This window comes from Tamandua tetradactyla, chromosome 11 (assembly GCF_023851605.1).
Source record: "Tamandua tetradactyla isolate mTamTet1 chromosome 11, mTamTet1.pri, whole genome shotgun sequence".
Lineage (NCBI taxonomy): Eukaryota > Metazoa > Chordata > Mammalia > Pilosa > Myrmecophagidae > Tamandua > Tamandua tetradactyla.
The window spans coordinates 40,797,988-41,020,141 of NC_135337.1; the positions used below are offsets into that span (position 1 = coordinate 40,797,988).

General features: G+C 36.4%; 1 protein-coding gene and 1 pseudogene across 3 annotated transcripts; one reads left to right on the forward strand and one right to left on the reverse strand.

Moving 5' to 3' along the window:
- Positions 1 to 55,305: 55,305 nt before the first annotated feature.
- PRKACB (protein kinase cAMP-activated catalytic subunit beta) lies at positions 55,306 to 201,099 on the reverse strand. 3 transcript variants are annotated; one of them, XM_077120479.1, is made up of 10 exons: positions 200,771 to 201,099; positions 89,317 to 89,378; positions 87,028 to 87,156; positions 80,869 to 80,967; positions 79,769 to 79,851; positions 76,597 to 76,723; positions 74,972 to 75,067; positions 71,857 to 71,979; positions 62,456 to 62,620; positions 55,306 to 58,037 (listed from the first exon to the last, which is right to left on the reverse strand). In XM_077120479.1, the coding sequence occupies exons 1-10, from the start codon at positions 200,814 to 200,816 to the stop codon at positions 57,912 to 57,914; spliced, it is 1,056 nt and encodes a 351-aa protein (XP_076976594.1). In that variant the 5' UTR covers positions 200,817 to 201,099; the 3' UTR covers positions 55,306 to 57,911. The 3 variants fall into 3 exon arrangements, with proteins under 3 accessions (XP_076976594.1, XP_076976592.1, XP_076976595.1); XM_077120477.1 differs by lacking the exon at positions 200,771 to 201,099 and adding an exon at positions 136,868 to 137,338; XM_077120480.1 differs by lacking the exon at positions 200,771 to 201,099 and adding an exon at positions 104,525 to 104,765.
- LOC143650938 (sorting nexin-18 pseudogene) lies at positions 121,367 to 123,965 on the forward strand (annotated as a pseudogene).
- Positions 201,100 to 222,154: the final 21,055 nt, after the last annotated feature.

The window sequence follows — 222,154 nt, forward strand, 5'->3', positions numbered from 1 at the left end:
TACGTGTTTTCAGGCTCATGCCATTCTCTTCCCATCTTACTCGCTAATGATAACCCTGATGAAGTTTCAAGCTGGAATTGAACGGTCATGGCCAAGTATAGAGATTTCCCTAGGCCAAACTATTATTTAGGGCCTTCCTTCTTCTCACTTCACCCCGAACACAAACGTGGCATTCTCTGCTTGGAACACCTATTCTGTGATTCACAGAATAACTCAGTTAAAGCCCTGGGCATGCGAAGGTGGGTGTGGGGATGGGGTGATTAATTGCACAGGTTTTAAAGCACTTTTTTACTTAATTGTCTCATCATATTAGAACCATACACCAAAACCATAAAGATGTAAGAAGTTTTTTTGTATGGAACCTGAAGAAGTTGGCGCTACTCTGCACTTGTTCCTTTTCCAGTGTAAAACTAGCTGCTAGGAATAAGAATAAGAAGGGGGATGGGTAACGGGTGTGGTGGGTGAGTGCCGGAAGTGGAGCCTGCTGTGAAGGACTTTCTTGAAATGTCTAAGTAAATCCTTATTAAATAAGGACATAAGACTAAAGATGGACCTGGGGGAAGAATGGAGTGGGAAGGGAAAGGCAGATGGGATAGGCATAGAGACCCAGTAGAAGATTGTCATCAGCCAAGAAGCTATGTGGAAAAGTAGTGTAGGGTTAAGGGATAGAGTGGGAAGGAAAAGCAGGTGGGATAGATGTAGAGACTGAATATAAAGTTATGATCAGACTAGAGACAATATGAAAAAGTTGTATCCAACAAATAGGGATTTTAGAAGTCAGATAGATGTGGCATTCTGGTGTCACATCCAAGCTAACTCTGAGACTGTAGGTTACTTAACCTCTTAAACTTCAATTTTCTCATTTAAATCATAATAGTTCCAACCTTATGATATCGTTGTATGGATTAAAAGAAATGGAAAGCACCTGATATTTCAAGTGCCTGGCATATCATAAAGACTCAAATAATGTTGGCTACAATTATTATTATCTGCAGAAACTCCCTTTGTGGAAGTATCAAAAGAAAAATTGAAGTAGAACTTCTAATTAGGTGGCTGTGGCACTATCCTAAGCTACAAGGTAATGACAGCTTGAACTACCTTGATAGAAAGGAAGCAGATATGAGACACATTCAGGGGAAAAGGGACTTGAGCAGTGCAATTAATTGGATGTGGGGCATGAGAAAAAGGGATCAGAGTTGGTTGTCATTTCTAGCCTGAGTAAGTAGATGATGTTACCATTCACATACATAGGTACAATGGATGCAATGACGGTTTTAGAGGAAGATGACTAGCTTGATTTTGGACATGTGTAGCTTCCGTCTATGAATGACCAAATAGCATTTGGAAATGTGGATGTGGATATCAAGTGAGGGATGGAACTTAGGAAAAGTAGTTGAAGAGCTTGTGGAGAGAAAAAGAGGAGAGCAGAGGCAGACAGGTGGGGACAAGGAGTCAGACAATGATCCCAGGCAAGAATTGATGAAGAGGAAGGGGGAAAGCAGTGACATAGAAGCCAAGGGAAGAAAGAGATTTGGGGAAGAGCTGGTCAACAGTATCCAGTGGCCAATAACAAAAGGAAGGAGGCTACAGGATTTGAAGACTAAGTAACCCCAAAGAGGGTGGGTCTCAACTAGGAATGAACTGTACTCAGGGTTTTCTTTTGGCAATTTGCCAGGGTGACTTTGCTTGTCACAATGGTTGGAAAGTGGCACTACTGGGATGTAGTTGGTGGAGTCAGAGACGCTAGACATCTTGCAATGCCCAGGACAGTCCTGCTCAGCAAAGACTTGTCCTGCATTCTGTGCAACTTTTTGCCTGTCCTACTGCTCATTCATATGGACGAAAAACCTGTTTATAAATATCTGAGCCTAGAACCTGTTTACATATAAACATAAAGGTTTTTGCATATAAACAAAAAGGTTTTACCTGTAAACAGAAAGTGGTTTTTGCACAGTTTTAAGACATATTGAATTTTCCTGGATTGTAGCTATTGAATAAACAAGGGGAGATTGTAATTTATCTTGTTCAGAATTTGGCCACTTCATCAGCTACAAACCATTCATAGAATCTGAGTTGCTAATACAGTCCATTTTGTGGCTGTCAGTTGCATTATGATCCTACAGATGGTTGCAAGCATCTGGCTACTTCCTTGTGCATTTTAGTTTACCTGAGTAGTTCCATATGAATCACAAGTTACTTTCTTTTAATTTAATTTTTCCTTTAAGGCATCACTTTGATTTTTTTAAAATTGCATGTGTAGGTAGCATATGCCTTTCACTTCAGGATAGTAAAGAGGATATTACCCTATATTTGTTCTAAAAGGGGTACATTAGGTTTGACAAGGCTGGGAACCATTTACTCTTGCAGTCAACATATCTCTTGAATACCTACTATGTGCTGGGCACTATTCTAGGTATCTGAGATACATCAGTAAATAAAACAAAATCTTCTCTGCCTTTATGGCACTTATATTCTAATGTCTGTGGGTGGTGTGGGAGGCAGGCAATAAATAATAAATATAAAGTAAGTAAAATCCACAGAACATTATAAAGTGGTAAGTGCTGTGAAAACTAAAGCAGGATAAAGGGAAGTGGGAGTATGAGTGAGAATGTGGGTTGAAATTTTAAATATAGTGATCAGGGTAAACTTCATTGAGAAGGTGATAGTCAAGGAAAGATCTGAAGTTGGTAAGAAAATGGCCTTGTAGCTTTATGAGAGAAAAGCATGACAGGAAGAGGGAACCGTCCAGCATAGTCTGGTCTGCAAGACAAGTTTGTTCATAGAATTTTCAAGAAACAGCAAGAGTGCCAATGTGGTTAGATTAGAGTGAGTTGGGGGTGAGCAGTAGGTGGATTGAGGGATGACGTCTGGGCTGGGGGAAGGTGATAGAAGACATGTAGTGCATTGCAAGGACTTTGGCTATCACTCAGTGAAATGGACAGCTGCTGGAGGGTTTTGAGCAGAGGTGTGACATGGTTTGACATATTTTTAAAGGATTATTCTGGCTTCTCTATTAAAGATGGGTCATAGTGTGCAATGGTGCAAGCAAGGAAACCAGGTAGGAAGCTATTGCAGCAATCTCATCTGCAGTAATCCAGATGAGAAAATAGTAGCTTGAATAGAGTGGAAGCAGTGGAAAAGTGGTCAGATTCAGAACTGATGGATTCGCTGTAGGAGAGGAATCAGGATTCCATAGGGCACAGGAGTTGGGGGCTGGCGGATGGAAAATAGGAAGAGATTAAGGGATGTGCAGAGTCTTGGGAGAATAAAATGTGGGAGTGATGTGAGAATCAGAACTACAAGCTGTCCTTGGAAGGAAGGGGAGATTGTTTTCTGATATAAAAGGAAAGAAAAAGACAATGGGCAAAAATTCAAAGAAATTCTAAGGAGAGATGGGGGTAGAACAAAAGATCTTGTTTTATATTTAATAAACAAAATTTTGTCTATTATGAAAACAAATAGGTATATGGTAAAAATTTAAAACGATCAAATTATTCATAGAAAGTGAAAATTCCCAATAAACCCATTCCTAGAATAAACGATTAAATGTTTTGTGTATATTGTCTATTTTTTCCTAAACATGTACTTTTTTTTTTTTTTTTTTGGTAAATGTTACATGGATACTTAAAGTATTAGCATTTTTTTCCTTTGCACCCTATAAGGTTCATATAACAAATATTTGTTGAACATCTATTACACAGCAGATATTATTACATCAATCTTTTGATCATATTACATACATCTATATCCGTTTTCTCATCTTTTCAAGAACAGAAATTTATTAGTCTCCTAACATTTCTCTTAATATTTCCTCTCATGTCTTGAAGTTGTGCTTTATGATTTTATGTCTTGAAGTTGTGCTTTAGGATTTTAATGCTCTATTATTTGATAACTGGGGATTCATAATAGAGATAACTTCATTGTGAGTTGCATTCTTTGCCATTATAAAGTGACTCCCTTTGTCCCATTTAATGCATTTTTAAGTTTATTTTATCCCACTTACAATTATTTTAACTAGATATGTTTAGTCTAATCTCTACTACCTATTTTATTTTGAATCTGTATTTTTTTTTCTATCTTTTGCTTTATGATCTGTGTTTTCCTTGTTTTTGTTTTGTTTTTATTTTTATCTTCCTCCGTGTACTAGTTTTCTCTCCATTGCAGTATAACGAATTGCTCCAAAACTTAGCGGTTTAAAACAACACACATTTATGTTGTTGTCCTGGCCTGGCTTAGCTGAGCCCTCTTCCTCAAAGTATCTCACAGGGCTTCATTCAGCATAGGTGGTCTCAGTGTAGGTGGTCTCAGCGGAAGACTCAGCGTGGAGAGAATCTGCTTTCAAACTCCAGCGCAAGGTTTAGTTCCTTGAGGGCCGTGGATCTGAGGGCCTCAGTTTCTTGCCACATGGCCCCTCCATTAGGCAGCTCACAATATGGCAACTGGCTTCCTCAGAGCAAGCCTATGAAAAGCCGCAGCGAGACCAAGCAAGACTGCAGTCACAGCGTTTTATAGCTAAGCTCAGAAGTGACACCCCATTGCTTTGGTCATATTCTCTTTGTTAGAAGCAAGTCATTAGCTCCAGTCCACCCACGAGAGCATAAATACCAGGAGACGGGGACCAGGGCGAGGCACTTGAGAGAATGACCTACCATAATCTAATATGGAAGGTGTAAATCGGTTTAAAATAGCATTATATTTTATTTCTCAGCTTTAGAAATGAAATGATGATGAAAGATGGTGAAATCAATGTACTTAGACTCTCTCCACCTCCCAAATAGTCTGGAGAGCAAATCTTGTTCTAGTCTATTCTCAAAATAGTATTCTTTATATTGTGTACATTTTAATTTAAGAATCATAATTATATCTAATTCTTATGACTTAAAACACCACTTATTTAAATATAATTCTACGTGTAAACAGATTCAAAGCTCAGGGTCAAATTTTTTTGTGTCACGAATGTCTCATTTATGAATTCATTATTATTATTACCCATCTATTCGTTATCTTAATTTTTTTTCAAGATATATTCTTCAGAAATGTAAGTTTTTAAAGTTCTTGCCTATTTGAGAATTTCTTTCTGTTGCCATTATACATGAAAAGCAGTTAGGCCAGATATAGAATTTCTTTTTTTTTCCTATTAAATATTTATCAACAATTGTTCCAATTTCTCCTAGCATCTAACATTGCTAGGAATATGTTTGACTTTGTTTTTGTCTTTGAAGATGATCTTTTCCCTCTGCCTAGAAGACTATAGCATTTTTTTCTTTTATCTTTGAAGTTCTAAATTTTCTTGGATTGTCATAAGCCTCTTCAAAATGTGATTTTAAGACTTTTTTTCCAGTAAATTCTTTGATTATGTAAATTTTTCAGTTCATTTGTTCATTCACATCTTCAAAAGCAGCAATTGTTCATATGTCTGTTCTCTGTTGTCTCTTGTCCACATCTTTTACCATCTCTCTGATCACCTTCATTCTTTGTCATTTTCCACTAAATTCTGTGTGATTTTTTTCCAATACCTTGCCCTCCATGTCCAGTTATCTGCAGTTTGAGTTCTACTCTTTGGTGCTTTTAATGAAATTTTTAGTGATCAATTTTACTCTTATTTATCTCCTCTGCTTTTCTGGATTTCACTTTGTTTCACTGTTATTGTATATTTTCTTTAATCATTTGAGTCCATTGTATTTTTAATTTCCTAGGAAGTTTTAGAGCATTTATGTCTTAATTTCCTGGAATAAATCTTTCCTTGTTTCCTTTATTTCTCATAAGTTTTTTTTTAATTTCTTCTTTTCTCATAATATTTTTGCATGTATTTCTATGCTTTTATTTTTTCTAACTGTTTTTTTAATCTTTGAAGGAAGTTAGTGATATTTACTTGATTTGCTTAAGAATCACATGAGTGATTTTCTTGCCTCCCTCTCTCTGTTTGTATGCATTTGACTCATCCCCTTAAAACAAACTAAAGTGCTGGGTGTTGATGGGCCATAATTTCTGGTCAGTCATTCAGTGATGGGAGAGCTGGAACAGGAAGAAAATCTGCTGTGAATGAAGGAGACAGAAAGAGATTTACTTATTAGTTTTTAATATTTATTCCTTACCTGTCCTCCCTCCACCAAAGAACTTGGGGTGACTTGCAATAACATAAGACGCAATCTAAAAAACTAATATCAGAATGAAAATAAAATATCAACACCAGAAGAGAGGTAAAAATACAGAGATGCAGTTGTGGCATCTTAAAAAGTTATTCAAATTAAGTTGTGGCTAAATTTTTAGCTTCCTGTTAACCAAAGCAAGGAGAAAAATACAATTAGATATATAATGCTCATTGACTCTTAAAGAAAACCTACCAGTTATTCAGGGAAAGAATTTTTGTAGCACTAAGCTCTGGGAGAAAAAAATTATCACATGGGATAGGGTTCTTGATGAATATGATTAGTAAATGCAACAGTGGCTTTCACTAAGCTATTTCTTATAGCACTGCTTAATAAAACCTGAAAATCTGACATCAAACCATCAAGAGAAATTCTTGTGGTTTTAAGGCAATATGACCCAAATCTATCTGGAAGATAAAATCTCTCTGGAGGAGTAAGCAGTTTGTAAAATAAAGAAAACTTTCAATAATGTTCAAAAATGTTAGTTCTCTTTACAAAAATTTTATTTATTTTGGGCATTAGAAAGTTTGGTAAGGGTCTATTCTAGTTTGCTAGCTGCCGGAATGCAATATACCAGAAATGGAATGGCTTTTAAAAGGGGGTGAATTTAGTGAATTGCTAGTTGAAAGTTCTAAGGCCAAAAATGTCCCAATTAAAGTAAGTCTATAGAAATGTCCAAATTAAGGCACCAACAAGATGTTACTTTCACTCAAAAAAGGCCGCTGAAGTTCAGGGTTTCTCTTGCAACTGGAAAGGCACATAGCAAACATGGTAACATCTGCTAGCTTTCTCTCCAGGCTTCTTGTTTCATGAAGATCCCCCAGGAGTGTAGTCTTTCATCTCCAAAGGTCTCTGGCTGTATGGATTCTCCTGGTTCTCATGGCCCTCTTGTAGTTCTCAAAAATGGACTCTCTCCAAAATGTTTCCTCTTTCAAAGAATTCCAGTAAACTAATGAACACCCACTTGTAATAGGTGGAGTCACAGCTCCATCTAATCAAGGTAAATACTTGCAACTGGGCAAATCAAATCTCCATGGAGATAATCTAATCAAATGATTCCAACCTATATCTTCAATAAGGATTAAAAGAAATGATTGTTCCACAAGATTGGATCAGTATTAAAACATGGCTTTTCTAGGATACATAATACTATTAAGCCAGCACAGGGACTAAAGTAGGTTTTATGGTTGATGTTGAGGTTGGATCCATATGCCTTAGATTAAAAACCTGCAAATTTTGGTAAGGTTGACACCCTTTTGTGAATGTTGTGACATCCGAGATTTGCACTTGGTCTGCTAGCAGTCACACCTACATATGAGGAAGAGCCAAGTGTATACCTCAAAATCAATCCAGGATTTTGTTCGTTTGTTTAACAAGATGGCTTCTCTCTTTTCACATGAATAAATGAGCATTGCTGAGATGATTTAGTCTAGAAGATTTACAAAACATGATACATATCATGTATTGCAAGAAATGGACTGTCACATGATTATTAGCTGTAAATCAGTTGGAAAATAGAGAATAGTTGATATTATGCCAGGACTTATATCAATGAGTAGATGACAGAGCCAATTACTTTTGAAACTACTCCTATCTTTTAAAATACATTATTGGAATACAAATCCCTATCCTCAGGTTCTGTATAGTAGAAAGAGGAGCGTATGTACAGATTTTCCAAAAATCGTCTTCCTCTTTTTCTTTCTTCTTGTCCAGAGATTTTTATTCCCAGGCAGATGGCATAAAGAAGCAAAAGTTTGTTTGATCTCATCCTCTTATCCAAAGGTCAAAGTTTTGGACATTCTCCAAAACACAGCAGTAGTCTAGAGATATGGAAAGGAGGGGGTAGGTCTTTAAGAGTTAGAAATAACTGCTGACCCTTTGCATTAAAACCATGAATCTTGCAACAGAAGGATGGCCAACTGGAGACTGGCTCAGCGACGAGAAAAAGATACACTTTAGAGCTGACACAGGGTACTATCGGTTTAAGTATTTTAATGGGTGTTCCATTGTGATAGCTGGGGCTTTAATCAGATATTTGGGGTAGGGAAGGACCTAAAAGTAAGTTCCTTTAATTACTAATAGTATGTAAGCAATTTGAAATACTAAAAATATATGTAAAAAAGATAAAAGAATCCTACTCTGAAGCACTTATCATCATGTGATAAATATGTCCAACCTCCTAAATGCACAGATAATTTAGAAGTAAAATGAGTATGTTTAATCATTAAAATAAAATTAGAGGGCAGGCAACAGTGGCTCAGAGGCAGAGTTCTCGCCTGCCATGCCGTAGACCCAGGTTCGATTTCCAGTGCCTGTCCATGCAAAATAATAATAAAAATAAAATTAGAAAGGTGATAAAATTATGAAGAAAGACTAAAATGCGTATAGTATTTGAAAAAAGAACAAAAAAAGAAATTCTAGAAATGAAAAAATGATTAGAATTGAAAAAAAAATCAATAGGAGAATTCACAGCCAAAAAGATCATTGAAGAGAGAATTAGGGAATGTTAAGTATAGACTGGAAGACCTTACAATGACTGCAGCAGAAAGGGACAAGAGCTGGAAAATATGACAGCGATGCTGAGTCTTGAGGATATTATCCCCATTTTGCAGATGAGTAGTAAAGCAGGACCCATAGTGATTAACTGCCTTGCCCAAGATCACCCAGCTAGGAGGGGGCAGTCTGAATCCAGAGCCTGAACTCTTATCCTTCACTCTATGCTGCTTCTCATTTGTTCTCCAGCTTTACTGTACATAGATGTATACCGGGGCAGTGGTTTAAAATGCAGGTTTCCAAGCTCTTTCAAAGTAATTGCTGCCTAAGGTAGTCTCGATAGAGCCCTGAAATTCACATTGTCAATCTGCCCCTTAAGCAGGTGCCACTAATTTGGCTTCTATCCAATTATCCCTTCCACAAAACCAATTATACTCTACTCTGCTTAGAAATATCAGGGGGTGCAAGGGTAGTTCAGAGGTAGAATTCTCGCCTGCCATGTGAGACCCAGGTTCGATTCCCAGTCCATGCACTTCCCCCAAAACAAACAAACAGAAAATTCAACAGATAGTGCTGCAATAACGGGATTACCCACATGGAAGAAATGATGAAATGTTTCCTGCCATACAGCATACCAAAAAAAACCTCCCATGTCTCCCCCAAAACTTGAGAATCAAGTTCAACCCTCTCAACCTAGCACAAGGCTCTCTGTGCTGTAGCCCTGATCATCCCTTTCCCTTTCCTTCTAGCCATACAAACCGTCCTTCGAAATTGCCTAATGGAATTTCACACTACTGTGCCTCCGTACGTGCAGTTTTCTCTACCCAGAAATGGGCATCTTTCAAAATTCTGGAACTTTGCTTTACACCTTCCCCCAAAACTGATTTAGGCGCCTACTGTCTGCTCTTCTATAGTACCCCAATGCTTTCCTATATCATGGTGCCAACTGACTGCACTTCAGTGCATTTGAGTGTTTCCTCTTTAGTAGTGTATATGTAATAGTATTAACATTATTTATTGCACAGCGTTAGGCACTTTATATGTATCATTTCTAACTCCCAGTACAACTCTGAAAGGTACTCATCATCAGCTCCGTGTTAAGGTTGAGGAAAACGGTAATAAGGGCTCACACCTGATTCCGTAATGTACATGAGGGCTGATGGGACTCTGCTGCCACAGTGCCTAACCTGGCACATGATACTTTCCTCCTTAGATGGATGTGGATGGATGGATGGTCTGGGTTGTGATAAATCCTGGTTTAGAAGAGAGAAAAACAAAAGCCAGATTTGAAGTCAGATTGAGAATACTGCACTTGCGTTCTGTCTCTGCCCCTAACCAGCTGCTAAAATGGAAGTGCTCCAAAGCAGCTGAGCTTCTCCAGAGCTATTACTCTGACAAGCACAGCCTCCCGGGGGGGGGGGGGGGGGGGCGGGTAGAAATTGGCACTAGAGGCTGCAGATCAGCAGGGAAGACAGAGAGAGGGTCTTAATCCAAAGGCAGGTACCCTATTGCTGCAAGTTTTCTCTGCAAAAGAACTATGTGGCCATGTAATGTTTCTGTTGGTTCCACAGATGGGCAGATAGCGACTTGCTATCTCTATGTCCAGCTGTGACCAGAGATTGCTGTGGGGACTGGCTCTTGGTGTGTGCACACCGCCTGACTCTTGGTTTGTGACCAAGGCTGCTATTTTCTGCAAATAGAACCTGTTAGTGTCTCTGCATCAGACCCTTTCACCTCCTGTTCTCTCTGGTACATTTGTTTTAAAAGAATCAACCATCTTTGATTGCTTGTTGCATGCCAGTTGTGGGAAAATATGAAATTTATGAGTTATTACGCCAGGAGATTTAAACTTTTATAAATTCTTGGAAATTGGTATCATGTGAATCATATATATATATATATATATATATATATATATATATATATGATTGTTGCCTCCCTAATGCTAAAAAGGTCCTAGGACCTCCAATACTCTCAGTCCTTTTAAGAAATCCTTTAAGGTTTGTTTCCCCTTAGCAAGGGGAGTGAGGTCCTCCCTCTGATTAGCCTTCTTACCTTGTGATGACTTGCTCCCTCCCCGGGCCTTCCTCTTTACCTCTCTCCTTCAGTGTCTTCCCTGTTAGTCACTGTTTAATGGGACCTTCTCTGCACCCCTCAAAGCTGGAAGTTGTAGTGCTGCAAATTCTGAGCACCTGCATGGCTCTCTCTATGTTCTAACCAGTTGTCCCAAGTCTCCGGAGAAAGCCCTGAGCAGACTCAGGCACCCCCTGTGAGATTTAAACAGTGATGGTAGATTTTCGGCTCGGTTTGTATTTTCACTGACTGGTATAGAGTCTGGGAATTCAATTTCCTGTGATGTTATGTGTAATTAAATCTGTCTAGTTCTCACTGACTTACTATCTCAATCAATATGGCATTGGCTGGCTTAACAATGGAACTTATTCTGTTTTCTGCCTCTAATTTTCCTCTCTTTCTGACAGGAAAATCAGGGAGGTGGAGACAGGCAGGAGTCTGACACATCCTTTGACAGACTTTCTTCCCTTTCCTTTTTATATTTAGTATTTTTATTATAAAGAAAAAGTTTGTTTGTCATCAGTAAACAGTACAGAACTTAAGAATCTTCCAATCCCATCCCTGCTAACAGTGCAGTAAGTATTCTTCTAGTTATTTTCTAGGCATTTACTAAAAATATAACACAACACCATAAAATGTAATAAAATCACACAGACACAAAACACACACAAAAAAGGATATTAAAATAGAGTGCTACCAAACACCCTTCTGACATATTTTCTGTCAGTATATTTGTCTATCATTCTTTTTAATACTCCCAGTACACTTTCATTAGTCAGAACACTCCTGGATGCAACTCACCGAAACCCAACTCATTTTACCTCAAACAAAAGAGAATGCATAGATTCACAAGAGCCGAGAAAAAGAGATGAGGCTGCATTCGGGGCGGGGGGGGGGGGATGGATCCAGGGCCCCAAAAGTGCCATGGGCATCCCGTCCTTTCCATTTCTCAGCACTGATGCCCTGTGTTGGCCTCATTCTTTCCTAGAGCCAATGTATTTATTTCCTGCAGTAGGGAGGTGGGGGCACTTCTGCAGACTCTTTCAGGTTTACACGCCAGATTGGGTGTGGTTGGCTACTGGTCGGGCAACCTTGAGCTAATTACTTTGCAGCTTTGCTCTCTAAGCTCCTCCCTATGGTCCAGCCATACAGTACCAGGTGTGGCAGCTGTAAGTCCAATCGGGCAAAGTTCCAAAGCTACCCTGATACCACCTCCCTGAAGATATAGGTGACACTTCTCCTGGGAGAGGAACACAACCACGTCCTTGTAGGTTGCCTTGAGGGCAGCATTTTAGAGTCAGTTCTCTCCTACCTGGATCTGGTCTTGGGGAGCTAATGCTGGGTCTTCATTTTATTGATTGCATTTTTGAGGGTAGGTGTAAAGTGCCAGGTTATAAACTCTTTCATCAGCTGTCTTTCTCAACAGTGAACAATTTAGGAAAATTTCCACTTGGTTTCTGGGACCAAGCCTGTTCTTTCTCCCAGGAATTCTGTCCCATTCTTTCAAAATTACACTACAGAAGTCTTAAATTATTGGTGTCTATTTGTGGAGCTTTCTTAAAATAAGGGTTCTTGAGCCCCACCCCCTGAGACTGAATCAGTAGTCATAGGGTAGTGCCCAGACAATGATAAAAAGCAACACACCTGATTTTATGATCACCCAGGTTTGAGAATGGCATAAATATAAATCTTCTGGCATAACTCTGTTTAACTTCACCTTTCCAAACAGCAGTAGCTGGGCGGATATTGGTTGCCTTCCCTTCTGCATAAATGACAGGCCCTCTGTCATTTACGTCATTTAAGCCCTCACCAGGTATGCTTCAAAGGTGTGTGCAGGCCCCTTCCCAAGCCTTACCCAAGTCAATTAGTTTTATACCTAGGATAGGTCTAAGATGTTCTTCCCAAGCAGGGGAAGATCCAGGTTTTATTGGTTCCAAAGTTTATACAGTCTGGAAAGGCCCTCTTTAAGGAAAAGAAAATAAAAGTCTGAATACAAAATTCTGCACAGAGACTTGGAAAAGGCCCTTGCAAATGCAGGAGCCTAAAACTTGAATGTCATTAGTTTTATGACAGATCTGGGTTTGCACATCTTTCTCATTTTGTAGTAAAACAAAAGGATTGTGTTGCTCAAATTGCTTACATCTTCAGTATATATTAAGTGAATTGAATTTGGAGAAATAGAAAGAAAATAAAAGCAATAGTAGATTGTTGGGGCCTGGAAGAACCTGAAGAAGAGTTTTTAACCACAACACCATGGCATAAACTTGTTGCTGAGTCTTCTGGTTACTCCCTATATTCCCTAAAGCTTCAGACTAACATGGTTCCTTTAAACCTGCCTGACACATCTATTACTTCCCTCCTTGCTTGTTCTTCTTCAGCCACACTGACCTCCTCGTTCTTTCTGGAACACACCTGGGGCCCTCTGCCTTTCAGGGTCTCTGTACTTGTAGTTCCTTCTTCTTGAAATGATGCTGTTTCTATTTTACAAATGAGGACACACAGGATTAAGACCCAAGAAAATATCCACAGTAGTTTTTCTATTGGCATTGTTCTTGATTCCTCTCTTTCTCCCATGTGGCAGCCAATCTGTCAGGAAGCCCTGCTGGCTCCACCTTCCTTCAAAATATGTTCGCTTCTCCCCACCTGGACCAGTACCCTGGGGACATTCACCACCACTTGTCTGCATCACCACAACAGCGTTCTGTCTGGTCTAACTGCTTCTCCCTCTGCCCACTGTAGTCTCTCAATACAGCAACCAAAGTAATCAAAGTTGTCCTTTAAAAGTATACGGTGAGGGATGGCGGAGGGGCATAGTAGTTCAGCACACAGAGTTCTCGCCTGCCATGCCAGAAACCTGGGTTCGATTCCTGGTGCCTGCCCATGCAAAAACAAAACAAAACAAATAAACAAAAAAGTATATGGGGGTGGGGGTGGTGCAAAGGTAGTTTAGTGGTAGAATTTTAGCCTGCTATGCAGTAGACCCAGGTTTGATTCTCAGCCCATGCACTTCCCAAACAAACAAACAAACCAGCAAACAAATAAAAAAAGCAAAACCAAAAAATTCAACAAATGGTGCTGCTGCAATAAGGGGATACTCACATGGAAAATGAATGATGTGACCCCTGCCAAACAACATACAAAAAAAAGTATATAGGGACTTCTGGGAAGATGGCGAAGTAGGGTCGGTCGACTCCACCCAAACTCCACCAAACAACAAGAAAAGGGTAAAATAAATAAATAAAAATAAACAACCGGGACTGCTGTTGAAGCAGAGACTGGGATGGAGAGAGAAGTGTGAATGTCCTTAACTGCAAGCCCACCGGGCTCAAGTGGCGCATGGGGTAGGTGTGGGTTCTGAGGGAGCGGTGCAATCCTCCACTCCAGCCAGCTCCTGCAGCAGTCTTAGGAGATCTTCCCTCAGTTCCCATGGGGAGCATGGAGGGCAGTGGACTTGCTTTCCCTGTGCACAGGGACCACTGGGTTGGTGCATGGGCCTGCTCTCCACCCTGGAGGTGGGCTGCCATGGACACCTTGTTTGGGCAGAGACTGGGGGTCCCCCCCAAGGGGGAGAGGGAGAAATACACAGTGGGTCTGACCCAATGGCTGGCTGGTGAGGGAGGCCTGTGGGGTCCCAGTCCCATTCCCCTTTGCCCACGGAGGCCAAGAGATCTCGGGTATGCACAGATGGAGAGGCCAGGCCAAGGAGACTGGCCAAACTCTGCACCACCGTTTTTTCTTTTCTTTTTTTTTCTGGAGTATGGGCAGGGAGTCAAACCCAGGTTCCCTGCATGACAGGTGAGCTTTCTACCACTGAAACACTTGTGCACATTTCTCTGCCTAGTTTTTAACAGACCCCAAGTTTTTAATTTATTTTTTCTTCTTTTGGCACACGGGCTGGGAGTCAAACCTGGGTCTCCTGTGTGACAGGTGGGAGATCTACTGCTGAACCATCTGTGTGTCTTTTCTGATTAGCTTTTAACAGACACCCAAATATAATTGCACCCCCTACATGAGCTCCAAGCCTTGGCTTGACAGAGAATTACCGGCAAACCAAGTGCAAAAGGGGATCTTCAACTCCAACCCAAATAATACAATCCTTTAGATAAGTGAAGAAAATCAACTGCCAAAATAACTTGAAGATAATCAAATGCCCCAAATACAACAGAAAATCACAAAGTATGTGAAGATCCAGGCAGAAATGAACCAGCTAACCGTCCAATCAAAACACTAGAGGAGACACAGAATACAGAACAATTACTCAAGGATTTTATAAAGAAATAAAGGATATCAAGAAGACACTAGAAGAGCATAAAGAAGAATTCAGAACATTAAATAGAAGAATAGCAGATCTCACAGAGACAAAAGATACTGTAGACCAAATTAAAAATATAGTAGAGACACACAACAGTAGATTTGAAGAGGTGGAAGAAAGAATAAGCAAACTAGAAGACAGAACAATTGAATTAGAGTGCACGAAAGAACAAATGGCAAGAAAGATGGAAAAAATGAACAGAATCTCAGGGAAATGATGGACAATAAAACACAATCAAATATAAGAATCACTGGTGTCCCAGAAGGAATAGAGAAGAGTGAAATCTGGAAGTTAGATGAAGCGGTAATCAGAGAAAACTTCCCATCCCTTATAAAAGACATAAATATGCAAACAAAAGGGGCCCAACAAACCTCAAATAGAATAAATCCAAATAGGCCTGCTCCAAAACACGTGCTAATCAGACTGTCAAATGTTGACGACAAGCAGAAAGCTCTGAAAGTTGTATGAGAAAAATAATTTACCACACACAAGGGAAACCAAATAAGACTGACTCTGGACTACTCAATAGGCACCATGAAGGCAAGAAGGCAGTGGTAGGATGTATTTAAAAGATCCTGAATGAGAAAGACTTCCAGCAAAATATTCTTTATCCAGCAAAGTTGTCCTTCAAAATTGAGGGAAAGATTAAAATCTTCAAATACAAAAAAAGATTGAGAGAACTCTTCAACAAGCGATCTGCTCTACAAGAAATACTGAAGGGAATTCTGTTGGTTGAAAAAAAAATAAAAGACAGGAGAGGGAGGTCTGGAGTAGGGCACAAAATTAAAGAGTACCAGTAAGGGTAATTCAAAGGATAAAAAGAGGAGATGGAAAAACAACATACATAACTGACAAATGAAAACCAAAATATAAGATGGTTGGCTCAATAACTGCTTTCACAGTAATAACTCAGAAAGTTAATGGACAAAATTCATTGCTTTAGTTTGCAAGCTGCTGGAATGGCTTTTAAAAGGGGGAATTTAATAAGTTACAGGTTTACAGTTCTAAAGGAAGTGAAAGCATCCAAACTAAGGCACCAACAAGAGGTTACCTTCACTCAAGAAAGACCGAAAAAAAAAAAAAAGAAGAAAGGCTGATGGGTCAGGAACACTTCTGTCAGCTGGGAAGTCACGTGGCTGGTATCTGCTGGTTTCTTGCTCCTGGGCTCCATTTCTTTCAGCTTCTTTTCCTGTGGGAGTTTCTCACTTTGCTTCTCTGGGGCTAGCCTTCATTTCTTGGTTTCCCTTGGCTCTGTACAGGTTCTGGCTTGCTTAACATCTCATGGTGATGTCTACTGGGCTCCAAGCATCTCCAAGCATCATGTCTCTGTTCTCCAAGTTTTGGCATCAGTGTCAGCTCTACTCTGAAATTTCTCTTGGCTCTATCACTTCTGTCATTTCTGACTCTCTCCAAAATGTTTCCCCTCTTAAAGAATTCCAGAAGTCTAATCAAGACCCACCTAGAATGGGTGGAGACACATCTCCATCTAATCAAAAGACATACCCACCATTAGGTGTGTCACATCTCCATGGAGATAATTTAATCAAAGTTTCTGCACTACAATATTGAATTAGGATTAAAAAAAACAGCTGCTCCCACAAGATTGGATCAGGATAAAACCATGGCTTTTCTGGGGTACATAATACTTTCAAACTTGACATTCACCAATTATAAGATACAAATTTGCAGAATGTATTAAAAATTATGATCCATCTATATGCTGTTTACAAGATATGCATCTTAGACCCAAGGATACAAATAGATTGAAAGTGAAAGGGTGGGAAAAGATGTTCTATGCAATCTGTAATCAAAGAAAGCAGGAGTAGCTATACTAATATCAGATAAAATAGACTTTAAATATAAAAGCATCGTAAGAGACAAGGGACATTACATATTAATAAAAGGAACAATTCACTAAGAAGAAATAACAATCATAAATGTTTATATTCTTAATCAAGGAGTTCCAAAGCACATGAGGCAAACATTGGCAAAACCCTAACCCTAACCCTAGAAACACAAAACTACTTCCAATGACTCACAAAGAAATAGACAATCTCAACAAACCAATTACAGTAAAGAGATTCAATCAGTCACCAAAAAACTTCCTACTAAGAGAAGCCTAGGATCAGATGGTTTCACAGAGGAATTTAATCAAACATTTCAAAAAGAACACCAACCCTGCTCAAATTTTTCCAAAAAAAATTGAACAAAAGGAATGCTGCCTAACTCATTTTATGAAGCTAACAACACTCTAATACCCAAACCAGATAAAAACACTACAAGAAAGGAAAACTATAGACCAATCTCCCTAACGAATATAGATGCAAAAATTATGAACAAAATACTAGCAAATTGAATCCAATGACCCATTAAAAAAATTATACATTACGACCAATTGGGGTTTATACCAGGAATACAAGGGTGGTTCAGCATAAGAAAGTCAATCAACAACATAATACAGCATATTAACAAATTGAAAGGGAAAAAAATCACACAATCATATCGATTGATACTGAAAAAGCATATGACAAAATCCAGCATTCTTTTCTGATAAAAACACATCAAAAGGTAGGAATTTAAGGAAACTTCCTTAATGTCATAAAAGGCATATATGAAAATCCCATAGCCAGCCTATACTTAATGGTGAGAGACTAAAAGCATTCCCCCTAATATTGCAAAAGTGACAGGAATGCCCACTGTTACTGTTATTATTCAACATTATACTAGAAGTCCTAGCTAGAGTGATCAGGCAGGAGAAAGAAATAAAAGCCTCCAAACAGGAAAGGAAGAAGTAAAACTTTCATTATTTGTAAGTGACATGATGCTATACTTGAAAAACCTTGAGAAATACATGACAAAGCTACTTGAGCTAATAAACAAATTCAGCAAAGTGGTAATATATTAGATTATTGTACAAAAATCGGTAATGTTTCTACACACAGGTAATGACCTAATTGAGGAGACAATTAAGGAAAAAATTTCCATCAAAATAGCAACCAAAATCAAGTTATCTATAAATAAGCTTAACCAGGAATGTCAAGGACTTGTACACGGAAAACTACAAAACATTGCTAAAAGATATCAAGAAGATCTCAACAGATGGGAAGACATCCTGTGCTCATGGATAAAAAGGTTGAATGTTGTTAAAATGTCAGTTCTACCCAAATTGATCTACAGATTCAATGTAATACCAATAAAAATTCCCACAATCTGCTTTGAACACTTGGAAAAAGCTAACTATCAAATTTATTTGAAGGGAAAGAAACCTCAAATAGCTGAAGATATCCTAAAAAAGAGGAGCAAAGTGGGAGGACTAACACTTCCTGACTTTAAAGCCTCCTATAAAGCCACAGTGGTCTAAACAGCATGTTACTGGCAAAGAATAGGCATATTGACCAATGGAATTGAATCAGGAGTATGGAGATAGACCACCAAATCTATGGTCAATTGATCTTCAATATGGCCCCCAAATCCAGTGAACTGGGACAGAATAGCATTTTCAATAAATGGGCATAGGAGAACTGGATATCAACAGTGAAAAGAATGAAGGAGGACCCTTATCATACACCCTATATAAAAATTAATTCAAAATGGATTAGAGACCTAAATATAAGAGCCAGTACCATGAAACTCCTATATGAAAATATTGGGAAACATCTTCAAGACCTAGTAGTAAGAAGTAGCTTCTTAAACTTTACACCCAAAGCACAAGCCACAAAAGAAAAAATTGATAAATGGGAACTCCTTAAAATCAAAAGCTCCTGTGCTTCAAAGGACTTTTTCAAAAAGGTGAAAAGACAGCTAACTCAATGAGAGAATATATTTGGAAACCATATATTGGATAAAGGTTTGATATCCTGTGTACATAAAGAACTTATACAACTCAACAACAGAAGAACAATCCAATTATAAAATGGGCAAAGGATATGAATAGACATTTTTCTGAAGGGCAAATACAAATGGCTAAAAAGCACATGAAGAGATACTCATCTTCATTAGTTATAAGGTAAATGCAAGTTAAGACGACAATGAGTTATCACTGCACACCTATAAAAATGATTTGCTATTAAACAAACAGGAAGTTATAAATGTTGGAGAAGATGTGGAGAAATTGGAACACTTATTCACTGCTGGTGGGAAAGGAAAATGGTGCAGTTGCTGTGGAAGACAGTTTGGCAATTTCTCAGAAAACTAAATATAGAGTTGCTCTACATCCCAGCAATACCAGTACTTGGTATATACCCAGACGAGCTGAAAGGAGTGACAAAAACAGACACCTGCACACCGATGTTCATAGTGGCCTGTTCACAGTTGCCAAAAGATGGCAATAATCTAAGTGTTTATCAGCAGATGAGTAGATAACCAAAATGTGGAATATTCATACATTGGAATATTATGCAGCAGTAAGCCCAAATGAGGTCCTGAAGCATATTACAACATGGATGAACCTTGAGGACATAATGCTAAGTGAAATAAGTCAGACACAAAAGGATAGATACCATATGATTTTGCTATTATGACTCTGGTAAAGGTAATCTCAAAGGTTTATACCATAGAATATAGGGGACCTAGAATTACACAGAACTCTACAAGGAAGATTATAACCACACCCCCTCCCTGCCATGGGACATGACATTCAAGGATAGAAGCATCCCTAACAATGGGGACATAAGTCCCAGGGTTGAGCCTGGCCCTGGCACCAAGGGATCTACAATGCCTTCCGGACAAAAGGGGGAAAAGAAATTTAATAAACTAAGGTATCAGTGGCTAAGAGAGTCCAAATGAATTCAAGAGGCTCTACTGGAGGCTACTCTCATACAAACTTCAGCTAGATATTATTAATTGCCATGGTTTGTCAAACTCCAACTGACATCATGCCTGTTAACCCTAAAACACACCTAGGAGTCTATCTGAGACTCTACTAAAGTTTCATCCACTGTTTACTTTCCTGAAACCTAGTTTTCTGTAAACCTCCGGATGGTTCCTATGTCACGTAAGTCCTGAAATCCAAAGGGGACAGTCTCTCCAAGAATATCAATTAATTCCATCTCCCTATCCTATATTATTGACACCCCTTTTCAACATGAAAAAATTAGAATGGGCATAGCCCAAAGACTCTTGTTAGGTTGGGAGTAGGATCAAAGAAGAAGTGGAGTTATAACAGAGAAGATAGGATTTAGCAAACTAGTATGACTGCTGAATGGTCTATAATGATATCTCTTTTAGCTTTCAGTGTTTTGGAGCAGCTAGAAGGAAAACCTGAAAATGTGGAATGGTAACCCATACCAAACTTTGAAATCTGTTCTGAAACTACTTGTTAAAATGTACTTTCTTTGTGTATACATGTCGTATGCCACAATTCAAAAAAATTTTTAAATGTTATTTAAAAATGTATATTGGATTGTGTCTCTCCTCTGCTCAAAACCCTCTCTGGCTCACTTTATCCTCCAGAGTGAAAGCAAATGTCCTTACAAAGGCCTATAGCCTCTACAGCTGTGTGCTGTCCGAGATGGTAAAAATCAGCCGCATATGACTATTGAAAACTTGAGATGTGGCCAGTCATAATGGAAATATGCTGTAGATGTAAAGTACACATCCTGGATTTTGAAGACTTGGTTTGGGAAAAAAAAGTAAAAATCTCCTTCACTGTTTTTATATTGATTACTCATTGAAATGGTAGTATTTGGATATATTGCAGTAATAAGATATATTATTAAAATTAATTGCACTCCACTCTTTTTACTTTTTTTAAGGTGGCAATTAGAAAATTTAAAAGGACTTATGTGGCTCACATTTTGGCTTCTATTTATTTTTACTGGAAAATAGTAGTCTGAAACTCCTTGCCCCCCTCCCAAACCTCTCCTGATCTCGCCAACTCCTGCTCCCTGCTATTCTTGGTCACTCCAGAACAGTGGCGTGGTCTCCTTGCATACTAGATATTCTCCTACCCCAGGGCCTTTGCACTTGCTGTTTCTGCTCCTAGGAAACATTCCCTGCAATTATTTGTATGGTTTGTTCTTTCGTGTGGTCTTTATCCAAACTTTACCCTCTCAATGAAGGTATCCTTGACTACCCTACTGAAAATTAATTTCCTCACCCACCCTCACTCCTGTATTCACTGATTCCTTTTCCTGTTTTATTTTGCTTTATAGTATTTGTCATCGTATACCATACTATATATTATTTCTTTTTTATTGTTTAATTTTTTATGATCTGATAAGAAAAAGCTTATTTCTTTTTTTTTATTGTCTAACTCCTCCTCCAAAATCCACGAGGGAAGAGAGTCTTATTTAAAGCTGTACTCTTTGCATTTAGAAGTATGCCTGGGACATAGTGGGTGCTCATTAAATATTTGTTGGAATATTGTATGATTCCTAACCATTTAATCGTACAGATGAAGAAGCTGAAGACGAGTGGCTGCTCAGGTTTGAAAGCCAATAGCAGCAAAGTGAATGCACCTTCAGTAAGAGCAAATGTTATTGACCTGAAATTCAGGTGTCACCACTTCGATCCCACCCATTAATTCTATATGCATTTCTTCACCGCACTCTGCATACGTATTTATGGCTCTGTTCACTCTTGTACACCAGATGGAGAACTTTAAAGGTAAGAAAAATCTACTCCCAGAATAATATTCCACCCCAGTAACACCTAGGGAATAGCCTCCAACACTCTTTCCTGCTCCAAGGTGAAGCCTTTAGGTATGTTTTTCCCAGACAGGAATTTTGGATCTGTTTGGATCCAAGGAAACTAATAACATTTCATTGGGAAAATGAATTGCTTGAAGGAAACCATTGTTGTTTGATTAAATGATGAAATATTTAAGGTATATGCAGCCTGAAGGACTAAAATTAATTCATTTATTTGATTAACTAACACATGGTAATTGAGCGTCAGTATATACCAGACATCGTTTTACATGCTGGAAATAAACAGATAAAGGTAACATGGTGCTCAAGGAGCTAACAATCTAGTGTGTGTGTATGGGGGTGCGGGAAGAGTGGATAAACAAATACAGGATGCATGAATTCCCTATTGCTGCTCTAAAAAATTACTGCAAACTTAGTGACTTAGAGCAATGCAAATTTATTCTGTAAAAATTCTGGAGGTTAGAAGACTGTAGTTTCTCTGGACTAAAGCTGAGGTGTCAGCAGGGCTGTGATTCCTTTCAGAACAGAAAATCTGTTTCCTTGTCTTCTTTAGCTTCTAGTGGCTGCCTGTACTCCCTGGCTAGTAGCCCCTTCCTCCATCTTCAAAGACATCGCAGTCTCTGCTTTGGTCAGCACATTGCCCTCACTTCTCCTTCAGGCCCCTCAAGTGCTCCTCTTATAAGGAGCATTGTAATTACATTGGATCCACCTGGCTAATCCAGAATACTCTCCCCGTCTCAAGATCCTTAATCACATCTGCAAAATACCTTTTGCTATACATCTTAGTTTGGCAGGCTGCTCAAAGTGGATACTATAAAATGGTTTGGCTTAAACAATGAAAATTTATTAGCTTACCATTTGAGGCTGAGGAAATAGCCAAATAAGCCATCATCAAGACAATGCTTTCTTCCTGAAGACCAGCTGCTGGCGATTCTTGGCTCCTCTGCCACATGGCAAGACACATGGCCGCTTCTGCTGATCTCTCCCTTCTCCTCAGCTTCTTGCTGGAATGGGGGGCAATCATGAAAGCGTGGTAGGGAATGAAGCTGGTGGGAAAGACGGGGGCTGCAGCATGATGGACCTGTACACTCGGTTAAGGAGTTTGGAGGTAACCCTTTAATTAATAGGGAGCTATTGCAGGGGCTTAGTCAGACGAGTGACTAGACAAAAACTGATTTTATAGTGATCACTCTGGTAGGGTGTAAGGAGGGTGGAGTTAAGGGCAAAGATATGGGGAGAAAGAGTGGCTAAACAGCTCTTGTGTTAGTGCAAGAGAGAGATGAAGCGATGTGATATAAGTCGACAGTGGTTGTGGAATGGTGAGGGGCATGAACTCAGAATGTATTCAGGAGGTGAAACAGGTTAGGGAAGTTGAGAGTTGGGGGAGGCCTCAGGATGGCTGCCAGGTTGCTAATTTGCATTTGGGTTAGGTGACATTACATGAATACAGAAAAGGATGGCAAGGTTGACATGAGGGTGGGGTGTGTGAAAAAGAGTCAAGATACCTACATTTGAATACATTAAGCCTGAGCTGCCTATGGGACTTTCAGGAATGGAGACAACTAATGGGTGGTTAGAGTGAATAAACAGTGTAGACTAACTATAGCAGGGGCTTTTGAATATCTGTCAAGAGAGGCTGTGCCTTCCGACTAGAGGAGAGCTCTGCTCACTGTGTTGGTTTTGTGTCTCAGTCTAAGCTAGTTTTTTAAAACACTGTCCTCATATAATCATCGTGGTTATAACCACCTTTTACTGAGCATGTGCTGTATGCCACACTCTGTGCTGAGCAGCTTGCTTGCAATTATTTCATTTTCACATTAACCCTGGGAGGTATGTAATGTTACTATTTTCTTTTTATAGATTAGGAAACTGAAGTACAACTATTATGCCCATTTTTTTTCTTTCTTTTATTTTGACATGGGTAGGCTCTGGGAATCGAACCCAGGTCTCTGGCATGGCAGGTGAGAATTCTGCCACTGAGCCACCCACCATTGCACCATCCTATTATGCCCAATTTAAAGATGAGGAAACCAGCTTACTTTAAATACGATGGTCAAAGTTATACAGTTAGTGGGCACTGGACATGGTCTCAAATAAAGATCTTTTTTTGACCGTAGATCCCATGCCTTAGTTCAGCAGCCACTTACAGCATGCTTTAGAGCAATAGGGACACTTTCCAGTAGGGTTGGGTGGTGTGGGGTGAGGGTTCACAGCCTGATATGTGAGACAGCAAATAAGTAAAGCAGGAACAAGATCAAAACTATACATATGCAATGGTGTGTGAAGAAAGGGTCAAATGCCCACTTCCTGCTAAATATGGAGAGAGTTCGGCATATTGGCAGTGCTTTGCAAGCTTTTTCTTAGGACTCTCTTCCTGTTTTTGCTATTTCTGAAAGAATTGCTTTCATTCACTTACAAAAAAATTGTTCATTCTCTTGTCACAGGAAAGTACCATCATTCTGTTAGCCAGATGGCTTTTCAGGCTTAAGACTGATGTAAAGAATTTTACCACAGTGGTATTTTTTTAATCAGGAAGGAGAAAGGGGAGTGGGTGGATGGAGGTTGTCAGACAGATCATTTCTTTTTCTAACGGCAGATAAATTGGTCTGAAAATCACTGTCATTTCTTTTATGTACAATTAAAATAAAAGTTTCCCCTGCCAAGGTCATATCGTGGAATTTAAGAAAAGATAAACCAGTCATGCTCAGCTTCATAAATGGCTCCTAGCCCATCCACCTCAGGCTGCCTGCAAGTCCGAGTTTGAGAACACCGGTCCTGGCAACATGCGAGAGAAACTTCCTGGCTTCTTGGCAGTTGTCTGGAATTTCCCCAAGAAAGCACAAGACAAGCCTAAGTTTATACCTCCACCTTTAAATGCCAGAGAGGTAATAAAGTCGGGGCATGGTGGGTCACGATCGGCTCCACTTCACATTTTATATGAGTTTCTAAGCAACGGAGCTTACAGAAACTAGAAATGTAGGCAAAAGAGTCAGGAGCTGAGTGACATCAAGGAACTACTTGTCCGTCCAAGCCCCGTTGTGCAGCCAGCTCCTTTGCCCTGCACCGTCCTGCCTGTTCACCTCAAACCCACAAATCTAAGAAACTCTTGAAATCCCCAATATACATTAGCTGTTCAATGGGTGCTCATTTCCTGGACTTCCCTGATCCGAGCACACATATCACACCTTCATTATCTTAATTTATCAGGAACCATCCTTCATCACTAGGAAAACAGTTACCATCCTAATTTCCTTTGATAGTTGGTGGCCAAGGTAAATGAAACAGCCCAGTATTTGGGAGTCCTAAGTTTGTGTTGTCATTCAATTTTGGGGGGATGCAATTCTCCTTGTTATACATAGCCATGGGACTTTAGCAGAATTTCTGTTTCTGGCCTTGGGTTTCAAAACCTTAGCACTTAATTAGCATGGCACTGTATTGAAAGCCGGGTGCTCTCCCTTCCCCCAACCCACCTTGCTCAACTCCACCCCCTGCCAGCAGCCCAATTACTAGAATGAGCACATTACCAAATATCAGCAAACCTTCCCAAGAAAGCAAATTAGGGATTACTGCCATGTGCTCATCAACTGAGTTTTCCTTCACAACTAATTTTTAACACGTAATGCTTATGGCTTCCGATTTTTCTTTTTCCTATTCAATGAAATACAAAATGAATGAAAGAAAGAAAATTAGGAAAACTTTGTTCCTATCAGGGTTAACAATTAATATGGAGGGAACTCCCAGCTCAGACGAGGTGCCTATCAATATACTTGTTTGTACTGAAGTAGTAAGAAAGCACAAGCTCACATAAACGGGCTGAGGAAAGCAAACACCAAGTTAGGACTGCTTAACTGGAGACTAGTCCACATTCCAGGAGGCCCACAGTAATAAAGTCCAGTGCTGAGTGGGTGAAGATTTATAGCCCATGTTAGCACATTATTGCCACAAATTATATCATATTACTAAACTAGTCATGGGAAATCAGTGCAGGGCCAGAAAGAAGTCAATCCGTGGACCAATTCAGCCTTCAGTTGTAAACTCTTCCCACCTGCCACCATCATGGAAACTTTTCATGTTCTAGATGATCAAAGCTTCCAGGACATTCAGATTAGGACATTAGTAAATGCTGGGAGAGCTGAGGAAAGGTAGCATGTGTTTATCTTGTACCCATTTTTTTCTGTTCATTTTTTTAAACACAATTTTATTGACATATTCACATACTGTATAATCATTCAAAGTATACAATCAGTGGCTCACAGTGTCATCATATAGTTGTGCATTCATCACTGCAATCAATTTTAGAACATATTCATTACTCCAAAATAAAAATAAAAACGAACACCCAAAATATCCCATGCCTCTTATCCACTAGTATTTACTTATTTTTATCTTTATTTCCTTGCTCATTTGCCTATACACTATCTTGTGCCTATTTTTAAAGATGAGCAAAACCTTAGCAACAATTTTCTGTTGACACAATTTGTCCAAGTTGTTTGAAATGCCTTTATAATCCTATGATTATAAACTCTGCCTGCTGAAGAAATCATTTTATGTTATTAGTGAAGTGGACATTGCCTGCAAGGCCTTCAGGGAACTAAAATTCCATAAATGTATTTCAAGATAGAATCTGTGATGTGCTTGGTATTCTTCCTCCTTCTCAGGGACACTTCTAGCCCCGAGAGAGGAAGCACCCCAAACTCACACATGTGATAGTGCTCGGGCTGGTGCTCCGAGCTTCTGAGGTCATGGCCCCAGCCCCAGCCACCCCAGCTCCTCACTTTGACTCTTCTTGCTCTAATTTCACTCATCGTCTCCCTCCATTTTGTCAACTTGTTAGTTCTTCCAGTTGGCAACTCTGCCCCAACTGATGGATTCCTTCTTTCACATCCCCTGTTTTGTCTCCTATTCTTTGATCAAGATCAGGATCCCTCCTGCAAAATGCCCCTGGGGTCACTGCTGCAGTGGGCTGCTGGCTTCACTCCTATCAGGCCCACCCCCATTTTTCAGGTAGACCCAGCCAACTCCAGGATTTCTTGCTCTGGTGATCATATTTATCCATGTCATTATCTTTACTAGAGATCTTTATTTTTTCACATGACTTCAGTCAATTGTCTAGTGTCCTTGCCTTTCAACCTGCAGAACTCCCTTTGACATTTCTTGTAGGGCTGGGTTAGTGGTGACAAAGTCTCTCAGCTTTTGTTTACCTGGGACTGCCTTGATCTCTTCCTCATGTATCAATGACAGTTTTGTTGGATATAGAATTCTTGGTTGGAATTTTTTTTTTCTTGCTCTGAGTACTTAAAATATGTCTTCCTACTTTCTTCTTGCCTCCATGGTTTCTGATGAGAAATTGACACTTAATCTTATTAAGGCTCCCTTGTGTGTGGCATGTTGCTCTCCCTTGTGACTTTCAGAATTCTTTATCATTAGCATTTGACAGTTCAATTATAACATGGTAAGTGTGGGTCTATTTTGGGTTTATACTGTTTGGAGTTCATTGAGCATCTTGGGTATGTATATTCCTGTCTTTTATTAAATTTGAGAAGTTTTCAGCCATTATTTCTTTGAAAATTCTCTCTCCTCCTTTCTCTCTTCTCCTTCACTCAAGATAGGCTGATTGGTCTAGAACCCCTGTGTCAGCTGGGAAGTCACGTGACTGGTATCTGCTGTCCCTTGCTCCTGGGCTCCATTGCTTTCAGCCTCTGTCCTTGTAGGGGCTCCTCACTTTGCTTCTCTGGGGCTGGCTTTCATTTTGTGGCTTCCCTTGGCTCTTTCCAGGTTCTGGCTTGCATGACATATCATGGTTGATATCTTAATTTGGATACTCTCACTTCCTTAGAACTGTAAAATTGTAACTTATTAAATTTCCCTTTTAAAAAGCCATTCCAGTTCTGGTATATCACATTCCAGCAGCTAGCAGACACAGACTGGATGACACCAATATCTTCAAGTTTACTGACTCTTTTGACAGCTCCAATCTGCTGTTGGACCCTTCTAGGGAATTTTTTATTTCTGTTACTGTGGTCTTCAGCTCTGTTTGGTTCCTTTTCATAATTTCCCTCTTTCCATTGATATTCTCTTTGTATTCATCTATGATATTTTCCTGATTTTCTTTCTTTTCCATGTTTCCCTTTAGCTCTTTGAGGATGTTTGGTACCATTTTATAAGAAAAATCTTTGTCTGGAATGTTCCAGGTCTGATCTTCCTCACTAATAGTTTCCAATGCTTTAATCTTCTCCTCTGCCTGGGTTCCCTGTTTCTTTGTATACTTTGTAATCGTTTGTTGAAACCTGGACATTTTAATATTTTAATATTGTTGCTGAAATTTTGACTCTGAGAAACTGTAAGTTTGTGTCCAGCTAATGTTATGACATGGCTTTCTTTGATTGCCAGGAGCCAACAAAAAGAAGAAGAAGGAGGAGGAGGAAGAGAAAATACTTTTCCAACATTTGCAGATTGATTTGTGTCAGTGTTCTCTTTATAGTTTATCTATACGATGAGTTTAGAGAACAGTTTCAGGCCAAAGCAAAGGGATTTCTCTAGTCCTTTCTGCACCTATAAGTCTTGTCTCGGACATGCATGTTTGATCCCAGGAATTGCTCCATTTCTGCAGGTAGGAATGTCTCCTCTTTAAGTTTCCTTACACTCATGGTACTGCACCACATGTGTTCTCTGGCAGCATTCTATAGGGCTCTGTGTGCTGCTTTCTACTCATAGGGAAAGTTTTTTGTTTGTCTTTTTTTTTTTCATCTTTTTGTTTGTTCATAAAATTTTTAAATTTTATTTTAATGTAATTTCAAATTTACAGGAAATTTGAAATAAATTCCCATGTACCCTATATGTAAATTCACCAGCTCATTTATTTTATCATTTTGTCTCTTTATATATACACTGATAATCCTGTTATCTAATTCACAGTCCATACTCAAACTTCATCAATTGTCTCATTCATCTCTCCTCTATGTCTAGGTTTTTTCCTGTTCCAGGGTCACCCATCATATTTAGCTGTCATGTTCCTTTAGTTTCCTTTAATCCAGGAGAGTTCCTGTGTATCTTAAACTTGACATTTTTGAACAGTGTCGTGCATGATTTTTTTTAGACAGAAATTGTTTGATGTTACCTCATTAATATTTCAGGTTCTGCATTGTGGGGGCAAGATTACTACAAAGTTGATGCTGTGTCCTTCTCAATGCATCACATCAGGAGGCACATGATGTCAAATTTTCCATTTTCTAGAGATCTAATCTTTGATCACTGGTTTGTACAGTAACTCCCCCACTGTACAATTACTATTTTCTCTTCGTGATTAATAAGTAATAGTGGGGAGATACTTAGAACTATATTCCTCATCAAACTCTTACCCACTAGTTTTCATTCATAGGTGATTTTCTACTCCATAATTCCTTCTAAACTTACTACTTGGCCCATTCACACTGGCTCCTGTGTCTTATGAGATGTCTCTGTCATTCTTTGTTAACATTCTTATTTTCTGGCACACAAGCTATTTCAGTTTCATCTTGTATTTTTCCTTCCCCAGAATCGCATCAGCCTTTTCTCCAAGGGGTCCTAGTCTCTTAAACTGGAGAACAGCATATTAAGTATCAAGATTTGGGCACTGGATGTGCTCTTTGATACTGGTGTGTTTTGTTTCTAGCTGACCATTTTTATGTCCCTTTGTATGTGATGGTAGGAAGATGACTGAGGAAAATGTACTTTAGGGATTGAAGGTGGGAGAAAAGAGCAAGATGACCTAGTTAGAGATTTCCCTCTCATTTCCAGCTTTCTGGACCCCTCTCTACTTTTCCCTCTCTCTGAGGGATGTTCCATCCTTTCCCTCTTTGTCATGACATCTGCCATTTCTCGGTCAGAATTCTTCTGGAGTTCCCAGCTATGGGAACCTCTGAAACCACCTCCCCAACTTTGTGTATGATATAAGAAACAGACAACTATGTGACCTTTGTGTGTGAACATTCAGAGGCAAAGATAATTTATGGGAAAGTTTTTGCTTAGAACCATCTAGTAACAAGGTTATTTTGGAGACACATTTGGAAGACTTCCACCTGGAAATTTTCCTATTTCTGTATGGAAAGCACTCAGAACAAAGCCATGTTAAGACTGGGCATGGGGTTGCTGTTGGAGAGCCGTTCTCCAAATAAGCCTGCTCAAGGCTCTGTGGACCCCAGAGAGGATTTAAATGCCTAATACAGCTAACTTGCTGGTCTATAAATAGCAGGCAGATCATCTATGTCCAGTGAGGATCACTTGAAAGTCTTTCTTGATTATGCACATTGGGCATGTAGAGTGAGTGGGTAGTCTTGGTCCCCTACTTGGAGTTAGTTAACTTTAAAAAAATATATTTTTGTTGAAAAATCTTCACACATATACAGTCCAACCATATTATACAATCAATGGCTCATAGTATCATCACATAGTTGTGTATTTATCACCATGATCATTTTTAGAACATTTGTATCATTCCAGAAAAAAGAAATAAAAAGAGAAAAGACTCATGCATCCCATATCCCTTATCCCTCCCTGTCATTGACCACCAGTATTTCAATCTACCCAACTTTTTACCCTTTATCTCCCTCTTATTATTTATTTAATTTAAACCTTATTTTTTTACTCATCTATCTATCACCTGGAAGAAAGGAGCATCACATACAAGGTTTTCACAATCACATGGTCACATTGTAAAAACTATATAGTTATACGATTTTCTTCAAGAATGAAGGCTATTGGAACAGTTCAACAGTTTCTGATACTTCCCTCTAGCCACTCCAAGCTAAAAAGGGATATCTATGTAATGCATAAGAATAACCTCCAGGATAACCTCTCAACTCTGAAATCTCTAAGCCACTAAGACTTTATTTTGTCTCATTTCTCTCTTCCCCATTTTGGTCAAGAAGGCTTTCTCAATCCCATGATGCTGGGTCTCAACTCATCCCTGGAAGTCAGGTCCCATGTTGCCAGGGAGCTATATACCTCTGGGAGTCATGTCCCATGTAGGGGGGAGGGCAGTGAGTTCACCTGCTGAGTTGGGTTAGAGAGAGAGAGGCCACATCTGAGCAACAAAAGAGGTTCTCGGGGGGGGGGGGGTGATTCAGGCATAATTATCAGTAGGCTTAGTTTTTCGTTTGCAGGATTAAGCTTCATAGTGGCAAACCCCAAGATTGAGGGCTCAACCTATTGAATTGCTTGTACCCACTGCTTGTGGAAATATCAGGAATTCCCCAGATGGGAAAGTTTAACATTTTCTCCTTTATCTCCAGTCTCCCAAGAAGACTTCGCAAATACTTTTTTTATTCTCTGACAGGGAAAGTTTTGAAACAGAATTCCCCTAGGCTACCACCAGATCCCACAAGCATAATATACTCCAGTATGTGCATACTCTACTCCCTTTAGAAATGAGACCAAGGATCCTCCTTGGGAGTATGGCCAGCTCTTTTCTGAGCCACTGAGGGGAAAGGGAGGGGCCAAGCAGGGAAACACAAGATCCTACTGCTTTTAAGTAGCCTTTTTCTTGATTTTGTTCTTATCCTGTTATAGCAGTCCTTTAGCTGTTTTCTTTTTTTAGCTTTGAGAAAGATGTTTCTGTCAGTTCTTGCTGGTTGTTCTAAGTTTCTGTGGGGCAACAGAGGCCTGAAGCTTCTCATTATACTATCCTGAATAATGGCGTCAGAACTAGTGACATATCCAGGAGAATGATAGTGTCATGGGCCATAGAACTGCAGTGGAGGCTCCACAGCCCAATTCAAACAGCTACCCTCCCTGGCTCAGTGGAACCTTTCACTGAAGCAACCTAAGAAAACCCTGACCATAACTCAGGCTTAAATCTCTCGGCTTTGGAAGGCAAGTATTTCTAAGAGAGACTTGCTTAACTATATTTTGCATTTCCTTACTGCCTCTTACATATTTTGAACTGTTTTGGTAGTAAATTATAGAACTCCACCTGAGTTATAATAAAGGATGATTTATTAGATATTGGGTATATAGTAGAATCCAAATAATTGGACAACAAAGCCTCAGGATGGCAAGAATCAGGGACTGAGATTCTGGAGGAATCTGTACATCTGCCTCTCTCTCTACTCTGCTTTCTCTTTTCTCAAGTTCTTATTTTAGAAAATTGATGTAAGCACTTCTGAGTGTTACATTTTTCTAGGTCAGACTCGTAGAGAAATGCTAGAGACCTAGAGGAAAAGGATATTTTCTAAATTCTGGGGGAAGCATCAGAATTGATGCATTGGTTCAACTTGAATCAGGTTGAATTCTTTGACCAACAAGCTGGGGATTAGAGTCTGGGAAGGCCTCGGATAGTGAACGCTGTCCAGGGGACTGGATTATGCCTAACAGACTGCTCCAGTTTGGTCATGTGAAAGAAATGGAGCAAGAGAAAGTTCTAGCATAGGGGTACTGGGCCTTCAGTGCAGTGGAAGTCCCAATCCCAAATGCTTACTGGGATAGCAGGTAGCAGGGGTTGGGAGTAAGACAATAATGAGTGGTAGGTACTCTGCTAAACTGGAGGGCAAAAGCAGAAGCTAAAGGGGCAGCTGATAATAAGCTCTAACCACCTTTTGCAATGAGAGAATGGAGATATTGGAAATCTGATTTTTTAATGGTCTTCTCCAAATGTTAAATACTGATTACTAATTACACATTTAAAAACTTTACTGTGAAGGGCAAACAAAATATACCAGTTGAGTAGCTATGGCCCAAATCCTGCCAGTTTGCCAACCCTGCCTTCAACGGGTGTGGATTGCACCAGGAACATTTTCCAAAAAACAAAGCATGGCAGTAATGATGAGCATTTGCACTGAAGGTCTTCACTGTTTAACACATGTAGTGCTTTCCAATTTCTTCCATTTTCTTCCTCTTTATTATTAAAGCCAAAATCTGCATGACTAACTTGTGCTTATCACAGCTATTAAAACAAATGATATATTTGGCTCTATTTAAGGGAGGATTTCACTTAGTGCTGGGGGTAGAGAAAATTTCCCATTGGTTGAATAAGTGGTATTAAGACCATTGCCTAATTTTTTTTAAAAAGCATTTCTTACATTATTAAATCTTGAAATTCTTTAAAGGACAAGTGCACAAGTAGGCTACAGAGCAGAAATATTATTTTTATAAGAATAAAGAAGGTACTGAGATACCTCTAGGTACTATCTTCAGTGATGTTTTTTCTCTTTATTCGAGAACTGCAGGTCATATTCAGTCTTTTTAGTTACCAGATACAAGAAATTCCCATATGAATCCTTTTAATAATATACCAACAAAGTTAACTATGTTTGCAAAGCCATCCATGTATCTCCAAGTTTCATCGTGGCCCTATGCAGCCAGCTTCTCCTCGAGAGCTTCTCAGGGTGTTTCCTTTTATCTTCCACTGTTTGTAATTTTGAAGTTCCATTTTACCATGACCATGTCCGCGTTCATGTTCAGGGGCCTTGTCTAATGACACCTGACTGCTCAAGAAACTAAAAAATGAACCATCCAGCTTTTTCCATTTCACTGAAGATTTTTCTGTCAATTCACTGTTTACAGGAAGAGAAAACAGTACATTGATATGAAAGTACATTAAGTAGATAACTCAAAGAGATGGCAAATACCATCCATGCAGCTACCATCTAGTTCTACTAGAAAAGGTGATTCAACTGAATTCAATGGGAACATCCTGGATTAGAAGGTCCTGAGATTGATTTCTGCTTTTGCTTTCATCTTGCTATGTGATCTTTGGGCTCTGATACCTATAATATGGGCTTAATGATACCTCCCTGGAGGTGCTTTTGGAAAGAGTAAACAAGATATATATTTTTTTAATGTAATGTTTTATGTAGCTCTAACCCTCATTTTTCCAGCCTCTCTGGTCCTGGAGTGGGTGTTTGTTCTGAGCCTCATCCAGTGTTAAAACTGAAGCTCCAAGGCCCCTGGACTTTGCCCTTTGAAGGCCAACGAAGCTATTTTTTGCTGTAATTTTTATTGTCCTTGACATTCTCCACTCGGCAGCTTGAATCCCTCCTTCTGGCTTCCTCAGAAGCAACAGCAAACTGTCCTAACCCCTCCCTACTAAAGGTGCTTATGTGATTAGCCAGTGTGGCCCCTGCCGTTTGCTACACACACCACAGTGAACTCAGTGCTTGCTCTTGGAGCTCCTGTTCTCATGGGCTCAGAACTGAGAGTGGGCGTCTCCCCACCACTGAGCACCTTCTCCACGCTAAAGTTTCTGAAACTCAAGTAAACTACAGGCCTTTTTCAAAAGGAATGTATCTCACAGACTCAGAATAAGTTTGAGGACTTCCAAGAACCTTTGGATCCCAGTGTGGGGGACAATATTTTAAGATATTTGATGATGGGAAACCTGAAGGCATGTGATGGACAAAGGCCTGGTCTTTTCACAGTCAGCCCTTTCCTTGCTAACTGTGTGAGCTTGAGCAAGCTTATCAGCATCTCAGGCTTCTGTATTATCTTCTGTAAAATTAATGGAATACTCATCTTATCAATACTGGTGTAAGGATTAAATGAGATATCAAACTTGAAGTGCCTGGTATTCAAGAGGAGCTTCACAAGAGTTAGTTCTTTGACAGCTAAGAGGTGGAAAAGGGACAAGGCATGAATCATTTGCTAGGTACCAACCAGAGGATCCAAATAGTAGATGTCCTCATGCCACCCAGTAAGTTTCCTGAGTGAGTGGGTTATTTCCTGAGATGTAGGTGAGGAGTATTATCTAAACCCCATGTCTCATAGTCTGTCTTCACCTCTTCTCCTGGGAGCCTTAGGAGCCCTCAGACAAATACTAGTCCTGGGGTCAGCCTGATAGCCTAGGTGCCCCAGAATGGCACCACAATGTGCCCTTTCTACACAGTGGCCATAGCTATCATTATTCAGAACTGAGCAAGTGGAGGAAAATTGTACAACTGTGCAGATAAGGGCCATGACACATTCATGGTTTCCAATATCGGTTAGCCATTGACAATCCTTTTGTCACTGGTAATACCCTCTCCACTCCCCTCAACTGCTCTTCAAAACCTCACCCTTTCTTCCCACATGTCCTATGCTCCTCTGCTCACAGCCCTCACATCCCACTTCTTTGAGAAAACTCAGTTTGTTAGGTGCTGACTTTCTCTTTCTCACCCCTGCATTTTCACAATTGTCTACTTTGGCACCAGGCCTTCTCTCATCCCATTCCTCTTGAGTTGATGGGAAGTGTTTCCTTCTGCTCAAGGACAATTCCTCTGACTCGTGTTCTTTTAGATTCCCTACTGTACGTTCTTTTGGCAAAGAAACCTAAACGGCCCTTTTGAAACCATCCTCTTCCATTTTCACTCCATGTGGTTGAGTTGATGGTAGCCCCACCCCTAGTCTCCCAGAGGTGGGCCTGTGACTGGTTCTGGTCCGGCAGAACACTGTATCCCCTGGCTACAGTTCATGGGTCAGAATGGACACATAACAGAAATCTGAGCCAATCAGAATCAACCCAGAGACTCTTTTCAGAACCACTGAGAGGTAGGCTATTCATTTTACTCAGTGTATAGGCCCTGAGACCAGGTAATGATAGAGAAGCGGGAGCCAACTTTCCTAAAACATGGATGCAGACTGCCTCAGAATGAAGCCCAGAAGAGAGGAAAGTGAAGGAGGGAAGAAGAGAGAGAGACTGAGAAAGAGAGAGAAATTGAGAGAATGACTCCTGATGACATTTGGTTGCCTTTGGAGGCAGCCATTTCTGGATTTTTTCAGTTACATGAGTAAGACAGCTTCTTAAGCTGGATCAGTTTCTGTCACTTGCATGCAAAGAATACTGAAGATACACGTTTTTCTAGACTGTGTCATTAGGAAAAGGACTGTCTGCGCTGTTCATTCTCAGCACTTAGGACAATGCCTGGCCCATCCTAAGTGTTCAGTAAATATTTATTGACTAGTTGCACTCATGACTAGAGTCAATGTTCCTATTTTTTCATCTGTCTCCGTCCCTATTCCTTTATTATTTTCTTTCCTGTGCGTTAGTTCTCTTATTTCCTTAGATAACCCTTTTGGTTAAGTCTCCTTAATCCTAAAAACACAGCACAACAAAAACCCTCCTTCATTAAGGCATTTCTTGCTAGCATCTTGACCTACTTTCCCATCTCATCTGAGCTTTTTAAAAGCATGCATTTAACCCACTGCAACCTGATTTCTGTCTGTGCTATTTTGACGTTGTCAATCATTGCTGGCACCACTGGCATGAAAGCACCTGGCCAGCATTCTGTCTGCCACCCATACGTGGCTGCACAGCCAATTGACCCCCTTCCTCACAGACGGCAGGATGGCCCTCAAGTCTCCCAAACTCCACCCTCTGGGCCTCAGCTCATGGCTCTTGCTTTTGCCTGAAAGTTCTGCATGGAATTCTTGTCTTCTTTAGACACAGCACTTGAAATTCTTCTCCTCTGTTGGACCCACAGTCTCTTAGTACTTTCCTTGGCCTTGGGAATGTGTCCCAGGTTGCAAAGTAGATCGGGCCCCTGTCATCCCATGTGTCCCAGGTCCACAATGTCATGTTTTGACCTTCAGAGTTATGCTAAGTGGAGAATGGCTGTTGTAGCTCAGTCCATCACTAAGACTGGTATTCTCAGCTCAACATGTTTTCAAAGGCATGTTTGGGAACTGAACCCAGAGTATTCTCTGCAACCTCCAGTATTAGAAAAGAGCTAGGTTTCATTTTTATATGAACTAGTGTGTTATTACCAAGGGCAATTTCAGGAATGAGGTAGTGATAGAAGGTATTTTGTTATACTGATCCAGGAATCCCTTTGGGGATTAACCCTGGCTGGTTCTCATGAACTGACAAGCAGCAGAGGATTCCAGACATCTAAGTGGAAAAGTAGGTCCTCACCCATATAGTAAGTGAATGTATATAAGTACTTGAATTTCTTAATTTGGAGAAGATTAAGAGAGTGGTGACCTCTGTTCTGCCTGCTAGCTTTGGAAAACAACAGAGTCCTCCAGTTGTTAGTCATTTCATTAATCCATTCAGCAAATATTTAGTAAGCACCTACAGTCTGCACAGGGACAAAACCATGCAGATAAGGAGCTTTAATAAAAGGAGCTTTTAAAATGCCTTTTAATTTATTCTATTAGAAGGCCACAAGGGTGCCACACCAATGCATGATTCATGCATGATTGTTCTGTAACCACCCCCTCCTCACACCCCCCCCAAAAGGCACTACAAGGATTGCTAAAAGTAAGAGTTAGCTTAATATACATATTATTATATGTATTACTATGTATAATATATGCACTATATATGTATAATATGCATAGTATGTATATGTATATAGTATGTATGTACGTACTATATACAAAAGCTATAAAGTGCTCATCTCATCAGTGATGGCCAAGCCTGGCTACACACCTAATCTCCCACCTCCACAGAGTCTAGAGCGGCAGCCTAGGTGGATCCTGGGACCTGTAGTTTTTAACCATCTTCCTGGGTGATTCTGACACGTCCTTCAGTTTGCACATCCTTGGCACAGTTTACCCTTGGCTTTCAGAATGAGACTTGACATCTTAGTGTCATCTGACAGTATGGACTGCACTCTCCCTTCTGTAAATAGGTGTAGGCCGGTTTGAAAGGATGTATGTACCCTAGAAAAGCTATGTTTTAATCCTAATCCCATTTTGTAAAGGCAGCCGTTTCTTCTAATCCCTGTTCAGCACTGTATGCTTTAAACTTTAATTAAATCACCCCCCTGGGGATGTGATTCAATCAAGAGTGGCTATTAAACCGGATTAGGTGGAGATGTGTCTCCAACCATTCCAGGTGGGTTTTGATTAGTTTACTGGAATCCTATGAAAGAGGAAACATTTTGGAGAAAGCTGAAGAATCTGAGAGAGCAGGGAATGACATAGCCACAAGAAGCAGAGCCCACCAGCCAGTGACCTTTGTCAATAAAGAAGGAAAACACCTTCCAGGGAGCTTCATGAAACAGGAAGCGAGGAGAAAAAGCTAGCAGATGATGCTATGTTTGCCATATGCCTTTCCAGATGAGAGAGAAAAAAAAGTGTCTTTTCACTTGAGAGAGAAACCTGAACTTCATTGGCCTTCTTGAATGGAGGTATTTTTCCCTGGATGCCTTGGATTGGTCATTTCTATAGGCTTGTTTTAATTGGGACATTTCCATGGCCTAAAAACTGTTAACTTGCAACTTATTAAATTCCCCTGTTTAAAAGCCATTCTGTTTCTGGTGTATTGCATTCCAGCAGCTAGTAAACTAGAACAATAGGATCTCTCTTGATTCTCTAACTATAGTCCCTTCTGTTCTTTCCTATCTCCCTGGTTTTTCCCAGTCTTTTTTCCTGGCTACTCTTTTCCACCAGGTGTTAGTTTTCTATGGCTGTCATATACACTATAAATTTAGGACACCCACTGCAAATGACTGCAGTAACTTCAAACACTTCCAACAGCAACTGAATTCAATTCAGTCTAATTCTGAATTGACTGCCTCGAGTTGGAGCAGACTCTACAGGTAAAAGGCAATTTTATGTCTGATTGTTCTGATACCAGCTGCAAGTCTGGGGGCTCAGGCCACCCACACTTCTGAACAACTAGCTACAAATTTGGGGGTTCCCGTCACTCCCTCAGGTTCAATAATTCACTAGAACGGCTCAGAGAACTCAGGAAAGCACTAAATATATGATTACAGCTTTATTATAGTGAAAAGGATACGAATAAATAGAGATGCATAGGGCGAGGTCTGGGAGTGTCTCAAATGTAAGTTCCCATGTCCTCTTCACATGAACTCAGATATGTCACCCTTCCAGCACACCAATATCATTATCAGTCACGGAAGCTCACCTGAGCTTCAAGAGTCCAGAGTTTATATGGGGTTTCATTATGTAGGCATGATGATTGGAGAAATCAATGCCTGTATGTTTGACAGGCATCTCCAGCCCCCTCCCAGGAGGATAGACTGAAATGACTGATATACGCAATGACTTCCAAGCTTATACGCCCATCCAGACTTCTTGATGAGCTGAGAGCTACATTATCCACAACCACACTAACTCATTATCTCCCTGCACAAATCTGTTTCCCAAGCCTGAAACCTGGGAGCCCCTCATGTTCTAATTCAACAGTCATTATGGTTTGTAATCTGTCCCCTCCTTTGCAATGCCAGTGCTCTACTTGGGGCATTAATTGTCTCATTACTGGATTACTCTAACACTCTCTCTATCTTTTTTTTTTTTTATGGGCAGTCACCAGTATTTTTCCCTGGATGCCTTAGATGGTACATTTCTATAGGCTTGTTTTAATTGGGGGCATTTCCATGGCCTAAAAATTGTTAACTTGCAACTTATTAAATTCCCCTGTTTAAAAGCCATTCTGTTTCTGGTATATTGAATTCTGGCAGCTAGCAAACTGAAACAATAGGATATCTTTTGATTCTCTAACTATATTCCCTGGAATCTAACCCAGGTCTCTGGCATGGCAGGCAAGAAGTCTGCCTGCTGAGCCACCATGGCCCACCCTCTAACAATCTCTTAACTCATCACTTAGTACCCATTCTTCTCCCTTATTCCAGTCTAACCTCTGAAACACAGCTCTTGTACAATCATGTTCCTCTTCTCTCTAACTAACATGATGTGGTTGGTCTGAAGCTGTATGTGCCTCAGAGAAAACATGTTCTTAAATCTAATCCATTTCTGTGATACAAACCCATTGTAAATAGGACTTTTTGATGAGGCTACTTCAGTAAACATGTGACCCACCTCATTCAGGATGGGTTTTATTCTATTACTGGAGTCCTTTATAAGTGGACTGAATACAGAGAAAGCAAAAAGCTGAAAGCAATGAAACCCAAAAGAGAAGGAGGAGATGAGCAAACACTGCCATGTAGCTTGCCATGTGGCACAGGAGCCAAGGATCGTTGGCAGCCAGTCTTTGGAAAAAAAGCATTGCCTTGATAATGCCTTGATGATGCCTTGATTTGGACATTTTCATGGCCTCAAAACTGTAAGCTAATAAATTCCCATTGTTTAAGCCAACCAATTTCATGGTATCTGCTTTGAGCAGCCTAGGAAACGGAAACACATGGCATTCCAGTGCCGCTCAGAATATGAACCCACATCACCTCTCCAACCTCATTCCTTATCATTTTTAATCACCATCCGATATCCACTATACATACTAATTACAATTCCCTGTATACTAATGTGATTTAACACTTGCTGTTTGTTCTGACTGAATTGCATTCTCTACTGATCTACCTGGAGACTTAACTATCATTAAGTCAAAGCTTAGATCTTAATCACTCTATGAAATGTTCCTTATCCCCTTCCCTCATCTCTTCCCAAGCCCTTCCTCTGGCCTACCACTGTACTGTGCTTATGCATTTTTTATTATACCTGTTTTACTTCATTGTAATTATTTACTCATATGCATGTATCACATTTTTGTTTCTTATTGTCTTTGTATCACAAGCACTTATCACAGGGCCCTTCCATCAGACATGCCTAATAATATTTCTGAATGAACTAATGAATGAATGAAGCAGCCTTCCTAGACAGATGGCATCTGTCCTATTTATGATCAAAATTATCCCAAGGGTTTGTAATTCTTTGATGAATTTCTCATTCCTCTTTCCAAATAAGATGCTGTCTTCTGCCAGCTGCAGAAACTCTTTGAATGATTTAAAATGCAGGATTCTAAATTGGCTGCCAGGAAATGCCGCTCATTTCCTTTGGAGAATTACATGATTTTCCTTGTGACCCAGACAAAACATGCAACTCTTGGTAAATGTTTCATCAAATGAGTTTTTTTTTTCCAGGGGTAAAAAAAGGGGTTAACCAGAGAAGTTCACCTTGCTTGTTTCGGTGGTTATCCTTAGGTGTTTTCTAGGAGTTCCAGGACTGGTCTGAAGACACTTCTCTACAACATGTAGAGAAAGACCACACCAGGTCAGGCTTTTAATCTTATGATGATGCCACTTCAGAAAGGGCCAGCACCCTGTGAACTTTGCAGTCTTCTGCAATGTAGTTATAGATCTGGGCAGTGACAACAATTTACAAGGTATTTCTTTTGCAGGTGTAAAGTGGATTAGTCATCTTTCTAAAAATAGAAGGGACAAATGCAAAGGGGCCCTTGTCTTCAAGGGAAGCAGGGCCAGCTAGACCCGCAGACTGGCTTGAAGATTTGGGCTAATGATCAGCTGTGGGGCAATCCCACACTCAACAGCAACCTGCCTTAATGTAGGACAGATGTGCAAAGGAAAAAACAGCTCCAGAATCCTCACATTTACCAGATATCACCTTTTCGGCCTGTTATCTGCCTTTCCTCCTTGAAAGAAAGAAACGGGGGCTGTCTTAGTTTCTGAGAGCTGTACCAAAGTACCCCAAACTGGCCACTTCAAATAACAGAAATTTACTGTCTCACAGTTTTGGTGGCTGGAAGGCCAAATAGAGGTGGCAATCCTGGACTCCATCACGTGGCTGAATTTTCTCTGTATCTGTTTTAGTTTCCCCCTTCTCCTGAGAACACCAATCACATTGGCTTAAAGTCCACCCTTCTTTAGTTTGGAATTATCTTATTAATAACATCTTCAAATACCTATTTCCAAATAAGATCACATTAATGGAGCCAGCGGTTAGGATTTGAACACATCTTTTGAGGGGACACAATCCCAATCCATAACAGAAGGGAACTAATGTCTGTTGTATACAGACCATGAACCAGGAACGTGTATTAGATGCTTTAGATCCTTCTTCTTTATTAACTTGTTTTAATTTCCTTTGTATTTTCAAATTTCAGTTTTACAAGTGAGGAGACTAGAAATCAAAATGCTTAAATAACTTGCTCAATTCTATGCAAAAAGTAAATGGTAGAGCTAAGATAGTATTCCTGGTAGATATTCTTTTAATACCCATACTCTTTCCACTTATGATGCTACTAACAAAGGAAAGTGACTCTCAAATTCAATATTTGTGCTTGTGCACCAGAATCGACAACTGAAGTTAGCCTATCCCATTTATTGGGCCAATGTGCAGAGTGTTCTTAGCTCCACATGTAGCGAATCAATCAACACATATATGTAAGGGTCTGCCCAGTTTACCCAAAGAGGGGTCAGACCCAGCCTCTGCCTGCCAGGATTTATACTCTGTCTGCTGATGTTGTTTCCTATGAAACGGAGCTCAAAGGATATCAAGGAATGATGAGAAAGAAAGAATGAAAGAAAGAATAAAAGACAAACAAAGATGGGTTCAGGGGGTCTGAAGCTCAGTGATAACCGACCAGAGACATAAGACAACTTTATTCTTAATTGGTTCCTGCTTATATACTGCAGGATTCATGTGACGAAGAGTATGCATGCACCTGGTGAGAATACAGAGTGCTTACTTAAGATGACCACAACGAACCTGGGGCTAAGACAAAACAAACTTTCTCTCTTTCCCCCAGACTGTTCTCCATTAAGCAAATTACTATCTCCTCAATTTCTTGTCGCTACTTTGACGTCAGCTGCTCCCAACAAATTCTGCAGGTCTTGTTGAAACCCTTGGCTCCTACATGCTGAGATGAAGAATATAAGGGAATAACTCAAGGGTAGTGTGATAATACAAGGACTGCCACCAGGAAGCATGCCAGCAATTCTGGACATTTTCCTACCACCACACCCACGATGGTGGCAAAAAGCTGGAAGATATAACAGGCATAGTGAAGAGACTATATATAGTTTCATCCAATAAAAAAGAAAAAAACAATTTAAAAACTCCAGCAAAAATACTTGAAAACCTAAACAAGGTCATTGGAGCCAAAAAATGGAGCAAATTAACATGCAGCGTGGAGTATAGAAAGTAGAATCCATTTTGTCTCTACACCAGCAGCATTTTATTTTATGGCTCATCCCTGCTGACGTTTGTAGCCCTAGTTCACTCATCTTCCTATAGTAATGGTCCCTCTACAATGTCCACACTCTAATCCTAGGAACCTATGAATTAAAAGAACTTTACAGATGTTATTAAGGTTACGGACCTTGGGCTAGAAAATTACCCCCAATAATCCAGGTGGCCCCATTCTATCTATTACTAAGACCCATATTAGTTTTTTCTTTAGGTCATTTTGTTCTGAGCTCTCTGAATCCTTGTTCTAGTTTGGAACAATTGGTTTCCAGGCCTTCTGTGCTGTTTTCACCTGGGATTTCTTGTCCTTGAATTAATGGATTGGTTGGATAACTGCTTATATGCCATATCTCCCCATTGCTCTTTGTTAAATTTCATATTTTATTGTTAACATATATTAACCTCCCCAAACAGTTTACAGAGGCATAAAAGTAGGATGAAAATGACAAAATAAACAATCTTGTAATAATTTAAAAATACTTAATAGTGGAGTGGATTCCAGTGAGATTATTGTCAAACTATGTATTGGCACAAATTAGTCCGTGAATTTGATGATTTTCTCCAAGCAGAAGAAAAAGCTAAAGGTAGAAAGAGGAAAAAAATGATAAATCTTTGAAAGTAGGATTCTGTGGGAATGGTCAATCCTTTGCTGTAGTCCATGATGTTGTTTATTAGGATAATTTCTCAATAAATGGCAGGATACCAGAGAAGTTTTTGCACCAGAAAGTTTTTCTAGAACAGCACAAAATCATTCTTTTCGATAGAAAATTGTTGATTTTTGTTGTTAAAGAGGCAGAAGAGATTTTAGTGAACATCAGCTATTTTCTTGTCTGCTCAGCATATTTTCCCTCCCCCCCCCCCCATGTACTTCTGACTGTAATTCTGAAGTTGTCAATTGTGCATATCCTTTTGCCCAGCCACAGAAGTAGACTCTGACACAAGCCAGATCATCAGAGTCTCTTTGAGAATTAAGAGTACCAGACAGGCCTTTCTCTCCTCTGAGACCATAAGTCTTACGAAAGTGCAAGCTAGCAATGGCAGGTGCTTGCATTTTCTGTCTCATGGAGAGGACCTATGGAGGATGAAGTTCATTCTGAAAAAAGAAGGGTCAAGAGGTGGGGGGAGAGGCAGAGTTCTGATGATACAGTTTGATCCTCTGGCCCTTGTAACGGAAGTCCACGCTTGTACTTCTTGTTTGTGAGTTAACTGCTTCCCATTTTTTTTTTGCTAAAGCTACTTTGAGTTATGTGGTCTGCCACTTGCCAGTGAGAGTCTTGATGACTATCAATTGTAAAAGCAAGATTCAAAGTCTCACTCCATACAGCAAAAATTGTTACCAGTCACACTATTATGAAGGAGTTTATAAAACTAGGCCCAAATAAATAACAAATATTATGCCTGGAGGGAAATCAAAAAGAGAGAAAAAAAAAAGTCAGTGGCATACAACCTAGAAATACAGTATATTTTACTTTAGATTTAGGTGAAACCACTGATGAGTAGGTTCTGAATTGGGATTTTACATGGCTGTGGAGAAGTGCTCAGTAGCTCTTTATTTGTTGGATCACTAACATTTGGGTAGTGATTATTTTCTGAGCCATGCTATAGAATGGAATGAGGTTCTTAACAATAAATAATCAACACAGAAGGGCATTGCTACTTGAATAAAAGGCTTTTTCTGAATGCCTGTTACCCACACTGATTGATTCACAGTGGATAGTCAGCACTTGGCTATCTATGCGCTTCCTGATTGTGACTTAATATTAAGGAAAATAATGAACATTTTAATAACAATTGAGTTGTGGTCAGGGAGTATGTGTTTTCAGCAGACTTTGTGAAGAAATGAGCGATGAATACAAGTGTCCTTTTTTACCTCATGCATCAACTGTCTGGCTGTTGAAAGGGTTCTCGTGAGGTTGGGAAATGAGGAATGAGATGAAAGCAGTTCTCCATGGTGGTGATAATGTCAGCAAAGGCATTTGAGTGATATCTGGCAGCTTGCTCAAGAGCGCATGGCAGTAAGATAGTGAATATCTCATTTTTAATCTCGAAGGAATCAGACTTTCGTAAGACAACTGAACTTTGGTGTAAATGCCTTAATTGCTAAGAGCCATTACAGTATTTGATGATGTTTTTAAATGAATAAAGAATCAGTGCTCTGTTACAGGGCATCCTTGTTTAATTACTGGATTATTATAAAGTACACAAGCAATTCAGAAAATACGAGGAAGTTATTCAGCAAACCCCATTTAAGGCCATAGTAAGTTTATCTCAGGCATCTCTCTATGCACATTTAGAGATAGAAGGCTGGAGAGATGGCGAGAGGGAGAGAGACAACTAGATAACAGTAATTTTATAAAAATGGCATCAAACATTTTTAGTAGCAAGTATTCAGTTGAATTTTACTTTTATTGTAAATCCAATTTACCAGAAGAAATGGAAAGGAAAATAAATGCAATTGAATTTAACAGAAAAAAGAAGTTGAAGTGAAAATGAAACTGCTGATAAATGTTCCTTCCCCAAAAAGAATGACAAAGTTATAAAAAACATTGAATTTAGTTATTTAAACACATGTACTAATTTTAGACCCTATTAATTGACTTCCTGTCATGAAAGGCAAGGAAATTGTCAGTCTATCTCTTCTCTCACTTCCTTTCCCCACCTTCCAATTTGCTAATTATTTCATTCTAATTTTGTCAAGGTTTATGACATTTACATTCGGTTCTACAATTGTAGTGACCATAGTTGCAATATCTATCATGATGACTTTTATCACTACTTCTCTATTAAAAAGTTCTTTATTTTGATTCATATCCAGTTGGATATAAGAGGCCCAATAGATTTTCTATACCATTATTTTGGTTGTTTAAGGATGGCTATTTTGTGCATTTAAATTAAATGCAACTTGGCTGGGTATAACACTCTTGGATCATACTTTCTCTTTGCTTAGAGTTTTATAGTCATTGCTTCACTGTATTTTGGCGTTGGCTATTATTGTGGAGACATCTGATGTAGCCCAATATCCCCCCATTGGGGATTACTTGATTTTTATGCAAATGTTTTAATCGTTGAAGTTCAAAACTTCACAAGGATATGACTTGTTTTTTCCTGACAAATAATGTGCACTTTCAACATGAAAATTCAGTTCTTCCTTCATTTTAGGAAAAAGTTTCTGCAGGACATATTCAAATACATTTTCCATCTCATTTATTAGGTTCTTTTCTTAAAAATATTTTTATTGAGAAATATGCACACATATACAGTTCAAATATATTATACAATCAATAGCTCACAACATCATCATATAATTGTGTATTCTTCACCATGATCATATTTAGAACATTTGCATGGCTTCAGAAAAAGAAATAAAAAGAAAAAAAGAACTCATACATCCTATACCCCTAATTCCTCCCTCTCATTGGCCCACAGTATTTCAATCTACCCAATTTTTACCCTTTATCTCTCCTCTATTATTTAGTTATTTTTATCCTTATTCTTTTTTACTCATCTGTCCACAGCCTGGGTAAAAGGAGCGTGAGACACAAGGTTTTCACAATCACACAGTCAATCTATAAAAACTATCTAGTTATACAGACTTTTTCAAGAATCAAGGCTACTAGAACACAGTTCAACAGTTTCAGGTACATCCCTCTAGCCACTCCAATACATCATAAACTAAAAAGAGATATCTATATAATGCATAAGAATGATCTCCAATATAACCTCTCAAATCTGTTTGTAATCTCTCAGCCACTGAGACTTTATTTTGTCTCATTTCTCTCTTCCCCATTTTGGTCAAGAAGGCTTTTTCATTCCCATGATGCCAGGTCCCAGCTCATCCCTGGGATTCAGGTCCCACGTTGCCAGAGAGGTTTATACTTCTGGGAGTCATGTCCCATTCAGTGGGGAGGACAGTGAGTTTACTTGCCGAGTTGGCTTAGAGAAAGAGGCCACATCTGAGCAACAGAAGAGGTTCTCTGGGGGTGACTCTTATCAGTAGGCTCAGTTTCTCCTTTGCAAGAATAAATGCCATAGGAAAAAGTGCCAAGATTGAAGGCTCAGCCTATTGAATTGGTTATCCCCACTGCTTGCGAGAATATCAGGTTTTCCCCAGATGATGAACTTGCATATTTCCTCTTATCTCCCCAGCCCCCTAAGGGGACTTTACAAATACTTTTTCATTCCCTGCCCAAATTACTCTGGAACATATCAAGGCATCACACTAACTTGTACAAACCAACAAGATCTCATGCCCTATTCAAGATTATTTATTAGGTTCTTAATTCAAAGCCCTAACGGTTGATCATCTTTGTTCTCTATATCCATTACTATCTCTGAAATTTCTTTATCCTTCTCTTTTCTTTTTCTTTTAGGCCTTCTTGGTAATTTATGGGCCATTTGGTCAGAAGACTTGAATCTTTTTTAAGCTCAGGGATATTTCTTCTGTAATTTCTTCATTTCTTTTCCATTTTTTGGATCTCTTCCTTTTAGAACTATTAGACAAATATCCTGTCTCCTGGAGCTAACTTCTCATGTTTCTTAGCTTTTCTTTCAAATATTTCCATCTCTCTCTTTGGATATTCATTCTGATACATTTCTTAAACTCTATCTTCCAGAGCACTTATCTTTTGTTACAATAATATCTATTCTAAAATTTTCTTTTTGTAATAATTTTTGAGTCAATTTTATTGAGGTGTACTGTACTCATTTTAAGCATACAACTCAATGGAATTTTGACAAACGTATGCACCAAAATGCTTTTTAGATGTATTCATTTTGTTTCTTGTATCACTACTTTGCTTCTCTTTACTGGTGAGTAGTATTCATTGAATGGCTATGCCACCATTAATTTACTCATCATCTGTTTTTGGACATTTGGGTTGATTTCAATTAGGGGTTCTTATAAATAAACTTGTTGAAGCATTCATGTCTTTATGTGGACATGTATTTTCATTAGCTTGGGTAAATACATAGAAGTAGAATTGCTAGTCACGTGATAAGTGAACGTTTAACTTTGTAACAAACTATCAAGCTGCTTTCCAGAGTGGTTATGCCATTTTGTATTCCCATCAACAATGCATGAGAGTTCCAGTTGTTCTACAGCCTCACTAACACTTTGTATTGTCAGTCTTTTTAACTTTAGCCATTTTATTGGTGTGTTGTGATATCTAATTGTGGTTTTAATTTGCATTTTACTGACAATTATAATATTGAGTATTATAGAACTGACATTGTTACTCAAATTCAATAAAAGTGTTCTTGAATACTCAATGAATGATAAACACTGTCTCAGGAAAATTTGTTTATCCCTTGAATTGTGAAAATTCTCCTTAAATTGTGAAAATTATTTCTACTGCCATCTCTTGAAAAAATATTTTTATTGGGAAATATCCACACACATACAGTCCAACCATGTTATGCAATTAATGGCTCACAATATCATCACATAGTTGTGTATTCTTCACCATGATCATTTTTAGAACATTTGCATGGCTCCAAAATAAGAAATAAAAAGAAGAAAAAAGAACTCATGCATTGCATACCCCTTACTCCTCCCTCTCATTGACCCATAGTATTTCAATCTACCCAATTTTTACCCTTTATCTCCCCCTATTATTATTATTTTTTATCCTTTTTTAACTTACGTGTCCATATTCTGGATAAAAGGAGCATTAGACACAAGGTTTTCACAATCACACAAATTACAAAAGCTTTATCTTTAAACAATCATCTTCAAGAATCTAGGCTACTAAAACACAACCCAACAGTTTCAGGTACTTCCCTCCAGCCACCCCAATACACCATAAACTAAAAAGGGGTATCTATATAATGCATAAGAATAACCTCAAGGATAACCTCTCAACTTTGTTTGAAATCTTTCAGCCACTGAACTTTATTTTGTATCATTTCTCTCTTTTCCCTTTTGGTCAAAAAGGCTTTTTCATTCTCATGATGTTAGATCCTGGCTCATCCCTGGGAGTCATGTCCCACATAGTCGGGGGACGAAAGTGAGTGTACCTTCCAAGTTGGCTTAGAGAGAGTCTACTGCCATCTTTCGATAATTGCATTTCCCACCAAAAAAAATATTTCTAAGTGTGGTTGGCAAATAATAGACATCCTTAAAGATGTCCACATCGTAATCCCCAGAACCTGTGTTACTTTGTTACATGGTGTGCTAGTTTGCAAGCTGCCAGAATGTGATATACCAGAACTGGAATGGTTTTTAAAAAGGGGAATTTAATAAGTTACAAGTTTACAGTTTTAAGGAAGTGAAAGTGTCCAAATTAAGGCACCAGCAAGAGGTTATCTTCACTCAAGAAAGACCGATGGGTCAGAAACCCCTCTGTCAGCAGGGTAGTCACGTGGCTGCATCTGCTGGTCCCTGGCCCCTGGGCTCCATTGCTTTCAGCCTCTGTTCCTGTGGGGTTCCTCACTTTGCTTCTCTGGGGCTGGTTTTCATCTCTTAACTTCCCTTGGCTCTCTCCTTGTTTTGGCTTGCTTAACTTCTCATGGTGACGTCTGCTGGGCTCTAAGCATCTCCAAATATTCATGTCTCTGTTCTTCATGTGTCTGCGTCTATGTCTGCTCTGCTGTGAAGTTTCTGTTGGCTCTGGAGTTCTATTGTTTTTGATTATCTCCAAAATCCTCTTTTAAAGGAATCCAGTAAACTAACCAAGGCCCATCTGGAATTGGTGGAGTCACATTTCTATCTAATCAAAGGATCACTATCCACTGTTGGGTGTGTCACATCTCCATTGAGATAATCAAATCAAAAGATTCCGACCTACAGTAGTGTTGAATCAAGTTTAAAAGAAACAGTTGCCTGGCGGTGTGACAGTGGCTCAGTGGCAGAACTCTTGCTATGCCAGAGACCCGGGTTCGATTCTCTGTGCCTGCCCATTCCAAAAGCAAAAAAACAAAAAACAGCTGCCTTTACAAGATTGGGTCAGGATTAAAACATGGCTTTTTGGGGGTACATAATACTTTCTAACTGGCACACATGGCAAAGGAAAATTAAAGTTGCAGATGAAATTAAAGTTGCTAATCACTTGCTCTTGAGACTGGGCCCATTGTAACCCCAGGACCTTTAAAAGAAGAGGGAGGCATGAGAGGAGGTCAGATGATGCAGCATGATGACTTGGCCCGATATTGTGGCTTTGAATATGAGACTGGAACCGTGAGCCAAAGAAAGCAAGCAGCCTCCAGAGGCTGGAAAAGGCCAGGGGACAGATTCTCCCTTAGAGCTGCCAGAAAATAACGTAGCCCTGCTGACACCTTAATTTTAACCCAAAGAGTCTCATTTCAGACTTCTGACCTCCAGAACTGCAAAATAGTAAATATCTATTGTTTTAAACTACAGAGTTCACAGTAATTTGTTACTGCAGCAATAGAAAACTAATACATTAAGGTAATCATTTAAAAAAATTTAAATAAACTTTTATTGAGATATTATATTCACATAGCATATAATCATCCAAACTGTATAATAGTATCATCATATAACTGCACATTTGTCATCATGATCAATTTTTGAACATTTTCATTACTCCCCCCAACACAAATAAGAATAAAAGTAAAAATAAAAGTGAAAAAGAATATCCAAAACATTCCATCCCCCCATACCCCTCCATTGTTTATTTATTTTTTGTCTTTTTTCTTACTCATCTATCCATATACTGGATAAAGGGAGAGTTAGTCACAAGGTTTTCACAATCACAGTCACAACTTAAAAGCTCTATATCCATTCATCTTCAAGAATCTAAACTATTGGATTACAGGGTCAACAGCTTCATGTATTTCTCTTTAGCTACTTTAATACCAACAATTAAAGGGGATATCTATATATATACTGCATAAGAATAACCTCCCAACTCTATTTGTTATCTCTCAGCCACCGAAACTTTGTTTCATTTCTCTTCCCCCTTTCGGTCAAGAAGATTTTCTCAATTCCATGATAGCACATACTTTTCCATCTGTCTCTTCCATTTAAAGCTATTGAAACTTTGAGGAAATGTAAAGAAACTTCTAACAAAAACATTTTAGATTTCGATAATATACTATAGAAAGACTCCTAATGAGTCATTGCCTGAACTTCCATCACATTCACAGGCAACAAGACTACCAGGCAGAGAAGCCCGGTGGTCAGCGCTCCTGCTCATGTCGGGTGTCGGTAAAGCGCTGCACAAATATGAACCTATTTAATTCCCACAACAACCTCATGAAGTGGGCGCATTTTACATATGAGGAAACTGAGGCATTACACAGCTGTGCAAAGCCAGGATGGGAACCCAGAGCCTGTGTTTGATCCATTCTACTATCCTGGGGAACAGTGCTGAGCAAAGGTCGCCATCTCTTTCCATATAAACATATAATTGTTCACTGTATTGAATGCTTGGTGACAACCTTTTCTTCTAGCAGCTTTATCATGCATTGTACTGATAGTTGATCTGATCAATACAAAAGAATTGGATTTCTGTTTATTTATCCACGCCTTGTATTTCATCAACTGTTTTGATTTTTTTATGATTTTTGGAAAAATAATCCAAGTTATAAAAGTCACTTAGAAAGTGGACATTTTTTTTTGTGAATGGTGGAAATAGGGGAATTTGATGTAAACTATTTCCATGCACTATCTAGAAGTCACCAGATAATTTTAAAATTCACAGTTGTGTCTCTTATTTTTACGCCCTCCCACTTCCTGTGAGTAAGAAGTGTATAAAAATAATGGCAGTTACTGGGGAAGGGCACAAGAATAGCCTCTACCTATTTGTTACTCACAAACTTTTTGCTGGAGATTCTGCTCCGATAGCAGGGATGCTAGTACCTGGCACCAGTAGGGAATAAGTGTTAAATTGCCACCTGACACTCTTGAGAGTCTGGGCTATTTAACACCCTCATATTCAGACCGATTTTTAAAAAAAATATTTTTATTGAGAAATCTTCACACTTACAGCCCTCCACAGTATACAATCAATGGCTCATAATATCACAGAGTTGTGTATTCCTCATCATGATCATTTTTCGAGTATTTGCATCACTCCAGAAAAAAGAAAAACAAAAAATTCATACATTCCATACTCCTTATCATTCCCTCTCATTAACCACTAGTATTTCAATCTACCAATTTTTTAACCCCTTATTGCCTCCTATCATTTGTTTGAGCATTAATAACCTCTGAATAATAAGATGACGAACTAATTGAGGTTTCCTTACCAACCTCTTATTCCTACTTGCACTTTCTTTTTAGCCATTTCATTAGCATCACCCTTAAGAGATTGGCTATATCTAAACAATGAATCTGGTGTGCTCAAGTTTATGTGTTAATAATGTTGCTTTGAGACACCAAGGTAAGTCTGGCCAGAAATTAGTAGGTGTTTCCATTATTCAGGCTTTTTCTTACTCTCAGTAGCTACTGTTTCCTGCTTGTGTTCTGGGAAAGAATAGAAACAAGATTCAGGTACATGGAGGTGTGTGACTCACTAATACACAGTGCTCCCCACTTCCCTGTTTATTTTTCCTGTTGTAAATTCATTCCATTTTAGCCAAGGATAAGGCATCTGAAGGGAGATCAATGCAAGCCTTTCATCTTGGAAATACATGGCTCAGTGGACACAAAGGTTATTTTAAAAAGCATATAGGGGGTGCAAGGGAACTTCAGTGGTAGAATTCTCGCCTGGTATGTGGGACACCCGAGTTCGATTCCCAGTTCATGCACTTTCCCCAAAACAAACACACAAGCAAAACAAACAAAGAACAAATAAACAAAAATTCAACAAATGGTGCTGCAATAATGGGATATTCACATGGAGAAAATGTGACCCTGCCGTACAGCACACACACACACACACACACACACACACACACACAAAGCATATAGAAAATATTCAGAAAAACTAAAACACAAATGTCTTTAACTTCACACACAAAATAATGTGTATAGGAAAAAAATATATAGTTAAATGGGTTTCAAATGATGATAGTTCTGGTGTGAACACATGCCTGCATTTTTACATATAGTTATATAAGGAAATGAAAAAACTGGACTTGGTTTGATAATGATAAAAGGAAGAAAGTACTGGTACAAAAATAGTAACACTCATAAAAATGCATCAATATTTATAAATGTTTGCCCAGTAAAAATCATAGCAATCAACAAAATGGTAAGCTATTTAAATAGTCTAAAAAGTTATTTCTTGAGGTAAAAGGCAACTATGGAAACACACACTAATCAACCTGAATAAAAAATGGGAAGAGGTAAATGTAAAGTCCAAAAGTGCTTTGTTTTTAATCTCAAAAAAAAGATCTTCCACAAACATGACTGTATACACAGAAAATCTTAGACAAGCTACAAAAAACAAAACAAAACAAAACGAAACCTATTAGCACTAACAAGTGAATATAGCAGTCACAGAATAAAAGGCACAGAAATCAAATGCAACCAACAGCTGGAATATGAAAATTTAAAAACAATATCATTTATAATACCATTAAAACTAAAAATACTTAGGGATAAACGTAAAGTATATGGAAAAACTCTATATTTAAAACTTTTTAAATAATGCTGAGAAAAATTTTTAAAAAATTAAAAATGTAAATGTTTAAAAACTTACATGAATGAAGATATTTCATTGATTAGAATACTCAAATTATTATAATCACATATTTCCCCTAAGTTGATTTATAGATTCAGTGCAATCCCAATGAAAAGTCCAGCAGGCTTTTTTGTATAATTGACTAGATTAGTTTAACATTTATATGGAAAGGCAAAGAACCTAGAAAAATTAAAACAATTTTTTAAAAAGAAGAATGAAGTGTAATATTGGTATAAAGATAGACAAGTAGAACAATGGAACAAATTAGTATGAAAATAAATCCCCACACTTAGTGTCAACTGATTTTCAACAAAGGCACCAAAGGAATTCAATGTAGAAAGGGAAGTTTTTCAACAAATGGCTATTTATATGGAATAGCTAGCTAGCCATCTGGGGAAAAAAATGAAAAATTTTTTTTAACCTTCATTTCATTTTAATTCTATTGGCATTTTAAGAACATTCAAATAAAAACATAAAACAGCATGTGTTTTATTTACATTTCCAATTTACTAGGATCTTATTTTTGTAGCAAAACAATGTTAAGAAGCAATACTATTTACATTCTTTAGCAATCTTCTCCCAATCCATTGCTTCATTAAATACTTTTTCTGGTTATTGGTATTGGTACATTTTTAATTTACTTTTTAAATGTTTGGCGCTGTTTTTTGTTATTTTTTTAAATTGTTAAATATATATACAAGAAAGCAATAAATTTCAAAGTACATTGTAACAAGCAGTTATAGAACAGATTTCAGAGTCTGGTATGGATTACCACTCCACAATTTTAGGTTTTTACTTCTATCTGCTCCAAGACACTGGAGACTAAAATAAATTGATATAAAGATTCAGCAGTCATACTCATTTGTTAAATCCTATCTTCTTTGTTATAACTACTCCTTCTCCTTCGATCTTTCTCCAAATCTTTAGGGGTATTTGAACTGTGCCCATCTTAACTTTTTCATGTTGGAAAGGGCTGTGGATAATACAGGATAGAGAGATGGAATTAGTTGATGTTCTGGAGAGGCTGGTTCCTTTGGGTTTCAGGACTTTTCTGGTCCAGGGACCCATCTGGAGGTTGTTGGTTTCTAGAAAATAATCTTAGCATGTGAAACTTTTGTAGAGTCTCAGATAGAGCCCTAGGTATTTTGGGGGGTTGGCAGAAATGGTTTTGGTTGGGGTTTGGCAACAAAGTGCTTTTGAAGAAAAAAATATGTATGCATAATTTATTGCTACAATATAAGGATGTGGGCTCTTGACTGTGGCAATCCTTTAAATTTTAAAAATTTCAACAGTATATTAGGAGTAATTTGGATCAATAGCACAAGGAAGCAGTACCCACTTTTTAAAAACTATGCAATAAATTTAGCCTTTTTTTTTTAAGTAAGCACCCTGTTTGAGTAGCTTGGTGGACATTCCTCTGCCTATTTCTCTGTTTCCACCACCAAAAAGAAAGCAACCCAAATATATAAAAACCAAGCATCTATAAGCATCTATGCCAACAGCAAAAAATAAATCAGCAATAAGGGTACCAAGTAGAATTCAAGAGTCAAAAAATTGTTTCATCCTTTGAAGATACTTTAATTTTGCAGTAACTGATTAATTAAAAAAACACAGTTGTTTTCAGCATTTCCTAGCTACAGTAGTGCATAGGAAATTCCATTCTAAACAAAGAAATAATTAATGAAATAACAACACACTTCAACATTTTACATTGATAATTACAGTTTACAAGGCGCTTTCACATACATTATTTCATTTGATTCTTACAATAAGCAGAAAAAAATAATCAGTGGGAAAGAAAAAAATTTTTTTCAGGCTTACAATGAGTATTTTCAGGCCAATGGGCAGTCAATACAAGAACATATCAAAAACAAGACAGCAATACCCACAAGCCACGATATCTTTTTTGGTAGGTTGACAGTTTGATATCAATTGGGTATTTAGCATTAGTGAATGGGGAAGGAATTAGATCAGACAGGGAGGTTCTCATGATATTCAAAGAACTGTCAGAACACTGTCAGAGATAAAGACAAGAAAGATGTCCTAAAATAATGCCTTACCAAGATTCACTTCGAAGCATGTTATCCCTTTGGCCAAATACAGAAGGATCTTGTCATAACATTTGTGAAAGCGAGAAGGTACCTTAGAAACTGCTTAATCCAACCCTTACACTGGACATGCCGCCAAGGTCATACCTAGTAAAAGACCAGGCCTGGAACTCAGAGGTCTTGGTTTTCAGTCTAGGGATCCTTTCTCTATAATGCAGTCTTCTTATTGTACTTACTGAATTAAAACATAATTTCTTCTGATTTAAATTATTTAATCTCAGATTAAATACTGATTCATGCCATTTATTTATTTATTTTTTATTCAAGTCATTACCAATGCTCTTGGCTAAAATTGTGGCTGAAATGAGAAATTTCATATACCTTAAAAATATTCTGATTCAGTGTACTTGAGTGGTCGGAAACAGATTCCCTTGGCATATTCGAAAACTTGCTTATGCCCTTTAAATAGAGAGCAAATGGAACGGCTGAATAGCCCTCAAAACAGATATATGCCAAAAATCAGTTCTCACATCAGGATACTTGGGGTAGAATTAACCTGACAGACTGATTATACAGCAAGTTATACTGGGCACTAGTTATTTTACAGAAACAAAAACTTTGGAATTCACAGAAATCTTTTTGATTATTGAAAACTAAAATTTAATAATCAAATTGTCATCCTCATGATGTATTAAAATAATTTTACAATAATATACACAAAGCTACCATAGAATTTATAGCATACATATAGAATACAATGATCCGCATATTCTCACGTCTAAATAAAATACAAAAAAAATTAATTAGAACATTTTATACAAATGCTGTTTTAAATTTATTAACATGATGATATATCTTTGTTACATAAAACTCATCACAGCAAGGATTTACTATTTTTCTTGCACACTTAAAATACAGGGAGACCAACTGAAATCAGTATCAACCTTTATGTGACATGACCGTGCAGAAACACTTGACAACCAAAAGAGTTACAGACTGGTGGAGAAAACATCTCAGACAGGATTTTTCAAGGTCTTCAAAGGTTTCATAAGGGTGTGGTACAGTTGATAAGGAAGTAGTGACAGTGAACTGCCTGCACTGACAATGAAGTAAGTAGAATGGTTATATACATTAAAACCAGTTTGATTAAAAACAATTCATTCTTTATGCATGTAAATTGATCATAAAAAAATGAACCCAGTTTATTTTAAACTATTTTGATGTGCTGTTTTAAGATAAGTCACTGAGACACAGAGATAGAAATAAATGGGAAAAATTAAAAGCAAAGGAAAAAAATGGTTAGAAAAACAAGTTAAGCCATTGGATCCTCACAAACACTGAACTAAATGCACAAAAGTACTTGAAATTTCGACATGACAGAAATGTTAAGTCTGTTGGCAAAAAAAGTGTAAAAAAATAACTAAACTCAAATACTAAAATTGTATCTGCATGATCACCATTCTGTTTACTGAGAGAAGAGGTTAGACCTGATGACATATCTAAAAAATTCCACACCTCAAAATTAAAATACAATGTGGCAGTTTTATAAATATTTCCCCCTTTCTCCACTGATGAGACACCTGATGAAAGCGGAATTTACAACAGTGCCCCCCAGGTAAGCTTACAAATACAGTACACCAGAATAAACTCCAGGCAACAACTTCTTTTGTTGCAAATGTTATAAAACAAAGCAAAACAAAACACACACATACAAAAACTCACTTAAATAGGAGTGTGTCCACGTTGTTCATTTGCAAGAATCAAGCCATTTGTTTGATTTAGCAAAGTATTTCTCCAAACTAAGTTCCTTGTTTCATTTCTTTCCCTTTAAAAAGTTTACAGTGAGGACTATTTCAGAATTCTTAAAATGTGTCACTTTCAGTGGTTGTGTTCTATTAAAATACTGGCTAAAATGCTCATGGAAGAGATAAGGTTCAGAAAGCTTCTGGAACTCTTCTCTAATACCTACAGATATGCTGGTATGGGTGACAGAATCCGTATGATGATCCATATCATTAATTTTTTCCTGATTGAGACATGTTTGTCACATTGCACAGCCTGGTCATTTAATTACCCAGGGGAGGATGATACAAGAGAAGGTGAAGGGAAACAGAACCTCTGACCTCTAGGAATCTAAGTTTCTGGGTCTAGCTATTGTAAGAAGAGTGAGTTCGAAGAAAATTATTGTTTTCAATTAATTTGTATAAATTTCCTTAGTTATAAGACATCCTATCTTCAAAATTTGTCAAAAGTTTTGGCAAAGGTAAGAGTTACTCAAAGTAAAAATGATAATTAGAATCTATGTCCTCAAGCCATTGACCAAAGAAAGTGTTGGCAAGAACTACCAGAAGAAACACATCCTTCCCTTCAAATATCGCATAGCCTTAACACTACCCATTTGAAATACCCACAGAATAAAATGAAGCACTGTGTAGAGAAAAATGCATGAAAATGAAAAGGAAGAAATGGATGCAAGAGTAGAGAAAAAAACAAACCAAGGAGGAATAGGAAAGTGGTCTAGTACTGTGTTATGGCACAGACAATGCTTGCTTAGCGGTGCCTTGTTACATAGGTGGATGCGAAGTGCACACACGAATGATGGTAATAAAGACCTCACTTAGTTGTTGGAATGAAGAACTATGCAACTGCTTCAGCACAGGACGGTCTCAGCTCCACCTTATCTCTCAACAGACTGCAAAGATTGAGTGTGAACTCTGATGCCATCTTGTCATGCCTCTTTAAAACTCAGAAAATTCTTTTGAACATTTTTCTGTTATAGAGACACGGATATCTTCCTCTTCATAGTCATCAAAGTTGCTGGTATCTCCAGAGCCTCTGAACTTTGGTATGAATGGAGCTTCTACCTATAAGTGAGATAAAGGGGAAAAGCAAATGCCTGAGAGTTTACAATTGCTAAAGAAAAAAACTTCTACTATGACTGCATGGTGGCATCTTATAAATGCCACTAAGGCCCTAAAAGATAATGGTATTAGAAGAAACAGCAAACAGTAGCCTTGTTATTTATGTCAACATTTTCATATAGGAATAATGCATGCCAACACAATATTTGAGAAATTCCTGTTGGTACCAAAATTCTAGCACCTAAAATTATGGTCCTACTATTTTCCTTTATCAATTCCTTATTTCTACAGCTTTTCCTTTTCTATCCCTTTCTTAATTCCTTTTTGCTGAGGTGACAGATAAGTCTTTGACTTACTTTTCATCTCCTTTCTTTGTAAAGTTCGTGTTTATTTTGTTTAAAATATCTGGCCATCAAAACTTTCTGAGAAGTTGGAATCAAACCCATCTCTTTTAGAATGACATTATTGTTAAATCCTGAACATTTTCCTCCTTTGATTCTAAAAATAAATGTCCTTCCATTTTTCAGATTATGGTCTTTATGCAGTATACTGAATATGTTTGAGGAAAAGATTTTAAAAGCTGAAAAAATATCACACTCTGTATAGCACTTTATAGAGTTTTCAAAACACTTACATGGGCTGTTTCATTTCTAACTCAAAACAACACTGTGAGGGAGATAGAGCAGGTATTCTTATTCTCATTTTACAGTTTATGAAATAAAAGGTCAGAGACTTGCCCAAGGTCACACGACTAATAGAGGGTAAGGCAGCTCTCAACTTCCACTGATAGCTTTTCTCAATCTCTATACTGGTGGTCCTCAAGAGTTTTCTTTTCACTTATATGTCTTTCAGAGGAACATTTTTGAGTGTATATCATATATATATATATAGTTATTTATTTATGACATATACATGCACGAATACACTAATAGATTATAAAATATACACATAAACAAGTATTTCAAAAGAAAGAGGTATTAGAGCAGACATATTAAGTCCAGAGTGATGATTATTATTTCTGGATTTTGAGAGGTTGTTTTATATATGTAACCTGATATTTAGAGATAAGAATGAACCTGAACAGGTTGGGGCTAAAGTAATTCAGAACATAGAGGAAAGGAAGACAATGTCTATATTTTAGCACCACACATACTCTTTGAGACCAATGGAAGAAAAATTTATTTGATGTGGAACTGAAATTTTCTGTAGTGCATAATCTAATTCAACCTATCTGTCTAGTTCATTTGAACAACTGAAATACAGGGGGCACAGAATAAGAAAGAGGTCCTTTAATCCTGTATAGATTATTGTAATGCCTGGAAATATCCTAGAGTATATTAAACAGATAATCAAAAAGTATTGGCAAAGTCCCCTGAGGGTGGGGAGAAAGAATATGGAACTATTAAACCTTACCACCATGGAATCCCTTGATACTGTGTCAAACTTTAGGGACACCCAAATCAATAGGCCATGCCCTCGATCATGAGGCCTACTCTGGTGAAGCTTATGCAGGTAGTGGAGAAGCTTAGACTACCTGTAGGCATGCCTAAGAGCTACTTCTGGAGGACCTCTGTTGTTGCTCAGATGTGGCCTCAGTCTCTTAAGCTCAACTCTGCAAGTGAAATCATTGCCCTCTCCCTATGTGGGACATGACACCAGGGGTGAAAGTCTCCCTGGCTACATGGGAGGTGACTCCCACAGATGAATCCAGACCTGGCACTGTGGGATCAACAATTACATCCTGACCAAAAGGGGGAAAAGAAGTGTAATTAATAAAGTATCAGTGGCAGAGAGAGTTCAAATAGAGTCAAGAGGCTACTCTGGAGGTGGCTCCTATGCAAGCTTCAGGTAGACCTTGCTACCTATCATAACCTGTCAACCCCCAACCAGGACCCCTCTAGCCAATCCAAAAGAATACCTAGGGTAATATATAAGATTCCACAAGGGTTCCAGGCACTAGAGGAACTTTCGAGAAACCTACAACCTCCAGAGGGGTCCCTGTCCAGATAAGTCCTAAAACCTAACCCAGCCTCTCCATAACATCAAACAGTTCCATCTCTTTACCCCATATTAGTGACAGACTCTTCCAATATGAGAAATTTAGAATTGTCATAGCCCAAACAACCCCAAAGAGACAGATGGGAAAGATCAAGGTTGATGGTGTAATTGCACATAGAAGACAGGACTTAAGAAATGAACACGAATGCTGTATCACTAAACTGATCTCTCTTTTATGTTAGGCATGGGGTCATTAAGGAATTGACACGAGATAGCGAGTTAAAGCTTAACAGATTTACTGAAGAGAGAGAAAGCAGGCAGGTGGGAGCCAGAGAAAGGATAGAAAAATAGCTCCTGCACTTTGTTCTGGGAGCTGTGTTTTTTTTTTTTTTTTTTTTTTTTTTTAAAGAGAGAGGGAGGAAGGGAAGGAAAGACAGAGAGAAGGAAGGAAGGATGGAAGGAAGGGAAACATCTTTAAACATTTTCTTGTTTTATTGTATTTTGTTTGTTTGTTTGTTTTTTACATGGGCTGGGGCCGGGAATCGAACCGAGGTCCTCCGGCATGGCAGGCAAGCACTTTGCCCGCTGAGCCACCGCGGCCCGCCCTGGGAGCTGTGTTTTTAAAGGGAGAGTGAAGCCGGGAGGGGAGGATGCCCACTAGTTGGTGTGCTGTCCCTAGATTGGATGGGGATTGTTGACTTAGGGTATGAGAGATTGCTGAGGTATTGATGCACTATTCTCCATTGATGTGTAGCTGCATGTATCAGGCAGGGTGAGACACTGGTAGGGGAGGGTGTTATTAGCAGAGACAGATGATGACTGTATTTATTTCTAGTAATCTGGGATGACTTCATTCATCTGGAGGATACAACACCAGTCAGTATGGCCGTTGGTTCATATCTGGATCCTTGGACCTGCCAAGGATGCTGAGGAGGGGGCTGAAGGGGCTCTGCATCGAGTTCCTTTTGCTCTTAGAATTCTTTTTCTGAGACCTAACAGTTAAGCGATAACTACTTTTAATAAATAACCAACTGTTACTACAATTATTGTACTGGCAACTTGGCACCTTATTTCTTTTAAATAAGATACTGTTCAGGTGGGATTTTCCTCTATTTTATTATATGGTGGTATACTAACGTTAGAGATTAACTTGTTTTGCATTTGCATTATAACCTTCATTTTGCCTGAATTTCTAACACTAATCATTTCCTTATCAAAAAAACAAAAATCAAAAGCTCAAGTGCAGTTACTTTATCTGCACTCCTACATTTTTCCCAGTAGTGCCTTCACATTTACTTTTAGGATGCTCATAATTAATGCTTATCTCTCTGCCCCCCAAAACTATAAGCCTTTTACTGGCAGGGAAAATGCTTTTTTTTTTTTCTCATCATTGTGCACTTAGCACCTTGCAGAATACCTAGCATACATATAGGCATCCAATAATTAGTTGGTGAATGATTACATGAAAGAATAAATATTAAAAGAAAAAATGTACTAGTTTCAGATAATCTAACTTTCTAAAAAAATCCACAGTAACTCAGATTCTTTATTTCATTATTTTTATTCAAATTAGCTTTGAATGTAAAAAGGAAAGTTGTATCTGAAGAAAGATCAATGCTCAAATAATTCAACAAACATTTAGTACCAATCATCAGGCTCTTGCCAGATGTGAGGAATAAAAATTAGTAATATAAGATGCATTTTCTCAATGCAATATTTTAAAACAATATGGTGAACACTTAAATTATTAAAGAACACTCAGACTGGGGGTTCAGAAAATATATCACAGTAGAGGCATTTAAGCCAAATTTTAAAGAGTTAAAAAGAATATGGTGGATACACAAATAGGGAAAGTCATTTCAAGCAAAAAGGAAAAACTTTTACAACAGCACAGAGTATAAAAAACGATGCTTTATTTGGGAAACACTACAGAAAAAATGTGAAACCCTGATTAATGCCACAGACAGGTCAAGATAAAGGCTGAAAAAATGCCTGATGAATGTAGTAATTAAATGTTATTAAATCTGGCTCTGTGCCAGCTCTGTTCAGGAGAAAATACTTGTTTACATATTGTCCTTCTAATGTGGTTTCATGTTAGTTTTGAAATGCAAATCTTTAGAACACTGTCTAACACATAATTACCACAGCACCGTGACAGGTGAGAGGCATGGGCAAGAAAAATTTAACAAGGGAAATAATAGTCCAGATTAATGGTCAAAACAGAATATGTGCACTCTCTTTTATCAAGGAGACAACTCATTTTTAGCTGTGGGTATTAAGGTACTTGAGCTCCTACAAAAGATTAAGTCAACAGATAAAAAAAATTCAAACCATGTGTTACACTGAAAATATCTGTACCATATCTCATTTATTAAATGCCAATTTTAAAGAGCTTTTTAATTAAAAAGAAAGAAAAGACTTACCTTCCTCTGGTAAATAGCAATCCAATCTGTTGTGGCAAACCACTTGTGAGTTTTTATATCACTCACACCATTCTTTAGATTTCCAAACCGCTTGGTCAGATCTACCTGGAGTAGGTTCCTTAGAAGATCCTTGAGATCTGAACTGAAGTGGGATGGGAATCGGACCTGCACAAACATACATGTGGTAAAAAACACATTCCACAACTCGATTCAATATTTCTGTTTTGATTTCAAAAAGTCTTTTTTTCTAAAGGTGACAGGTCATTATATAAAGAAGAATAGGTAGTGATGGCCTTCAAAATTTCCAATTACATTCTACAATCTCCACAGTAGTCAAAAAAAAAAAAAGGGAATTATTTGTGTTAATGAACAAAAACTGTTTTGACCATAACCCTCCTTTAAGAATCTGGACCCTCTCCAGAAAAAAGTATATGCACACAGAACTTTTCCAACAAAGTCAGTAGGACTCAGGTCCTTAACATTACAAATATCTGTCTCAGGGACATATAAATTCAAATAGCACCAGCAGCATATGAACGATATCAGTACGTACAGTTTGAAAAGCAACCTATTAACAAGGAAGTCTAAAGATGATCATAAAAACCCACACTGCTTCTCACAGCATAGGAAACTGTTTTTCATTTGTCAGTGGATATCTTTTAAACAGAAGTCTGCCATTATGCAACAGTATAAAAGTGATTAAATTCGTTTAAAAGCGTTTTCTACCACCTAAGTAGCAAAGACTTCACAATTATTTGACTGGCCTCCTGCCTTAAAAACAAACAAAAATTCAAAACACCTTGAGATGTTATATATTAGGCAATCAATAAAATCAAGTAAGTGAGATAAAATTCTTAAGAGACCTAGGTCTTTCACTTGTTTGTTTAAACACATTCTTCTCTCTACTCAAAACTAACCCCAAGTTCTCACGTTTTTATTAATATGGGTACTGAATATTTAAAATGGGCACTACCAAGAGATGAGATTAGATAGTTGCATCTAGGTCCTTTTTATTTTATTATTACCACCTCTCCAACATCCTTTTCAGCTCGTGGTCAACGATTTCTATTGTCCCAACCCACAATTTACATACACGTAAGCATGTGCAGATAAACGGATGCCCTAATCTCACTGTCCTAATATGCATGCAGTTAGGCTCCATTTCATGCTCCCACCCTCACAAAATTTTCTCTGGATTATCATGGTCTCAACTTCAAACTGACCATAATGCTTCCAATGAAAATCCTTTAAAGGATCAATAAACCCATTTCTGAAGTCCTTGCATTCCTATCTTAGTTCCTTATCTGTGCCACCACCACCTTATAACTTGCATAGTGCATTCGTCACATTACCCTAGTTGATCTTCACAATGCATTCATTTGTTGGATTATGCTGTGGTGTTTGTGCCTGATTCTCAGATTAGTCTATGAGCTTCTGAAGGGAAGGTATTGTGTCATTTTTATCTTTTTATTCTCAGCATTTATTAGATTTTCTCTAATCCTGTGATTCATTCATTTGACAATTACTTATTGAGCACCTACTATGTGCCAGGCACTGGTCTAGGCACTGGATATGTAGCAGTGAGCAAAATTAGGCAAAGTCTCTGATTTCAAGGAACTTACATTCTTGTTGGATATGACATAGCGAATAAGGTACTAAACTCTATTCTAAAGATGAAGAATATACAGGACATAACTCACTCCTATTATCAGGCTATAAAGTGGCAGAGTTGGGACTAGAAATCTAGTCTTATGATTTTAGGCCTCATGAATCTTGCTCTTTATTATGCTGTCATCTTTAATTTAAATTCTGACTTCCAAAAAGCTTGACATACAGTCTCAGGTTCTCAAAGTAGAAGTTTAATAATTAGTATGCAAATATAGATTCTATGGCAAAGTTAGATTCATAACCATAATCTTCTGACTGCTACTCTCATGCTATTCTGTAAATAAATGTTTCTCAAAATGTGATTCTCTTGCATGAGAATCAACTGGGAGAGAGAAGGATAAAAATGCAGATTCCTGGGACCTACTGCAGATGATGGAACATTGAGCCTGGAAACCTGAGTTTCTATCTCCAAGTGACTTATATGTACATGAAAGTTCAAGAAAGTATTCTTAGCTCTATTCCCTACTTTATGCAGAGGTTTTCTTTTCTCTAGTGATAGGGCAAAAAAATTTAAATGTAAGCAATAAAGTAAACTAAAATTATCATATCAAAGGAAAATTCATAACTGTTTCAAGCAACCAGATTATTTGAAGGGTGAACAGTTAATAAACAACCAGGACTCAGGATTAATACATAAAAATTAATATCTAAAAGGCTCATTTTTGCAAAATCAATGTGATCACAGATGATAAGAGATTTTTCTTCTAGAAGAAATGACAAGTAAACTGCCACCTCCAATAGCTTATTAGGTGCAAGATACTGTGCTAAATACTTTATATGCACTGGCTCATAAAATCCATCACCTATACTGAGGTAGGTATGATTATTATCCCCATTTTATAGGTGAAACAATTGAGACTTATAGAGATGAAATAAATTGCCAAGATAATAGACTTAGAAAGGGTGGAGCTATAATTTCAAATTACATCCTCTGACTGCAGAGTATATATTTTTAATTATTTAAATTGCTTCTGTGATTCAATAACCTGAATATGGTTATCAACAGAATCTTCTAAAAGATTGAAATTTTCATCTTAAATATTTTGTTGCATATTTCCTCTGATTTCAGCTAGAATAATATTATACTAGAGAGTAAAGTATGTACAAAAGGCATACTGTCTTCTTTAAAAATAACATGATAAATGATAATGCTAATGAATACATAGCTATGTGATGATACTGTGAGCTACTGATTGTGCACCATGTATGGAAAGTATGTGTGTGAAGATTTCTCAATAAAAAAATAAAATAAAATAAAAATAAATAACACAATATTTTCCCAAGATTATACTCTAACTTTGTCTAGATACCAAAGAAATAACTGACCTGAAGTACATCTATCTTTGGTTAGATTAGAGTTTGAGTGAAATATCCAATGCAATGTACGAGTTATTCTCCCCTTTGCAATGTTCAGAATGGTAGACAGTAATGCATTACACATAGATTATCCTCTGAATTCAGGTGACATACAATGCAATCCATGAGGAATATGAGCATTTGAATAGTGCAGTTCTTTACTCTGGAATTCAAATAAAGTGTTGGTCTTGAGTTTGTGTGTGACAGTGTGTGTGGGCTGTGTGTCTGTTTAATCTTCAGGACACTGATTCTACAATGGGGAGCGATGGTAGTGGTAGGGTTGTCATGGTAGGTACTGGAATAATCTGGGAATCTTTTAAAAAATTATAGACATATTCTCCTCTCCTCCACATCACATCTTTTCCTGCCACAGAAATTTTGATAGGCAGCCCACACTCTCCTAGTTAACCATGTTAACGATGGAAATTCAGGTATACTGGGGAGATAAAATGAGAATCATAGCAAAAGTATTTTTTCCATGGTTGTTCTGAAATGTTTCTGGGCTGATTAAACTTTCTAAAGAGCCATGTTGCTTCATCAAAACTGTCATTAACATAGAAAATAATCTATACAAAATTATGTTTTAAATGGTCCTTTTTCTTTCTTTATAAACTTAAAAACACAAAAGATTTCTATAAAAGGAAGAACAATGATCTTTTTCTTCAAAATGGTATCAAGAAGAGCATTATTTTATCACTATTATCAATTATAACTGGTAACAAAAACAAAATTAGAATCCTAGAATATCAGAACTAGAGGGACTTTAGTTTCATTTAGTCCAAACCTTCTTTTAAAGGTAAGAAATCTGAGCCCAGTGAGGATACCAACTCAGTCAATGGCACTGTTGGGACAGTAACCCCTGACTCCTCTATCTATGTGCTTTTTCCTAGTCCATGATAGGGCAAACAATAGGAAAGCAGTTGTAAAGAGACAGATATGGAAAGGAGAAAGACAGTGTAACCCCATAAAATCATTGGGCTTGAGAAATAAGGTCACTGGAAACTGGCATTATTTAATATGGAAGAGGTGTTTTGTGTAGCATACAATAAACACTTCCTAGAGTGTTTTTTGGTATTTTTTCTTTAATATTTTCTGTTTAGGATTCTTTCCCAACCTTTAGATATTAAGTTACTTCTGAGTTTCCTAATGATATATTCTTGAGATTTGAATTGTGAATAAGTATATTTCTAAGTGAGGTATAGAATACACAGAACTAGCTCTCAACCCATGGTGTATATCAGTATTGTCTGCCATAATTTAAAAAATACAGATGTTTAAAATCCAACTCATAGGATCCAGGGCAATTTTAATCAACCTGGATTCTATCATATAAAAAAGAAAGGGCTAGATCATTTAAAAAATACTTACAAATAATGGTACCCTGTCTGTGGGCTCTAATCTGTTCTCTTACCTATGCAAAAATAGTTGCTGATATAATGAATCCAGATGGTTGCAGAGAGTTACTACCCATCCATCTTTGCCTTAGCAACCAAAACAAGGAGTCAGTTTTACAATTATTTGTGCATATGACCATTAGAATAAAAGGGCTGTCTCAAAGTGGGTATTAGTAAGAATTTTAAATGACCATAATAATAGGTGTTAAAAAAATGGCCCCAGGTGTTATCCAAGCAGTAAAATTGTTTTTGAATTTTGTGAAAATGATATCTGAGTACTTCTAGGTAGAAGTACCTTAACGAGAGCCATGGCATTTAAAAAATGATATTTGAATTTTCTCTAAAGCATTAACAATGGCATCTTAGACAAAGTATAGGTGTGTATCTGCATATATGTATGTTATTTAGGAAATAAAAGGGATGTAGAAAAGCATTAACGTAGCAGGCTTGTTATCCTTAGAAAGACCTGTTTGTGAGGCTGGTCCTTGGCCAGTGTATGAGAACTTGTATGGTTAACAGTTCCTTACAGTAATATAAAAATTTCCCTAAGTGATAAGAGTTGGCTCAGTGAGCAGAGACTGTTTTTACAACAGTATAGTTTATGCTGAACACCTGCTTTCTTTCTTGGGAGTCTGGCATTTTGGTACATGTTAGGCAGAGGATCCATACATGATCAGCTGCCATTAAAAACCCTGAGCACTGAGTCTAGTGAGGTTCCCTGGTTGACAACATCTCACACATTTGTCATAATTTGTTGCTGGAGGAATTAAGTGTGTCCCGTGTGACTCCACTGGGAGAGAACTTTTGGAAGCTCTCTGGTTTCCTCTAGACTTTGCTTATGAGCTATTTTCTTTTTCTGATTTTGCCTTATATCTCTTTGTTGTAATAAATCTCAGCCATGATTACGACTCTATGCTGAGTCTTCTTAGTCCTCCAATTGAATCACCAAACCTGGAGATGGTCTTGGGGACTCCCAACACAGATGAGAATGGCCATTTGGCTGCTTATCAATTACTCTTCATGTGAATAGATGGAAAAATTAACTGACTTTGATCATTCAGTGTATGACTATGTTTTCAATGCTGTATTTTGTAGAGTTTCCTTGTACATTGTTGATGATCATTAAAAGTAGAAGAAAATTTACCTAAGAATTTTTTTAATTACATAAGTCAAGGGCTCTAGAGATAGTTTCCACAACAACTGTTACTTAGTTACCTTATTTGCAATGTCATTTTTTTAAAACACAAAACTAACTTTTGTGTTTCCATGGGTAATGCAAGCCAGATAGAGTTGCTGTGGAAACAATAATGATTCTCTCAATGGAGTAAATAGAACTTAGACATGAAATTTAAAGACTATACACAGAGACATAGCATATATATTGCTGGGATCAGGTATATTTAATGCAGGAATTATAACACTTTTCTGTCAACTATGCCTTTCTAAACCTGAACCTTAATGTTGCATGAATAATTTGACATTTAAATACCACCTCCTCTGTTTTTTTAAAAGCAAAGAATATGTAGGAGAGAATTTAACAAGCTGATAGATCATCTTTTTGTGCACTTAAAAATACCAGCTTGAGCTAAAATATTGTAATAGAGAAAGTATTTAACAAGCTAATATTCAAATACATATATTTTAGTGAATTAATCATTGAATTAAATACATTTTATTTAAACTTCAACAACAAAGCCCCTGACAACTATTATTTTCCGTTATTATTTATTTATTTATTTTTGACATGGGCAGGCACCGGGAATTGAACCCAGGTCTCCAGCATGGCAGGTGAGAATTCTGCCACTGAGCCACCAATGCACCACTCAATACCTGTTATTTTAAAAGAATGATTTCAGAAAGGAAAATATAATCATTATAAAATGCTGTTACATAAAATAATGTTTTCAAAAAGTCAGAAAAACTTAATGAAAAGTACATTCTTAAATGATATACTGTGTATTAAAACCAATAAAATAGTAACCCATACCAACTCTGAAATGTGTTTTACAACTAATTGTTGCAATGTACTTTGAAATTTACTGCTTTTTTGTATATATGTTATTTTTTCATAAAAAAGAAAAAAAAGAGAGAAGGAAGAGTATAATGAAGAAGATAGGATTTAACAAATGCATATGACTGCTGAATCAATATATTGATATTCCTTTTGGTCTCCAGTGTCTTAGAACAGCTAGAAGAAAAATGAAAAATTGTGGAACTGTAACCCATACCAAACTTCAAAATTTGTTGTATAACTACTTGTTGAAATGTACTTGGAAATGTATTGCTTTTTTGTACGTATGTTATTTTTCACAATAAAAAAATGTTAAAAACCCAGTAAAATACATTTAAATGCAATTACAAGATCCATAAATATAACATGAAAATTGGATTTTTAATGAATAATTAAAAAATTAAAAACTAGTTAAATCTTCCATCTGGCTTTTAGTTACTAACCAGAAAGCCAATAACACTTGTATACCGTAGATAGAGATACATTGTAGTTTGGATTTGGGTGTTGAAATTGATGATTTTAATGGGAGATGGCAAATATGACTGTATCTTCGTATAATACAGGTCCTAGAGATTTACTTATTGGTAATATTCTACTTTCATGAACTTTACACTTTAGATGAATAAAAGGAGAATGGGATGGAAATAATTTTTTTATCCAGTATGGGAAAGGGTAAGTTGGCATCTTTAATTAAAAACAAAAGTACATCAAATAGCTTTTCATATTTCAAAAAAATGAAGAAAAAATCAGATATTTTGATAGGATAAAATTTTAGAACACTGCAGATTGAAGTTTTAAGCTATTTTTGGATCCAACATGTTAAAGTCTGATATGAAATAAAAGCATATTCACAAATACTAGCTGAAAAACAATTTTACCCAATGTGGAGCAAATGGCAAATTGAGGCCAATTCATACAACTAAAAATGCATTCATTTTAACTAAAGGAATTATTCTAAGGTAAGGGAAATTTAGTTATGAGAGCTTCCTTGTCAGGACATTTGATTCCTTTTATGAAGAAGTTTAGTATAAATAAAAGTAAACACAGAACGACTCGGGAGATTCATAATTAACACTAATTAAATTACTTGGAACTCTTACTATAATTTCTGTATTCTTAGTCTCCCATTCATTGGTTGTAATATATTTTAGTTCTTTCATCATCTTCAAATGACCTCTGGCTCTTATCTGCTCTTGAGATTTTACATACTCACTTCTGAAATTCTGAAAAACTAAATCACTGCCTTGTCTATTAATTGTTCTCAACATTTTATTTGGTTCCTCTCAAAACAGTTTTTACCATGAGTCTTTAATATTCTGCTGGGGGAAAACAATGAAAGAGATGATAAATATGAAACCTAGAGATCTACCAAGGACAGCATAATATTTAACTACTTAAAATAAATACCACATTCTCCTTCCCTGTATTACCTTTATTAGTGTAAATCTTACAACACCTGGTTTAGTTTAATTGTTTGTAACAATATTTATTTTACACCTTTGACATAGTTGAGGTACATGTTCTTTAAACAGTTCCCTAATTTTCCTCCCCAAGATGCAGTAAAGTATAACTGATAATCTTGCAGCTCCTAGAGACCACATTGAGATATGGAACAACAGTACTGTATTGAAATGCATTTAGATTTTAAGTGGTTGGATAGGGTCATTCTGTTGATAAATGTTTTGTTCCTGCAGTCTAACAATGAAGCATCCAGGATTGAAATTTGTTTTTTGGCAAAAAAGAAAAATTACTATCTCATGGATATTCAGGCTGCCTTGTGAGTAGCTAATACTATATACTTTAAGCTCATGAATACTGAGAATTAGTTTCACACTAAATGTACAGTTTGAAACTGGCTGAGATACAAAGACAGAGAGACTTTTCCTCTGTCTCCTAGATTCTCTAGGTAGATTAGGTTTATCTCTGCCTAAGAAGACCACAAATTACTAAGATCTTAGAGTTATGTATTGTCAGGATTGAGGTCCAATTTCCTGGTTATACTAAATGGTCTTTGTGCTCTAGGAGAAAAAAGCACAAAATAATAGAGCTTACCACAGCTAGGAAGATGGTAAAATACAGAAAACATCACTTCCTATATACTCTAATATAAAGATATAAAAAGCCTTCTTCCGGGAATGTTTAAAAATATACTCTTTCTTTGCTTCATGCTGGGAAGAATCACTCCCATTTCTATGGAAATTGATTGTGGTATTTTTAAAAAAAGATCTTCTGAGTATGAGTTAAGGAACGAGCAAATGATGGACCATAAACAAAAATATTTTTGGAAATTAAAGTAGGGATTATAAATGCAGAAGGAAGATTTATGGAGTTTTACAAAATGTGGAATGTTTATACATATGCTAGGATTTGTAATAAATCTACTTGTGCTCAAGAAAAATCATTAGTTCCATATCTGCTGAAAATCTACAGCAATCATAATCACAATCAACATGACAATTCTATTAATATCATATCTATGGATTTCCATCTTAAAAAAGGCTTGTCTAGTTTATATTTACTTCCAATTTTGTGATGCTTTGACATAATTCGACAAAAAGTTTTTCCTGGAAAAGCACACACATATTTAAACAGCCCCTACAATTATTCTCCAAGGTGATATATAATGAAATAACTAATAATTTTTATTTATTTGAAGAAATACTGAGAATTAGGGCTATAATTATGTGCTCTACAAGCTATAAGAATATTAAAAACAGAAATTGCTCTGTAATTTAGCTAATTTGTTTATACAATTGCCCTTTTTTCTTTGAGAGACTTTAATGAGTCAATATTTATCCTGTTGAATGAATGCTAAATACAAGAGCAGCAACTATCTACAAGTACGAATATTTCTGTACTTTCCCAAATTTAGGATAATATTCTGTTGACATGATACGATTTCAATCTATGAGGCTTAAAATTGATATATAGAAATACTGAGTAACAGAGGAATTATAAAACATATTACTTACCTTTCCAGAAACAATCTTTTCATAAATCTGAATTGGTTGGTCTGCAAAGAATGGAGGGTAGCCAGCAGCCATTTCATAGATGAGCACTCCTAAAGCCCACCAATCCACTGCCTTATTGTAGCCCTGAGATCAACCAACACCAAATGTCAGTTATTAATTTGCTAGAAGAAATGAAGTCAAAGATGATTTCAAAATGATCTTCAGCATTTGAAAAAAATTTAAAGCAACTGCTGAGCAGCTACTTGGATATGACAAAAAGTGAACAAAGTGTATTGGGTCAGAGTTAAATTAAACAAATGGGAGAATTTCCAATATTGGAATTGGCTAGTAGGGAAGAAATCTTCCTTGAATCAGTAACAATATCATAGACAGCCATTTCTCTGGGTTAATTTAGCCGCTGCTCAATAGTAGAAAAGTGTTGGACCAAATTACCTCTTAAGCTCTGTTCTAGGTCCATAATCTTATGAATCAGGTTTTCTACAGCATACCTAGGAAGATCAAAAGTTTTCAACAAAATGGCAGATGTGGGATTCATTGTAAGTTAGGGGAGCTGACTTCAAAATACTCTATATTGTTGGAGTTAGGAGGGTATATGTCCTACAGATAGATAATCCTGGTCTTATGAAAGTTAAAAGTTTAACTTTTATGTAAATGCAGATGTTTACATATACTTTACTTTAACTATCTATTGTTTTGCTTCTCATTACTAAAAGGTACACAATAATTCAAAAGTTTTGTAAGGATTATTAGATGAAAGGAAAATATGTGTAGAAAAACTGTTTTGCAGGGCGGGCCACGGTGGCTCAGCAGGCAGCATTCTCACCTGCTATGCCAGAGGCACAGGTTCATTTCCTGGTGCCTGCCCATGCAAAAAAAACAAGTGTTCTACAAATCAAATATTTCAAAGGTTATTTTTAATTGGGTTTTCATCTTCAGATTATGCTTACTAAACACCTAGAAGTATCCATAAGAAAATAATTAAGAAAATATTAACATATGTTTATATAGTTTGTTATGAACTAAGATCACTGTCAATAGGCACAAAAAATTATGAAAAACATTTGATCATGTGGAAGGAGGGGAGTCGAGTTCTTTCTAGAACTTCTGTTTCACTCTCAAATATATCCTCTGATCACAACTCTCTACACTCCAACATCTTGTCAACATTTCAAATTTAGGCTTTACAAAAAACTATTTAGTTTTCATACTACTAGCTGTAGTATAATACTTATAAGATAGAGGTTTTATATTTTCCCTGTATCTCTATGGAAACAGGTGGGATTGGTTTAACAGGAATAGAACTTTGTTTTCCTAATAGAATGGGTATATGCTTTGCTTTCTCTCTTTTAATTCAGCCCACTGGTAATGCCATTTATTGCAATATTTTTACCATAATGAAAATACGTAATGTTGAAAGACATTGAAACTAATCTTAAATTTTTATATTTTCATTTGTGTGCTAATTTTTAAAATAAATATGCCAGATACAAGTCAATACCCTAGGTATATAGAATTAAAAGAAATCAATAAGAAACACTAGGTTACAATAGATAAACGGGCAAAAGACATGAACTAACAACTCAAACACAGACAATGCAAATGGTTTAGCATTAAAGATTAACTTAATAATAAAAAATGAGAACTAAAACAACAAGATATTTTATGCCTATTAAATTAGTAAGATTTTTAAAATGAGAATACATAGTATTGAAGAGGGTAAGGTGAAATTGGCACTACTGCAGGTAGGAGTATAAAATGGTTCAATCTACTGGGGAAGAAATTTGACAATATGAATTAAGAGCCTTAAAAATGTTCATTCCCTTTCATACCCTTTACCCAGTAATTCCACTTTGGGAATTTATCCTAAGGAAATAATTAGAAATACAGAAAAAGCTTTATGCACAGAGTTTTTGTACACCACAGTTATTTAAAATAGGAAAAAAAAAGGCAAAAGCTGAGTTTTCAAAAGTAGAAGAATGGCTAAGTACTTTGAGGTACATTTGTCCAAGCCATTAGAAGGATGTTTGCATGCTTGTTATCATTCAAGTGAAACAAAAGCGGAACCCAAAACTATATGTTCATTATGATCATGAAATTTAAAATTACAAACAAAATATATTAAAAAAAGAGATTGCCTCTGGATTAAAAGTTTTGGAATTTTCTTTATTTTTTCTGTATTTTCCCAATTTTGTACAATGAGCATCTATTGCATTCTCAATATAATTAAATTTACCCCTTAAGTTGTGGGGTTTATTCTGTGGTAACATTAATTGTTAAGTATGCTTAAAGAAGAAAACATGCATTACTCACAATGATATTTAGAGTATAAAAGATTAAAGAGTTATATGTGATTTAAATTACGAAAGGTAATCAAAGGAAAGCTGAAAGAATCTTTTTTTATTGTCATGCTTCTACAGGTTAGCCATATCTCAGTTATGCAGGGGCTACTTAGTTTGTGGACTTCTCAGTCTTGTGACTTATCCCTTTCACTTTCCTTGTTCCTATATCTGTCCAGACAATGGTAGCAGTTCCTTTTGAACTTTCATCATCAAGGGGCAGCAGAAGAAAGGAAAATGGACAGAAGTCAAAACCATCCTTTTAGATATGATTAGTTTCTCTCACCACACTGTTTCGAAAAGTAGAATTATCTTCAATAGACTACAACTATTCTATTGCTATAATATTCTTACTGTACTAAATTAGAAAAAAATTGACATATATTACTTTCATTTAAGCGGCAACAATAAAAAAAAAGGAAACAACTAGTATTATCTCTAGATTTGCTACTCACATAACCCATAGTAAGGTTTACCCACCCTCCCAGTACTGGGAATAATTATGAAAAGATAGGGTTTTTGGATTTAAAACACAAATCTAGAGATCCGATTTATTCACACTATTTCTCTAAGATTCAGAGTTATAATTGACGGAGATTACAGGATTAGTGGTAGACTCTAAGTAACCATTTTTCAGCAATCATGCACAAACAGCTTTAAACTCCCAACTCAGATCAAATAAAAAGTGTAAAATTAGATTATTAAACTGTTTCTACAGAAGTCCACAGTAATGTATACCTCATATTTCTACTTTTTACATAAGGCCATTATAAATGTACCTTGCTGAGGATTATTTCTGGAGCCAAATATTCTGGAGTTCCACATAATGTCCAAGTTCTGCCTTTAACTCTTTTGGCAAACCCAAAGTCTGTGACCTAAAAAGAAAAAAAAATACTTGTGAGCATTAATTATTTCAGTTATGGTACCTAACTGAAAGTTAAAAATTTAGATTTAAAATGAAAACCATAACAAGAGGGGAAAAAAATGAGTCAATGTAACTGAGATGAATCCATGTAGGTCACTATTTAGTAATTGGAGGTTAAAACACCCCAAACAAAGAAACAAAGGAATAATAAAATATTTTTTAAGTCATTATTGTAAGATTCCACATCCAAGGAATAAAAATGTTAAAATAAAAGGTAAAAAGTAGTTTTAAAGAATGAATTGACCGTAGTGCTAGAAGTATTCCTTAAATCAGTTTGTTCTCTGCTATTAAGAAGTGAAAAAGCAGCAATGGGAAAATCTTCTGATAAATGTGTAAAAAGGGACACTTCCACTCTATTAAAGTAGAAATGAAAACAAACAAACATTGCCACTAGTCCAGAACTGGCAGCTTGGGGTTGTTTTGTAGTGGTAAAAAGCATGGATTCTGAGACTAGACTGGCTGGGTTCAAATACCGACCCCTTCCACTGGCTGTGTGACCTTTTGTATCTCAGTTCCCTTAGCCTTAAAAATGACTATAACAATTGTATCTACACCTTATTGGGTTATCAGCATTAAAAGAGCTAAAACGTTTGGAATAATGACTGGCACTAATCAGTGTTCACAAATTTAGCTATTTGTATTTCTTTTTACAGATGTCTATGCTCAGTTCACAACTACAGATTACAAGAGATTATAAACAGATTTTATTCTTCTTTGAAAAAATATTTTTATTGGGAAATCTTCACACACATACATTCCATACATGGTATACAATCAGTGGCTTACAATATCATCACATAGTTGTGTATTCATCACCATGATCATCTTTTTGAAAATTTGCATGTCTCAAGAGAAAGAAATAAAAAGAAAAAACTCATACATACCGTACCCCTTACCCCTCCCTCTCATTGACCACCAGTATATTCATATACCCAATTTATTTTAACTTTTGTCCCCCCTATTATTTATTCATTTTCCTTTTTTTTTTTTTACTCATCTGTCCATACCCTAGTTAAAAGGAGCATCAGGCACAAGGCTCCCACATTCACAGTCACACTGCAAACACTGTATCTTAACAGAATCATCTTCAAGAATTAAGGCCAATGGAACAGAGCTCAACAGTTTCAGGTACTTCCCTCCAGCTACTCCAATACAACATAAACTAAAAAGGGATATCTATATAATGCATAAGGATAACCTCCAGGATAACATCTCAACTCTGTATGAAATCTCTCAGCAACTGAAATTTTTTTTGTCTCATTTCTCTCTTTCCCCTTTTGGTCAAAACAGGTACTATTCTTGATGGGATTCTTGGTTCTCACAATAGTGGTGGAATTATGAGCTCAATGTAAGCCATTAGGAGGAAGTAATTATGTTCCCCCTAAGGAAAAAAATTGCAATATTGGTAGCTGGAGTTAACATACAACTTCTTGGCTAGCATTTTCCCCAATACATTAAATATAATGTGTTAAGTCATACCTGGATATAACCTTGATGGTCAATTAAGAGATTTTCAGGTTTTAGATCTCTGTAGATGAGGTCTAGTGAATGGAGGTACTCAAATGTTAAAACTATCTGAGCTGCATAGAACCGTGCATGGGGTTCACTGCAAAGAAGCAAAACATTGATTTTCTGTAAATCTGGTTAATGCATAGTATTAAGTAGATTGTACTATAAAAATTAACATGCAATAGAGGTATTTTGGGAGGAAAAAGTCTATTTTCCTTTAAACATATGCAGAGAAGCTTGTTAGCTTCCAAATAGTTAATAAATTTCTAAGTCATCTTCAAACCATGTTTTGATAGATTTAGGGAGTAACATATGTTGAGGAAAATATAACCAAAATAGTCCTCTTACTGTAAATTATTATTCCCCATATTAGAAGATACTGACATCTTCATAATTATGACTGGCCTTGAGAATAACTGAAAAGGAAAGTTACAATTCGATTGTCTATCATGGCCATTGTTACTCTTGATAGGCTCCATCTACCTTTCTCACAAATTTTAAGTGCTTAAAGAATTTCACTACATGGAAGCTCTTTAACTGGGTCAGATTAAGGCCACTAAAAAACCAAAATGCTCCTATTACAAAAATGTGATTATAGAAAAAACCATAAAATATTGATGAAGAATAAATAACACTTATAACCCAAAAACCACACATATAATCTCTGCACGTTTACATAAATACATAGGCATATGTATAACCTGTATGTTTCCATAAATTTGCACAGTTCTTGCATTAATAGATTAGGTCAATTGATAGATTATATAATTTTGATGCTACAGTCTTAAGTACAAAAGATGTACTGATTTTTTAATCTGAGATTCTATTTTATCTTCTAATACATTCAGTAAAGTCTAATAATCTATCTGATAAATTGCACGACTTTCATCTTGGTGTCACCTTAACTGAATAAGATCAAGATGGCATGAGTCTAATCTGGTAGTACCAAAAATAGAAATTCCAAAAGAAGATTACATATGATGCCTCTTTCCCATCCTAGCTTTATACACATCAGGCACTTAGGAAACATTTATTGAATGAATGAATACGTAAAGGAAAAAAAATTTTGCAACATTTTATATTCTTTAAGTTTCAGTCCCATCCCAACACTGTAACAATCTGCATGGGATGAAAGGAACATAAGCACTCAGCATCTTATATTTCCGCTTAAGCACTTAGCATATTATATTTATTTCCATTCATTTGTGTTAAAATATTGGCAGAATGCAGAAATTAAAAAGATCTATATATCAAAGTATTGAAAGGTGAAAGCAAAATATTCTAAGGTCAATGTATTATTTGGAATTTTTACTTAATATTTAAGAGAATGCAGTAAGATAGCAGGAAGGTTAAATGCTGTTGCAACTTTAAGTCCAGACCCCTGCTACTTAAGTACAGAACCAGAATGACTCCACTGTTTGTAATTAAAGTCATGCTAAACAATATCTCAGTCTTCTTGCTGCCTCAGTTTCTGAGATAGAAGCTAGCAACCTTTTAAGCACATAAGTAGGACCTGTGAAAAGTTAGAATAGGAAGTGTCTTTGAGAATTATTTTAATCAACTTGCTTTCCTTCTAGTACCAAGTCAAATATTGAAGAAATGAAAATATGGGGAGTTACAAAGGAAAGAATTCAGTAATTATTGAAAACAGGCAAATTATTTTTGGGAGACAGGTGAAGGCATGGTGCTTCAGTGTAAAACTTTGAATAGTTATAGGGCAATACGGTATACTATACTAGGCTTGCCTGGGCAAGGGCTGGTAAGAAAGAGGACAACAGGAGGTGTGGAAAAAAATCATCAGAGATAAACAGAAGTTTCTTAACACAGTGCCTGACATATATGAGGTAATGCTATGGGTTGAATTGTGTCCCTTCAAAAGATATGCTGAAGTCCTAATCCTCAGTACTTCAGAATGTGACCTTCTTTGGACAAAGGGTCATTACAGAGGGAATTAGGAAAGTTAAAATGAGGCCATACTGGAGTAGGGGTGAGCCCATGATACAATATGACTAGTGTCCTTAGAAGAGGAATTTTGGACACAGATCCAGAGACAGACAGAGAGAGAAGGCCATGTGAAGATGCAGACATGGGGGAGAATGCCATGTGAGGACTGAAGCAGAGACTGAAGTCCAAGGATTGCTGGCAAACTACCAGAAGTTACAACTGGAGACAAGGAAGGATTCTTCTTTACAGATTATGAACTTCTAGACTCCTGGACAATGAGATAATAAATTTCTGTTGTTTTAAGCTACCTAGTGTGTGGTACTTTGTTATGGTAGCTCTAGGAAACTAAGGTAGGTACCCTATACGTATCAGATCAATGAATGAATTTGGCTTAGGCTCAGTGTGACTAAAATAACTCTGTTTACCCATCATCGAATATCACCTTGTGATAATTCCAGTTTACTCTCATATTTTTATGAACAGAATTATCAGTTGTAATATAATCAAAACAATGTTCTGTTTGAGCTTCTACTTATGTTTTAACAATATCAATATAAAATGTACTGAAAGAAAATGGATCTAATCTTGGATTTAGCTTCATTCTACTAATGATTGTTAATGAATAGTAGTAATTTACAGACTATTTACTCACAAGTAAGGCTATCAGAATCTATACATTCTAATGAATGAAACCTTAATAATACAACTCAATGATAAGGTAAAAACTTCTTTTAAATTATGTATATGCTCTAAAACCTAGATAAAGCAACAACTTTAAGGAGAATTAAAATGAAGAACCCAACCTTTACAATCTCATCACATAACAGCACTATCATCATTTCTAAGCATTCCTTTCTTATCTTCTTTACATAAACCTTTTTCCAAGAGTTGCATTATTAGTATTTGAACAATAAATACTGGTATGTTTAAAAATTTAGCTAATTTTTGCATTTCCTCAAAACTCTTCAAATAATGGACTTTCATAATACTTGCTAACAGCAGAGTATCTAAATTGGATTCACAGTGGTTTATTTGAATTTTAAAACTTATGGTGTGGCCTACTGTTAATTTTTCCACCTAATGCCTCATAAAACTAAAATATCATTAACTTCAATGAAATGAATTAGTGACACTGACAATAACTTAAAATTTTTATTTAAAACAAACTCACGACTTGAAGGAGAAAAGCATTAGTTACCTGAACCTTCCAATTCTTCTTAGGTGTGAAAACATTTCACCCCCAGGGACATATTCCATAACCATGTATAAATTAGAATTATCCTATAACAATTAAAAAGCATAAGAAAAATCAAAATTATGAAATAAAGGTTATTTTTTTAAAAAGTGTTTTAAAATTACATCGTGTCCAACTAGAAAAAGACAAAATTAAAATCCATTTGAAAGAATAATGACACTGGGAAAGAATAAACAGAAAATGCTCTAGCCTTTGTATACTGGGACACTAGTCTTTTTTGCTGTGTTGTACTTTTGTCACAAATTAGTCTGGGGCTTCTTTTCTTGCAGGGTATGCTGAACTCAACACTTAAATGCTGAGAAAATACTATGACAAGTACACACACGTTATAGATGTGCAAAAGAATAACAAAGGTACAAAAAACTTGAAAAAGTTAATATTTAAATTTTATCTACTAAATCAGATCAGAGAGATTAATGGCTTCAATAGCATCTTAAATATATAGATCTTCACTTGACTCAAAAAACATAAGGGAAAAACAAAAAAAAGTGGTTAAAATATTTCATATGAATAGATATTACAGAGAAATACCACATGTCATTCCACAGAGCTGAAAAGCTGTCAACTGAAAAAAAATCTCCGTGCAACTTTATGAGATATTGAACACTTGGCCAAAGATTGTTCTGCATTATATAAATGAAAAGACTGGAACACAAGTTACTAATTAAAGAAGGTGAGACGAGTGGAAGAAAGGGTTCAAGGGAAGCAGAAGAAGGGATGTGGGTGTATTCATTTGCATAAGTGTACGAATCACTTAGTATCACCATGGTTTTGATAAGCTGAAATATTAGACTTTGTAATACCATTTCATGAAGAACTGTATATCTCACTTTGAACAATTTCCCCAGAGAGAACCACAACTTTCTTTTCAAATGCTGCCTAAGTTTTTAAGTGTAATAATATTTAATTATATAAAATCTTAAGATATTCTTTTATTTATTAATATTCTTCAGGTTTATGATTTTGCCTAGAATCCTATTTTTGCTTCACTTAAAAAATATTTCAGGTTGAAAATAGTTTATTTGTATAACATTAAAATTTACCTTAAAAGAATATTCCAGTCGAACAAGAAAAGGAAAATTCACTGCCTGTAATATTCTTTTCTCATTCAGAGTATGCTCTATTTGCTTCAGCTTAACAACCTATAATTGAGAAATAAATATATTAATGTATTTTAAAAAGTAACAAAGTCACTATCATGTTAAAAGAAACAATAAAATAAAATGCTTTACATATAATAGCGAACCTGGATGAGCAAAATCACTAGAATTGGATAAGGATGATAATAATTACCAATCAGGCTTATCAGATGCAAATGAAAAAGCTTTTTAGAGGATTTAAAATTTGGTCTTAAAAATGTCAACTATGATTTCAGTTAAGACACTGCGTAAAAAGACCCAAGTAGGAACTGGAAAGAGACTGATAACAAAGTACTTAACAATTAACATGTGAAAATATTAGCTCCTACTGACTTACAGTTCACTAAAGCAGCAGCCCAAATCACCACAGTAAATAGAGAGTAATTTTAAACAAGTCAGTCAGGAAAACAAGGACTGAGCAAAAGCCAATAACTGAAAAACAGTAGGTAAAAATGAACAACCTGTTCTTTTCATAATATCTGAATAAATGCTGGAACAGATTCTAAACAATTCCATGTGCACAGCCACAGGAGGACACACATCATATTGGCAGTAAACTATTACATCTTCATATCAAATGGGTCCTCTTTTACAATTAATCAAGCTTCCTCTGGATTGTCTACTCAATCAAGCAGACAAAAGGGGAAAGCAATTTATCTTGACTTCATGAAGACTATGATTCCATCTACATGTGATTTTACTTTAACTTTGAGAAAAGGTGGCATTAAGGGGACCTAAATGATTGTCTTGTATATGCACAAATGATTAGAAGATTGCATTTATTCTTTCTAGAGGCTTTCTGTCAATGTTGGGTAGTCATAGAATTCAACAAGTTGAACATGAATAAGAAGGGAAATTAAAGAAATAAGCCAGTTACTGGCATATAAGACTAGGAGGATAAAAATATTACTGAATAAAGAATAATTACCTAGGACTCAGAAGACCTGAGTTCTAATCTAGACCTTCTATTTTAACAGATTTGTGGCTTTGGAAAGGATTTATTTCAATTCTGTGGACCTCAGTTTTGTTATCTGTAACATGAAGTGCTGGGATCACTTCATGTTCACCTTCTAACTATTTATAGAACCAATAGGTCCATATTTATCACAATATATTATATAACATTAGCTGGAGAGTTACTATTGCCTTGTGTCTACTTGTGTATGTTATGATATAGCAGGTTTCTAGTCAGGCATAAACAAATGTGTCATAGGGTGAACGGGAGGTTCAGTGGTACACTGCTCACCTTCCACGCGGGAGATCAGAGTTCGATTTCTGCACCATGCACCCACCCCACCCCCGAAATAAAACAAAAAAAACCCCCCCAAAACAAAAAAGCAATGTGTCAGCTTCTGAAATAAACAATGGAAATGACAATAAAGAGGCTGTTGGCATTCTAGTTCTAAGCCAACTATGTCGGGGGAGTTATATGATTAAATAAATAAAGCATTATATGATTAAAACTCATTAATCATATATAATATGATTATATAAATTCATTATATAAATGAATCCAGGATATATGAGCTGGCAAAACAAATATGTTTAGTTAAGTAAATCTAATTTAATTTTAAATATACATATCTATTACATTTAAAACATAATAATAGTTGGTACAGAAATAAGGACAAGAAAGTGTCTGCCTTCAGGCTGCACAAAATATATTTGGAAGTGGGATGTATGAATATATGAATAGCAATCTATGAATAACTGCCAAATAAGAGCTATGATATCATGAGTATTAAAGGGGGAAAAGTTTACTTTAGGCCTGGAATATAATCTTTCTGAGTCCCAGCTTATTCGTTTATAAAATGCTGACAAAATAATAGCTGCTTTAAAGGTGGCTGTGTGACATAATGCATATCCTTTATGCATTATGCATAAACACAGATCCTCCCTGGCACATAATAAGAGCTAAGTAAATATTATTATACTCTATTAAAAGAGGTGAGAGTTTAGTTGGGTCTTAAGGGATGTATAGATAGCAAAGGCTAGGAAAACACAGAGGAGATGGCTAGTGCAGTCACGGATAATATCCAGAAACAATACTTGGAGTGGGAAAATATACAATTAATGATGGCTCCATTTGGTTATAGCTTAGGACGGCGCATTTAATACTGCAAGGTATTCCTAAGTGGCAGATATAAATTAACAAGTACCACTTGTGGTAGAGTCTCTATGTTTTATTTTCAAAATTCATCTAAATTTTATATTCTTAATATTTCTTTGGTTTAAATACATATATTTAAACATATTTATAAATGACTTAAGTTACTTACCAGTTGAATTTTTTTATCTAGGCACTTGAAGCATTATTAATAAGAACAATGGGCCATATATCATCACACATTCCCCCCTACACTCACCCATTCCAACAAAGCACTGTGTAATCCTGTGGTCAAGTTTCAAGTCAGAGAAATAGAGTATAGAGGACATGTAGGGAAACAGTGTGAGATAAGACTACAATTAAGGTTGGAAGGAAATTATGAAGGGTTTGAAAGCAGGCTGAAGAGCTCTGACTTCCTTTAAAAAACATCAGGATACTTTTTGAGTGGGTAAGTGACATGATATGACACAGTAAGGAAACTTTGTTGGCAGTGATGAAGATGAATTGGTAGAAGGTGAAAAGTCTGGGCCTGGGGAAATCAATATAGATGTTATTGTGAAAGACTAGTTGGAATAAATGAGGGATCAAACTAGGTGTGGCAGAAAGATCTTAGGGATAACAAATGCATTTTAAAGGAAAAATTAATACGGAGCACAGGCACAGTAGTCAGACAGGCCTAGGTCAAATTCTGGGATCTTTTTTACTAGCTGTTTGACTTTGTTACTTAGAGAGGTTATTGGTATAAAGGGAGATTAATGTCACACAAAGCTGTGAAGATTCAGTCATACAGTATATTTAAAGTGCCCAGCAATGCTTGGCTCAGGGTGTGGAGAGAATAAATGCGATTTCCTTAATTTCTACACTGATTTCCTTTCCCTCACTCCAGACACCACAAGATTAGGGAAGCCAAAAAGAACTAATTGAAAGATCAGTTATTTTATTAATAGAAAAGGGGGTTATTTGTAACAATGTAGCACACCAATGCAGCGTGTTAATAATAGGGTAGTATACGGGAACCCTGTATTTTATGCACAATTTTTCCGTAAACCCCACAAGCCAATAAAAAAAGAAAGAAAAGGGGGTTATTACGGAATTTTATTTTATGATACATCTTTACCAAAAAGTAAATAAACTTGAAAAAAATTCAGAATATAAATTCTTTCATACTGATTATGCACAGATCCAGAATATTTTGGTAATAGAAATGATTTTAAATGACAGCTACTCTTCCATGAGGTAATCTCAGTAATTTACTTAACATGTCACTGCCTTATCAAAAAATAGGAATTAAAAATTTCTTCCACATGAGTACTTTGGGCATAAAAATAGTATTTTGTAAACCTCTTAATAAATATGAGTAAAGTACATCCAATTAATTCCTTCAGAAAGATAACATAAAATATATTATTTAAGAAAACATAAATACAGGCATTTTTTGAGTTTTAAGTATTTATTACCAGTTCTGAATCTTTTATTTAACTCTGAGCTTACATATTAATTTTTTGATAATTTTTAAAATTTTTAAATTATTTTAAAGGTTTCATCATGGTAAAATACATAAAACATAAAGCTGTCATTTTGATATTTATAAGTATATAATCCATTGGTAGTAACTACATTCATGACGCTCTGCAACCATCATCACTACCTATTTCTATAACTTCTTCATCATCCCAAACAAAAACTCTGTACTCGTTATGCAATAACTCCCCAATTTCCCCTGGCCCCAGCCCCTGGTAACCTCTAATTTACTTTCTGTTTCTATTATTTGCTTATTGTAAATATTTCCTATAAGTGAACTCATAAATATTAATCCTTTTTGTGTATGGTTTACTGCATTTACCACAATGTTTCCAAGGTTCATCCATGTTGTGGCAAGTATCAGAATTCCATTCCTTATTATGGCTGAATAATATTCCATTGTGCATGCGTGCGCGCACACACACACACACACACACACACACACATACACACCACATTTTGCTTTTCATTCATCTGTTGATGGACACTTGGGTTATTTCCACTTTTCATCTATTGTGAATAATGCTGCCATGAACATTGTTGTACATATATCTATTCCACAACAGCAATTTTAATGACAGGTTTAAACAAAAAGGATAAACCTGAAGCATTTTGCCATTTTGCTACCAGGACAAGTATACCAATCACTTTCCTTCTCTGAGATCCAGTTAATTACTTCATCCAGAAAATGAGTGAAAGAACGAGATGACCTCTGAGAGCTCCACGCTCAGATTATTCAAATTAGGTATACAGAGCTCAGGAAAGAGTAGAGCTGGTCAGATAAGAGTATGCAGGGAGAGAATATAGATTAAGAAGAAAAAGAAAAGGAGACAGTACAGAGCTATGGGATTGGTGAGTTTTAAAGGGTAGGCTGAAGGAAAAAACAACTGGAAAAGAGACAGAAAAAAGAAGAGGCGAGAAAGGTAAAAGCATAATGAGGAGAATATGAAGTCTCATGAGATCAGGGACAAGAAAATTTCAGGAGAGATGTTAGTAGAATTTTATGCTCTAAAAATGTCAAATAAGATGAGCAAAAAGAGTCCACTGAACTTGGTGGGTAGGTCACTAGACTCGTAGGCCATGGTAGAGCCATTTCAGCCGGTAGCAAGAGGTAGGAGATAAATGAGGAGGCAGCTAAATTGTTGTGGGTTGATGAATTAGTAGGGGGTGAGTTAGTGGATAGATTAAACTAGTGATTAAACAAGTTTTTTTTCAAGTAGTATGGTTAGAAAAGAAATGTGAGATAGGGCAGTAGACCAGGATGAACAATTAAATGAGTGTGTATAGTATTAGGGAGACTAAAGTGATTACCACCTTTCAGTTTTGTTTTCCGTTTTAATTAAAGTTAGAGAGTAGACTGGAACCTCAGGCCAGTCTAATCCCATGCTGTCCAACACTGTAGCCACCAGCCACTTGAAATGTGGCCAGTCCAAAATGAGATCTACTGTAAGTATTAAACACACATCAGATTTTGAAAACTTAGTATGAAAAAAAGAATTGATATACTACCATAATTTTTATATTAATTACATATTGAAATGATAATATTCTGTATACACAGTGGTTGAATAAATGTATTACTGAAATTGATTTCACATTTTTTTTTTGGCTTCTTAAATGTGGCTATTAGAAAATTTATATTTAAGGTTCTCTTTTTCTATTTTCTTAGTAGTCACCCAAAATTAAGGAAAGGAAAAGGAAAAAATGGCAAGGCTTGTGGCTCACATTATATTTCCAGTGCACAGTCTTGGTCTAGCCACTATCTGTAATCCAGACTACTGGTTCTTCCAGTACTGTATCTGTACATTTTGCTACCTATATCCCAATTAAACCAAAAAGTCATTCTTAGAACAAACTCTTTATAAGATAATATACCAAAATTTGCCAATTTTTAAGTTTTCTCTTCCCTTAATTTTAAGTGATCCATTAGATGCACTAATATATAAACATAAGTACCTTGAAATGTTTTTTAAAGAATGTAGTGCATTTTAAAAATTTCCTTTGTTTTAAATGACATTTAAAATTAAACAAACCTAGCATGTTAAATAAGAGGGCTTCTACTGAAAACAAGACTAAGTCATAAAACAAAATTACTAAATTTTAGTTATTTTCTATCTAAGAATTAAGCCATTTGTCCCTGCATTTTTCTGCAAGGCAGCATGTAGCAGAGATACTTGTTCTTTATATACTGAATTCAATATTTTGTTAATAAAGATACACATAATTATTATATATAATTATTGAAATAATAATATACCCCATACTAAAACTATGTTTTATGGTCACAATAAAAAAAAATGAAAATGAATAAACTGAATCAATAATAAAATTATTTGAGCCTGTCCATGTAGGGGTATTATATAGCATCTGTTCAATGGTCTAGCATTTAAAATGGAAACTTACTCTGCAGGTAAATAATGAGTGAATATACTAACCTTCTGCTTATCTAAGATCTTCATGGCATAATACTGTTCAGTGGCTTTATGTTTCACCAACATGACTCTTCCAAATGAACCAGTTCCAAGGGTTTTTTTCCTTTCAAAATCCTCAAGACCAGCATTATTCTACATATACATGAGAAAATAAAATAAATTTTAAATTAGAAGCTCTCATGAGAAGACTATGATAACTGTAATAGCCTTAGTAATATATAATCAGAATGGATAACTACCCATTAAATAACTTCAAAAAACCTACTGAGATTTCAGGTTCTATTTTTCATTTGAACAAGAAAGGATATAATATTTGGGAAGAGAATTTTATTACAAAACAAAGCATACTTATAAGGCGAGAAGATAAGAGCCTAAGCTGAAATATTAAAGGCCATATTCTAATATGCATTCTAATACTGGACTTCTGATAAATTCATTGCATATCTTAATAATTACAACCTAACCAGAAGTATATTGATAAAGACAATCATGTAAGCCATACAGTTTTAATGCACTTGCAAATAATCACAATGACTAGATATGCTGAGAGGGATCAGAGACCTTTCCCTAGAGTTGGCCGTGAGGAAAATACTATCTTACATATTTCTGTCATTTTTTGAGCTTAGAGAGCTAGATAACAGCAGCAAGAGAGATCCTAGTGGCTCTCTTTCTGATGTTGAAATAACCCAGTATTACCTAAAATAGTAACAAAAAGGAAAGAAGAGTTCTTCATTTCCACCAAGAAAACCAAGAGTCAGAGTCCCAGAATAATAATCAGACTCTTTTTCTCTTTGAATAGATGCTTTGTTACGAACACAAGGGTTCTTCGGGCTTTGACTACAGCATAGAAACAAAGAGCTGGCGGCATCAATCTTTTGAATTTGTTGTTGCCACAGCAAAATGAAAATTACTACAAACAAACGATCTATGAGCTAAATACAAGTAGTAATTGCTGACCTATTTTGCATTTCATTGCAAATATCCAACTCTCCATGAAAAAATATTTCTAAGGGCCAGTCTGTAGAATGTTTTAGCTTGAGAAAAATATGATATAATATGATTCTTCTATAGGTGAGGAATTTGAATAGCTAATGGGGTTCACTGTCACTGGATTTGATCTCTATTATAAATCAAACTGTACCTGTGGAAACAAATCGTAGCTTCCTACTGGATCACTGCAGAGAGAGTTTAGTAGCTTATCAGCAAATCTAAGTTTTTACTTATAAAACTTGTTTTCATCATATTTTAATTTCATACTTCCAAGCAATTTACATTTCCCTGAGATTCTATATTAGTACAGAAAGAAATCCTTATAACTCTGATTGGGTTAATATTTAATTTCTGGTTTTATCAACATAGATGAAATGTTTTAATATAGTCACCAACCAAATATTTAAACAAACTTCATTAGTAGACAACTGAATATCGCTTTCTGCTAGCCACACTTTTCTTTGTTTAGTAAAAAAAGATGCCATCTTTCTCACCTATCTTAATGTTTCCTGTTATATAATGTTTTTTTGTAACTATTAGAGTAACTATATTTTAAAATGTCATGCTCTAGATCTCGGTAATGATGGCATCTCTGTGAAACACTGAATTCATTTTGAGTAAACATTTTTTAGTGAAAAAAATACCTGAAATTTTTTGTGCTAGGAAAAAAAGGGTTTTCAACATTTAGTCTACAATTAAACTTCATTAATTATTTTCAACTCCAAGAGTAGGGGAATATATATGAAAATTTTTTTTTTTTTTTTAGAAAATACAGATCTTTCTTTTTATATACATTTTTTTTAAGATTTTAGTTAAGCACTTAACTTACATTCTTAAATTTTATTGCACAAAAATACTGATATTACACAGAACTTACCCATGAAAATGTTTGTAAAAGGATCCCTGTGTACTTGATATATTGCCAATAGCCAAGAGCTGGTACTAAAAATATAAAACTGTACAATAGCACCCCTGTTGCCACAATTAAAACTATTAAGTATGTTATGAAAGGCATATTCAAAATCACTACAGTATTAGAACATATCAAGAGCTTTTAGAAACTGGAAATAGTACCTAAGTTTATAATGATATACAGATAAGTTCCTTTTACAATTTGGGGGTATATACATTTATTAATTAATAAATCAAAACATAATGCTATGGCCAAACTCTCATTTTAAATTAATTTTATAATACCACTTGAAAATTCAAGTTTCAAAAATGGTACATTATTTAGGCAAGAACGATGATTTTACTTAACATAGCATTTCTAAGTCACAGAAAATTTTAAATATTCCTTACCGGAGTAGGATTTTCCCATTTTTTTAAGAAGTCTTCTTTGGCTTTGGCTAGAAACTCTTTCACTGAAAAAATATATAAAAACAGATTTTTGTCTTGTAAGAATACTTATATTACATACAAAAATTCTTCTTTAAAGAAAAAACAGACATGCCAACTATGGTTGTCATGAAACATGTATTCCTAGCTTTGATACGCTAGATGGCTATTTAGTTTCTAAAAAAAGACACAAACTCGAATTTCTAAGGATCTCTAGTTCATTTCTTAATTTTTCCAGAATATCATTCTATATGGATCACTTTGATAATTTCAAATCTAATAGTACAAATACTTTCCTGAAAAACCTGAAGGCAATGTAAAAAAGTCAGAAATCAATGTAGGACAGAATACTAATTGTAAATAGGTCAGGAGTGGTGTTAACAGAGTCTATAAACACAAGAACTGAAAACATCTTGAGAACATGAACTTGTTGACTTGTGGGATTTTAAAACAATTTATTTAGATAAAAAGCTGCTTTCCAGGAACAAGGATTTGTGGTATTAGATTTGCATTCTCTCCCCTAAGGGCAGAGAGAAAAGGACAACAACAGAGCAAAACATAAAGGATATCCATGAAGACTTACAAACAAAGTAAAAAACAAAACTTAACCGACAAAAACCCAAACAGCTTAAATATCTCACATTTTAATTTGGAGCAAAAACTAAATGTCTGAATGCACAATTTTAAATATGCACTAAAGTAAAGCAATTCAAAATCAGATTTTATATCATGATCAGTCACAATATTTTATAGAGCTGTGGCTTGAAGTTTTGGGTTTTCATATTAAATGTTAAATCATTTAAAGGGTTCACTTTTTCCATTTTCTTTCCACAAAGCTATTAATAATAGCTTCTGTTTACAAAATGACTTCAGGTATTTTAAAGCAAGTAATAGGGAAAAAATCCTAGAGAGGAAAAAAAGGCATTGACAAAATGTATTCTTGTTCCTATATTTAGGCATGAGTATAATACCTAACTGCATGAGAGGTAATTATCTTAGTGTTTCTTTTCTCTAGAAAGTTTCCAAATTTCTCTAATATCTGAATCTATAAATAAAGAAGGAAATAGCAGAAAAATAGGATTTAAATAGCATTGAAATAGTAAAAAGCTAATGCATTGTAAAGATGCCTTTGGAATTTATTTGGAGTTTAAAGTCGAGTGAATTGGAGTGGCACACTGGCATTTATTTCAGAAATACTAAGATTGTGATGATGATGATGATAAAAGGACAGCAATTAAAAGTGGAGTTCACAAATCATTTAATAGGATCACCTAATGATCCACTGGATTAAAGTGAAGTATTTTACCATGAACATTTTAATTTCCTACTGTAACACCAATGTAATTCTTTTGGCTAAACACTGTTACTAACCAAAAAGGCTGGTGAAACATACATTGGCATATTAAACATTTTTTTTTTTACATGGGCAGACATCAGGAATCGCATGGCAGGTGAGAATTCTGCCACTGAGCCACCATGGCCTGCCCCATACTAAACATTTTGAGATTTCAAATAGTAATGATTGGCACCAAGAGTAGATAGTTTTTAAAGAACACTAGATCAAGCATTTCTGAAGACATTATTTTACTATTTCTGTAACCTGTCACTTGCGTTTTGCTGTAATATTCTCACCAAATATCTATTTTAGAAAATTTGAGAAAAACAATTTTTAAAACTGTACTAAAATCTCATCCTCCAAAATAATGACCCAAATAATTGCACCTAATTAGCCAAATATGATCTAACTCCTCCCAGGGATGGAGAATTCTTACATTTTCTTTGATTTCATTAAAGTTTAAGTCATCCTCATTCTAAAAGTTAATGTACTACTTACAACTGAAGAAGAATGGTTTTCTAAGTAGATGTTTTTTTGTTTTGTGTTTTTGCATGGAGCTGGCATACCTGCTCATGGTGTTGACTTGTAAGAGAGGGCTATAAAATAAATTAAAAGCATAATTTCTTGCTTTGAGAGTTAGGTTCAGGTGTTAACTTGGCCAGGTGATGATGCCCTTTTGTTCTGTTGCTGTGGACTTAAATTATCAGCATGTGAAATTTAACCATGGCTGATTATAGCTGCCGTTGGCTAAGGGAAGCACCTTCTGCAATGAGTGATGTTTAATTTAAATAGCTGCAGGCTTAAAAGAGAGAGGTCAGAAGAAAGCTCAGCAGCTTCACCCAGACATTTGGATACAGAGAGGAATCACCCTGTAGAAAACCATTGGAACCCAGAAGCCAGGATAGAAGGCCAGGAGTCATTGCTGTGTGCCTTCCCATGAAACAGAGAAACTCAGATGAAAGCTAACTGCCTTTCCTCTGAAGGGCTATAAATTTGTAACTAAATAAATCCCTTATTAAAAGGCTATCCATTTCTGGTATGTTGCATTCTGGCATCTTTAGCAAACCAAAACACTTGCCAAATACAGTTGTGGCTTTTAAGGAGCAACTTGTGACCCCCAAAATACACCTCTGATTTCTTTTGGAAAATATTTTAAATATCTTTGATTTATAGAACTTGCATACCAAGTTACAGTGTAAACTCTCCAGATGCTTGCATTAGTACAGATAATTTGGAGACAAGGAATAGAATCAGGGAAAGAAAAAATATTGCTAATATCCCATTTCTGCTTCTCCTGTTGCTTCATGCTAAGTGGGTCTGGAGTCAAGATAAAAGGAACATGTCAAAGGAAGAACTGGTAGTATTTGCCAAAATGGTTAAGTGGAAAAAAATTTTCTTTTCCTTGCCGGTGAATGAGCTAGAGGAAAAATTTCAAGTATTTCTTAATTTCACTCACTAATAAGATATTCAGGAACTTCTTTGGAATATTCTCTGTACTCACTACTATTCCCAGTTTACTGTTAAGTAACAGTAGAAAATAAATAACTGTCCTCATAATGATCTTATGTTAAAATTATCAGAAATGGGTATGAATCAAAAATACTAAATTTTGTGAATAAATTTAACAAATAAAGGGATTCCTTTCAGGCTAAGGATAAGATGAATCATAATGTCATTAAGTAGTCCCATGAAGAAAACTTTGTTCCAGAACAAACTTCTTGTAGAAATAAACACAGACGCAAAACCCTTAGTTTAGATGTGCACTATTCAGATGCAAAAGTGAACATTTCTTTGTAAAAAGAAAAGTTAACCAAAATATGTATCTTATAAATACCCAAATAAACATTTTCACAATATATTGGATCAAGAATAACCCTAAAACAATAAAGCTATCCAGAACCACATTTGCTTTCAATTTTATTAATTTTAAACAATTGTGGTTTTAACTCACTAAATATTTTTCTTTGGTTACTATTAAAATTTCTACCCACTGACATAAGGTGTTGGTGTCTGGGGATCCCTTAATGCTTATTATCCTTTGAAATTTTCAATTTTTAAAGTTTTCTTGTGTTCTAATAAATAACCCATATCCTATATCATTTCAACCACTGTGATGTACTGAAACAGCCAACAGGAGGTTGGCATATCCAAGTCAGAATACTGGCTCTAATACTTCCTAGCTATCTAAATGGAATCTAACTGTGATTAGTAACTCTCCACAGGAAAAAATACTTAAGAGAGAGTTTTTTTCTGTAAATATATTTTATTCTGTACTGATCAATAATGGACCAATTGGGCACTCCAAAAATAAAAAAGATACAAAAACTAATTTTCTTCCCAAGAAAACACATTCTCAGTTGTTTACTTTCCAAATAAATTTATTTTTGCTTCAGTTTGTATCACTTGAAAAACCTTCCACATTGGGTTCCAAGGGAAATTGATCATACCAAATTAATTTATATGTTTACCCAGGGTTTGTTTGCAGGAACATTCATGCTCATTGATGAGATGGAGAAAAAAGAAGAAAATTTTTATGCATTCCCACAAGTTCATAAAGACACAAAACTTAATTATTATCACCCTAAAATATTTGAGCATTTTTATTCAGATGACGTGGTTTAAAAATCAGATTACTAAGTCCATTTTATACATTAGGAAAATTAACTAAAAACTCAACTTGATCCTATATGATTCAGATAATTTCACAATGAATTATGAATGTTGCATTAAAAACATTCAGCAAATATTACTTATTAGGCATTTTGGGGTGCTGTGCTAGGTAAACTAGATTACTGTTTATTATAAAAGAGCATGTTAGTTACAGTATGCATTATCCAATTCTTAAAAGAGATTATCCTTCATATTTCATAAGAAGATTCTAGAACTCTATTATAATACAGATTATAACAGGTCTAGGTATTAAGTATTCTAATCACTTTTTAATGAGATAAATTCCCTCTTTTATATCAATAAAAGAACAACTCTATTTAACTTGTATTCAATGTAGGTCAGATAAAAGAATGAAAACAAAATACAATATGAACTTCCTAGGATAAGTACCCAATTAAAATATTAGTTGTTTCATTCAAAATTTACAACAATACATTCTTTCAAAAACCGTTCATTAACCTGCATAATCTAATTTAAGTGGTGTGTTACTGTCTTCTGCTATTTTGAACAACTCCCAATGTTTCAGCACTCTATTTGTTGTTTCTAAAACATCACACGAGAAAATGCAATATAGCCCAGCCCATTTTTATAGGTAGAACCCAAGAAAAAACTAAACCAACCATTTCTTTCATCAACTAAAATACTTTAACTCAATATACTTTATAAACATATAGCTTTATGACACAGTAATATGCAAACAACCAACTAAAAATTTTTAAAGGTAATGTCACATTTGTTCTATAAAAAGTAGTTGCCTACCAGATACTTCTGAAGAGGAGCACGCTTGTGTTAAAAAATAAATTAAACAATGATTAAATGACACTTACAAAAACAGTATGTTAGCATGAAGTCACCTATATACATTTTCCCAGAATATACATATAGAAATAAAATGTTAACATGGAAATTCAACTATTTGAATAGGAAATTTTTTAAATTAAATGGTAAACAATAAGCAATATTTATTGGAAATCTTCCTTAAAATGACAACTCTATAGCAATAGGGCTCATAATACTACAAAGCAAATATTAAAATATACATCCTACAACATATCTGGACTTCTGTTACTCACTGAACTTTACTGTATAAAGACATTATTCATTATAACATCTTACTAACCTCCTTCTGAAAGACTTGAATGACTTTCAGGCATTCCACTCCCTTGCTTAATAATCTTTTCAAAATTTGAGTACCTTTTAATGGTGCCAGATACTGAGCTAAACTCTGAGATGATTACAAAGGACAAATGTATTTCCACTGTTAAGGAGATGAGAAGCAAATGGGGAAACAGAGGAACCATTATAATGGGATGTGATCAGGACCAAAATGAAGGAACTATAAGGTGCTATGAGAGCTTGAAAGATTAAATTCTTGGGTAGTAAAGTAAGGCATAATAGAGGGCACCGCAGTTGTGCTTGATCTTGAGGGATAGGGTTTCATTCGGCAGATATGGTTGGAGAAGAAGACGTTCTAGTATGGGATGATCTTGTGTTTTAAAAGCCATGGAGGAAGAACATAGTTTATCCAGGGACTGACAACTGACTTATAATAGTTACAGTAAAGGGTGTGAATGTTCAAGAGCAGTAGGAGATGAAGCATACAGCAAGTAAGAGCCAAATCACGGAGGTACTTCCTTGCCATGGTGATGTTTTTAGATATGTGGGAAGGAAGGAGATGGAGCTCACAGTTGCTAGACACTGCTCCTCTGAGAGATAGGAAGCATGATCACTTGCTAAGGGAGGGGAGAGCCAGATATAGAAAGGACAGATGAGGGTGGAGGCCTGAATATTTTAAAACTTGATGACTATCTATGTAGGGAATAAGGGAAGGAGTTCTTCCTCTAAAATTTTCTATTAAGGAAAGAGTATTTGATATTATAAGCAATTAATTGATTTTAATGGCTTTTTGTGGTAATAGTTAAACTATTTATTACTAAACAGATTATAGTTCAAGGGCTCTCTAATCTCTTTGCAACTAAATTATTTTCATCTCCCTTCTTTGCCTTAATAAAAGTACTATTCTGTTCAAGAGTTATTTAGTGTATGTCAGCAAGCACAAAACAGAAAGGAAACTGAATTCAATTGCCTGTAAAAATAACAAAATCCATCAACAAATAGCAGAACAATACAATCCCTTCCAAATCCTCTGGTACTGTCAATCTTGTGGAGAGTATTAATTTATCTTCCGCCACCTTATTTCAAACATTCACTTCTTTAGAGCTGTATATTTGCTATTTATAGGAATGCCATTCCCCACACAAACGTACAAATATTTTCAGTAAGTAGAACTCATGGAAAAACTAGATGTAAAATATACTAACTGCCACAAAATATCTCATAAAATGCAACTTATAACAATTAAAGCAACAGAATTATTCTTTAAAAAGTGATTTCCTACCAGATACTTCTGATGACTTGCGTGCTTGGCCGAAAAAAAAATAAACAGATTAAATAACATGTAAAATAACATATCCATAAGAAATTACCCATCCACTAATATATTAACACATAGAAATAAAATGAAAAAAAATACATGAGTATACATATTGAGAAGTGGCTTTTTATATAAGGATAACAACAAATTCTTTGGGTATATAATTTTTTGACCAACCAGAGCCCTAATCTGAGGATGTGTTCATGAAATACCATACTCTGTCTCATTTATCTGAAAGGTAATTTTGCTCACCTTATATTTATCCCACCATATTTAAACATGCACATCCAAAGCAAATGCAATGTAACGTTAAAAATGCTAGTGGATATAAAAAAAGCAACTTCCATTACTATAGTTTTATTCGTGTAGTTCACTGGATGGGATTATACCTACTTTTGTTTTCTAAGGTATCAATTAGTATTTATACAAAATTGCAAATGAATGAGTGTTTGGAAATTTAATAGGCAATACAAGCTATATTTCTTATTCCAACATTATTTTATTCCTTTCCTTCCCTTGTATTTTATTATTAATTCTTTATCAAGCCTTGGTTACAAGCGAACAATATAATTAACTATCTTTTTTGCTAAACTGTTAATAAAAAGCAAATGTGTTTTTAAAGAGACATATATTTAATAATAAATTATAGAAAAAATACATCAACTTATTGGAATAGTATCTACAAGGACAATTGAACTCCCAACTAATCATATGTACTTGCTTTCTCTCCTAACTTGCTCTCTATTTGGAGATGTGTGGATTTTCTAGTCCATTCAAGCCATGTTTGATTGCAGATGTTCCTTATATTATTTTCTAACAAAAATGAACTAAATTAATAGTCATAAAACTAATGACCCAGGAATATTTGAAATACTCTTCAAAATGCACTTTACTTCCTAATTTGTTCACCAAGGCTTTTTCTCAGAGGATATCTGCCACAATCTTATGCTATAGATTTTCCAGGCAGTCCTGAATTCAAATACCCTATCCAGTTGCCAGACAGCAATAGAGCAGGAGTGGATTCCCATAGGATATGGTCATTTTCACCTAAACCAGTGATAAATGGCTTAATAAATGGTTGTCTGACTTACATTTGAACCAGCATATGAGAGTTTTTGATGCTCCATATCCTCAACAAAATGTCAGACTTTCCAATTTTTGCTAATCTAATGGGTATGAAATCATATCTTCTTGTTAAAGGGTAGATGAATATCTCTCCGTGGACTTTTATAATTTTTCCTTAAAGGTCTTGTATCTATTTTATTAGATTTATTCCCAAGTTCTTTAGCACTTTGGTTCATTTTGCAAGTGGGAAATTTTTAAACAATACCTTTTCTGCTTGTTGCTGATACACAGAACATAATTGAGATTTATGTACTGATTACATCTGGTAGTCCTGCCAGACTAAAATAACATTGATAGGTTCTTTTAATTTTCTATGTAGGCACGCACCCACACATCATGTGTGAATGACCATTTTGCGTCCTTCATTTTTTTCTTGTCTCAGTGTGCAGGTTATGAATACCTGGCAATGCCATACAGAAACAATGACAGTGAACATCCTTTTCCTATTCCTAACTTCAGAAAAAATGCTTCTTTTCCAATACTTTACTTGTAAAGCCATACTAGGTTCAAAAGGAGTCTATTTCCTCTTTTTTCAATTATCTTGAAGATTTTGTACCAGATTGAAATTTTTATTCCTTTATAAAACTGACTATAAAACTGCCCAGGCCTAGTTTTATTTGTTAAGTTTTGGGTAAAAAAATTAACTATGGTTCAATTTCTGAAATAGGTGTAGTTCTAATCAATTCTTTTAAAAATCTTTTCTATGAACCAAACTTTGGCTATGATGTATCTTTATTTGCTATTCCAGTGACTTTTGTTCATGCCTCTATCAGTTTCCATCTCCATTAGATTAACCATGCCGTGCTTTTCCTAACTTGTCTTCTTGTATATTGACATAACAAATTTCTTTCTCCTTTCCTAATATAAGAATCTAAAATCTCTCTAAATCTATCATAGCTCATCCTACAAGTTTTGATAGTCTAATTTTTAATTTAAGAATTTATTCTTGACCTATGAGTTATTCAAATTTTTAAATATTCCAAATATATGCATTTGTGTGTTTATTAATTTGTTTAGTTAGCCTTTTATTATTAATTAAACTTAATTATGTTGTGGCTAAAGACCATAGCCATATATCAATTCTTTGAAATTCGTTGAGTATGTTTAGTCATATAATCAATATTGCATTCTATATATTTCTGCGTATCTCTAACTTCTTGGTAAAGATTCTAATATATTTATAAAACTTATATATTTATAATTTCTCCTTCTAAACCTATTAATCTTGTTTTACATATATTAAGGCTCTGTCAGAGGTACATACAAGTTTTTCTACTATTTTGTATTTCTTCTTCATGTCTTTTATGTCAGTTTTAAGTGGGACTGTGCATGTGGCAATTCAACTCTCTGACGTTCGTTGGAGGGTCTAATTTGGTTTGTCTTTTGAATATCATTTGTAGTACTTTTGTGTGTATGTGTATATATGTGCATGTGGATTGTGAACTCACAGTCAATGGGATTTATCTGAGAAAGACTTACAGGGCTTTGACTTGAGGATACATCCAAACATAGTGTTTTGTATTAGCTTTTGCCTGGTGACCAGTGGGGTGTTACTGCTAATGTGTTTTATTGGACCTTCCTAGATCACAGCATTAATACAGATTAAAATCTGTAATCTACACAAAGGGAGGCAGCAATTATAAATTCTCAGGGACAGCATCTTGCACACCTCCTCAATCTCCAGGAACCAAAAGACAAAGAATACAAACTTTCCTGTTTTCTCCTTGTGCCAGTGGGGAGGTCTTATTTTATAATCTACTCTTTCACTGAGGTTATGATCCTTTGAGAATCCTGGCTTTATGCAGGGGTCAAGAAATCCCAAGTCGTATGGACCACAGAACTTGCTTTGTGTCTCTAGGAGGGCTTTAAAAACCCAAACCTTCTGGTTATTGAGGTATGAAATCTTAAGTAGCCAGAGCATGTTCCTCCTTACAACTTTGGTTTGCATTTAACATTTCACTTCTCAGACCCTGGAAATTTCTATTACATTCTTGTAAGTTCAGCTATTAAGTTAAGGGGATGCTTGTTATATTTTATTCAGCATTTCCAGCTGCTGTTGTATGTTTATTAATTTTTAATCTAATACAAGAAGGATTTTCAAGTTATCTAGTCTCCAATTTTTGGATTTTTCCTTTACAGGACAAGCTTCACGCTAAGTTGTAAGATGCAAAGAGACCTGGATGTTTATGGAATTCCTTCTTTATTCTTTAAATTCAAAAATTTCATCAGGATTTATTTAGTTGGTGTCTTTGTTAATCTTTTCAAAACCCAATGAGCTCTTTCAAACTACAGATTCAGATATTTTTTCAACCAAGAAGTTTTCCTGAATCATATTTTTGATTATTGCTTCTGTTCTACCAGTCATTTTCTATTCTGTGGGAATGATATTAATTCATTTGTAGAATTTCCTACTTTTATATAATTTACTTTTCCAATTATAATTTTTATCTTGTCTATTTCCCCTCCATTCTGGTAGGGTTCTTTATGCTAGTTCATCATGTCATTTTAATTTACTTTCTTGCAGTGATTTTTCTGCTCCTTACTGCGTTTAATGTGGCTTTATATACTACAAATGCCAGGTTTCCTTATAATCTTTCCGTATCACGTATCATCATGCTTTTCTTCTATTCCTGCCTGTCTCTTAGCCAGCTCTTTTAATCTCACTGTTTTACATTCTTATCTTTCCGGTCTTATTTCACTTGAAATTTTTAAGAAGTCAACACCAATGCTGTCTATAGTTTGTTATGTTTACATCCTCTCTCACAAATATTTTCTAAGTGTAGGTTCTCTCACTTCCTCTCCTAGACTGTCGTTTTACCCTTCAACAGTGCATTATCTCTTTTATAGCTACCATGTTTTTTTTCTGGTTGATTCATTTATTAACAAAGAGAAGCCTTTCAAAATAAGGTAGGTAATTTTTCCTTGCATCCCCTCACTTCCTATTTTTGTGTTAGAATCGAATTGTAAAATCTTTTAGTTGACTATATTTATGTTATCAGTTAAATAAACCTGCGCTTCAGAAATGGGAAAGGAGCCAGGCCAATAGGGTTCTTTTCTGGCTATGATGCCCACCACAGCAGAGGAGAACCCTGCCATATCTGGATGAAAGGCCAGTCTTTCAGCTTGGGTCAGCCTAACAAATTCTTGGTTGCCCCAGTCTAGCTGTTTTCGAATGAAAATGATTAGCAGTATTGGAATTTCTGCCCATCACAGTCTTTCTTTCTTATAAACTTCATCTCTCCAAATTAGGGTGAAGCTATTGCCTATTTATTTTCCATGAAGGTATTCTGCTCAAAGTAAAACTGTCAGTTGGAATTTTGGTGTTTGATTTTCAGTCTGATCCTCCCCATTTCTATGCAAGTACCCTTTGTTTAATCTAGGACTGACAGATGTGTTGTTTTCCAAGTCATGTGTTCTTACAGTAATTTCAATCAGGATCTAAGAGGGAAGCATTTAAATGCCTGTGCTCAAGTCTGTAGCTTTCCTGTAATTCATAGTAGATTAATGTCTTCTTCTTCTACTTGCCCTCAAATGAGCTTGGCCAATCAGAGCTCTCTCCTAGGATGCTGATATAGTTATGTAAATTGGTTAAGCACGTGAAGTAGGAGTACACATAAACTCTGAATCTATGGGATGACTAAATTCTATCTTGTATAGCAGTAGAGAAACCTATTCTACCCATCGGGAGGATGATAAGGCAGATACAAGCAGAAACGTAGAGTGAAAAAGTCATGGGGTCTGAGAGACGAAATCTGAGAAAAGGGTTGCTATAGTTTCTGTAAGCTTTCTAATTCCCAATTCTAGTTCTTGGTAAAGTCCAACTCTACTTTTTGCCTCTGAGCTCCATGAGATAACCCTCCATGCTGATAATACCTGTATCATTTTCTGCTAAAGTCTATTTGAGAAGGTTTCTATTACTCCTAATCGGAAGGCCTTGATGAAGGCATTTAGATAGATTCTTAAAGGGGTTCATTTAGTATTTCTTTACAAAATACTGTTTGCTTAATAAGAGTAAAACTTCATAAGAAGGATTATGATCAAGAAAGAAAAATTAAAAATTTTTTTTTCACACTTATAACCAAATATAAAAAGTTGTAATTGGTTTATTTTCTTAAACATTTTATCTGATTACAGAGATGATAAAAAAGTAAATATTACGTTTATTATGTTTTCTGAATCAAAAGAAAAACATTACATGACTGATCTTTTTCATTGGTAATATAAGAAAAATGTTCAAATATGTAAAAATTGCCTAATTTTGATAAGTTGTTTGTTCTACAAATATCATTGGGTTGCTTGCTATGTTTGGGGTGCTGGCATAATTATTGGCAGCACAAAAGTGAAATAATACATTATTTTACCCTTGACTCAAGGAATTCACTTTAGAGATTAGAAACTGATATGTAAATTTTTAATAATTTAGATATAATAGAATTTATATAGTTTATAAGTGTGCTTTGAGAATACAGAGGATTACCCTAACTCTATAGAGTCAGTGATGGAGGCACTGAAAAGCATGGCCCATTCTCAGATCTTTTATGATAAAGGTAATAAATATGGAAAGATGGCAAGAAACTACAGTAAAATATGGCTAGGCCTCAGAGTTTTATTAAAGAGATGTAAATATAACTGAAAAGGTAGGACATATCATCTTGCATGCCCTACTATGGAGTGTAACCTTTATTTTATAGTCGAGAGGAAATAACTGGAAGTTTCTGTGTTGGGTTAAGAAGTGGGCATATTTGCATCTTTAAAATGGCAGAAAATGGTATGGAGGGATATAAAATTGGAAGCTGGAAGACCAGTAAGGCAGTTATTGCAATAGGACTGAGAAGAAATACAGAATGCTTGATCTAAAAGCATTTCCAGTGTGAGAATGGAGAAGAGGGAATGATTACTGATATATTTCTGAAGTAAGAATCAATAAAACTTAATGACTGAGTGCATGTTTGGGGTAGGGAAGAAATTAGGAATGACTACAAGGTTTCTGTTTGAGGTTACTGCATGGACAGGGGGACAATTAACAGAAATCAGAAATATCAAAAAAAAAGGAGCAGATTTAGGAATGGGGAGACAAAATCTACTTTTGAGCTGAATTTTCAGGTAATGGCTGAACATGTGGGCATGTATGATATTTAGAGAGAATGTAGCATTAGAAAAGGGTCAAAGATAGATTCCTAATGGAATCTAACATTTAATAGGTGGAGAGGAGAAGAGGAACAGCTATTTAACCAGAAAAGCACCACATACACATAAATACCAAATGCATAGCTAAGGACTTAGATAAAAAGGGCTGGCATCTGCTAATTTTTATGAATAAAACCATACTTCACTTGTAATTTCCCACATTTTAAAATGCCTAGGGCATTTATCTATTTACAAAATAAGTAAGATTTGTTAAAATAGGACAATCCTGAAAAAGTCAGGATGTCTAGTTGTGATTACTATGATTCCTGTGGTAGAAGATCCTAAAAAAGGCAGGCTGACATGATCAAGTCCATCTTATACTATTTGTATAATCCAAAGCTTCTTGAAGACGAATCAGTGAAAAAAAAAAAGCCATCGAGAAGGAGCAACAATTTCCCTCACTTAAAAACAACACATCCTGTTATAAAACCTCCAGAACACCACACTGGTTACCTAACAATTCTACACTATATGCCGAACTTTCAAAGAGAAAAAAAACACACTGGCGTGATTTAAAATCTAGCATTTTAAACATAAAAACCCAGCATATTCCATTTTAATATCCATAGAAATCCTAAGGAATGTTAACATGTCTATTTTGTAATATGCGTCTAAATTTACAACACTAGATCAGAAGGATCTATCTACTTCAACAATAGCACCATAACAACCAGTCAATTCTTAATATCTTACATGCAAAATGTTTCTAAGTCACATCAAAAAAAGATCTAACACTATCGAAGAGGTTTATGTTGTACTGAAGCAGAATAATAAATATTTATTGGTGATAATGAGGTAATTTCCAGTTATGGTAGAAAAGGTTCACCTATTTTGAATTCTAGCATTATACTGCAAAAAACCCATTTCTCTCAGGTTCTGAATTTCAATTCCCAAATCTTTTAAGTGTGAATTATAGGAATGTTATATTATCAGAGGAAACATATAACACTTCTAAAAACATCTGAATCAAAGCTTAATTAAAAAACTTTCTCTTTTATAGTTAAGTGAAAATACGCTAATGAATTATGCTCTAAGCAAATATTTCTCACTCTAACAACAGGATATCTATTTTTAGCTAAAGGTTTGGCTTAAAGTGAACAGCTTCTACCAATGATAAACTGCAGTATGTATTGTAGTACATTTTCTCAAAAAACACTTTTAGAAATGTTTTAAAAAGATAAATCATATTAAAATAACAAAAAGGAGATTAACATAAATATCCTTATTCTGGTAAATTATTTCTTCCACAATTGTTTCTTAAAAATTTTTAACAAAGCTTCCAAGCCCAAAATGCATATATTTATTTCATCATCAAACCTCTATTTTTCAATCAATTGTAGCTAAAATCAACCAAAAATCATATTGTAGCATCTTATTTTTAAGATCAGTAATCTTTATATGATCAAAAGAAACTAACAGAAATTAATATTAGTCTGACAAAGCTAATTAAAGGAAAGTTAAACTAATAATCTTCAGGATTAGATAATAATTAAAAAATCCCTTCTTAACATGGGTCTTTTAACCACCAATTTATAACACAATTAATAATGGTACCTAATGAATACGACAAAACAAACCATAAAGAAAATTAGAAACTGATTATTGGTATTGACTACTAATAGTGATACTGATTGTTTACAGTTGTCAATGGCTTTTAAAAAACAATTTACTATTATGTTGAACTGCAAAAGCATAAGCATACAACATAATTCACCATCATTCTAGCTTTACAACTGTCCTTTCAAAAAATAATTTCTCCCCTTACATAGTTAAATTAAAAAAAAAATTATAGCTGCACAGTCTCAGAGAGAGCATACTTACCACTCATGATGAAAACCAACCTTTCCAAAACATATTGCTCAAAACAACAATCCAACAGCAAAGGGAGTTATGCTAATCTCTAGAGGTAGAAAAACCGATGGTGTAAACACATACACTGGAACATGCAGCACACAGAAAATGAAAAGAGCTTTCTTTGTTTTAAAAAGAAAAGCCCTTAGAAGCAAAGCATAACTGCCCAGCATGAGATATCACCAGTAAACACCAGATTAATGCCAAATATGTGTATAAATAGATGTCTTACTAATTTCTCTCAAGCTAGTTATCCTTGCCTCCTTCATATACCACTAGAACAACTCAAAATGGCAGGGAGAAAATGTTCGAAGCAGGATGTATAAGATGCTCTCAATTATATCGGCATGAGTTGTTACCACGGCAACGTTAGACCAGAATTATCGGTTCACTTGTAACCAAGGAGTAGCTTTTTAAAAGCTTTAATCAAGCAAGACAAATAAAATACCTTTTACATTTTAGAGCTACATGATTTAAAAATTACCACGTTCTTTAAAATTAAGAACTGATCTACCCTTTTTACATTTTTCATAGATAATAAAAAATCGCTGTTTTTGTCAAATACTTACACAATCCCATGTTGAACCTGGCAAGGAACGAACAGCAGAATGATTGCACCTAAACGTCTTTCAATTACACCAGCTCTTACTGCTAGCTGTGGACTCGCTGATATTAAAATGCTGTGTGCTGTTGCTAGTGACTATTGGCGATGAATCTTATTGCCCAGATCGCTGATAGCTTTCATTTTTCATGAGCCAGAGAGCTATACTGCAGTGCAAATTTTAACCATTTAAACATTTTGTATTATAAAAGAGACAAAATATAAATGCCTGCATTTATAAAGGAGAATCATAGAATAGATTATTTATAAACTTCCATCAAGTTAATCATTAGAGTGCCAAATGCAATTCATATGCTAGGCAAAAACAGGCAATATATATATATATATAAAGCTACCATCAATAATTGTTGAAGTGTAAAACTCTTACATCAATAGGATTAAAATGACAGATTGTACAGCAAGGTGGGCAGAATGAATGGCATGGTGAACAGACTGTTCTGATCCTCAGAGACCCCAAATTTGTACCAAGATGGTACAAAGGATCTAAAGAATGGTGTCTAGTTAAGTGGAACTTCAGCAAGAGAAGTTACCATTTTAAAAGTTGTCACGTGAAGTAGGATTTCCACTGAGATGGAGGAGTGCATAAGTTAGCAAATCCTCTCCCCAAGAAACAAATTATAAAACCAGACAAAATTGTCTGGCTCTGGATATCAAACAATCACAAACAACAAATTGAGAAGTATTTATTCATTAAAACCTGTTGAACTTTGGATAAGAATGGAATCTCCAGTGTTCTTGTCTGGGGCTGTTCCTATCCTCCTCCCACATCAGTCAGCATGGTAATTCTACAGGGAAGGGGGCTAAGGAGGGAGAAACAGAGAAAAGGAGCTAACCCTGGAAACTAGCAGATTCACTGCTGGAGGAGACTGACTTGATTTGGACCACAAGCTAAAACCCTCCACACTAGTGATGTTGTCAATAAAAACAGCAAACTGTAGGAAATGAAGGGGGAAGTGCCCAGCTCTGCTATTTGAGGTTGTGACCTTAGTAGGAGTGAGCAGCAGACTGGTGGTCTAGCAAGAAATATAATAGCAACATCCTGCAAATGAGAGGCAGACAGGAACAAGATAAGCTCTCTACATAGTCCTGGAAGACCAGGAGGCTATGCATATGTACCAGGGAGACCCAAGAAAGACAAGGGGAAAGTTAAAGCTGATATGGACTTGAGTAATTGCCTGAACTTTGAGCATGCTCCCAGCTCACATGCATATCCATGAGTAAAGGCTGGCTCAAAGTGTTTGAGCATGACTTCTGACCAATCACTGGGTAAAAACTAAGCTATTCAGACACAGGACAATCCCTAGGGAGACAGGATAAAAAGTAAAAATTCAAATTAAAAAAAAAAACTGAGCAGAGAAACTGCAGCTGCACTTATGGAGAATACAGATTCCATTGATTAAGACAAAGGAAGTTAATAAAACAAACCAGGATCAAAAATAAACAAAAGTAACACTCAGGAAGAAAAAGTAACCAGAATCCAGAGATGCTTCACACATATAATTTTAAAAGTCTGTTTTTCAACATAAACATTATGTGGTCTATAATGAACAAAAGGTCACTCAACAGAAACTCCTGAATGAGCTTAGTTGCAGGGTGTAGCAGACAGAGGCTTCATAAAACCTGTTATAAATATGTTCAAAGAATAAAAGGAAGCTATGTTTAAAGAATTAAAGTGGAATATGATGGCAGTATGCAACACATAGAAAACTGCAATGCAGAAAGTGAAATTATTTTAAAAATGAAAATAATAGCTTAAAAAGTACAAAAACTAAAATACAAAAATGTATTGGATAGGCTCAATAGCAGATTTGAGAGGGCAGAAGATTGGAGAAAGAGCCATTGAAATAATCCAGACTGAAGAATAAAAAGAAAAAAGGCAGGGGAAAAAATGAATAGAACCCCAGAAACCTGAGGATATAGGTATACAATGAGAGCCCTGGAAAGACAGGAGCAAAAGAAAGAGGGCAGAAAAATATTTAAAGAAATAATGGCTGAAAATGTCTCAAAGTTGATGGAAAACACTAACCAGTGGATTCAAGAAGCTTAGCTAATGCCAAATAGCTAAACACAAAGAGATTCACACCTATTCTTATCATATTCAAGTTATGGAAAGACAAAGACAAAAAGAAAACTGTGAAAGCTACAGAAGAAAGAGAACTAATTATGTACAGGGGAAAGCAATATGATAATTAGTGACTTCCAAACAGAAACAGGGAAGGCTAGAAGGCAATGGAATAATATATTCAAAGTGTTAAAAGAAAAAAAATGAATGATGAATTCTCTGTCTAGAAATACTAGTCTCCAAAAATGAAGGTGAAAAAAAGATAGTCCCAGTTAAACAACAGGGAGGGTATTTATTTGTTGCTAATAGAAAGAATAAACCAAGTTCTTCAGGATGAAAGAAAATGACACTAGAAAACAACTCAAATCCACAGGAAGAAATGAAGAGCACTGAAAATTGTAAATAAATATTAAAAACTGTGTACATTTTGTTTTCTTCTTTTAATTTCTTTACAAGACAAAGTTATATTAAAATAATTATAACTGCATTTTACGTTTATAATATAAACAATGTAACATATGCAGAAACATAGCACAAAGTTGGAGAAGAAATGGAGCTATGGATCAAAGTAGTTATATTTTACTAGAATTAAATCAGTATTATCCTGAAGTATATTGTGATAAGGTAAAATATGTATTATAACCATTAATCCAACTATTAAGGAAATGGCTTAAAAATTTTAGTTAAAAAACAAAAGAGGACTTTAAATGGTTCAATATAAATTTTAACACAAAAGAAGGCAATAAAGGAGAAAATGAAGAACAATAACAACAACTACAAGACATAAAAAGCCAAGAGCAAAATGGAAGGTATAAATGCAACCATATCAATAATTACATCAAATGTAAATGGAGCAAACAGTCAAATCAAAAGACAGAGATTATCAGACTGGATAATAAAGCAATGTTCTACTATATGATGTGTATAAGAGAAAATTTTAGATTCAAAAACATAAATAGGTTGAAAATAAAAGCAGGGCCAAATATATACCATGTAAACAGTGACATACAAAGCTGAAGTTCCTATATCAACAACAGACAAAGAATTCTTTAAGATAAGAACTATACCTAGAGTCAAAAGGGTTAAAACATCTGGGATCTGTAATATTTAGAAATTCATATGCTATAAACAAGCCTCAAAATATTGAAGCAAAAAAAAAACCCGAATAGAATTGAAAGGAGAAATAGATAATTCAACAATTATTAGCTTGAGATTTCAATCCTCCACTCTCAATAACTGACACAAAAACTAGACTGAAAATAGACAAGGACAAAGAAAACTTGACTAGTACCATCAAGAGACATTGACATTTATAAAACACAGCACCCAATATCATCAGAGTACATTACAAGCACACATGGAAAATAATCTAGGAGTAGTCACATGCTAGGCAATATGGCAAGTCTTAACTAATTTGAAAGGATTGAAAAATAATTAAAAAAATGTTCTCTGGCAAAAACAGAATTAAATTATGAATCAATAACAGGATGAAATTTTGGAAATTTTAAACTATTTGGGTAGTAAACCACAAAGAAATCCCAAGGAAAATTAGAAAATATTTTGAGGTGAATGGAAAAATAACACATCAAAATTTTTATATATTAGCAATAAACAATCCAAGAATGAAATTAAGAAATAACTTCATACACAATAGTGACATCACAAATAAGATACTTAGGAAAAATTTAACAAAGAATGTACAAGATTGGAAAACAGCTGAGAGAAAGCAAATAATATACAAATAAATGGAGAGAGAGTTCATTTTCATGGATGGGAAGATTCAATATTGTCAAGGTGGCAATTACCAGATTCAGTACAACAACTAGGGAATCTTATCAAGCTTTTTTTTTTTCCTAGAAACTGACAAGCTGAACCTACAATTTCTACGGAAATGCAAAGGACCCAGATTAGCCAAAACAATTTTGAAAAAAGAGGAACAAAGTGAGAGGACTTACACTAATCTGATTTCAAAACTTAAAGTTACAGTAATCAAGAGAGTGAGGTATTGGCATTGCTATATCCATGTACAGATAACTAGATCAGAATTGAGAATTCAGAAATAAATCCTTACACTATGGTCAGTTGATTTTTGACAAAGGTGCCACTGTGGGTTGACTTGTGTATCACAAAACGATATGTTGAAGGCCTAATCCTCAGAACCATGAATGTGAACTTATTTGGAAATAGGGTCTTTGCAAATATGATCAAGTTAAGATAAGGTCATACTGGATTAAGAGTAGGCCTTAAGCCTAATGACCAGGATCCTTATAAAGTCAGGAACATGAAGAGAAATGAAAACACAAAGAGTAAAAGACCATGTGTGGAAAGAGGCAGAGATTGTTATTCCTGGGGCCACCAAAAGCTGGAAAAGGCAAAGGTTGACTCTCTTGCAGAGCTTTTGGAAGTTGCATGCCTCTGCAGAAACCTTAACTTTAGACTTCAAGCCTCAAGAACATTGAGAGAATACATTTTGTTGTTTTCAGGCCTCCCCGTTTATGGCACTTATTTTTCAGCAGCCCTAGTAAACAAATGTAGATGTTATGATAATTCAATGGGGAAATAAAAGTCTTTTCAACAAATGGTGCTGTAACAATTAAATACCCATACCAAAAAAAAAAGAATTTACACCATGCATAAAACTTCACTCAAAAAATTTTAGAAGAAAGTATTGAATAAAATCCTCATTACTTTGAGCTAAGCAAATGTTTGGTACCAAAAGTTCAATATATAAAGAAAAATATGAAAAATTGGACTTCATTAAAGTCATAAATTTTGCTCTTCAAATACACCATTGAAGAAAATGATAAAACAAGCCACAAACTGGGATGAAATAATTGCAATTCAAATATCTGACAAAGAATTTGTGTTCAGTATATATAAAGAACTCTTAAGCCTTGATAATAAGATGACAAATTATTCAATTTTTGAAAATGGACAAGAGATTTAAATATCCAAATCACCAAAGATAATACAAAAACGGCTTATAAGAACATGAAAACATGTATAACCTCATCAGTTATTAAGGAAAAACAAACTGAAACCACAATTAAATATCACTTCATACCCACCACAATTGCTATAATCAAAAAGATTGACAATACCAAGCATCGATTAGGAGTAAAGAAAAGTGGAACTGTCTTATATTGCTGGTGGGAATGTAAAATGGTACAGCCACTTAGGAAAACAAGTTTAGCAGCTGCTTAAAAAGCTAAACATAAACTTACCTCTGACCAGTAATTCTACTCCTATATATCTACCCAAGAGAAATGAAAACATATGCCCATACAGACGTTCTTAGCATTAGCAGCTTTATCCAATTAGTCCAAATCTAGAAACAATCTTAACATACATCAACTGCTGAATGGATAAACAAAATTTGTTACATCCATATAATGCAATATAATTCAGGAATAAAAAGTAAACAATTATTGATATATTCCACAAGGATGAACCTCAAAAATATTATGCTAAATGAAGTAAACCAGAAACTATAGACTACATGTTGTATAACTCCATTTAGATAATGTTCAGAAAAGTAAATTTATAAAGCAGAAAGTAGATCAGCATTTACCTATGGTTAAGGTTGGAGTGGTGACTGCAAATGGGTAGAAAGGAACTTTTAGGGGTAATGCCAATGTTCTAAAACTGAATTGTGGTGAGAGTTATACAATTCTATAAACTTACAAATAATCATTAAATTGTACACTTATAATAGGTGAATTTTATGGTATGTAAGTTATATCTCAATTTTAAAAAGTTGTCAAATGCTTTTCTAGGGAGAGAGTTTGAATGAAGATCATTTTGCTGTGAAAAGAATCACTTCATTGTATGACCGATAATATTAAACGTAAGGCTAGTAAGCATCCATTAAATTGGGAGAATTATTTAAAAAAAACCTTTTGAGACTTGATAAAAGCTATTTCTTCTCAATACCCTATAGTAAACAGAACTAATTAAAGGGAAGAAGATAAGTAGATTTGAATAAGAAATAAATGAATTTCATAAAATTAAAACAAGAATTTCAAAATGGAGGATCAAAACCCAGACCCCTCCCTTATGAAGTTTGGTATTATCAGAACTTCTTTCATAAATTTTAGTGATATTATCTGTAGTCCTTGACTAGGAGCACACTAAAGAGGCTTTATCAAAGAGAAAAGGAGAAACCAGTTCATCTAATTATTTAAGAATATGAAAGTCCAGATATTTACATGAAATCTCTTGATCTTGATTTTAAATAATGATATCTAATAATTTTTTTTTATAATACCACATGGCCTAAGAAAACAAAACAAAACAAAACTGCTTCCTAGACCCACATTTGGTTCTCAGCTCATCAGTTTGTTCTCCCTGGACTAGAAGTTCAGGAAAGGAAGGAAGTAGCATGACAATGTGAACTTTGTTGACTATTTCTCAGCGAAACTGGTGAAAAATATTATTTTTTTTAATCAAAGCCCCTGGAAGGAGTTCCTAAGGGCAGAGAGCAATTGAAGAAACATCTATTCAAGAAAACTATAAAAATCCAGTAAGAAAGGTAAGAATTTATGTATCTGAACCAAGACTGCTTCTTTCCACCCCTCTCACAGTTCAATAAGGTGGTGGGTGATTCCATTCCAGAATGTTGCAGCCAAGAACACAGGTCTCTTTTCCCTCCAAGCTCCCAGCTGGAGGGCTTTCTTCCATGGAGAAGCAGGACTTCAGAATTTCTTATTCTGCCCTCAGGTGCCAATTGCTGAGACTAAGTTATAGGTGAGTGTGATCAAAAGACAGAGGTTTCCTTCTTCCACCCAACCTCACCAATGGAATAGAGGCTCTGTGTTGGGCATGATGACTTGGGAAAATGGACTCCAAGAATTCTTTCCTAGGCTTGTGAAGTGAACTTTCCATGCCAGAGAAGCAAGCTGAGAAGACATCAGGCTATTGCGTTCCTTCCACTGAACACGCAGAGCATATAGAGTAAGGATGTCATTTAGAGAGATGCTTGCCATTGCCCCCACCCCCAGGTTCAATGCCCTGGTTCAGAGATTTTGTATGGATGAAGAAGCAGACCATTAAATAGGTAGCTCCTAAACTTATCCCAAAGGAACTAACTTCATTTGCAACAGAGCTGGGAGAAGTATAAGCCTAAGGGTACTACTCTCAAGAGTGGCGGAGGCTGTGGCTAAAGATAATTGGGAGAAGAATGATGGATTTAATAAAGACACAACTTAGACTGCAACCTGGCTAATTTGTAGGAGGAACCAAGAAATAAGACAACTGGAGGAACTAGACCTCTTAGAGTTAGAACAAATACCAAATGCAGACATCACTAAGAAATCATTCCTTCAAAGGAGACAAAAATTGATTGGATTAGTGTATGAAGCAATTGATGCTCCCAAGGCACTGTTCAAAATAACAGAATAACTAGCAGACAATTAATGAATTTTAACAGCTGGGTATTGCCAGGGAGAACGGATGAGAGCCAAGGAGTATCAGTGACATCCCAGGATGACTATGAGCACATCCAAACCTGCACTTCCCTGAGAAGGAACATCAGAGGCTTAATAGTGTGTGTGAGAAGAAATAGACTTTACTAAAACAACTCAGTCAGGCATTAAACAAATAAACAAACATTCAACAATAAACACCAAGGCAGGGAGCAAGCTAAAACCAATGTCCAGAGTTGCTACAATATATTATCTAAAATGTCTAGTTACAAACAAAAAATTGTGAGGAGTGTATTATCCCTTCACTGGAGAAAAATCAGGGAACCCAAAATGCCTGTGAGAGCAACAAGTAGTTTTGGGTTTAACAGAAAATATTTCAAAGTAACCACTATAAATGTGTTCACAAAAACAAAGGAAAGCATGATTAAAGAAAGAAGGTATGGTGACAATGTCACATCAAATAAAGGGTATTATAAAGAGATAGAAATTATAGAAAAAGGGCCAAATGGAGGTCCTTGAGTTTAACAGTTACAATAACTGAAATGAAAAATTCACTAGAGGAGCATAAGAGTGGATTTAAACTGGCAGAAGAAAGACTTAGTGCAATTGAAGATAGATCGATAGAGATTATGTAAGTAGAAGAAGAGAGAGAAAAAAGAATGAAGAAAATTGAAAAGTCTCAGAGAAATGTGGAATACCATTAAGCACATTAACATACATGTTTGGGACTACCAGAAGGAGAGAAGAAACAGAAAGGAGGAAAAAAAAATTTGAAAAAATAATAGCTGAACACTTCCCATTTATTGAAAAAAATGACCTATACCTTCAGGAAGATCAATGGAATCCAAGTAGGACAAAAAAAAGAAGTCCACAAACACACATCACATTAAAAATAGTGAAAGTCAAAGGAGAAAATCTTGAAAGCAGTACAAGAAAAATGATGTCTCACAAGGGAATCCAAATAAGATTAACAGCTAACCTTTCAGCAAACACTGGAAGTCAGAGGGCAATGGGATAACATACTCAAAGTGCCCACAGGGAAAAAAAAAGCCAGTCAATAATCCTATATTCACCAAAACCGCATTTTGAAAATGAAGGTAAAATAAAGACTTTCCTAGGTAAACAAAAACTTGTTACTAGCAATTCTATCTAAAGGGAGTTGTTTAGTCTGAAGGCAAGTGATCTTTGATGGTAATTTGAGTCCACACAAATAACTTCTAAAAGGTGTTATTTAATTATGAAAGATACTATGAATACATATTTTACCCCTCTTTTTTTTTAAGTGATTTTAAAAACAAATTGCCTAAAATAATACATGTATAATGTATTGCTGGGAGGCCTATAATCTATACAAAAGCAATACAATATATATGAAATATATTTGCCAATAATAGTACAAAGGAGTGCATGAGAGGAAAACTAATTGTTAAAGGAAATGACTACAGATGTGTACTGGGTTGAAGAATGTTCCTCCAAAATTCATGTCCATCTAGAACTTCACAAGTTACCTTATTTGGAAACAGGGTCTTTGCAGACTTACTTAGTTAAGATGAAGTCATATTGTATTAGGGTGGGCCTAAATCCAAAAGGGTTTGTATTCTTATAAGAAGATGGAAATTTAGATAGAAAAAGACAGACACAGAAACCATGTGAAGACTGAGGCAGAGGTTGGAGCTTTGCTGTCATAAGCCAAGAATGCATGGGGCTACCAGAAGCTGGAAGCACAAGGAAGCACCCTACTCTACATGCTTAAGAGGGAACATGAACATGCCAATACCTTGATATCAGATTCTAGCCTAGAGAATTTCTCTTTTGAAAGCACTACTCTGTGATATTTTTTTATGGCAGCTTGAGGAAACACAGATGGTAAAGAAATAATTATAGCAATTACTGTTGGATTTGTAACACTAAGAGGTGTAATATGTACAACAGTAATACTAAAAAAATTGGGGAAAGGGATTAGAGGTATATAGGAATAGCATTTATATGTATTACTGGAATTCGACTAGTATAACTCTTAAGCTGATATAAACTAAGATGTATATGGTAAACCACTGAACAATCACTAAAAAATTTAGTGAAAAAATACTAAAGAAATTAAAATGCTACATTATAAAACATTTACTATAAAAGAAAGCAGTAACAAAGGAAAGAAGTAGAACAAAAAGGACATGAAGCATAAATAAATAAAAAGAAAAATGGCAGATATAAATACAACTATACCAATTGTAGCATTAAATGTGAATGAATTAAGCAACTGAATCAAACCCAGGACTTTCCAGAAGGATTTAAAAACATCCAAATATATGTTATCAACAAGAGGCATACTTTATATTCAAAGACACAAATAGATTGCAAGTTAAAGTATGGTAAAAGATAAATCATGCAAATGGCAACCACGGGATTACTGCAGTATCCAAACCAGTATCAGATGAAATAGACTTTAAAACAATTTTACTGTGTGGTACAACGGTGGCTCAGTGGGAGAATTCGTGCCTACGCTGGAGACCCAGGTTCTATTCCTAATACCTGCCCATGAAGAAAAAACAAAAACAAACAAACAAACAAACAAACAAAAAAACCCCACAAGGTTACTAGAGATAAAAGGGACATTTTTTAATGGTAGGGGATTCAATCCAGCAGGAAGATATAACAGTTATAAGCATATATATATATATATATATGTATATACCTAATAGCAAAGCACCAAAATACATGAAAAAATCTAACAGAAATTCAGGTGAAATAGATAATTTACTAATAATAGTTGGAGGCTTCAATGTTGCACTTTTAGTAACAGATAGAATAATTAGAAGATCAACAAGGAAAGAGAAGACTTGAACAACACTGTAAACAACCAGACCTAACAGACATCTATAGAACACTCTAGCCAACAATAACAGAACATACATTCTTCTCAAGTAAACATGGAACATTCCCCTGTATAGACTGTATGGTAGGCCATAAAAAACAAAAAACAAACAAAAAAACCTTAATGAATTTAAAAGGACAGAAATAATGCAAAGTATATTTTCCAACCACAATCTGAAATTAAAAATCCAGACCAGGAAAAAATTAGGGCAACTCATAAATATTTGGAATTTATACAATACACTCTGAAATAATCCCCAGGTCAAAAAAGAAATCAAAAGGGAAGTCAGAAAATAGTTCAAAAAGACTGAAAGTGAAAACACAACACACCAAAACTTCTGGAATGCAACTAAAATAGTACTTAGAGGAAAGTTTATAGCACAAATGTCTACATTAAGAAAGAAGAAAGATCTCACATTACTAACCTAACCATCCACATTAAGATACTGAAAAAAGAACAAACTAAACCCAAAGAAAGGAGAAAGAAGGAAATAGTAAAGATTAGAGTGGAAATTAATGATAGAGAATAGAAAAATAGAGAAAATCAAGAACAACAAAGATGTTTATTAAAAAAGTATCCAAATCAACAAACCTCTAGTTGAATTAACCAAGAAAAAAAAAAAGAGAGAGACGATTCAAATTACTAGAATAACAAAAGAATGTCTGCTCTTGTCACCTCTATTCAACATTTTACTTGAGGTTCTAGCTAGGGAAATTAGGCAAGAAAAAGAAATAAAAGGCTTTCAGCTTGGAAAGAAAGAAAGAAAATTATCTCTATTCACAAATGACATAATCTTGTATATAGAAAACCCTAAGGAATCCATGATAAAACTATTAGAACTAATAAAATGAGTTAAGCAAGGATGTGGGACAGAAGATCAACAATATATAAAAGTCAACTGCATTTCTATACATTTGCAATAAAAAATCTGAAAATAAAATTTTAAAAAATTCCATTATAATAGCATCAAAAAATTACTTAGGAATAAATTTAACAAAATAAGTGTGTCTCAGTTTGCCAGGACTGCTGTATCAAAATACCACAGACTAATTGGTTTACAAAACAGAAACTTCTACTAACACAGTTCTGAAGGATAGAAGTCCAAATCAGGGTATCACCAGGGCCATGTTTCCGAAACTTTTCAGGGTTCTGGTTGTGGCTGACAAACCACGGCATTCATTGGCTGTGGCATAACTCAATCCCTGCCACTGTCACATGACCATATCTTTCTCTATGTCTCTGTCTCTCCCTTACTGTGTCCAAATTTCATCTGCTTTTAGGGACACCATATTGGATTAAGAACCACCCTAATCCAGTCTGGCCTCATCTTAACTAATAACATCTTCAAATACTTTACAAATAAATGAGTTCACATTCAAAGGATGGGCGATAAGGAGTTGAACATATCTTTTGGGGATAAAATTCAGTCCATAACAAGGTGAACAATTTATACTCTGAAAAATACAAAACATTGTTGAAAAAATTAAAAGACATCTAAATAAATGGAAAATCATCCTACGTTCATAGATCAGATGACTTTGTTAAGATAGTGATACTTCCCCAACTAATTTACAGATTCAACAGAATCTCAACTGACTTCTTTGAAGAATGAGCAAGTGGATACTAAAATTCATATGGGACCAATTGCCAAAACAATCCTTAAAGAGAAGAACGAAGTAGGAGGACTCACACTTAACAATTTCAATGTGTTATAAAGCAACAGTAATAAAGACAATGTCGTACTGCCATAAGAAAAGGTATATAGATCAATCAAATAGAAATGAGAGTCCAGAAATAAGCCTATTCATCTATGATTGATTTTCAATAAGGGGGCCAAGACTATTCATTGGGGAAAGAATAGCCTTTTTACAAATGGTGTTGGGACAATTAGATAGCTACGAGCAAAAGAACAAAATTGGATCCTTACCTCACACAATATAAAAATTTTAACTCAACACAATAAGAAACCCACAAGTGTTCAATCCAAGATTCGTCAATTCTCAATTAATGCACAACTCTGTTTTATTCTATCACCACCCACTTTTCCTTTTCCTCTATTATTTTGAAGCAAACCTCATCTTTAATATTATCCTTAAATATTTCACTATATATCTTGAAAAAATAATGATTCTTTACCTTTTAATATAACCGTAGTGTATTACCACACCCACCTCAAAAATTCTTAATGATTCTTTAATGTGAAAACTCTCCACACAATGCTCAAATTTCTACTCTTAAATTCATTTTTTGATAAACTGTTTGAATTAGGATCCAAATAAGATCTGCACATTGCATAGCCTTTTTCTTTTATTATAAACAACAAACATACAAACATTCTTCACATGGTTACAATCAATGCCCTACAATATCATCACATAGTTGTGTATTCATTACCGTTTCTCTGGCAAAAGAAAGAAAAAAGAAAAAAACTCATACAGGCCATAATGCCCTTTACCCCTCCCTCTAACTGACTACTAGTATTTCAATCTACTGAATTTATTTTAACATTTGTTCCCCCATTATTTGTTTATTTCTTATCCATATTTTTTACTCATCTGTTCATACTGCAGATAAAAGGAGCATCAGACACAGGTTTTCACAATTACACAGTCACATTGAGAAAGCTATATCACTATACTTTAAAGTGTATATATATATATATATATATATATATCTTTATGAAACATGGCTACTGGAACACAGTTCTACAGTTTCAGGTACTTCCCTCTAGCCACTCTAATACGCCATAAACTATAATGGGGATATCTATATAAGGCATATGAACAACTTCCAGGACACCTCTTGACTCTGTTTGAAATCTCTCAGCCAGTGACACTTTATTTTGTCTCATTTCTCTCTTCCCCCTTTTGGCCAAGAAGGCTTTCTCAATTCCTTGATGCTGGGTCCCAGCTCATTTTAGGATTTCTGTCCCATGTTGCCAGGGAGGTTTACACCCCTGGGTGTCATGTCCCACATAGAGGTGGGGAGGGCAGTGAGTTCACGGGCCGTGTTGGCTGAGAGAGGCCACATCTAGCAACAAAAGAGGCTCTCTGGGGGTGACTCTTAGGCCTAATTTTAAGTAGGCTTAGCCTATCCTTTGCTGGGTAAATCTCACAGGGGCAACCCCAAGATTGAGGGCTCAGCCTATTGATTTGGTTGTCCCCACTGCCTGCGAGAACATCAGGAATTCTCCAAATGGGAAAGTTGAAAATTTTCCCCTTTCTCCCCATTCCCCCAAGGTGGCCCTGCAAATATCTCTTTATTCACTGTTTAAATCACTCTGGGATTTATCGGCATGACACTAACCTGGGCAAGCCAACAAACTCTCATGTCCTATTCAAAGTTCCATGTACTTATGGTGTTCAATTAAACTGTCCATATAAGTTAAATTAGGAAATGTACTAGTCAAAATATAAATTTTGTACCAAATAAACATTTCTTGCTTTAGTCTCACACAGAAGTTGAAGTTTCAAAATATGAATGACCATCTGTTTTCAACACCCTGCAATACTAACATTCCTTTGTTCTTCCTCATGCAAAAACATTTTTTAATTTGTACATTTAATCACTATCATTGTACACTCTAGGTATTCCTAGATTATACCATCTCAGTTTTATTGTCTATCTTTCCTCCTGGTTTCCTTTATGCCCCCAGCCCTTCTCCCTCTATCATTCTCACATTCAGCTTCATTCAGAGTACTTACATTATTGTGCTACAATCAGGTAGTATTGTGCTATCCATTCTGAAATTTTTACAATCAGTCCTGTTGTACAATCTGTATCCCTTCAGCTCCAATTACCCGATCTCTACCCTATTTCTATCTCCTTATAACCTGTATTCTTAACTGAAATTCCCCCAAGTTCACTCATTAATGTTAGTTCATATCAGTAAGACCATACAGTATTTGTCCTTTTGTTTCTGGCTAATTTCATTCAAAATAAAGTTCTCAAGGTCCATCCATGTTGTTACATGTTTCATGACTTTATTCTGTCTTTCTCAGGTGCACGATATTCCATTGTATGTATATACCACAGCTTGGTTAGCCACTCATCTGTTGATGGATATTTGGGCTGTTTCCATCTCTTGGCAATTGTAAATAATGCTGCTATAAACATTGGTGTGCAAATGTATGTTTGGGTCCTTGCCCTTATGTCCTCTTGATAAGATACCTAGCAATGGTATTGCTGGATCATATGCAATTCTATACTTAGCTTCGTAAGAAACCACCAAACTGCCTTCCACAGTGGCTATGCCATTTTACACTCCCACCAACAGTGGATAAGTGTGCCTCTTTCTCCACATCTTCCCCAGCACTTGTCTTTTTCTGTTTTTTTTTTTTTTTTGATAATGGCCATTCTAGTGGGTGTCAAGTGATATCTCATTGCGGTTTTGATTTGCATTTCCGTAATAGCCAGGGAAGTTGAGCATCTTTTCCCGTGCCTTTTAGCCACTTCTATTTCATCTTCTGAGAAGCGTCTGTTTGTGTCTTTTGCCCATTTTTAAATTGGGTTGTTTGTCTTTTTGTGGTTGAATCGAACAATCTCTTTATATATTCTGGATAAGAGACCCTTATCTGATATGTGGTTTCCAAATATTGTCTCCCATTGAATAGGCTGCCTTTTTACTTTCCTGACAAAGTTCTTTGATGCACAAAAGTGTTTAATTTTGAGAAGTTCCCATTTATCTATTTCTTTCTTCAATGCTCATGCTTTGGATATAAGATCTAAGAAACCACTCCTATTACAAGTTTTATATGCTATTTCTCTACATTTTCTCCTAAAAGTTTTAAGGCCTTAGCTCTAATGTTTAGGTCTTTGATCCATTTTGAGTTAATCTGTGTATATGGTGTGAGGTATGGATCCTCTTTCATTCTTTTGCATATGGATATCCAGTTCTCCAAGCACCTTTTATTGAAGAGGTGCTCTGTCACAGGTGAATTGGCTTGACTGCCTAATCAAAGATCAATTGTCCACAGATGAGAAAGTCTATATCCGAGCACTCCATTCAATTCCATTGGTCAGTACATCCATCCTATGCCAGTTCCATGCTGTTCTGACCACCGTAGTTTCATAATATGCCCCAAAGAAAGGTAGTGAGAGACCTCTGACTTCATTTTTCCTTCTCAAGATATTTCTAGCCATTCGGGGCACCCTGCCCTTCCAAATAAATTTGGTCATTGGCCTTTCTATTTCTGTAAAGTAAGTTTTTGGGATTTTAATTGATATGGCACTGAATCTACAAACCAACTTAAGTAGAACTGATATCTCACATATACTTTGTCCTCCAATCCATGAATATGGTATGCCCTTCCATTTATTTGTCTTCTGTGATTTCTTTTGGCAATTTCTTGTAGTTTTCTTTGTATAGGTCCTTTGTATTCTCAGTCAAATTCATTCCTAAACATTCTACTCTTTTGGTTGCCCTGCAAATGGAATCCTCTTATTGACTTCCTCTTCAGACTGCCCACAACCAGTGCAAAGAAACACCACAGATCCCGGAGTGCTGATCCCACAACCCGCCACCCTGCTGCATTCATTCCCCAGCTCTAGTAATTTTGCCGAGGATCTTTCAGGGTTTTTGACATATAGTATCCTGTCATCTGCAAACAGTGAGAGCTCTACTCCTTCCCTTCCAATTCCAATGCCCTGTACCTCTTTTTCTTGTCCAATTGCCCTGTGCATAGCCTTTTTGATCTATAAAACCCCTCCAGACTGGATTTTGCTAACTGAATCCCTGTGGTGAGGTTTAACATATTCTTCTGCCCTTTGGTAGCTGAATTTAGAGATAAGCTCAGATTCGGGTTATTTATTTATTTTTGCAAAACTACTTCATGGATGGTGGTATATTTTTTCATCAGTAGGCATATAACGTTTTGTTTCTTTTTCTGATGTTAGCAGTTGTTTATGCCCATTATCTTCCTGAATAATTGCTAAACTATTACATATCATGGAGTTTATTTTTTTTGTATGCTGTATGGTGGGGTCACATTTCATTATTTGTCCGTGTGAGTATCCCATTATTGCAGCACCATTTGTTGAATTTCTGTTTGTTTTTTGGCAAATGCATGGACCAAGAATCCAACCTGGGTCTCCCACATAGCTGGAGAGAATTCTACCACTGAACTACCATTGCACCCCCCATGGAGTTTATTTTTATACTACTATATTTGGAGCCACCTTCTATTTAATGACAACAAAGGAGCATACATTATGGAATTACCATAACATTTAACCAACTCCCCTTAATGGTTAGTTATTTCCAATGCTTTGCTATTTAAATGTTTGTGTGTATATGTGTATACACTTAGGAACCAATTCTAAGAAGGAAAATCTATAAGTCAAGTCAAAAGATAAGGTTTTAGCCTACCCTCTGAACCCCCAAACCGCCTTTGGTGTCGATCCAGGGCGGTACTGGACGCTGCGAGCAGAGGCATGGCAGGAAGGCCGAGTTCTGGGGTCCGCGTGCCAGGGCGTGGGCAGTACCGCCTCGGGGAGCCTCGGGCGGCAGGAGCCAGGGGCCTTCTGCCCCAGGACGCCGGGATCTTGCCACTACACGACCCGGCGCTGAACTATTTCAGGTGGAAGAACCCAGGGGAGATCTCGCTGAGGGAGCACACGGTGCTGAGTCTGTCTGTGCAGCAAGCAGGACATCTATGGCTGGCTCAAGGGGGTCAACAGCTCAGCGATCACGGCCTAGTATGTACAGGTGAACTGGAGCCCAGCCTGGCCCACCGGCCCGTTATGCCACCGTGCCTTCCGGTGGCTTCGAGCCCCTGCCCGGCATGCCACCCACCTCCTTCAATTCTCGGCTCAAGGCCGTCCAGCGTTGCTGCAGTCGCAGCAAGCTCACTCGCCAAGCACCTTCCAGCCGCTGGGCCGCGGGCTTGTGGTCCTGAGAGGGGCGCCCTGCAGCCATCGCCCCAGCAGCTTTACGGTGGCGGGAGCGGTGCCAGCCAGGGTAATGATGATGACTGGGATGACGAATGGGAGGACAGCTCCAGGTGGCGGACAAGCAGGGAGCGCTGGACAACAGGCGCCTACCCAGACCTCGCTGGCTTGTATTGGCTAGGTGGGGGTGGGGGCGTGGAGGGGGCGCAGCTGCTCGCAGCCACCTGTGACTCGCTCAGCCCCGTAGCTGGGTTCCCAGGGCTGCCAGGCGCCCCTTACCACTTGCAGTACCACTGGCAACACCACCCTTGGGGCCAAGAGTTCGGCCATGGTCAGCTAGATACTCAACCACTTCTCCACCTTCCTCACGTGGGGCGGGCAAGCCTTAATGCTTGGCAAGGTATTGGGCTTCTGGAAGGATGGTCTTCTAGTTTGCAAGCTGCTAGAACATGATATACCAGAAATGGAATGGCTTTTAATAAGCAGAATAAGTGGCAGGTTTACAGTTCAAAGGCCATGAAAATGTCCAAATTAAAGCAAGTCTACAAAAATTTCCAAATTAAGGCACCAACAACAGGTTACCTTCACTGAAGAAAGGCCAATGACATTCAGTTTCTATCTCAACTGGAAAGGCACATGGTGAAAATGGCAATGCCTGCTAGCTTTCTCTTCAGACTTGTTTCATAAAGCTCCCCCGGAGCATTTTCCTTCTTCATCTCCAAAGGTCTCTGGCTGCCTGGGCTCTTAATGGTTCTCCTGGCTCTGCTGTGGCTCTCCAAAATGATTCCTCTTTTAAAAGGATTCCAGGAAACTAATCAAGACCCACCTGGAATGGGTGGAGTCACGTCTCTCTCTAATCAAAGGTTAATACCCACAATTGGGCAAGTCACAGCACTGTGGAGACAATCTAATCAAGTTTCCAACCTACAGTACTGAATAGGATTAAAAGAAACAGCTGCCTCCAAATGGATCAGGATTAAAACATGGCTTCTCTAAGGTACATAATCCTTTCAGACCAGCACAGACAGGCAACAAACTTGTGGTGCTGGGGCCCAATCGCCGTGAGTGGCAGGAGACCTACTCCTTCCAGTGCACCATCAACAACCCATCACGTAGACCAAGTTCAAGGGCATGAAAAGCTACATCTCCTATAAACTGGTGCCCACAACACACAGGTGCCCATGTACTGGTGCTACAAGCACTTCAACCGGTGGTATGCATGCCTGGCTGAGAAGTTCCTTGTCATCTCAGTGCCTCACCTGTCTGAGAAGCATGCCATGGGTCACTTCAAGGAAGACTTCATCTCCAAGCGCAGGAAGGGCCTGATCTGGTGGATGAACCACATGGCCAGCCACCCAGTGCTGGCGCAGTTTGACATCTTTCAGCAGTCCTGACATGCCCCAGCAACACTGAAGAAAAGGCCTGGAAACAGGCAAGACAAAGGCTGAGAAGGATGAGATGGTGAGTGACAACTTCTTACTGACCCTGACCATGCCGTCCGCTGCCACCCTTGACTTGGGAGGTGGGGAATAAGATCAACAGCTTCAACATTTTCATCAAGAAGATGGATGACAGCACACTGCAGTTCAACCACAAGGCCAAGGAGTTCTCCCACAAGCAGGTGAGGGGCCTCAAGGGGTATCATAATGTGGGTCAGTCGTTCCTCAGCCATAGCCAGGACTTTGAGCTGAACCAGCAGACCTTCTCAGTGGGTCTGAACCAGACTATTGCTTTCACCAGAGATGCCTACGATGCCATCGGTGAATTCTTCACAGAGCAGCCCAGGCAGGTCCTGGAAAAGTCATGATCCTGTTTTAGCGCTGTATCAGAGGCACCTGGCCAACTTCCCAGACATCATCCACGTACGAAAAGGACCTCTTACCAAAGTAAATGAGAGTAGGTAATGCTTGGAAGAAGGGAAAACGGAGGTTCAAAAGGCTGATGGCATTCAAGATCACTGTTAACAGTATTTTTGCCACTTTGGCTGAAATTCACTGTTTCATCAAGTTTGAGTAAGAGACTTTAAATCACAGATGCACCATTTCTTACAATAACAAATAATATTTCTCCAAAAAGTGACCCCAAATTGGAAGAAGCTCTTCACAAATATGCAGTGTTTAATGACCAGACATTGAATTGTTGACATTTTTTCAGTTTGAAGATAATTTCTACAGCAAAATAAAAGCTGTTATCAAACACCTATTGCTAACTATCAGTGGTGGTACAAGGATGATTTTGTGTTCAAGAGAAATCCAGCTGAATATATAATTATGTAGAAAAGAAACAGTTAATATGATTATGTAATAGAAACAGTACCATGTATTGCAACTAAATTATACTATGTATACCTAAACTACTATCGTAACTTTTGGAATAATACTAATTTGCCTTAACTGCTTTTTGAAGTAGGGGTATTTTAGTGCATACCTTGTAGACCTCAAAACCCATGAAAGGTCTCAAAGAAGCTGGCGGATAAAAGCCTGGATGCCTTTTTACTCTCATAGATTGGGATTACCTAAATTCAATCTATTCTTTGTTTACAAATTCCAACTAAAGCAGCTATGTACTTCGTGGCTTTAGACTCTTGGTTTTCATTTCTTCTCTCCCCACCTCACCCCCTTTTTTTAAATTTTAAAGTAAGCCACAACTTTTTTGAATGAAAGAGTGAAAGACCAGGGCATATGACAAACTGATGGCATTTTTTATTTGCTGAAGGAGGGAGATGGGTTTCAGCTGTCATCAGTTTGTACAGCAAGTATTATTTCTTGATAAAATGTGGCAAGAGCAGAGAAGTGGGACTTCATGGTTATCTCAGAATGAAATTTCTTAGGGAACGACATAGTGCCAGTGTATTCCCTTAGATGTTACAATAGCATTAAGTCTCTTTACTCAAGTGAAAACTTGGCAGAAGATTTAAGGGAGCATGTCATAAAATTGAGATAAGGAGTCTGGTGAATCAGGGGATAAAAGAACAGGATCAGTGACAATATATGCTTGGTTTTAAGTTCTTAAGAGATTTTTTTCTTAGCTTGAAGATTTTAATTTTCAGTGTGTTTGTGTGTTTTTTTTTTTAATGGATCCATACTGTTAACTGATTGATACTCATTATGATTCACTCATTTACTTAATCAAAATCTTTTCAGGGATGTCTGGAAAATTTAGTGTTATATGTGATGTAAAGTAGTGTTTGTTCATAAAAGGAGAGACCAGAAATTTCTACTATTCCAAATACTGAAGGAAAAAATTTATTGATTTATACTGTGTTTTTTTTAAAAAAAAGTATTGATAAGACCCCTGGACATTTGACCTTAAAATTATTTTTAACATTTTATTATTATAACGGAAATACAAATGGCTGATAAATATAAAAAAAAAAAAGATTCAAAAGCAGCTTAATTTAAAAAACACAAAGAGATTCTGGTTTGAAATGCCAAAACCTCAATGTTTTTTATTTGGTGAGCTAAATAATGTGATCCTTGGGTTTACAGATTTAAAAACTGTCACTGAAAGGCTTAAGTATCTATTGTTTTTATGCAGTCAAATTTATGCTGCCTCAGGAATCCCTTGGTACTGAAATGGTAATCTGGAAGTAAAGAGGTCAGTTGGAAATGTTGGTGAGTCATAAATTGGGTCAGTTTGCAGATAGTCTAAAACAAGAAGGTTATTGAAATATATATTCAATAGCACATTTAATTTCTAAAAAGTAACTTCATATGGGTTATATTTTTAAACTAGATTATTATCATTTTGACCCTTAAGAGCTAGATTTGACATCATGTGGCTTTAGCTTTACTACAGAAATAGGGAACTGTAATAAAATACATTGTCCTCTAAAAAGTAACTTTCTCTTTGACTGCAAAATACAGTTCTATAAACAAAACCCATATATATATATATAAATGTTATTGCAGGAGTTTGGCTATTATGGCATTTAATTTAAAGTTTGAGTCTATATTGGACAAATAAGCAGTATGCTTTTCAAATGATTTGAAAATCATTTTTGTCTTTTGATTTTGATGGTGATTTGAAGTGGGGTTTTTTTGGTTTTCTTTTTAAGAAAATCACTAAACTTGTGCAATGGTAGCTTGGAAATTATCTGAAGTCTTGTATGACTGTGCTTTAGCCAGGATGGACATAGCTTAAACAAAGATTAAAGTATAAGGAAGTAGAAACTCATGCTGCCTATTTCTAAGAGAATCTTTTTTTCTTCATGACTATATTACATGGTAATGCCACTGATTTATAAGGGGTTTCAATTAATTTTATGAGGTCGAACACGAGAATTTATAGTCTTCCTTTTCATCTAAGATCTTTATTTCTAAAATGTTCTTGGTCTTACTGGAGTGTTTTGGGAAACGACAATGCTGTGATGTTAATACCCAAGAGAAAAGCCATCGTGTGTGTGCTGGTCATCACTACCAGTATGGGATGATTTTTAAAAATAAACTGTCATGCCCTTCATGCCATTACTTGTCTTTATTTCTGTAATTTGTAATTCTGCTATATGATGTGTTTGTAATGCGAGGGCATGCTTTTGAGCCTGGCTTTGCTATTTTAACTACAGCTGGAGTCGTTTATGTGCTATAACTACAAACTGTGCACTGGAACCCCTTTACCCTTCTAGGCTGTTGTATCTAAAGGTATGGTTTTACCTGGACTAAGGGAACACATTTGAAAGTGAAACATAAAGTTAGTGCAGTAGGATTGGGATTACAGTAGGATTTAGGATTTTCATTGGGCTTCATTGGTATAGTTGAGTCTTGCATTTGTTCGTAACAACAAAGCAGATTCTTAAAAGCTGATTTTTAATTGTCCTAAATTTTGCTGCTGTTTTCCTAATTAAGGACTTGCAATATAATTTAGTCTGTGAAGTTGAGCATGTAAGTTTATGTATTTGCTATCGGCTTTTTTCCCACGATTTATGTCTTCATTTTCTTAGAACCATATACCATGTCTGATGCCTTTAAATCAATACGCATTATTCATTTTCTCATTAACAATTTTATCATTGTCTAACACAATTAAGTAAAATGGTATTATTTTATTCATCAACTAGAAATGTTGAGTATTGTTTCTTTTATTTCCTTAAAAATGTTATGATTGATAAAGATCAGTCATATTTATCTTTTAAAAAGTTAATGAGAGTTGTTTTATTTCTCAGCTTCAAAAAAAGATATGGTTTAAAAAATTGATAAATATGACAAAATTGTATTCTGCTGAGGTTTCTAACAGTTTATACTTTTACCAGCAATATATAAATGCCTCACTGTTTACTACAACAGTGTCATCAAACATTTTGATCTTTCACAAAATGGCAGGTGAAAATACCTAATTATAGTTTGAGTTACATTTCCATTAAAAAAAAATTAACTCAAAAGGATCAAAGAACTAAATTTAAGGAATAAAATTATAAAAACCTTAAAAGAAAACATAGGGGCAACTCTTCTTAAATATGATACCAAGGCATGAGCAACAAAACACAAAAATTGATAGATTGGGCTTCATCCAAAATTAAAAACTTCTCTGCCTAAGAGTCACTATCAGAAAAGTGAGACACCAACCCACAAAATGGGAGAAAATATCTGCTGAAAATATATCTTATAAAGGACTTGTTTTTAGAATATGCAAACAAAACTTACAACTCAGTAATAAAAGACAAATAATTCAATTTAAAAATGGGTGAAGGATCTGAATAGACATTTCTCCAAGGAACGTATATGAATAGTTAATAAGCATATAACATCAACAATATTATCATTAGCTATCAGGGAAATGCAAATTGAAGCCACAATACACTTCACACATAATAGGATAGCTAGAATCAAAAGTCAAATAAAAAAAATATTGGTAATATTGTAGGCAAATCAGAAACCTTACACACTGCTCATGGAATAAAAAATGGTGGGGCCTCTTAGAAAAACAGTCTGGCAGTTCCTTAAACAATTATACAGAGTTGCCATATGACCCAGCAATTCCACTCTTAGCTATACATGCAAGAGAAATGAAAACATGTTTTCACGTAAAAACTTGTGTATGAATGCTTATAGCAGCATTTTCATAATAACCAAAAAATGGAAATGGCTTAAATGTCCGTCAACAGAGAATATATAAACAAAATATGGTGTATCCACATAATGGAATATTATTCAGCCATGAAAAGTTCTGAAATACCAAATGTGCTCCCACAACATGAATGAACCTTGAAAATATTATGTTATGCAAAAGAAGCCATCACACTCCCAGGGGTGTAAACTCCCTGGCAACATGGGACAGAAATCCTAGAATGAGTGGGGACTCAGCATCAAGGGATTGAGAAAACCTTCTTGACCGAAAGGAGGAAGAGAGAAATGACACAAAATAAAGCATCAGTGGCTAAGAGATTTCAAACAGAGTCTAGAGATTATCCTGGAGGTTATTCTTATGCATTATACAGATATTCCCTTTTTAGTTTAAGGTGTATTAGAGAGGCTAGAGGGAAGTGCCTGAAACTGTAGAGCTGTGTTCCAGTAGTCATGTTTCTTGAAGATGACTGTATAATTATATAGCTTTTGCAATATGACTGTGATAGTGAAAACCTTGTGTCTGATGCCCCTTTTATCTACGGTATGGACAGATGAGTAAAACACATGGATTAAAAATAAATAAATAAGAGGGGGAACAACAACAAAAAAGAACACCTAGGGCTCTAACTTAGACTATAAAAATTTCATACGTTAAGTTTATTTTCCTAAAATAACCTCCAGAAGATTCCTAGGCCAGATAAATCCTGAAACCCAGAGAGACCAGCCTCTCCAAGATTATCAACTAATTATATATGCCATCCTTTATTGCTGACACCCCCTTATCAACATGAAAAAGTTAGAATGGACATTGCCCAAAGATCCCTATAGACTGGGAGAAGGATCAAAGGAGAAGAAGTCACAACAGAGAAAATAGGATTTAACAAAGGAGTATGAATGCTGAATCATTATACTGATATTTCTTTTAGCCTCCAGTGTTTTGGAGGAGCTAGAAGGAAAAATTTGAAATAGTGGAACGGTAACAGATACAAACTCTGAAATCTGCTCTGTAACTACTTTTTAAAATGTACTTTGAAAATTATTGTTCTTTCTTTTCTTTGTAAAAATGTCATATTTTATAATAAAAAATGTTTAAAAAAATACAACTCATAAATTGGAAAAAAAAGAAGCCACCACAAAAGTTAACATATTATATGATTCAATGCATATGAAAGTTCACAATAGGGAAATCTATAGAGGCATAGAGTAGATTGATTGCTTAGAGATGGCAGTGAAGGATGGGGAGTTAAGGTGATAGCTAAAGGGAATGGGTTTTTTATCTGAGGTGGTTAAAATGTCCTCAAATTGATTATTGTAATGGTTGCACATACTTTCTACTCTACTAAAAGCCATCGAATTATATATTTTAAATGGGTGAATGGTATGGTATATGAATTATAACTCAATAAATTGTTTTAAAAAGAAAGGAAGAAGCAAACCTGGCTCTGGTACAGTGTGGAAATGGGGCTGAAAGTCCCTTCTTACACATCCATTCTGGCATGGAAACCAAGATGAGTAAGCATGTGGATATAAATTAAGGACACTAAGTCCTGTGGTATAACCCTCGAGTGGGATCATCCTCCCATGAAGAACCAATGAGGATCAGTAGCTTTGCATCAAACAAGAGCAAGGTCAAATCAAATTGTTTGGGGCCAATTTTAAACCATGAAATCACGCAATAGTAGCAAAATCCACAGCAGGTGAAAATGAGATCACTGGCTTATATGCTAGTCAAAATCTCCATTTCTTCTTCCAGAAGGTTCCAAGAAAAGAATTTCCTAGAAGTCTGCTAACTTGAGTTTTTGGTTGCTTGAATGATTAATTTGAATATTTTAAAAATGATTCCTTATTTTTATCCCAAGTGAGCCATACTTGTTATATAACCACTGACAGATCCCAGAGCTAAACACAGTCATTGTTTTAGGATTTGCAAGTAATACTCTGCCCCTCAGAGAACTCTTCATTCTTCAAAATACAACTTATTATCTGTTTTTGACTGACTTCTTATTTTCAAAGTTCTTTGACTAGCTGAATCATCATAATATGTACTGTTTCTTTTTGCATCCAAAAGGAAATTTCAGACATGCATCTATGCCATAGAGCCAGAGACTTCTTTTTCTATCCACATATAGTAAGATTTCACAGAATAGTGGGTAAGAGCATAAACTTTGGAGTCAGACTACTTGGGTTCAAATTTCATTTATTAGATGTGTGACTTTGAGATTAATTAAACTCAGTGTACTTCAGTCTCTTCATCTGTAAGATGTGAATAATTTAAGTACTTATGGGGACTTTGAAAGGATTATATAAATTAACATATTCAATGTGGTGATAATATCGGACAGTAAATACATGTTTCATAAGATAATTTATATGACAATATCATTCTCAAGGGTCTTGGGAATTAGAGGCAGGAGTCTCTGTTATATTGCCAATTAGAACTACAGAAGTAGTTTATGTCTGAATCTCCAATTCTGCAAGATTATAATATAGTGATTACCAAGAAATACCTCAGTTTTCAACAGCTAAGGAATGTCTGTCAGACCATTTGCTATTAATAATGGACCAATTTAAAATATGGGGAAAATATCTGATAAACATCAATAATAATAGTGTGCTTTATATGCCAGAAAATTATACTATGGAATTTTAAATAATAGTATGGTAGATGCTCTTTCTTGAATACTGAAGCAAATTTAACTCTAAAAGGATATTCTACATGTATATCTGGGGTACAATTAATTCAACGCAAAAGGCTTAAAATGATCATAACAGTTTTTTTAATTTGTCATGTAAAATATAAAAATAACCTTTGATGTGCACGAAGACCTAGCCATAAGGATGTATGACAGTTAAGTTCACTTGTCAACTTGGCCAGGTGATGATGCCCAGTTGCTTAGTCAAGGAAGCCCTGGACTGTTACTGTGAGGACGATTACATTTATGATTAACTAAGGGGAGTATTTTCTACAATGAAAGAGGTTTAATTCAATCATTTGAAGGCTTTTAAGGGAGAGGTGACAATTTCAGCAATCAGAAGAGAGAACTTTTATCTCTACTTCAGCCAGCCAGCCTCTCCTGGGGAATTCAGTGAAGACCCTCATCAGAATTGCCAGCTTGTGGCCTGTCCTACAGAATTAGCACTGGTACATACCCGCAGCTGCATGAAACACTTTTATAAAATCACATATTTAAAGATACCTCCTATTGGTTCTGTTTTCCTAGAGAACCCTGACTATTACAGCTTAAACCTGTCTCAGTTTGCAAAATCTGCTGGAATGCAATATACCAGAAATGCGTTGGCTCTTAATAATGGGGATTTATTAAATTACAAGTTACAATTTTAAGGCCATAAAGATGTCCAAATGAAGGCATCAACAAGACGATACCTTCTCTGAGAAAAGGATGCTGGCAATTGGGGTTCCTGTTTCACATGGGAAGGCACACAGGGATGTCTGCTGATCCTTCTCTCCTGGTTCTGGTTTCAATGGCTGTCTCCAAATGTCTCTGGGCGTTTCTCTTTCAGCTGTCAGCTCTCTGAGTTTCATCTAGTCTTTTATCATAAAAGACTCTAGCAAGGGGATTAAGACCCACCTTGAATGGGCTGGGTCACATCTCCATAAAAATAACCTAATCAAAAGGTCCCACCCAATAAGAGGTCTGCCCCCACAGGGATGGATTAAGAAAACATGGCCTTTTCCAGGGGTACATGACAGCTTCAAACCAGTGCAGGATACTTATCAAAACATTTTTTAATATGATAGCAAAAACATAAGACAATTTAGTGGCCAGGGACTGGCTAAATAAATTACAATGCATCCTTATGATTTTGGAGCTGGTGGAAAACTGTGCACTTATGCACAAAATAGGCCATAAATATAACAATACTAAACTGGTTATCTTTTAGTAAAATTGTGAGTGATTTTCACTTATTTTATTTATTGTTTTCTACGGTTCCAAGTTTTCTCCAATGACGATATACTATTTGGTAATCAAAATAAAATGTTATAAGAGGAACAGTACTTCTCAAACTTTAATATGCATATAATCGGCAGGAGAATCTAAAATATTCTGTTTCAGCATGTCGGGCCGGGGGACTGAGATTTTGTCTTTCTAACATGCTCCCAGGTGATGCTAATATTGTTTGACTCTGGGCAAGGCACTACTAGAGTGTATATTTAATCAGCCTTCTCCTCTAACTCTGTAGTATGGATTTTTCTGCAAAGTACAAGCAAGTACAAGGGCCTCTTTATGTCAGTAACCTTAGCGTTACGAAGTAGCTTATGGTAGGTAATGCTTTCTAATTCCAAATCACTAATATCCCAAATACTTTCGTTTTACTATAAAGTCTGCCAATTACTCCAATTCCTAAAAAGCACTTTGATAAAAAAATAGATAGGTAACACTGAAAAGCTAAGTGCATCTGGAAGTAGTATTAATTAGGGTCAGGTCAGCATTTTACAGCTAATGGTGATAAACCTTTAAAATACATTGCAAAGATCACAACAGAACAAATGTAGTTATATTTAGCATTAATCTAACAAATAATTCAACATTTATTGATAACTGTGCTGGCAATACCAAAATAGAACAGACATGTTTATTTCTCACCGAGTTATAAATCAGAGTAGATAGGTAGATTAAAGACTGAAAGCACTATAATGTTTAATAGTATTATATAAACAATAATGAAAGTAAGTTTAAGATGATATGTGAGCACAAAGAAGGAAATAAATCATGAATTCTAATTAGGATAAGAGATAGAAGAATAGGTTTGCTAGAGAAGATTGAATTATGTACAACAGGAAAAAAAATGCTCTTAATCTTACTCCATTTCTGTAGGAATGAATCCATTGTAAATAAGACCTTTTAGTCCTTTTTAGTTAAGATATGGCCCTACTAAATGAGGTTGGGCCTTAATCCTATTAACTAGAGGCTTTACAGAGAAAGTCATGTGGAGGAGCTGCAAGCAAAAGGAACCCTGAAGAGGAAGAAGATATCACCATGTGACAGGAAAGCCAAGGTACCCAAGGATTGCCAGCCAACCAGAATGCTACCAACCCCGAGCAGAGGCAAGCCTAGACTCCAACAACATAAGCCAATATGTTGTTGGCTTATGTAGACTCCAACAACATAAGCCAATAAATTCCTGCGGGTTGGCCCATCCATTTTATGGTATTTGTCTTAGCAGTCTGGAAACTAAGACAGATGTTTTGGTGATTTTTTCACAGAGATGATATTTAAGCAGAGCTTTGAGGTATGAACAAATCTCACCATTGCCAGAAGAAGGGAAATGGAATTCCAGACAGAAGAAATATCTCAAACCAGCACTATGAGTATAAAAGGAATTCATTATTTGACTATTCATTGCCATGTCATGTTCAATGAACAAAAGCATTAGTTCTAATTATGTTCCCAGTACAATTAAAAAATGTATAGAAGCTATACTCATTTCTGTTTAGTAGAATATATGAGGTAATTTTTCTTGCATTGATTCCCCACCAAACATTAGAATGTGTCCCCAAAATCCCGAATACATAATAAAAAGCTTTCCAAAATCAGATCCACAAATTACCTTTCTACACAATATCTTACTTTATCTTTTAAGTAAATCCTAATTTTTCATATCTTTGTGCATGGTGTTTTCATATAATAAAATAACCTTTTCCTCCTTCTCTGGGTCTCAAAGTACTATACATAACTCAATATTCTTGAAGCCCCATTCTCCTCCCATCTTTCAGTTAGTGTTACTTTCCCCCTATGCTAAGCACCCAGAGAAAGCTACTCATACATTTTTGAAGCAACTATTTCATTACATCTTGAATATTATGTTGTTTATATGTGTGCTCTTTTTACTCTTGTTTCTGAGGGTAAGAACAACATGTGATTTTCCCCAAAACCTTGTTTACAGACTATCACTTAGCAATCACTCAAAAAACATTTGTCAAGTGAAAAACAACTCCAACCAAGAAGCTTCTGGAATAGTTGCAGATGAAAAAGTAGATAAATTGTTGCAGATGGAAGGTCTTTTAGATCAAGTGTACTAAGAAGTTTATAAATGAATTATCTTGAAGGTTATATGAGCTTTGAAAAGGTAAAACTGACTAGAGAAAATGGTCTGTTATACCTCTTTTTTAGCTAGCCTATTCAACCTAAAAAAAATTCATATACAAAATTGCACATTAGTTAAATTTGAGATATACTAATATGGATTTGTATCTGCCAAAGAAATAGCATGCCACCTCACAGGAAAGGAGAACAGGTAATGTGTTTGACAGTATTGATCTATTCAGTCCTTAAAATGTTATAGTTGAACATTCATTAATATATAAAGTCAAGATTTAAAACAGGCAAAAGTTCAATTGAGTTCAGCATTGTGCAATTCAATACACAATTTATGATCAAGGAAATATTTAAAAGCTAACCACAACAAATTTCTAGAAAGAAAACCCTATAAATATCAATACTGCCATTTATTTTGACTCATAACAAAAAGAATTCCTCCATGGCTTTGCATTGAACTTCATATTCTTACATTAATATGGAATCAACGATTAAATACTTCTGTTACAAATAGAAATTCCTGTTACTTATTTTAGTAGTAAAAGATGAAACACATTAAAGTCATCTGGAAAAACCACTATTGTTTAGCATTTATTCTTTATCTTTTCATATATGTCATCGGATAAAAAAGAAACTTGGATTAAAGTTACATTTCACCTCTGCTTATATTGGCAAATAATCTTTACTCAATAGTTCATAAGCCTAATTTAAAAAGAAAGCTACATACAATTTCTATGCTTAGTGGATTTCTTAAAATAACACTTTTATAGTGCTTATCATCAAGAATGTTTATCATCAAGAGATACTACAGTCTTTTTCTTTTATTAAACAAGTCATGCAAGCAAACTGCTTTAAGTACCTTTGAAGAATGTGGTCTGTATGCAAACCTTATATGGCCAAAACTCCTACATCTCACTCTATAAATGAATAAAAACTTGTTTTTTCACCACGAAAATAAATCTTGGAATTTCAGAACAATAGGAGTCTTCTGTTTCTGCTGTATCAGTGTTTTCTCCTCTATATAAACACATTTCCATAATAGGAAAATACAGCTCCATGTTTCCCATATCTGCCATTATATATGTACTTATTGCGTCTATTATGATCTTTTTGTGATATGAAAGAGAGTAGAATGGAGGAATACTTAATTAATGCACACTGCTACTCTTAAAATATTTCTTATATCATGCCTATTATTTGCAGGGATACAAGGCTTGCACCTAATTTTTAGGTTTCATTTTACTTGCATACAATGATTCACATATATTATTTTGTAACTTTACTGTGAAGAAAAATGATAACAGCATTTTGTCAGTCTGTCTTTTCCTAAAGAAATTGTGGCTCATGATACTGTATCTTTTATTGTAAGATTTTAAAATGTGGTTTGGAAAACATCAGAGAGCCCATACAATTTTAAACATGGTGAGAGTATATTCAAACACATATTTTAATTATTAAAAGTCCATGACACTCATTCATTTATGATGTACTTACTAAGTAACTACTATATGGAGGAAGAAATATTAGTGAAACAAAACTTAATACAATATTGTCCTCAGTCATCATTTAACTTTAGACTAAAAGGTCTTTGGAATGCACAGAAATGATTTCCAAAACAGCTTAGGAGACTGCAATTTAACCGAACAGGGCAAGCAGAAAGAATGACAAACTTTTGTCATGTGGAAAAATTTAACAATGTACTATTAATCCAACAGACAGTAGTTCATGAACCTGGCAATTTATGAGACTCCTCTTCCATCAACTTCATACACAATAAGGACTAAATGTAAAAAAATCAAACCCTTTGAGTGAAAAAAAATTTTGCAAAAATATATGCTGTTCTTCATTTTCTGCCTTGAATAGTTTGGCAAGGGCAAAAAAAATTATGATGCAGTAAAAAAATAATAATTCAAATAAGCCTCTATACGACTATGAAGGTGCTATAAATATATAAACCAAGGGGCAAATTTTGTGAACTATTTGTATTATTTTTTTCTTTTTTTTTAAACTAAGTTTTCTTCCTTAACTGCTAGGGAATATATAATCAGAAAGAGGCAAAACCTATGCTATTTGATGATCAAACAAGCATACAAAAAAGGGCATGGTTATCAAGGGCAATTCTCTTGTTCCTTTAACCCGAGTGACAAAAATACTTTGGGAAGGATACAAGGTGAGATGTGGAATGGAGGCCCTGGCATTGTTTATATATTTAATTAATCTTTTAAAGTGCATACCACCAAAAATGGTTTCATATAATCATTTTAACAAAGCAGCTAAGTCCAAACATTTTAACATGTCTGGAAAGAATGTGATGTATGCATTAACAGCTTTTTTTTTCCATTAGTCATAATTATAAATGACATAAAATCATGATACATTTTGACATTCATAATGTTTTAAGTTTAAGATTTCACACCAAATAATCATATTATGATTTTACTTTAGTAAGCCCTACTTGTAAAACTGAAATAACTTTCATCTATGCACTTAAAAATAAATGATGGCAAACAGAAATTAGTTATACATTCAGGAGTCTTCTTGCCCCCTTTGAAGGTTAAGACTTATAAATCCAAGATCTTTTAAAAAATACACTGAGCATTGTTTCTAAACTTTAGCCATTCATTTTTATATAAGACCAAAAGCAAAAACAAAAAAACAGTAGCATACATTTAGAAATGTTATAAGTATTTTGCAGAAAATTTTCCCACTAACAATCAACTTATAAACAAAAAGTTGAACTGCATGATGCAGCTCAACATTTAATCAAATTTTTATGGAATTCTTTCAACTTCATCTCGCAAAATGCTCTGTGCAAGCCATAAAAAGACAAACAAAACATGGTTCTTTATACATTTGATTCTAAAGCTCTAATTCCTGCTTTAGTTGCTAGTTATAATGTATCATAAAAACAAAACAAAACTTACTTGTTCTGTCCCATAAGGCAGTATGTTCAGAGAAATGAAGGCTGTCATTTTCCAGAGCTGTTTTCTGATCATGTGCAGTACCTTTAGAGTGTCTATGAAATAATCGGCTAGCAAAACCTTCCAATTTCTGAAGAGCATTAGTTGTACCTGTACACTGGTGATAAGGTAGTTCTCTATAAGCTGCCATTCATCTGCGTTTACACTTTACTTAAAGTAACTGAAAATATTTCCAGAAGGAGCTCAACAAGTTCTTACACAGAAGCTGAGAGCTATGCATATGTCAAACTTCCTGTTTGCAGGGTATTCAAACCACTACTGCTATTCTGTTTCCTGTTAATATAAAACAGCACATTACTGAGCCTTTCTTAGCAAAACTTTTTCTAACACAACTACAGATGATGATCTTAAAACTTGAAATACCTACCTAAAAGTCTCTACATTTAAAAGTGTCTTAATATTAATATCAATATACATATTAATGAGAGTATTCATACTAAAGTCTTATACAGACAATAGGCTGAAAATTAAAATTAAAAAAAGATAACTACTTGAACATGTATTACCAACTCTATATAAATAACTGAAGGTCAAACTACCCTCCAAATATAGCATGATAAAAACAGAGATATTCTTTTTTTCCAGGAAGTCAGCTAATATACAGAATTCAGGTATTCTTATAAACAGAAAACTTTTCACTGAAAACTGCTATGGAATGGATATGAAACACCCTTGCAAAAAAAAAAAAATATATATATATATACCACACCTGTTATAGCTAAGAAAACATATGAACTAGGATGTAAAAAAGAACTGGATATTGCTAAATCATTGGCATAGGTCTAGTTCATACATAGGAACTACAGAAATAGTATGTCAATATTGCTTATCAAAGATAATCCACTGATAAGCACATGACAACCAGCAGTATACTTTAAAACATTCTAAATTTCGGAAAAATAATTAAATATAGATTTAAAATGATACAAAATCAGTCATAGCAAGAAATTTCAAGTGGGAGAAAAAAATTCCTTCTAATTATCTAAGACACACATTTTTAAACCTAAACACTGAAGACTACTGCTTACCTGATCTCTGATTTAGGGCTCTCACTTAGGAACATTTCTTTCTAATAACATTTGCTAAGTCTATTTGTAGAAAAAAAAGAATCCTGTGGCATTTAGCAATGATTTTAAGCATGTACCTTCTGAGACTGACAAATCAGAGGACGATAAATTGTGTGGTTCTCCCTTTGGAAGCTCTAAATAAGAGCCACAAAAATGAAAAATCTTTAAAATAATCTATTTTAAAAATATATTGGTACAGATTTCCTGTCAACTCCTTGACAAATACAATAAATAGGACCAGTAATGACTAATAAAGAGGAACAATAATATAATCATTTTAGGGCTACCCAAACACACGCACACAAACAGAGCTAGTGTTTACTAATGAATATTGCCAAATAATAGCTCATTAGTGTACAATTTGTTTTGTGTAATAAAATTAGTATCAAAATTAACAAGTAAGCAACAGTATATCTAAGATAAAACAAACCTATAACTTTATAAATATTGTATGTACAATACATAATTCGCTTCTTTACATCTCACAGTGCCTTACATAAAACAGACATTAGTAAGTGTCTGCAGACTTGTAATAAATATCTATAGAGTACTAATTGGTCTAAATAGGCAGAAAAAGATAGAATTCCTGAATCCCTTTGACTTGCTATTTTGGGGAAATTCTATTCATCCTCAAGACTGACCACAAACATTACCTCCTCAGTGAAGTCTACCACAAACTATAAAGACAAAATTATTTTCTCCTCTGTTTCTACTGACCTTATAATTTCCTGTTAGAAAATTCGTTGTTTATGAAACTGCAATGAAATCATTACTTGAATTCATAAATGAAATGAATGAATTAGTTACTCAATAAATACACATTGAACGAAGAAAGTTTATGCTCATTTTAAACTATTCAAAACATGGTAGGATCCTCAAGCACTTGAAAATGTTTTAGTTTTATTTATGATAGGGCCATATTTGTAAACAATTCAGCAAGCACTAAATTGTCCATATATGAAGAGATGAAGTCATAGTAATAGAAGTAATATCACCGAACATCTCCTTTCCCTCATATTGTCAGTTATATTTTATTTATTCCTTGAGTTCCATTTTTACCCATTTTTATTTACCATATTTTTATTAGTGCAGATGTGAATATCTAAAACAACCATTTAATTGGTCTCTCTTCTTCCAGTAACCCCCTCCACTCATTCAGCCCTCTGCCATATTAATTGCCCCCAAATATTTATTCCATTGGCAAATGCAGACTACTCTTAACATTTCAGCTCTACCTTTTTCATTTTATTATTTATTTGCGACTTATATTCAAAGTAGTGACTCACTACAAGAAATTTCAAATTCCTTGCTAAAACACTAAGATTAATATATTTAAAATAATGGATAAGTATTATAACAAAAGTAATTGCAATAGTTAAAAAAGGGTTAAGATGTGTATCTCTAAAATACAAGATTTGATACCTATGTATATTTTTTTTTATCAAAACTGTTTCCATTTGTTACTAAGATCTTAAGGAAAGCAGAATGTTCTGCCCTAGGAGCAATGTTTCTAAATATGGAAATGTGACTAAGAAGCTGTTGCTGTGGAAGAGCTTAATCAGTTTGATTTTTATTAAAAAAAAAAGACGAGGAAGAAGAACTCTACTGGCATCTACTGCCAGAAAGAAACAACTACAGTTTCAAATAAAACTATGAATTCTTTCATAATTGAAATAAACCTTAAGTATGAATTCCATCATAATTGAAATAAATTTTAAGTATACTGTTTGATACAGATGATATCCTCATATTTTTAATTTATATTAAAACCTCAAGCAATGCACCCAAAGTTTGCTGTAAAAGCATATCTTTTGGTGAAGCTGTGGATTTAAAGAACAATCATGCATAAAATAAAGGATTCCCATATACCACCCTATTATTAATATCTTGCATTGGTGTGGAACATTACAAATGATGACAGCACATTTTTATAACTTCACAATTTATAGCCTGATGTTCCAAGGACTAAAAAAAAATTAATTCTGCTACCATACATACAACCTAACATTTTGTCTTTTAACTGTATTTAGATATATATTTCAATGCTGTTAATTACATTCACAACTTTAGGCTACCATCACCACCATCCATTACCAAAATATCTCTCTCACTGCAAATAGGGACCTTGTACATTTGAAGACATAATTTCCCATTCCCTATCTCCATCCTGTTCCCTGGTAACCTGTATTATAGGTTCTGAGTCTATGAGTTTGCTTATTCTCATTATTTCCTATCAGGCGGATAATACAACATCTGCCTCTTTCTGTTTGGCTTATTTCACTCAAAATGATGTCTTCAAGGTTCATCCAGGTTGTTGCAAGTATCAGAACATCATTCCTTTATATAGCTCAATAATATTCCATTGTATGTATAGACTACATTTTGTTTACTCCTTCATTGGTTGATGGACACTTAGCCTGCTTCCACCTTGTGGCAATCGTGAATAATGTCTCTATGAACATCAGTGTGCAAATAAATACCTGTTTGAATATGCTTTGGATTCTTTTCAGTATATACTTATTAGTAGGATTATCAGCTCATACAGTAATTCTATACTGTTTTTTGAAGAACAATCAAACTGTGTTCACAGAGGTTGTACCAATTTATATTACCAAAAGCATTTGAATGAGTGTTCCTATTTCCCTGCATCTTCTTCAACACTTGTAATTTTCTTTTTTTAATAGCATGGGCTACCATATGATCCTCTCATATTTTTCCTCCTAGCTACTCCAGAATATAGGACAATAGAGGGCTTAAATACTTTCTTACAATCACAATCGAGGTTTTTCCTTCTTTTTTTTTATGAACAAGAACATATATACAAAAGCTATAAATTACAAAGCACAGCACAACAATTAGGTGTGGAACATATTTCAGACTTTGACATGGATTACAATTTCACAATTTTGGGTTTTAACTTCTAGCTGCTCTAAAATACTGTAGCCTAAAAGAGATATCAATTTAATGATTCAGCATTCATATATGTTTGTTAAGTCCTATCTTCTATGTATAATTCCACCATCACCTTTGATCTTTCCATGCCTCTCTTTGGGGTTACTTGGGTTATGAAAATACTAAATTTTTGATATTGGAAGGGTATGTCACTAATATGGGGTAGGGAGATGGAACTACCTGATGTTCTGGAGAGGCTGGGCTAGGTTTCAGGACTTATCTGGACCATGGACCCATTTGGAGATTGCAGATTTCTAGAAAGTTACTCTAGTGCCTGGAACACTTATGGAATCTTATATATTGCCCCAGTTGTTCTTTAGGATTGGCTGGAATGGTCCTGGTTGGGGGTTGGCAGGTTATGATAGGATATGTTGCATAAGAGCCACCTCCAGAGTAGCCTGTCGACTCTATTTGAATTCTGTCACTGATACTTTATTAATTACACTTCTTTTCCCCCTTCTGGTCAGGACGTAATTGTTGATCCCACGATCCCATGGTACCAGGTCTGGATTCATCCCTGGGAGCCCTCTCACACGTTGCCAGGGAGAACTTCTCCCCTGGTGTCATGTCCCATGTTGGGGGGGGGGGGAGCAATGATTTCACTTGCAGAGTTGGACTTAAAGAGACTGAGGCCACATTTAAGCAACAACAGAGGTCCTCCAGAAGTAATTCTTAGGTGTGCCTTTGGTACCCTAAGCTTCTCTGTTACCTACATAAGCTTCACAAGAGTAAGCCTCATGATCGAGGGCATGGCCTAGTGATTTGGTTATCACTAAGGTTTGACACAGTATCAGGGGATTCCCTGATGGTAAGGTTTAATAGTTCCATATTCTTTCTCCTCTTCCTCAGGGGACTTTGCCAATACTTTTTGATTATCTGCTTAATATACTCTAGGATGTTTCCAGGCTTTACAACAACCTATACAGGATTAAAAGACCTCTTTCTTATTCTATGCTTTCTGTGTTTCAGTTGCTCAAATGAGCTAAACAGATAGGTTGAATTAGATTATATATTACAGAAAATTTCAGTTCCAGATCAAATAAACCTTTCTTCCACTGGTCTTAAAGATTATGTGTGGTTCTAAAATATAGACACTGTCTTCCTTACCCCTGTGTTCTAAATTACTTTAACCCCAACCTGTTCGGCTTCGTTCATATCTCTAAATTTCAAGTAATATAAAACAGCCTCTCAAAATCCAGAAATAATAATCACCACTCCGGACTTAATGTGTCTGCTTTAAAAGCTTACGATCTAAGCCCCTGTTTTCTTACGAGCATTTTCTAAAGGTGACCAAACTACTGCTGTTGTTGTTTTTTTTTTTCTGGCTTATTTTGTCTCACCAAATATGCTAAGTATCGTTGCATGCCCACTTTGTTCCTTTTTGTAGCAAAACAACCTTCGTTCATAAGTATACACCACAGTTCGCCAATCTACTTCTCCATCAGTGCATCGTTTAGCCACCTGCATTCACCAGGCATCATGGAGAGGGCCTAAAGTCCACAGTCCATTAACATTATCAATTTTAGATAATTTTATGGTTCCTGAGACAGAAAACCAATAAACACCCTCACCAAGTAGGAAATCTAAACCAACTCTTAACTCTTGTCCCTCCCTACATTATTTACCTCTGCTGTTGCTGTGGTAGTGCTGATGGTTTCCTTTTGAACATAGCTCATAGCATACAATAGCAGTTTTCCCCCTGTACCCTGGACTTAAACAACAATTATATCTTTGAAGTACAAAGATATGATTTGTACAACAATCATATCTTTGAAGTAATTTAGGAAAATTCATTCATATTTCTAGTGTGAGTCAGGGGGACACGTAGGTCTATACAACCCCTTTCAATCCTGTTCAACTTCATTATGGTGGTATTACTTCTAAACCTACCAGAATCACCTTCACTCCTATCTATTCCCTTACACTGGAGTTCAGCCTCATTAGCTAATGGTTCACCCTATGTATCTCTAAGTCCCCTATATTCTGTATTATAAGCCTCTGATTATACCTTTATGTTGGTCATAAAAGTGGAATCATACAGTATCTGTCCTTTTCTGTCTGGCTAATTTCACTCAGCATTATGTCCTCATGGCTCATTCATCTTGTCATTTGCTTCAGGATGTCATTTTGTCTGACCGCTGTATAATATTCCATCGAATGTATATACCACATTTTGTTGATCCACTCGGCTGTTGATGGGCATTTGGTTTGTTTCCATCTTTTGGTGATTGTGAATAATGCTGCAATGAACATTAGTGTGCAAATGTGTGTTTATGTCTTGCTTTCAGCTCTTCTGGGTATATACCAAGTAGTGCTATTGCTGGGTCATGGGGCAACTCAATATTAGGTGTCCCAAAGAACCGCGAAACAGCCTTCCATAGTGGTTGCACCATTATACATTCCCACCAGCAGTAAATAGTGTTCCAGTTTCTCCATATCCTCTCCAACATTTACAGTTTCCTATTTGTTTAATAGCAGCCATTCTTATAGGTGTGAGGTGGTATCTCACTGTAGTCTTCATCAGCATTTCACTTATAGCCAATGAAAATGAGCAACACTTCACGTGCTTTTGAGCCATCTGTATTTGCTCTTCAGAAAAATGCCTATTCATATCTTCAGTCCATTTTATATTTGGATTGTTTGTTCTTCTGTTGTTGAGTTGTATGATTTCTTTGTATATACAGGAAATTAAACCTTTATCTGATATGTGGTTTCCAAATGTTTTCTCCCATTGAGTTGGTTGCCTCTTCACCTTTTTGACAAAGTCTCTTGAGGTGCAGAAGCATTTGATTTTGAGGAGTTTCCATTTATCTATTTTTTCTTTTATTGCTTGTGCTTTGGGTATAAAGTTTAGGAAGCTACCTCATATCACTAGGTATTGAAGATGTTTCCTTACCATTTCTTCTAGAAGCTTTACGGTGCTAGTTCTTATATTTAGGTGTTTGATCTACTTTGAGTTAATTTTTGCATAGGGTATAAGGAAAGGGTCCTCGTTCATTCTCTTGGCTACTGATATCCAGTTCTTCAATGCCCAATTATTGAAAAGACTATTTTGTACCAATTCAGAGGATTTGGGGGCCTTATCAAAAATCAGTTGACCATAGATTTAGTGGTCTACTTCTGCATCTTGATTTGATTCCATTGGCCAATGCTTCTGTCTTTGTGCCAGTACCATGCTGTTTTGACCATTGTGGCTTTATAATAGGTTTTAAAGTCAAGGAGTATTAATCTTTCCATTCATTCTTCTTTTTTAGAATGCTTTTGGTGATTTGGAGTCTCTTTCCCTTCCAGATGAATTTGGTAGTTAGCTTTTCCAAATCTACAAAGTAGGTTGTTGGAATTTTGATTGGTACTGTGTTGAATCTGTAGATCAATTTGGGGAGAATTGACATCTTAAATATATTTAGCTTTCCTATCCATGAGAAGGGAATATCTTTCCACCTATTTAGGTCTCCTTTGATTTCTTTAAGCAATGTAATGTAGTTTTCTACAAGTGTACAAGTCCTTTACATCCCTAGTTAAGTTCATTCCTAAGTACTTGATTCTTTCAGTTGCTATTTTGAATGGAATTTTTCCTTAACTGACTCCTCAGCTACGTCATTGCTTGGGTATAGAAATGTTATTGATTTTTGAACATTAATTTTATATCCCGCAACCTTGCTCAATTTGTTTATTAGCTCAAGTAACTTTGCTGTAGATTTCTCAGGATCTTGCAAGTATAGTATCATGTCATCTGCAAATAATGAGAGTTCTACTTCCTCCTTTCCAATGTGGATGCCTTTTCTTTCTTTGTCCTGTCTGATTGCTCTAGCAAGAATTTCTAGCACAATGCTAAATAACAGTGGTGACAGTGGGCATCCTTGTCTTGTCCCTGATCTTAGGGGGAAGGATTTTAGTCTCTCTCCATTGAGAACGATGCCAGCTATCAGTTTTTCACATGTTCCCTTTATCATACTGAGGCAGTGACTTTTGATTCCTACCTTTTCGAGTGTTTTCATCAGAAAAGGATGCTGAATTTTGTCGAACGCTTTTTCAGCATGAATTGAGATGATCATGTGATTTTTCTCTTTTGATTTCTTAATGTGCTGTATTACATTAATTGATTTTCTTATATGGAATCATCCTTGCATTCCTGGTATAAACTTCACTTGGTCATGGTTTATAATTCTTTTAATGTGCTATTGTATTCAATCTGCTAATATTTTATTGAGAATTTTTGCAGCTATGTTCATTAGGGAGATTGGCCTGTATTTTTCTTTTCTTATAGCATTTTTATCTGGTTTTGGTATTAAAATGAAATTAGCTTCGTAAAATGAATTATGTAGAGTTCTGTTTTCCTCAATTTTTGGTAAAAGTTTGAGCAGGATTGGTGTTTGTTCTTTCTGGAATGTTTGATAAAATTCCCCTGTGAAGCCATTTGGCCCTGAACTTTTCTTTGTAGGAAGATTTTTGATGACTGATTTAATCTCTTTACTTGTGACTGGTTTGTTGAGATCTTCTATTTCTTCCTGAGTCAGTGTAGTTTGTTTGTGTGTATCCAGGAATTAGACCATTTCATCTAAGTTGTCTAGTTTGTTGGCATATAGTTGTTCATAGTATTCTCTTGTGATTTCTTTTATTTCTTCAGGGTCTGTGATTACACACCCCTTCTTATTTCTGATTGTTTATTTGTATCCTCTGTCTTTTTTTCTTTATCGCAGTCTTGCTAGTGGCCCATCAAGTTTATTGATTTTTTCAAAGAACCAACTTTCGGTTTTATTGATTATTTCTATTGTTCTTTTGTTCTTCCATTCATTTACCTCTGCTTTAATCTTTGTTATCTCTCTTCTTGTGTTTGCTTTGGGGTTAGTTCACTGTTCTGTCTCAAGTTCCTCCAGGTTTGCTGCTAAGTCCTCGATTTTTGCTCTTTCTTATTTTTTAATATAGGCATTTACGGCAATAAGTTTCCCCCTCAGCACAGCCTTTGTCACATCCCATAAATTGTGATAAGTTGTATTCTCATTTTCATTCATCTCCAAATAGCTACTGATTTTGCTAGCAATTTCTTCTTTGACTAACTGGTGGTTTAAGAGTGTGTTATTTAATCTCCATATATTTGTGAGTGTTCTCATTCTTTGGTGGTTATTGAGATCCAGTTTCATCCTATTGTGATCAAAGAAAGTGTTTTGAATAATTTCAACATTTTTTTATATTTATAAAGACCTGTTTTGTGCTCCAGTATATGATCTATCCTGGAGAATGTCCTAGAAGCACTTGAGAAGAAGGTATAACTTTGTACTTTGGGGTGCAATGACTTATATATGTCAGTTATGTCTAATTAATTTATCAAGTTATTTAACTCCTTTATTTCCTTGTTGATCTTCTGTCTAGTTGTTCTATCTATAGAGGAGAGTGGTGTATTGAAGTCTCCTACTATTATTGTTGAAACCATCTATCGCTCGCCTCAGTTTTCAGAATGTCTGTCTCATGTGCTTTGAGCTCCTTGATTGGGGGCATAAACATTTACGATTGTTATATCTTCTTAGTGAATTGATCTTTTAATTAGTATACGGTGTACTTCTTTGTCTCTTCTGATGTTTTTACGTTTATAGTCTATTTTGTCTGATATTAGTATAGCTACTCCTGCTTTCTTTTGGTTACAATTTGTGTTGAAAATTTTTTTCCACCCTTTCACTTTCAGTCTATTTGTATCCTTGTGTCTACCATGAGTCTCTTGTAAGCAGCAAACAGCTGGATTATGTTTCTTAATCCATTCTGCCAAACTGTATCTTTTAACTGGTAAGTTTAGCCCACTAACATTCAAAGTTATTAATGAAAAGGAATTTCTTGATTCCACCATCTTATCTTTTTTATTTTGTTTGTCAGATCTATATATTCTTTTCCCTCTTTCTCTTTATATTCTTTAAATTATCTTTAGTGGTACTCTTCAATTCTGTGCCCTCCTCCAGACCTCCCTCTCCTGTCTTTTTTTTTATCAGCCAGTTGAACTCCTTTTAGTATTTCTTGTAGGGCCGCTCTATTGTTGAGAAATTCTGTCAGGATTTCTCTGTCTGTGAAAACTTTAATCTCTCTCTCAATTCTGAAGGACAATTTGGCTGGGTACATTATTCTTGGCTGGAAGTCTTTCTCTTTCAGGATCTTGAATATATCATACCACTGCCTTCTCGCCTCCAGGGTGCTAGTTGAGCAGTCTGAACTCAGTCTTATTTGATTTCCCTTGTATGTAGTAGATTGTTTTTCTCTTGCTGCTTTCAGGATTTTCTGCTTCTCTTCAATATTTGACAGGCTGATTAGTATGTGCCTCGGGGAAGGCCTATTTGTATTTATTCTGTTTGGAGTTCATTGGGCTTCTCTGACTAGTATATTTATGTTCTTTATGAGGATTGGGAAGTTTTCCTTCTTTATATCCTCAACTACTCTTCCTAGCCCTTGACTCCTCTCTTCTCCTTCTGGGACACCAATGATTCTTATATTTGTGCGCTTTGTTTTGTCTATCATTTCCCTGAGTTCCCATTCAATTTTTTCTATCTTTTATGCTATTTGCTGTTTTGAGTCTTTGAAGTAAATTATCCTGTCCTCTGTATCATGTATTCTTTCTTATGTCTCTTCAAATCTGGTGTAGTTTGCTTCTAGTATGTTTTTTATTTGGTCAGCAGAGTGTTTTATCTCTGTGATTTCCACTATTTTTCTATTTATTCTTTCAAATTCCTCCTAGTGCTCTTCTACCATCTCCTTGATCTCCTTTATGTCATTTGTTATCCCACTTATTTTATTTAGTACAGTTGTATGAACATCTTTGATAAGTTGTTCCAACATCTTTGTCTCCTCCGGTGTTTTAATTTAGTCATTAGGCAGGGCTATATCTGTTTGCATTGTGATATGCTTAATGATCTTCTGCTGTCTTCGCTGCATGTAAATATCTTGACTGATTTACTTTGGGAGTTGACTTCTTTCAGTAGTCTAAGGCCTTGTGTTTGCGGATTGGTTGTACAGCAGGGGGGAAAGGTATGGGGTGGAGTACTCAGTATGTTGATTTGCTTCAGGGCAGGTATTGGCACAGGTTGAGGATGTTATGCTGATGTTTGTGAACACTGGTGCCCAGTGGCCAGGGAGGATATAGATGTGTGGGTGCACTGGTCTGGGAGGTGTAATCCTGGTGTTCACTGTTCTAAGGTATGGAACCCTTTCTGTGCATGTGTAGAGCTGTGGCAGCAGGTAGGCATTATGCCTTTGTGGACTGGGGGTAGATGTGACCTGGCTGTGCTGGTCAGCACTTTCTCAGAGTTGGGAACTGAGGTTGTGGGCTGTGCACATGCACGGTTCTAGGACTGCTATAAAGTGAGGTTCCCAGAGCTTAATGACGTGATTGGGGGTCCGTGCGCATGCATGGGCCTGGGAGTGCTGTAAACGGATGCGCCGGGTTCAGGGAGGGCAGGGTGAGGGTGTGCAACATTATAGGCAGGGGACGGGGGTAGCCTAGGTATGGAGGTTAGTGCCCACAACCTTTATGCACTGGTAACAGCCTGCACGGAACAAGAAGGGGGAGGTAGTGCTTGAGAGGGGTGCAGGAGAGGTGAGCTGGCTGCATTTGGGGTGGGGATGTGGGGCAGGTATGTGCACTTGGGGCTGGTAGAGTGGGGTCGCCTGTAGCATGGGGAATGGGAGCAGGTGACAGGGTTCAGGTGTTGGGGTTTGGGGTGAATCGCCGGTCACAGTGCTGCACTGGTGAGGGTAGCGTGCCCAAGGAACATGCCCTGGCTTACTTCCTAGTCCTGTGTTACCTTTCATGCACTCCCACAGGCTCTGCAGCTCTGCACCAGGCTCCAGCTTTCTGCCTCTCAGTTCCTCGGCCTCTGCAACCAGGGCTGCCGCATGTGGTTCAGAAAGCTTTCCCAGGTGAGCTGTACTCCCACATTGCCGCCTCAGTCGACCTCCTGTCCCTTCTCTTGTAGTGTCATTTTACTTATATGATGAAGTCCTTTGATGCACAAAGTTTTTTAATTCTGATGAGGTCTCATTTTATCTATTTTTTTTCTTCTTTTGTGGCTTGTGCTGTGGATAGAAAGTCTAAGAAACCATTGCCTAACAAAAGGTCCTGAAGATGCTTCCTATGTTTTATTCTGGGAGTTGGATAGACTTCGCTCTTATATCTAGGCATCAATACATTTTGAGTTGATCTTTGCATAAGGTCTGAGATAGGCATCCTCTTCTTCTTTTTCTGCAAATGGAGATCCAGTTTTCCCAGGACCATTTTTGAAGAGACTCTTCATTCTAAATTAGGTGGTCTTTGGCAGCTTGTGAAATATGATTGGGCCATAAATGTAACGATTGATTTCTGAGCTCTCAATTCAACTCCATTGGTATATATTTTTGTCCTTGTGCCAATAGTATGCTGTTTTTATTACTGTGGTTTTGTAGTAAGTTTTAAAATTGGGAAGTGTGAGGCTTTGCCTTGATTCTTGTTTTTCAAGATGTTTTTACTCTTGCGGTACCTCACTCTTCCATATAAATTTGATGGCTTTTACATTTATGCAAAGAAAATTGTTGGAATTTTAATTGGGATTGCACTAAATCTATAAATTGCTTTCAGCAGCACTGACATCTGTGTTAGTTTGAAGCTGTTATACCCCAGAAAAGGCAATGTTCTTTTGATCCATTCCTATGGATAATAGACTTATTGTAGGTGGAACATTTTGATTAGGTGATTTCAATGGAGGTGTGCCCTGCCTCATTCAGGGTGGGTCCTTCTTAAGATAATAAAACACATACAGAAGCTAGAAGATGAAATTAAGAGAAGCTCACCGAGAGGCCCAAAAGAAGCTGAAAGAGGACACTCAAACAGAAGCTGAGAGAGGAAGCCACTGAAGCCAGAAACCAAAAGCAATGAAACCTGGGAGGAAACGACTAGCAGGCAACAGCCATATTCCTTCCCACGTGAGAGAGGTGTCCTGGATGTCAGCAGCTTTTCTTCAGAGAAAGTATTGTCTGTTGGTGCCTTAATTTGGCCATTTTAAGGCCTCAGAACTGTAAATTTGTAAACTAATAAATCCCCATTGTAAAAGCCAACCCATTTCTGGTATATTGTATTCTGGCAGCTTTAGCAAACCAAAACAACATCTTAATGATATTTACATTTCCAATCCATGAACACAGACTTACTTTAGATTTATTTAGGTCTTCTTTGATTTCTCTTATCAATGTTCTATAGTTTTCTGTATACACATTCTTTACATCTTTGGTTAAATTAATCCCTAGATATTCAATTCTTTTCATTGCTATTGTAAATGGAATATTTTTCTTGATTTCTTCTTCTGATTGTTCATCAGTTGTATATAGAAAACACTACTGATTTGGGGGTGTTGATTTTGTACCCTGACACTTTGCTGAATTCATTTATTAGCTCTAGGAGTTTTGTTCTGGGTTTTCAGGTCATTTTGTATATAGGGGTCATGTCATCTGCAAACTGGGAAGGTTTTACTTCTTCCTTTCCAATTGGGATGTCTTTTACTTCATTTGCTTACCTAACTGCTCTGGGAAGAACTTCCAGTACAATGCTGAATAACATAATGACAATGGGCTTCCTTACATTGTTCCAGATCTTAGAAAGAAAGCTTTCAGTCTTTCACAAATAACTAAGATGCTAGCTGTGTGTTCTCATATATGTCCTTTATCAGGCTGAAGAAGTTTCCATCTATTCCTAGTGTTTTAAGTATTTTTCCCAGAAGCAGTGCTGGATTTTGTCAAATGCCTTTTCTGCATCAATTAAGATGATAATGTGGCTTTAGTTTCTTCATTGTGTTAATGTGGTATAATACATTAATTGATTTTTTTTATGTTGAACCACTGTTGCATACCAGGAATAAATCCCATTAGATCATGATGGATATTTTTTATTTATGGTTTTAGGTTTACTGGGTTGGTATTTTGTTGAGGAATTTTACATCTATATTCATAAGAGATACTGGTCTGTAGTTTTCTATTCTTGTGGTATAACTTTCATATGAAGTTGATGTTGGCCTGATGAATTAAGGAGTGTTCCTTCCTCTTCAATTTTTAGGAAGAGTTTGAGCAGAATCAGAGTTAAGTCTTCTTGAAATGTTGGAAAAATTCCCCCCGTGAAGCCATCTGGCCCTGGGCTTTTCAACAAAGAAAAGATTTTTGATTACTGACTCAGTCTTTTTACTAGTAATTGGTTTGTTGAGATCTATTTCTTCTTGAATGTGTAGGCAGTTTCTGTATTTCTAAAAATTGTCCACTTCATTTGATTACTAATTTATCAGCATATAGCTCATAGTATTCTATAATAGTCCTTTTTTGTTTCAGAGGGATCAGTAGTAACATTCTCCTTTTCATTTCTGATTTTTGTTATTTGTATTCTTTTTTTTCTGTCAGTCTATCTAAAGGTTTGTCAATTTTATTGATCTTTTCCAAGAACCAACTTTTGGTTGTGGTGATATATTTTTAAATGTTTGTTCTCTATATCATTTCTCTGTATTCTAATCTTTGGCCTTTCCTTTCTTCTGCTCACTTTGGGTTTAGTTTGCTCTTCTTTTACTAGTTCTTTTACAGTTTTGAGGTCAGGTTTCTGATTTGAAGTCTTCTATTAGCTAAAAATTTCCCTCTCAGAAATACCTTTGCTGCACTGAGTTTTGAAATGTAAATTTCATTTTCATTTGACTCAAGATATTTCCTTTTCAATCCATTAGTTAAGTCTGTTGTTTACTTTGTACATATTTGAGAATTTTCCATTTCTCCCTCTGTTAAGATTTCTAGCTTCATTCCATTGTAGTAGGAGCATATACTTGGTATGATTTCAATGTTTTTAATTTATTGAGATTTGTTTTGCAATCCAACATATGGTCTATCCTGGGGAATGATCCATGTGCAGTTAAGAATGTTTATTCTGTTTTTGTTGGGTAAAGTGTTCTTTATGTCTACTTGGTCTAGTTGGATCAGAGTATGTTCTAGTTTGCTAGTTTACAGTTCTAAGGCCAAGAAGATGTCCCAAGTAAAACAGGTCTGTAGAAATGTCCAATCAAAGGCATCCAGGGAAAGATACCTCGTTTCAGGAAGGCCGATGAAGTTCAGGGATTCTCTCTCAAGTGAGAAGGCACATGGCGAACACAGTCAGAGTTTCTCTCATCTGGAAAGGCACATGGCGAACACAGTCAGGGTTCCTCTCTCATCTGGAAGGGCACATGGTGAACACTGTGTCATCTGCTAGCTTCTTCTCCTGGCTTCCTGTTTCATGAAGCTCTCTGGGAGGCGTTTTCCTTCTTTATCTCCAAAGGTCGCTGGCTGGTGGACTTTGCTTCTCGTGGCTATATCATTCTGCTCTGCTCTCTCTGAGTCTCCCATTCTCCAAAACGTTTCCTCTTTTATAGGGGTCCAGTAAACCAATCAAGACCCACCCAAATGGGTGGAGACATATCATCACCTAATCCAGCTTAACAACCACTCTTGACTAAATCACATCATCCTGGGAGATGGTCTGATTATAGTTTCAAACTTACAGTATTGAATAGGGATTATTCTACCTTTATGAAATGGGATTTTGATTAAAATATGGCTTTTCTATGGGGTATACATCCTTTCAAACCAGCATATTGCACCCTCTGGCCACTAAAAAAGACATGTTTTCCCCATATACAAAATACATTCATTCCATAACAATATCAGAGAACCTTAAACCATTTCAGTAGCAATATACATGAAATACAAAGTTAGAAATGTATGAACTCCTATCAAAGTTAGTTATGGGCATGGTCATTCTAAGGCAAAATTATCCTCTAGGTTTGGACCTCTAAAAACCCAAGACAAGTCATTTGCTGCTAACATACAAAGGAGGAACATTCATAGGATACATATACCCATTTCCATAGGAAGGAAGGAACACAGGGGTCACTAGACCCATACAGTTTCGAAAACCCACAGGGCAAAGTCCATTACATTTGAAAGTCCGAGGATCGTTTATTTTCGGGGCTTTAGAAAGCAGCCATCCCACCCTTTCCAAAGGCCTACGCAGAGGCCTGCCTCTCTCTGAATGCAACACTAGGGGACATTGGGGAGACCACCTTTTCCTCAGCTCCACCCTCTCCAAGCATTGCAGCTGCACCCAGGCTCTCTGCCATCTTCAGGACACACACTCAACCCATCCATGTGGTGGCAGCCAGGCTCTCCCCAAACCCCAAGGAATGTGCTTCACTCTCTCCAAGGCCTGAGGCGGCATGACTCTTTTCACTGCAATGAGGTGGAAGGCCCATCCTCTGCCTTTGGGGCAAACTCACCCTCTTCACAGGCTTGGTGGGTCCACTCTCCTGGCCTGTGGCTTCTTGACTTCAGACCTCAGCTTCCATGGTTCTGCCTCTGAAGTTATTTTTCCTCCAATGACCCTTCTCTGAACCTCCCAGTCCAGACTGGCAGTGGCTCTGTTTATACAGGTTCCACAGCACTCTTGTTGGCTTCCTATGCAGTAGCCTTGGATCGTGCCCATCAGGCATAAGGAGTTTCCACAAATCTTTCCTGGATAACTCCATGTCTGATCCTGACATTCTCTGAAATGGCTGACTGGTTTCACATTTGGTTAAATTCTCACACAGGGCTCTGTTCTCTGGGGTCTCCCTTTCTGGAGGCCACAGAATTTTCCAGGACCTCAATTTCTGGTTTCTTTTTACTCAAGAGTTCAGTTTTCAGCTTATCTCTATTCTGTCACATTTCACTATAAGCTGTGAGGAGAAACCAGACTGCACTTTCAACATTTAATTTGGGATCTCTTCTTCTAAATATCCAAGTTCATGGCTTTTAAAATCTGCCTTCCAGCCAAAGCCACTAGTCAATTTTGCCAGATTATCTGCAATTTCAAAACAAGGCTCACTTTCCTTTCAGTCTGCAATAGCACATGCCTCATCTCTGTCTAAAGCCTGGTCAGAGATATCTTTAGAGTCCATATTTCTACCAACAGTCTCTTCAAAGCATTCTAGGCTTTCTCTATCAAGCCTATTTACAACTCCTCCAAATCTTTCTCTTATCCATTTAAAAAGCCGTTTCAACATGTTTGGTATTTACAAACTGCAGCAGCAGCAGCAGCCCACTCTCTGGTACCAAAATCTGCTCTAGTTTGCTAGCTGCCGGGATGCAATATACCAGAAACGGAATGGCTTTTAAAAAGGAGAATTTAATAAGCTACAAGTTTATAGTTCTAAGGCCGAGAAGATGTCCCAATTAAAACAAATCTATAGAAATGTCCAATCTAAGGGATCCAGGGAAGGAGACCTTTATTCAAGGTCTGGAAGGGCACATGGCAAACACGGTGCCATCTGCTAGCTTCTTCTCCTGGCTTCCTGTTTCATGAAGCTTCATCTCCAAAGGTCACTGGCTGGCGGACTCTGCTCTCTCTGAATCTCCTATTCTCCAAAATGTTTCCTCTTTTATAGGACTCCAATAAACCAATCAAGATCCACCCAAATAGGTGGAGACATGTCGTCACCTAATTCAGCTCAACAACCACTCTTGACTAAATCACATCATCCAAGGAGATGATCTGATTACAGTTTCAAACATACAGTATTGAATAGGGATTATTCTACCTTTATAAAATGGGATTTTGATTAAAACATGGGTTTTCTAGGGGGGATACTTCCTTTCAAACCAGCACAACAATGATACTGATATTTATAATTACAATACAATGATACTGGCATTTATAATTATATAAATGGTTACCTTTATCACGGGCATTTATTTATTTATGCTTCTTGAACTGCTTAGTGTCCTTTCTTTTCAGTCTTAAGGACTCCCTTTAGAATTCCTTGGAAGGCAGGTCTAATGATGTTAACTATGGTTTAACTGGGAATGTCTTAATCTCTTCCTCATTTCTGAAAGAAAATCTCATCAGATATAAAGTTCTTGGTTGGCAGTTATTTTCTTTCAGAATTTTAAATAGTTCAACCCACTGCCTTCCTGGTTTCTGATAAGAAACTGGAACTCAATCTGATTGAGATTCTCTTATACATAACCCTTTAATTCTTTCTATTTTCCTTCATCTTTTCAAGCATTTTTAAGAACATCTTTTTTCAATCATTTTGTTTGGTATGTACACATTTTTGTCTTCTTTGGTATTTTCTGAATTTTTATCCTTTTCCTCTGTATGGGCCATCATTTCCTGTTCCTTTGTTTGTCTTATATATACATTTTGCACATTGTACATTAAAAATTTTAGAACGTTAAACCTGGGACTTATTCCCTAAGATGCTTATTTCTTGGTTTTACAACCAGCTAGTGAGAAGACAGAGATTTTCTTGAACTTCAGCCCTCCTATCAGGAAGGTCTGTCCAAGTCAAACACAGTGTGCAGGGTCCTGGCTATCTTTATCGGGTCTGCGTTTTGAATTGGGCTTGAGCATGTTAGTTGTTTTGGAGTTCCTCTGTTGTAGGAGTCTGAATACTCCCTTTATATCCCAGTAGACAGACCTCCCTCTCCCAGGAGTTTAAAGCAGATAACCCTTTGTACCAGGTGTCAGCCTCTCTAGTTTCTTTCATTCCTCCAGCTGCTTTCATCTAGAGAAGAGTTTCTCAAGTCAATCTTTTCCAGTGGAAACAGGGCCAGGAACCCATGAAGGCGGGCACAGATGAGCTCCAAAGTGCCCTGGGGAAGGGATCAAGATGGGTGTCAAGAGTTTCTTCCAAAGTTGAACATACTTGAACTGCCCAGCAAATGCAGCCTTGGACTTGTCCTCCACAGTCAAGGAACCACAGTGTCTTTTTTTTTTTTTTTTTTTTTTTTTTTTTAAAGGAAAGACAGAGAGAAGGAAGGAAGGATAGAAGGAAGGAAGGAAGGAAGAAAGGGAAACATTTTTAAACATTTTCTTGTTTTATTGTATTCTGTTTCTCCGTTTTTGTTACATGGGCTGGGGCCGGGAATCGAACCGAGGTCCTCCGGCATAGCAGGCAAGCACTTTGCCCGCTGAGCCACCGCGGCCCGCCCCCACAGTGTCTTTAACTCTCCAACACCACTCTTGTCTGAGGCAGACTGGAATAATGGCCACCCTCAGAACCAGACCCCAGTGACCTGAAGTTGCTAATCAAAAGCCATGATCAGCAATTAGCCATGCCCACCCCTGGTCTTGGGGAGGAGGATTTTTAAGTCTCTTTCACAGCAAGCTAGCCAAGGGCTGTACCCCACAGCAGCCTACCACAAGACAAGGGTATGGAAACCAGTAACCACTATGCAGACAGAGCAATTTACTGTTTTTTTCTTTTTTGTTTACGTGGGCAGGCACCGGGAATCGAACCCAGGTCTCCAGCATGGCAGGTAAGAATTCTGCCACTGAACCACGGTCCCAATGCCCAATTTACTGGTTTTTAACCTAATTTTATCTTCTTCCTCCCACTCTTCCCCTGATGCTATACAACACTCTTTTGACCTTTGGAGTCTCCAAATAGTTGTTTCAGTCAATTCTTGCTTGTTTAATTGCTGTTCTGATGGAAGGACTGAACCCTATAGCCACCAACTCTAACAGCATATTTTGTATTCTCTTAGAGTTTAATTAAGTAATGTATGGTTTTAAAACTAGAGAATTATCACCTTTGTGAGGTTATAAGTTCCATATTACTCATACTGTACTAATTTTATCAATTATTTTCAGAAATGAACCTTGATTGCCATAGATAGCACAATACTCGTTTATTTCTCATATTTAATAACAATTAAGATACCTAACATTGCCAAGCACTCTACAACATATAAATTGATACCCTTTGGCTCATTAGAACCTTACAAATGAAATAAACAGGACAGGCATTATTATTACTATTTTCAAATGAGAAAACAGACTTAAGACATTGAAGGACCTACATCACACAGGTCTTTTAACTCCTAGAACAGTGCTCTTAGTACAGCATAACACTGACAATCACAATAATAATATATATTTTTCTAATGTAGGGTAGGAAAGAAAGGTTGAGGGGATAGTGTGGGGAAATCAGTCCTTGAATATATCATCCAGGATCTAAGAGTCGGCTATGGGAATTTCTTCTTTCAGATGACTGCCTTACAGCCATGAAAAATTGTCCACATTTATATTTACAGTCATGTTGGGGCCAAATAGAACAATGTACTTTAAAGTCTGAAGGTTGAAAAAAATAAAACCAGAATTATATTTAATATATAAATGATATGTTTGCTCTCTGTCAAAATTTAAATATGATATGGCCATGCTATTCAAATGAAGGTTTTAGGGTTATAGTTTGATCTTTTTCACTAACATATAAGTAGATACATATAGTATATAACCTTTTCAGACAGGCTTCTTTCACTTAGCATAATGTATTTGAGTTCATCCATGTTGTTGTGTGTCTCAATAGTTCATCCCTTTTTTTTTTTCTGAATAGTACCGTATAATATGGATTTACTATGACTTATCCATTCACTACTGAATTGCCTTTGCATCTTTGTCAAATATCATTTGACCATATTTGTGTGGGCCTATTTCTGGACTCTCTATTATAGTCCACTGAACTATTCATATGTCTTTTCTACCACCAATACAATATAAAAATGGTAGTTTTCTACAAGTCTGAAATCTGATGTGAATCTTTCAATATTGTTCTTCAAAATTATTTTGGCTTAGCTTTTTTTTTTTTTTTTTTTTTTTTTTTTTTTGCCTTTCCACATAAATACTAAAATCAGCTTGTCTATTTCTACAAAAATAATCTTGCTGGGAGTTTGACTGTGTGTAAAAGTTATAAATCAATTTGGGGAGAAATGACAACTATATTGCATTTTCCAATTCAGAATCATGGTATGTCTCTACATTTACTTGGGTCTTTCACTGCTTTCATCAGCAGTTCGTAGTTTTCAGCATGCAGATCCCTCACATATTTTGTTAGCTTTAAACCCTAAGTATGTGTTTTTTATAGCTATTGTATAGGGTACTTGAAAAATTGTTTCCCACTTTTTCATTGCTAGTATATAGAAGGATGATTGATTTATATATGTTGACCTTGTGTGAGATTAATTTTACGTGCCAACCTGGCTAGGTTATGGTGTCCAGCTGTTTGGTCAAATATTGGCTTAGTTGTTGTTGTGGAGCTTTTCATAGACGGGATTAGCATCTACATTCAGTTGACATTAATAAAGGAAATTACCCTCAATTATGTAGGTAAGCCTCACCTAGTTTGCTGGAGGCCTGAAAGCAAAGAACTGAGGATTCCAGTAATAAGAAATTCTGCCTCAAGACTATACTCTCCTTCTCTCAATTCCAGCCTGTTGACCTCTATTAGAATTTTGGACTCAAGTATTCAACATTACTCTTACTGGAATTTTCCTGCCCTACAAAATTCACACTGCCCTATGGAATTTGGACTTGGTAGTTCCCACAATTGCATGAGTTAATCATTTGAATTTAAAATCTTAGCACGTACATACACATACACACACATATTGTGTTGATTTTGTTCTATGGAGAAACTTGAATAAGAGAATTTGGGGTACCAGGAAGAGGGGTGGTGCTGTAACAAACACCTAAAACTGGAAATAGCTTTGAAATTGGGTAATAAGTACCTGAAAGTATTTTGAGTTGCTTAATAGAAAAAGCCTAAATTTCCTTGAGGGGGCTGTTGGCAGAAATATGGACATGAAATGAGCTTCTGTTGAGGTCTTAGGAGAAAATGAAGAATGCATTATTGGAAATTGGAGGAAAGGTGATTCTTGTTATAAAGTGGCACAGAACCTGGCTAAATTATGTCCTAGTGTTGGATGGAAAGTAGAACTTGTCAGTGATGAATTTAGCTATTTAGGTAGGGAATCTCCAAGCCAAGTGTAGAAGGTATCACCTGGTTTCCCCTTGCTTCTTATACTAAAGTGCAAGAGAAAGAGATAAACAGAGGAATACTCTGTTAAGCAGAAAAGAACCAGCAACTGATGTTTTGGAAAATTCTCAACCTATCCAGACAACTGGCTCTGGAGACAGGGCCAAGGGTATGGCTGAACCAGTTGTTAAAGACATTAGGTGTTTGACTTGTGTATGCAATCAACTATCTCAGAAGGAGCCAGGAATAGAGAGGTGGTTATCCAGGAAAGACACCTGGAAGGTATTCTAGTCTGATGGCTTTGACCCCAGTGAATTGCAGGAAGGACTGACAAGGCTTTTGACAATTTACTATCAGCAGAAACACTGTCAGTCTGGATTGAAAGAGAGAAAATGTGGGGAAAATGACTCCTAGGGTGGAACCACAGATATGAGGTCTGGGCTGAAAGGATATACCTAGGCCAAGAGGATGGGGTCATTGCATCAAGAGGATGGTATTTGGAGAGGGTAGAGCCTCAACTTTGATACTTGGGAAGAGTGGGGCCACTAACCTAGTGTTCAGAAAGGGAGGGATCATAGGACCTGTAAGCCCAGAGAGCACAGTATCAAGCCATAGAAAATTACTCTCAGTCCTAATGGAACAGAATGGCATTTCCCCTGCTGTGTGTTGGACTTGCTCCAGACACATGACCCTATTTTTCTTTCCAATATCTCCCTTTAGGAATGGAATTTTCTATCCCATGTCTGTTTCACCATCATATCTTGGAAACAGATAACTTGTTTAATAACTTCACAGATCCACACATGGAGAGTAATTTTGCCATAGAAAGGATCATACCCATAACTGATTTAGATAAGATTCTGGACTTAGAGTTGATGCTAGATGGCTTTAGGCTTTTAGGAAGCTCATAAAGGGTGAATGTATTTTGCATGTGGGAAAGACATGAATTTGGGGAGGGGCAACAGAGAGTGGACTATTGTGGATTAAACTGTCAACCAAAAAGATACGTTCAAATTTTAATACCCCAGCCCCATGAATGTGATTCTATTTCAAAATAGGATCCTTGAAGATTTATAAGTTTAGACCAAATTGAATTTGGGTGAATCCAAACCCAGTATGACTAGAGTCTGTATAAGAAGAAGAATTTGGTCACAATTAGTAAGGGAGAGACAGAGACAAAATAAGAGATATGGCTATGTGACAGAGAGAGATTTGAGTTATTCCACAAGCCAAAGAATGCTATGGACTTCAGAGGAAACATGGTCCTGCTGAGACCTAATATCAGACTTATAGCCTCAAGAACTATGAGACAATAAATTACTGCTGTTTTAAGCCATCTAGTTTGTGGCACTTTGTTATGGCAGTCCTGGGAAACTAATACACCCTGTGTCCTGCAACCTTGCCAAACTCACTTATTAGTTCTAGAAGCATTTTATTGGCAGATTTCTTGGGATTTTCTACGTAGGCAATCATGTCATTTGTGAACAGAGGCAGTTTTATTTCACCTTTTCTAACAGCAGGCCTTATTTATTTTCCTTGCCATATGACACTCACTGGCTAGGACTTCAAATACACTGTTGAACCAGAGTTGGAAAAGTGAATATACTTGCCCTGTTCCCAAATATCACAAGTATTCAGTTTTTCAAGTATGATTTTAGCTGTATTTTTTTTTTGCGTGGATGCCTTACTGAAATAAAGAAGTTTCCTTCTATTCCTATTTTTCTGAGTTTATATTTTGAATAGATGTTGAATTCTATCAGTTTTGCTTTACAGCATCTGTTGATATGATCATGTCATCTTTCTTCTCTAGTCTGCTAATATTGTTAATAATTTTCAAATATTAAGTGACCCTCTGAATTCCCAGGATAAATAAGACTTGGTCTTGATGTATTATTCTTTTTTATGTATTGCTGAATTCAATTTGCTGATATTTCATTGAGTACTTTTGTACTTTTCTTTTCATGTACTGTCTTTGCATGATTTTGATATCAGGTGGTTAAAGGTGGACTGATAAAATGTTGGGAAGTATTCCATCTTCTGTTTTCAGGGAGAGATGATGGAGAGCTTCTTACTTAAATGTTTGATAGAATTTGCTAGTAAAACTACCTGAGCAAGGAGTTTTACTTTTTTTTTTGGAAGAATGTAAAGTATTAATTTAATTTACTCAGTATGAATTCAGTTATCTATTTCTTATGAAATAAGTACTGCTAGGTTGTCTTTCAAATAATGGCAAATTTCAACTTAGTTATCAAATTTATATGAAGAATTGTTTCTAATATCCCTTATTACCCTTTTAAAGTCTCTAGGATATACAGTGATATCCTCTCTTACATTCCTGATATTGGTAATCTGTCTTCTCTCCTTTTTCTTGGTTAGTCTGGATAGTGGATTATAACTTTTATTGATCTTCTCAAAGAACCAGCTTTTGTTTTTACGGTTTTCTCTAACATTTTCAGTTTATTTATTGTATTGATTTCTGCTCTTATCTTTATTTCCTTTCTCTAATATAAATTTAGATTTTGCTGTTTCATTTTATAATGTGTCTTCTTTTGTAATATATGAATTTAATTCTGTATATTTCCCTCTGAACAATGATTTAGATGCATCAAATTTTGCTATATTGTATTTTCATTTTCATTCAGTTCAAAGTATTATCTAATTATCCTTGACTCCTTATCTTTGAGTCGTGGATTATTTAGAACTGTGTTGTTTAAATTTCTAAGTATTTGAGAATTTTCTAGATACCTTTCTTTCATTGACATCTACATTAATTCCATCACTGTGAGAGAACATATTTTGAATGATTACACTTAATTTACATTTTTTAACATTTGTCATATTAACAAGAAATAGTCTACCTCAATGGATGTCCATGTGCATGTGAAGAGAGTCTCTTCTGATGTTGTTGGTGGAGTTTATACATGTCGGTTAGGTCAATTTCATTGATGATGATGTTCTGGTCTTCCATGCTTCCTTTTTTTTTAACTTTAATTGTTCCACAGATTATAGGAAATCAAACTTTAATTGTAGATTTCTCTACTTCTCCCTTTTCAACAATATCCATATTTGCTTCAACTATTTGAAGCTCTGTTATTAGGTACGTACACACTTAGGATTGTTATGTCTTCTTACTGAATGGATCCTTTTATCATTTGAATGCCACTTCTGATCCCTGCAAAATATCCTTATTTTGATATCTACTTCATGATTTAATATAACCATTCCAGCTTTCATTTGATTAGTGTTTTTTATAATATACCATTTTCTCCATTCTTTTGCTTTCAAACTATCTATACCAGTGTATTTTAAGCGCGCTTTTCACACAAAGCACATATTTGAGTCTTTTTTAACCCAATTGGACAATCTGTCACTTACTAGGTGTGTTTAGACCATTTACATTTAATGTAATTAAACCATGATTGGATTTGGTGTGATTTATTACCTTTCTGTGTGATTTTTTTTGTTTTTTGTTTTCATTTTTGTTGCTTTATTTATTCATTTTGTTTTTTTGTTTTTTGTTTGCTTGTTTGTTTCTGTGCGATTTTTTAAGCTTCAATGAGGACTCCAGTAAGAGGATTAAGATCCATCCTGAATAAGGTAGGTAATGCCTTAACTGAAGTAGCCTCATCAAAAGATCCTACTTAATGGGCCCACACCCACAGGAATAGGTTAACTTTAAGTGCATCCTTTTCTGGGTTACATACAGAGTCAAATAACCATATTCCACCCTTTGAGCCCCCAAAAGATACATTCTTTCCATATGTGAAATAAATTCATTCCATCACAATATCTCAAAAGCCTCAAATCATTTCGGAAACACTGTACAAAGTCTCCACACAATCAGCTATAGGTATGGTCTGTTCTGATACACAATTTCCCTCTATTTTTAGACCTGGAAAATCTAGAAAACAAATTAAGCCTGCTTCTAATATATGGCAGGGCAGTCATAGGATAAACATTCCCATTCCCATATGGAGAAACTGAAAGAAAAACAGGGGTCATGGGTCCAAACAATTACAAAACCCTGCAGGGAATACTTCATTAGATTTCAAGTTCTGAGAGTCATCTACGGAATAATGTTTTGTCCTCTAGGCCTGATGAAGTGGCAGCCCCACCTTTTCCAAGTGCTTGTGTAGTAGCCATGCTCTTTCCGAATCCTGAGGTGAAGGTTCCCCACTCTTGGCAAGCATCAGGGTTGCAGAAAGACTCTACGCTCCAATCTTGTCAAGCACTGGGGTGGCAGCCAGATTCTTCTCCAAGGCTTCTGAAAACTGAGATAGTAATGCTTTTCCTGAAAAACAGGTCAGAAGGCCTGCCTCTCCAAATGCTAGGACATACCCTTCCCACACACATGGACAGGCTTGCTCTTTTAGCCAGAGAAGATGTCTTCAGTCCAGACCTCAGATTCCATGGTTTTGCCTTTGAAGTCATTTTTCATTCAATCTGTCTTTTAGTCCAAGATGACAGTGCTTCCATTCCCACAGATCTTGTAAAAAAAACGTGCCTTTTTTTTTTTTTTTTACATGTAGTACACAGGGGTGTAAACCAACAGACAAAGAAACTTTCCACAAATCCTTTCTGGATAACTACATTTCTAATCATGACTTGCACTGAAATGGCCGACTAGATCCATGTTCAGTTAAACCCTCACATGGAGCACTATTCTCTGGGGACTCACTTTACAGAAGTTCAGAATGTTTCAAACCATTAATTTCCATGTTTGTGTGTGTCTGTGCCCAGGAGTTCAGTTCTCAGTTTACTCCTTTCTTTTCACATTTTACTATAAGCTGCAAGCAGAAGCAGGCTACATTTTCCAGATTTAGCTTCAAAATCTCTTCAGCTAAATATCCAACTTCATCATTCTCAAATTCTGCCTTCCATCTGACATCAGAACTCAATTTTGCCAGGTTCTCTGCCACTTTAAAACAAGAGTTCTCTTTCTTCAGGTTCAGATAACACACTGATCATTTCTGTCCAAGGCTTCATAAGTATCTTTAGTATCCTTATTTCTACCAACAGTCTCTTCAAAGCACTCTACGCCTTTTCTATTGAACAGCTCACAATTCTTTCAGCCTCTACCCATTAACCAATTCCAAAGCTGTTTCCATATTTTTGGTATTTGCAATAGTAGCACCCAGCACTCTCTTAATACCAAAATCTGTTTTAATTTGCTAGGTTGCTCAAAGCAGATGCCATGAAATGGGTGGCTTAACAACAGTAATTTGTTAGCTTACAGTTTTGAGGATTAGGAAAATGTCCAAAAATATTTACAAAGGACTCCAGTAAGAGGACTAAGACCCATCCTGAATAAAGTAGCTTTATCAAAAGGTCCTACTTACAATGATTCCACACCCACAGGAATCGATTAACTTTAAGAATCTCTTTTTGTGAGGTACATACAGTTTCAAACCACCACATATGGAAATATCAGTTATTAGTTGGCAGATATTTGGGCTGTTTACCCCTTTTGGCTATTATGAAAATGCTACTAAGAACATTCATCTACATGTTTTTGTACGAACAATGTGTTTTCCATTCTATGGTGTATATACCAAGGAGTAGATTAATATGGCAATTCTAAGCCTTACCTTTTGAAGAACTGCTAAAATGTTTTTCCACAGCAGCTGTCTACTTTTTAAAATAAATAAATAAATAAATAATAAAACTTTTATTATTATGGCCATTGTGGTGGATGCAAATGATGTTGAACATTTTTTCATGTTTCATAGCTATTTGTATATCTTCTTTGGAGAAACGTCTATTCAAACCTTTTCCAATAAAAAAAAATTGGGTTATCATTTTCTGTTGAGTGGTAAGAGGTCTCTATATTTTGTGAATACTAGACCCTTTATCAGATGCATGACTTCCAAATCTTTTCTCTAATTCTGTGGGGATTTTTCATTTTTTGATAGCATACTTTGAGACACAGAAGTTTCTATTTTGATGAAGTCCAAATGTCAGATATGTATTTTGCAAATATGTGTCCCAGTCTGTGCTTATTTCTGAGTTCCTTAACAGTGTCTTTGCAAAGCATGAGTTTTTAATTTATTATAGTCCAAATTATTTATTTATTTTTCATTCATGGATGTTTCTGGTGTTGTATCTAAAAATACATTATCAAGTCAAAGGTCACACAGATTTATTTTCTTCCAGAAGTTTCATAATTTTGATTTTTCCACATAGATCTAGGATTCATTTTGAGTTAATTTTTGTGAAAGATGTTAAGGTCTCTGCTTAGATTCATTTTTTTGCCTGTGTCTATCCAATTGTTCTAGCACCATTTGGTGAAAAGATGATCCTTTCTCCACTTGATTGACTTTGTCAAATCATTTGACTAAAATCATGTGTAAGTCTATTCCTGGGTTCTGTAATCTGTCCCATTAATGTGTACATCTATTTTTTTTTTTTTTAACATGGGCAGAGACCGGAAATCGAACTCGGGTCCTCTGGCATGGCAGGCGAGCATTCTTGCCTGCTGAGCCACCGTGGCCCACCCTGTACATCTATTCTTTATCCAAGACCGTGCTGTCTTAGATAATGAAACTTTATATTAAGTCTTGAATTTGACAGCAAGAATTCTACAAATTCATTTTTCTTCTTCAGTATTTTTGTATTGGCTATTCTAGGTCTTTTGCCTTTCCATATTAATCTTTACAATCAGTTCATTGATAATTATAAAATAGCTTACTGGAATATTAATTGGGATTGCATTAAATCTACAGATCAAGTTGAGCGTAAATGATATCTTAACACTTAGGAGTCTTCCAATCCTTGAACACAAAATATCTATTCATTTTACTTAGATCTTTGATTTCTTTCATCACTGTTTTGTAGTTTTCCATATATAGATCCTATACATATTTTGCTATATTTATTACAAATAATAAATACTACTTTTTTGTAAATAATACTTTTCTAAATTTCATTTTTGAATTGTTCACTGCAGGTATACAGAAAAGTAAGTGACTTTGGCATTATTAACCTTGAATCCTATGACCTTCTATACTCTTAGTTCCAAGAGTTTTTCTGCAATTCTTCAGAATTCTACATAGACAATCATGTCATTTGCAAATAAAGACAGTTCATTTCTCCATTTCCAATGCATATATCATTTGTTTCCTTTTCTTGTCTTACTACACTAGCTAGAACTTGTTATGATGTTATATGATGTTGAATACACAACTGTAACTCAAATTATACCGTTACTCTAGAATTAAGCAAAGAAGACATGTTCACTCACCGTAACTGTCCAACTATTAGATGCAAGATGTTAAGGAATTTTAACCTGTATTCCATTGAAAATGTATAGGTGCACCTAGTTTTTTTTACAATGGAATAGTGGTTTCAGAGGGTCCTCTGGAAAACACTGGTATATAGGCAGTATAACCTGTTATTAAAGGCAGCAGTTCTTACAAGTTCTGTGAGGTTATACAGATGATATAATTTTTCTGTGTTTCAGTTTCTTCATTTGTATTTCAGTTTTCTACTCTGTAACAAACCCACAATTTAGTGGTTTAAAACAATCATTTTATTTTGCTAACAATTCTGTGGGTAAAAAATTCAGACCAGGCACAGTAGGACTCATCTCTTCTCCACTAAGTGTAGGGTTTGAGGTAGGTAGCTCAAACAGTTGGGATAAGTAGCTGAACAGCCCAAATGGAACCTTACTTCTCAAGGGCAGCTGAGTCACTCACTCATCTGAGTTTAGTGGAAGATTGGGTTGAGTAAAAAGTCCAAGGAAGCTTCACTCATTTGTTTAATAGGTATTACCTCTTGTGACCATTTTACCTTCTTCCCATTCCCTCCCTCTCTCTCTCTTTTTTCAAGGGGCTCATTGGGCTTCTCACAACATGCTTGTCTCAGAATTTTTACATAGCAGTTGGATTCTGAGAGAGAGAAGCAAAAGCTGTCAGTCTTCTCAAAGACTTAAAAAAGCCTGGAACTGAACAGCATCACATCCACTATATTTTATGAGTTAAAGCAATCAGAAGCCCTCTCCAGATACGAGGGGGCAGAAAACTCAATTATGCAATAATAAACCCAATCCACATTCAAGGGGATGGAAAACTCAACTATGCCTTACAATGGAATGGGTTGTTCAGAATTTGCCTCATACCTTAACCATACCTGCTCAAAGTCCAAGATCTAATCTAAATCAGGTGCAGGTATAGATGAGACTCCTCAGATCCAGTTTCTCAGTGTATCTTCTCAGGTACAATTCCTCTTAATCTGAAGATTTGTGAACTAAAGAGACAAGTTATGTGTCCAACACACAAGCAACATACCATAAAGCAGGAACAGGAAAATTGCAGTGGACACTCCCCTTCAAAAAGGGGGAAAGTAAGACACATATAACAGTCAATGGTCAATAGGAATTATGAAATTATTGGACATGTCACCAATTCCTTGATTAGGGCCTAGTCCCGGTTTCTGAGAGTTGTTCTCTCATTTCTCTTAGCTCTATTCTCTAGCTTCTTGGCTGCCTTCTCTGAGTCATCTGTCATGTTCCTTTTCCATAAGAAAAGGCTTATGTTTAGAGCTAAGTAGCTAGCTTCTCAGCCTGCTTTCTTTCCACAGGAGATTAAGGGCCCCAAGGCTTCTTATTATGAGCTGTCTGATCCTTTCAATCTTAAGGTGATACAATTCCTTTTAAAATGTTGTAGGTTTCTTACATGTCAAATAATAATAAACTCTAATAGATAAAAGTCATATCCACATTTCTTTCTGAAAGGTCCTTCTCTACCTTTGGCCTCAAGTGAGACTGTGAGACAACGTTCTTAAGATTTCTAGAAACCACTACAGTCTAGTTAAGAGGGTCTGTTTAGTTACACACTTAAGATTCTTATAAATTGGGTGGGCCATGGTGGCTCAGGAGGCAGAGTTCTCGCCTGCCATGCTGGAGACCCAGGTTTGATTCCTGGTGCCTGCCCACGAAAAAAAAATTCTTATAAACCTTTTAGTCTAGTTGAAGATTTATGAGGCATCATTTCAAATCTACTGAGGACTTAACAATGAATCTTACAATACTTTTTAAAGTTACTTTATGTATCAAAAAAGTCAAGAGAGAAATAAGAATTATCAAACAAAATATAACTACAGGTATCTTCCTGAAGTCCTTCTTATTCCTAGGAATCTAGAGAGACAATTGTCTATATATTTATTAAACAGAAATAACCTTATTAATTATGTAAAACCTGCTCCTAGTACTTACACAGATTACATTTCTATTAGAATTAGACAGTAGGAAAGGGGTTCTATATTGTATAATTTCCCTGTCATGTAAAAGGTCATATTTTCCTGGAATCCCAGTGCTAAATTTTATATACAATTATAGTAACTAGGCTTAGCATAGGTTTTCTGGTTCAATCATTTCTCTACCTTCTATTTTGAGGAACTCGTTTATTTTTAAATTTTGCTGTTAAGAAAATATGATTTCTGTATGTGCCTTATATTGCAAACTACTTGAAATCTCTTTTGGCTGTAGTGATGAGGATGAGTAGTGACAGGAGTAAGCAATAAATAAATGAAGATGAAACAGAAATGGAAGGCTCTATTTCTGGGTTGGGAAAATAAAGGCACCTGTCCGTTTGGTAAAGCTGTGGGAATGCAATATACCAGAAATGTATTGGCTTTTCCAAAGGGGATTTATTAGGTTATAAATTTACAATTCTAAGGACACAAAAATGTCCAAATTAAGGTATCAAAAAGAAAGTACCTTTACTCAACAAAGGCCGATCACACAGGGTTTCCCTGTCACATGGCAATGCCTGCTGGCCCTTTGCACCCAGGTTTCATTGCTTTCAGCTCCTGATTCCTTGAGCCTCCTCTCTGAAATTCTTTTGCCTGTCTCCAAGCCTCTAAACTCTCTGCTCTCTGAATCAGCTCTCTTAAGGTCTCTAGTAAAGTAATTAAGACCCACTTTGAATGGCCAGGGTCACATCTCCATCTGTGGGATAACATCCCCACAACTGGGTGGGTCATGCAACCCCAATCAAAAGGTCCCACCCAAACAATAGGTCCTCCCCCGCAAGACTGGATTAGGATTAAAAGAAGAGGCTTTTTCTGGAGGTATATGAAAGTTTCAAACCAGCACATTACCCTTAGAGTTTAAAAAAAAAAAACAACTGCCTATGATGGTGTCAAATAGGCTAGAGTATAATCTCAGGTTATTCAATCAAATACTAATAGAGGTGTTTTCTAAAGATATTTTCTAGATGTGATTAAAGTCTAGTAACATTTTAAGATTATCCTAGATAATCTGGGTGGGCCTGGTTTAATCAATTGAAGCATCTCTGAAGAAGAAATTCAGCCTGTGGACTGCAGCTTCAGATTGTACCCAAGAGTTTTCCATTGTTACTTCTGCTGGTCGCCCTATGGATTTCTGACTCACCTTGCCAGGCCTCATAATCATGTAAATCAATTCCTCGCAATAAATCTTTTAATGTATATATATCTCCCACTGATTCTGGTTGTCTGGTGGATCTTGAATGATACGCTGCCTTATAGAATAAAGAGGTTCCCATCACTGGAAACATTATTATTATAAAAGAGATAACCAAATGAAGTACAAACATTAGAAATTTTTAGAAAAGTAGGCAACTGGGCATAGTGATTAAAAGTACAGACTCTAGAGTCAGACTGCCTGGGTTCAAATTCCCACTTCACTACTTACTAGCCATGTGATTTTGAACAAGTTACTTAACCTCTCTGTACCTCAGTTTCTTCATGTATAAAATAATAACAATCATAGTTCTTACCTCAAAGAGCATGAAGATTAAATGAGTTCTTATACAAATAGCACTGAAAACTGTGCCTGAAGCCTAGGTAAAGCTACATAGTATTCTAAAAAGATGACATATATAGATAGATAGATCTTCTGAGGATCCCTCAGATCCTATGGAAGTTCTAAATGCACAATTGTATAAAAGAAAATTGCCATCATCATTTGAGGGAAGCAGTATTACATGGTAATAATGAGGAGAATTTGCATCAAACACAATTCTGCCATTTAATTTGGCTGGGTGACCATGCCTCACCTCTGTACCCTCAGTTTTCTTACTAAAAGAATGCACATAATAATCCTATCATACTGTGAGAAACAAATGATACAAGTTACTTTATATTAACATTCAAATGGATAACTTTCTAAAATGCCCCCCCCAAATTTTTATCTTTTTATTTTTGATGATCAGGAGGTCATCATTATAAATCAACTCCCTATAATCTAACATGACATTACCACATTAATTAATTTGCTTTTAATTGTCCACAGACTGGCAATTCAGACAACTTATTAAAATGTTCCCAATCTTTTAGAAGGTGGTTAGAAATTTCCCTTGAAAACAACAGCAGTCATTTATTGATCATCTTCTACATGCCAAGAGAAACTCTTTATATATGATTTCTAACCTTACAACTTAGCACTAAATTCATCTGCAGATGAGGAAAGACTATGAAAATAACTTTAGGGGCTTTCATGCACATACATTGTAGCATCTCTTATTGCTTCTTTCAGAACACTTTCATTACTTTCTAGATCTCAGTGTGATCCAGATAAGTCACTAAGTAAGTAACCTCTGATAACTTAAGTAACTACCTCTAAATTCTCAGAGGACAGCTAATTTTTAAAAAAAGATGGAATGGGGGAAGCAATTTGATAAATTTATATTTGCTGTTAATAAAAGGTATATTTCCATAAAGGATAAGAATGTATTTTCACTTAACTATATAAGTGTGTTTATATATGTTAATCTACAGAATATATAAACGTAAATGGTACTATTTTGTCTTTGGTTGTACACTGTTAATTGAAAACTTATGCCATTAAAACACAGAATATAAGTGAACTTTTAACTGAAAATTACATTAAGTTAAAATCAAAAATTTAAAAGCACTCTACTCTGTTTTTAAAATGTGCTAACCATAAAGGAAAGAAAAAATAATATGTTGAGCATACTGACATTAATTTGTAAAGAGGCACTGTAAGAATGAACATGATGTTTATTACATTTAACACCACAAGTAAAATTGGGCTACTTGTAGTTCAGATTACTATTTATGTTTAGTTACTATGCACAACACTCCAACCTTTCTCATTAAATATCTATATTCATTAAATACATACAGTCCTCGACTACCCTACCTCAGCTACTCATCCAAGTGTCATAAGCCCCTAGACCGTTTCATTCTACCCACTCTTTGACCACAATGTTCTATCTTTTTAGCTCACTCTCTTTAATATCTTATCAACGATCATCTGGCCCTATGGGATCTCTAATGCTTTTTGCTATGCTTTATACACATAATGTCCTGTTTTCCCTTTTTACAAACCACACAATCAAAGGTCAAGCATTAAATTCACCTCTTTGTCTGTGCTCTTGGCCACTTGCCCTCTTTTTTTTTTTCAGACTTGCTCAGTAAAATAACATTCCTGGTAAAAGTCAACTCTCTGCCAACTCTGTATCTGCACTCATGCACCTGAATGATGTCTGAAGAAAAACCAAAAACTGCTCTGCATTGTATCAATTGAAATCCATAACCAGAAATCTTAAGTGTACCTTTACCAATGTCTAGCAATCATACTATACTCCCCTAGTCCATTCAATCTCCGACTTTTCTAGATAACCTTCATACCTTCTTCTTTGCCTCAAACCTGCAATTCTTTTTCCTTAATTTTTACTAACAGCTGATGATGAAAAATGTAAATAGATCTAAATGTGAAAGACAAAATAATACAGCTTTTACAAGAAAATATCATTGAAAATTTAGAGTAGGCAAAGATTTCCTAAAAGGAAACAAAATGTGCTAACCATAGAGGAAAGAAAAAATAATATGTAGAGCATACTGACATTAAGAATTTGTGTTCATCAAAAGATACCATTAATAACTTCCAGGGAAGATAGCAGACTAGGGAGCTCCAGGACTCAGTCACACCCCTGAAAAAAACTACTACATAAGCAGGAACTGTCTGAAACAACTATTTTGAAATACCCGAGGCCAGAAGAACACTATACTCCACCTAGGGAAGAGCAGGAGGAAAAGGCAGATAAATTACAGTAAAGAACTGAAAATAGTTCTCTCCCTGTGACAACTATTGGTGCCCATCCTCCAGGTTTGCAGCACGGGGCCCAGAGGTCCAATTTCTGGCTTGCTGGTGATGACAGAAACAGGTGTAAAAATCTCCTTCCCCAAGAGCCGGGCTGAATCGCAGATCATGACTTTTGATAAGAGAATTCAGATTACTGGTTCCCTAATTTCTAAAGGCAGCTATTGTTTCAACCCCACCTTGAAAAACACTAAAGCAGTCATTGCTTCAACCCCATGTTGACAAAGGGTGAGACAGCCAGTTACTGTTTCAACCCTCTCCAAGCAGGGGCAGAGGTGTTGGAGATTTAAAGACACAGCACTTCCTCAGGGCTGCAGGGTACAGTTAGCTCAAGGGCTGAATTTGCAGAACAAGTCAGGAAAGCTCAACTTTGGACAGCCATCAATGAAACTTTTAGCATCCTTCATGATTCATTGTGAAAGGCAATTTGGAACTGCTCTGTACCCTCTTCATGGGTCTCTGGACACATTTTGGCTGGGAAAGACTGACTTGGGAAATACTTCTTCAGGATCACTCTCGACTCAAAATTTGTCCCCCCAGTCAAAAGCAGATTGAGACAATAAAAGGAGTGTAAACACTGCAGAGACAAGAACTACTAAAGGGAGTACCGCTGGCTGAAAAGAAAAGACAAGAGAGAAAGACATGGAGGAGAGGACAGAAATAAAAATTATTAGTATGGGTAACTAAAAGCATAAAAGAGAAATACACAGATCTGACAAATAAAACCCAAATGATAAAATGGCTGATGTAAGTACTGTCTTTGCATTAATAACACTGAATGTTAATGGATTAAACTCTTCAATCAAAAGACACAGATTGGCAAAACAGGTTAAAAAAAAAAACCATGATTCATCTATATGCTGTTCATAAGAGATTCATTTAAAACCCATACATACAAATAGCAATGAAAATTGTCTAAAACTGAGTGTTGATGATTGTACAATTAAGTGAGAATAACATGAGACATGGATTGTTTATTTTGGACATTATCAATGATGCCTAATGGATGGAGGTGGCTGAGGGATACACTGACAGATAAGTAGAATGGTGAACTGTGATATATACATATGATGGAATACTGTGTGGCTGCAGAAAGGAACAAAGTCGTGAGACATGCAATGAGGTGAATGAACCGTGGGGACATTATATGGTGCAAAACAAGCCAGATACAAAAGAAAAAATATTGTATAGTCTCTTTTAGAAGATACTTATAAGAAAATTGGGGCTAAGATTATAAGCTCTTATGGCAATCACGTTTAATCTGTAAATGCTATTTCTAGATGTTGAATTGCTGTGCTATATATGTATAACCTTGTATCTCCCTGGAACTTTGGCTACCTGTGTGACACCTAAGACTCAGAGTTGGAGTTCTGCAGCTCTGAAAGTCCGCATTGCTACAAATAAGAACCATTAAAGAAACCAAAAAAAGACAGCAAGCTTCAGTTAGAGATAAGAATGAAGCCGATCTCATTGGGACTAAGGTAAATCAGAATACAGAAGTAAGACGACATTGTCTGTATTTTAGAAGTTTACCTATTGTATCAGACCAAAAGAAGACTGGCTTCTTTTGTTGAAAACCTAAATTTTCTGTAGCACTTAATCTAACTCAACCGATTTGGACAGCTCATTTAAACAACCCAAATGCATGGAACTCAGAATGGGAATGAGGACTTGTAATTTTGTATAGCTTAAATGTCATACTCAGATACATCCCAACTTACTCTGGGATGTTTTTAAAAAGTATTGGCAAAGTCCCTTGAGGGACTGGAGAGAAAAATATGGAACTATTAAAATTTACCACCAAGGAAATTTCTGATACTATCTCAAACATTAGGGACTCCCAAGTCAATAGGCTAAGCCCTTAATCTTGAGGCTTGCTCTCATGAAGCTTATTTCTGTAGTGGAGAAGCTAAGGCTACCTATAGTTATGCTTAAGAGTTACTTTCAGAAAACCTCTTTTGTTGCTCAGATGTGGCCTCTCTCTCTCCCTGTCTCTTAGCCCAACTCTGCAAGTAAAATCATTACTCTCCCCCTACATGGGACATGTCATCCGGGGGTGAAAGTCTCCCTGGCAATACAGGGTGTGACTTCCAGGGATGAGCCTGCCCTGGCACCATGAGATCAATAAGGACATCCTGAGCAAAAAGGGGGAAAGAAGTGTAACAAATAAGGTATCAGTGGCTAAGAGAGTTCAAATAGAGCCAAGAGGCTACTCTAGAGGTCACTCTTATGCAAGCTTCAGTTAGACATTGCTACCTATCCTAACTTGCCAAACCCCAATCAAAACCATTTCTGCCAATTCTAAAAAATACCTAGGGCATTATACCAGATTTTACAAAGGCTCAACGAATTAGGATAACTTTCCAGAAACCTACAATCTCCAAATGGATCCCTGGATGAGATAAGACCTGAAATGTAGAGGGGCCAGCCTTTCCAGAACATCAACTAGTTTCATCCCCCTATTCTGTATTATAGACAGCTTCTTCCAACATGAAAAAGTTATAATGGGAATAGCTCAAATACCCCTAAAGATTGGGAGAAGGATCAAAGGAGAAGGAGGAGTTATAAGAGAGAAGATAGGATTTAACATATAAGTATGGTTGCTGAATCATAATAATGTTCAGCAACCAGTGTCTTGGAGTAGCTAGAAGGAAAAACCTGAAATTGTGGAACTATAACCCATACCAAACTCTGAAATATGTTCTATCACCAATTATAACAATGTACTTCAAAATGTACTGGGTTTTTTGTATATTTGTTACATTTAACGACAAAAAATGTTAAAAGAAAAAAAAGCCTTTCTCCCCACCGCAAACCCCACCCCCTAGCACATTATATAAGAACTATATCCATAAAGAAGAAATCAATTCAGCTTTGGAACTCTGAAAAAAAAAAAAGGGAATACTATTACTCTGAAAAAAAATCCATCATCCAACTGATACCTGATCTAGAATAGATAAACATGTCTGATTAAAACAATTGATTGCAATTGTTAAAAAAGAAAAGAACAAAGACTGCAAATCATAGACTTAACCTCAAAACTGAAAGAGCTAGAAAAAAGAGAAACAAACCAAACCCTAAATGAGCAGAAGGATGGAGAAAACAAAAATTAGAGCAGAGAGAAATTAATAGAGAACTATAAATAAATAAATAAATAAATGTATACATACATACATACCTACATACATACATACATACATAAAAGTATCAACAAAACCAAAAAATTGGTTCTTGGAAAAGACGAATAAATTTGAGAAACCTTCAGATAGACTGACACAGAAAAAGAGAGGGAAAAAAATCAGAAATGAAAAGGGGGGACATTACTACTGATCCCTCTGAAACAAAAAGGATTCTAGAGGATACTATGAACAACTATACACCAATAAATTAGATAACCTAGATGAAATGAACTTCCTACACTTACTCAAGAAGAAATAGAAGATTTCTATTTTTATATTACTAATGAAGAAATTGAGTCAGTAGGCAAAAACCTCACAACAAAGAAAAGTCCAAGACCAGATGGCTTTACAGGAGTATTTTTCTAAACATTCCAAAAAGACTTAACTCCATTCTGTTCAAACTCTTTCTAAAAACTGAAGTGGAATGAACACTCCATTCTACAAGGCCAAGATGACCTTCATACTAAAGCCAAAAAAAGATACCACAATGATAGAAAACTACAGACTAATATCTCTTATGAATATAGAGGTAAAATTCTTCTATAAAATACTAGCAAACTAAACCTAACACAACTGCCAAAAGATGGAAACAACCCAAGTGGTCCATCACTAATGTATGGAAAAACAAAATGCGGTACATACATAAAATGGAATATTATTCAGCCAAATAGAGAAATGAAGTCCTGATATATGCAACAACATGGCTGAAACTTAAAGACATCATACTGTGTGAAATAAGCCAGACACAAAAGGACAAATATTTAATGATCTCATCATTATGAAACAATTAGAATAAGCAAATTCATAGAATGAGAATGTAGAACACAGGTTACCAGGGAATGGGGTAGGGATAGGCAATGGGAAGTTAAGGCTTAAAATGTACAGGGTTCCTATTTGGAATGGTGGAAATGTTTTGGTAATGGATGATGACGGTAACACAAAATTTTGAATACAGTTAACAACATTGAAATATATATCTGAATATGATTAAAGGGGGAATGTTAGATTGTATATATGGTAACAGAATAACAATTTTTAAAAAAACCCATGGAACAGTGAATCCTAAATTAATCCACAGGCTTTAATTAACTGTACAATTACAGGAGGTGACATCATCAACATGGCTACCTAAGACAATTATTGAAAACCTCTCCCCAGAGATGCACCAAAGAAAAGGACAAATCTCACTTGTCCAGAACTCTGGAGGGCGTAAAACTGGAGAAGGATCCCACATACACTAAATCAAAGAAAGAAAAATATCAGGTAGGAAACTTCTGTCCCATCCTGGACTAGCAGTATTCTCCCCTCTCCCTCCTTCAGTCCCAGGAAGTTTGGGAAATGCCCAGAGGCAGCGGCCAGGATACCTCTCCCTGGAATACAGACTATAAAATCTCTCACAGCAGTGAGACAGAGTCCCACCTATACCTAGCACAGATTCCCAAGTCCATAGGGACTCACAGCAGGACTCAAGCCACTGGGGAGGATGGAACAGGAATACAAAAGAGCAACCAAGAGGAGCTGTGAAAATGTAGGATTAGGGAGAGAATGGCAAAATCTCCTTCTTTCCCCAAAGCAGCAAGTAGTTAGGCAGAAACTGTCCAAATCAACTGTTTGAGGACCCTGGAGATAAGGGAGGACATTTCAAGGCCCAGGTCAGTGAGGGATGAAGAAGATGAGAAAAGGTGGACCAAGACTGTCACTCCGGCCATGGGCCCTGGTACCCACCCCCTATGATGAACATAGCAGCAAGAGGCCCAGTCCTTGTCTGGAGGATGGCTTCAGACTGTGGTAGCTGTGGGAGTCCTCGGCACCAAGTACAGAGGAGGACACAGTCTAACATTGAGCCAGATATTGGCAGTGAAGTGAGAGCACAGGAACTGTGCAGTTTCAACCCCACCTGGTCAGATGCTGCTGATCTCCAGTTAAATACTTTTTGAGGACAAATAAGTAACCAATGAGTGCCATCTGTGAGGCAGGATAGAAAGTTCAGGGGAAAACAGAAGGGCTTTCCACAGCCTTTCCAGACCCTGTCCCAGGCCATTAGAGTTGATCTACACCTACTGCACAGGTACCTGGCCCTGTTTTGACCAGAAATACTGATGACCCAACTGTCAAAATAATGCCCTAATACAAACCCAGACAACAACTAAATCCTATACAAGAGAGAAAAACTGACCTTCAGAATAGTACAATTATAAAAGCGTGCTATCATCAATTATAACAAATGTTCCATACCAATGCAAGGTGTCTGTGGTACAGTGGTATGTGGAAATCTTGTATTTTACGCATGATGGTTCTGTGAACCCACAACTTCTCTAATAAAACATAAACTAAATTAAGAAATAAAAAGACACTATTAAGAGAAGGAAAAGGCAACCCATATAGTCGGAGAAAATATTGTACATACATAATTCCTAAACAGTGTGTGTATAAAATTCCTGGAAAATAGTAACTTCTATGCTATTTTGCTTGTCGAAGAAAGGGTAAAAGACTCAAACATTCACATCACAAAGAGGACATTCAGATGGCTGAAAAACAAATGAAAAATTGCTCAATGTGATTAGTCATTACAGAAATGAAAATCAGAAATATAAGTAGATTTTTATATGCAGCAACTAAAATGGCTATAATTTTTTTTAAAAATCTGTCAATAAAAAGGGTTGGCAACAATGTGGAACAATGGGAACTTTCCTACACTGTTGCTGTGAATTTGGTACAACCTCTTGGAAAACTGTTTTACAGTATCTACTAAAACCGAGACACAAACCTAATCACTGAACAATTATACACCTAGGTATATGCCCAATAGAAATCAGTACAGATGGGTATCAAAAGTCAGAAGAATCCATGCACAATATGATCCAGCAACCTTGTTGCTAGGTATATACCTGCAGGAAATACTAAAATAAAATTAAATCCCCTCTGAAGGAATATAGTATGATCCAGATTTGCAAAGTTTAATAAAAAAGTCCCAGGCCCGCCGAAAGACAAGACAAAATGACCAAAAATAAGAAAACATACAACAGAAAGAGAACACAAAGGTAATCCAAATTTGGAGCGAGACATGAACTTTCATATAACATAATTAATTAATCTGTTCAAGAAAATAAGTGACAAAGTGAAAAATTTTACTGTAATTATACAATAATCAGATTCAAGAACTCAATATAAATGTTTGATAATAAAGTGAACATATACATGTAACTGGAGTCCCAGAAGTAGAGAAAAGAAAGAATGGAGGCAGAGACCATGGAAATTGTCTTAAATGGGAAAAATATATTGAGCCAAAGATTCTAAAAAGTTACAAACACTAAGTAGGGGCAATAAAATCACCTAGGCATATTATGGAGAAACTGTTAAAAATCAAAGCAAGGAGAAGACAAAATCTTAAAAGCAACAAAAGGAAAAAAAAAAAGCCGTTATTACTTTCAGTATATATCAACACAAATGATAGCCAACTTTTCAACAGAATTTGAAACAATATATTATGGAATATTATCTTAAAGGTGTTTAAAGAAAAAATCCCCAACCTAGAAATCTATACCTAAAAAACATATCTTTGAAAAGAGAAGATAAAAAATAAAATAATTCCAGATAAATAAAAACAGACCTAATTCATCACTAAGACACTTTCCCTAAAATTCTTACATTAAGAGAGCACTTCAAATACAAGGATAATGACCAGAGAAAGAATAACAGGAATGCCTGAAAGTATGAAGCAATAAATATGGTAAATATGTGGATAAACATATAGAAATACTTATTCCACAGAAGAAGAATAATGCATTATAGGGTTCAAAATGCACAGAGAATTAAAAAACATGAAAATTACATATAAGGGAGAAAGGTGGGCATTAACAAATGGAGTTATAGCATTCTACGTCCTTTTGGGGAATAAGTAATAATAACATATTATACTATGAAAAGTCAAGCATCAATGTAATCACTAGAGAAACTAAGAGAAAGTAAAAAAAAAAAAAAAAAAAAAATGGATGACTAAAAGCAAATAGCAAAGGGGCTTGGAATATTAAAAAGTATGTGATTGACTTCCGGAGAAGATGGCAGCTTAGTAAGGAGCGCGTGTCTTAGTTCCTCCTCCAAAACAACTACTAAAGAACTAGAAACAGTACAGAACAGCTCCCGGAGCCACGACAGAGACCAGACACACAGTGTACCCCATTCTGGACCGGCTAAGAGACTCCGCTGCGGTGCGCTCCCCGAGAGGCGCGCGCTTCCCCAGGCCGTGGCGGCTGGCAGCCAGAGCCCCTCCCTCCCTCCTTCCCGGGCCAGCTGGGAGCTTCGGATCAGCCATTCCCCAAGCCGCGGTGGCCGGCGCCCCACCCCCACGCGTGGCTTCCCGGGCCAGCTGGGAGCCTCAGATCGCGGGTTCCCCAAGCCGCGGCGGCCAGCAACCGAGCCCCTCCCACACACGCGGCTTCCCGGGCCGGCTGGGAGCCTCGGATCGGCGGTTCCCCAAGTCGCGGTGACCGGCAACCGGAGCCCCTCTCACGCGCGGCTTCCCGGGCCAGCTGGGAGCCTCAGATCGGCAGTTCCCCAAGCCACGGCGGCCGGCGACCGGAGCCCCTCCCACACACGAGGCTTCCCAGGCCAGCTGGGAGCCTCGGATCGGCGGTTTCCCAAGCCGTGGTGGCCGGCGACCAGAGCCCCTTCCACACACGCGGCTTCCTGGGCCGGCTGGGAGCCTCGGATCGGCGGTTCCCCAAGCCGCAGTGGCCCTCCCACACGCGGCTTTCCGGGCTGGCTGGGAGCCTTGGATCGGCGGTTCCCCAAGCCTCAGCGGCCGGCGACCGGAGCCGCTTCCACACACGCGGCTTCCCGGGCCAGCTGGGAGCCTCGGATCGGCGGTTCCCCAAGCTGCGGTGGCCGGTGACCGGAGCCCCTCCCACACATGTGGCTTCCCAGTCCAGCTGGGAGCCTCAGATCGGCGGTTCCCCAAGCAGCAGCAGCCGGCGACCGGAGCCCCTTCCACACACGCGGCTTCCCAGGCCGGATGGGAGCCTCGGATCAGCGGTCCCCCAAACCAAGGCGGCCGGCGCCCCTCCCCCACAGGCAACTTCCGAGAGGGAAAGGAAAGCGTCTCCAACAGTAGTAGAGACTGAGCCCAACCTAACATCAATAGTGGTATTAATGAACAACTTCTGACTACTAAAAATAGGCCGCCAGTTCAGGCGTAACTGATCAAGGTGGAAGTCGCCGATTGGGCTAACTGAAAAAGAGGAAAGGGGGCAAAACAGAGCCTTCTGCGGCTGTTTCTATGGAGGCTTGGTTGCCTCTGGGCTCAGCGCTGGGATTACACAGGTTGCAACTGCCCGGAACGCAGAAACAGGCTGCTTTCAGGGCTCTCTACCACCTGAACCTTCCCCGCGGGAGGGGTGAAACGCAACTCAGGTGGAATCCCTCTCTCAAGGAATTCAGATCCCAGGACTTCACAATTTGAAGCCATTAAAACCAACCTACAACTTTACCTCTGTCTCCACCACGGACCCAGCAGCGAGAGTCTTCCAAAGTTAAAGGAGCCACAACATCTTTTGCTGGTGAGACCCGCAGACAGACAAGCACCACATACTGGGCAGGATAAGAAAAACAGAGCCCAGAGACTTCACAGGAAAGTCTTTCAACCTGCTGGGTCCCACACTCAGGGAAATCTGATTAAATGCCCAGATGCCAGCAAAAAATAACAAATCACACCAGGAAAATTGAAGGTATGGCCCAGTCAAAGGAACAAACCAATAGCTCAAATGAGATACCAGAGCTGAGACAACTAATTCTGAATATATGAACAGAAATGGAAAACCTCTTCAAAAATCAATGAAATAAATTGAGGGAGGACATGAAGAAGGCATGGGATTAACAAAAAGAAGAAATGGAAAGTCTGAAAAAAAAATCACAGAACTTATGGGAATGAAAGATACAGTAGAAGAGATGAAAAAAACAATGGAAACCTACAATGGTAGATTTAAAGAGACAGAGGCTAGAATTAGTGAACTGGAGGATGGAACATCTGAAATCCAAAAAGAAACAGAAACTATAGGGAAAAGAATGGAAAAATTTGAACAGGGGCTCAGGGAACTGAATGATAATATGAAGCGCACAAATATACGTGTTGTGGGTGTCCCGGAAGGAGAAGAGAAGGGAAAAGGAGGAGAAAAACTAATGGAAGAAATTATCAATGAAAATTTCCCAACCCTTATGAAAGACCTAAAATTACAGATCCAAGAAGTGCAGCACACCCCAAAGAGAATAGATCCAAATAGGCGTTCTTCAAGACACTTACTAGTTAGAATGTCAGAGGTCAAAGCGAAAGAGAGGATCTTGAAAGCAGCAAGAGAAAAGCAATCCATCACATACAAGGGAAACCCAATAAGACTATATGTAGATTTCTCAGCAGAAACCATGGAAGCTAGAAGACAGTGGGACGATATATTTAAATTACTAAAAGAGAAAAACTGCCAACCAAGACTTCCATATCCAGCAAAACTGTCTTTCAAAAATGAGGGAGAAATTAAAACATTTTCAGACAAAAAGTCACCGAGAGAATCTGTGACCAAGAGACCAGCTCTGCAAGAAATACTAAAGGGAGCACTAGAGTCAGAACCGAAAAGACAGAAGAGAGAGGTATGGAGAAGAGTGTAGAAAGAAGGAAAATCAGATATGATATATATAATACAAAAGGAAAAATGGTAGAGGAAAGTATTACCCAAACAGTAATAACACTAAATGTTAATGGACTGAATTCCCCAATCAAAAGACATAGACTGGAAGAATGGATTAAAAAACAGGATCCTTCTATATGCTGTCTACAGGAAACACATCTTAGACCCAAAGATAAACACAGGTTGAAAGTGAAAGGTTGGGAAAAGATATTTCATGCAAATAACAACCAGAAAAGAGCAGGAGTACCTATACTAATATCCAACAAATTACACTTCAAATGTAAAACAGTTAAAAGAGACAAAGAACGATACTATCTACTAATAAAAGGAACAATTAAACAAGAAGACATAACAATCATAAATATTTACGCACCGAATCAGAATGGCCCAAAATACGTGAGGAATACACTGCAATCACTGAAAAGGGAAATAGACACATCTACCATAATAGTTGGAGACTTCAATTTGCCACTCTCATCAATGGACAGAACATCTAGACAGAGGATCAATAAAGAAACAGAGAATTTGAATATTACAATAAATGAGCTAGACTTAATAGACATTTATAGGACATTACACCCCACAACAGCAGGATACACCTTTTTCTCAAGTGTTCATGGATCATTCTCAAAGATAGACCATATACTGGGTCACAAAGCAAGTCTCAACAAATTTAAAAAGATTGAAATCATACACAACACTTTCTCGGATCATAAAGGAATGAAGTTGGAAATCAATAATAGGCAGAGCGCCAGAAAATTCACAAATACGTGGAGGCTGAACAACACACTCTTAAACAACCAGTGGGTCAAGGAAGAAATTACAAGAGAAATTAGTAAATATCTCAAGGCGAATGAAAATGAAAACACAACATATCAAAACCTATGGGACGCAGCAAAGGCAGTGCTAAGAGGGAAATTTATTGCCCTAAATGCCTTTATCAGAAAAGAAGAAAAGGCAAAAATTTGGGAATTAACTGTCCACTTGGAAGAACTGGAGAAAGAACAGCAAACTAACCCCAAAGCAAGCAAAAGGAAAGAAATAACAAAAATTAGAGCAGAAATAAATGAAATTGAGAACATGAAAACAATAGAGAAAATGAATAAGACCATAAGTTGTTTCTATGAGAAAATCAACAAGACTGATGGGCCCTTAGCAAGATTGACAAAAAGAAGAAGAGAGAGGATGCAAATAAATAAGATCAGAAATGGAAGAGGAGACATAACCACTGACCTCACAGAAATAAAGGAGGTAATAACAGGATACTATGAACAACTTTATGCTAATAAATACAACAATGTAGATGAAATGGACAAGTTCCTAGAAAGGCATGAACAACCAACTCTGACTCAAGAAGAAATAGATGACCTCAACAAACCAATCACAAGTAAAGAAATTGAATCACTCATTCAAAAGCTTCCCAAAAAGAAAAGTCCAGGACCAGACGGCTTCACATGTGAATTCCACCAAACATTACAGAAAGAATTAGTACCAACTCTGCTCAAACTCTTCAAAAAAATCGAAGTGGAGGGAAAGCTACCTAATTCATTCTATGAAGCCAACATTACCCTCATACCAAAACCAGGCAAAGATATTAAAAAAAAAGAAAACTACAGACCAATCTCTCTAATGAATATAGATGCAAAAATCCTCAACAAAATTCTAGCAAATCGAATCCAGCAACAAATTAAAAGAATTATACATCATGACCAAGTAGGATTTATCCCAGGTATGCAAGGATGGTTCAACATAAGAAAATCAATTAATGTAATACACCATATCAACAAATCAAAGCAGAAAAATCACATGATCATCTCAATTGATGCAGAGAAGGCATTTGACAAGATTCAACATCCTTTCCTGTTGAAAACACTTCAAAGGATAGGAATACAAGGGAACTTCCTTAAAATGATAGAGGGAATATATAAAAAATCCACAGTTAATATTATCCTCAATGGGGAAAAATTGAAAACTTTCCCCCTAAGATCAGCAACAAGACAAGGATGTCCATTATCACCACTATTATTCAACATCGTGTTGGAGGTTCTAGCCAGAGCAATTAGACAAGAAAAAGAAATACAAGGCATCAAAATTGGAAAGGAAGAAGTAAAGCTATCACTGTTTGCAGACGATATGATACTATACGTCGAAAACCCTGAAAAATCCACAACAAAACTACTAGAGCTAATAAATGATTACAGCAAAGTAGCAGGTTACAAGATCAACATTCAAAAATCTGTACTGTTTCTATACACTAGTAATGAACAAGCTGAGGGGAAATCAAGAAACGAATTCCATTTACAATTGCAACTAAAAGAATAAAATACTTAGGAATAAATTTAACTAAAGAGACAAAAGACCTATACAAAGAAAACTACAAAAAACTGTTAAAAGAAATCACAGAAGACCTAAATAGATGGAAGGGCATACTGTGTTCATGGATTGGAAGACTAAATATAGTTAAGATGTCAATCCTACCTAAATTGATTTACAGATTCAATGCAATACCAATCAAAATCCCAACAACTTATTTTTCGGAAATAGAAAAACCAATAAGCAAATTTATCTGGAAGGGCAGGGTGACCCGAATTGCTAAAAGTATCTTGAGGAAAAAAAACGAAGCTGGAGGTCTCACGCTGCCTGACTAAGGCATATTATGAAGCCACAGTGGTCAAAACAGCATGGTACTGGCATAAAGATAGATATATCGACCAATGGAATCGAATAGAGTGCTCAGATATAGACCTTCTCATCTGTGGACATTTGATCTTTGATAAGGCAGTCAAGCCAACTCACCTGGGACAGAACAGTCTCTTCAATAAATGGTGCCTAGAGAACTGGATATCCATATGCAAAAGAATGAAAGAGGACCCGTATCTCACACCCTATACAAAAGTTAACTCAAAATGCATCAAAGATCTAAACATGAGGTCTAAGACCATAAAACAGTTAGAGGAAAATGTAGGAAGGTATCTTATGAATCTTACAATTGGAGGCGGTTTTATGGACCTTAAACCTAAAGCAAGAGCACTGAAGAAAGAAAGAAATAAATGGGAGCTCCTCAAAATTAAACACTTTTGTGCATCAAAGAACTTCATCAAGAAAGTAGAAAGACAGCCTACACAATGGGAGACAATATTTGAAAATGACATATCAGATAAAGGTCTAGTATCCAGAATTTATAAAGAGATTGTTCAACTCAACAACAAAAAGACAGCCAACCCAATTACAAAATGGGAAAAAGACTTGAACAGACACCTCTCAGAAGAGGAAATACAAATGGCCAAAAGGCACATGAAGAGATGCTCAATGTCCCTGGCCATTAGAGAAATGCAAATCAAAACCACAATGAGATATCATCTCACACCCACCAGAATGGCCATTATCAGCAAAACAAAAAATGACAAGTGCTGGAGAGGATGCGGAGAAACAGGCACACTTATCCACTGTTGGTGGGAATGTCAAATGGTGCAACCACTGTGGAAGGCAGTTTGGCGGTTCCTCAAAAAGCTGAATATAGAATTGCCATATGACCCAGCAATACCATTGCTAGGTATCTACTCAAAAGACTTAAGGGCAAAGACACAAACGGACATTTGCACACCAATGTTTACAGCAGCGTTATTTACAATTGCAAAGAGATGGAAACAGCCAAAATGTCCATCAACTGATGAGTGGCTAAACAAACTGTGGTATATACATACGATAGAATATTATGCAGCTTTAAGACAGGATAAACTTATGAAGCATGTAATAACATGGATGGACCTACAGAACATTATGCTGAGTGAGACTAGCCAAAAAGTAAAGGACAAATACTGTATGGTCCCACTGATGAGAACCAACATTAGAGAATAAACTTGGAATATATCATTGGTAACAGAGACCATCAGGAGTTAGAAATAGGGTAAGATAATGGGTAATTGGAGCTGAAGGGATACAGACTGTGCAACAGGACTGGATACAAAAACTCAAAAATGGACAGCACAATACTACCTAATTGTAATGTAATTATGTCAAAACACTGAATGAAGCTGCATCTGAGGTATAGCTTTTTGTTTGTTTGTTTTGCTTTTTTTAATATATCTTTTGCATTTTTTATTTTTATTTTTTCTCTATATTATCATTTTACTTCTTTTTCTGTTGTCTTGCTATTTCTATTTCTAAATCAATGCAAATGTACTAAGAAATGATGATCATACATCTATGTGATGATATCAAGAATTACTGATTGGATATGTAGAATGGAATGATTTGTAAATGTTGTGTTAGTTAATTTTTTTAATTAATTAAAAAAAAAAAAGTATGTGATTATTCCCAGAAAAAAAGACAAGAATAGAAAGAAAAGGCAAGATAAAATAAGTGGGACAAAAAAATAAGTAACAAAATGACCTTTATAAAATCCAAACCTATATGGTATGTGAATATATCTCAAAGAAATTGCCTGGGAAAAAAAACAATAAATAATTTGGAAGATAAATGGACTAACTATACAAATTAATAAACAAAGATCATCTGATTGTCAGATTGGATCCACAAAACCTCAACCTCATGCAGCTTAAGAAATGACATATATAAATATAGAAAGGTTGACAGGAAAAGGAAAATGGGTAACATGAAGAAAGCTGGTACAGCTATAGTAATATCTGGTAAACTAATAAGGAAAAAAGTATTACTAGAGATAAGGAGGGACATTTCATAATTACAAAAGGAAATAAAAATTCTAAATTTATATGCATCTGTTAACAGCTTCAAAATATTTAAAATAAAATCTGACAAAACTGAAAGAAGAAATAGACAAATCCATAGAAAGACACTTTAAGCACCTCTCTATAATGAGCAGAAAAAGGAGGAAAAAAATCAGAAAAAATAACACAAACAACACAATGAACACAACTGACTTACTTTATGCATGGGTGTTTGTGTGTACAGAGGGAATGGTGGGAGGGGAGTGTGATGAGGAGGTGGAGAAGCATGAAGAAAACACCGTAGGCAACAAAACTGGAGTTTACGTTTTTTAATTCTCTTCAAAAATCCCTGGAATACTTACCACAAGTGACCATTTGGTGGGTCATAAAGCAAATCTCTGTAAGTTTCAAAGACCTTAAATCATTCAGTGTGTCCTCTGACCACAGGGAAATTAAGGTAGAAACCCCCAAATAATGTAACCATGAAAGAAGAAACCAAGACTGAAATTAGAAAACCTATTAAATATTTTAACAAACCAAATTCAGCATTATGTAAAATGGATAACATTATCACAACCAGCCTGGGTTTATTCCAGGTAGGAATACTGGTTTAACATTCAAAATGCAATAGATTTAGAAATAGGACGATAAAATTACGTACCCAATCATAATGGAAAAATACTAGCAACCCAAGAAAGAAGGGCCCTTCCTTAATCAGATAAAGGGTATACTAGAAAGTTTTTTTCACCTAATGACAAAATATTTTTTGAAAGTTTTCTCAACTATGCCAGGGATACAGTAAGGGTGCTCATTATCATTATATCTATTTACCACTGTATAGGAGATCATAACCAGTGCAATAAGACAGGAAAGAAAAAAGTATAAGGATTAAAACGGAAGAAATAACACTGTCATAGTTAGGAGACACTATGGTTTGGCTGTAGATATAATCGTTTTTAAAAAAAATCTATAGCTAACCTATCAGAATTAATAAATAAAATTAGCAAGATAATTTGCAGGTCAACATACAAAATTCAATTCTATTTTTATATACTCACAACTAAATAATAGAAAATAAAGCATTTTACAATACTTGCATTTACAACATCATCAAAAAGTATCTAAATTTAGGAATAAATCTAATTTTTAAATGTATAGCACATTACGAAACATTACTAAGAGAAGTTAAAGGCCTAAATAAATGGAAGATATACCATGATCACGTACCTAAAAACTAATATTGTAAAGGTAAAAATTCTCCCCATACTGACCTATAGATTCAATGTAATCTCAATTAAGATCCCTATAAGAGGGTGGGTCACAGTGGCTCAGGAGGCAGAGTTCTCACCTGCCATGCCGGAGACCCAGGTTTGATTCCCAGTGCCTGCTCATGCAAGCAAACAAAAAAAGATCTCTATAAGATCTACATGTATAAGGGTGTATATGGAAATTTACAAGGTGACTTAAAATTTTCTAAGGAAATAAAAGAGGAAAATTATTCAAAACAATACTGAAGAGCAAAATTTCAGGATTTACACCACCAGCTCTGGAAACTTACTATAAAGCTATATGAATTAAGACCATTTTGTACTAACACAAAAAAAGACAAATACACCAATGGAACAGAAAATGAATAAGCCAAAAATTATTCAGTCATTTGATAACAAAGGTGCCAATACAGTGTGAAATGGAGAAGAGATTTATTTTTCAATAGCTGGTTGTATGTTCAATGGACAGTCCTATAAAAGTTATGATTCTTACCTCAGATGAAAACACACACACACATACACACAGAATTCTAGGTGGACTTTTTTTTTAATGTGAAAGTAAAGCAATAAAGCTTTTAAACAAAGCACAGGAGAATATCTCCAATTCTGTGTCGTAAGGTTAAACAAAACACAAGGAGCACTAACCATAAAGGAAATATTTCCAAATTGGAAATCATAAAAATTATTAAAGGATGTCAAGAGAAGACATTGTTAAGAAAGTAGAAAAACAAGCTATGAAATGGGAGAAAATATATGCACTATTATGTCTGAAAAAGGACTTGTATCCAGAATATATAAAGAACTCATACAAAAAAATAAATAAATAAAAATAAGACAACACAATATCAGAAAGGGGGGGCAATGATACTTGAATGGACACTTTCACAAAAAAGGACCTCTAAATTGCCATATTAAAAAGCTGATCAACACTGTCAGTCATCAGTGATTTACAAATTAACACCAGCGTATCCTCAGCAGAACGGCCATAATTAGAAAGACAGAAAACACCAAGTTTGGGAAGCATGACGTGGACTGACTAAAACCCTCAGGTGCTGCTAAATGGAAACTGGTCAAACCACTCTGGAAAGCTATTTAGCAATCTTTACCAAAGTCAAACATACATATTCTATGACTCAACAATTCATTCTCAATCTCACAAATTTGTGCCTGTGTATATATAATCATCAAGGAATACACCTCCATCAAAACACGCCTATATTCACCAAAAAACATATAGTTACAAGAGTACTCATAGCATTATTCATAACAGTCCAACAACCCTATTTCCCATCAAGAATAGAATAAATAGATTTTGCTATACTCATACAAAGGTGTATGATATATCTGAGAAGTAACCAACTACTGCTACTCACAAAAACATGGATAAATCTCACAAACACGTTCAGTGATAGAAGCAAGACACAAAGGAATATGGGATGTAGGATTTCACTTATATTAAGTTCAAAACTAGGTAAAACTAATCTAGTTATGGAAGTCAGAATCTTTGAAGTCTAGTAATGTTAGGCTAGAGGCAGGAAGAAAGCTTCTGGAGTATAAATAATATTCTATTTCTTGACATGGGTAATATATTAACGGGTGTTAATTTTTCAAATCTACCAGCCTATCTATGCGTTAGGATTTGACTACTTTTCTGTATATATGCTATACTTCAATTTAATTTTTTACTCAGCAATATTAACATCTTCTCACAATTTTACTTCACAAACCATTAAAAAGTAATCCCCAACACAGAAAATAAAAACATTTCCTCCTGCCCACTTTACCTCCAAAGGGTTCCCCACTGCTATTGCCACAGAAATCATTTGGAAAGAAAATTTGGAGATTTTTTTAGTCACTGATGACTTGAGTGTAAGAAAGATCAGAGATAAGAGAAAGTCATTGAAACGTTTGCTTCCCATGCTATATCTGTGTAAGTAAAAGGACAAAGTCAAATCCAACCATAAGGAAAATTAAGAGGTTATTAGGTCAAAGAAGGGGATAGGTTCCTATTTATTAAACTATACTGTACATGTAACCCAGTTTGACATTTCGTATGTGGGACATACTGAAGTATTTCTAGACAGGCCACAATTTTCAGACAAGGTGTATTCTAAAGGCTGAACTACATTAAATATAGTCCCTGCATCTTGACTGTAAATAGCTGACTATACAAAAGAGAAGAGAAAAAAGAAAACTTTTTCCCCTTTTTTTCTGGCCTCAGAAAAATGACCTAAGTCACATTTAATTTACCTACCTGGCTACTAAAAGCAACTGAAGTAACCAACTACTGATACTCACAAAAACTTGGATAAATATCACAGATACGTTCAGTGATAGAAACAAGACACAAAGGAATATGTGATGTAGGATTCCACTTATATTAAGTTCAAAACTAGGTAAAACTAATCTAGTTATGGAAGTCATATTGTAAATCATAGGCCAGTAGGTATGAGATGAAAAAGGAAAGAGAAAACAGAGTCAAACAACAAAACTGAAAGTTAAAAAAAAAAAAAGAGGTGCACATTTTTTAAAAACTGAGAAGGTTGAATATTAAAAAAGAAAACACAACAGCATTAGGTTCCTGGGAGAATAGGAGGGAATAGGATCCACAAACATTTGACATTCTTCCCATTAAAGGGTGGAACCCAATTCATGTACTTTGAATATGGACTCATTTAAGTGACCCATTTCTATTGAACAGAACGCAGTAATGTGATACTGCTTAACTTCTGAGGCTAGGTTATAAAAGCTAAGACAGCTTCTACCTGACTCTACCCCAATCTGGACACAGAACTCAGCCACCATGTTATAGGGAAGCCTAGGCCAAACAGAAAAGTATATATAGGTGTACCAGTTGACAGCCCCAGTTAAGGTTGCAACCACCTACAGTCAGCATCTACAAGAAGATAGGTCAGTGAGCAAGTCTTTAGCAAGTGATTCTAGCACCCAGCTCTTAGGATGAGTTAGCTGATGCCAACTAAAGTAGAGGTGAGATGTCCTTGCCGAGCTCTGCAGAAAATACATTTTTATGAGGAAAAATAAATGTCATTATTTTCAGCCAAAACTGTTGTAGATGTGGCAACAAATATTTGTGGCATGACAACAGGCACCTGAACAGGAAAACTCCTCTATTATTAAAGGAAAGAAATAGATTGAGTTAAAATACAGGAGATGTGGATATCTGATAGAAGTTGAAGGGGGTCCCATCTGATAGCTTTTATTTTCTTTGTGAAATATGAAGAAAGATCATCTGCTTAGAATGAGAAAGATAATTGGGGGAAGTCATAGGTATAGAGAAGAATGAGACAGAAATTGTGAAGAACATGAGACAGGGTAAATATGGTAAAACTGTCAAATCATGTTGAGGTTGACAGGGAATTTGTGATTTTCTCCAGCATTGCTCTTACCCCTTGGCTCAAAGAACTGAGAAAGCAGATATTAGGGTTTATCAGAGTAAGAGTATTGTCAGAAAGCGGTGATAAAATAGAGGTACAAATGATTTGGGGGATCATGTCATCTAAATTAAGGAAAATGAAGAACTGTGAGGGCTAATGAATGGATCAGAGGTTTTGATGCAGAATGACCTTAGTGAAACTAGTTAAAAAGAAAGCCAAGAGATTCCAAACAGAGTCGAGAGGTTATCCTGGAGGCTATTCTTATGCATCAAGTAGATATCATCTTGTTATTCAAGATGTAATGGAGAGGCTAGAGGGAACTGCCTGAAAATGTAGAGCTGTGTTCCAGTAGCCATGTTTCTTGAGGATGATTGAATAATGATACAGCTGTCACAATGTTACTGTGTGATTGTGAAAACCTTGTGTCTGATGCTCCTTTTATCTACCTTGTCAACAAAGGAGTAGAACATATGGAATAAAAATAAATAATAGGGGGAACAAATGCTAAAATAAATTTAGTTTGAAATGCTAGTGATCAATGAAAGTGAGAGGTAAAGGGTATGGTAGGTTTAACCTTTTTTTTTTTTCTCTCCTGTGTTAGTTTTATTTCTTTTTCTATTGTCTTTTTATTTCTTTTTCTGAATTAATGAAAATGTTCTAAGAAATGATGAATATGCAACTAAGTGATGATAGTGTGAATTACTGATTATGTATGTTGATGTTTTATTTTGTTTCTTAATTTTTTTATTAATAAATAAATTTTTAAAAAATTTTAAAAAATAAAAAAAAAAGAAAGCCAAAAGGAGAAAACATGGTGATCAGAGATTGGCATGCCTACATTGGTGATTCTTCAGTAGGTATGAATATGCTAAGATTCTTGATGAGACTAGATATCTGAAATGAAGTAAAGAGAAGAGGGCAGCGAATAATATGGGCAAGGAACTAAAATACAGTGGTGAAGGATGGTTCATACACAGAGAATTTGAAGCCATGCTGGATGAGTGCTGGATGAATGTAAGCCAGGTGCCTAAGTATTGACAAATGAGGAGAAGTAAAAAGAGACTGATATGACAACAAAATGATGGGACACAGTGGTACAGAATGGCATAGGCTTTATGACTGAGGATTTTTCAAGAGGGTGGGAGCACAAGAGCTTTTCCTAATCCACTGTTTTCCTGAAGCCTAAATCCAAACTCACACTACCAATTAAAACTGAGACTTTTAATACATAAATATTGGATAAACTTTGATGTAATAAGAAGGGAAAGACGCATCCCGTTATCAAGTAAAAGAGCTATTATCTACAATGTGACTGTGATTGTGAAAACCTTGCATCTGATGCTCTTTTTATCCAGGGTATGGACAGATGAGTTTAAAAAAATATGGATAAAAAAATAAATAAATAATTTGCGGGGGCTAGGGGTAAAATAAATTGGATAGTTGGAAATACTGGTGGTCAATGAGAGGGAGGGTTAAGGGGTATAGTATGTATGAGTTTTTTCTTTTTATTTCTTTTTCTGGACTGATACAGATGTTCTAAAAAATGATCATGGTGATAAATACACAAATATGTGATGATATTGTGAGCTGCTGAGTATACACCATGTATGGAATGTTTGTGTGTGAAGATGTGTCAATAAAAATATTTTTTTAAAAAAGCTACTTTTGCCAAACAGCCATTATATTATAAATTATGTGCCAACTAGTAGGAGGTACACTTCTAAAAAAGGCTTAAATTTTTGAACCACTTAACTATCCACATTTTAGTTACCACTATGAGCCAGGAACTGTGCCAAATTCTAGGGATTAAAACAGAAAATAAGACAGATATTGTCCCTGCCCTCACAGATCACACTGTGTAGTAGGGAAACAGCTGAGAAAGCAATTTATATAAGTACTATAATTACAGATGTAAAAATCCACATAAAGGACTTAAAGTAAGTTTCTATTTCAGTCAGTTTCCTTGTTTTCCAAGATGATCTCAGAAATTCTGTACTACTCTTAAATCAACTCCTATGTTGCATTTTCACCTTACTGGCAATCTAGGCACTTCCATATAATTGCACATTTTATCATAAATACCTGTATGTATTTGTTGCCCCAATTTAAGAACCAAGTTTTATTTTTATTTGTATCTACAGGACAAGCACACTCAGTGCTTTCTACAAAGTAAGTAATCAGTAAATTTTGATTGAGAAGGACTGAAAGACTGAATTAATGACAAATAAATCAATGTCCCGTCTCTGTGTCATTTTATTGTTGAAGCATGTCTTATTTAGTCACCTCAAGACTATAACCTAAAATGAGACTAATCTGCTGTTCCACGTTAACCTTTCATGGCTCTTACTCAACCAGGAGCTACATATATATATATATATATAAAGGAAGCTAAGTAATGTGTACAATCATTTTCTTTCAAGTTTGTGGCTCACATACCAAAACAGCTTGCTGATACCACATGGTCATCTACTTAAGAATACAGTATAGTCATTGAATACTCATTTTACTAAGTAGGGCCCTAAAATAATTATATCTCAAGACAGTATTTTAAATTTTTTTAAAATGCTGAGCCTTTTATTTATTTACTTATTCAAATTAGGATATACTATGCATGAGCTGTGTCAGTGAATTGGCTACATTATAAATCTCCCACGGGGAAAAAAAAAAGCACTATTGACTATGTCATCCTATAGAGAATTTCAGTCTTTGGTCACAGTGTTAGGAACACCTGAGAATCTTTAATTTTTGAGGACAAATTACAGGTGTAAAACAGACTTGCCAAGGACTTTAAGGCTTAGATTCAACAGTTGCCAAGAAGAAAATAAGTTTCAGAAGACACTGAAAAGTTAACATTCTATGAACATTAGGTAATAAGGGAAACACAACCTTAAACCATGCCATAAAGCCTCTTGTACCTTGTTATAGCAAACCAAATATGGCATTCACATTGGATTTTCTAAGATACACCTAATTTCAATTATGCTAGTATATTATTTCAGTTAGTACATTTTTCTCCTTAAAAAAATCCCAAATTTGATGAGCTGGGACTCAGCATCAAGGGAATGAGAAAATCTTCTCGATCAAAAGGGGGAAGAGAAATGAAACAATACAAAGTGTCAGTGACTGAGAGATTTAATATAGAGTCAAGAGGTTATCCTGGAGGTTATTCTTATGCATTATATAGGTAGCTCCTTTTTAGTTTATGGTATATTAGAGTGGCTATAGGGAAGTACCAGAAACTGTGGAGCTGTGTCCCAGTAGCTATGTTTTTTGAAAATGATTGTATAATGATATGGCTTTTACAATGTAACTGTGTGAGTGTGAAAACCATGTGTCTGACAATCCTTTTAGCTAGGGTATGGACAGAAGAATAAAAAATATGGATAAAAAAATAATATGGGGAACAAATGTTAAAGTAAATTGAGTAGACTGAAATACTAGTGGTCAAAGAGAGGGAAGAGTAAGTAAGGGGTGTGGGATGTATGAGTTTATTCTTTTTTAATTTCTTTTCTGGAGAGACGCAAATGTTCAAAAATCTATCATGGTGATGAATACACAACTATGTGATAATATTGTGAGCCACTGACTGTACACCATGTATAGAATGTATGTCAAGAATGCCTGTATGTTTGTTTGCTAAAGAGTGACAATAAAAATATATTTTTTAAAAAGTCCCAAATTTGATTCAGAAAATTATAAGCACAGATACAGAGAATAAGTAAATCTGGTTTACCTTATAACAAAAAAATAAAAAGCCAAATTATTACAATAGAAAACATCTTATACTATGCTACCTGCAACAATCTCCTAACTGTGGTTTTGTCTAAAGATTTCACTAGGCTATGCGCTACATGAAGGGAACTGTTTATTACCAATTCCATTAGTCAAGAAATAGAAATAAATTTTAAAAAATGGATGAATTATATAAAAGATTAAAATATAAAAATAGACTTAAAGCAATTTAAGCTATATCTCCTTATTAGGGGAAACAATTTATTTGCATTATAGCAATAAACTTCAATATTAGAAAGACGAAGACCTATCTTTTGGAAGGTATAGGGGGAGGGAAGAGTGGCAAAACCTATAAAAATAATAAATTCACATTAAAGATTTCTAGAACTTTTTAAATTGCTAAAAATACTACCTGAATTCATAAACACAGGTACTTTCATCTTCAAATTTAAATAATTTTTTAAAATTTCAATAATTCTTAAATAATTTTATATTAAATATATATAATCCCTTAATCCAGTTTATCAAGTTTTACTGTATTTCATTTTATTTGTTTACAACTAGCTCTTATAAGTGTTGAGGAATAACCCAGAGGTTCTAGTCGTTTCAAGCTTAGGTGAACAAACAATATCAGATTTTCTCTGTCCATACTAATTGGTTTTATATACTTTAATCTTATTTTTCTAGATTGAAGAGTCCTAATTTTTTTAGTGTATCCTCACTGAACAGACTTTCTATTCTCTTACTCCTTTCAGCTGCCCCTGATTTAAGCTTTCTCTGGTTCTGCTATATACAAAACGCTACAACTACAAATAGTATGCTAAGGCTAATGGTTTTACATAAAAGTAGAATGTTGTATGTTTTATTTCCAATACTCTCCAAATTCCAATATACATCAAAAGTTAGATGATCTCTTTACTTGTAGAAGTATATAAGATACTATTCAAAGATAGGACACAAGAATATATTCAAGGATCAAGGATCAATACAGTGATTCATAAATCTGTTGCTGCGGTCGTAATTCAGAGACTATCATCAAAATTCTTCCCTAAATATATTACCTTATATTTGCTCACGTAGGGACTTATTTGCTATCTCTGGCCACACTATTTTGTGAGAGCTTTCTATAATTTATTCCTAACAGTCATGCTACTTTTTTAATTATATTTTTTCTTTTAATAATTATATTGAAATCACTGGATTATGAAAGTGGAAGAGACTACAGTGTCAACATTTGACCTATCCCTCTCAAACCTGGAAAAATTAAAACACTTTTCAATAGTGGAGTATTAGAATGTATCAGAAGACAGATTCTTCTTCTTCTATGTACATGGTGTTACTTGTTAAATTACATTTTTAACTTTTTAGTATCTATTTTAAAGATCTTTAGGAGATTAAAACTGATATTTATGTAGAACACAGTATTGCCTGGTACTCTATTTTACATGTTCTTTCCACTATTCCATACGGCTCTACAAAGTTCAACTGCTTACAGGTTGAATATTTCATAAAAGTAATAATTTATTTTACTTCAATTTATTTTTCTTTAAAAAGTCACACTGCTTTCATCAGTACTTGACTTTTACCCTTTTCAAACCAAAAAGGCCAGCCTTTAGTAGCTACCATTCTTTTATTATAGAAATAATATCAAAAGTTGTAATACTTTCTCAACAGTTGGCCTTGTAAATGTATGAAATGTAGAAAAGGTCGTGAGTACAACCAAGGCTGTTCTTCCATGGCTGAGAGAATAAAAAAAGACAATTCACATAACAACAACCAATTAGATATTTTTTTTTGGGGGGGGTGCATGGTCTGGGAATCGAACCCGGATCTCCCGCATGGAAGGCTGGCATTCTAACCACTGAACTACCCGTGCATCCCAGATATTTTTAATCGATGACAAAAGCAGTACAAGTTTAATATATCTCCTAAATCCTCACCCACCCTTTGTATTCATTACTGGCATCACAATACCCATCCAACAAGACACTGAAACTTTTCAGTGGGAGTCATCCTCAACTCCACCTTTTTCTTTTTCTCCATACAAAATCAGTAAAATACAGTCTGCTCACTGTGTATTTTCCAAATTTCTCACATTTCAGGCTCTTTTCTCTATCCCTATCTCTACCACCTTGGTTCAGACCCTTCAAGTCTCTCACCCAGATTACTACAAGTGTCGTCTAATTAATCTTGCCTCCACACCATTTTATCCATGGCAATTCGTCTTCACATGAATTGCCACTACAGTAATTTTTCTAAAAGCCAACTTGTATCATGCCTCTCCATTATTTCAAAGCCAACGATGACTTCCCAATGTCTATAGGATAAAATTAAAACTCCTTATGTAGCCTATAACTTTTTCTATTATGTGGCCCTCTGTTCATTTTAGTTTCATCTTTCATTATACTATCTCTCTCTTCCCTACCACCAATCCCAGACTCTGTCGTTTAGTGATAACGGACAACATACTTACCTTTTCTCAATATGCAATGCTGTTTCACTACTTTGCATCTTTGCTCATTCTGTCCTCCTACTACTTAAAATGCCCTTTCTTCTGTAATCCTTCTAGTGAACATCCTCCATTTTCAAAGCTCAGCTCAAGACTTTTTTATGAAGTCTTCCTTGACCTTCACCCCACATCATCTCACTGGAAATGACCTTTCTTTCTTTGGTTCTCCGATTGAGTTTTCTTTTTTTCTTTTTTATTTTTTGGCATGGGCATCCCACTGAATTTTTATGAAAGCATTTGTAACCGTTCCCCCACCCCCTTTATTTGTCGACACGTCTGTCTCATTTTTTCAGAAAAAGGTCCCCTGGAACAGACTGCTAGCTTCAAACGTGGCTCCTTGACTTACCTGGCTAAGCAACTCTCTGAGCCTCAGTTTTCTAATCTGTCAATTGAACTACTCATAGGGTTCAAAAAATTAAGTGTGATTACGCTTGCAAAGCATTCAGCATCCCTGGCAGATAGGTTAACTAACATTAAAAATGTTAGTTGTTAAGCAACTTGAGTTTTGGCTGAACCTAGTCTATGACTTTCTTGGATTAATGTCTATTCACCTTCAAGTTCTTAACAGACAAACTCTGGAAAGCACTCAAGAGATCATTATGTGAACATGAGGCTACAAGGTGGCTCTACAACTTGCAGGAAAATCTATGACAAACCTCTACCAACACTTTCAACCCATGGACTTCAACACTTTTGCCATGACTGAGTAATAAAAAGCCCCAAAGGTAAACTGTAGGTCTGATTTTTGTTTTTTATCAAATACACCAACCAACCAAAAATAATATCAAAAAACCTTCCCAGGTTAAAATACACAGTATGTAATTTTTGTGGTGGTAACAGTGGGTAGGGTAAAAAGTAGAAGATGGGATAAATAAAATATTCTTTAAAAGCATGACATTCAAACTTTACAGATAATTGCACCCTCACTTGTTTCCAAAGGTACCCAAGTTAAGGTTATCTCCAGAAACTGTGGCGATGTGAATGGAAATTCCACAGCTTTCAGTTCTTGCTAACTTGAGAAAATGTTTTATTCTAAGAGTAGAAAGATATGTTTCAGTACAGTACAACATAGGCACCAAATGGTCAAGGCTAACCAATACTTCTCAATAACCTCTATATTCAGCTTCATTCTTTTGAAATATTTTTTAGAAGCTCTATAATCACCTCTATCAAGTCTTAATCAACTTGATATTTTTTTAATCAGCCTTCCAAATCAAACATTTTCCTCCTAGCAATTTTCAGGGTACTAACTTCACTTTCCACAGTGTTAGCACTTACATTTTTGCCTTCCAGTTAATTTTATATGTATTTTTACCTACAGGGTTTCCAACAGAAACAAATATACTTGGTAGACACCTTAAAAATAAATGTACCATTTGATTATTTAGTAATGAAGAATGGTGTCAGTACTTCAGATTCTGTTCTCTACGCTGGTATTGGTAATAGCATGATCTAAACTCCAATCTCTTCAGGGTGGATGGAGCTCTACAGTTTTGAAATGGAGAGACTGCACAGCATGATCTCTTAAGATTGCCTTTATTTCTAAGAGTTTATGCTTCTATGCGACAGCTGAATTTTAAAGAATTACAATCAAATTCTGAAAGCCATATATATTCAAAAGAGTAATTAAACACACACACACATACACCATACACAGAAAACTTTGGTATGTATGGTGAAAGTTGTCCTTTCATTAAGCTTTAAGACAACGCAATTTCCTTGGACAATAACATTGTTCCAAACGAACCTACAAGCATACATCAATACATAACATTTCAAACAATTGCCCCTAAGAGACATCACTGGCAATTTTCTTTTGTCACTTTCTAACATTTAGTGAAACAACTATAATGACCCTCAGTTTCCATAAATAAACTTACATAGAAGCTGACTAACATACTTATGAACTAGGCTAGCAGCTAAAGTTTAGGAAATAATTCATTCATAGGTATAAATTAAATACGCTTAGATAAACATTTAACGTTTCCATTCAGATTTCTGTAAATATTCCAAGACTATCCCATAGCTATGAGCTCTAACCTATCTAGAGAGAATTGGTTTAGTTCCTTAATAAAGAAAAGATACAGGTCACAGAGGAGTATACTATCATTCTGAAAAACATAAACCCTGTATATGCCGACACTTGCTAGTAAAAAAATATCAGTGATATTTCATTACCAAGTACACTCTCTTGTAACACAATTAGCATGCTCTATCTTTAATAGAGTCTTAACACAGAAAACAACAAATCAGGCACAAAAAATTCTTTTCACTTTCTTTATACTTTCTATACAGTGGGTTACTGTATTTGTGCAATAAAAGAAAAATAGGTAAATTCTATATAAAATACTGTTGAAAATAACAAAATCCTATTGGTGAAATATAACCCATATAATCAGGTCTCATTATTCATGTTAAAATAAATGACTAAATTCTCCTAAATCAATTCTGCACTTTTGTCACAGAAATCAAGAAGCTATTTTGCTCATGCTAAATTGCAAAATTAGCCTAATTCTTTGTTACAAGCATAGAAAAATTAAACAATACTATTTATAAACTTGAATAAATGGCATTCCCTCAAATGCTAAGATGTCATTTACTCCTGGTGATATGTAACAACTACCTATGCTACTTGGTCATTCTAAATTATAAATTCTAATATGAACCTTACAAAATCAAACCAATTTTTCTTTCACACTCTTCCGTCCTACATATATATGTAATCACACAGTCAGCCATACAGAATTTCAATTTTCATGATTTTTGACTCTGTTCAGTATGAAGTGAAGAGTACCTGCACTCTCAGCCCTCAGCAGGGATCAACAGTGTTCTGGAAGCACTTCAACTCCAGTGACCTTTAACTTTTACAGGCATTGTAGATCCTTGAGTATCCCAAGAACAGGCAAGCCTGCCTTGTTTTTTTTTTCCTTACAGAATAATGTTGCCGTTTTGTGTTAATTTAGTTTCCATTCTTAATCTGAAGAGATGGAGAATCTCTAAGACTTAGTTGTCCACTCGGGATTCACCTCTTACCTTGTGACAAGGTTGGGTTGGACCCAAGTGATGGAAGGAAATGAGCTAACTGCCCACTACACTACCTGTGGCTCCCAAATAGGGCGGTCAGGAGGAGAATGGCAGAGTAGGGGTGGCACAAGGGACTTCTTTACCCGGATTATATTGGGGGAAAGTGTTCCAGGATGTGTACAGTCCCCCTTGCTCTTGTGAGAAAGAGAATCGCAGGGACCGCTCTTTGCCTTGCTCCTCCAACAGGCCCTGAGCGCTCAAGCCCAGACCCCAGAGCTTGGGGTGGGGAGTCGGGAGGCAGCTGGTTTCCCGGGCCCCCTGGAGCAACTCTCGGCCGAGGCTAGGCCTGTACCTTGTCTGCGGCCTTTGGGGCTTCGACCCCGGGGGGCGCTCGGTGCACCGTGCCAATCCGCCCAGCGGGTACCGAAACGCGGCCCTTGACTCACCGCTTTCCACCTCGCTGCCTTTCTTGGCGGTTGCCGCGTTCCCCATGACTTGGGCGATGGAAAGAAAGGGTCAGGGAGGGTAAGAGGGGCTGGGACCGTCCCCGCCGCTCTACCGGCTATGGCAACTCGCGCTTCTGCACCCTTCAAAGCGGCAACGATTCCAAGAGCTGACGCCCGGAGTCCAAGGAACACAGCGGCCGGTTCTGAGGAAAGGGCTTCAGCGGACTCCCCGGCCAGTGTGTGGTGACGGCGGAGGCCCGACACTCCCCCTTCTCCCGCCCCGCCTTCCCCGCGCGCCCCTCGGCCGCCGCACGCCGCAGTCCGAGCTGGAGCCCCGTCCCCTCTCCGCAGGCGGGCGCGTGCGCCGGAAGTGACGTGCGGCCCCGGACGCGGGCGGCGGCGCGGTGGGCCCCCGTGGGGCCGGAACGGGGCAGTCGGGTCCTCCCCAAGTCGGCTCTGTGAGGACGTCCACCCAGGGATGCCCTGGAGCGCCCATCCCTGAGAAAATGGAGGCCGTGTGGGGACCGTTAGCTTTGAAGAATACGACTTCTTTCCTCATTCTGGTGTTCCCGATGCCTGGATCGAGCACGTGCGGCGGCTCCCCACTCAAAGGCCGTCGGCTCCTCCAGCCCGGGGCCAGAGATGAACGCTGCCGCCGAGGCCGTACAAGACGAAGCGAAACCTGTGGTGCCAGCCGTGGGAACGCCCGCGTCCCTAGTCCCCATCGTGGCTCGGAGCCTCCCGCCCCTTAACAGCTTCAGATATCTGCTTAAGGTTGTCCTCAGTGGTTCTTGGCATATCACACGCCCTTGATGTTTTCGTTGCAGTTTTCACCCGTCATGGCTTTACCGGGTTTTGTCAGATACCAGGCGGAAATAAAGAAAAATAGGATTTCTACAGAATGATTATTGATGGGAGACATTGTATCTGTTAGTCCCTCTCTGTGTAGATCTCAAAATATATTTCCACTTGGTAGTTGCGTTTTTAATAACGTGCATACATCTTGGAGCACTTAACATTTACAAACAGCTTTTGCTTGTGAGGTAATTTATGTGGTACTCTAGCATCTTTTGTTTTTGAGGCATGTTCCTTTGAACTTTGCCCTGTAAGAATTAATTTTATATTTAGAGTAGAAAGACTTTTCACTTCCTAGGGAGTCAGAGACCCCAGAAATTTATTTCGTGCCCTCAAAACATCAGGCACAGTGGTGTTTAATGGATGCCTGTTGGTTTGAAAGTAAGCTGAGGGAATTTCTCAGGACTAAATTTTTCAATCTTTTCATTACTGATGGAAAACAAGTGGCGACTACTCAAGTTTGTCAGTAAATTCTTCCTCCTTTTTCTTATTGCCATCTTGTTTACTACAAGTGCCATACAAATAGTAACTCAATAGTAATTGATCCTTGTAATAATCCTATGAGATGGGTGGATTTACCATTTTACTTAGCCAAGAGGCCCAGAGAAGGTAAGTAACTTATCCAAGTTTCAACTCAGCCATTAACCTATTTTATGGTTGAAGCAAGGATTGAATCTAGGCAGTTGAGCTCCAAAGTCTAACCTTTTGTTCATATTATTGATCTAGAACCAGCAGGAGATTGTAGTCTTTCCCTCTATTTGAAATCCTATTGATATAAAAAGATACCTATATTAATGTAAACTAAGGTCTACAGTTAACAGTAACATTGTAATTATCTTTCATTAGTTGTCACAAAGGCAATCTACCAAAGCTACGAGTTTCTTAAAAATCATCAATTTGGGGTGGGCCGCGGTGGCTTAGCGGGCAAAGTGCTTGCCTGCTATGCCGGAGGACCTCGGTTCGATTCCCGGCCCCAGCCCATGTAACAAAAACAAAGAAACGGAATACAATAAAACAAGAAAATGTTTAAAGATGTTTCCCTTTCTTCCTTCCTTCCTTCCTTCTCTCTGTCTTTCCTTTAAAAAAAAAAAAAAAAAATCATCAATTTGCAAAGGAGGTAATACCTATTACAGAGTAGACACATCATAACTGTTTCCTGGAAAACTTTAGTAAAGGAAAAAATTCAACTTTACAAACTGATCTTTCTGTCTCAATTTAACTTTATCACTAGTTAACGAAATAAATTATTTAACATATAAAGAAAAAAAACATAAATCATTTGCTTCTTACTATTTTTCTTTAGTCCTTATACCCTTATTTTTGCTGTGCTAGACAAATGCGATTTCAATCTTCATTAAAATTAGGTGTTACCACTATTTCACAGTTGAGAAAACTAAAGATTTAGGAACCTTAACCCTCTTCTTCCTAGGGTCTTCTTATGGTTCTTGTGGTTCAAGAAAGATTATACTCTAAAGGTATAGCTTGATAAGTAGTTCTCAATTAATATTCACATTTACTACTAATCAGAAGTTTCTTTTCATTATTAGAAAAGAGTTCTGTATACTACATTGTGTAATGTAGTATCAAAAGACTATTGAGAATTTTTTTTTTCTTTTTTACATTCTAGAAAGGGCAGGTGTTTCATTAACTATTCAGTCATTCTTGAGTGATTGGAGCTGGCATGGGCTATTGTTTTCCTAAGAAAGCAAAAACAGTCAAGAAGGGAGTTATACAATGTCATTGCTATTCTGAGAACATGCAGCACTGTGTAGCCAGGAAAGTTGTATCAGTGGTAGCTGCTTTAGAAATGATTATCATTACATTTTCTAGTACTCCATGATTTATAAAATCATTTTCATGCAAGTATTTGATCCCCAAAACAAACCTACATATGCAGGAAGGATTATGTTAGCCTCATTTTATAAATGAGCAAAATAAAAGTTCAAAGAAGTAACCTGGCCAAGGTCCCTCAAATGACAAGTGGCAAAGCACTAGATTATATGCCATCACTGTGCTAGACAAATGCAATTTCAATCTTCATTAAAATTAGGTATTACCACTATTTCACAGTTGAGAAAACTAAAGATTTAGGAACCTTGACCCTCTTCTTCCTAGGGTCTTCTTGCTTAGGAGAGAGAAGGAGGGAAAATAATTAGTAATTTGTTATTCCTATTTGTTTTGTAGTATTGCCAACTTGGTTTCCAAGTCCTTTTAAAATAAAGCAGCCTCAAACAATATGTGTCTTATCTTTACAGTCACTGGGACAAATAAAAAAATAATTTTTTAAAAATATGACAAGGTCATTTTATCTTTATATCATGTTTTGCAACAAATAAATATGTGAGAATTTATTTAACCGTCATAGGATTAGGATTATGTTGAGTAGCTAATAATCCACATATTCTAATATTTCATTGTTGTGTAGTACTGTGTGACCTAAACCAAATGATAACATATTAAATATAAGGCAAAGTGCAGTATACTACTTTCAAAATGAGGAAGTAATTTTATAGCTAATAAATTACAAATATGTTATGATAAGAATTGTTCAAATTATTCTAGTGCAGTTCAAAGTTTTCTTATTGGGCATAATTTCATTCCCTTTGTTCGGTGAATTTATTATCTGAGGTTCAGTAGTCATCTGTTTTGATATTCCTTTACAGAGGATATTACTACAATTGACTGTGATTAACTAACCTACTCAAAATTGAACAATAATTAGCTAGTACCAGATTGGAACTGTAATTTATTTCTTTTGCAGAGGAATTGGAATACAAATTATTTTGGTTTGCTAAAGCTGCTGAAATGCAATCTATCAGAAATGAGTTGCTTTTTTACAATGGGGGTTTATTAATTTACAATTTATAGTACTTAGGCTGTGAACATGTCCAACTCAACATCAACAGGATGATATCTGGACTCTGAAGACAGGCTGCCAGCATCTGGGGCTCCTCTGTCACATGGCAAGGCACATAACAATATCTCCTGGTCTTTTTTCCCCCCAGGTTTTATTACTTTCAGCTTCTAGCTCTGTGACTCCCTCTCTCAGCTTCTCTCGTGCTCTTCACTGGAAGCATCTCTTAATGTCATTTCTTAGATTCTATTATGTATTTTGTCCTCTTACAAAGGACTCCAGTCACAGGATTAAGACCCAACCTGGAGCACTCCTCAATTGAAATAACCTATAATAGGTCTACACCTACAGGAATGGATTAAAAGAATACGGCCTTTTCTGGGGTACCCAGCAGCTTCAAACTATTACACAAATTGAAAGTTTTAAGAAAAAAGTAAAAGAAAAGGAGGGCTGAGAAAACATGCAATTTTTTCTTTTGTTAATATATTATATCCTTAGAAAAGTTATAAATTTGTTTTGTATAGAATTAAAATGGAAATAATATTTGTCAATGTGTTTTCTCAAAACCATGGTTAAATTTCTGCTAGTTCAGTGTTCTGCTATACGTTTTTTTTACTTTACTTGTCGATAAAGTAACAAAAAATAACATTGAATTTGCAAACACATTTGCTTCTTTATGAAATCAGCAAACATATAGGACTGGAGCTTTCAGGAATATCAGCTTTGATGTGAAGCCTCTCTTTAACAAAGGTGGATAGAGAAGGATATGACCTGTAAATGAAAATTATATTCATATTATTCATGGTGGCAAACCAGAGTGCTGTGTAATGACGTAGAAAGGGCTTGAGCTTTGTAGTGAGGAAACTGTAGGTTCATGTTCCGCTTTGGGCATTATCTGTGACTTCTGCATAAAGTATCAAGTTTCCCTTGGTATTGATTTCCCAAGGGGTGAAGTTATTTGGATTAAATTAATTAATATATGAAAAGCATATAGGATAACTTTTGACATGCGATAGGCACTCAATAAATGTAACTCCCCTTTTCCCAATAACATTCTTTGTTTTGCATTTATGTCTAAACAATCATTCAACAAATTTGCAACAAACTTAATGACTTCTTACTATATGCAGAGCATTATTGGGGGTGGGGGGATAGTAAGACAAAGAAAATATGTTTCCTGCCCTCAAGGGGTTTCTTTTAAGGCAAGATGTACATATAAGTAATTACATATAAGATAAATAAATACTTTATAGTATAAATATAAACAAATCACTGAAAAAACATAGAGGAAATTGCTATTAAATCATGGACTACATGGAGAATTTAGCACTGGAATTTGATGTTAAACAGTTGGGGAGAAGATCATTTTCATGTCAGTTATTCCTAGATCGTACCTGTTTTGATTTGCTAGTGCCGCCAGAATGCAATTTGGTGTGGCTTTTATAAAGGGGTTTTATTAAGTTACAAGTTACAATTCTAAGGCCAAGAAAATGTCCAAATTGAGGCATCAACAAAGAGAATAATTTCTCAAGAAAGGCCGATCATGTCCAGGGTTTCTCTGTCACATGGGAAGGCACACTGAAACATCTGCTGTCCTTCTCTCCCAGCTTCTGGATTCAAACAGCTCTCATAGTTCCTGTTGGTCTTTATAGCTTCTCCTGATTGATGTGCTTGCTTTCTGCATTCCATATGTTTGTATCTTGGTTTCATTTCTCTGCTCTCTGTGATGGCTCTTTTAAGGACTCCAGTAAACTGATTAAGACCCACCTTGAATGGATGAGGTCACCATCTCCATGGAAATAATCTAATCAAAGTTACCACCCACAGTTGGGTGAGTCGCATCTCCATGGAAACAATCTAAGCAAAAGATCCCACCCACAATAAATATGCACCCACAAGATTGGTTTACAAGAGCATGGCTTTTCTGGGGCATATAACAGTTTCAAATTAGCACAATGCCAGATCAGGTATTAAGTAGAGATACAATTAGAGAGGCAACCTTGGATGGTGCAATGGTGGCTCAGTGGCAGGTTTCTTACCTGCCATGCCAGAGACTTGGGTTTGATTCCCAGAGCCTGCCCATGCCAGAGGGAGAGGGAGAGAGGGAGAGAGGGAGGGAGGGAGGGAGGGAGGGAGGGAGGGAGGGAGAGAGAGAGAGAAAGAGAGGGAGGGAGGGAGGGAGGGAGGGAGGGAGGGAGAGAGAGAGAGAGAGAGAGGGAGGTTGCTACCATACTCCAGTGACTAAATCCAAGTTGACACATTAAAATGCATAGTGTTGGGAGGGCCATGTGGCTCAGCAGGCAGAGTTCTCGCCTCCTATGCCAGAGATCAAGGTTCAATTCCCGCTGCCTCCCCATGGGGAAAAAAAAAGCACAGTGTGCACCAAAGGATTACAAGATAAACAAAGAAACAGGAATCTATGAGTCTATGCCCTAGTCAAAAGAACAAAATAAAAATCTAGAAACAAAGGGGGACAGACTATGGATTACTGGGCAGAGACTCTGAAATAATGATCCTAAATATGGTCAAGGAGATAAAGGAAAAAACTGAGAAAGAACTAAATGATATGAGGAAAACAATGAAGGAGCAATATGGGGACCTCTCCAGAGAAATACTGGAGTGGAAGAACAAATGACTGAAATGAAAAAAATCCTTAGGTGATTTCAATCAGCAGATTGGAATTGGCAGAAGAAAGAATAAGTAAACTCACAGACAAAACAATTGAAACAATTTGGGCTAAGCAGCAGAAAGATAAAAGAATAAAAAACAATAAACAGAGCCTAAGAGACCTGTGGGTCACCATCGAGTATACCAATATACACATTATGGTTGTCCCAGGAGGAGAAGAAAGAGAAAAAGGAGCAGAAGGAATATTTAAAGAAATAATGGCAAAAAACTTCCCAAATTTAACAAAAGACATGAATATGCACATTCAACAAGCCCAGGAAATTCAACATCAAACAGAATAAACTCAAAGAGAAACACACCCAGACGATAGTAATCAAATTATCCAATATCAAGTACAAGAGGAGAGTTCTGAAAACTGCAAGAGAATAGCAACATATTACATACAGTTCCAAATAGATTTAATGCCAAATTCTCATCAGAAACCATGGAGGCAAGAAGGCAATGGGTTGAAATACTTAAAGTGCTGAAAGAAAACAACTGTCAACCAATAATTTTATATCCAGTAAGACATTCTTTCTAATATGAGGCATCCTCAGATCAACAAAAATGAGGGAGTTCATCACTACAAGATTTGCCCTACAAGCAATGCTAAAGAGAGTTCTTGGGCCACAAGGAAAGCAACTAGATAGTGATTCAAAGTGGAATAAAAAGAATAAAGTAAAGGTAACCATTAGGGTAATTATCAATGCTAGAATTATTGTAGTGCATTGTTTGGTACATAATTCCACTTCTTACTTTCTACAGGTGTGAAATGTAATTGCATAAAAGTATGAAAAAATGATACTTTTTAACACAAAAAGTAAAAAGATATAATTTGCAGCAAGTACAAAAAAATGGTGGGAAGTCTGAGGGGTATAGGAACAGAATGTGTCTATATTATTGAAGATAAGTTGGTATCAAATCAAATATGATTGTTATAGATTTAGGATGTTAAACTTTAACCCAATGGTAACCAAAAAGAAAATACATGAAAAAATACATTCAGAAAGAAATGAGAAGTACCTTAAAATGGCACAATACAAAAGCCAAATAAATGTGGAAGTAAGCATTAACAGATGAATTGAGCTTAAAAAAAAAAAAGATATGACTTACAAACACAAAAAAAGCAAAATGGCAGAGAAGGTTCTAATTATCAGTAGTGTCTTTAAATGTAAATGGTTTAAACCTTCGCGTCAAAAGGCAGAGAGTGACAGAATGGATTTTTAAAAAAGCAGACCCAACTATATGCTATTTACAAGAGATTCACCTTAAATTCAAAGACATAAGTAGGTTGAAAGTGAAAAGATAGGGAAAATATACACCTGCAACTAGTAACCAAAAGAAAGCATGGGTAGTACTAATATTAGATAAAATAGATACTAAGTAAAAAATTTTTATGAGGGATAAAGAAGACCACTATGTCTGCCATATGTACTGGCAAATGTAACAATTCAAGAAGAAGATAATTATAAACATATATGCACTTAACTTTAGAGCCCCCAAATATGTGAGAAATAGACAGTTGTACATTAGTTGTAGGAGATTTCAGTATACCACTTTCAGTAATGGATAGAACATCTACACAGAAGGTTGATAAGAAAACAAAAGACTTGAATGATACTTTAAACCAACTAGACCTAAAAGACATATAGGGAACACTTTACCCAACAACAGCAGAATACACCTTCTTCTTTAGTACAAATGGATCATTCTCCAGGATAGACCATACTCTAGGTTACAAAACAAGTTCCCCAAAATTTAAAAATATTGAAATTATACAATATATTTTCTCCAACCACAATGCAATGAAGCCTGAAACCAATAACAGAGAGAGAAATTGAAAAAAGAAAGAAAGAAAGAAAGAAAGCCAGGAAATTCACAAACGTGGAAATTAAACAATGGATTCTTAAACAATCTACAAGCAAAAAAAAAAAAAAAAATCACAAAGCAAATTAGGAAATAACCTGAAATAAATGGAAATGAAAACATAATATGCCAAAACATGGATGCAGCAAAGGCAGTGCTGAGCAGGAAATTTATAGATCTAAATGCCTATTTTAAAAAAGCAAAGATCTCAAATCAGAGAACTTACCTCAAACTAGAGGATCTAGAGAAAGAACAAACTAAACCCAGGGCAAGCAGAAGGAAGGAAACTACAGGATGAAGGAAACTACAAACATTAGACGAGAGATCAATGAAAGAGAGTAAAAAGAAACACAATAGAATCAACAAAAGCAAATTTGGTTATTTGGAAAGATCAATAAAATTGACAAAACTTTAGCCAGATTGACAAAGAGAAAGAAGACACAAACAACTAAAATAAAAAACGAAAAGGGGGAACATTACTCCCAACCCTATTGAAATAAAAAGGTTTATAAGGGGATACTGTGAATACTGCACACCAATATATTGGATAACCTAAATGAAATGAAAAAAACTTCTAGAAATACATGAGTTACCTACACTAACTCAAAAAGAAATAGAAGAGCTCCACTAACAAATTACTAATAAAGAGATTGAATTGACAATAAAAAAATAAATAAATAAACCTCCCAACAAAGAAATGCCCAGGACCAGATGTCTCGCAGGTGAACTTTACCAAACATTCCAAGAAGAATCAACACTTAGCCTCCTCAAAGTCTTCAAAAAAAATTGAAGAGGAGAAAACACTCCCTAACACATTTTATGAAGACAACATCATCCTCATACCAAAAGCAAGATAAAGATACCACAAGAAAATCCTCAACTAAATGCTATGAAGCTGAATCCAACAACACATCAAAATAATTAGACATCATAATCACGGGGGATTCATCGCAGATGTGCAAGGGTGGTTCAACATAAGACAACCAATAAATGTAGTACACCATATTAACAGAACAAAGAGAAAAAAACACATGATCATCTCAAATTGATGCAGGAAAAAACATTCGACAAAATATGGTACCCTTGATAAGAACACTTAGAAAACTACCGATAGAATCTTTCTCAACATTATAAAGGATACCTATGAAAAACCCACAGGTAACACTATACACAATGGCAAAAGACTGAAAGCTTTCCATCTAAGGTCAGAAACAAGACAAGATGCCCAATGTCATTATATTTATTCACTTTCCAATGGAAGTTCTAGTTAGAGCGATTAGGCAAGAGAACGAAATAAAAGAAATCCATATTTGAAAAGATAAAATAAAACTGTCAGTATTTATAATTTTAAACACCATGGGATTTTAAACACCATGATCCTACATATAGAAAATTCTTAGAAATCCACAAAAAGCTACTGGATTTAATAAAAGTTTTGGCAAAGTGGTGGGGTACACGATCAATATGCAAAAATCAGTAATACTACTATATAATAGTGATGAGCAAACTGAAGAACAAATCAAGAAAAAAATTCATGTACAATTGCAACTAAAAGAATAAAATATCTGGGAAAAATCTATCCAAAGGTGGAAAGACATCTATATAGAATAGTTCAAGACACTGCTAAAAGAAAATTTTTAAAAGACCTAAATAAATGGAAAGACATTTCATATTCATGGATTGGAAGACTAACTATTATTAAAATGTCAATTCTACCCAAAGTGATTTACAGTTTCAACATAATCCCAATAAAAATTTGAAGAGCCTTCTTTGCAGAAATGGAAAAGTCAAGAATGAAATTTATGAGGAAGAATAAGGGCCCCCAAATAGCCAAAGCCTTCTTGAAAAATAAGAATGAAGTTTAGGACTCACACTTACTGTATCAAAACCATATGGTACTGGCTCAAGGACAGAAATATAGACCAATGGAATCAAACTGAGAGCTAAGAAATCAATGCTCATATTTATTGTTAACTGATTTTTTAATAAAAGTGCCAAGTCCACTCGACAGGGAAAGAATCGTCTCTTCATCAAATAGAGCTGGGCAAGCTGGATACCTATGTACAAAAGAAAGGTGGAATCCTACTTCACACCATATACAAAAATAGACTCAAAATGGATCATATACCTAAATATGAGAAACAAAACTATAAAACTCCTACAAAGAAATGAAGGGAAGCAATTTCAGGATCTGGTGTTAAGCAATGGTTTCTTAGACGTTACATCCAAAACACAAGCAGCAAAGAGGAAAGTAGATAAATGGGACCACATCAAACTTAAAAACTTGTTTATTAAAGAACTTCATCATGAAACTAAAATGACAACTTAATGAAAGGGAGAAAATATTTGGAAACAATATAACTGATAAATGTTTAATATCCAGAATATATAAAGAAATTCTTCAGCTCTACAATGAAAAAATAAACAACCGATTTCAAAAATCAGCAGTTTTGAATAGATATTTCTCCAAAGACGATATATAAATGGCCAAAAAGCACATGAAAAATGTTCAACATCATAGCTATTATGGAAATGCAAATCAAAACCATAATGTGGTACCTTTTCACAGCTCCTAGAATGGCTACTGTTAAAAAAATAAAACAGAAAATTACTAGTGTTGAGGAGGATATGGCTCGTGTGCATGTAAAATGGTGCAGCTACTGTGAAAGACAGTTAGGTCATTCCTCAGAAAGTTAAGTAGAGAATTACCACATCAGCCAGCAACTAGGTACATACTTAAAAGATATGAAAGCAGCAACTCAAATAGATAGTTACACAATAATGTTCAGAGTGGCAGTATTCACAATTGCCAAAAGATGGAAGCAGCCTAAGTGTCCATCAACAAATAAATTAAATGGGTAAATGAAATTTGGTATATTCATACAATGGAATATTATTCACTGTAAAAAGAAATGAAGTTCTGACACATGCAACATCATGGATAAACCTTGGAGACATCATGTTGAATGAATTAAGCCAGACACAAATGGGAAATATTGTATGACCTCACTGATATGAAATCATAAAATAAACAAACTCTAGAGTCAGCCAGCACAGGATAGGGGTAGGAAATGGGGAGTTTCTATTAGGTTGATCATAAAGTTTTCATAATGGATGACAGTGATGGTAGCCCAACATTGTGGTAATTAACAGAACTGAATTGTATACTTGAATGTGATTAAAAGTAGAAATTTTAGTTTATATATATGTTACTAGAATAAAACTTTAAAAATATATAGGGTCATGCAACACAAACAGTGGACTCTATTAAACGATGGACTACAATTAATTGTACAATTATAAAACTTTTCTGTCATGAATTCTAACAAATATACCACATTCATGCAAGGTGTTAGTAACAGGGTGGTATATGGGGACTCTGTATTTTGTGCATGACTTTTCTGTAAACCTACAACTTTTCTAATTAAAAAAGAGAGATAATCTCTCTCTATATATATTGTATTAGTTAGGGTTCTTTAGAGAAACAGAATCAACAGGGAACACTTGCAAATATAAAATTTATGAAACTGTCTCACGTGACCGTAGGAACGCAGAGTCCAAAATCCACAGGGCAGGCTGCGAAGCTGATGACTCCGATGGATGGCCTGGATGAACTCCACAGGAGAGGCTCGCCAGCCAAAGCAGGAATGGAATCTGTCTCTTCTGAGTCCTCCTTAAAAGGCTTCCCATGATTACATTTAGCATCACTAATTGCAGAAGACACTCCCCTTTGGCTGATTACAAATGGAATCAGCTGTGGATGTAGCTGACGTGATCATGACCTAATCCTATGAAATGTCCTCATTGCAACAGACAGGCCAGCGCTTGCCCAATCAGATGAACAGGCACCACAACTTGGCCAAGTTGACACCTGTCCCTAACCATGACAGTCCACCCCTTGTCAACTTGGCACATATATATATATATATCACCTTAGACCATACTTAATTTCCAAATGAAAACAAATAAGCACACATTTTTTCTTTTACCTGACAATACTCAACCATCCTGCATACAACTGGAAACACATTAAATCTCTCCAGAATAGGGTGCAAGTCCTTGGGCAACATTCATTCTTAAACTTGATATCTTACAACTTAAATAGTATAACACAAACAAAACAGCATTACAGTCCTCATTTCTGTAACTGATCACGTGGTCGAAGTTCATATTTATCACTACCTTCTTCCACTACCCATTCCATGTTCCCTTTCCCCTCAGCAAGCACTTCAGCTGGCCGTGGTTCTTTGCTTGGTGGGGTGACCCAAACCTTCATTCCTGAAGTCTCAGAGCCATTAGTGGTCCTGCCTGGATTGTGTTGTTGCAGTTTTCCATTGATTTTAATCACAGGGCATGGTAGTACTAATAGACGCCCCAGGGGATCTCCTATATTCCAAGAAAACTCTTCTTTACCTCCATTATGTAGTTGCAGTCCTACTTCCTTCTGATAGTCAGGGTCAATTACCCCAGACAATAATGTAATCCCCTTCTTGGTGTGTTGATCCAGAGGCATAAGTAGCCCAAAGTGACCAGGTGGCAATCTTAACTTCCAGTTCAGTGGTATCACTGTTGTTTCTCCTGGAGGAAGCACACCCCGTTTTGGAACTAAAACCTGTAGACCAGCAGAACTCAGGGTAGCAGGGACAGGAAGCAAAAATTTTCCTAGTGGATCACTAGGAGTAATAGTGAGTGGCACCACACCCATTTCCACCCCTTGGTTCCTGGACCCATGGATCCTGGCTATGGGAGAAACAGCACCATACAGTGGATACTGATTCAGAGCATACACAGCTTCCTGGAGAACATTACCCAGCCTTTCAAGTTTTTGCCACCTAGTTGGCACCGTAATTGAGTTTTCAAAAGGCCATTCCACCATTCTATCAATCCAGCTGCTTCTGGATGATGGGGAACATGGTAAGACCAGAGAATTCCATGAGCATGTGCCCATTCCCACACTTCATTTGCTGTGAAGTGTGTTCCTTGATCCAAAGCAATGCTATGTGGAATACCATGACGATGGATAAGGCATTCTGTAAGCCCATGGATAGTAGTTTTGGCAGAAGCATTGCGTGCAGGGAAAGCAAACCCATATCCAGAGTATGTGTCTATTCCAGTTAGAACAAATCGCTGCCCCTTCCATGAAGGGAGTGGTCCAATGTAATCAACCTGCCACCATGTAGCTGGCTGGTCACCTCGGGGAATGGTGCCATATTGGGGGCTGAGTGTGGGTCTCTGCTGCTGGCAGATTGGGCACTCAGCAGTGGCTGTAGCCAGGTAAGCCTTGGTGAGTGGAAATCCGTGTTGCTGAGCCCATGCATAACCTCCATCCCTACCACCATGACCACTTTGTTCATGAGCCCATTGGGCAATAACAGGAGTTGCTGGGGAAAGAGGCTGACTGGTATCCATAGAATGGGTCATCTTATCCACTTGATTATTAAAATCTTCCTCTACTGAAGTCACCCTCTGGTGTGCATTCACATGGGACACAAATATCTTCATGTTTTTAGCCCACTCAGAAAGGTCTATCCACATACTTCTTTCCCAGACCTCTTTGTCACCAATTTTCCAATTATGGTCTTTCCAAGTCCCTGACCATCCAGCCAAACCATTAGCAACAGCCCATGAGTCAGTATACAAACGCACCTCTGGCCAGTTTTCCTTCCAAGCAAAATGAACAACCAGGTGCATTGCTCAAAGTTCTGCCCACTGGGAGGATTTCCCCTCACCACTGTCCTTCAAGGACACCCCAGAAAGGGGTTGTAATGCTGCAGCTCTCCACTTTCGAGTGGTACCTGCATATCATGCTGAACCATCTGCAAACCAGGCCCAAGTTTTCTCTTCCTCAGTCAGTTCACTGTAAGGAATTCCCCAAGAGGCCATAGCTCTGGTCTGGGAAAGAGAAGGTAATGTGGCAGCAGGAGTGGAAACCATGGGCATTTGTGCCACTTCTTCATGTAACTTACTTGTGCCTTCAGGACCTGCTCTGGCTCTATCTCATATATACCATTTCCACTTTACAATAGAGTGCTGCTGTGCGCACCCAACTTTATGGCTTGGTGGGTCAGACAACACCCAACTCATGATAGGCAACTCAGGTCTCATGGTAACTTGGTGGCCCATGGTTAAGCGTTCAGTCTCTACTAAGGCCCAGTAGCAGGCCAAAAGCTGTTTCTCAAAAGGAGAGTAGTTATCTGCAGCAGATGGTAAGGCTTTGCTCCAAAATCCTAAGGGTCTGGGTTGTGATTCTCCTATAGGGGCCTGCCAAAGGCTCCAAACAACATCTCTATTTGCCACTGACACTTCCAGCACCATTGGATCTGCTGGATCATACGGCCCAAGTGGCAGAGCAGCTTGCATAGCAGCCTGGACCTGTCACAGAGCCTCCTCTTTTTCAGGTCTCCACTCAAAATTAGTAGCTTTTCTGGTCACTCGATAAATGGGCCGGAGTAGCACACCCAAATGAGGAATATGTTGTCGCCAAAATCCAAAAAGACCAACTAGGCATTGTGCCTCTTTTTTGGATGTGGGAGGGGCCAGATGCAGCAATTTATCCTTCACCTTAGAAGGGATATCTCGACATGCCCCACACCACTGGACACCTAGAAATTTTACTGAGGTGGAAGGCCCCTGTATTTTTGTTGGATTTATCTCCCATCCTCTGACACGCAAATGCCTTACCAGTAAATCTAGAGTAGTTGCTACTTCTTGCTCACTAGGTCCAATCAACATGATATCATCAATATAATGGACCAGTGTGATGTCTTGTGGAAGGGAGAAATGATCAAGGTCTCTGCGAACAAGATTATGACATAGGGCTGGAGAGTTGATATACCCCTGAGGTAGGACAGTGAAAGTATATTGCTGACCTTGCCAGCTGAAAGCAAACTGTTTCTGGTGGTCCTTACTAATAGCTATTGAGAAAAAAGCATTTGCCAGATCAATAGCTGCATACCAGGTACCAGGGGATGTATTGATTTGCTCAAGCAATGATACTACATCTGGAACAGCAGCTGCAATTGGAGTTACCACCTGGTTGAGTTTACGATAATCCACTGTCATTCTCCAAGACCCATCTGTTTTCTGCACAGGCCAAATAGGAGAGTTGAACGGGGATGTGGTGGGAATCACCACCCCTGCATCTTTCAAGTCCTTAAGAGTGGCAGTAATCTCTGCAATCCCTCCAGGAATACTGTATTGCTTTTGATTTACTATTTTGCTTGGTAGGGGCAGTTCTAGTGGCTTCCACTTGGCCTTTCCCACCATAATAGCCCTCACTGCATGAGTTAGAGAACCAACGTGGGGATTCTGCCAGTTGCTCAGTATGTCTATGCCAATTATACATTCTGGAACTGGGGAAATAACTACAGGATGGGTCTGGGGGCCCACTGGACCCACTGTGAGATGGACCTGAGCTAAAGCTCCATTGATCACCTGGCCTCCATAAGCCCCCACTCTGACTGGTGGTCCAGAGTGACGTTTTGGGTCCCTTGCAATTAATGTCACTTCTGAACCAGTGTCTAATAATCCCCAAAATATCTGATCATTTCCTTTTCCCCAATGCACAGTTACCCTGGTAAAAGGCCGTTGGGTCCTTGGGGAAGACTTAGAGGAAGGTTAACAGTATAAATTTGTGGCAGTGTAACAGGTTTCTCCCCCATAGGGACCTGGCCTCCCCTTCATTCAAGGGGCTCAGGGTCTGTAAACTGTTTCAAGTCTGGAAATTGATTAAGGGGCCGTGACTCTGTGTTTTTGTAATTCAGGTTAGACTTCTGTTCCCTTGACCTAGAACTCTTTTGTTTATACAGCTCCAACAAGAATTTAGTAGACTGCCCTTCTATTGTATTTCTAGGTACCCCATGATTTACTAGCCAACGCCACAAATCTCTGCGTGTCATATAATTTTGATGCCTCCTTTGAGTTTGTTGTCTATTATAATAGCCGCGTCTACCCTGTCTTTGGTGATTAAGTGCTGCCACCTGGCTTCTGCCAACTCGGGATCCTGTCATCCCCATTGTGTTTAAGGATTCCAGCTCAGTGACAGCAGTTCCTACAGTAATATCTGACCTACAGAGAAGTGCAACCACAGAGCTCTTGAGGGATGATGGTGCTAGTCTCACAAACTTATTTCTCACTGTTCTGGTAAAAGGTGCATCCTCTGGACATTCCTGGGGTGTAAGAGCAGGCTTTGCATGATAAATCCACTCTAACATCCCAATCTCTCTAAGCCTCTGGATTCCCTCATCTACATTATACCAGGGCAGTTCTGGCATTTCAACCTCAGGTAATGTTGGCCACCTTTTGATCCATGTTTCAACCAACCACCCAAACAAGCTGTTAACACCTTTTCTAACTGCTCTAGCTATAACATTGAATGCAGAATCTCTGCTTAGTGGGCCCATATCAATAAATTCAGCCTGATCCAGCCTTATATTCCTCCCACCATTATCCCACACTCTTAAAATCCATTGCCACACATATTCCCCTGATTTCTGTCTATATAAATTGGAAAACTCACACAGTTCTTTTGGAGTATAACGTACCTCCTCATGTGTGATACTTTGTACCTCACCTTTAGTGGCCTGTTGGGACTTTAATCTAGTTATAGGTCTAGAAGAAATGAGGGGTGGTGGGGCTGGGTCATGAAAAGAATTAGAAATATCTTCCAAGCCATTTGCTTCAGGGCTTTCATTTGCAGTTTCATCTGGTGAAACAGGATTAATAACTCTAGGGCTAATCCCTTCAGGAGGAGGTTGGGTGGCCAATTCCTCAAGGCAGGCTGGAGTTGGGGCGGCTATGTCCTCAGGGCAGACTATTACAGGGTTATCTAAAGAAGGCTCAGCATGGTCTAGGGTTTCAACCTCACCCCAACATCATTATCAATCCATATGTCACCATCCCATTTTTCAGGGTCCCACTCCTTTCCAATCAATGCCCTCACTTTAACGGCAGACACCATGCAAGACTGAGATTTCAGTTTACGTTGTAAAGTTGCTACTCTAACAATAAGATTCTGAGTCTGATTTTCAGAGATCTCAAATCTACGGCTACAGGAAATAAGATTTTCCTTCAGGATACTCATAGAAACCTCTATTTCTATGTCTCTTTCAGACAGCGCTTAAGCTTCTCGTTTGAAGCCTTAAGCCCATCCCTTTCACCCTTTAATGTAGACAGTGTATCTAGCAACAACCAACCAACATCTCTATAACTCTTATTTCTACAAAACTCTGTAAAGGTGTCAAAAACATTATCCCCCAGAGTCTGGCTTCGTACAAGCGAAGCATTAGGAGAATTGAATGATGATATTTTGACTATCTCCTTTGCCAACTCAGTCCATGGATTGGGAGTGTCATTCTGATTACGGGAATCAGAGTCCTTAGTGTCTCTGAGTCCAGTCAGAGTAGAAAGCCATTCATAAAAACTCATTTTTAAGATTCTGTTCCTTAAGAACCACTCCTGGTACCAAGATGTATTAGTTAGGGTTCTCTAGAGAAACAGAATCAACAGGGAACACTTGCAAATATAAAATTTATGAAAGTGTCTCACGTGACCGTAGGAACGCAGAGTCCAAAATCCACAGGGCAGGCTGCGAAGCCGATGACTCCGATGGATGGCCTGGATGAACTCCACAGGAGAGGCTCACCAGCCAAAGCAGGAATGGAATCTGTGTCCTCTGAGTCCTCCTTAAAAGGCTTCCCATGATTGGATTTAGCATCACTAATTGCAGAAGACACTCCCCTTTGGCTGATTACAAATGGAATCAGCTGTGGATGTAGCTGACGTGATCATGACCTAATCCTATGAAATGTCCTCATTGCAACAGACAGGCCAGCGCTTGCCCAATCAGATGAACAGGCACCACAACTTGGCCAAGTTGACACCTGTCCCTAACCATGACATATATATTCTGTCCAAATACCAAAACAGCTACATCCCCCCCTGGCTGCTGGGCACCCATATTCACAAGCATCAGCATAGCATCCTCAACCTGTTCCTATACCTGCCCTGAAACAAATCACTGCACTGAGTGCCAACACCGTGCCCTGCTCCCTGCTGTACAACCATCCCACAAACACAAGGCATTAGATTACTGAAAGAAATCAACTCCCAAAGTAAATCAATCAAGATATTTACATGCCATGAAAACAGCAGAAGCTCACTAGGTATATCACAATGCAGACAGATATGGTGCTGCCTAATAACCAAATAAAAACACAAGGGGAGACACAGACTTTGGAACAAATAATCAAAGATGTTCATACAACTCTACTTAATAAAATAAGTTGGATTGCAAATGACATAAAGGAGATCAAAAAGACAGTAGAAGAGCATAAAGAGGTATTTGAAATAATAAACAGAAAAATAGCAGATATCACAGAGATTAAAGACCCTGTTGACCAAATAAAGAACATTCTAGAGGCACACAACACCAGATCTGAAAGGACAGACGAAAGAAGACCTGATATAGAGGACAGGATAATTGACTTCAAAGGCTCAAAACAGCAAATGGAAAAGAAATGGAAAAAAATTTATGGGAATTCAGGGAAGAGATAGACAAAACCAATCATGCAATATAAGAATCATTGGTGTCCTAGAAGGGGAAGAGAGGAGGAAACGGCTAGGAAGAGTAGTTGAGGATATAATTGGGGGAAATTTCCCAACCCTTATAAAGAATATAAGTATACAAGTCAAAGAACCCCAATGAACTCCAAACACAATAAACCCAAATAGGCCTTCCCCAAGGCACATACTAATCAGTCTGTCAAATGGTGGAGAGAAGCAGAAAATTCTGAAAGCAGCAAGAGAAAAATAATCTACTACATACAAGGGAAACCAAATAAGACTGAGTTCAGACTACTCAACTAGCACTCTGGAGTTGAGAAGGCAGTGGTATGATATAATCAAGTTCTTGAAAGAGAAAGACTTCCAGCCAAGAAATCTGTAAGCAGCCAAATTGTCTGTCAAAACTGAGGGAGAGATTAAAGTTTTCACAGACAAAGAAGTCCTGAAAGAATTTCTCAACAATAGACCCGCCCTACAAGAAATGCTAAAAGGAGTTCTGCTGGCTGATAAAAAAAAAAATACAGGAGAGGGAGGTCTGGAGGACAGCACAGAATTGAAGAGTACCACTAAGGGTAATTTAAAGAATACAGTGAGAAAGAGGGAAAAGAATATATAGATCTGACAAATAAAATAAAAAAAGATAAGATGGTGGATTCAATAAATACCTTTTCAGTAATAACTTTGAATGTTAATGGACTAAACCTAACAATTAAAAGATGCAGAATGGCAGAATGGATTAAGAAACGTAATCCAGCTATATGTTGCATGCAAGAGTCTCATCTTAGACACAAGGATACAAATAGATTGAAAGTGAAAGGATGGAAAAAGATTTTCCACACAAGTTGCAACCAAAAGAAAGCAAGTTTAGCTATACTAATACAGACAACATAGATTTTAAATGTAAAATCATCATAAGAGACAAAGAAGGACATTATACACTAATTAAAGGGTTAATTCACCATAAGATACAACAATCATAAATGTTTATGCTTCTAATCAAGGAGCTCCAAAGTACAAGACAGACATTGGCAAAAATGAAGGGAGTGATGGATGTTTCAACAAAAATAGTAGGAAAATTCAATACACCAGTCTCCTCTATAGATAGAATGACTAAACAGAAGATCAACAAAGAAATAGAGAAGTTAAATAACTTGATAAATGAGTTAGACCTAACAGACATATATAGGTCATTGCACCCCAAAGCACAAGGATATACATTCCTCTAGTGCTCATAGAACATTTTCCAGGACCGATCACATTCTGGGGCAAAAAAAGGTCTTTATAAATGTAGAAACATTAAAATTATACAAAGCACTTTCTCTGATCACAATGGGATGAAGCTGGATCTCAATCACCACCAAAGAATGAGAACATTCACAAATATATGGAGATTAAAAAACACACTCTTAAACAACCATTGGGCCAAAGAAGAAATTGTTAGAGAAATCAGTATCTATCTGGAGATGAATGACAATGAGAATACACCTTATCAGAACTGGTGGGATGTGGCATAGATTGTGCTGAGAGGGAAATTTATGGCCCTAAATGCCTATTTTAAAACACAAGAAAGAGCTAAAATCGAGGACTTAACAGCACACCTGGAGGAACTTGAGAAAGAATAGCAAACTAACCCCAAAGCAAATAGAAGAAGAGAAAGAACAAAGATTGAAGCAGAGATAAATGAATGGGAGAACAAAAAAAACAACAGAAAGAATCAAGAAAACCAAAGTTGGTGTTTTGACAAAATCAATAAAATTGATGGGCCACTAGCAAGACTGACAAAGAAAAAGAGAAAAAATGCAAATAAACAACATCTGAAATGAGAAGGGGTGTGCTACCACAGACTTTGAAGAAATAAAAGAAACCATAAGAGGGTACTAAGAACAACTATATGCCAGCAAACTAGACAACTGAGATGAAACAGACAAATTCCTGGAGACACACAAACAAGTTCACTACACTGACTCAGGAAGAAACAGAAGATCTCAACAAACCAATCACAAGTAAAGAAATTCAATCAGTCATCAAAAATCTTCCTACAAAGAAAAGCCCATTACCAGGTGGTTTCAGAGGAGAATTTTATCAAAACAGCCCATAAAGAACTAACACAAATCCTGCCCAAACTTTTCCAAAAAATTAAGGAAAAAGAAACTCTATCTAACTAATTTTATGAAGCTAATATCATTTTAATACCAAAACCGGGTAAAGATGCTATAAGAAAGGAAAACTACAGGCCAATCTCCCTAATGGATACAGATGCAAAAATTCTCACTAAAATATAATTTTATAAAATTGAATCCAACAACACATTAAAAGAATGACCAGGAATCCAACGATGGTTCAACACAAGAAAATCAATTAACTTAATACAGTATGTTAACAAATCGAAAGGGAAAATCACATGATCATCTCAATTCATACTGAAAAAGCATTTGACAAAATTCAGCATCCTTTTCTGATGAAAACAATCCAAAAGATAGGAATCAAAGGTAACTACCTCAATATGATAAAGGGACTATATGAAAAGCTAATAGCCAGCATTGTACTCAATGGAAAGAGACTGAAAGCTTTCCTCCTAA

What these genes read in the sequence shown, in the direction of transcription:
- PRKACB (XM_077120477.1), bottom strand. Translation starts at nt 137,054, where the DNA reads ATGGCAGCTTATAGAGAACTACCTTATCACCAGTGTACAGGTACAACT. An exon ending in GACTGGAATATTCTTTTAAG is followed by an intron (nt 79,852 to 80,868) that starts GTAAATTTTAAT and finishes TAATTGTTATAG; the next exon opens with GATAATTCTAATTTATACAT. An exon ending in AAAAGATTGTTTCTGGAAAG is followed by an intron (nt 62,621 to 71,856) that starts GTAAGTAATATG and finishes ATGTTTGTGCAG; the next exon opens with GTCCGATTCCCATCCCACTT.